Below are 268,000 nucleotides of genomic sequence, written 5' to 3'. Positions count from 1 at the left end.
TTTGAAATCAAAAATACAACTGTCTTCTTACTCAATTCTAAGGGGCTTCTAATGCCATTTTCTGGCTATGATTGTGTGTGTTTACAATATTCAGGTTTGCTTATCTTAAGCGGCTGAGCTGCGAAGTTCATTTATGTTTACAAAAGTGTTTATCTTATGCAGCTGGGCTGCGATGCTTATTTATGTTTACAAAACTGTCTCCAATTTCTATGACACTTCTGGTCTTGGCTACATTAAGGATGATTGCAAGCCTTTTGTATCAACTATTGCTATTGGAAGTGCCGCTGCGGTTATGGTGTCAGTTGACACTTTGGGAAGCGATGCTGATGGCATAACTCGCGCGATGCTTGCGGGACGGTCGTAAAGCATTGCTTCGCACTGTGCGCTAACTTAGCCTGGTACAGCTCGTCTTCTTATTCGCTCGACTCTGCGCAGCTCCATCATCACTGTGGCCGCGAAGGTGCTTGTTAGTTCCCAAGCTTCCTCCGATTCCAGCATGGCGTTGACCATGTTGTCCGCTCTGATGGAGCGGCCCAGTGCCTCTTCTAGACGACGCCCCTCCTCCAGGAAACGTCCACATACGAAAAGGATGTGGTTGACGTCTTCCACATGCCCTCGCCCGCACCAGGGGCACTCGTCAGTTTCCTCGTGATCAAAACCCTTCAAATAGCTCCGAAAGCATCCATTGCCCGAGAGAATCTGCGTAAGATAAAAGTTAACCTCGCCGTGTTTGCGGTTAACCCATGGTTCGAGCTCCGGGATGAGCTTGTGCGTCCACCGCCCTTTGGCTGATGATTGCGCTCAGTCTGTAGATCGCGCAAGTGTCCCGGCTGTAGCTCGGCGCTGCCATCGCTCTTGACCATATTGGCGCAGCATAGAGGATGACAGACCTAATGACGCTCATTAGAAGAAGACGTCGTTGCTGTTTATTCTTGAGAGAGCTCTACAAGAATCAGCTGCCTTTTTATGCACATATTCTAAGTGCTCGCGGAAAGTTAATCTTGTGTCTAGCATGACGCCAAGATACTTAATTGCCCTCTTTGATACGATGCTGACGCTGCCTATTCTTATATTGGCAGTCTCCGCCTTCTTGCGACTGCTTACTAGGACGACTTCCGTCTTGTGTGCCGTAAGCTCGAGCCCAGCTCCTGTCAACCAGCTTCGTATGCGATTGATACCTTCGCTGCACATATCCTCTGTATCTTTAAGCTCATTGCCTATGGCTACGACAGCTACATCATCAGCAAAGCCAATAGTGTGCGCACCTGTTGGTAGTTCCAAGCGCAGTACGCCGTCGTACATGATATTCCATAGGAGAGGCCCCAGCACTGAGCCTTGGGGTACTCCAGCTGACACTGTAAGAGTTTGGGGACCCTCACTCGTATTGTATCCCAGTGTTCTTCCTCTGAAGTAACTCTTTATTGTTTCTTTAAGATATTTAGGGATATTATATTGTGACAGCGCATTCAGTATCATATCCCAACTAGCTGTATTGAAGGCATTCTTTACGTCCAGGGTCGCAATAATGCAGTATTGCTTCGTCCCATGCTTCCATCTTGTGCCATGGATGGCGGAGGTGGCCAGACCAACAACTTTGTTTAGCGCATCCGTTGTTGACCGGGCCTTCCGGAATCCAAATTGATTTGGTGACAGGCCTCCGGCGCTAGTAATCGCAGTCTCCAGTCTAGAGCAGATCAATTTCTCAAACACCTTTCCCATGGTGTCTAAGAGACAGATCGGTCTGTATGAAGATGGCTCATCTGGTGGTTTGCCAGCCTTGGGTAGCAACACCAGGTCTGGGCTTTCCATTTTGCCGGGAACGTCTCTTGTATTAGACATTCGTTGAATAATTGAGCGAACGTATTAGGGTGCAAGGCGAGGGCTAGCTTTAGCGAATGATTTGGGATCCCGTCCGGCCCTGGAGCAGTGTTGGTTCTAAGACCCCGAAGAGTTAATAAGATTTCTTCCTCTGTGACTAAAACAATTTCAGTGCTCATTGAGCCCTGATCAGCAGACTCGGACCCAGGGGCGTGAATGGAGCTGAAACTTTCTGGAAAGAGCGTTTCCACAATCGATTTAAGCTCCAGACGATCCGTAGGCTGCACCTGTCTACCTGCGACGAATGTCACCTATTTGTGCATTCCACCAATACGTAGGCTCTTGTTGTCGCGTGAGCTGCTTGCGGCGTAGCATACTGCTATTGCAGGCACTCTGTATTTGGGCTACCATTTGGCATGCTCTGGCCTCAGCATTACCAATTTGAATGGCCTCAGAAAAGACCGCGGGATAAAAAGTATCTAGCCGATACGACTCCCTCCACAAGGGTGACGCCCTGGCAGGTGGCTCACCTATTGTGAATAGAAGTGCCGTATGAACGCTGCCCGTATAGCTATTGCAATGGCTCCATGTTGCTCCCCGAAAGAGGGATGAAGTGACAAAAATAATGTCGATAACAGATCCGTATCCAGCCCGGCTGAAGGTGTACTCGTGGCCTGTGTTGAGCAGTGCAACATCTAGTGTCGCGAAGATTTCCAGTAGGATACGACCTCTGGCATTTGTTGTGAGGCTACCCTATTCTAACGCCCAGGAGTTAAAATCTCCAGCTATAATGGCCTTCCGACCCCTAGCATCCTCGGCAAGCTCGTCGAGCACCGTCGTGAATTCACTGAGCTGCATGCTGGGGGCCAGATAGCAACTGTAAAGCCATAAGTTACCATATCGGCCGCGTACGAGCCCATTGAATGACTTAACATTCGAAAGTACGTTCGTTGAGTTGCCGCATACCCACAACGCAGCTTTGCCATTAACGTCTGTTGCCTATGTCCTAGGGCAGCTGGCTCCACAGTGGTGGGGCTCACTGAGAAAAGCTACGTCTATACATTTTTCCCTAACGGTCTGCTCTAGAAGGTCTTGGGCAGCAATAAGCATTTAAGTTAAGCTGCAAGAACCTTAACATTTCATTTTACGAGCAGTTTCACGGTAAGATGGGTACTTAAAGCTGCCTGCTGAATGGTCCGTCTGCTTTTCACCTTTCCGGATGCAGAGGCTACATTTTGGTGGCTTGGTGCATGCTTTTGCACTGTGACCCATCTCTCCACACCTGAAACAGGCGCCTTTTAGGTCCTAGTCGCTGCGACAGTTGCCATATGCCCGTAATCGAGGCATTTGAAACAGCGTTTAGGCTGTTCCACGGCTCGGATACGGCATACTACCCATCACATTCTAATTTTGAACAGCTTGATCAGAGTTTTAGCTTTCCCAATTGGAAGAGCACCGGTAGCTCTTTGCTGTCCACCAAAAGCTGGCCGAAGCGATTTGATAGCCTCAATGGGGAGTGAGCTATCCTTCAACTCCACCCTAATTGCCTCCAAGATCTCCTCTTTGCTCGCTAGCTCACGAATCTCAATTTGAGCCGATTCGGTAAGTGTCTTAACTACCGCTCGGTCGCCCAAGGCCTTGCCTACAGCTTCGTGTAGAGCCTCAGCGCTATGCTCTCGCTTCCTACTCAATTGCAACAAAAGGTCCCCCGTAGTTTTCTTCCTAATGCCTTGAGCGTCGCCGCTCAGATGCTTTAAATTTGGGTCGCTTTGACTACACGTAGCATGTCCGCATAGCTACAACCACCTACGCCGGAAATTGCAATTGCGTCAGTTCTGGGACGTTTTTGCATAGGCTTGCGTTCTTTGACAACTGTCCAGCTGCTCGGGTTTGTCTGTCGACCTGCCTGGTTTGGATTTTCGGCTGTAGCCCGCAGAGCAATTGGCTCTTTTAAGTTCGCTGTACTTTTATTGGGCCTCGGTTTCTTTGAGGGAGTTTTCCTTTGCTCGGAGGCAACTCCCCTTGACCGCTTGGGCGTATTGCTACCTGCAATTGATCTATCGCTAGCTTTCTCCACTACTTTCTTGACCGGTGTGGTCTGTGCCTCACAATTTTTGACCGGTCGATCACAGAACGCTTCAGCAACAGACACAGCTGAAGGGACAAATACTGAATTTTTTCATAGCTCTTCAAGCTCAGAAGACACCATAATGATGCCGCTGCGCATTCTTGTGTGGATCGCTAACGGTGTTGCCCCGAAGCTGCACGAAGTGGAGTGTTATGTGCGGCAACATGAGATATATGTCTTGTTGCACAACGAGACACTCCGTAAGGAATAACAAGGACCCGAAATACTCGATTTTGAGGCATACACTGCTAACGACCCGAGTGCTGGTAACGCACAGCTATCCTGGTCCGGTCTAGTCTGATCCGCTTCCCGCTAACACCAATAGCCACTACAAAAGTGCAACTTGCGTCAGCAGCTATTCAAACGGCTTTTAGAGCAATCTACTGTCCACCAAGGTTTGTCTGGACTACAGATGAATTTGAAACGATTCTAGAGCATCATCGTTCTAAATTCATCATTGCAGGTGGCTGGAATGCATCCCATTGACTTTGGGGAGCAGGAAAGTGCAACTAAAGAACTCTTGCGCTTGGATTCCTCGTCCTGCAACATACGAGATACCCGTACGGCAGCAGAGGCTCACCATTCTACACCGTTTTTGCTCTGACTGAAGGATTACTGAGCATCTACGCTGATAAGATGCGTCTGTTCTATGCTATCCTAGGGCAGCACGACTCACAAGGCGTAATAATCTGGATTGGTTCAACAAGCACCTCGAGTTGACACCTGAATATGGAGATGAGCTTTAGAAAAGATATTGATGTCAAGGCAGCAGCTAGAATGGCTTCTAGCTCAGCGCCTCGGAGGTCTGCAGCCGACAGGATTCCAGTGACTAGAGAAATTCTACTGCTCATTGCCGAAAAGAGCCGCATGCGCTAGATGGATGAGCTCTGGTCATCCCTTGGAATAGGCTCCGTCGAGCTCTCGCGGAGCATAAATCTGCATGGTTTGATGAGAGACTGGCTAACAGGAACGGGACATGGTGCCGGACGGACTTGGAGCAAGCAGAGGTGTGTGTTGGGTACCTTGCCGAGCACTGCAAGCCTGCAGGAAGTCTAGGGTACTGATGATCAGCTGACACAAATGGATCTACGGATTAAGCCATTCGACCCAAGTGAGATAGCTGAAGTTATTGCAAGCCTGAACACAAATAGAGCACGGGACACAATGCCACTCTGAAGGCAATGCCTAGACAAGCGGCTTGCTTCATAGCGTTGGTGTTCAATGCTATAGTAAGGCTGCAATACTGCCCTCCCCAATGGAAGCTAGGATAAATCACCATGATCCACAAGCCAAGCAAGCCGGAAAAGGAACCATCTTCTTTCAGGCCGATAAATCTCCTCCCTTCGATATCGAAAGGTGCTGGAATGACTTATTGCCGTCCGGCTGGTAAGGACTATGGAAGCTCGGGAAATTATCCCGGAGTACCAATTTGGGTTCCGTGCTGGCCACAGAACAGTGGAGCAGCTTCATAGAGTTGTCGACGAAATATTAACAGCCTACGACAGCAAGGAGTACTGTAACACACTCTATCTGGACATCCGAGAGGCGTTCGATCGAGTGTGGTGCGCCTGAGTGCTGCTGAAAATTAAACGGCCTCTCCCTGTGCCATATTTCGGACTATTAAGTTCGTATCTTGAGGGACGGTGATTCGCTGTGCCCTTTCATACGGCGTTATCTACCGAGCATGATTTGGCAGCTGAAGTACCACAGGGTAGTGTCCTTGGCCCCTGTTATACTGCTTGTACAGCCAGGATATGCCGCGGCCTGACAGTAGCCTATATGGTTCATCAACACTTGCCACCTTCGCAGATGACAGATGCATCTCGATGTGAGTACGATGCAGCTGACGGCGTACAAGATTATGCAACAAAATTTGCGGATTGGGCAAGGCGATGGAATATTGCCATCAAGAGCAGCAAATCAGTCAATGTTCGCTACACGCTGAGGCGGAGAACGCCGACAGCCGTGCTCTTGGAGGGAGATCCATTGCCGCAGGCGAATGATGTCAAATATCTCGGAGTGATACTGGATTGTAGGCTCACCTTTTGATAGACAACTTCATCGAATTCAGGCCACCCAATGAGATTTGCTTACCGGCTGCGAGTGGTTTGTTAGAAACACCATAGAGACCTGAAACTTGTCACTGTCTTTGATGCAATAAATCAGCACTCGATGCGGTACAGTGACATATTGAAGCGGCACAGAAAAGGGCTAGCATACATACTCATTACATACCGAACTTCTAGGAGGCTCAAAAGAAGACAACCAAAGCACCTGATTCTCCGATCGCCCCGTATGCCATCATTATGTCATTTTTTGTAAATATTTGTAAATACGTACGTTAGCCGGCGCGCCCGCATGGGCAGAATAAATAGATAATAAGCACACAAAGGAGTAATAGGGTTTCATCGTATGGTTTTAATAAATATTTAAAAAAATATATATACATATATATTAATATATGCGAATGATGTAAAAGTTTGCCTTCCATACTACAGTGCAAATGGGCATCTACACCTTTAAGATGACCTTAATGCGTTTCAACATTGGTGTGTGGCAAACCAGTTGCACCTAAATAGCTCATAGTGCATGAAATGACCTTCAGTCGTACCGCTCCTCATATTGTTGATTATACAACAAGCAAGAACGTTGCAGTCGGGCGTTACCGACTGCAGAATACTCACACACCTCATAAGCAATTTAGTAACTAAGTTTAGCTCTAATACTGTAGATAGTTCATTTTTTTCGATTTGCCACGCCCCTACTGGGCGTAGACACTTCATTTTTGGAACAAGCTAACCGTAACCTAGCTGCATGCCTGGACATTGCGAGTGGTTTCCCTGAGGACAGCTAATAGAAGAGATTTTATTTATTGAAATTAACACATAGAACATTAAACGCACTATGCAAATAATAATCCGTAGTGCCAACAGGTAAATGTCTAGTTGTTCGGACCGGAACCGAAAAATTAAGACGATTCAATAAAGAGGACGTATCAATATCACCGCTAATCAATTTGTGCAGAAAACAAATAAGAAAACTCTAGTCGCGACTTCTCGACTAGGAGATACCCTGAACCCTCCAATCTGATATTCTACTCACTCTACACTTATTTTAGGCACACATACATAAACACGCAAATATAAGAAGCCGCTTTACTAACTGCGCAGTAAGCAGCGACTGCGCTGCAGTGTGGGCAATATAATACGAGTTTATATGTTGAATAATTTAATTTCTAGACGTACGATCTTAATGAAACTTTCAGAACGTAAACATAATATATTCAGGCATGAACATATGAATATACGATGATCGTATACATGCCTCCGACGCACTCAGCGACTAGCAGGTGGTGCGCTGTGATAGCGATAAGGGCCACATGTACGGACTACATAAATATACAAATGAAGACCAACCCTTGCAACCCCAGAGTCAGATTACGAAGGAGACGAGCGCTGAGCCTTACAACCTCAGCGATAGGATAAAAATAGCTAATAGACCAACGCGGAGTCTTACACACTCAGCGATAAGATAAGAATATGTAATAGCCCAAAGCTGAGCCTTACACACTCAGCAATAGATACATTAGATTTAAGGGTTGAAATCATGCATGAGTCTGGGTATATAAACCCGGGCTCAGAAGAATAAAGAGCAATACGAAACTAAACACCATCATAGTCAAGTGTATTCGTTCATAATATTTAAATGTATTTTCACTCCAAAACACTCTCTAGTACTTGAAATACGCCTTGTACAAAAGTAAGGGTGAATGGCTTAATTTAGGGGTGGGGATTGTTATAACAACAATCAAAATTATATAAAATACACAAGTCTACATATAAAATTTGGAAGCTCAAGCTGTAAAGGTGTAGAAGATATCATTAAATAACTAGCTTTCGATAGGGCTTTAATCGATAATAAAAATATTGAAAGTTGTTATTAATTTTTAGTGATACATGCGAGTGATATACACGGATCTTGGAAAAAAATTTCAAGTCTCTAGCTCTTATATCTTCTGAAATCGACGCGTTCATACATACGGACGGACGGATGGACAGACAGATGGACGGACTGATTTCCCATTTTCAATGGGTCCAGGGTATAAAAAGGCTAAGTAATATTGTTTTATAAGTTTAATGACGCTTTGAACTTCCTCCTGGGTCAAGTGTCTGCAATCAAGGAAGAACCTTCGCGCCGTATTCAAGAAACTGAAACAAGCCAGGCTCCGAGTAAGCCTCGAAAAACCCTAATTCCTCTCTACCCAAGTCGAATTTTTAGAATACGTTATAACCTCCAACGGAATTGGGGCAGATGAGAAAAAAGTCGAGGCTATCATGAAAATGAAGCCCCCACGAACGTGAAAGCGCTAAAAAGTTTCCTAGGCATGACATCTTACTATAGAAAATTCATCCGTGACTACGCGAAAGTTGCCAAATCTCTGACAAATCTCACACGAGGCGAATTTGCCAAGGTCAAGAGCTGTTAATCGAAAACATGCCAATTGCTCTAGGTGAAGAAGGCTTGGAAGCTTTTGATAGCTTGAAAAATATCCTTTCTTCGTCCGAGGTTTTGGCGTTCCCTGATTTCTCAAACCCATTCCACTTGACGACTGACGCATCCAACTACGCTATTGGAGCTGTCTTGTCGCAGGATGACACCGGAATGGATCGACCCATACATTTCTCGTTCGCTAAGCCGAACAGAAGAGAACTATGTAACCAACAAAAGGAAATGCTCGCAATCGTCTGGGCATTAGACAATCTCCGAGCGCATCTTTACGGTGCCGGGTCGATTAAGATATGCACGGATCATCAGCTCCTTACTTCCGCATTGGGGAATAGGAATTTCAATGCTAAGTTGAAGCGTTGGAAGTCTCGTATTGAGGAGTGTAATTGTCAGTTGATATACAAACCGAAGAAATCCAACGTATTCGCGGATGCTGCACCTGCAGACAGAATGTTGCCACCGTGCACAGCGCTTTTCAAGACGCATCCGATCTCATTCCATATATCGAAGTTCCCACCAATTTCTTTAGAAATTAATTTTCGAACCAAATAGGACTGACTATGTTTGCGAGCACCCACATAATGGCTATGTATGTCGTACGGTGTCCCGTATACCTATCGGGGGTACTTCAGCACCGATGTTGTCAGATTCTCAGAATCGACTATAACTAATGGTATCATGATACCAGAAGGGTATTTACAGGCTCTTCAGGACTGGTACTCTTGACAAAGAACATTGTAGGGCCCATCGTAGCGCTAGGGAAATGTAAACACAGATATAAGAGCAATGCTACTTCCCGTAAATGGCAATGTTGATCGGAACACAGGTGTCCGCTTGTCAAACTTGCAAGATCTACAAGTGTAATAGGCATCCTGATAAGCCCGAAGTGCAGCCTTCCCCAATTCCTAGGTACCTTCATGTGGATATTTTCAGCTGTATTGACAAGTTGTCGAAGTTTGCTAAGCTTTTCCTTTGGACTCCCGGTCAGCAAGTTATTCATTACTTCACGGCACCAAGAATGATAATCTTCTTCTTCTTTCTTCTTTCTTCGATCGGACGTCGAGAATCAACTATTAGAGGGTTGATCGAACAGATCCAGAGTTAATAAATATAGAGATAATAAAAGTAGGTCCAAAACAGCTCTTTATGAACAAGAGGATACAATTTATGTGGCTATAAGCAGATATAGGGTAAAGAAAAGAAGAGGTTTAATAAGGAAGTAGTAGGGGAAGACAGAAGAGTCACAGTTAAAACACTCTCAGGGAAGATTTTTCATAAAGCCCACCTTCGTCGGTAGGCTACAAAATATATGTATTGTTTTTATTTGTTTTCTTTTCCTCGTAGAACAATGGATTTCAGAAGCGTATTAAAACAATTAATCTATACTATAAAATAAGGATTGAGTAACACGTTTCACTAACCAAACGAAAAACAAAATAAATATTATTAGTAAATTATAACACAGAACATAGCATAAACTTTAGCATATAAGTTAAAATAAAATAAGCGAATATTTATTTTACGTGTGAATCTGTTTATTTAAAAAATCGGACTGAATAATTCTTAAGACAAATGCTACTTAGTTGCCCAATGTTGTTGATGTGCAGCGCTTCCAGAGACTGCAACGAAAGCACCTTCACCCGCTCGACCTCTTCTGGAGTCATCTGTATTATAGGCACTTCGGGCCTAAGGATGGTTGATTCGACGTTGTCGAACTGCTGAGCGCCGATCTTAACAGATTCATTATGGAATCGGATGAGGTAAGTCCCTCTGATAAATTCCGTGGTTCCATTCCAGGTCACATTACCGCCGAAGTCGTTAAGCAAAATTAGCCCGTCGTCGATTTCATCTATTTTTTCCAGATGTTCTGCGTTGCTAAAACTGCAGTGCGCCCTAATACCCTCCACTAGTTTTGGTAGACAATCAGTATTACTTAAATTAACAATTTTATTTATATGACATATTATAATATTATTAAATGTTTGACATTTCTCTGGTATCTCATAGATAAATGAATAATTCTATTGTTTCTTACAACGGGTTTAATTATTATATGCTGAAAATCTTTTTGTTCTAACAAAGGTATTTTTACAAAGTAAACAAGTGTTGTACCGTTATGTAGGATGGATACATTAGAGAATTCGAGCATTTCCTCGACTGTTGTTTATTAAAATTAACTCTTCTTGACTCAGGATTACAGAATTAATGATGTTTAACCTTGCCCACTAAATGGCGTGTCTGATATTAATAATTTTTTCCATTATCAGTCTTATTTGATTCTGGAAGCTAATTGCTATTTCGTCGCTAAAAAGGCTTCCCTTTTAAATGGAATTTGTTAAATCGTTTGAGATTTTAGTTAACTTGTTGATTCTTTGTTCTAACTGCCTATTTATGATTACTTGTTGTTTATTATTTGATACTAACTTATCAAGGTTTTGTGTCAACATTATTAAATCGTCGTGGTCAGGGTTTCCTGCCACGTACTTCCAAGCTGATCCTATCCAATTTATAGATCTAGCCTTTCTATGATTTAATGAGGATGTTATTGCGTAGAAAATGGTAAATGTTTGGATTATTTCATGATGCAGAGTGGGATACAGATTATTGTTTTTTAGTTCGTTTTCAGTGTACTGTGCTAAAGCTTCAATTGCTTTTTCTATTTGGTTCAAATCTATTATGTGAGCAATGGTTGTAGTAGAAATTTGAAGTTTTCCCACCCCCTTGTTGATGGTAATGGTCTGGGCATTAGTGAAGTTAAGGATTTCCATAAAACATGTGCTCATTCTTATTATGGTAGCCAGTAAACTGAGGAAAGGAAATTATTGATTTTTTATATTACTTTTCCCGATTCTGTTAATACGGTAGTACCCCTGTCTTCCTTCACCAATTCTTTCTTATACCTAGCTGTTAGTTTAGATCCTAGGCGTGTGTTTTTTTTTGCGAAAATTTCATGTCCGCTATTGTAGTCTTGTATTTTGTTACGTGCTTTATTATGGTGTTCTAAGTCTGTTGCCTGTTTCGTTCTGATTTTTTCAATATTGTTCTGTCTTGATTTTTGTAGTGTTCCGGGTCTGTTATAACCGAATGTATCGATGAATTGTATTCGTAGACTGCTCTATCTAATAGTTCCTTGAAACTGTTATGTTTTTGGTTATTCTTTAAGCTTCTCATTATTTCGGATAAGGTAGAATGGAATCTTTCCACTTGGCCGTTAACTGAGCTTTTTTAAGGTGAAGCCTTATAAATTTCGATATTCAATTGATCTTTGAGCATAAAGGTTATGGTTTCTGAGTTTAGCGACCTTTCGTTATCCATTACGATACACTTTGGTACTCCATAATAAAATACTAAGTCATGTAATGGCTCTTTAATATCCTGTATAGCTTTTGATTTGATGATTTTGGCCTGTGCCAATTTTGAGAATTTATCGAGTGCTGTTAGCACCAATATCTTTTCTGTTGAATAAATGTCTACATGAATAATTTCTCCTGGATATTTTGGGATAGGGGTTTCTTTTAGTTCTGAGTTCGTAGGCTGCCTATCGTACTTTTGTTCTTTGCATGTCCTGCATTATTTGATGAGATTTGTAATTTTTGCTTTCATCTTGGGGAAGTAGCATTTTTCTGAAAGTTGTGCCTTATTTTCTGCTATGCCACGATGGGCCCTATTGTTTTCCTTTAATATTTCTTGCTCTTTTTCGATGTCTGTTAAAATAACTTTACATATGTTGAGGTGAATCTGATTTTATAGTTTCTGAAGTGTAAAGGATATATTTTCTGTATTATTCCCATTATATCTTCTGATGTTATGATTCCGTTTAAAACGGATGGATTTAAATACTTTTTTAAGATGTTCAGTATATCTTTTTCGTTATAGTCTGGTTGTTAAATCGTATGCCTATGGAATGTTGGTTGAATCGTATGCCTATGGAATGTTGGGAATGGGATGTTGAAACTGTAGTTTGTTGAGCCATCTCTCCTAATGAAGATTTGATTTTTGAATGCATTGATAGGGGCTTCTGTGCAGAAAATTTGGTTATCTGGTGAACTTTCCAAACTATGTTGTGTTGACGCAACTGAATTAATCTGGCTAGGCCTTGATAATGCATCGGCGACTACGTTGCTTTTACCCGGTTTGTAAAGTAATTCGTAATTATATTCCTCGAGGTATGCTTTCCATCTTTTTACTCTGGAATTTCCATTCCAGCTGCTAAGCTAATAAGTGAGGGGTTGGTGATCAGTGTAGATTTTAACTTTTGATCTACCGTAGAGGTAGTTTCTGAAGGCTTTTAATGCCCAAATTATGGCTAACATTTCTTTCTGGTTAGTGGCGTAATTTTCTTCTGCTTTGGAGAGCGTTCTAGAGAGAAAGGAAATTGGTCTGTCACCTTGAGATAGCACAGCGCCTATGGCGGAATCGGAAGCATCTGTTGTTAGTTGAAATTCTTTGTTGAAATCAGGGAATCGAAGAATAACTTCATCGGACACTAATGAATTTTTGATTTTGTTGAAAGCTTCTATTGCGTCTTGGTTCATATTTATTATTTTTTTCTTTGAATTGTTTTTGGACACTCGTCCATCTTCCCCTCTTAAAAGGGAGCTAAGTGGTTTAGCTAACTTAGCGAAATCCCTTATGAACCTTCTATAGTAGCCTGCTAGTCCCAAAAATGCTCTTAGATCCTTTAAAGTTCTGGGTTGTGGGTAATTGGCTATTGCTAGTACTTTGTTTGGGTTTGTTTCAATGCCTTTGTCAGAAATAACGAATCCTAAAAATTCAACCTTGTTTTTGTAGAACTCGCATTTGTCCAATTGACATTTCATATTGGTAGAGTTTGGAAAATTGAAGGTTTTTTGTATGTGATTCCCTGTCTTTACTAAAAATTATGATGTCATCAATATAAATGTAGCAGATTTTCCCGATGTGTTCTCTGAGAATGTCACGCACGCTGAAAAATGGATGGTGCGTTTTTTAATCCGAATGGGAGTCGTGTAGACTCATATTTTCCGTTATTCACGGAGAAGGCTGTTTTTGGAATATATGATGTTTTTAGCGGGATTTGATGAAATCCGCTCTTAAGGTTGAGGACAGAAAAGAGTTTATTGTTGCCGAGCTGGGCTAATACGTCGTTAATCTCAGGAATGGGGTATTTGTCTGCTATAGCGGCTTTATTGAGTTTTCGATAGTCTATGACCATTCGAAATTTCTTTTCACCGGATGCATCTGGTTTCTTAGGAAGTATCCATACTGGTGAGTTATAAGGTGACCGTGAAGGTCGAATAATGCCTGTCCTTCCAAAAGGGGTCTGGTCCTCCAATGGGCCAGTGTATAATATATTTATATAAAAAAAAAATGTAGACAGCAACTTGCGGTCTCTCTGAATATGAAGTGCTGGCACCAGTGTTCAATTTTGTACTAATTTATTAAATTTAACATCAACGCAAGCGCAGCTTGCACTGTAGAGAGCGCACCTAAGCGCGAGCAGCCGGAGAGCGATTGAGTGGTGAGCGACACTTCGCCGTCATTTGGGTTGCTGCTGGGAGCGACCATTGGCCGCGAATTGAGCACGGCCTCGACCTCGACCAGCACGGTGGCCACCTCGTCTTGCCGTAATCGAGCGCTGCCCATCGCTTTCAGCAGCAAACCCTTGGCGGATTTCACCGCCGCTTCCCAAAGGCCGCCAAAATGCGACGCTCGAGGAGGGATGAACACAAACTCCATGCCCCGCTCCGCAGCAAACATTTCCATGTCCGCTGTGTTGCCATGGAACGTAGTTTTGAGGTCCAGCGTGCGTGCGGCACCCACGAAATTGGTGGCATTGTCGCAATACAGCTTCCGGACAAGCCCACGTCGACCAACGAACCTGAATAAACACATCAGAAATGAATTTGAGGTTAAATCGGTGACTAATTCACTCCACTGATCTCAAATGGCCTATTTCCATGTAAGCGATCAGCGGGAAGATTGCCCATTATTTGGGATAAGAGTTTCGGCTTGTAGCGAAAACAATGCACACATTTTCGGACTACTGCACTGCAAGCCTGTCGAGCATTGACCAGCCAAACCTGCTGACGAAGCAGGCCCATTAGTACTAGGGGATTGGCGTGGCAATGAGAGCGATGCAAATGCTCCAAATAAAGCGTTACGAAACGACACTTTTTTGGAAGCAATAATGGGAATTTGGCATTATGTGCTAATGGTGCCTTCAATAAACGACCTCCTACTCGTAGAAACCATAACATACGCCTGCCATGCTGATGTGGGTGCAAAAACGGTGTCAGTTTTTGCAATGACGGTTGCAACACGACTGACTTCTTTATTTTCTTTATTTCTTCGCTGAATTCAATGTGTTGAATTACAGATATAACTGCAAGGAATGCGAAGCTTAACTCAAGCTGTAGGAACAAGTGAAGAATGACTTTCTTGTTTTCCATTGATAAAGCGGAACATATAGGCAACGATGCGGATTAGCTTAGAAAATGATGACGTTGACTCAATAAGATGTACGATAGGATTTGTTACCTCATCGACCGCGATCATAGTAATTGCAGTTCTACGCTTCTCTAGCAGCTCTAACTCCTTTGATAGGGTTATTTGTGGGTTGGCTGGCCACAATGTGTCAGAAAGCTTTAAAAATCCTGGTCCGCAAAACCACAATGATGTTTTAAGCTCCTCAACTGAACATCCCCGAGATACAATGTCTGCTGGGTTGTCTTTCGTTGGTACATGACGCCAAGATACATTAGTTGTCAACTCTTGGATGGTTGCAACGCGATTAGCAACGAATGTGTTCAAGCTAGATGAATGCATTCGCAGCCAATGAAGCACCACCTCAGAGTCTGACCAAAATGTGACTTGATTAATAGGACCATCAAGTACTTTCTTTACCGCATCCCATAAAGTAGCTAACAATTCTGCAGCACACAAATCCAGCCGCGGAACAGATTTTGTTTTCAAGGGCGCTACCTTAGATTTGGCGACTAGCAGCCTGGTAGTGATACCCTTATCTGTTTGCATTCTTACGTATAAACAACAACCGTAAGCTCTCGTTGAGGCGTCAGCAAATCCATGGATTTGACATCCTTTCGATTAAAGTGTGCCAACGTAACGAGGTATATGTAACGAGTTTAGATTTGAGAAACAGCTAGTTACTGCCTCAAATTCTTGCCTCATTTGAACAGGCAATTGGTCATCCCACCCAAGTTTGTGCAACCACATTTCCTGTAAAAGGACCTTCGCACGAGTTACGATCGGACTTAACAAACCTAAGGGGTCGTATAACCTTGCTACAAATGACAAAACGGATCTTTTGGTCTGTTGAACTTCCACTGGACAGTTCATGGAATATCTAAAGCTGTCATTCATTGGATTCCAAATTAATCCCAATGTTTTTGTGTCCTCTTGATGACCAATAACTATATCGTTTCTAGCTGGTTGTGCTGCGAGTTGTTTACAATTGGACGACCATTTCGTGAGAGGAAATCCAAACTTTTGAAGAATTGCTATCAAGTCTCGATGCAACAAGCACAATTCTTCACCGCTATCTGCTCCTGTCAACAAGTCATCAACATAGAAATCTCGGGCTAACGATCTTGCAGCAGCTGAATGAGTGGAAGCATGCAAGTCGCTTAGATGTTTTAAACATCGAATTGCTAAGAATGGAGCAGTCGCTGTCCCGTGCGTTACTGTGTTTAATCGAAAGATTTGTAACGAATCAGTGGATGTTTCCCTCCACACAATAAGTTGAAAGTTGCGGTGGGACTCGTCAATTTCAATTTGACGGTACATTTTAGTGATGTCTGCTGTAGCAGCCCACGGACGAAGTCGAAATCTTAGCAAAGTCTCCCATAACTGCGGCTGGATGGTCGGACCCACCATGAGTAGATCATTCAGCGACAATTGAGAGGAGGACTTGCTAGAGGCATCAAACACTACTCCAAGTTTAGTGGATGAGCTGTGCGGTCTTAGCACGCATTGATATGGGATGAAATAATGCGGCTCTCTCGGAATTTGATTGTTAGTTGGGCTCATGTGACCCAAGGCCAGGTATTCTTTCATAAAGTCAATGTATGTCTTCTTGCTTGCTCATTCTTCTTTCCAAGGCCAGAAATCGTCGCTTGGCTGTGTCATAAGACGTACCAAGACAATGTGGGCTTGATTTGAATGGCAGCGACACTCTGAAACGACCCGAGGTAGTTTGGCAAATAGTCTCCACAAATGACTTCTCGCACAGTTGTTGCTCTGGGGTATACAAAATCGAATTAATTGTATTTGGCTTTTCTTCCAACTCCCAGAACTTGCGAACTATTGAATCTATAGCTATGTCGTCGTTTACGACGCTAATGAAAGTCGACGAACTAGTAGCTGCATTCAATGTTCGGCAGCGACCAGATACAATCCAACCAAAGGCAGTCAATTGCAATGTTGGGCTGTTATCGGGTCCTTTTATTTTGCCTTCTCTTAATATATCAAAAAAGATATCAGCACCGGGCAACAAATCAATACGTTGCGGCTTGTGGAATTGAGGATCAGCTAATTGTACATTATCAGGTACCTTGATCTCTTCAGTGTGCTTCTCCGGTTGATACGACGAAATGGAACGTAACACACCAAAGTCTGTTCGGATTTCTATGTCGTCCGTTCGGGACGCTATCGAAGTTTGCACGCTGTGCCGAACAGATGACTGACAATTAGCAATGCCCAACAATTGAATCCCAGATCTTTGCCGTTTTAATTTCAACTGTTTTGCAAGTTCTTCAGTTATGAAATTAACTTGCGAGCCGGAATCTAATAAAGCTCTAGCTAAGTGATAAGATCCAGATTGATCTTTTATCTTCACAACTGCAGTTGCCAAAAGAACTTGATCAGAGGCTGTCCGTGCGTGATTTACAGATGAAATCTGTGACGAAGTGACACGAGGGACTGCTGATACAGCTGCTGAGCTACTTTGAGCCGCTTCAGAGCTGTATCTATGCAGTATGGTATGGTGCGGCTTAGAGCACACACGACAATGGGCTGATTTGCAAGCAGCCACTGAGTGTCCTGTTCGCAAACAATTTATACAGAGCGGATAGCTCTTTGCGAACGTAAAACGTTTCTGGCAAGGTATTGCTGCGAACGACGAGCACGAGTGAATGAAGTGATCGTTCCTTTTACAAAACACGCATTTGGGACTCTGCGGCTCACTGGGCAGAGCGACAGCTAGTGAAGTTTTCCCAATTCTTTTCCTATTATCCTGAGCTACCTTACGACGTGGACCAGATGAGTCTTCAGCACTTAAATGCTGATACCGTCTGTTCAAGGCAGCTTCACAATCTTGCCACAATGGAAGCTTATTGTAGTCAAGATTCTCTTCCCACCTAGAGCGCGTGCCAGCGTCCGCTTTCATCATTACTAAATGGATGAGCATGGCATTCGAAATCTGCTTATCAGATCCTAGCGATAATAGAGATTCGTAAATGGCACGGACTGAGTCTATCAGCATGCGCAAAGATGATGCTGACGGTTCGGACATGTGTGGGAGATCAAATAGTTTTGAAATACTGTTAAAAAATATGAGGCACTGATTGTCGTACACATTTTTTAAAGCAGCTAACGCTTTCGGGTAATTATCATCTGTCACCTGATATGCCTTGACAGTGCCTAATGCTTCTTTGTCCAAGCATGACAACAAGTGATTAAACTTTTCTATATTTGATAACCCTGGCTCGTTGTCGACTAAACTCTCAAACAGTCCAATGAAATTCTTATATTCCGAATATTCTCCGCTAAACTTTGGCAACTTTATATTCGGTAGATTCCTAGAGTGAGACACTGAGCTAATCATTGTAGAGTTAGCGGGACTCTCACTTTTAGGTTGGCTATCACTACCTCGCTTCATAAGAAGTGCTTTGGTCGATACACACAAATCTTCTAACGTTGACCGAGGCACTAAATCTGCGTTAATGTCGTCCAACTCTTGTTGTGTCTTAAAGGCCTTTTCTATGTAGCGGTTCAGTATCTCAAGTCGACATTCAATTTCAAATGGCTCTACTGGTTTAGTGTAATCTTTTAATGATTTATTAATGCGTGTTATATCGTTTGTAACATTTTTGTAAACGGCCAACAAAGCTTCGACACGCTCCGTTGATGACTCGTCCATAGACCTATTCTTCCCTCGCTTATTAGTCATGATGCTATAAGTGAAGCTCAGTTGAAACCAATTTCAATCGAAAGAAATGAAAATTCACTTAATGTATGACAACAAGCGAAGAGCAAGTCAAGAATATTAAGAAATGCGCGCGATCGTAATAAATCTCAATATATTACGCTGGCAGTGTTAAACTATACCTGAGTGACTGTTACAGACAGCTGAAAACGATATAGCGAAGACAATAACCAAAATGTTGAGTGACTATTTGGGCAAGTGGTCTATTGAGTGATATTTGACTGAACTTTGAAAAAACTGTAACACACTAACGGCGCCAAAGAAAACTTGTATTATGCGAGGCAACAGAGATTGAATTTTTTTTGCATATCAAAGGTCAATTACATTATGCACCTTATTTTTTTTTATTTATTTATTTTTTTTTTTTAAATTTCAATTTTAAACAAGCTTAACACAATGTACATAGGCGAAGATTGTACATACATTAATATTTTGTATGTCTCAAGTAATGCATTTATTTATTTATCGCTTGCATTACTTGGTCATCTATGTGCTCTATGTATTTATGTACTTCCCTGATTATCCACAAAATCCATAATCCAGAGAGCGTCCACCCGGGGGCGCCAAAAATGTCCTTCCAAAAGGGGTCTGGTCCTCCAATGGGCCAGTGTATAATATATTTATATAAAAAAAAATTTAGACAGCAACTTGCGGTCTCTCTGAATATGAAGTGCTGTCACCGGTGTTCAATTTTGTACTAATTTATTAAATTTAACATCAACGCAAGCGCAGCTTGCACAGTAGAGAGCGCACCTAAGCGCGAGCAGCGGGAGAGCGATTGAGTGGTGAGCGACACTCCCGTGCTAGCGCGTACAACAACAACTACTTTACAGTGGTTTCATATTCATTCTTAGCCTATACAATTTTAATAATTCAATTTCTTCATTATTTTCTAATTCTATTAATAAAGAGGGCATATATCCAAATGCCTCAACAATGCCATTATCTAGCAGCTCTTGGATTTGTCTATTCACTTCATCTTTTAAGGACATTGGATATTGATAGAATTTGGAATATATTGGCGAATCAGTAGAGGTTCTTATTTCTGCTTCAACATTCGTAGCGTATGTTAATTTTTCGTTTGGGTCCGCAAAGAGATTAAGGTAATTCTGGACCAATTGGTCAATACATGCACATAAGTACATATACACATTTATATGCTAAGTAATAAATACCATAAGCTAAATGTACTTCCCCATCATCGAAAAGGGCAACGGCTGCGCATACGGTGTCCTCCCTGCATATCTTTAAGTACGACGCTCCTTTCATACCCCTGCAGCAAGGCGTCGTATGGCGAGTCAACGGAGTTTTTATACTCATTCATGAAAGCGAATGTCCATTTGCAAATGTCCGTTTTGCAAATTGGAAAATGCATTTTCCAACATACCAGAAATCATGTTAGTTGAAGAGCTAGAAAGCTGAAATTTGGAATGTAGAACCGCATCGACCACCAAAGATCACCAGCTATGGCGGATTTATCTACGCCCATTAGAGCCTGGCAACTCGGACAAAACTGTATCTCCTAGAGCTTTGAAACTAGAAAGTTATGATTCTATAAGAATTGATGAAAAACATATTATTTACTTATTTATTTATTTCTTAAAGCTATTGACAAAAACGAGAGTCAAATTAAATTAAAAAAAAAAAAAAAGAAAAAGCCTAAACAAAGTACAGGATATAATATCAATAGTAACCCCGACCAGATGGGGGTATTTTATTTTCCAGTCCGGTCAGTGAAACTAATGATGCTATAAAAAGAAGTGTTAGTAGGAAAACTTAGAAAAAAAATATTAAATATAGATTTATTAACAACATATAAAATAATAAATTATTTTTAAAATAAAAAATAAGAACAAAAATATTAAAAAAAAAAAAACAAGTAAGAAAACTCTAGTCGAGAGCGCTCGACTAGATACTACCCTGAGCCAAACTAATAGAAAAGCACATTTAGTATGGTTCAAATTTCAATTTCGATGTATTTAAAAATATAAATGAAATATAAAACTCATTTAATTAAATATATAAAAATTTTGAAACAATTAAAAAAAATAGTTCCGACAAGCTCTGGGTTAGAGCCCGAGACCTCGTGATCAAGCGCCGCTCTTTCTACCTTGACGCTACCCTTCTGTTTTGATTTTCAATGTCAAAACTGAAATAGATTCACTGCTACAGTGCCATCTACCAAATCTAAGTCAAACTAACTGCTGATGTGACTTTAAGAATGTGCAAGAACAACCAAACTAATAAAAATGTTAAAATTTCAATTTCGAAAAGTTTTGAAGCAATTAAAAGAAAACTACAATACGCCCAGCAGGATTTGAACCAGAGACCTCACGATCGAGCGCCGCGCCCTCTACCATGACGCCACTCCTCTGTTATTTTTTGCAATGTCAAAACTGAAATAGATTCACTGATGCAACGCCATCTAGCAGAACTAAACGAAACTAACTGCTGATGTGATTCTAAGAATGTGCTAGAAGATGTTTGAATGTATGTGTGCACACGTATTGGAAAACTGCTGTTGCTGCAGCACGTGCGTTTGTTAATTGGCCAAACATGTTGTTATTTTTTAACGTCGATTGACTAAACCGAATTTAATGAAACTTTCAGCATATGATCTACATATTCTATTGAATATTTGGCATTTAAAAAAAAACATGTTAAATCATTCACAATTAGCTATACTAGAATCAGACCTTCACTGGGCATCCTGGTGAAGGTATCCAAAATATAACAAAAGCCGAAATTGTATAAAATGCATTGGAATATATTTTTAAAATTTGGAGACTATAGCTCTAAAAATGTAGGAGATATAAATTTATAACCTATTGCGCTTGGGTTGCGCTGCAGTGTTGGCAATATTATGAGAACTTATTTGTTGAATAATTTAATTTCTAGACGTACGATCGTAATGAAACTTTCAGAACGTAATCATGATGTCAAAATATATGTGTATACCGAAGCTCAAGTCTCTAGTATTTGATATACGACTTTTACAAAGATGAGGGTGAGGGGGTGGATTTAGGGGTGGGGGGTAAATTTTAACAAAAACCGAAATTGTATAAAGTACATCTTTATATACATTTTAAATTTGGAGACTCTAGCTTGAAAGATGTAGGAGATCTAATTCTTTAAGTGATCTTCGATAAGGTTTTTTATCGATAAAAAAGTATTGGAATGAGTTATCGTTTTTTAGTGATAAACTCGATATGCGCGTGATATATACGGACATTTTAAAAAAAAGTTGAAGTCTCTAGCTCTTATATCTTCTGAAATCGACGCGTTCATACATACGGACGGACGGATGGACGGACGGACGGACGGACGGACGGACAGACAGACGGACAGGGCTAAATCGATTCAGCTCGTCGCCTTGATCAAGAATATATATACTTTGTGGGGTCTGCCACGCCTCCTTCTGCCTGTTACATACTTTTAACAAAACCATTATACCCTGATTTCCCATTTTCAATGGGTTCAGGGTATAAAATATTATGGATCAAGAATATATATACTTTGTGGGGTCTGCCACGCCTCCTTCTGCCTGTTACATACTTTTAACAAAACCATTATACCCTGATTTCCCATTTTCAATGGGTTCAGGGTATAAAAAGTTTGCTATTAGCTTAACAGTTACATACTTTTAACAAAACCATTATACCCTGATTTCCCATTTTCAATGGGTTCAGGGTATAAAAAGTTTGCTATTAGCTTAACAGGCAGAAGGAGGCGTGGCAGACCCCACAAAGTATATATATTCTTGATCAGGACGACAAGCTGAGTCGATTTGGCCCTGTCCGTCTGTCTGTCCGTCCGTCCGTCCGTCCGTCCGTCCATCCGTCCGTCCGTATGTATGAACGCGTCGATTTCAGAAGATATAAGAGCTAGAGACTTCAACTTTTTTTTAAAATGTCCGTATATATCACGCGCATATCGAGTTTATCACTAAAAAACGATAACTCATTCCAATACTTTTTTATCGATAAAAAACCTTATCGAAGATCACTTAAAGAATTAGATCTCCTACATCTTTCAAGCTAGAGTCTCCAAATTTAAAATGTATATAAAGATGTACTTTATACAATTTCGGTTTTTGTTAAAATTTACCCCCCACCCCTAAATCCACCCCCTCACCCTCATCTTTGTAAAAGTCGTATATCAAATACTAGAGACTTGAGCTTCGGTATACACATATATTTTGACATCATGATTACGTTCTGAAAGTTTCATTACGATCGTACGTCTAGAAATTAAATTATTCAACAAATAAGTTCTCATAATATTGCCAACACTGCAGCGCAACCCAAGCGCAATCGCCTGTATATGTGAGTGTGTGTATATGCGTGTGTTTGTTTGTATGCGTGTGTGTGCGTGTGTTTGTTTGTATGCGTGTGTGTGTGTGTGTGTGTTTGCTAATTATTATTGAAATATCAGTTGCTTGTAGGGTTCAGGGGATCTCGTAGTCGAGCTGTCTCGACTAGAGCTTTCTTACTTGTTATTTTAGGAAGAGAGAGCTCTAAGGAAAAAACGTGATAATATTTATTAAAAATAACACTAAGAACATGAAGCGCACTGTGCAAAGAATAATCCCTAGTGCACACCGGTAAATGAAGCGGATGATAGTGTCTAGTTGTTCAGGACGGAACCGAAAAGTTTAGACGACCCAACAAAGAGGACGAATCAATATCACCACTAATCAATTTATGCAAAAAAACATTCCTAAAATTGTTCTGCGATTGGTTAGCGATGGAAGATCAATAAGCTGGAGCCTACTATAATAAGACGGTAATCGTAAATTACTGTCGCATCGAAGATCCCTTAAGGCAAAGAGAAGAAACTGTTTTGGACCGATTCGGTGTGATCCTGATGCAGTTTATGCTGCGGAGACCAAACAACAGAGCAATACTCTAAGATGGGACGCACAAGCGACGTAAATAAGCGCTTGGCGATAAAAGGATCTTTAAATTCCTTGGACCAATGTTTAATAAAGCCAAGCACACTTTTGGCTTCATTAATGATGGTAGAAATATGAAGATTAAAATTTAGTTTACAATCGAAAGAAACACCAAGATCTTTGATTGTGTGAATGCGTCGTAAGGAAATATTGCTAATTTTATAATTAACAATTAGAGGAACGGTATGACTGAATGTCATTGTCATACACTTTGAGCAATTTAAGTCCAGCTGGTTTGCCACACACCAAAGTTGAAATTCATTTAGGTCATCTTGAAGGTGATGATGTCCATTTGCACTGGAGTATGGAAGGCAAAGTTTTACATCGTCAGCATACATAAATAAAGTAGAATACGAGATACAACTAGGAAGGTCATTTATAAAAAGGGAAAAGAGTAATGGACCCAAATGGCTACCCTGAGGTACACCAGACGAAACAAAGATAACTTTAGACATAGCTGTTCTGAGCAGGACTCTTTGGGTTCTACCAATTAAATAGGATGAAATCCAAGATACAAGTCTAGGCGAAAATCCTAAGCGTTCAAGCTTAAGAATTAGTATGTGATGATGTACTGAGTTAAATGCTTTACTGAAGTCAGTATAAATAAAATCCGTTTGCATTTTTTTTAGAAAAACTTTCATTGACAAGCGAAGTAAATTCAAGTAAAATAGTGGACGTTGATAATCGATTTGCAAAAATGCTGCAAAGCCGATGTTATAATTTTCTCATGAGCACCAGCGCTTTCATACCCTTTCCACAAATAATATCGAAAACACATACAGATTTTGTACGAGCTTGGCAAACGGTTTAAAGAGTTCGGTATACTCTTCACACAGAAGGGAAGGCAAGGGGTCTTGCTGCGAAGAAATTTCAATTTTCGTGAGCTGGCAGCTCAGAGCTGCTGCTGGTGCTCACATGCATACACACATATACACATTTGAGAGAGCAAAAAGCACCGAGAGAGAGAGAGCAAAGGAAACATTGAGCACAGAGAGATCTTTTGTTCAACCATCGACCATCTCGGTCGAGCGCATGAAGCAGAATGATTGTGCTTTCGAATATTTTCGTTGCCTGAACCTAAAAGTGAGGAGCCGAGCAAATACGAAGTTGTGTGGGTCGTAATGTTAAAAAAAAAGTGTGCAAAACACTTTACACTACGTGTCCGGTCTATGTGTTCTCTGGCACTGACCAAACAGCACATAGACTAGACATGTAGTACAAAGTTTTTCAACACCGAAAAATCTGCCTCTTAGGTCCCATCGATTTCTGGCTCTTCACTTTTAGGTTCAAGCTACGAAAATACACGGGTGCACAATCATTCCGCTTCATGCGCTCGACCGAGACGGTCAAATAAAATAAAAGATGCCTCTGTGATCGATTTTTGTTTTTGCTCTCTCGCTCTCTCTACTTTCTGCTCTCTCAAAATTGTATATGTATGTATGCATGTGAGCACAAGCAGCAGGTCACAAAAATTGAAATTTTTCGCGTTCGACTGCCGTTTCTTCCCTTCTGTGTGAAGAGTATACCTAACTCTTCAAACCGTTTGCCAACCTTGTACAAAAAATTTGCGTTTTCGTTATTATTTGTGAGAAGGGTATGAACGCGTTGGTGGTCCTAATGAAAAAGTTTTCGCGGCGAGCGTGCACACGCACACCACAGTCCCTTCCTACATGTATGAGCATTAGTTTGCCTGTGTGCGTGCGAAGGCCTTGCTGCCTGTAGCAATTTTAGGCCCTAGCATTTGAATTTGGTCGATCTTGAGGAGTGCTCGCATACATACATATGTATGTATGTATATGCATTTGATACATGTGCATGTGTATGCATGAGACATGAACTTTGGCGTGGGCCTACCTCAACTTAGAATAATTGACCGAATTAGGGTTCGAGTTGAAGAGGCGCGCTTGTATGTAGGTCAGCTACTAACTAAAGTGATAAGTGCACTTGCCAATAATTTACATAAGTTATTTTACTTTCATGCCCACAGGCATACAAATGCTTCTACAAGTGCTATTCCATAATTGTGAGCATCGCATTCTATGTGAACACACACACACAATCAAATGATACATGTACAAGACCGACCAAATGCAAATGCTGGGCTTTAAAATTGCTACAAGCAGCAAGAGTAACGCGGGTCAGAAATGCTCATACATGTAGCAAGGGACTACAAGTGTGTGTGTGCATGCCTGTCGCGAGATCATATTCTTTATGCGCCTCAACGCATTCATACCCTTCCCATAAATATATATCGAAACGCTAACATTTTGTTTGCATGAATGTCGCAAACGATTTTAAGATTTCAGTATACTCTTCATTCAATAGAAAAGAGCTGGGACCGTCGCGAAGAAATTTCAATTTTTGTGCCCTGCTGAGCTTCATGATTTGAGAGCCCACAGAGAGAGAGAGAGAGAGAGTTAGAGAGAGAGAGGGAGAGTAAGACAAAAAACGAAAAGCGCATACATGACCATTTCGTTTGCGTGCTTAGAGCGCACTGATTTCGTCGTGCTATCTTTCATTACCCGAGCCAGCCAATACCAAGCCGAGCGAATACGAAGTTGGCCGGGCCCTGCTAGACAGATTTTTCGGTGTTGAAAAACTTTGTACTACATGTCTAGTCTATGTGTTGTTTGGTCAGTGTCTCTGGTTAGTGATTATATTGTAGCTTTTGATAATTTTTATCGAGTAATCGATAATTATTATATTCATCGTGCACTTTTTGAGTACAAATGTATGGTAATTTTCGTTGATAACTTGTCACACCTATTGCAGATTCTTAAGCGTTTACTTACATTAAACAAGTAAGAACGTTGCAGTCGGGCGCTACCGACTGCGGAATACTCATTCACAGTCCCTTTGTAAATTTAATTTAATTAAAAAAAATTAGTACAAAACAATTATGCTTTTTGATTATATTGTAGCTTTTGGTAATTTTTATCGAGTAATCGATAATTATTATATTGATCGTGCACTTTTTGAGTACAAATGTATGGTAATTTTCGTTGATAGCTTTCGGTCACACCTATTGCAGATTCTTTAGCGTTTGCTTACATTACAAATGCGCGCTTTTTAGCATTCTAAGAATTGCGATTGATTTCTGGATTTTCTAGCTGTTATTGTAGTTTTGTCAGATGACGCTCTGTTATTAGCTTATTGTATTTTAGCTACCAGTTTGTGAAGCAAAGCGATAGCGTGGGCGCTAAAGGCGTCGCAAGTTATGTTACGGCGACGGAGGTTCAAATCCCCATCGGGTTTTTTTTTTTTTTATCATACATATTTCATTTTTTATAAAATAGATATTTTATTCTTTTTTCTAATTGAACAATTTTATAAGTTTAAATTTGTTTCTTCTTAAAAAGCCCTCATATATGTATGTACGCATATATGCATGTATATGTATGTACATAAGTCTGCACGCATATGTAGCATCAAGCATTACAGCCTTTCTTATGCACGCGCTCATTTGTATGTGTGTATGTATGTATGTATGTAATGCAAATTTATCATCCGCTACTCTGGCTCTTCTTTTCTATAATGCGTCATATCAAGAATCTCATTTTTGGATTTCATTTTAATTGCGTTTGTTGACGGTAGGCGGTAGCACTGTCGGCAAAGGCGCCGGCTAAATTTGTTTTTGCTATTTTGACAAACATGGCTTGGGTGCGATTTCAAATCCCGCGGAAAACTCTTTTTTGTAAATTGCAAATTTTGTTCTTTTAGCTTCTTTTATATTTTTTAAATATTTAAATTTTATTTTTAAATTTTATAAAAATGTTTCCTTCCGTGTTATCAATGCCTGTTAAGCCTATTTGTACATACATGTACATACATAGATAGCTCAAACATATTGAACGAATACACTTGACTATGATGGTGTTTAGTTTCGTATTGATCTTTATTATTCTGAGCCTGGGTTTATATACCCAGACTCATGTATAATTTCAACCCTTAAATCTAATGTATCTATTGCTGAGTGTGTAAGGCTCAGCATTGGGCTATTACATATTCTTATCTTATCGCTGAGTGTGTAAGACTCCGCGTTGGTCTATTAGCTATTCTTATCCTATCGTTGAGTTTGTAAGGCTCAGCGCGCGTCTCCTTCGTAATCTGACTCTGGGGTTGCAAGGGTTGGTCTTCATTTGTATATTTATGCAGTCCGTACATGTGGCCCTTATCGCTATCACAGCGCACTACGAGTGCGTCGGAGGCATGTATACGATCATCGTATATTCATATGTTCATGCCTGAACATTCTGCGGGGGGCCAAGTGTGTAACTTCCGGAATTGCTGTCTGTGGAAATCTCAATAATATACACGACAAATACAAATTTGATAATTGTTAATATTCTTGACGAAATGATCATCAATCCAATCCTTATGTTCGTGCCTGAACATTCTGCGGGGCCCAGAGTGTGTGACATCCAGATAAACCGAGTGTGCCACCAGTACCTTGGACTTTTGCTTAGGTGGCGGCTCCCATGCCAAGTGAAGTCGATCCTCTTTGAAGAACTTCCGCGGCTTTTGGGTGTCATCATTTGTTACATTAGTATAGCTGAGTGCATCTGTTGAGGAAGTTGTCAATCGTTTCATTGTTGCCGAAGCCAAAGCCTCCAAATGGTAGATATCCTTCGTTTGATCCTGATGCCTTAGAACAGATATTGATTCGCTTGTAGTGGTTATGGTTGTTTCCTTTAAAATGTTGCTGCTACTTCCAATAGAATCCCTTTCCGATGTAATTGTACTTGCAGTTTTAGTCTCCATAGTTGGTAGCGCTGCTGTGGTCATCACTGGAGAGTTTGAGTCGGTATTGTCGCTGTTCTCTTCAGCTGCACATCCAGCCGCTGTTGCAGTCTCCGCAGAAGTTTGCTCTTCCGTCGTGCTGCCAACTGTGGAAATATCATCCATTGGTCGAACTTCCAATTGGATATCTGTTGATGTATCTTCAGCGATACTCAACGTCGATGTCGAAGTTGTGGCAGAAATTACATTCTTGTCCTCATCTTCTATGCCCTCCGAATCCAATGTCGGAGTTGGTGGAGCCCAGATCTTCTTTATTGATCTCTTGTCTTCACCCTGCTTTGTTTTTGTTGTTACTACTTGAAGTTTATTTTCTTGTTCTGTAGATTCAGTTATATATCTTCCCATGTGGGGGCTTGCCGGCAGGTTGAAATCCCACTTTTTGAACACAATTGCATCCAAAGCTGCCTGAGATGCTAGCATCTCATCAGTGGTGACCTCGTCACTGTTATCGGAGGAGCTCACGCAATTTCGGATACTGCCTTCATCATCATTCTTCAGCAGTTCCTTGTCCACTGGCAAATAACGTTTGTAGCGTCTGCATAAACAGTCCCACGCTAACTTGTAGTTACCCAGTCCCCTTGCGAAATTGCTTATCATTTGTACATCTTCTCCTTTGACATACATTTGCAAGTATAGCAGTTTTGTTTTGTCGCTGATATCCTTTCTGTTGTGGATATTTTTGGTGAACTGCTCGAAGAACGTCGGCCACGCCTTAGGACTTCCATTAAAGTAAGGAAGTGTTGGTCTCGGTCGCTTTGGAGTGTCTTCTTTTATATTTTGAAGTGCACTTATTTTTCTTTCCAGCCTTTTAGACACTGTGTACACTTTGACTTCCAGTGCGTCTATGCCATCGATTTCATGGACACGCTTATCATATTTATCCTCCAAATCGGTAAGCGTTGACTGGACTTTATTCCAGAGGAACTCTAGCGTTTCTTTGCTGTCTAGAGCATCCTCCTGGTTGCTGAGCTCAATGTTGGCCTGCACTTCTTCAATGTGCAGCCATACTCTTTGAACTCTTTTGTCCAAAAGGTTAAACAACTTCACCATTGGGCTCGACCAACCGAATAAAAACATCTCATGCTTTGATGTTTCCGGTCTCGTTTCCCAGCTATAAAGTTGGTCTGTGTCTATGGCGTGATCGGTAACTTTGGTCCTGATTTCTGCCATTATTCCATCAAATATTTCTCGTTAAATATTGATGGTTGACGACACAGTTGTTTGTTTATTGTAGATCCATTGGCTTTTCCCGTTGGAGGTTTTTTTGATTCGATCACTAGGTTGATCTTGCTGTGCCTCGACTCACAGCTTGAATTGGTAAGCCAATGCACAAATCTACTATTATTTAGCACTTCACTTTGTACACAAACACTTTTCCTTGTGGACTGCATTGAAGTATTAAAAATACTTCATCCGGCTCGAAGGACCATGAACGAATACACTTGACTATGATTGTGTTTAGTTTCGTATTGATCTTTATTATTCTGAGCCTGGGTTTATATACCCACCCTCATGTATAATTTCAACCCTTAAATCTAATGTATCTATTGCTGAGTGTGTAAGGCTCAGCATTGGGCTATTACATATTCTTATCTTATCGCTGAGTGTGTAAGACTCCGCGTTGGTCTATTAGCTATTCTTATCCTATCGCTGAGTTTGTAAGGTTCAGCGCGCGTCTCCTTCGTAATCTGACTCTGGGGTTGCAAGGGTTGGTCTTCATTTGTATATTTATGCAGTCCGTACATGTGGCCCTTATCGCTATCACAGCGCACTACGAGTGCGTCGGAGGCATGTATACGATCATCGTATATTCATATGTTCATACCTGAACACACATAAATGTCGCAATTTGATACTACAAATGCCGATTGCCACGCCTCTTAGTGGCCGTAGAGACCTCATTTTTGGCCAGTTCTTAGAAAGAGCTAACGGGAACGTAAATGCGAAATTTGAATGCTTACGCTCAAAAAATGTGAAAATTACAGGGTATTTTTCGATATGCCACGCCCCCAAAGAGGCGCGACAATTATTTTTGGGGCATCGATAGAGGAGGTTACCAGTAACTCAACTATCCAAATTTGAAGCTTCTAGCTCTTAAGCTGTAGGAGATATAAGGTTTTGCGGTTTGCCACGCCCCCTTTGGGCGGACATATATCCACTATAGCTTGTTGGACTTGGGTAGTCAACTCGCGTATATATTCCAAAATACAAGTCTCTAGCATCAATAGTGCCTAAAATATAGCCAAATTTGAAAAATTACTATATCTTCAGGTCCGATTTGCCACGCCCCTAGTGGGCGGCCCACTATATATATATATATATATATATATATATATATATATATATATATGTGATGATGGGTGTGCATATATATGTGCGAAGAGGTGAGGGAACGGAAATATTCGATCTTGGGTGTTCATATATATGCGATCTTGGGTGTGCATATATGTGTGCACAGATAATATGCGAGAAGAAGTATATATAAACACATGAGCATTGGTGTATATGAGTATGCGGGCGTAGGCGCGTATGCACAAACAAAAGTGGACATATATTTACGCAGACTGGTGTGCGTTGGATTAACCGTTCGGCCAGAGAGCGGCTTAACGGCGCGAGGGCCATAAAACCTGGGCGCACGGTGGGACGAGTGCAGCGAGTGCCGAGGGGGAAATATAGTTATGTACATGAGTGGATGGGCGAGTGAGAGAAGGAGAAAGAAGGAGAGAGAGGATCAGTTTTGGCCACTTGCCCGTTGCAATGTTTCGTGATACCCTACATGGGGCGTATCCGACCAAATAAAATAAAATAAAATAAAAATGATATATAACAAATAAACAAGGTGGGGCGAATCGGAATAAAGCAGAGTGAAGCGGGATGTATTCAAGAAGTGAGAAGGTAAAGTAAAGAGAACGAGGCAAAATCTAGCAAGAGTAAAGTGAAGAGAGGTGAAACAAGTAGAAAATGAAGATGGGCAAGATTCGATAGAGAAGATGGAACGAAGTAACGAAGAAAGTAAGCAGGAAAAGTAAAAGTAAGGTGATGAAGTGGAAATAAAGTGAGCCAAACTAACAGAAGATAAAGTAAACGGGTATGAAGAGAAGGGAAAAGGGAACGAAACGGGTGCTTGAGTGAGCAAAGAAAATTTAAGTGAATGCGGGATGCGAAGAAAGACGATATAAGGTCGATTGAACGAACATAAATGAATTAAAAGCGAATAAAGAAGAGAAAAGAACGAAAAAAGTTAAAAAAAGAGAGATATATATATGTATAAATAAAAATTTAAATAAAGCGAATATGTAAATAAAAATAAAATAAAAACAAAAATAAAAATAAAAATAAAATAGAATATCGAAATACATTAAGAGGAAATAAGAATGGTAAAATAAAGATAGAATAAAGGGAACAAAGGGTAGATTAAGAGGAAGCGAAATGAAATAGAATAAGATGGTACACGTAAGCGAAATTGTATAAGATAAGTAACAACTATTCGGCGGAGGCCAAAGCGAGATTGGCCGAGATCGAGAAGCGTTTCGCGAAGGGATCGGAGTTCACTCTGGGACGCTCTACGCCAAGCATGGGTAGCCGAGCTTATCAGAAATCGGAGCCGGATTTAAGAAAGGTTCAAGAGCAAGGCCCCGTTCAGACAGAGTCCCTGAGACTGAGGGTGCCCATGGCGAACAGCGCGGCGATGCGGCGTCGTGAAGAGCGGAAGGAGTTTAACAACACTGAAGAGGACGAGGCGTTAGCGACGACTTCCCCGCGCCCGCGATTCCGTCGGAGAGGTCCCCGCCCTGGGGGGTCGCCGAACAAGTTCGTAAATGGGGCATGCGGTACGATGGCCGAACGGACCCGTTAGGTTTCGTGGAGATTGTTGAGGAAAGAGCGATCACTTATGGCATCGAACTGGATCAGATGCCGAGGGCGATGAGCGAAGTGTTCGCGGATAAGGCGGCGAAGTGGTTCTTGACCAGCGGGTTGAGGGATTCTTCGTGGGCCGATTTCAGGAGGGAATACTTGGGTTTCTTCCTCCCCTCGCAGTATTTCGGGCGACAGTATCAAATAAGGACGCGCCATCAAAGAGAAGGAGAAAGTTTCAAGGACTACCTGATCGAGCTTAGGTTGTTGATGCGGCAGGCACGATATAGCACGGCGCAGTATCGAGCCTATGAGAACGCTGCCCCGGATTATCGTTTGTACGTTAGGCGTCATGACTTTGCCACACTGACGCAACTCACGCAGATGGCAGCCGAGTATGAAAATGTTCAAGGACAGAGGAGGCAACAGGGCAAAGAGGCGGCGGGCGGAGCGAGGGCTCCATGGTCGAAGACAGGCGAAAATTGGCCGATCCGCACACAGACGCCGGGATCCCAAGTTAGAGGTCAGACGGCAGGAGCAGCGGGGGGACCCGCGGCGGCATCCCAAGAGGCTGTTCACCGGATGATGGCGCAGGAGGGCGTGTTGGTCCACGACGCAGGAGGTGGGCGCGGTGTCAGCGGGCGAAGGACTGCCGGTCGATGAGCAGGGCGCGTCGATGAGTGGCGGGCCACCTGCCCAGTCGATCGAAAGCGGTCGCAAGACGCAGAAAGTTGGCGCGGTATCAGCGGGCGAAGGACTGGCGGTCGATGAGCAGGGCACGTCGAGGAGTGGCGAGCCACCTGCTCAGTCGACCAAGAGCGGTCGCAAGAAGCAGCAGGAAGAATACGTTAAGTGTCCTCAGCTAGAGAGGACGAAGGATCTGGGGATAGGGCCGGAGGAGCGTCCCCCGGAAGTTAAGTTGGTGGGATTGGAGGCGGAGGACGTCGGCGAAATTCGGAGTAGTCAGTCACCGCGGAGTCCAATAGGCCAAGAAGAGGATGAGGAGAACACAGGGTCCTCTCCGGACGACACAGGGTGGCCGGAGGACCTGGAGGACGAGTTGAAGGAGTTCCTGGTAGCAGAGCTGGCGGTCTTCGAGGGAATGGACGGAGTGTCAAATATCGCCATAGCATAAGGATGCGGGATAATAAGCCTCTTAAGCAAAGATATTGGTAAAGAAGAAGACCGGAGATTGGCGCATGTGTGTGGACTACCGACAGTTAAATGCACACTCAATCCCAGACGCCTACCCCGTTCCGCGGATCAATCATATCCTCGAAAGGCTGAGACACGTGCGATATATATCCACCCTGGATTTGAAGAGCGGATACTGGCAGATCCCCATGGCAGCGGACAGCAGAGAGTGCACGGCGTTCACCGTCCCGGGTAGAGGATTATTCCAATGGCGAGTGATGTCATTCGGCTTACATTCCGCAGGAGCTACGTTCCAGAGAGCGCTGGACACAGTAATAGGATCGGACATGGAGCCGCACGCTTTTTCGTATTTAGATGACATCGTAGTGATCGGCGCCACGAAAGCGCAGCATGTGGAGAACTTGAGGGAGGTCTTCCGCCGGTTGAGGAAGGCCAACCTTCGCATAAACCGGAAGAAATGCAGTTTCTTCAGAAAGAGGTTAGTCTATCTCGGACATGTCATCAGCGAAGAAGGGATACGCACGGATCCCGCAAAGGTCGAGGCGATCCGCCGTTTTCCGGCACCCTCGACCCTCAAGGAGTTACGACAGTGTCTGGGAATGGCGTCGTGGTACAGGCGATTTGTGCCGAACTTCGCGTCGATGGTGGAACCAATTACGAGACTCCTTAAGAAGGGCCAGAAATGGGAATGGAACGAGGAGCAGGAAGAGGCATTGAAGGAACTCAAAGAGAGTCTCACGACCGCGCCGGTGTTGGCGTGTCCAGATTTTTCGGCGAGGTTCGTGCTACAGACGGATGCCAGCAATTACGGCTTGGGCGCAGTACTCACGCAAGAGGTCGAAGGCGAGGAAAAGGTGATTGCATACGCTAGTAGGAAGATGTTGAAAGCAGAGCTCAATTATTCAGCTACAGAAAAGGAGTGCCTTGCGATTGTCTGGGCGATCAGGAAGTTGCGCTGCTATCTCGAGGGCTATCGATTTGAGGTGGTTACAGATCACTTGGCGTTGAAGTGGCTTAACTAGATAGAGAGCCCCACGGGTAGGATCGCGAGGTGGGCACTGGAGCTACAACAATTTCAGTTCGACATCCGCTATCGACGAGGGAAATTGAATGTTGTGGCCGACGCACTCTCTCGACAACCCGTGGATAGCTGCCAGCGAATGACGGAGGCCAATCCACCTTGCAAGTGGATAACGAGAACGCGTAAGAGAATCAAAGAGGATCCAGAGAAATTCAAAGATTACGTTGAGGAGAACGGACAGCTGTACCGCAACCTTGGTCACCGGACGGACGATGAGGACTATATTCCCTGGAAATTGTGCGTCCCAACTCACGAGCGGAAGAGAGTACTGCAGGAATGCCATGATGCTCTCACGGCAGGGCATCAAGGCGTGAGGAAAACGGTCTTGAGGTTGGCACAGCGATACTACTGGCCGGGGATGTTCCGGGAAGCAGCCAGGTATGTGAGGCGATGCGAGGAATGCCAGAAGTTTTAGAGCGAGCAACACAAGCCAGCGGGTCAGATGTTGACTAGGCAAGTAGCAGAGCCCAAGGCGATTCTGTGCGCGGACTTCGTGGGTCCCTTGCCTTGGTCGAAGCGTGGGAACACGATGTTACTCGTGTTCCACGATGCGTTCGCTAAGTGGAGGGCCACAGCAGCGCTGCTGCAGGCGGCGTTTAGAGAGCGCATTTTGGGTCGATTCGGAGTGCCTAAGATGTTCATCTGTGACAATGGCGCACAACTTGCGAGCAAAGGTTTCCGGTCTTTCATGGAATCCTTAGGGGTGCGGTTACAGTTCACTGCCCCGTACTCCCCGCAGGAAAATCCCACCGAGAGGACTAATCGCACCGTAAAAACGATGATAGCCCAGTACATCGAGGGACACCAGAGTTCGTGGGATGTGTTATTGCCGGAGATATCGCTAGCGATCAACTCTAGTGTCGCAGATTCTACCGGATTCACGCCGGCTTTCTTGATGATGGGTAGAGAGCCTCGCCTCCCGTCTGCTCTCTACGATGAAGTCACTCCCGGGTCGGCAACGAGGGCGGTCGACTTAGCAACAAGGAAAGAAACGATGAAGGCAATCTTCGAAGTGGTCCGCAACAATCTACAAAAGGCGTCGAAGGACCAAGGCAGGTATTATAATCTGCGTCGACGAGAATGGAGGCCCGCGCTAGGGTCGATGGTCATGCATCAGCTGTCCAGCGCAGCGGAGGGCTTCGCGGCGAAATTGGCACCCAAGCTCGATGGCCCTTACAGGGTCGTCTGCTTGATGGCCAACCTGTCCAAGCTTAAGCCTTTCTACACCGAGGAGGAAGAGGCCGGCGAAACGGCGTTGATGAGGGAAACAGAGGAGGAGGAAAGATCCGAGCGGTCCACGTCGCTCGAAGAATAGAAGAATCTCGATTGCTTTAATTTGCTGTCCCCTTCTTTACCACCTCTTTGAGAAACCTCACTAATCTCATAATAACGCCCTAACCGTTTTGGTCAAGAAGAGATCCGAGAGAGAGAGCGAGTATTAATGTTCTGATTCACACAGATAAGCGAAATGGAAGACGCGATCAGCAGCGACGAGGAGTGGGAAGAGGCACTCCCCCAAGGGCCGCCGTGGGAGGACCAGCCACGCACCGGTCAGGTCCACTCCGTCCACCACTCCACCATAAACATCTTGGTGGCCTTGGAAGACATGGTGATGCTGCTGAGAGGGGATTTTACGACGACATACGTACCAGCACCCGGGGTGCAACGGACTCCGCCGCACGTGGAAGAGCCGACGTCCCTGCCCGGTTCGCCGACCCCGTCCCAGCCGGAGAGTCGCGATATGCCGACGGACGAGGAGTCGGAAAGTTGGGCCAGCCCGACACCGTGGGCCGCAAGAGACGGCGAAGACGAGGACGCTGTGAAAGAGGTCCCTGACCAGCTCCCGCCACGCGAGGTCGGAGGCGGCAGGGAGCACTGTCCCTCCGCCCCTATTCCTGCCTCAAGTGTGGCGTCGCGAACGGAGGCCGGGGAGCCGGAGGAGCTGTGGACGAGGAGGAGCAACCGGCACGAGGATGTGGGGCCGAAGTCGACTACGCAACACCCGTTGGAGGGCGATGTCGGTCAGAACCGCCGCCGCGATTCCGCACGAGTCGCGCTTCGCTACGTCCCCGGGGCCGTCGAGAAGAGGCGTCGATTGGCCCAACCAGTCTATCGTTCGGAGCGGACGAGCGGACGGCCTCGGGTGGACCACCGAGACCGGCGTGCTGGGTCCCCGAACGTCGCTGGAGCATCGAGCCATATTGGGGGCACCCGACGGAGGCGACGAGCGAGCTTCGCCGAGTCACAGACAAAGTGGCGAAAGCTAGACGATTCCCGTCTGAGGGGATCCAGCCACCGAAGGGAGCTCGATGACGTTCTCGAGGGTTGGCAGTCGGACGAGACGTCCCGGTCGAGCACGGAGGATGGCGCGGAACGAAAGGCGCCCCTGACCGTCCCACGGAATTGGACAGTGCGTCCGGAGGGCACGGATTTGTGGAAATGGTAAAAAGAGAAGCTTCAAGGTGTCGTCAGAGGACGGCGTCTACAACGTCACGGTGGCGGCCACAGGAGCCGTGGTCGTCTCCTTTTTAAGTAATTTAAATCCATATTTGAAAATGCCGCCCAAAGCGCTGGTGATTTATCGGCGATCGGCGTCGCAACCCTGCGTGGAGAGATTTGAACGGAGGGTTGCGTCGCCGGCGCCGAGCGCTTTGGGCGAGCGGAAATAGAGCTAAGTTAGTTAACGTAGGAACGCGAGAGTGGCAAGACGGAGAGATGTAATAAGTTAGCGTGGGAACGCGAGAGTGTCAAGAGGATAAAATATAATAAGTTAAGATTTTGTGCGAAGAATACATAAGTCGAGTGATTACTGAAATAAACGGCAATTGGCCATTGAAAGATAAGAGACGTTCATTTTTGGATTGGCGGAGAGGGCAGGCGACCAAAGCGACGCGAGGCGAGCGATTGGAATAATAAGGAGTTCTCGTGAGTGTTGCACGTGAGTGGCGATTCCCCGTTATAAAATTCTCCCCCCTCATTTCCTCTTTCCCCGACCATAACACATAATCATCCCACCCCCCCGGTGTCTCACACATCAAAATAAATTTTCTTGTGAGTACACCCTGGGTAGACTGAGTCTGCCCCAGCTGTGAAAATTACTATTTTAGATTACGACACCCACGTCACCATGGCGATACTGCACAAGCCAATAATCCTAGGCAATCAGATTAGCGAAATGACAAGAGCGTGCCAGTTGGCGAAAACCGGAGTGATAGACATCAATCTCTTGCACCACGAGGAAGTGCGTGTAACACTGCCTGAACTCAACTAACCCTTATTCTCGCATCAGTACCTGCTTCTGTTGCTTTTCAAACGCAAGTCGGACTACACTCAGCGACAGCGCGACACCACCGTCGCCTCGCTCAAAGGTCACCACCGATATTTATAATTTTTGGAATTATTAAATAATTTCATAATAGACCAAATCTATTGCACAGCAGCGACACGCAAGCACACGCACAGTGGCCAAGCTATAATTGTAAGTTCATGCTGGGACACGGCCTTCCTGACAAAGCAGACGTCCTCGTGTGTTGTCTTAACTTTGCAACAGAAATCCAACACATTCCACAAACAGATACGTACATATAAACATTAGATATTATTTTTATTATACCAAACAAATAATTCAATCAGTTCCTTTTTTTTTTTTTTTTTTTTGAACAACTAAACTGTAAATTTATCTTTTGTGTTGATCCTTTTACATATACGACGCCCGCCATAACAAGTCCTTCTGATATGGTGCGGTCTTCAACTTCTCATTTGTGTAGTTCTTTTTACACACACGACCCCCGCCATAACAAGCCCTTCTGTTATAGTGCGGTCTTCAACTTCTCATTTATGTAGTTCTTTTTTTACACACACGACCTCCGCCATAACAAGTCCTTCTGTTATGGTGCGGTCTTCAACTTCTCTGTTGACTCTTGACAGACTCAACTTGATATTCATGAGTATTATTGTACTTTCGATTGCATGTTAAAGATCCTCGTAAATACCTATCTCCCGGCAACACCTCAACTACTTTGAAGGGGCCTTTAAATTTTGGATCAAGTTTAGTTTGATGACGCTCTTCGTTTTTCAGCAAAACATGATCTCCCACGTTGAAAATTACAATTTTAGCTTTATTTTTGTCGAACCTATTTTTGTCACATCTTGCATGAAATTCCATATTCTTCTTAGCCTCATTTCTTAACTTTTCTTTATCTACTTCCTCATCACCTTCCCCGTTTATTGGCAACAAACCAAAAGGACGGGCTTCTTTTCCAATTAATAATTCTGGTGGACTATACTTAGTCACACGATTGATCGTAGAGTTCATAGCTAGCTGCACTTCGGCCAGCGCATCTTGCCATGATCTCTAACTGGTTTCGACTGCAGTTAACATACTGTTCAGAGTACTCATGACGCGTTCTACCTGGCCGTTTGCCCTACTGGTACCAGTAGCAATTAAATGTAAATTTATTGCTTGTGAGGAGCAGAATTCGCGAAAACTTTTACTTGCGAAACTGCGTCCTTGATCTGCTATAATTCGAGAAGGTAGCCCAAATAAGGACAAGGCTGATTTTACAGCCTTAATACAACTTTCTGAATCCACATTTAATGCATGATAAAGGTAAACAAACTTTATAAATACAATAAGGACAAAAACGTATTCTTTCAAGTAATTTTTACCACTCAGTTTGCCTGTTATGTCAATATGCACTGTATGCCACGGTATATCTACTTTAGGAATAGGATGCACCTCTGCCTGCACTTTTCCAACAGGTGGCTTTGACACTTTGCATGTAATGCAATTTTCTACAAACACACATATTTTGACATGTTTTCAAACCAATAATACATTCAACAAACATTTGGTCTTACTATTGCGCTGTATTTTTCTATGCAGTATAACTTTTCGCAATTCATATGTATTGTCCAGATTTCCTAGTGACTCATTACAATTTAGCTTTTGTATTATATTTTGTATTTCAGAATCTCGCTTTTCTGAAATCAACCAATTGTCTGAAACTTCAGCTAAATTAATTCTCAATTAAAGTATTTTATTGATACTTTTTTGTTCTTTGTGCATTGGATGCCGAGAAAGAAAGTCAACATGCGCCATTCGCTCGCTTTTTCAATACTCTATTTCGAAATCAAATGCCTGCAAAAATGCCCACCATCTATGAACCCTCGGTGTCAAATCCGTTTTCGTACGGCTGGCCTTTAAGGAATTGCAATCAGTATAAATGACAAATTTACGCCCCTTCACGCCTCTAATTCGTATGAATGGTACCTGGATTCGGCAGCAGACATACACCTACTGTAATACTCTACTACGTGAGGTTTGTTGTCAATTTTATGCAACAGTATCGCTCAATAGCCAACACTACTTGCGTCTGTATGAAACTCTTTCGGGTATTTTGGATCGAATATGATTAATACTGGCGTCTGCGTCAGCATATTTATTATTTTTACACGTATCTGCTCATGTTCTGATAACCACACAAAATCAGTATTTTTCTTAGATGTAAGATGATAAAGTGGTTTAAGTGTCTGTGAGAAGTTTAACACAAATTGACGAAAGTAAGAGGCCAACCCAATGAACTATCTTAGCTGTGATACATTTTGTGGAGGTGGTAATTCAGTCAAAGCTTGAACTTTTCTTGATTTCTCCATTGCTCACTTTAAATCCTAGATACTCTATTCTAGTTGTGAGAAAGGAACATTTTGTGACATTAAAAGAAAATCCAACTTTTTTTAAAACGTCTAGTACCGTCTGTAGTCTAACTAACGCATCTTCTTTGCTTTCAGCTGTTATGAGAACATCAACGATATACACAATTGCATAAGTATAAGCTAAAGTCTCTAATGCCTTTATTATTGCACGCTGAAACACAGATGGTGCATTTTTCAAACCAAATGGCATTGTCGAGAACTCATATTGACCTTAAGGCGTTACGAATGCCGTTCGTTCAATCGAGTCTTCGGGCACTGGAATTTGGTAAAACCCTCTTGCCATATCTAAGCATGCAAAATTTTTAGCACCACGAAGTCTGGCAATTTGGTCTGAGATGAGGGGCAACGGGTACTTATCAGCAACTGTATTTTCATTTAACATATGATAGTCCACGCAAAGTCGATCAGTACCATTCTTCTTTTTGACTAACATCATGGGGCTAACAAAGGGTTAACAACTTGGACGAATAATCTTAGCTTTAAGTAATTCTTCAATTCTTCTTCCTCACTAAGTCTATATGGCCGCCGCTGTACTGTCTTTTGCTGATCTATTAGTCTTATTTCCAACTGCCCTGTGGTGACCCTAGTCTTTGGTATTCCATCAATAAACCGATCAGAATAGCATTTTAAAATATTTTTCAAGGCTAGTTTATCTGAATCATCTAATTCACTATTCAATGCAATAACGTCTTCATAATTGGTTATTATAAGCGAATCTACTCTTTTGGTTTCATAAATCTGGAATTTGTCAGCGTCCATAGTTACGCCAAAGCCTTGGCTAAAAATTTCACGTCCAATACATCATATCTCAAAAACTTATCTATAATAACATGTAATAAAGTCTCTAATTAATATTGGTTAATATTTACAATATTACATAATATTTGTTGATTGCTACATATTCATTATATTTACTTATGCCGTTTAATTTAACAATATTATGAATTCGTTTACCACTAAATTTATGGGCAACGCTTTACTTGACCAATGAACACTCAGCTCCTGAGTCAAAACAAAATGGAACAGACTCACCGGTTGCACTTGTTATGGTTCCTGATGGTGCAGCTACGGAACATATGTCTACACGTTTCTCGATTACGCGGTCATTGCCTCGGGATCGTCCTTTTGGGCAAGCGGATGCGAAGTGCCCGATTTCGTTGTATTTGAAACATGTAACCTTTGACCGGCCATTTGGCCCTTGTGTTGTACCCTCGATGTGACATTTCCCTTGGATTGGCGTCATCTGCCGAGCACGACATTCAGCATAATTATGTTCAGGCTTTCCACAGTAGTTTTATTTCACTTGAAAGGGATGCTTAAACTTCTTGCGTTCGGAGCCTGCTGTGAATGCGTCATCGTCCAGGTGGCGTTTCCCAAATGTGTGCGCTTGTACTTGTTGTTGCATTTCATTTCGGGTTTTTATATTGCTATTAAAAACCCAGCGCATCAATTTATTATCTACTTGTGCCATGTGAGCCAGGGCTAGTGACACGGCGATTTCTTCCAGGTCCTTGGATTTAAATTTTGTCATTAATAAGGTGACAATTCGACTGCCATATTCGGTGAAGCATTCTCCAGACTTTGGTCGTCCATTTAAAATGTTCATCAGTACGGCTGCAGACGTTTCGATGCCAACAAAGCGTTGAATGAAGAGATCTTTAAATTGTGCCCATGTGATGCCGGCATAGCATATCTGGTACAACCTTTGTTGATGCACTTCCCTCTAGCGCCTCGCTTAAAGATATCATCAGCCCGCTACCTTCGGGCATTCTATCAGCAAAAATAAGATCCACTGTTGTAAACCAAGCTGAGGCATCTGAACCAACTCCGTCAGTATTAAATTTTGGCAGAATTACGTGTGTTGCCTTTTCATTAACAACCGATGATCTTGGTGTCTGCATATTTTTGATTATTTCTAAAAGATTTTGATTTTGCACTTGTAAAGCTGCCACGTACGCATCGTTAATATTTTTTGTAGGCACGGCGAATCCCATTTGTGAGGTTGGAGACACATTCATTTCATTCGACCGATCTGTCATGATGACACTCTAAGAACGTAGCGAATTCCAACTTGCGCGTAACACTGTCTGAACTCAACTAACCCTTACTCTCGCATCAGTACCTGCTTCTATTGCTTTTCAAACGCAAGTTGAACTACACTCAGCCACAGCGCGACACCGCCGTCGCCTCGCTCAAAGGGCGCCACCGATATTCATAATTCTTGGAATTTCTTATTGTAAGTTTTTTTATTGGCATGCACCTTTATATGTATGTACATATATGAACAGGTATACTGAACTTAATCAGGTACTACGTTTTTTTTTTAATTCCTTCTGATAGACAAACCCACGATCTTAAAAATGAAATCAGGTGTGTATGAGTTACTCGCTGGGCACAGTGCCACAAAGAATTGGCAAATGCACTTGTCATTTTAGTTAGACAGCTACTTAAATACATATACCGCCTCTTCAATTCGAACCCAAAATCGTTCACACAACTCTAAGTTGAGGTAGGCACACGCCAATGCTTATGTCCCATGCTTTCATACATGCACATACACACACGCACATGTAAAGGCACAGAGGCATACAAATGCTTCTACAAGTGATATTCCATAATTGTGACCATCGCATCGCATGCGTACACATAATCAAATGTATATATGTACATACATATGTATGTATGCGAGCACTTCTCATGATCGACCAAATGCAAATGCTGGGCTTTAAAATTTCTACAGGCAGCAAGAGCTTCGCACACAGGCATACAAATGCTCATATTACATGTAGCAACGGAGACTGTGTGTGTGCATGCTCATCGCGAAAACATTTTCACACTTTCATACCCTTTTTAGAAATAATCATGAACCTGGCAAACGCTTTACAAATTTCGGTATACCCTTCACTGCTCGAACCTTCAGCGACCGAGCCGAGCAAATACGAAGTATAGTGGTCGAACAACTTAACAGTTACGAGGTGTAGAAAAATTTGTTCTACATGTCTCATCTATGTGTTGTCTGGTTAGTAGTACTACATATCTAGTCCATGTGTTCTCTGGTCAGTGGGTTTCCTTAACTTCTTCCGCAGAGTAAAGCAAAAACCTAGACAAACGAAACGAAACGAAAAGCGACTAACGACGACAAAAAATAGTATGGTACTTTTATTTCGCTTTGAGCGCAGTTGCTGAGTGAAAATCAGGCTAGAAAATTTAAAATACATACTGGAAAAGCAAGCTAGATTATAAAACTAACTCATATGTTTAGGAAATAAAATTTGTTCCTTTTTTGCTTAAGTGCACAATGCTAACATTCTAGTCAGTAACATCATTGACCAATGAACACATAGACCAAACATGTAGAACAAACTTTTCTAAAGCTGGAAACTGTTAAGTGGACGGACGAGCAAATACAAAGTAAAGTGTATTTGTTCGGCTCGGTCGCTGAAGGTTCGAGCAGTAAAAATATTTCACGACAAAAAACAGTGCGCTGTGAGCGCTCAATTGAATTTAGTTGATGATTTAGACGAAATACTTTCCGTCAAAAAAAAAAAAAAAAAAAAACGTCCGCACGGCTCAACAAAATCAGAAAAGTTACGCATCGCGGCGGGTAAAACGAAAACAGAAATCGTCACACATATGAAATTAAGCACTTGTATTTACACTCTTTAACACCATACACACACAAGAAAGAGGCATAGACAAAGAAACCAAACGAAAAGTGACTTCGTCACGATAGACGAACATCGTTTGTTTATTAGCGGGGAAGGGGCATACAAAAACGAAGTTAACAACAGCCCGATTCTTTCGTATGATGCGCTGAAAAAATCTCATAGGTAATGAATTATTTTTTTCTCGTATGTAATACCACTGACCAGACAACAATAGACTAGACATGTAGTACATAGTTTTTAATTTAGTATTTGCTCGGCTCTTCACTTTTAGGTTCGGGCTACGAAAATATACGTAAGCACAATCATTCCGCTTCATGCTCTCGACCGAGATGGTCAAATGTTGAATAAAAGATGCCTCTGTGCTCAATTTTTGTTGTTGCTCTCTCGCTCTCTCTACTCTTTGCTCTCTCAAATATGTATACGTATGTATGCATGACTTCTTCTGTGTGAAGAGTATATCAAACTCTTCAAGCCGCTTGACAAGCTCATACAAAATATTTGCGTTTCATTATTATTTGTGAAAAGATTATGCTTATCTGGCACCGTGACCGGCGACTAACTCATAAACATACATACATATATGTATGTGTGGTATAGCGATTGGCGGGTAATTCGCGCATATATTTAAGCTCCTGATTTCATTTCAATGATCTTGGGTTGGCCTATCAGAATGAATATTAAAAAATGTAGTACCTGATTAAGCACCTGTGAAATTTACATTTTTCAAAGTAAGCATATGTATACATACACTATTTGAAAAAAAAACGAGACAGTGAGACACCAAGAAGTACCAAAACAACAGTGCCTCGTTAACTAACCGTTCTCAAGATGTACTTTCATATTCGTTTGTTCTAAATTGCTGTTATGTTGCTATACTGTTCTCGATTAAAATATCGTAGAATACGGCTAATCGAGTAACAATAAATACCGATATCGATTAATTACTTCACTGACTCGTTCGATTTTTTGTCAGAAATTTTAGAATTATCAAATGTAATACACTATTTAAAATACTGAAGAGTGAATACATCTTAAACTAGTAAAGTGATTAATGCGATAAAGAGTATGGCTAATGCCCAAACGAAAGATTTTGTAAAGTTCAAACATTTAACAAATAGTATTTTATATATGTATACCAATGTGTGCGGCTCTGTAGCTGTTGCTGCATACTCAACGCGTAGGAACCACGCAATATTAAGTGCATTAAAGACAAGTGCAAGCGAGATAGCTATTGCTACTAGATTCATTGTATACATCTTTCACATACATATGTACATACGAGGCAAACAGCGCGCGAGCACTTTGTAGCCGACAGCAGAGAATAATGAATTACAATTAAAACGAGAAAAGAAAAATATTAAAACATATTTCAGTTCAATTATGTGAGTCAGTCAACTCATACAAAAATGAGAAAACACGTTTAAATAAAATAAGTGAAATTTATGTTATGGATATGCAAACAACAATTTTGATTTTGGGTAACAAAATACACAATTTTGGTTTTCAACAAATTGTATGTATAGGTGAATCAGTTGTATTGTGTTCCGAATGCAAATATATAATAAACAGTTTTAAAGGGTTATTATGAAAGGGAATAGATTGATAATTCGGTAAATATGTTATCATGCGATATGTTGTTTAATTGATATATATATATATATATATATATATATATATATATATATATATATATATATATATATATATATATATATATATATATATATATATATATATATATATATATATATATATATATATATATATATATATATATATATTATTATTATTATTATTAATTTATTCTTTTCTTACTGTGTTGTCAAAAAACGGTCAGCTTGGGTGGAATGTTGAAAATGTTAAATGTGTATTTCCTTATAAAGAAAAAACAAAACCATTGTCTTGTGTATATATCGCACCTTAAACTCTTATTAAACTTCGCCATGCAACAACAAACGCGTATATTTTCCATGCTATGAGGACAAAGTTGGATTTAAATTTAAATTATTAAAAATTTAATTGCACCCGCAAAAATTAAAGTTTAATTAAAAAATTATTAGCGCAGCAGAAGTGACTAATCTACAAAAATTAGAAAAACAGCAAAAACTACGTCTTTGACATGGATGTAACTAACACTAACCAAGCTGATAAGCCGGTAATAAGTTCGCTGGCAGAAGGCAACGTGCTACAGGAGTCAGTGGGTCTTTTAACACAGCGAGTATCAGCTCAAGAAGTTCTTCCTGTACCTTCCGCTGACGTGAGTGTCAATAAAAATAAAAGGCAAAATGAAGCGAGTCCGCATAGTGTTGTTCAATCGCCAGTTGACATTCCAAATACTTCAGCAATTGCAACGTTAGCAATATCAAACACATCATCTGTGGGTTTAAGCCTACCTCCGCCGAAATCGAATTTAAATGTTACAGAATCCTCAGATGTTGCTTTATTGAGCTGTCTGTTACCTGCTCCGCCTTCATTTTCAAGCGCAGGGATAAGGGCAACTTCAACACCACCACCCCATAGTGCTTCAACCCAAACAGGACCAGCACAACTAGCACCTGCACCGTGTGCAAGTGATTTTGACTCTGAAACGGAATTATCAATTGTAGCAGCGGCAACCACATCAGTAATTACTACAACAATAGACCATTCGACAACATCATCAGCTTCAACAGTAATGTGTACACCTGTTCAAACTGCTTTATTAGCAACTACAAACGGCCACGCCAATAATAGCAACTCTAGTAGTTGTCCGCAACTGAGTCTAATCACAAAACAGCAACGCCAACAGAAACGTCGGCGTGAACGAGCCCAGCGCCTGCAGGCAGAGCGCGATAATCGATGCAGCCTAAGTGCGCTAAGTGGCACTTTGATTGGAGGATCTGTAGGTGTGGGAGTTGGCCTTGGGATAAACGCTGCCACTGGCAGTAGCAATACTGGTATAATTGGTTCTGTAACTGCACCAACAATATTGATAGGTAACAGCAGCTCATTGGGTCCAGGCAATAGCATGTTATATCACCTCAATAGTGCTGGTAGTATGGGAGAAGATAGCAATAACTCCAATGGCAACTTTACCAGCAGTAGTAACGGTAGCAACAATTTGTTACCACCTACGGACAGCATTGCATCATTGCTATTGAATCCACCACATTCTCCTGAATGCAATTCCGGTCTGATGGCAACTCCAAGCGATAGCGAAGGTGAATCACTAGATGAAGATCTTCTTTCAACATCGTCGTCATCAACATTACTTCTTCCGCGCGATAAGCCTCCGCCAAGACCGCCACCTCCAGTTCGTCGCAAACTGCCTAGGTCTCCTGTCCTAGAGGAGGAGATTATTGACGGATTTGCTATATTAGAGTTCAAAACTTACGAAGATCTAGAGGTAAGGAATGTATACTGTTTGCTCATTTTTTTCATAATTTTTTTTTAAATTGTTCTAATATTAATATTTTTAACTAGTTTGCCATTAAACTAGGACAAAAGCGTAAGGAAAAACGACTTTCTGCATTAGAGGAACTTACGTGCACATATAGTATAGAGGAGATGAAAATGCCAAAGATTATTGATACAGGCCAGCCTCACCCATTGCGTACCATAAATACTTCCAATTTGTCAAGTGCAAGCAACAATAATTTAAAAGAATCTAATCACCACCAACATCGCAGTGTCAATGTTGGAGGTACAATTGTTGCTACTGCCATCAGCACTAACAATAATTCAACAAATAACAATAGCAATACGATATACACTATGCCAATGTCAAGTATACCCGATACCGAAGTTGAAAAGTGGGTAGGAGATCCATATGGACAGCAACAAGAAAAGCTTGCGATCACCAGCAGGGCAAATCAAATTAGTAGTAGTCAACACTTGAACCATGTAATCCAATCAAATAACTCTGTAATGAACATAAGCAATACGCCTGTCGCAGCAACCGTTAATACTGTAAATGTTAGTTGCATTCTGGAGGAGCACATTGAAAAGATATCTACCGGCGCAGTCGTACCGCACATAGAGCTAAATGACAATAGAAATGAAAACAGTTCCGGGGGTACTTCACAAGATACCATAAACAATGATAGCCAACCAAAAAGCGAGGTAGCAGAATACCTTAACATTAAGGACACAAAATCAACTAATGCCTCCCCTATGAACAATCGTATAAGCACTGTGTTATCATCGTCGTCATGCTCAAAATCGATCGTAAGTTATCAAACCACATTAGAGTAAAAATTTTCTAATATGTTCTTTTTGAACAGAAGCGGAAAAATGTAGAAAGTAGCGAAACTGATGCAGAGTCTGTCGCAGAAGGCTTAAAGTTAGAAATTGAAGACTTTTCAATTGGAACAGCAAACGAAAATTTTACTGATGTAAGTAATTACCTATTTAATATATGTATTCGATTTATTTCCCTGTTTTCTTGGCAGGTTTCAAATCAGTGCACTATCAACAAAAAAGAAACTAATATCGTATGTATTTACTCTAAGCGAAAATGTATTATTATTTTCTAAATATATGTACATGTTTGTTTCAGTGTGATAAAGCTATAGGCGAGAATAAGGTAAGTGATAACTAACATACTGTTACATTTTGTTTACTATATATATAGTTGTAACAGAAGTTGAACCCTGAACCCTTCGAAGAACTGATATTTCAATAATTTTGCGCTTCTTTTCTGCATAGAGGAAATTTTGTGGTTTAAAATTTTTGTTAATGATCATACAACTTTCAGACCGGATCACATTATTTGACGTACACTTTTTTTTTCCAAATTTGAAGAGATGGGAGGGGATCTCTATCTTTTATTTTTAATTAGCGCATTAAAACATGTAGACAGACGGACTGACCAGAAGTTCGTGACTATATCGACTCAGCTCGTCGCTCTGATTATGAATATATGAATATATATGTAACAGGGATAAGGAGGCGTGGATGTAGATTAATATCTATTTTATAGATTTTCGATTTTTTCGCGAAGGGCTTAGGGGGACTCGTAGTTGAGCAGTCTCGACTAAAGTTTTCTTGTTTTAAATACAATATGCAAATAACGTATAAGAAAACTGAGTAAAAGTTGCCCATTTTCAAGCGTTTAATTTTAGAACTTGTAAGTAATTTCATATCTGTAAATTTAGTGCATTTTTTAAATGTGATGGGACTCGAGCTTCCTCTTTTGTTAATTCATTGGCGTCTATAGACTGAATTATTTAATTGAATGTTTCAGCATATGATCTACTTTTTATACCCTGAACCCATTGAAAATGGGAAATCAGGGTATAATGGATTTGTTAAAATATATGTAACAGGTAGAAGAAGGAGACCCCATAAAGTATATATATTCTTGATCAGGGCGACGAGCTGAGTCGATTTAGTCCTGTCCGTCTGTCCGTATGTTTGAACGCGTCGATTTCAGAAGATATAAGAACTGGAGACTTCAATTTTTTTTAATGTCCGTACATAGCGCGCGCAAAGAGTTTATCGATTTTATCGCCAAAAATTGATAACTCATCCCGTTATTTTTTCATCGACTAAAAACCTTATCAAAAATCTGTTATAAAATTATATCTCCTAGATCTTTAGAGCTAGAGTCCAACCGAATGATTAAAAAAATTTCAGATAGGACAGCTTAATATCGTACTAATATAACAAAATTAAGATCTTAAACATCCATAGCGTAGAAGCGAAAATACAGACCATTGAAGTTGCAACATTGAATTCGTGCTACAATTTTGCTAGTCACTGTACATACATTTAAGCATTATGATCACGTTCTGAAAGTTTTCATTAAGATTGTACGTCTAGAAATTAAATTATTCTATAAATAAATTCTCATAATATTGCCAACACTGCAGCCCAAGCGGAGTCGTCTGTGTATGTAGTGTGTGTGTGTGTGTTCAGGGGAGCTCATAGTCGAGCAGTCTCGACTAGAGCTATCTTGCTTGTTTTAATATATGACATTTTATAAAAAATTACAACTTATTCACAATTAGCTATGCTGGAATTCGATAAGGGTTTTAATCGATAAAAAGGTAACGAAACAATTCGTCGATTTTAGTAAATAATTCGCGCTATATATACGCACATTTAAAAAATTCAGATGCAGCTCACATCTTCTTAGATCGACGCGCTCGTACATACGGACGGACGGACATGGCTAAATCAACTCAGCTCGTCAGCTGATCGAAAAAATAAAATAACACCACTTGCAAAGTGTAGTAGGTTCTCCTCGATACATTTATCAGTGTATTCTTTGCTTTTATATAAGTAGAAAAGAATAAATTATTGCAACAATAACAATTATCACAAAAATATTCAACGTGTTTATATAGTTACAGTTATGCAGTTGCATATTTTCAATATCACACGTTAAAGAGATTTGTTGTTTACATATTAGATGGCTGCATGGCCGCACTCATAACCTAGCAAAATAGAGTCCATTCGAGATGAGACTGAGTGAGTGAGTCCGACAGAATATGGTTGAGTGAGCTGGAGTGCACATGGACTCTATGACTCATAACCCTCTGCCTTCAGTATAGTGAATAAGAATAAATAAGACCTAAAAAGGAATACAACAGTTATCCGAAGCATATTGGCGTCGAGTGACTCGAGTCTTCGAGTGCATATATCTTCGTGTCAACACTTCGTATTTGCTCAACTCCGTCGCTTGAGGCTGGATCAGTGAAATAATCTCATACCAAAATCAGTACGCTGCCAGCCCTCTAACGAAAAGCATGCGTTTTAATATGAAGCCTAACTGCGCGCCTATTTTTTCATGTTCTGTCTCTTTCTATGCCCTTTCCTTTTAGAGAGTATATGTAACTCTTGAAAGAGTTTGCCATGCTCATGCAAAATGTTAGTGTTTTCATGTCATTATCTTATATATCGGTCCATAATTTTATTACCTTTTATATTAATTGTAATTGCCTCATACAAAATATCTAATTGAGCAAATAATAATACTCCTAACGAGTTTATTTAGGTCTTGCATAACTAAATTACATTGGTTTTCGTTTGGTCGTTATTTTTGACGGCATTTTTTGGCCTCGGTGCCACTCAATTCAATATGAGCATTGTTAATTCGAGTACATTTTTTTGGCACTCATGCAGCCCTCTATTACATATCTATGTTGATTAGCTGATTTACAAAATTTTAAATTGTAATCAGAAAATTGGGTCGTGGAAAGCATTGCACCAACAAGTTTACTTCGATGGAAAGTGGATCATTTAATTTTTGTACAAATAAAGTGATCCACAATGCATTGCCCCATAAAGAAAGTGATGTAAAGTGCGAAAAAACATTAAGCACAACATCATGTCACTCGACTCATTTGCGAGAGTTAAAAGGATCATTTTAAAACACTACTCAACTGAAAAATTACCAAAACATATCAGCAACGAATCAAACAGTACGGAAATTGTCCTAAATAATTCCATTTGATATTACGATTTGAATACTCGCTGTCCAAGAAAACTACCATATTTGACACATTTCCAAACGGATGATGCTCGCAAAGGAGCACAAAAATTTATCGCGTTCCTACGTGAGACGTCCACAGAATTCTGAATTCAACCCTAGATGTAAAACAAAAACCATTAAACATAGAGGATCAAGTGTAATGGTATGGGGTTGCTTTTCATAATATGATGTTAGCCCAACGCTCAATTTTGTTAATAATTTTCAGCTCCATTATTTTTTCGGTATTGTTTTGAGTTTTTTGATAATTTTTTGAAAACGATGAATATTTTTGTGATAATTGTTATTGTTGCAATAATTTATTGTTTTCTGCTTATATAAAAGCAAAAAGTAGATCAATACACTGATAAATGTGTTGACGAGAACTTATTAAACCTTTCATTTACAATTGATGTTATTTTATTTTTCACAGCTTTATATACTTTATAGGGTCGTCTACTCCCTTTCTGCCTGCTACATACTTTTAACAAAACCATTATACCAATGCTTTCCCATTGAAAAAGGGTTCATGGTATAAAAAGTCAAACCATTCAAGTGAGTGTGCACGAGCTAAAGGCTTTTACTAAGCAATCGGTAACTCGTAAGTTTAATGACGGACGGACGGATACGTAATACCTACTATACTTTTGATAATACAGTGAAGTGATTTTTGTAATATTTCAGTTAAATAGATTTCGACATGTATACTCATGAAATTTGTGAAATTCTATCATTTATTGAATATCAACATAAAATACATGAATTAGAGCGAGAGAAACATTGTATAGAGATTTTATGGTTTATTGTAAAGGGTGATTTTTTGAGAGCTATACGAAACTTTAAAAAAAAAAAAACTATAGAAAAGTTTTTCAAAAACACACGCAAAATTCAGAAAAGATGCATGAAATCTTTATTTAAATCGATAGTACAGTGCATATTTAATGTTTGAAGATTATTTCATGTAAATGCTGACTGCGAATGCGCTTCAAATGGTCCATCCGCTTATTCCAATTTTGGCATACTGTTTTCAAAATTTCGGCTGGTATCTCATGAATAAATGCTTCAATGTTGTCTTCCAATGCCTCAATAGAAACGGGCTTGACTGAATTGATATGAACTTTAACATAGCCCCACAAAAAATAGTCTAATGGTGTTATATCGCACGATTTGGGTGGCCAATTGAGTAACAGAGGCCCAATTACTGCGATGAATCGATAATTCATGGTCATCATTAACACTGCTCAATACAGCTGCGATATTTTCTTCGCACTACGACTTTACGTAAGCGTGTTATGGTTTAATGTCCAATAATGTTAATTTGGTGCGATATTCAACCACAATAGCCCGAATAGCCGCTGGGTCGATTAAACTGACTATAAAATTAAAGAAGCGCGCAACGAACTTTATTAACAGAGCACGCATTTTGATAAACAAATTCAATGATCTGCAAGCGTTGTTCGTTTGCGTCAGATGTTTAAACCAGTGTTGCCAAAAATTTTCAAATATTTTCGCAGGTACTGGTATTATTTTCTGTCAACGATGAAAACGAAAAATACAATATGTTATTGAGAACTTCAGACTTCTCCTTCAGGCATACTATTTTGCGCTGCTAAGGCTTGCTTCATTGAATATGGAAATATGTGCATAAAGTATCAGTCATGTCAACATGAAATATACAAATTTAATCAATTTTGATGTTTTTGTCAAAAATAAACATTAATCAAAATATATTAAATATATGTTTTTCAGTTTTATTTACTTATTTAACATTTTTTCATAAGTCATAATTGATTTCTTATCCAATTTTATAACATTGTCTACAAAATAAACAGTTTTTCATTCACTTGTTTTTCTTTCCCTAGTAAATTACTTTTAAATTGTTAACAAATATTAATTGAAACAAAGCATTAATATCGTAAAATACCTGATAAAAGAAGAAATTTCGGATAAAGCGTACGATCTTCATACTCATTCACGAATTGAGAAAGATACTATTTGTTGCTATGTCCGCTCGCATGAAAACTTAGTGATATACTGATACTATAAAGTTTAAAAATATACTCATGTGTATCCTTATCTACTAGAGGGCTGCATGAGTGCCAAAAAAAAGTATCCGAATTAACAATGCTCATATTGAGATGTGTGGCACCGTGTCCAAAACGAAAATTGGATGAGTAAATAAGTTCGCCCGTGTATGACTCAGAAGCACAATAGTCTATTGAGTGAGAAAGAGTTAGTCAAATATGAGTCCGGGTATATAAGTTACTTCGCTGAGTATATGAGTTGCTTCACTGCCAGCGAAGAAAAAATGAAAATAAATTAAAAAAAAAAAGGAAAAGTGTTAAAAAATAAAAAGGAAGTATTGCCGTAAGTCTTCTATATATGGGTTTGTTTGCAAGTGTACGCAGAGTTCTACGAGCAAGTGTATGTATTTATACGTTAAAATTATATTAGAATTTATAAATATTATTTTATTTATATTGTCAGGTTGGTAAGATAATGTCATGAAAACGCTAACGGTTAGTATAAGCATAGCACACCCATTCAAGAGATAGAAAGAGACAGACTCAGAAAAAAAAGCGAACAGCTAGGCTTCATATTAAAATGCGTTCTGTTCGCTTGAGCGTTGGCAGAGCACTGATTTTCGAATGAGATTTTTTCACTGCTCGAGCTTCAGGCTATAAAACCGAACAAATACGAAGTGTTATATATGCGTGCATAAAGTCGAGTGCCTCGACGCCTCTATAATTCGGCTAAATGTGGTATTGCTCTTTAGGTCTTATTAATTCTCACTCTGTTTATACCCTGAACCCATTGAAAGTGGGAAATCAGCGTATAATGGTTTTGTTGAAATGTATGTAACAGGCAGAAGGAGGCGTGGCAGACCCCACAAAGTATATATATTCTTGATCAGGGCGACAAGCTGAGTCGATTTATTATTTTAATTATTCAACAAATAAGTTCTCTTAATATTGCAATCGCCTCTATATGCGTGTGTGTTTGTATGCGTGTGTGTGTCCGAATTATTATTGAAATATCAGTTGCTTGAAGGGTTCAGGGGATCTCGTAGTCGAGCAGTTTCGACTAGAGCTTTCTTCCATGTTTTAGTGAAGGCAGTTAGATACGAGTCATAGAGTCCATGCGAACTACAACTTTCTCAACATGTTTAAGGTCCTTCACTCACTCAGTTTTAATTCGAATGGGCTCTATTTTGATAGGTTATGTGTGCGGCCATGCAGCTCTCTATAATCTATTAAATAGTAAGACTTAACTGACAGAAACACTGTTATTTTAAATTACAGAGACTAAATTTTGAATACGCATTCCATATCCAATAATATATAATATATTAACAAATATTATTATATTAACAATATTTATTTATATTAACAAATATTTGTTGTGCACGGATACACATACATGCGTCGACATCCGAAGAACAAAACAATAAAAAAGCTTTAGTTGTAAATGATTCTTCAAGAGATAAAATAGGCACACACGTATACATATTTACACGTATAATCACACATGGGCCTATTTAATACATTTTTTTTTACTGGATAGGATAGGATAATAGGAAAGCTCTAGTCGAGACTGATCGACTACGAAATCCCCTGAACCCTTCGAAGAATTCATATCGAAGTGCCCCGATTTCCCATGCGAAGTTCCGTCAGTGGGTCCAGGGTATAAAAATGTATAGTCACAAAGTCTATGCTTATTGTCATTCTGTCAAATCTACTAATTCTATGGACCTAAATTGCATGTGCGGCTCTCATATTAAAAGCTATTACAGCTATGTATATGTGTGTAGAATTGCGTAGCTCTAAGCTTTAATTTGAAAACTTATCGGTTTCGTTTTTTTGAAATACCATTATTTAATGTCATCAAGTATTGTTAAAAATGTTAATTGAGCAGATTTCTAAAACTGTCTTTGTTTGGTTTCTGAAACGATACTTAATTTAACAAATTGTATACCACTACAGACTAGTCGAACGGGATGTCTTACTGTAAATGTATGCGACATCGATACTTTAACGGGTTTATCAATGCCAGATACAAGTCCTCCAGCAACCACTTTATCTGGTACGGCACCAAATGGATCTTGTACAACGCTCACCGAGATTGAGATTACAGCCCAATCTACAAATATTCAAACAGTGAGTTTGATACCATCAACACTCTTAATGTCGAAGACCGCAACACCTAATGGAGATAACCAACATTTAAATACGGGAACAGATAACGCATCACATACCAAGCATCCTGCTGTCACGTGCTCCACACCAGTAAGTGAAGTTGAGTTTGTAATACAATTATGTTTTAAAATTCTTTGAATATTACTTAGGTAACAAACGCAAGCATTTCTGATTGCGAATCGTATCTTGCTTCGGAGGCTGCACATCCTGGACTTGAACTAACTCCATGTACAACTACAAAAGGAACAACTTTAAGCACTAAAAAAATTGTAACATCAAATGGAATGGACACAATTTCTTTGGGTACCCCTTTAGCACCCGTTACTTTAGCATCATTGCATGGATCATTTGCGGACCGACCGCCTAATGTAGTGCTTTCATCAAACTACAAGACAAATGATCACCAACAGCTAAATATTGATGGGAGAACAACCGCTGGTGCTGTAGAGTCGCAGAAAAATGTAAATGTTTCTTTGTCTACATCTCCAGTGGCCAATGGATTCCTTTGTAGTCATTCAACTGTCAGCTGTACAACGACATCAGCTGTTGGAAAAAGTCTACTGAATGTTTCTCCTCATTCAGGAAATAAGGTTTTGCCCATTCCATCTAATACGGTAGTTGGGTCCGTTGTAGTGGCGGGCTCGGCCATAACGAAATCATCTCTTAGTACAGGAACTAGTTCAGTAGGGGCGACGGGATCTTCATTGGTGTTTCATGGGGCATCTCCACTGATGTCTCACTCGAGTGCTGGGTTACCCATGCTAATTCAAGCAACGCCATACCGTTCACCTTTCCCTAATTATTCAACTTTATATACACCCTATAATAACATAACTCATGGACAATACCTTCCATCAGCAATACCAATGGGAAATTCGAATACCTCATCTTTGTCTCAACGTTCGGATAATCGAAACTGTCGGGAGACGCAGCCAATGACATCTTTAAAAATGCCAGTAACGAGTGCATCTGCACTGAATCAGCACAGTGCTAATAACATTGCAGGATTGCGATCTTTAACACCATTAGGCTATATGATTAGCAATAATAATACAACGCAGGTATTAGGGACCATTCCTATGACAACAACAACGAGCGTACCTTCGTTACATTCGACACAATCACATCTTTTACCAGCTGCATTTAGTACTTCAACCACTGGACCACCAATTTCAACAACAGTTGGTACTTCGCAAACGCAACCTTCTGCGCCGATGCTTCCCCAATCTGGATATCAATCCCATGTTCCTCAAGTAGCAAACTCATATCCGCAGTTCGTGCATACAACATCGACGACCCAACAGTCACTTTTACGTTGTACTACAACTTCAACGACTAGTACAAGTAATGCATCAGTCCTTACTGTACAGAGTTTGATGACAGCGATGCCCTCGCCTTCAATAAACACCTCTGTAGCGTCTTCATCTGTGATTCAAAAAATACTTTCTCCTAAAATCGACAATAGAGATCGCGATACAAGTTACAGGTATTAAATTTTTGCTGAATATATACATACATATAGTAAGGTGTAAAATTAACTTGTTCTAATCAATATTTAAATTATACTGGTTTTTTTGTTTTACATATTTTTCATATTTATTCATATATAAAATTAGGAACTCACGACCATTTAGTGCCGCTTTTCGCAATTTATTTATATCTTTTCATAAATTTAGGCAAAGTATCCACAATATAAAATGCAAAGAACAAAATGATATAAAATATGTATACATACATACAAAAGTAAAATAAACTCTACAATCAAAGTGCCCACTAGGAGAGACGCTGAGCCCCATCCGATTCATATGCTCCATATGCATATATCATACTCTCCAGCATAAAAATGATACACATACAAAAAAAAATTATAAATAATACAAGCAGGATACAAGCTTTAGCTGACAATTGTACGGACTGACGTATAGCACTCTTCTTTTTTGGGGTCCAAAATACTATTTTCTGCCTTTTGGTGCTTTAATAATAATATTATTGGCGGGAAAACTAACAAAGGTTCGCCCACTATACAATCGAAACATTCACAATAAAATTGTTTATATATGAAGTTTTCAGACTAAAGTAAATCTACCCGACTCGTTTCGCGCGAAGAACAGTTCTCTTCATTGGCACTTAATTGTTACATAACTTTCCATGTAGATACATTTTTAAAATCTAATTATGAATAATATATAAATGAATATTCCAATACGTAATGAGCTTTTGCAAATTTTAAGAGTTATTCGCTGCATATACAGCAGGATATCATTCTACACTCTAGCCTTATATATATATCCATATATATATATATATATATATATAAGGATATGGATATATATATATATATATATATATATATATATATATATATATATATATATATATATATATATATATATAAAGACAAAATGATATTTATATATGATAAGTGCGTATATTATACATTAATTTATAAGACTATATTTAGTTATAATTATTTCAATATTTTTATACTCAGCAGTGCAGCTGCGCGTCCCAGCAATACTGTGTCGGTTTCAAGTGGACCACCAGGTACTGCAATAAGCACACCATTTTCTGGTCTTGTGCCATCGACACCCTACAGTACCGTATCTGTTTCATCAACTACGTTAGCAGCGACCGCGTTACCAACTTCACATTCAGCACTTCCTATTGCGGGTCATACCATATCCACATATACCACAAAGACAGGGCTCTGGCTAAGGTATGATATTTCGTAAGAAATTATGTGATACCTAAAATATAATATATTTTCAGCCAATCAGCTATGCAGCCAACCGCAATGACTTGTACACCATCCATTCCAACTGTTACTAGTGGCAATATTCGACCACTTTCGTCTCCTTTAAACTCAGGTGTCATAGGAGCACTAGGTCGAGTTGCTGGAAATCCTACTTCACCTCATGCGGTTCATTCAACTGTTGGCGGTGCACATGTTCCAATAGCAAACTTTCAGGCCACATTTTTTGCTACCCCCCATGCACCATTAAATTCATCTTCTCCTGCGAACACTTCAGTTGCAAGTAGCATCAACAGCACTGTTTCTCATTTACCTTTGGTGTCTTATACAACAGCCGTTATTGCGGCAATGGCTACGGTAACAACCACGACATCGTCTATCAGCACATTGGGTAATACAGAACCAACTGTAGCAACAGTCTCCGCTGTTGTGCCTACACCACATCCATTTTCAGCAGAATCTCTCTTTCAACCAAGTAAAAGTATGAATGTTTAAAATAGTAATCAGTTGGAAATTAAAGTAATCTTGATATTCTTTAATGTTATATTCCCTGTAAATAGACGATCAGGCAGATTTATTGCGCCGTGAGCTTGACAGTCGATTTTTAGACCGTTCTGGCTTAACCCAGCCATCTCCATCGTCGTCTTCAACGTATATGCGCCAAGATTTACATCATCAGCATACGCACATGCATCAACATCCACAACTTTTATCTACAGCTCCAATGTCCGCCTCTTCCACTGTATTGCCGGCTACGCCACCGAATCCAGCACAAATTTTTCCTCCACCGTTATTTAAAGATATACCTAAAATTGCTGCAGTCGACCAACAGTTCTATCGTGCAAGCATTGGAATTCCCCCTGGTTATACGGGATATAATCCAACAGGGCTTTTGCACAATGGCTTGGGTGGCCCAACGCCATTTGTGCCACCTAATCATTTACCTTCATTTGCACCAAAGGTAAGCACAAACAAGCTAAAGATATTTAAATAATGTATACATTTTTATACCCTGAACCCATTCAAAAAGGGGAAATCAGCGTATAATGGTTTTGTTGAAATGTATGTAACAGGCAGAAGGAGGCGTGGCAGACCCCACAAAGTATATATATTCTTGATCAGGGCGACAAGCTGAGTCGATTTGGCCCTGTCCGTCTGTATGTCTGTCCGTCCGTCTGTCCGTATGTATGAACGCGTCGATCTCAGAAGATATAAGAGTCTTCAACTTTTTTTTTTAAATGTCCGTATATATCGCGCGCATATCGAGTTTATCCCTAAAAAACGATAACTCAATCCGATATTTTGTATCGATAAAAAACCTTATCGAAGATCAGTTATAAAATTATATCTACCACATCTTTAAAGCTAGAGTTTCCAAATTTAATATGTATATTAAGATGCATTTTATACAATTTCGGTTTTTGTTGAAATTTGCCCCCACCCCTAAATCCACCCCCTCACCCTCATCATATCATATCAAATACTAGAGACTTGAGCTTCGGCATATGCATACATTTAAACAATATGATTACGTTCTGAAACTTGCATATATAGTATGCATTAGTATTAGAAATACATCTAATAACGGCAGAAATTAACTCGATAAATGCACTGTATATACGTACTTATCAAACGAAATTTTGCTATATCGAGCTCTTTTATGTATATTCTTACAAACATTTGGACCGAAAACCGGACAGAGCTAAATCGACACAGCTCGTTGCCCTGATCAGGAAGTTATATTCCTTATTTGGTGTGTCACACCTGTGTCTGCTTGCCACATACTGTTTAATATTCCATTTCCCATTTTCAATAGGTGCAGGGTATACATATGAACTACTCAATTTCATGCACACAACGAAAAGTTTTTGTAGAATGTATCAATCTGAATAACTGGATTATTTAATTGATGTTCGGTTTTTTGAATGTTCATTTGTATATATATGTCTTAAACCTGAATTGATCATAAAAAATTAGTCAGGAGCATTTTCTAATCGGGTAATATCCATATGCTAATTGTATAGTTGAAGGGCATTTAATTTAATTTAATTAATTAATTTAATTTGGCATGATTTGTTCAAGCTTGTAGCTTCTTTATTTGATAATAAAATTTCAACATCGCCAACAATTAGCATTATCAGTCGGTAAAATTCAGAAATTCGCATAACATAAAAATATCAACATTTTGCTAATAGGCTTGTATATTTCCGTAATTAGAAAACAGGGCGTTGGAACGCTATGCACGTCCGCATTGCGTGGGAAATTTACTATCACCAAAATAAGCAGAATTCAGATAAACCCGTGCTAGCGGGAGGTTCTACTCTTGGCAACATTTGTAGCAGCGGTAATTCAGGCACTTCTAGTGTACCTAATAACACAAATAGTATGAGCAGCACACCGGCCGTCGTCTTATCCGGAAACACCAGCGCTGCTTTACCCACCAGCGGAACCGTGGGTGGGGCAACTGGATCTGCAGCATCAGTCAATATAAAACCATCGCCGTCGTTAACCCTGAATTCAGCATCGCCGCACCTCTTACATAGGTCCACTGAACTTACGACTGCTGCGACTTACGCCAGATCCCCATTTGAAGCTTCACCACTAGCTGCAAGCTTTATTGGAGCACCACCTAGTCATATCGGTAAGATTTTGCTGAAAAAATTAATTTTGCGATGCTTTTATTTATAAAAACTTGACAGGCACAGCTGTTTCCCAATTTAGTCGGTACGTAGGATCATTTGGATTTGCCGGTCTATCACATTTCGGACGAGATATTTCATTGAGTGGACATTTGGATACATGGAGGTAAGTTAATTTTACAAATTGTCGCGTGAAACTTATAACTATAAGATTTTCTACGCATGATATACATATTCGATTTAATATTACACATTATTGCTAAAACACATACTAAAATACAAAGTTTACTACATCTGCATCGAGAATTTCATTTAATCGTCACTATTAAATTATACAGTTAGGTTTTATTGATTTTATTGGAATAACTGATGTTTAACAAGAAGGCTCTAGTCGAGACTGCTCGACTAGGAGATACCCTGAACCCTCCGGTCTGCACTTCTTTTATGCACACACACATACACATGCATCCACACGCATGCATAAGCCCGCGCTCTGCTAACTGCGCAGTAAGCAGCGACTGCGCTTGGGCTGCGTTGCAGTGTGGGCAATAGTATGAGAATTTATTTTGTGAATAAGTTCTTTTGTAGACATACAATCTTAATGAAATTTTCAGAGCGTAATCATACGGTCAAAATGTGTGCACATTCCAAAGCACAAGTCTCTCCTTCTTGAAATGAGTTTTTTTTTTTTTTTCAAATTGGTTGTGGTGGAGGGGGGGGGGAGGAAAGGGGCGTGGTATCCAAAATCTGTAAATTACAAAATGTTTGTATTCATCATACGTATATACATAGTCATATGTATATATATGTAATAGACATCGAAATAATAAAGCAAACTCGTACAGCGTATCGTATACGGTAAAAAAAGTCGATCTGCGGATGCAATAGCAATATACATATATGCAACCTTTTTCGGCGCTCTTGAGGCAAGGGACTTGAAGTTTGGAACACATACTCGTATATATATCCGATTTATAAAGTGTTAAAATTTTCCCGATGTGCCCCACTAGTGGCGTATATTTTGAGCACCTTTGATGCTAGAGACCTCAAATTTGTTATATATACTCGGGCTGACCACCCAAGAACAAAAACCTTCGACTGAAATGTGTCCGCCCACTGGGGGCGTGGCAAACAGCAAAAGTTTATACCTCCTAAAGTATAAGAGCTTGAAGCTTTAAATTTAGATAGCTAAGTTACTAGTAACCGCCTCTATCAAAAACCTAAAAATAAATTTTACGCCTCTAGGAGCGTGGCATATCGAAAAAAACCCTGTAATTTTTTGACCGTACAGTTTTATGGTATGTCAGTGAGAATTCCGCAGTCGGTTACGCAACTGCAACGTTCTCACTTACTTTGCATACACTAGAAAAAACACAAGTGCAGCGACCACACTTCACTATATTACGGCAACTTGTTTGTATGTACATGTACACTGCGCGCCATCAGGTTAGCGCCCCCCAACACACTCAACTTCAATGCTAAATAAAATGTAAACCATCAAAGCTTCATCTTTAAATTTTATGTATATTGTACTTCATGAATTTCTCTTTAAAATTTAAAATGGGTACAAGAACAATGAGGAATATTTTTTAATAATTTTTTTTGTAAAATGTAAAAAAAAAAAATGTAACAAAAATTTGGTCATCAGATTAGCGATAAATTCGATAAATTCAATTTATTTAAGTTGATGTCCAATAATAACACTTGTATATTAAGTTATATAAGTAATATTAGTAGAGCGTAGTGCCGCCTTTGTTTAAGATTACTTCAAAAATTCGATTAGGAGTAGAATTATAAAGTTGCTCTATATAATTCAAGGATATGGTTGACCAATGTGACCATGTTCAATACTTTCGCTTGACTCTGTCTTTGTACTATACTGCTTTCCGGACTCATACACTTTCGTGACCAACCATCCCCAGACGTTTTCAATGACACACACACACACACACACACACACACACACACACACACACACACACACACACACACACACACACACACACACACACACACACACACACAAACACACACACACACACACATACATACATACATACATACATACATACATACATACATACATACATACATACATACATACATACATACATACATACATACATACATACATACATACACACGCACACACGCACACACACACACACACGCTCACGATATTTGTGCTCTGTCATATACATAAATTACATGAATTAGAGCGAGAGAGAAACATTGTATGGAGATTTTATGGTTTATTATATATAAGTTAAGCTCTCCCACACTAGAGCACTAGTGATTGGAGACGCTGTGTTGGGTTCTTGTGAATATAAACAACTTTGTATTTAATAGAATAATATATAAAAGAAAGTTGTGAAAAGTGTTTCTACACTTATAACTCGAGATGTGCTGGACCAATTTTCATGCTTTTTGATTTGTTGGATTTGTCTCTGCTACGAGTAGGATAGTAGATCTTAAAAATTCTGAAAACATTTCACGAATACTTGAAAAACGCGGTTTTTCCCTAAAGATGCAAATTTCCATTGATACTCAGTAGGCTTGATAACAGTGACAGTTTTCGGTCCTGCTCTTATATTATACAGTAGTATAGAAGTAGATAAACAAATGTAGTCAGTCAGTCTACGGGACAGCCTCAAGCGTACCTGGCTATTCATAAAAAAGGTAATTTTATAAAAAAAATAATTTGTTTGTCTCAGACATTAATTTGTGTAAATTATTCATATTTATAAATCTCGATTGTTTTGTGGTTTTGTGCGAGGGCATATTCAGTATTAATATTAATAAAAATGCCGCGTCCTAGAAGATTTAATCTTTCCCGGCAAACCCATAATGCAATTAGGCAACGGAATAACGCGAGTCAAATATCTGGCGAAGAACGAGAAATCGCCCGAGAAAGGCGCCGCGTTAGTTCCCAGCAAAGAAGGGCCTTAGTTCGTGCTTCTCAAAGAGAGGTAGCCCGTGAAACGGCGATAAGAAATGGTTCAAAGCATCAATTCTATGGCGATATGTAACCAAACTTCAACTGTCTGTAAATATGAGAGTTGCATTGTTGAACGATCTATCTGCTGATGATTTCTCGAAGCAATTGCAGAATATCGGTAATGGCCGTATTCCTGTTGACGAATCGAGTGGTTTGATTTAATTTCCTCAAAATTTTTGCAATTTCGTCTCATTAAAAGATGAGCCTTTCAACAAAGTATTTCCAAATATCATTGCTTTCCACAAAAATACTAAATGGTTAAGTGAGCGAGCAATTTTGGCGGCTAAAAATAAAATTCAAAATAAAATCGGTACTCTGTATTCATTCAAATCTATCGACTTTGTAACAAGCGATGAAGAAGCCATTAATTATTCAACTGAATTTTTGAACTCCTTGGATGTCCCTGGTTTACCACCGCACAATTTACAACTGAAGGTTGGCTCGGTAGTTATCATGCTTAGAAATTTAAACCAATCAAAACTGTGCAATGGAACTGATGAGCAATGTGATTCACGCGTCGATACTCAAAAGAAAATTTAAAGATGAGGAAGTTCTTATTCCTAGGATGCCGATGATCCCAACAGATATGCCCTTTGAGTTTAAACGAATTCAATTCCCGATTCGTCTTGCCTTCGCCATGACGATCAACAAATCAAAGGGCCAATCTTTGGCTATTTGTGGCAGAAAATGCGTGTTTTTGTTGTTGTGTTGGCAAACCATCCGCATTATTTGTTCTTGCATCTGACCAAAAAACAAAGAATGTCGTTTACCACAAGGTGCTTGAATGAAAAACCGATTAATAAATTAATCAGAGTGTATCCCAACCTGAACAACATAGCTTTCAACAATTTTTTACCTAGAAATAATAGACAGGGTAATGCAACGTTAGCCGGGCCAGCTAGTATTTTATATAATTTAGTAACAATAGATCTAAACTCTCTCTAGTCCGAATATAAACTGGCCCTAAATCAGTTCTACTGATTGGATTCTCCCCTTGAATGTCTGTCTGGACTCTCCAGCCTCTTTAGATTGTCGATAGTCTTAGCTTATATATATATGATTGTATACATATTTCACAGGAACTGGTATTATTTAATGTCAATCATGAGATCGAAAAATACAATATGCTCTTGAAAACTTCAGACTTATCTTTCAGACATACTATTTTGCTATGTTTAGGCTTGTTTCATTAAATATGGAATAATGTGAATAAAGTAAGATAAGTAAGAATATACCAGTTGAGCGTTACCAACTGCAGAATACGGCCCATTTAACAATTTCCCACGTCCCTTCATTTTGTATATATATATAGTATATCTGTGCAAATCAATAGTGGTCTCTAACAGTCGTTAAATTTTAGTTTCTAGCTGTAAGTCTATAGAAAATGTAGTTTCCCTATTTACAACGCCCCCAAAGGGCCTAAATGTAATATTTTATTGAGCAAAAAAATCAATTGCGTTTGCTCTGTTCTCACCTCGCTCTCGTTTTTCAACTACCGCTCTGACGAAGCGTAGTTGTTCAATTCGTTTTGAGCTGTTGCTATCGCTACACATTTGAACAAAGCAAACTACGAGAGCAGAGCAGAGCTTATACATTTTTTCGTTAGACTATGGCTTTGCTATGGCTCCCGTCATAAATAAATAAACACTGGTTTTAACGCGTCGATCTCAGAAGATATAAAAACTAAAGATTTGAAATTTATTTAAAATGTCCGTGTATATGGCGCGGGTATCGAGTATATCTGCAAAACCCGATAACTCTTCTCGTTATTTTCTTACCGATTAAAACCCTTATCGAAAACTAGTTTTTTTTTATTTATATCTAATATACATATCTTTAAAATTGCATGAAGCTCACTATTTAGATATGCATTTTGTATATCTAATTCATGCATATAGGCAATTCTCTAGTATAGAATGTGACATTCGTACGTATGTTATAAAAAAAAAAAAAGAAAAAAAATGCCAAAACATTTCTTTATATCGACATTTCCTTATATTGACCAATAGTGAATCTTCTAGCTCTTGATGAGCTTTATAATTGGTGCTAAATATGATTTTAGGAGTGTTTTTTTTAGCCTGAACCCATTGAAAATAGGAAATCCGGGTATAATGGTTTTATTAAAAGTATGTAACAGGCAGGAGAAGGCGTGGCAGACCCCACAAAGTATATATATTCTTGGTCAGAGCGACGAGATGAGTCGATTTGACCCTGTCCGTCTATCTGTCCGTCCGTCCGTCCGTCCGTATGTATGAATGCGTCGATCTCAGAAGATATAGGAGCTAGAGACTTCAAATTTTTTTTATGTCCGTACATACAGCGCGAATATCGAGTTCATCACTAAAAACGATAAGTCAATCCGATATTTTCATCGATAAAAAACCTTATCGAAGGTCAGTTTTAAAATTATATCTCCCACATCATTAAAACTAGTCTCTAAATTTAATGAATTGTATGTTTGTTTGCGGGTGTGCGTGTGTGTTTGCGAATTGTTATTTAAATATCAGTTTCCCGAAGGGTTTGCAGCTCCATCATAATTGTGTCCGCGAATGTGCTTATAAGTTTCCAAGCTGCCTCCGTTTCCAGCATTACGTTGACCATGTTGTCCGACAGCGCCTCTCCTCTAGGAAGGGTCCTCATTCAAACAAGACGTGGTTGGCGTTCTCCACCAGACCTTGGCCGCACCAAGGGCATTCGTCGGTTTCATCGTGGCCAAAGCGCTTCAAGTAGCTCCGAAAGTATCCATGTCCCGATATAATCTGTGAAAGATAAAAAATAACCTCACAGTGTTTGCAGTTTACCCATGGCTCAAGCTCCGGGATAAGAGTATGTGTCCACCGACCTTTAGTTAAGTTGTTCCACCTTCTTTGCCATCGTGCAATGCTGTTCGCTCTGATATCGTTGCGTCGATATCGTTGTGGCTTCCGTTTCACGGCTTCATCGACTAAGTCCTCCAGAGGCGCCATGCTGGCTATGACAAGCGCCGCGTCGGTAGAGACTGTTCTGAACATGCAGTAGACTCTGACTGCGCTCAGTCTGTAGGTGGTGCAAATGCGCCGGCTGTAGCTCGGCGTTGCCATCGCTCTTGCCCATATTGGCGCACCGTAGAAGATGACGGACCTAACAACGCTCGTTAGAAGGAGACTTCGTTGCTGTTTTGTCTCCCGCGTATTATGCTTAATTCTTTAGCGAGCTCTACAAGAATCAGCTGCCTTTTTATGCACATATTCTAAGTGCTCGCGGAAAGTTAATCTTGTGTTTATCATGACACCAAGATATTTTATCGCCCTCTTTAGGACAATGGTGACGCTGCCGATTTTTATATTGTCAGTTTCCACTCGTTTGCGATTGATGACTAAGACCGGTGCCGCCAGCTTGAGCCCAGGTCCTGTCAACCAGTTTCGTATGCGTTTGATACTTGCGCTGCACGTATCCTCAGTATCTTTAAGCTTCTTGCCTGTGGCGACGACAACTACATGATCAGCAAAGCCAATGGTGTGCGCACCTGCTGGAAGTTCCAAAGGCAGTAAGCCGTCGTACATAATATTCAATGTGAGAGGCCCCAGCACTGAACGTTGGGGTACTCCAGATGACACAGTATGAGTTTAGGGACCCTCACTCGTGTTGTATACCAGTCTTCTTCCTCTGAAGTAGCTCTTTTTTATCTCTTTTAGATATTTAGGAATATTATATTGTGATAGCGTATCCAGTATCCTATCCCAACTAACTGTGTAGAAGGCATTCTTTACATCCAGGGTCACGATGATGCTGTATTGATTTGTTCAGCCAGCCTTGGGTAGCAACACCATGTTCTGGATTTTCCAGGTTGCATTCAGTATCATAAAATACCCCCATCGGGTCGGTGTTACTATTGATATTATATCCTGTACTTTGTTTAGGCTTTTTCTTTTTTTAAATTTAATTTGACTCTCGTTTTTGTCAATAGCTTTAAGAAATAAATAAAAACGATTTCAAGGCGAGTCACGATTGCAAATTGAAGAAAAACTCCAAGCCGGGCCTCAGGGCCAACGAACAGAGAAAGAAAAACAGAAAACAAAAATAATAATCTGTAATATGGGAGGCAAGTGTAGGCAGGCCAATAGATGACAAACCAATCACGACTAGCTAATGCCCTATAAACAGGGGCAAACAGGAGATGTAACCGAAACCAGAAAATATATTCCCAATATGTAAATATTGTCTTTTATATGTATATCCTGAAGAGTTGCTTTTAGATTTTACTGACCATCCGTCTCTATGTCTATTCATCTCCATTGAATATAAATTTACTGTATCCTATAGTATATCAAGTCATTTTACTATCTGGTTAGTCTATTTAATATAAACAATTGATAACTTTTTCAGTAGTTCGATAAATATCGATAAATATATAATATATTGATTTTACTTGTTTTGTGTGATAGATGTCTAATTGAGAAAGTGTTTTTGCGACATTTTCATTACATCGATAAATATCGATATTGCATTCGAAATTATTTAAGTAAAGTTTTTCCCATTTAATTACTTAGCAGATTAACATACAAAATTGTTTGACTCTTTACTGTATTTTTATGACTTATACCTAATATCGATAAATATCGATATTGAATTTTTAGTAATTTAAGAAAATTAGTTTCTTACTCCAATTTTTGCTTAACAATATATACATATATCCCAACTAGCTGTATTGAAGGCATTCTTTACGTCCAGGGTCGCAATAATGCAGTATTGCTTCGTCCCATGCTTCCATCTTGTGCCATGAATGGCGGAGGTGGCCAGACCAACAACTTTGTTTAGCGCATCCGTTGTTGACCGGGCCTTCCGGAATCCAAATTGATTTGGTGACAGGCCTCCGGCGCTAGTAATCGCAGTCTCCAGTCTGAAGCAGATCAATTTCTCAAACACCTTTCCCATGGTGTCTAAGAGGCAGATCGGTCTGTATGAGGATGGCTCATCTGGTGGTTTGCCAGCCTTGGGTAGCAACACCAGGTTCTGGGCTTTCCATTTTGCCGGGAACGTCTCTTGTATTAAACATTCGTTGAATAATTCAGCGAACGTATTAGGGTGCAAGGCGAGGGCTAGCTTTAGCGCACGATTTGGGATCCCGTCCGGCCCTGGAGCAGTGTTGGTTCTAAGACCCCGGAGAGTTAATATAATTTCTTCCTCTGTGACTAAAACAATTTCAGTGCTCATTGAGCCCTGATCAGCAGACTCGGACCGAGGGGCGTAAATGGAGCTTAAACTTTCTGGAAAGAGCGTTTCCACAATCGTTTTAAGCTCCAGACGATCCGTAGGCTGCACCTGTCTACCTGCGTATAGTCTTTTAACTACTATCTTATATGCCCTGCCCCAAGGGTCATATTCGGCTGAGTCGCACAACTCTAAAAAACATTCTCTTTTGCTTGCCCGAATGGCCCTCTTCAACTGTCTTCTAGCTGCCTGGTAAGCTAATTGTTTCTCTAAAAACTTAGACCTACCGCGAGCCCGTTAGTAGCTTCTTCTCGCCTGGATGCATTTGCGACGAATGTCACCTATTTGTGCATTCCACCAATACGTAGGCTCTTGTTGTCGCGTGAACTGCTTGCGGCGTAGCATACTGCTATTGCAGGCACTCTGTATTTGGGCTACCATTTGGCATGCTCTGGCCTCAGCATTACCAATTGTGCCCAGAGACTGAATGGCCTCAGAAAAGACCGCGGGATCAAAAGTATCTAGCCGATACGACTCCCTCCACAAGGGTGACGCCCTGGCAGGTGGCTCACCTATTGTGAATAGAAGTGCCGTATGATCGCTGCCCGTATAGCTATCGCAATGGCTCCATGTTGCTCCCCGAAAGAGGGATGAAGTGACAAAAGTAATGTCGATGACAGATCCGTATCCCGCCCGACTGAAGGTGTACTCGTGCCCAGTGTTGAGCAGTGCAACATCTAGTGTTGCGAAGATCTCCAGTAGGATACGACCTCTGGCATTTGTTGTGAGGCTACCCCATTCTAACGCCCAGGAGTTAAAATCTCCAGCTATAATGGCCTTCCGGCCCCTAGCATCCTCGGCAAGCTCGTCGAGCACCGTCGTGAATTCACTGAGTTGCATGCTGGGGGCCAGATAGCAACTGTAAAGCCATAAGTTACCATATCGGCCGCGTACGAGCCCATTGAATGACTTAACATTCGAAAGTACGTTCGTTGAGTTGGCGCATACCCACAACGCAGCTTTGCCATTAACGTCAGTTGACCATGTCCTAGGGCAGCTGGTTATACAGTGGTGGGGCTCACTGAGAAAAGCTACGTCTATACATTTTTCCCTAACGGTCTGCTCAAGAAGGTCTTGGGCAGCAATACAGTGATTTAGGTTAAGCTGCAAGAACCTTAACATTTCATTTTACGAGCAGCTTCACGGTAAGATGGGCACTTGAAGCTGCCTGCTGAATGGTCCGTCTGCTTTTCACCTTTCCGGATGCAGAGGCTACATTTTGGTGGCTTAGTGCATGCTTTTGCGCTGTGACCCATCTCTCCACACCTGAAACAGGCGCCCTTTAGGTCACAGTCGCTGCGACAGTTTGCTGCCATATGACCGTAATCGAGGCACTTGAAACAGCGTTTAGGCTGTTCCACGGCTCGAATACGGCATACTACCCATCCTATTCTAATTTTGGACAGCTCGAGCAGAGTTTTAGCTTTCCCAATTGGAAGAGCAACCGTAGCTCTTTGCTGTCCACCAAAAGCTGGCCGAAGCGATTTGATAGCCTCAATGGGGAGTGAGCTATCCTTCAACTCCACCCTGATTGCATCCAAGATCTCCTCTTTACTTGCTAACTCATCTAGGTCGCGAATCTCAATTTGAGCCGATTCGCTAAGTGTTTTAACTACCGCTCGGTCACCCAAGGCTTTGCCTACAGCTTCGTGCAGAGCCTCAGCGCTATGCTCCGGCTTCCTACTCAGTTGCAACAAAAGGTCCCCCTTAGCGGTCTTCCTAATACCTTGGACGTCTCCACTCAGATGCTTTAAATTTGGGTCGCTCTTGACCACGCGAAGCATGTCCGCATAGCTGCAACCACCTACACCTGAAACCGCGATGGCGTCGCTTCTGGAACGTTTTTGCAGCGGCTTGCGTCCCTTAACAACCGTCCAGCTGTTCGAATTCGTCTGTCGACCTACCTGGTTGGTTTTAACGGCTGCAGCCTAATGCGACAATTTCGCGCTTAAAAAGAAAGGGAAGGAGAAAAGCCCTGACGCCAAAATAGTGACGCTATTGCCTCCCTCTCTTGCGCCACCGGATTGTACCACTGGGGTACTCCGCGAAACCGCCGCGAAGTAAGTTTTTTATTGTTTTTGTTTTGCCGTCGCTGGGTGCGTCGCGCCCACAGCAACCACGTTGTCTACAGTTCTTTCCACTTTCACAGGGAAAAACAAAGATCAAGCTATTGTCCACGGTGGATCGCGATGACATCGACCGTACTCCACGAAAACGCAACTCCTGTGTGTGTGTGTGTGTGTGTGTGTGTGTGTGTGTGTGTGTGTGTGTGTGTGTGTGTGTGTGTGTGTGTGTGTGTGTGCGTGTGTGTGTGCGTGTGTATGAATTATTATTGGAATATCAGTTGCTTGAAGGGTTCAGGCGATCTTGTAGTCGAGCAGTTTCGACTAGAGCTTTTTTACTTGTTATACCTTGAACACTGAACAGGGTATAATGGTTTTGTGAAAACTATGTAACGGGCAGAAGGAGGCGTGGAAGACCCCATAAAGTATATATATTCTTGATCAGGGCGACGAGCTGAGTCGATATAGCCCTGTCCGTCTGTCCGTATAAGTGCGTCGGTCTCAGAAAATACTGTACGCAGTGCGAGTTTCTCTTAATTTTTCGATAACTCATGCGATATCTTTTGCATCGAGAATAATCGAAAAATTGATTTTGTTTTTCCAGCCTGATTTTAATACTAAGTCTAGAAACTTCTGATCAACTTTTCTTGTTTTGCAAACTTCTTGATCAAGGCGACGAGCTATGTTGATTTAGCCCTGTTCGTCTGTCTGTCTGTCAGTATGCTTGAACACGTCGACCTCAGAAGATATAAGAGCTAAAGACTTCAAATGTTTTTAAAATGTCTATATATATAGCGCGGATATCAGGATATCGATTAAAAACCTTATCGAAAATCAGTTATAAAACAAGTAAGAACGTTGCAGCCGGGCATTACCAACTGCAGAATACTCATTCACAGTCCTTATGCGTGATACTATATTCCTATAGGGGCATTTATTAAATTTAAGTATAAGCATAAACATATCTTCAGTCGTTAAAGTCGAATTAGCTTCCGATTATAAATTTGTAATCGGTATCCAGGGAACACCACGAGGAGGCCATCGAAACATCAAAGTTGACTTTCGACGATCTAAGGAGGCTGGAGAGTCTAGTCAGACATTCAAGGGGAGAACCTAACGAGTAGAACGAGAGCTTATATTCGGACTAGAGAAAATTTAGACCTATTGTTCCAAATTATATAAAAAATATTATTTCATTGAACACAAAGTTGTTATATATTCACAAGAACTTAACCCCAATCACTAGTCTCTAGTGTGGGAGCGCTTAACTGGCGCCCGAGCAGGGGCCCACATTCTTCACGGAAATAAAGGGAAATGGTGACGTGTCAATAATTCTATAAAAATAATCTTTTAAAAAAAGCAAGTACAAATAAATTGTTCCAATCCAATTGGGCAATTGTTGGCAAAATTACGAAGTACTTCTGTGATTTGCAAAGTAATGGGGTGAAAGTCCTTGCCATAACATAATAAAATAAATAATAACATAATTTCTAGCAAGTGCACTAGATAATTCTATAACATAAAAGAAATCGTGGCAAAATGGTGGTATTGGCAATACCAAGGTTTAAATCCTTGCCGAGACGACTCTTAAAACGAAAATACAAGAAATTTGCAGGCATAATGGTGGCACGAGATTGATTCTCGTATCGAGGTTCAAATCCTTGCCGTAAGACAAATGTAAAAAAAAAAATTAACGTCACAATTTCCACCTGTGTTGAATGATGGGTTCCGTATAAATTAAAAGAAACCTAGTGGTCTTCATAAATCACACTTAAGAAAATAGGAGAAAAAGGAAAAATTCACATTTGTTTATATTGTTATAATCCTCTTTTAACATTCTTAACTTCCTTAGCACCCATAGCATCCACAGCATTTTATAACATCCTTAACTTCCTTAGCACCCATAGCATCCAAAGCATTTTATACGTGGTATATCCTTCCTAGTTTCCGAGATGCCAGAGGGAATGAAATAGATGCGCTTACAGTGTTGGATGTATTGTCATAACCACAAATGAATACTATATGAATATCGATGGCCCTCTTTATGCTAATTTATGGATTCAGGAATTAAATTTATATTGGATAAATATCATTATATTGGGCAATTTATATTGGATAAAAATCATTATATTGGACAATTTATATCGTTATAATCGTTATAATGAACATATGAACCCTGATCCGCGGGACGCAGATTTTTAGATGGGGAAGAGTTAAGACTTTCGACGATCTAAGGAGGCTGGAGAGTCTAGTCAGACATTCAAGGGGAGAACCTAACGAGTAGAACAGATTTAGTTCAGTTTATATTCGGACTAGAGAGAGTTTAGACCTATTGTTCCAAATTATATAAAATGTATTATTTCATTGAACACAAAGTTGTTATATATTCACAATAACCTAACACAGCGTCCCCAATCACTAGTACTCTATTGTGGTAGCGCTGAACTTCAATAAGGATCTAAGTTAATTTATAGAACCTTCGAGTCGATTTGAAAAGAGTTTTTTAAATCATTTCCATGCTCCCCACGTAAAATGACCGTAGTTTAAACTAATTTACATATTTCGTTTTTTATAAAATAGATATTTAATGAATGAATGGCAATCAACACTTTCCTTTTTGTTGTTAGTCAAACATTTTTATTATATGTTTAAATTTGTTTTTTCTTAAATAGCCCTCAAATGCATATATGCATATACACACATATATACATAGGTACACACATACATATGTATGTATATACATATTGTATATATATGCATGTCTACACGCATAACATTTCGGCCTTTCTCATGCACGCGCTCATTTGCATGTGTGCATACATACATACATATGTATAAACGGGTACCCTAGCGTTTTCTAAGAATCTCAAGTGCGATTGATTTGTCTTTGCATTGATTTTGAAATTCCAGCCTCTACTTTGGCTTATCTTTGCTATATGGCGTCATAACAATAATGTGAATTCGTTTTAATTGGTATCGTTCAAAACAACGTGGTGGTGCTGTAGGCAGAAGCACCGGCGGGATTATTTTAGATATTTTGACAAACATGCTACTTGGCTTGGGTGCGACTCCAAATCCCGTGGAAAACTCTTTTTTGTAAAATGCAAATTTTCGTTATTTCAGCTTCTGTTATATTTTTTTAAATTTCATTAAAAGGGTTTTTTCCGCATTATGAATATTTATTAAACTTATTTATATGTAAAAAAACATAAATAGATGGCTCACGCATATAAATGTCGCAATTTGGGCACTATAAATGCCGATTGCCACGCCCCTTGTGACCGTAGAATCCTCATTTTTGGCCAGCTCATCGAACAAGCTAACAATAACCTAACTGCAAAATTTGGATGCTTGAAAAAACTACAGGGTGTTTTTTGATATGACACGCCCCTAGAGAGGCGTAACAATATTATTTACAGAATCGATAGAGAAGTTTACTGATAACTGAAGTTTCTAGCTCTTATACTTTAGGAGATATAAACTTTTGCGGTTTGCCACGCCCCCTTTGGGTAGAGAAAAATCCATCACACCTCGTTGGACTTGGGAGGTCAACCTGCGTATATACACCAAATTTCATATATATAAATATCACAATATCTTCAGCTCCGATTCGCCACGTCCCTAGTAGGCGTAGATATAAAATCTTTAAAGAATCGAAACATGAGCTCACCTGCAAAATTTCAGCATTCTAGATTTACCACTTTGGGAGATACAGTTTTATCCGATTTGTTGCGCCCCCAATGGGCGGAGATATATCTGCCATAGCTTGGGTGGTCGACGCGGATCTACATACCGAATTTCAGCTTTCTAGCTCTTCAACCAACATGATTTCTGCCTGTGTACATGCATGTGCAAATAATTATTGAAACATCAATTGCTCGATGGGTTCATGTCATCTCATAGTCGAAGAGTCTCGACTATAGCTTTCTTATTTGTTTAACATTCGGCACTAGAGAATTTCCCATTTGTAAAATTTCAGCAGTTATATAAACACTTTTGATAATTCTAAGTTTTATTTACTTTCAAAAGATTCGAACCATTTACTATTTGAAGCATTCACTAATGGGTAGTGTTTTAAGAGTCCCTTGAATTTCGCATTAAACTTATTTGAACTTTTTAATTAAAAAATTATTTCAGAACTAGTTCAGTATCACGCTCAATGCCATACCATCCTGCAGCTACCGCTGGACCTACTGTTTGGCCCATAAAGTCAGATCTCATTGAGAATGCACGCCGTGAAGCCGAAGAACGAGATCGAGAGCGGGAGATACGTGAGCGAGAACAGCGCGAGCGCGATCGTCAAAGAAGGGAGCGTGAAGAGCGTGAACGTAAAGAAAAAGAGGACAAACTAAAACGTGAACAACAGGAGCGTGAAAAAGAACGCGAACGGGAACGGGAACGCGAACGCAAAGAGCGCGAGCGACGTGAAATTGAACGTCGAGAAGTTGAACGAGAACGTTTGCTACAGCAACAACGCATTAACGAGAGCAACAAACAAGCAATAGTTGCCTCATCTTCATCTACACCTCGTGATCGGTCACCTCACCGTATTATTGGTGAGCTGAATACAGAAATAAGAATTAAAGAAGAGCATTCCCGAACGAAAGACGAGCAAGACAATCTGCTTATGCGTGCATCAGCAGCTGTGAGTGTTGGAGATCCACGATATCATCCTTCAACGTTAGTGTCTGTCCAACCTAATGCAGCAGTGGCTGCAGCACATCACCATGCAAACTTCTTAGTATCGGGTCGACATGGATTACCACCACCAACATCACATATTACCCGTAATATGATGCCACCCTCAATGGGTATCAGTGGACCACTTACACATTTTGGTCCACCTGGACCGACCCCGTGGGGCATTGATCCATATCGGGATCCCTATGCACCTATTCTGCGATACAATCCCATAATGGAAGCAGCTTTCCGCCATGAAGCAGAAGAACGTCAAAAAGCCCTAAGTATGTACGCAGCCCAATCGGCGGCTCATCTGCGGAGTAAGGAGCCGAGCCCCATACCGCCACCGTCGGTAGGTCATTTAGGTCCTTCTGCTACACATCTTCGAATGCAGCCAGCGGGTGTAAATATTATTGCTTCGTCAAGTGCCCCACCGTCTTCGCAAAATCCTCAAACACAATTGACTACAATGGGAATTGGAAAGGGGACACAACCATCTACTATGAATTTAGCTGTACATCATATTATAAGTGATCCTTTAATACATTCATCCACTACATCCAAAAAAGATACTGAGCATAGCATGGGTATAGCGGTCAGTTCATCTGGAACAAATGTAAGCCACAGTAATGTGCCAGGAAGCATGATAGGTATACCACCCGCGTCACCAGTAACGCCCAGTCGATGATAACCTAATAAATTATAAAAGTTATTTAAAATATTACTAATTCTGAAAATTTCAACCAATTCCTACGCAATTTTAATAAATTTTTGTATTTATTTGCCCTACCTCTTACACCACTAGCCTGAGAGTATCAAAATACTGAGCGCAACGCATTTGTAAAATGACCGATTACAAATTTTATCTACAACACAACAAGAGGTACGAGGGGAACATTTCTTCTTTTCTTGAGTTTCTAACTACGAGCGTCTTTAGGTAACGCAACAAGTTGCTTCCCATTAACGTCTATCCAAAACGACAAATTGCACATACGTACTCTCATATACTTTAGGCTTCTATTATTTTTTTTTAAGTTTGCATATTTGCTTAGTATATTTGTAAGATTTGTATTATAAGAAATTAAAGTTACTCATTAACTTGGCATCAATATACTCAAATGTACATATATACACATACAAGCACAGCTAGTACTATAAATTATAACAGTAATTCATTAACTAACTAGCTGTAAACTAAAATCGATCAACTGGTGGAATCAAAGTATACCTTTCCAAGCGTTTTTTTAAGATGATATTTCATAAATGCCGGTAATGTATATAACTTACAAAAATTCTAATGGAAACATTGCTATTAGCTGAGATAAAGTGATTTTATTTTCCACATAAACACGTAGCAGATTCGTAACATATATGTTATACTTAATAACTTCGCTAATACATATAATCTAATTTATTAAATGTAAATCAAAATTTTAATTATTTTCAAATTGCCAAACTGAAAACAACTTATTCTCTTACATAGGCAAAACATAAGGCGTGGCTTTTCATTACAGTATCCATAAGATAAATAGATAGAAAGTTCAAAATCATTGTATAGACTTTACAAAAAATTAATAAAAATGATTGTTTAACTGATTTTGGAAATTTTATCAGCCGGTTTTGAAAAAAGCCTCCTTTTTATTTATTATCACTTTCCCATTTTCAATGGCTTCAGGGTATAAGAATGTCTTCCATTTTTACCCAAACAAATTTAATCTATATAACTGCTCAATTAAATTCAAGGCAATCAGAAGCAGACTGCTCGACTTACTACCTGCGCTGTCAGCAGCGACTATTTGTTGAAAAAGAAATCGGATGATCGGTTAAGGAAAAAATATGATAAACTTGTACTGTGTATGGAAAACGCGAGTACACGGTCTATACCTCTCATATCTTCTGAAACGGACGGACAGACGATATAGCCATGGCTATATCGATTCAGCTTGACGATCTGATCAATAATCCGCCACGCCTCTTTCTGCCTGTTGCATACATTTTCAGGGTATAAGAAAAAGTGTCAAATTTACAATGAAATATATAGATCATATGCTGAAAGCTTCATTAAATTCCGGTAAGTCAATAGACGTTAATAAATTAACAAAATGTTAGGCCGATTAACAAACGTATATACAGCAGCCACAACAGTTTCCAACACATTCAACAAACAACTCTGCTAGAATTCTCAGCAGTTAGTTTAGTTTAGATTTCGTAGATGGCGCTGCAGAAGTGAACCTATTTCGAACGTAGTATAACCATATAACGCACAGTTCTTTTCCCACCAAATTTTTTGCTTAAGTTCGCAGACTTCGTATTTCTCGGGCTCCTTACTTTTAGGTTCGGGCTTCGAAAATATGGGAACGCAAATCATTTCGCTTCATGTGCTGGTCTAATGGTCGACTTTGAATTGAAATCATACATTCTCTATGTCATCCTTGCTCTCTCAATGCTCCCTGTTCCTTCAAATATGTACATATATGGATATATGGGAAGTGAAAGCGTGGGTGGGCATACAAAATTTATTTTCGCGACAAGCTCTTGCTGCCTGTAGGAATTTAAAAGCTCACATACACATAAGTATGGGGGTGCGATGACCACAATTTTGGACTGGTTAAGATGGCAAAAGAAATGTTTAACAGTGCAGCATTAACCGAAAGTTACTGGGCGGTGGCAGCCACGTGTGCTGCATACCTAAGTAACCGATCTCCCTTCGAGGCGTTTATAGGGCTCAAGTCAGTTGTCAAGCACCGGAGAGTTTTTGGATTTACGGCGATTTCACTAGAAAAGGACAAAGGAAAAAAGTATCGGATCCTCAGAGTCGTCAAAAGCATATCGACTGTTCGACAAGAACACAGGTGACTTGAAGATCGATCAGCAGGGCGTTTATTTCATCAAATACCTGAGTACCGAGGATACTGTACCTGAGTCAACTGAAAACGTTAGCGCAACGATAAGTGCTGATCATGAAGTTATACAGGATAAGCATTCTAAGCAAGCGGAGGAGCAACCTGACACCGATGTTAATGAAGCTGAACAGCCAAGAAGAGTAATCAGAACGGGCTTGAAGAGACGCCCAACTAAACAATACAACGTAGCAAATGTAATATCAAACAAGTTGAAGTTGAAGTTTCTTTAACTGTGCAGCGAGCACAATCGAGTCCACAAGCAGATGAATGGAAAACGAAAATGCAGGATGAGTATGATGCATGTGTAATGACACATGGGACCTGGTACAACTATGACATGGTCATAGGAACATAGGCTGCAAATGGTTGTTTACTTTACAGAAAAATCCATATGGAGAAGTTAAGCGCTATAAAACGCGCTTGGTTGCAAAAGGATGTGACCATAGGTATGGTATTGACTTCAAAGAGAGTATTTTCCAGTAGTGCGGCATAGTTCAATGCGTATGATCGTGGCTGCAGAGTACGAGCTTGATGCTTCGGCGACATTCCTTAATGGTATTCTGAAAGAAGACATCTACTTGCAATAGTCAGAACTCTACGATGACCGTTCTGGATGTGTGTTGAAGCTTAAAATGTCGCTCTACAGCCTGAAGCAAGCTGGTCGAGTTTGGAGCACCAAGCTGGAAGGCGTTCTAACCAAGATGGAATACAGAGCAGGTGAGAGTAAGTTATGTCTGTGCACCAAGTGCTTAGATGAACAGAAGATAGACCTGATAGAGGTATACGTTAGTGTCATGCTCAAGCTTGGGTGAGATATCAGCTACTAAAACGACTATATATTTTGAATTTCAGAAAGTAGACGAGGGCCATGTAACGAACTTACCGCCACCGTTGGCCACCGTTGAAATCCAATGAGAAGGAAGGACTGGTGCGATTCGCGAGTCACAAGAAGTTTGTCTGCTCTATAAGATAGGCATGTCCAACTGCCGCACTGCGCCATCTGCAAGAGAGTCGTGTAAGCAGGTTGATATCCCAGAAAATGTCCCACAGCTGTGCTTCATACGGAATTGGGACCATTTCGATTGAGCGCTCACAGCGCACTGTTTTTGTCGTGCAGTATTTTCACTGCTCGAACCTCCAGCGACCGAGCCGAGCAAATACGAAGTATAGTGGTACGCCAACTTAACAGTTTCGAGCTGTAGAAAAATTTGTTCTACATGTCTTATCTATGTGTTGTCTGCTCAGTGCTAATATACATTGTGCTATGCACACGGCACATATAAAATTTAAATATACAAATTGAGGAAGAGTGTTAATCTGGAAATTCTCATGATAGTGGCAACGCTATAATGTACTTAGATACTAAGAATAATAATAAACTCAGTCTTACTATAATAACCAAATGTTGCGGTACTTCTCATCTACTCTCCAAGAGTTTCTTAATCGACTTTTTAATGGAAATATCAATTCTTTTCGAAATCGAATTTGCGTCTATATAAAAAAAAGAAACTAATTATAAGACCACTTATAATTTCTTGACTGTTACATGAATTCCATAACAGCCTGTTTAAGCGAGGTATTTTGTAATATGGGTACATTTATTTATGAAGGTTTTCAATTCGAAACCGAAAAAAGAATCGTCGCGGCAAATAAGTTATATATAATTTTTTTATGAATCAGAATGGTAGACCTGGCGAACATTAATATTTATGCGACAATCACTGATATAGCGGTCAAACGGCATCCAAAATAATGCATCATTGACTTGTTCGAATAATTCTAAATTAATTGAAGCCGTAAATGTATCGTCAAAGTTTTCGTGAGGATTCGAAAAAAAATTGTTCCATGGATCTTCAAAAGTTTTCAAAATGCGCGGAACGGCATGATAGCAGAGTCGCGATTCCTTTGACATTACAAGAACATCTCCACTCCTGAGATACAGAGCACTAGGTTCTCCTTCTAGTGAACGGTGACCTATTAAAAATATAGCAGTTTGGCCGAAACTGAAATAGATAGTAGAACAAGCCGGTTATTTATAGCTAGCCATCTTTCGTCTCTTTACTTGCAACTTGTCTTAACTTAACAAGTAAGAAAACTTTAGTCGAGACTGCTCGACTAGGAGAAACCCTGAACCCTCAAATCTGATATTCTACTCACTCTGCACTTCTTTTAGGCACACATACATACACACGCACGTATTAGAACGCGCTCTGCTAACTGCGCAGTAATCAGCGACTTCGCTTGGGCTGCGATGCAGTGTGGGCAATAAAATACGAATTTATTTGTTGAATAATTTAATTTCTAGACGTACTATCTTAATGAAACTTTCAGAACTTAATCATAATGTTCAAATGTATATGCATTCCAAAGCAAATACGCCTTTCACAAAAGTGAGGGTGAGGGGGTGAATTTAGGAGTAGGGGGGTAAATTATAACAAAAATCGAAATTATATAAAATAACACATAAATCTACATTTAAAATTTGGAAGCTCTAGCTCTAAAGGTGTAGAAGATATAATTAAATAACTAGCTTTCGATAAGGTTTTTAATAGATAATAAATTTTTAGTGATAAACTCGATATGCGCGCGGTATACACGGACCTAGGAAAAAAATGCCAAGTCTCTAGCTCTTATATCTTCTGAGATCGACGCGTTCATACATACCGACAGACAGACGGGCATGGCCAAATCGACTCAGCTCGTTGCCCTGATCAAGAATACATATACCTTGTGGGGTCTGCCACGCCTCCTTCTGAATGTTACATACTTTTAACAAAACCATTATATCCTGATTTCCCATTTTCAATGGGTTCAGGGTATAAAAAATGTTAAGACAAGTTGCAAATAAACAATGAATTTAAAAAATAATGAAAACCATCGTATATACCTGTATGATAAGAGCGGTGCTTCATGATTCATCTCAGAATGATCGGTGTGTCCAGATAAATAAGTTCCAATCGGATAGTAATTGATAATTCCAGCTTGTGGAATAAAACTTGGAAACCCTAAAGTAAGAGCAAAATATTGGGACAAGCTGTCTAAATCACTTGGGAACACTGTGTGGATTGTCTTATCGTAAATCTTAGTATCCCAGTTATGATGGTACCCTAAAGTGGTCCAGCGCAACGCTGTCTTAAGACGGTGAGTAACATTTGGGTCAGTACAGTTTTGTAACTCTCCCCACCAGTCAGCTATCGTCTTAGAAGGAAAATTTTTTGCATCCAAGTTCACTATATTGGGTGGTAGCGGATAATCACGAAGGCTTCGAGCTATCCAATAACGCTGTCCTCTGTATGTAAATGGATTACGTATAATCAAAAGACCCGGATGCTTCTCAAGCACGTAACATCGCCACGTATGCCGCGGCTTCAAGCCAATCGGTAAACATAGATTATTTTGTATATTCATTCTGGAGATGTCCTTCAGCTCCACCAACTAGGATTTCAGACAAGCAAACAATAATTGTATGTCAGTTAAAAAAAAAAAAAAAAAAAAAAGTAATAAAACTCTAGGCGGGCTTCCCGACTAGAAAATCCGTGCCACTATCGATGGTAATGAGCAGTGTAAAAATCCATCCATATAGAAAATAGGCATGTAAGAAAACTCTAATCCATACTTTTCGAATACGAGATCCCCTGAACCATTTGAGGAACTAATAATTGTTTAATAATCTTCTGTACATGGACCTTCATTCAACTTTTAGATCTTGATAAGTTTGCTCCTAAGTAACTAAATATATATGTTTCCTATTTGGAGACTATAGCACTAAAGGATTTCCGATACGGGTTTTAATCGATAACAACATAACGGAAGAAGTTATCGATTTTTAAAGAAAAAGGCGATGTAACCACTGACCAGAGAGCAAGTAGACCGGACACGTAGAGTAAGGCGTTTTGCAAACTTTTTTTTTCTTTTTTTTTGAGATTGCAACCCACACAACTTAGTATTTGCTCGGCTCCTCACTACGGAAATGTACGAAAGCACAATCATTTTGCTTCATGCGCTCGACCGAGACGGCCGATGGTTAAACAAAAGATCCCTCTATGCTCAATGTTTCCCTTGCTCTCTCTCTCTCTCTCTCTCTCTCTGTGTGAGCACAAGCAGCAGCTCACGAAAATTGAAATTTCTTCTTGTTGTCTGGTTAGTGGAAAAAATATGAGAAACGCGTATTGTGTATGGCATAAGCGATTATACACATGGACGGACGGACAGTGCTATACCGACATTTAAGAAACCATTATACCCTGATTTCCCATTTTCAATGGGCTTAGAGTATAAAAAATAGTATTCTGCACATTGGCATCCTCCATTTTATACAGAATATGCAGCAGAATTGAAGTGTACTCATATTTATGCGGCCTATTTTTTTGAAATAGCTTTTCCTTAACATTTTTAACAATATTTAATTAGGTATTTTTATTAAATTAAGTGAATTATAATATAAGAATAAGATTCAGTTCCAAAAGCGACTTGTAAATGCAAGAGGCAACCGAACTTTCTGGTGCACGCAGAGTTATGCTGGAATATATGTATGTATATGTATGTACATACGAAAGTTTAGTACATGCGAAAGTTTAAGAAGTTCTCGTGGGTACATTTATCAATGTATTGATTTACGTTTTTAATTTAATAATAATATATTAATATAAGCGGAAAACAATTCATTTTTGCAACAAACAAAAGTTTTCGCAAAAGTATTCATCGTTTTTATATAATTCGAAAAATTCGCAAAGCAGTCGAAAAAAAAAGTTTTTCATTTTGCGCTAAAAATTATTCCAAAAATATAAAATATAAATATATATCTCCACGTCTAATAGTACTCCTATGAGACTCAAAAAACAAAATCAATTTTTCGATTATTCTCGATAAAAAAGTTATAGGATGAGTTATCAAAAAAAAAAATAAAGTAAACTCGTACTGCGTATGGTATACACGAGTATGCACACAAAATTTCAGCTCTCTAGCTCTTATATCTTCTGAGATCTCGGCGTTCATACGGACAGACGGACAGGGCTATATCGACTCAGCTCGTCGTGCTGATCAAGAATATATATACTTTGTGGGCTCTGCGATGATTCCTTCTGCCTGTTACATACTTTTTCACAAAACCATTATACGCTGATTTCCCATTTTTTTAAAGACATGCGTATGCATACATACATATGTACATACATACATATATATTCCAGCATAGCTCTGCGTGCACCAGAAATTTTGGTTCGGTTTACAAGTTACTTATAGAACTGAATCTTATTCCTAAATTGTAATTCATTTATGAATGTACATACATACATATATACATATGTATGTACGTTTGTATGTACATATGTACATATGCATATAAAGGATGATAGATTATGTATATACCTACATTACTCAATAAATTTTCTTGGTAGGTGTCCACGTCAATTACCCCATGAAGATCAGACAATGGGGATTTTTTTTTATAATGTTTAAAAGATTGTTTAAACATTTAAATAGTACACATACTCTAAGTAACAATGTATGATAGTGCTGCAAATCCATCGATGAAACTATCGATAGTATCGATTGCCTTTTGCTCGATAGACCAATGGAATTTTTTCTATGTCGATAGATCGCTACCTCTAAACAGAGAACACATAGACCGGACACGTAGTATCACCACTAACAGAGAGCACATAGACCGGACTCGTAGTGTAAAGTGTTTTGCACACTTTTTTTTTGACATTACGACCCACACAACTTCGTATTTGCTCGGCTCCTCACTTTTAGGTTCAGACTACGAAAATATACTGCTCTTTGCTCTCTCAACTATGTATATATAAATTAAATATGCGAAAGCGGTTTTTGGATTAAAAAAACATTTATTCACTTTCGGAGTTGGATTAGAACTAAACTTAAGAATAATTATACAAGTAATATTTATATGAAAGCTGCCGCTGCTGCTATTGGCGTCGCTGCTGCCGTGGTCACTGCTGTTGCTGCTGTTAGGTGTCTTGTGACACGATGGCTCTCACGGTGGTGCTGATCGGTGCGCTGACTCGGCGCTCGTGACGGAAATGCACACGTTGACCAGAATGTGTTTTGGCCAAGTGCATTTATCTTATTATTATTGCTGACGATAGGCTGCCACGGTTGCGGTTGCGTTGCTGTTGTATTCTGCTGACAAAGCGCACGTGTCAAAAGTGCATGCACTGGAGCCGTGATATAATTGGGCCGGTGCAATGCCCTTTTGTAGGGTCTGTCGTTAACTCTTCCCCCTTAGATGCGGACGTCCTCGGTCGCAATATAGAAAACTTGAGCATTTTCTCTCTTTTCTGCTTCGGATGTTGTGACTTGGCCTGTGGTGGCTGGGGTCTTCCGTTTCAGCAAGTATCCAACTACTGCCATAATTATCAGTAGAGTTCCAGAGAGTGTTATATTGATTGCTGCTCTTGTATCGTTGCTGCTCTTTAGGGTTTCTAATTTTCTTGTGTTGTTTAGATTTATTTCCTTGAGCATTTGCAATGAGAGGACTTCATCGATCTTGTTTGTTTCCGCCATGATTTGAAATAGCGGTGGTGTGGCTTCTGCGAAGGACATTACTTTTGATTCGTATACGTCATCTTCGATGCGTATCGTGGAGTTTTCGAATTGTACCAGGAAGGTACCATGGAGTTCTACTTCCTCTTCGTCGATCTTGATTGGTCCATTGAAATCGTTGAGCAATATTGTTCCGACGAACAGCTGTTCGTGATTGGGTACGTGTTGATTGTTGATAGCACGGCAGTTTGGAGGTTGGCTTTTCAATAGTGGCAAAGTACAAGTATCATTTCTTAAATCGACTAACTTATTTTTATTACAAATTGTTTTTTCATTGTGTGACTCACATGAGTCTCTTATGGCATAGATTGCATTTTCGCATTTTACAATATTTTCGAATTTTATTTCATTGATATAGTTTTTTCTTTTAATTGGCTTAATTAACATGGTTGTACAAACTTCATTTGAGATTAAAGGTATGTTGATTATATAGAGTATATTTTTTCCATTACTTGCGATTTTTATTTGGCTAAATTCTAAAAATTCTTCTGCATTTAAAAACATGATTTTTTCTCTTTCTAGTATCTGTTCTATTATATTGACTTCAGATTCTGACAATATTATTGAGTTTATTGTATTTGTTTTGGCCCAGTCTATGGCATGAATTAAATTAGTTAAATCGTCTTTAAAGATTTGGAGCCTGTATTTAAAAAACGTGATTTTTTCTTCTTGAATATTAGAATGATCTTTTACAATTTTCATTATGTTATTTGAGGTTTGTGTGATTTCATTGATTCTATCTTGCAATACTCTATTGATGACTACTTGTCTATTAATATTTTCTAATTGTTCATTTATTTTTGAAATTAAAACCTCATGGTCACTGTGGTCCGGTGTACCGGCCAGCCATTTCCATGCTGTTCCCAATGCATTAATTGCTCTTACCACTCTTATGGAGGGTTTGAGTCTACGCAAGTCATTTCTGACGCTATTTAGTTCATAATTTAGCAGTGGGTACATCTGGTGTGAGGTACTTATATTTTTAAGGGTTTCTTCGAAAGTTCCGAAGGTTTTTTCATATTCTGAAATGTCAAATATGTGAATGATTTTGAAAGTTCCGTTCTGCATTGCCGAAGTTCCTGTCTTTATCGGAATTAGCTGAGAGTGTGAGTAGTCGAGGATTGTGGTTATACCCAGACATAGCGGTGCGAATATCCTGTAAGTTACGTTCGAATATTATTTTTGTGGATAATTTTTCCTGAAACCGTTCTAATGGTTGAATTTCTGTTTTCTGCTACAATTTCTTTTTTGTATTTGGGTGTGAGTTTTGAACCTAGGCACTTGTTTACTTTTACATAGACTATGTCCCCTTGTTCGTAAGTTTTGGTTTAATTTAAGTCATATTTTTGTTTATCTAATAGTGTGTTGGATATTATTTTCCTATTCTCTTCTGTTTTTTCTGGGTTATCCTGAACTGTTGTGCCGAAAAATATCTCTATTGGTTTTCTTTTAGTAACTGAATGGTAGGAGGCGTTATATTCCTGTACTGCTTTAAATAGTGTATCTGTGAAACTCATATCTTTATTGTCTTGTCTTAAGCAAGTCATTATGTCTGACAGGGTGGAGTGAAATCTCTCTATTTGTCCGTTACTTGTTGAGTTATAGGGAGGGGTAGGGAGGGGTATAAACTTCGATACCTAGTTGGTCTTGCAGCAATAACTTTATAGAGGTTGAATTTAAAGCTCGCTCGTTGTCGATTACTACAGTTCTGGGCATGCCGAATGCAAATAGGAATTCTCTTAATGGGATTTTTATATCCTCTGCAGATCTTGAATTTAGAATCTTAACTTGGACGTATTTTGAAAATTTATCGATGCTAGTTAAAATAGTCTTATTTTCTGTTATATAAATATCTATATGAATGATTTCGCCTGGAAATTTGGGAATTGGTGTTACCTGAATTGCGGGATGTGGAGGGTGTCTATCATATTTTGACTCTCTGCATGTTAAGCATGATTTTGTAATTTCTTTAACTCTTTTGTGTAGTTGTGGGAAGAAATATTTTTCTAGAATTTGGGCTTTATTTTCCGATGCATTTCTGTGTGCTCGTCTATGCTCTTGTGTTATAATTTTATACTGTTCATCGACGCTCGTAATGTCTTCTACCTTTCTTTGAGTGTATCGTATTTTATAATTGGAAAAGTGAAGTGGGTAGAATTCCTGTATTTTGCCCATTATATGTTCTGGAGTAAATAAGCCGTTAATGAGTCTTGGGTCAAGTCGTTTCTTAGAAATGTCAATTAATTCGTCTTCAGTAAAGTGGGGTTGTGTTACTGTATGCCTATGGTATGTAGGGAAGGGAATTTCGAATTTATAATCGTACTTTTCGCCGATTACTATGAATAGCTGATTCTTGAAAACATTAATAGGTGTTTCTATTGTGGGGATGAGGTTGTGTGATGAACTTTCATCACTCATAACTGTGGTTTCTGTACTATTGACTTCGTTTATTGGGTTCCTTGATAAAGCGTCTGCTACTACGTTAGTGGTTCCTGGTTTATACTTTAACTCTTAATTGAACTCTTCTAAGTAACTCTTCCAACGTTTTAGTTTTCCGTTGTGATTTTTATTACTTAGAGCAAAGGTTATTGGTTGGTGGTCTGTGAATATAATAACTTTGGCAGTTCCATACAAATAAATTCAAAGGTTTTGCAGTGCCCAAACTATGGCTAGCATTTCCTTTTCGTTTGTTGCATAGTTCTCCTCTGTTTTTGACAATGTTCGTGATATAAAAGTAATGGGTCTGCCTTCTTGTTCAAGGACTGCACCGATTGCGTAATTCGAAGCATCGGTTGTTAAGTGGAATTCTTTGGAGAAGTCTGGATATTTTAAAATTAAGTCATTAGAACAAAGAGTTTGCTTTATTTTATTGAATGTTTCTATTGCCTTATTATCTAGCTTTATCTGTACTTTATCTGATGCTTTTGCTGATATACGACCATCTTCACCTCTGAGGTGAGTGGTAAGGGGTTTAGCTAGTTTTGCATAATCTTTTATGAATCTGCGGTAGTAGCCGGAGAGGCCTAAGAACGATCGTAGTTCTTTAAGAGTTTTGGGTATGGGAATCTGAAAATCGCTTCAACCTTTTCTGGATTTGTCTTAACGCCACTGTCTGAAATGGTGAATCCTAAGAAATTTACTTCCTTTTTGAAAAATTCACACTTGTCCATTTGGATTTTCATATTAGCGTTAAGTAAAATCGTGAAGACTTGTTTTAGGTGAGGAGCATGTTCGTTTTCAGTTTTGCTGAAAACAATGATGTCATCAATGTAGACATAGCAGATTTTTCCAACATGATCTCTTAGAATATCATCTAAGGCTCTTTGGAATATTGAAGGGGAATTCTTGAGACCAAAAGGTAGTCTTGTAAATTCGTACTTCCCTCCGTTAACAGAAAATGCTGTCTTTTCATGTCTGTCTCCTTCAAAGGAATTTGGTGGAAACCACTTTTGAGGTCGAGGACCGTGAAGAATTTATTATCCCCTAAGTGGGCTATGATGTCCCCTATTTCTGGCATGGGGTATCGATCGGAGATTGTGACCAGATTTAGCTTGCGATAATCAATTACATTTCTGATATATGGGTAATGCCTGCTGTAAACCGGAGTGTCGGTATTGGTTCGGATCTCTCCTACTACTTTAGTCGTGTAGGTTAATTTTTGCTCTGGGTCTGCAAATAACGGTTTAGCTTCTTGAATTAGTCGATCTATTATCTTTTTCTGGCTATCGGACATATGATTTGTTCGGACCTTTATATTGTTAACTGCTTGTGCAGGTAATTGCTTGATTCGGAATTTATTACTGCCATTTACTATTAGGATATCATTCCTGACATCGATAACAACATTGAGTTGTTTCATTGTATCATTGCCTAGAATGCCATGAAATGTTTTTAGAGTGGGCAATACGAAAAATCTGATTGGAGTGTTGAGGTTAAAAAGATTGAGCAATATATGATGAGTTATGGCTATTTTCCCGCCTATAGAATTAGCGAAAAAAGCTTCTTTGTTCTTTTTTGCGCTGGTTACTAGGGAAGATTGTATGTAATTCTGATTGGAACCTGTATCAATGAGGAAGTTCAGTACCTGTCCGTCCCTCGTTTTGCATTGGAAGTAGGGTAACGAGAAACGATTTAAGCTAAAAAATTGACATCAGACATATCAGCAATTTCTACTTGAGTCTGGTTGCCTGTGGTTGCTTCGTTCTCCTATGGTGTTTCGACGATACTTTGCTCCTCTGCAGCAGCATAGTAGGCCTGTCCACTCATACACTGTTCGTATGCCTCGGCATAAGCTTCGGTGGCGTATGCGTTTGCATATGCGTTTGCGTAAGCGTTAGCTTCATTATCTACGTTCTGCGCTTGGGTTTCCCCAGTATTTATGTGAAATTGTCGCTGTTGCTTGAATGGGTTTTCTGCCCTAGAAGATAAGGGTCTCTTCCCAGTGAATTGGTTATTATTTGGCCTATTCATATAATTCACATTCCTGGTTCTGATAGACGAGTCGACTTCTATTGGTTGTGGAGCCGGTTGTGGTTTTGGAGCTATTGGTCTTGGTGGTGCGTTAAGGAACTGTAGTGGTTGTTGGTGTATGGGTCTTGGTATGAAGCCTGAATTCTGGGGGTTAAACTTAGGCTTTGGTGGATAATACAGATCCGGATTAAAGTTGGTTCAATTTAAGACATGTGGGCTATTGTATCGAAATGAAGATTGAGTAATTCTATTTTGATGATTGTTCTTCGGAGGAAGCGGAGGGGCTCTTATAGGGTTAACGGAATTCCTAATCGACTGGTTCTCAATCAGTCGGCACAAGTGAAGAGCATGTTTAAGGTCGGTTGGCTCTTTGATGGCTTATAACCTTGGTAAGTCTCCATTGAGACCTCTGATAAACGTATCTAATGCTTTTTCCCTATAAATCTTGGTAATAGCTCTTACTGTTTCTGCAGATGAATGATGGTTATTTATCTGATTCAATATTAGAGACAGATGATAATAAACGGCTTGGTAAAATTCGTCTATTGATCGCCCATTTTGCTTAAGAGTATAGAGTTGGTACTCCAGTGTGTTAAGATCTCTGCGATCTGCGAAATGGTCAGTGAGACATTGGGATATGGCTTTCCAATTTAGTGGGGTATTATATGCTTCTAACACAGCATCGGCTTCGCCAACTACTTTACTTCTTACTACCATTAAGATACCATAATGCTTTGGTGTTCCCAATACAGTAGAGTAGGCCTCAAATATCCTGTCTACACTTTTGCGCCATGAAGTGAATTCTGCTCTATTCCCAGAAAAGTCTTTTAAAACTCTTACAACGTCTGGTAACTGTCTAGTTCGTTGATTCGTCCCATATATTCTGAGAGAATCGTCTGATCTTGCTCGACTGAGACGGTCGTAGCTGGCTTAAGTAACTCGTCACCTTTCTCAGACAATATCTTCCTAAGGTATCTCTCTATCGTACTCTCAATTGGTTCAGTCAAGTAAGTTGGTTTTATGGCACCTGTACTGGTGGATGGGAGTGAATTTTCTGGTAGTGGCATGTTTATTTTAGAGAATGCGGTCGTTAGTTCGTCAATGGTCACGGACAGATTCAAAGAGTTTTTATCGAATCGGAAAATGGTGGTGGTTTGTTTTCAGAAGATGTTCTTGGAATCTTAATTTATGTTAGTAAATTCCTACGCGATCAACGCAGTGATCTTCCTGGCTATTATTGTATGGCTTCACGGGCCATACGCTATACCGGGCAACTAGATGTCGCTCAGTAGTACAATTTTAGAGTTTTCTTAAATACTAAGTGTTAGAGTTCAATATTTCTTGTGTTTTCCTTAATTTCTAGGTGAATTGTTTAATATTTTTGTTGCTTATTTCTTTTTTTTTTCCAAATCTTATTCACTATGCTTACAATATAATTTTCAGCATCGTTGACTCCCACGATGATGGTCCGGATTGCTCTCTTTCGTCAGATTCCAGTATTAGTGGTGTCTCCGTTACTAAAGATCCTGCGACGCACACTGATTACGCGGTACCCTACGGGCGGACACTTATAGGGTGGCAACAATGTTTTTGACCCACGACCGTACCTCGTTTACGTATTTAGAGTCACTCTTTCACGAACACGGTGTAGCTGCGGATTAGGAACTATTACGGATCGTTCGCATGCTCCCGTTAGCTACGGATTAGGTACTAACGTTTCGATAGTTGCGGATTAGGCACTAAGGATTTTCGTCGCGTTCACTAGCAGCTATATTTCGTTATAGGTGCTCTCGCGAACAATAGTTGATACTAAGTTTTTCGACGCGTAAACTTTCTAGGATAACAATCGCGGGTCCCTGCTCGGGCGCCAATTAAATATGCGAAAGCGGTTTTTGGATTAAAAAAACATTTATTCACTTTCGGAGTTGGATTAGAACTAAAGTTAAGAATACTTATACAAGTAATATTTATATGAAAGCTGCCGCTGCTGCTATTGGCGTCGCTGCTGCCGTGGTCACTGCTGTTGCTGCTGTTAGGTGTCTTGTGACACGATGGCTCTCACGGTGGTGCTGATCGGTGCGCTGACTCGGCGCTCGTGGCAGAAATGCACACGTTGACCAGAATGTGTTTTGGCGAAGTGCATTGATCTTATTATTATTGCTGACGATAGGCTGCCACGGTTGCGGTTGCGTTGCTGTTGTATTCTGCTGACAAAGCGAACGTGTCAAAAGTGCATGCACTGGAGCCGCGATATAATTGGGCCGGTGCAATGCCCTTTTGTAGGGTCTGTCGTTAACTTATATGTATGCGTTCTTTTTGCATTTATATGAATGTATGTATGTATTTACATGTACACGAAGGCAAATATCATTTTTTTTTTTCGAGTTTTTTAGTCAAACTCTCTTTTGCTGAGAGTCTTTGGGTGAGCGAAAATCAAAAAAATTACTCTTACGCGTCACACGAATGAGTCACTGCAATGCGTCTGACCGAAACCGATTCCAAACAAAACAAAGAGAGCCGCTCAGAGCGAGATCGTTTCTGCAGAATATTTTCGTTTATGTTACGAAGCAGGGCATATACGAAAAAACGATCAACTATCATTTGCGAGCTCTGGTTTCTACGGTTCATACTCTGAACCCATTGAAAATGGGAAATCTGGGTATAATGGTTTAGTTGAATTGTAATTGTCACAAGGAGGCGTGGCAGACCCCACAAAGTATATATGTAAGTTAAGACTATCGACAATCTAATACTAAATTGTTACTAAATTATATAAAATACTAGCTGGCCCGGCAAACGTTGCATTGCCCTGTCCATTATTTCTAGTTAAAAAATTGTTGAAAGCTATGTTGTTCAGGTTGGGATACACTCTGATTAATTTATTAATCGAATTTTGATTCAAGCACCTTGTGGTAAACGACATTCTTTGTTTTTTGGTCAGGTGTAAGAACAAATAATGCGGATGGTTTGCCAGCACGTAAGCATGTCACGTACAATTGACCATAAGAAAAACACGCATTTTCTGCCACAAATAGTCAAAGATTGGCCCTGTGATTTGTTGATCGTCATGGCGAAGGCAAGACGAATCGGGAATTGAATTCGTTTAAACTCAAAGGGCATATCTGTTGGGATCATCGGCATCGTAGGAATAAGAACTTTCTCATCTTTAAATTTTCTTTTGAGTATCGACGCGTGAATCACATTGCTCATCAGTTCCATTGCACAGTTTTGGTTGGTTTAAATTTCTAAGCATGATAACTACCGAGCCAACCTTCAGTTGTAAATTTTGCGGTGGTAAACAAGGGACATCCAAGGAGTTCAAAAATTCAATTTTTACAGACAGTTGAAGTTTGGTCACATATCGCCGCAGATTTCATGTTTTGAGGCAAGCGTTTATTTCGTCGGCAGCAGTGGTTCTTGGAATTACTGTCGTCGGAAATAATAAATAATAATAATAAAATCATTGAACCATTTCTTATTGCCGTTTCACGGGCTGCCTCTCTTTGAGAAGCACGGACTAAGGCCCTTCTCTGTTGGGTACTAACGCGGCGCCTTCCTCGGGCGGTTTCTCGTTCTTCGTCTTAATTGACTCGCGATATTCCTTTGCCTAATTGCATCATGGGTCCGCAGGGAAAGATTAGATCTTCTAGGGCACGGCATTTTGATTAATAGTAATACTGAATATGCCGTCGCACAAAACCACTTAAAACAATCGAGAAATGTAAATATAAATAATTTACACAAATTTATGTTTGAGGCAAACAAATACCTGAATTTTCGAGATATTTAGCTTCTATATGTACGCGTATAATTTTTATCAAATGTGCTTTTTTATGAATAGTCAGGTTCTTTTTTCTTCTTTTCTTTTATATATATAGATATTATTATATTTTTTGTTTTTTGAATCTCATAGGAGCACTATTAGACGTGGAGACTTCGGATTTACTGTGTATATACATATGATGAATCCAAACATTTTGTAATCAACAGATTTTGGATACCACACCCCCTTCGCTCCCAATTTGTAAAAAACTTATTTAAATTACTAGAGACTTGTGCTTTGGAATGAACACACACACACCATATGGTTACGCCCTGAAAATTTCATTAGGATCGTATGTTTACAAAAGAAGTTATTCACCAAGTAAATTCTCATACTATTGCCCACACTGCAGCGCAGCCCAAGCGCAGTCGCTGCTTACTGTAGTAATTTGAAGTCCAGCATTTGCATTTGGTTGATCTTGTGAATATGTTTGATTGTGTGTATGCAGGGGATACGATGCTCGCAGTTATGGGATATCACTTGTAGAAGCATTTGTGTGCCTATGTGCCTGTGGCAACTTAGAATTGTGCGGACGATTTTGGGTTCGAGTTGAAGAGGCGCGCTTATATTTAAGTATCTGACTAACTAAAGTGACAAGCACACTTGCACTTTTTATGTTTTTCTTTACTTGCATGCACCTGTATATGTATGTACATACATATATGAAAATCGCATGTCATTTTGCCTACTGAGCTTAATCAGTTTTTACCATAGCTCGCAAATAACTGTTGACACTTTTTCGTTGTCTGCAAATAAGTGTCTTTCACGCACTTAATTAAAAAGATTTAAACAGAAACTGAATTTGTCGCGTCTGGCTTAGCTCGCTCGCACTCTAAGCGAGGCAGTTATTTCGTTTCGCTCAAGTCACTGATCGTTTGCTTGAGTTATATGAAGCGTTTGTATGGGTAATTACACGCTATGTTTGCGTTCTTTTTGCATTTATATGAATGTATGCATGTATGTATTTACATGTACACGAAGGCAAAGATCATTTCTGTCGAGTTATTTTAGTCAAACTGTCTTTTGCTGAGAGTCTTTGGGTGAGCGAAAATCCAATTACTCTTACGCGTTACACGAATGAGTCACTGCAATGCGTCTGACCGAAACCAATTCTAAACAAAACAAGTAAGAAAGCTCTAGTCGAGACTGCTCGACTACGAGATCCCCTGAACCCTACAAGCAACTGATATTTCAATAATAATTAGCACCCACACACGCACTCATGCAAACAAAGACACGCATACACACACACACTCACATATACAGGGGATTGCGCTTGGGTTGCGCTGCAGTGTTGGCAATATTATGAGAATTTATTTGTTGAATAATTTAATTTCTAGACGTACGATCGTAATGAAACTTTCAGAACGTATTCATATTGTTTAAATGTATGTGTATACCGAAGCACAAGTCTCTAGTATTTGATATACGACTTTTACAAAGATTAGGGTGAGGGGGTGGATTTGGGGGTGAAGGGTAAATTTTAACAAAAACCGAAATTGTATGACATGCGTCTTAATATACATTTTAAATTTGGAGACTCTAGCTTGAAAGATGTAGGAGATAAAAATTTTTTAGTGATCTTCGATAAGGTTTTTTATCGATAAAAAAGTATCGGAATGAGTTATCGTTTTTTAGTGATAAACTCGATATCCGCGTGATATATACGGACATTTTAAAAAAAAGTTGAAGTCTGTAGCTCTTGTATCTTCTGAAATCGACGCGTTCAAACATACGGACAGACGGACGGACGGACGGACGGACAGACAGACGGACAGGGCCAAATCGACTCAGCTCGTCGCCCTGATCAAGAATATATATACTTTGTGGGGTCTGCCACGCCTCCTTCTGCCTGTTACATACATTTTAACAAAACCATTATACCCTAATTTCCCATTTTCAATGGGTTCAGGGTATAAAAACGATCAACTATCATTTGCGAGCACTCGTTTCTACGGTTCATACCCTGAACCCTCTCGATGCTCTCTGCTCTCTCAAATGTGTATATGTGTGTATGCATGTGAGCACAAGCAGCAGCTCTGAGCTGCCAGCTCACGAAAATTGAGATTTCTTCGCAGCAAGAACCCATGTCTTCCCTTCTGTGTTAAGAGTATACCGAACTTATCAAACCGTTTGCCAAGCTCGTACAAAATATGTACATATATGTGTTTCGGATATTATTTGTGGAAAGGGTATGAAAGCGTTGGTGCTCATAGTGAAAATGCTTTCGCGACGAATGTGCACGCACACACTCTCCCTTGCTACATGTATTATGAGCATTTGCATTTGGTTGATCTTGAGAAATGCCTCACACTTATATGTACATATGATAAAGATCCTACGTCGGATGGGTTCCAATATGATTGCCGCTAAGCAAATACTGAGCTCCAAGATCAGCACCTAAAACCAAATATGACCTATGGCAGTGGCTGTTGCATGGTTGGGCCTGCAGGTCGGGTTTGGGAGTTGGATACTTAGTTTTCATTGATGGTAATATGAACAATAACATGTACCTATCCTTTTTGAAGAAGAATTTGCTCCAAAATGCAGAAGAACTGGGTCTAGAAGGGCGATCCCGATTGCATCAGACAAATGACCAAAACAATAAACCGGGTATTGACTAGTCCTGGTTGATCTGGAACAGTCCAAATGTGGTATATCCGCTGGCCCAGTGGTCATAGCTGAACGTTATAGAAAAATTGTGGGCAAAATTGGGCGTGGCCATTCGGAAATGGTCAATATTCAATAAAAATGACCTCAAAACAGCCCTGTTGGAGGATTGGCCAAAAATCTCTAGCAGAATCACCCGAAAATGAGTAAACTCGATGGAATCACTATTCAAAGAGGTGATTAAACAAAGTCATTGAAAGTGAAGTGCACGAAATAAGCTGTGACATGGAAAAGGGCTGTTTTTTTAGTTTTCTTTAGTTTTTAATCTTATTAATTATAATAGAAAAATAATTTAAATCGTTAATACATAATGAATAACCAATAAATAAGACCTCATTTAAATTTTTTGGATATCTTTACTGGTTTAGCGGGAATACGGTTTCAAAGTTTTACTATGTTGCTGCACGAAATAAGGTGTGAGCCTCTTCAATTCGAACCCAATCTACTCTTTTTTTTTTAATGTAGTACCAGAATAAGCTCAGTGGGCAAAATGTGATTCGATCCCTTGCACCTGTTCTTATGTGTACAAATACAGGAGCATGCTAAAAGACTTATCAAATGTATTGGGAAGTGCACTTGTCACTTTATATAGTCAGCTTCTTAATTATAAGCGCGCCTCGCATGAGTACACACAATCAAATGTACACATACATATACATACATATGTATGTATGTGAGCACTTCTTATGGTCGACCAAATGCAAATGCTGGGCTTTAAAATTTCTACAAGCAGCAAGAGCTTCGCACACAGGCATACAAATGCTCATGATACATGTAGCAACGAAGACTGTGTGTGTGCATGCTCATCGCGGAAACATTTTTATTATGAGCACCAACACTTATATCCTTTTTAAAAATAATCATGAAAAAGCTAGCATATTGTATGAACGTGGCAAACGCTTTACAAATTTCGGTATACCCTTCACTCAAAAGGAAAGAGCTGGGATCGTCTCGAACAAAAACTTCAATTTTTGTGCGCGACTGAGAGTGATGTTTTTAGTGACCATAGAGAGCGAGAGAGAGGGACTGAGAGAGAGAGAGAGAGAGACAGAGCCGAGCAAATACGAAGTATTGTGGTCGTCCAACTTAACAGTTTCGAGCTGTAGAAAAATTTGTTCTACATGTCTAGTCTATGTGTTTTCTGGTCATTGTTAGTGTCAAAACTAATGCAGTAAAAAATGAAGTGGGAACATTGTATTAATTTTTATCGATTATATTACCGATAATTTTGTTACCACTTATTCTCTCTTGATTTCGTGAAACTCTAACTTTATCTTATGAAGCCAGAGAAAATTAACAGCCTTTGAAGACTATTAAACAGCAAACTGGACATCAAAAAGTCTTTTAAGATTTATTGAACGCTGCAAAACAAAACAATATAATATTTTACAACAGTTTTTTATTAGACAATGTGAAAGATAACAATACGTAAAGTGCTGTTCAAGTGTATAAAAATGGTAATTAACAGTGTGTACATGTATAACTCGAGTGAGTAGTAATGTCTTACGTTTATTAAATTGTTCAAATCATATTCACACTTATCATTGAGGTCTTCTAGTATGTGCTGGTTAAAGTTTAAAGTTTCATAGCCTTTATTTAATGTAGGTATATCATAATTGTACCACTAAACAAATGTTTAGATGTTGCTCGAACTTGCTTTTTCTTAATACACAAACTTTGTTCGTAAACATGTACTACACACATACAATATCGCTATATATACATACATATAATATACTTAAAATCGCTGGCAAAAATAAATAAGAATTTAAAAGTATTGGTCTTTTCGATGTAGGTCAAGGTAATTTAATACATACATTCAGCATTCGGCTAGTGGTTGCACATAATTGTTAATTTAATACTCTTGATAAAAATTTCAAATAATTTATAAAACCTTAGGTTAGACTCCTCGGCTAAAAAAATTCGAAATCAAACTTCTGTTATAAACATTCATGAAAATACATACATTGGTATATACATGCATACAGTGGCTCAAAGCTTATTTGACCCAACGTAAAAAAAAATTTCATTTGCTAATTACTTTATACCCAATACAAAGTTTTGAAAAATTCAAACGAGGAATTGTTATTTCAATATCAAGTTAATAGAAAACATAACTTTTTTATTCATTTTAAAAAAATAACAGTAAAAAAATAACAAAAACTAAAATAACTCATAAATTCAATGTCACAGCTTATTTGACCCAGTACTTATTTTAAACAGTAGTTTTAATATTATGCCTATTTTATTTTTTTAAATTTAATATTTTGTATGACCTCCTTGTTGGTCTAATACAGCCTTAAGTCTTGCAGGCATTGAAGCCACCAATTTTTTTGTTGTTTCGGGCCGGATTTTCCCCTATTCCTCGACTAATGCCTTTTTTAGCTCATTTTTGTTGGAAATATTCCGGGACCTGATATTGGTGTCTAAAATGGCCCACAAATTTTCAATAACATTAAGATCCGGGAACTGTGCTGGCGGTTTGAGGTTATGCGGGCAGTTCCATACCAACCAAGACTGAACGACACCCGATGTGTGCTTAGGGTCGTTGTCTTGATAAAATGTAAAATCCTCTTTCAGGGCCAGATATTCAGCACTTTGGATAAGATTTTCCTTCAAAACGTTCAAGTACATGTTCTTGTCCATTGTGCTTTCAATAAAAGCCAGTTTTCCCACTCCAAAGGTAGACATACCGGCCCAAACCATCACTGACCTTCCACCATGCTTTACTGTGGGTTTCAGGTGCTTCTCTTGTAGCTCCGTATTCGCTTGTCGCAAGACGTAGGGCCTCCCATCCGAGCCAAATATGTTGAACTTGGACTCGTCATCAGTTTTTGGAGTTGGGGTTTTCCTTTATTTGACGCACAATGTATCGCTCATCTGTTGCATTGAAAATTTTGTTTGGAGCTGTTCTTCCCTTATTATCCACTCTGTTTTCAAAAACTAATCAGGTTATTATGTTTTTTACTGTAGATTCGGGTAAATTAACAATCTCTTTTTGCGCCGTGAAATTCCATTTTGAAAGTGGTGTAGCACCAATTCCCGCTGCTGTATTGTTGTGCGCTTTCCCATTTTCGCAAACACGTGTTTTCTTAACAAAATCTCACTTTAAATGGTAAAAATTCACATTGCGAATTCAATAATCAAAACAAAACCTGAAAAAGTACCGTTTGTTTCCATTTTACGCGATTGTAACTGTCCTTCAAACAGTGTGGGTCAACTAAGCTGTGACATTGAATTTATGAGTTGTTTTAGTTTTTGTTATTTTTTTACTCTTATTTTTTTTTAAATTAATAAAAAAGTTGTTTTCCATTAATTTAATATTGAAATAACAATTCCTCGTTTGAATTTTTCAAAAATTTGTATTGGGTATAAAGTAATGAGCAAATGAAATTTTTATTTCACGTTGGGTTAAATAAGCTGTGAGCAACTGTATGTATATGTACATATGCAGAAATAGATTATTCACCACAATTTACTCTGCCATTCCGTACCCCTGAAACATTTTCAAAAACTCACTGTAACTCAAATTAAAACAAGTAAGAAAGCTCTAGTCGAGACTGCTCGACTACGAGAACCCCTGAACTCTTCGAGCAAATGAGATATCCATAATAATTCGCAAACACACACTCACATACACAGGCGAAATGCGCTTGGGTTGCACTGCAATGTTGGCAATATTATGAGAACTTATATGTTGAATAATTTAATTTCTGGACGGACAATCCTTATGAAACTTTCAGAACGTTATCATAATGTTCAAATGTATTTGCATTCCAAAGCACAAGTCTCTAGTATTTTTTACAAACATGAGGGTGAGGGGGTGGATATACGAGTGGGGGGTAAATTTTAATAAAGGCCGAAATTCTATGAAATGCGTCTTAATATATATTTAAGATTTGGAGACTCTAGCTTTAATGTTGTAGGAGATATAATTTTTTAAGTGATCTTCGATCAGATTTTTATCGATAACAAAATAACGGGATGAGTTATCGATTTTTAGTGATAAACTCGATATGCGCGCGCTATGTACGGACACTTAAAAAAAATTTGAATTCTCTAGCTCTTATATCTTCTGAAATCGACGCGTTCGAACATACGGACAGGGCTAAATCGACTCAGCTCGTCGCCCGGATCAAGAATATATATATATGTATATACTTTGTGGGGTCTGCCACGCCTCATTCTGTCTGTTACATACATTTTAACAAAACCATTATACCCTGATTTCCCATTTTCAATGGGTTCAGGGTATAAAAAAAGTATGTATGTATATAGTTTTTATGACAGCTGACATTTTATCTACACAATAGCCATCATATTTTATTTGAATATGATTGTTAAAAAACAAAAATATTAACATATCGCCATTCGTATCGGATACAATTCGTATGGTCTTTTCAGAATTTTAATTGACTATTATTGTTAAAAAAAAAAACAAACAAAAATATTACCATATCGCCATTCGTATCGGATATAATTCGTATGGTCTTTTCAGAATTTGTGGCGATAGGAGAGTTGCAAAAACATCAACTCAAAATACCCATGAAGTATGGTGGATAATATGAGACCGCTTCACATAGCGGAACATTGGAATTATGAAGGCTATCAGAATATCTTTTGGTAGACAGTAGAGGGCTGCATGGCCGCACTCGTAATCTGGCAAAATAGAGTCCATTCGAGATGAGACTGAGTGAGTGAGTCCGAGGCAGAATATGGTTGAGTGAGCTGGAGTGCACATGGACTCCATGACTCATAACCCTCTGCCTTCAGTATAGTCAATAAGAATAAATAAGACCTAAAGAGGGATACAACAGTTATCCGAAGAATATTGGCGTCGAGTGACTCGAGTCTTCGAGTGCATATATCTTCGTGTCAACACTTCGTATTTGCTCAACTCCGTCGCTTGAGGTTGGATCAGTGAAATAATCTCATACCAAAATCAGTACGCTGCCAGCCCTCTAACGAAAAGCATGCGTTTTAATATGAAGCCTAACTGCGCGCCTATTTTTTCATGTTCTGTCTCTTTCTATGCCCTTTCCTTTTAGAGAGTATATGTAACTCTTGAAAGAGTTTGCCATGCTCATGCAAAATGTTAGTGTTTTCATGTCATTATCTTATATATCGATCCATAATTTTATTACCTTTTATATTAATTGTAATTTGCTTTATACAAAATATCTAATTGAGCAAATAATAATACTCCTAACGAGTTTATTTAGATCTTGCATAACTAAATTACATTGGATTTCGTTTGGTCGTTATTTGTGTGAAGGGTATGAAAGCGTTGGTGCGGATAAAGAATATGTATTCGCTACGAAATTGTAACGGCAAATTTTCCGTTGGTCGGCCGTCTGGCTTGCACACACACGATTACATTGCCCTTCGTTTTTTCGTTATTTTTTTTCTCTGCTAGCAGCGACGCCACTCATATACTCAGTGAAGCAACTCATATACCTGGCCTCATATTCATTCGACTCTTTCTCGTTCAATAGAATATTGTGCCTCTGAGTCATATACGAGCGCACTCACTCATACAATTTCTGATTTGGCCTCGGTTCCGCTCAATTCAATATGAGCACTGTTATTTCGAGTACGTTTTTTTGGCACTCATGCAGCCCTCTAGTAAACAGTATGTTCAAGCGCATTGCTAGTGATTATGGTGGTTTTCAAAATCAGTGAAACTCAAGCCAAACTTTTGTGAAAGAGGCGACTGATTACAGTAATCACTGCAATTGATCGAATGATTTAAAAAAAAAAAAAAAGAGATATGGGTATTGTGTAATATTAGTTTTACTGCCAGTATAAATGCAATTTTTGCACCATTATTAAAGCTGAAAAAATTAAATTTAAAATATTCACGCGTGTCTACCCTTAAATTATAACAAATTATAACCCTTAGAAAATAACACTAGTTGATCAGCTAGAATTTAAAATGTATAGGGAAAGCTGAAGTTTTTCAATTGAGCTAATACTAATTTAGAAAAGATAGATTAAAATGATGCGTCCACGATTAATGACTAATCATATATGAACTTATAGGTATTTTTACATTCATTCACGAAAGTTAAATAAGTATATTCAAATTTTGATAGTAAAGTTACTAGTAATCTTCTCTATCGATTCCTCAAAATAATTGTTACGCCTCTTTAGGGGCGTAGCATATCGAAAAATACCCAGAGATTTTCATATTTTTGAGGCGTAAACATTCAATATTTTTGGTTAGGTTACCGTTAGCTCGTTCTAAGAACTGATTAAAAACGAGATGTCTACGCTTAGTAGGGGCGTGGCAAACCGGAAAAAGCTGAATTTTCTGCAGTATTAGAGCTAAACTTGGCTACTAAATTGTTGATGGGATGTGAATGAGTATTCCGCAGTCGGTAACGGCCGACTACAACATTCTTACTTGTTACAAAAAAAACTTGGTATGCGCTTAGTATATAAGGACATAAGAAAAAAATTCCAAGTCTCTAGCTTTTATATCTTCTGAGATCGACGCGTTCAAACATGCGGATAGACGGACAGGGCTGAATCGAATCAGCTCGTCGCCCAGATCAAGAATATATATACTTTATGGGGTCTGCCCCCCTTCTGCCAGTTACATACTTTTAACAAAACCATTATACCCTACTTTTCCATTTCAAGCGGGTTCATTAAACAATTCAATCACAAATGATTCTTAGAATTCATTAGAATACGCTTCCCTCCATTTTAAGGAAGGCATTTGGTACAGACATTAGTTTTACATGTAATCATCTCAAGCCCGTGCCACTCTTGATGCAATGCCCACTTCACGTGGTTTTTGTTACATAGGGTATTTTAGAGATTTCATTTCAAGTATATTAGTAATCTTGTTGACAGTAGAAATGTAATCGTACACCTCTTTTATTATACGTATACCTCTTATATAATTATATACCTTTTGGAAATAAGAAGCTTTCCTGGTTCTGGCATCCAAACAAAATATATATAATATATACTATATTGTATTTTTCAGTCTGCCTTGTCTACATTCGGCTTAGTGAATTCCAAACGCTCATTCCGATTCATTAAATATTTAATATGCATATATTTAAATATGCATATAGTTCCTTGTAAGAGGACTATTCGTATGATTTGATGGCATTACCAATGGTTTCTGAGTGCTCCTTCTAGGTATTACTGCTCCTGTCCGACGCGATCTGCAAATAATGGAAAGTTATTCCTTGTTCACCAAATGCTTTATTTGGCGCTTGTTGGAAACTGAAAGTATAGACGCTCAACCAAATCAGGTATTATTTGTTATATACCCTCATATTTAAAACTGCTACTTACTGTTTAGATGGTTAACTTGATTATATTTCGCCCATCTTGCTGCGTTGTGTGGAGATGGCGCTGACAGTGCAGCACACCCGAGATTACTTGCTGACTCAATTATGTGAATATGTATGCCCAAAATCCACTGAAAGTTGAAAATCAGAATTTAATGGATTTTCTAATTGTAACAGAGGGGAGCGTGGTAGACCCCATATAGTATATATGTATGTATATTCTTAGTCGGTCGACAATCTAAGTCGATTTACCCATGTACGTCCGTACATATTTATGAACGAGTCGATCTCAAAATAGCTGTATCGAATTTGTTTAAAAACAAGTAAGAAGGCTCAAGTCGAGACTACTTGACTAGAAGATACCCTGAACCCTCCAATCTGATATTCTAATTATTCTGCACTTCTTCTATGCACACATATGTACATACACATGCATCCACACGCACGTATAAAACCGAGCTCTACTAACTGCGCAGTAAGGAGCGACTGCGCTGCAGTGTTGGCAATATTATGAGAATTTATTTGCTGAATAGTTTAATTTCTAGACGTACAATCTTGATGAAACTTTCAGAACGTAATCATTATGTATGTACATGCAATGTCAAATGTATGTACATTCCAAAGCACAAGTCTCTAGTACTCGAAATGCGTTTTTTACAAATCATATGAATATACACTGAAGTCTCCAGGTCTAATATTTCGATTATTCACGATAAAAAAGATGATTTATCGAAAAAATAAGACAAATTCGTATTGCGTATGGTATACACGAGTCTGCTCATCAAATTTCAGCTCTCTAGGTTTCGTATCTTCTGAGATCGACGCATTCGTACAGACGGACGGATAGACCGACAGGGCTATATCGACTAAGCTCTTCGCCCTGATCAAGAATATATATACCTTATGGGGTCTGCCACGCCTTCTGCCCGTTACATACTTTTTCACAAAACCATTATACTCTGATTTCCCATTTTTATTAGGTTCAGGGTATAAAAATTGATATCTGTTCCTGTTAATTTCTTATCGATTCAACCCTTTTTCGAAAATCAGAATTGAATTGTATCTATGACATCTTTATGACACTTTGATAGTTTGATTATTATATTATATTATATTATATCTTATAAATTTAAAATATATATTAAGATGCATTTTATACAATTTCGATTTTTGTTATTAATTATTGAATTTACCCTCCATCCATACATCCACCCCCTCACCTTTATATTTGTAAAAGACGTATTTAAAATACTATAGACATCTGCATACACACATTTAATTATATTATTTTTACGTTCTTAAAGTTCCATTAAGATTTTACTTCTAGAAATAAAATTATTCAATAAATAAATTCTCATAATATTGCCAACACTGCTGCGCAGACCAAGCGCATTCGCCTATGTATGTGGGTGTGTCTGTGTGAGTATGTACAAAAAAAATTTGACAAGCCTACTCGTGTAAACCATATGCTGTACGAGTTTTTGATAACTCATTCCATTTATTATCGACAATAATCGATTCAATTTTTCCGCTTTTTCTGGTAATTTGAATACTGTTGGACCTGGATATTTTGGATTTACTGCGTATATACATTTGGTGAATATGAAGATTTTGCTACTTACAGATTTTGGATACCACATCCACTTCGCTCCCAATTAAAAAAAAAAATACTGTTTGGCAAGAAAGTGTTTATACACAGGAAAAAATGTTAATTTTTTGCTTTGAACCGAAATAAAAACAGTAAGAATATTAATTTTCAAACAAATTTTAATGAAAATAAGTAAATTAAACTAAAAACTATATTAGTAAGTAAAAATAATTAAAAAAATATTTCCATTAACAGAGGAAAATAACAAAAAACAAAAGAAGTAAAAAAACAAAAAGAAAGTGTTTACACAACTCAACAAATTACTTCATTATAGTGTTTTAACTACTTTTTACTTAAAAATAATACTTTTTTGGCCACCGTTGACATCTATGACTGCTACTAAGCGTCTGTTCATCGATTGGACCAGGTTTCTGACATATTCCACTGGAATATTTTACCATTCTTCCAAAACAATAGTTTTTAGCTCAGTTTTATTTTTGGATGCCTCTTGGAAGTTCTCTTCTTCAGATAAGCCCACAAATTCTCAATGGAGCTTAAGTCCGGGCTATGAGCTTACGTATCCAACACATTTTACAGTTATAAAGTAGTCAGCACCTCACAATATTTTCCTTACGGCCTATTTTCATTAAAATTACATTTTACGTTGTTGTCCTGTTCTTTTGATGAAAAAAGTCCCACTACAGGAGGATTTATTCAACCAAAAATGTCTGGCAATAAAATTCACAATGTTAACTGCGCAGTTAGAAGAGCGCATACTTATGCGCGCGTGCGTATACATGTGTATGTATGTGTGCATATTCGTTCGTAAAAACATCGCAGAATGATTGGAATAATATCTCTTTGCAAGGTTCAATGTGGGTGACAAACTGGAATCAGTTATTGGTTTCCGATTAAACACAACAATTACAAGTACAATCTGGACCAATTTGTTTCTTTCAGCATTAAACAGCCTTTCTGTTAATTTTCTAAAATAAAATACACGTAAAAATACTAAAAGCAGTGCAAACCAGAGCGGTAGTTTTTTGCTACGGCTCTTTGTGCCGTTCTTATACTGCTATTCGGCGATCGTTTGTTTTAGCTGGTTCGTAAAGCGTATTATATGTATGCACATTTGTACATAACATATGTAAAATACATAATTATATGTATATATATTATTATTATTATTATTATAAATTATGTGATAGTTTAAAAATATAAATACATAGTTATTCAAGTTATAAAAATTATAATATTTTATTCAAAGCCGAAATTAAAATAAATAGTATAAATAACTTAAAAGTAAACTTAAACTTTGTATTAATTGTCGTTTTCAAATAAACTTAGATTGTCGATCTAGGTGTGTAGAATTCACTTTAACAAGAAGTTCTCCAATGTTTCGTGACTTAATCAATTTTGGTTATCCGACCAACACTAATTATACTCATTCACGAAGTGAATTAGTATATTGGTTTTGTGCAATGTCCGTCTTGCTGTCCGTCCGTCCGTCCGTCTGTCCGTCTGTCCGTCTGTCCGTATGAACGCAGTTCATTTCGCCGCTATTGAAGCTAGAGACTTGAAATTTGGAACACATACTCGTGTATAACTCCGATTTATAAAGTGTTAAAATTTTCCCGATCCGCCCACTAGGGGCGTGGCAAATCGGAAAATGCATTTTCCGATATACCAGAAATCATGTTAGTTGAAGAGCTAGAAAGTTGAAATTTGGTATGTAGATCCGCGTTGACCCCCCAAGTCCAAAAAGCTATGGTGGATATATCTACGCCCATTGGGGGCGTGGCAAATCAGATAAAACTGTATCTCCTAAAGTTCTAAGGCTAGAACGTTGAAATTTCGCACGTGAGCTAATGCTATAATTCTATAATGACTGATGAAAAATTTTATGTCTACGCCTACTGGGGGCGTGGCAAATCGGACCTGAAGATATAGTAATTTTTCAAATTTGGCTATATTTTAGGCACTATTGATGCTAGAGACTTGAAATTTGGTATATATACGTGAGTTGACCACCCAAGTAGAACAAGCTATGGTGGATATATGTCCGCCCAAAGGGGGCGTGGCAAACCGCAAAACTTTATATCTCCTACAGTTTAAGAGCTAGAAGCTTCAAATTTGGATAGTTGAGTTACTGGTAACGTCCTCTATCGATGCCACAAAAATAATTGTCACGCCTTTTTGGGGGCGTGGCATATCGAAAAATACCCTGTAATTTTCACATTTTTTGAGCGTAAGCATTCAAATTTCGCATTTAAGTTACCGTTAGCTCTTTCTAAGAACTGGCCAAAAATGAGGTGTCTACGGCCACTAGGGGCGTGGCAATCGGGATTTGTAGTATCAAATTGCGACATTTATATGCTTGAGCTATCTATGTATGTACATGTATATACAAATAGGCTTAATAGGCATTGATTACACGGAAGGAAACATTTTTATAAAATTTAAAAATAAAATTTAAATATTTAAAAAATATAAAAGAAGCTAAAATAACAAAATTTGCAATTTACAAAAAAGAGTTTTCCGCGGGATTTGAACTCGCACCCAAGCCATGTTTGTCAAAATAACAAAAACAAATTTAGCCGGCGCCTTTGCCGACAACGCTACCGCCTACTGTCAACAATAGTAATTAAAATGAAATCCAAAAATAAGATTCTTGTTATGAGAGTAGCGGATGGTAAATTCAAGAACAAAGCAAAAACAAATCAGTCTCATGTCAACGCTAGAGTATGCATTTATGTGTACATACATACACACATACAAATGAGCGCGTGCATAAGAAAGGCTGGAATGCTTGATGCTACATATGCGTGCAGTCTTATGTATGTACATACATATACATGCATATATGCGTACATACATATTTGAGGGCTTTTTAAGAAGAATAAAATATCTATTTTATAAAAAACGAAATATTTATGAAAAAAAAAAAAAAAAACTTAACCTTGATGGGGACTTGAACCTCCGCCGCTGTAACATAACTTGCGACGCCTTTAGCGCCCACGCTATCGCTTTGCTTTACAAACTGGTAGCTAAAATACAATAAGCTAATAACAGAGCGTCATCTGACAAAACTACAATAACAGCTAGAAAATCCAGAAATCAATCGCAATTCTTAGAATGCTAAAAAGCGCGCTTTTGTAATGTAAACAAACGCTAAAGAATCTGCAATAGGTGTGACCGAAAGCTATCAACGAAAATTACCATACATTTGTACTCAAAAAGTGCACGATCAATATAATAATTATCGATTACTCGATAAAAATTACCAAATGCTACAATATAATCAAAAAGCATAATTGTTTTGTACTAGTTTTTTTTAAAGCCAAATTAAATTAAATTTTCAAAGGGACTGTGAATGAGTATTTCGCAGTCGGTAGCGCCCGACTGCAACGTTCTTACTTGTTTTATAGATGAAAATACTCGCTCTATCGTTACCTGCAAGTATTTAAAAATTTAAGCACTTGTTTAATTAGTTTTATTTTAGTATTAATACATAAAGGCATAAAGCTCTGTGTCGCTTGGCTTTTTGTCTTTTCAAAAATTGAAGACGTTTACATTTGATTTCATAAACGGTAATTTTAATCTTTCAATCTTCCCATGGATATTTATTGACTCATGTGTAACTACCATATTAGCACTTATAAAATTGTCCAATAGCTCCAAATCATTGTCTTTTAAGTGTCCAGAATCCGTATTGATTGAATTGCCTGAACTATTCAAATTGGGAATCTAGCCATGAAGTTGATCCCACAATGTCTTTAAGAAATTGATAGCTCTTTCTTTTTTGTGAGCAGTCAATAATATGGTGAAATCTGGGGTCCAAGTATAGGTAAGCATCGAAGCACACATTGGACACTAATTTCTTGCTCCGGATTATATAAATTATTATATAAATAATGGATTCTTTATTTAAGGCGTTTGTTGTTAAAATATGATTTGTGGCTAGTTTGCAAGTCAACCACAGAGCATAAAAATAACCATAATGTAATTGCTTCTCTTGAAACTGTACTATAGTCTTTTGTAGTGAAGCCATAACTGTAACATAGCAATCTATAAAGTCCCATTAAAAATGGTTTGCTTCAATATTTTCGTCTTCTGTTTTGTTTTCCACAGCTTCAATAAGACTCAATATACTCTCATGTTGATTGTTGCTCGCCATCTAGTAGGAAAATCCAATCGAGGCTCAAATAAATCGCGGTAACCGTTTGAAGGCTTACGAATATACTTTGTAACATTGCGTCATTGGAATAAAAAGTTTCTTACACTTAGACGTTTGTTTACGTCAAGTGCACAAAGCTGTGCAGTGTGTGTATATTTTCTGTATTTTCAAAGTGTTCCATTCGTTTCGTGTAACTCCATGTTTGTGTGCTCAGTGCACGCTTCATCAAAATCGTCATCGCTTTTATACATTTTCGATAAAATTTTTGACGTTTTTATCATATTGGCCCCATTATCCGATGTTATGGACAAAATTTGATTCAGTGATATTTCATAGTTTTCTAAAACCGATAAAATTTCATTAGCCAGATGGATGTACTTGCCTCACTTCCTTAAAGTTCTACCATTGCGAGAATTCGAGATTTTATTTAATTTCTCGTCATATATTGCACACTGAGCCCAAATACACTCCGCGAAATTCAATTAAAGGCACTAATTTTTCCTGTTTTTTAGAGTATTAAGGCTTGTGCACATAAGAGTAAGAAAGCATAGGGAGACAGAAAGAGTGAGTGAGAGATAGTAAAGCAAAAACATTGCATAGTATACATACTATAAATCTGCATGAATGTATTCATTTCCAGCTCAAAACTACTGCACTCATTTTGTACTCTACAGATATAGCTGTACTTCTTCCAATATCTGTCTCTTTTTCACATGTTGTACACTTTATATCATATTGGGTTGCAGTAAGTGACAGCTGTACAGATAAATTTAATATTTTGCACAACGTACCCTTTGTTGTAGTTCCACCCGAAATAAATTATCCCGATTTTTAAACTGGTGAAGGAAGATACTCTACAAGGACTTAAAGCATCTATGCTAGAGACTCACGATAAAGGCCAAACTGAAGAAAAACATTATTCCACCTAGCCAAGCAAAATATGGGCAATTCTCTAGTGGCGAATGTGACATTCGTACGTATTTAAGTTTAAAAACAACGAATGCCAAAATATTTTTTTATTTTGACGAATAGTGAATCTCATAGCTCTTGATTAGCTCTATAATTGATGCTAAATCTGTTTTTGGGCAAATGTTAATTTTAAAGATAGTCACAAAAAACCAACAGGTTCGCAGGCTACAAAAAACGCTTTTTAAATGAACAATTCAACCTGAGATTTTAGCGAAACTAAAAGTGACAATTTTTTACGAATAATTTTAAATTATTAGAAATTGGCACGTCCTTACAATGTTTTTTATTTGATTCAAAAATATTCAGTAGTTTTTTTTTTGAACTTATTGTTTTAAGCAGGGTCGAAGGTGACGTGTCGAATGAGACATTTTTTCCAAAACACGTTTTTTTTTTTTTTTTTTTTTTTTTTTTTTTTTATTTTGTATTATTATTTGTTAGTAATTGTACATTATTAAATATATATTCAATTTATTAACTATTTGAAAAACGTAAGACAATATATTCAATAAAGAAAAGTTTAACTCTAATTACATTATTTATAGAGGAATATGCAGTCCTAGCTGCTTGCAGCTGTTGGCCATTGCAACAAAACGCGTGAAACTGTGATATATGCGTGATGATCGTAACATCGTTCCATTTTTTATCCAAATTATAATGTTGACATAGCCTTTCAATTTGAACTAATGGCGATTTAGTTACTTGCCATACTTTTTTTTTTAATGACAGCTCCAACTGCATCAACGGCGTCCTTTCCGTTTTACGAAAAAGACTCAAAACAAAAATACGTCATATTTATTAAGTGTAAGTTTGTCACTTATCAGCAACCTGGGGGTAGCTAAAATGAGCACTCTGAATCTCATTTTGTGGTGCAAGCCATTTTCGGCAAAATCTATTTGAATAACGAGTTCAGAGGGTTTTTGTACTTATCTACAATCATAAAATATATTCGAAATTTCATTATTTCCAACTTAGATTTAAAATTCACTTTGGTTCATTTAAATTTCTTATTTACGGTGTCGAAAGCTACGCCCTTAAAATAAAACACTATGATTAAATTGCTTAATATTTTCGTGTGCAACTTTTTTTAATGTATTTTTGCAACTAAGTTTTGATGCTAGTTGCGCAAATACATTTGACTTACTGATAAGAAAACCTATTTTTCGAGGTCGCAGATGACATCGAAATAAACGGTGAAACAGACGAAAAAATCTAAAGTCAATTGCATCTTACTTTTTATATGTTTCTTTTACTTTTTAAACATAAACGAAGATTTGAAATAAAATATTTTATTGCATAGCGTCTCTCTTTAGGAACAGCAATTAAAACAAAATGTGCAATAGAAATGCTCAAAAACAACTTTGGCACTTTTTCCGCTTTGTGTGTCAATATTTCGAGATGTTTTATGAATAAATATAAAATTAGTTTATATTAGAGAGATCGAGAGAGCGACAAATATGTAGGTATTTGTACAGAGTTTAAAGAATAGAAGTGAGGAGGAGTATGCAATTAACAGAGAAGCCGAAACTTGTATATATATGTGTGTAATGTTTTGCTATGTGCATGAGTGCACTAACAGCGAATGAGAGTGACAAAAGGCCAAAGATTAATTTAAGAGAAACTTATTAACTATTAAGAGCTATTATTAGCTGCTACGCCGAACATGTCGGCAGTTCGTCAAAGCCATGAAGTGTCGATCCCATAGAGCGATATAATTGTTTTTTAGCGGTCATCACTCCTGGCTCTCAAAGGCCGCCAAAGTGTATGAAGTGTATGAGGGTATGAACTTCCAATCGAAGCTCTTGTTGATGCAATAATTGTGAACTTCATTGCGATGCTCCTAGGTCAACAATAAACTCGTTCCGTGCACCCACAACGTTGGTAGCGTTGTCTGACCAAATGCATCTTGGAATGCCGCGCGTACTAATGAAACGCTTGAGGGCGCCCAAGAAAGCAGCTGTCGACAGATCCTTGGCGCACTCCACCTATAAAGACTTAGTTGTGAAGCAAACGAGCACGTAGATGTAGCATTTTACTGATGCTCTGCTTTGTCCATCGGGCTTGCAGTAAAAAGTACTACTATAGTCCACTCCAGTGATTGTAAATGTCGGTGAGCACTGTGTACGCTCCTTAGGCAAGTCCGCCATTATATGTTCAATTGGGCGAGGCTAGATCCTAGAAAAATTATACATTTTCGCAATGCTCGCGCAACAGTTCGCATCCCACCTATGGGCCAAAACTGCAGTCGAAATGCTCCAAGCAAAGCCTGTGGTCCTGCATGATAATGCTTTTTATGAAGATAGGAGAATTTAACGAAGGTTAAGGTTTTAGGGGATGTTTTTTGTAATAGACCAAAATCATCCATAAACGGAGATAGGAAAAAAATTCGCTTCTTTCCATTCTGTAGGACAGAGTATCCCGGTTGCAACTGAAATCTTTGAACAAGATGACATATTCTTTTATAAATGCAGAGTATTTATCCCTCATAGCTGGATTTTGAGCAAACTCTCCTAATTTAAGAGCCGACGTTTGCCCTGTCAATAAGAGTCGCCCAAAGATTCTACGCATTGCTATTTCGGGAAGCAGACTAAAAATTCCCCTGAAGATAATCGACGATATAATCCTGATGACAATAGAGCTCCTCTATTGTTACCTTGGCGATAGGCCAATTGACGAACCGAATCATCAACGAACGCTGTGATTGGTATTATCCGAAGCTCTTTAGGTTGCGATGAATGACAAGACTTTGCGGGCCTATAGCCCGCTACCTGATATGACCCAGCCGACTTGATTTTCTGCAAAACTGCTAACCCAGTCGCAAACATAATTTACTCAATGCACAGCAGCTCGAAGAAGAGACCAGCTCCGATAAGAAGATCCAAAGCACAAGTCTCCAGTACTTGAAATGCGTTTTTTTACAAATTAGGGCCGATGGGGCGTGATATCCAAAATCAGTAAATTACAAAATATTTGTATTCATCATATGTATATACGCAGTAAATCTAAAGTCTCAAGGTTGAAAAAAAACCAAAATCATCTTTTCGATTACTCACGATAAAAAAGTTATCGGATGACTTATCGATTTAAACAAAATTTTGCAGTTCTCTTGATAAATTGAGCCCATCAATTTTCACCTGGATTTTCAAGTTAAAAATGTTTCTTTGTGGTGTATTTCGAAACTTGCCTTGTAATGATGCTGGCTAATGCCACCATATATAGTTGTCATTAGGCTTTGTCTGGGCTATTTTATGGTCTGGGGAGCAATATCTTACTACGGCACATGCAAGCTTCAATTCACACCGCCCGATCCGTGAAGTCCTGGATCCAGGGCCAAAAAGTTGATCTCATGGAGTGGCCACCATACTCACCCGACCTTAATATCATCAAAAACGTCTGGGGATGGTTGGTCAGGAAAGTATATGAGTCCGGAAGGCAATATAGTACAAGGACAGAGTTAATCAAAGGCATTGAACACGCTTGGTCAACCATATCCTTGAATTATGTTGAACAACTTTATAATTCCATTCCTAATCGAATTTTTGAAGTAATTTTAAACAATGGCGGCACTACGCACTACTAATATTACTTAAAAATAACAATAGCTTAAAATACCGGTGTTATTTTTGGTGATTAGCTTAAATAAATTGAATTTAATGCTAATCTGATGACCAAATTTTTGTTACATATTTTTTGTACATTTTACAAAAAAAATTATTAAAAAATAATCCTTACTGTTACAGTAGCCATTCTTTTTGTATTTTAAAGAGAAATAAATGGAGTATAATATAAAAAAAATTTCAAAGATGGAGCTCTGATGGTTTAGGTTTTATTTAGCTTTGAGGTTGAATGTAAAGGGGGGCGCTAACCTGATGACGCGCAGTGTATCTGATTAAATGAGTTTTCATTTCTCTCATACTATATGTACGTTAGTTTGGTTGTTTTTGCACATTCTCAAAGTCAAATCAGCAGTTAGTTTGGTTTAGATTTGGTGGCGTCGTGGTAAAAGACGCGGCGCTCGATCGCGAGGTTTCGGTTTCAAACCCAGGGCGCGTCGTGGTTCTTTTTTGACGAAGTGTAAGCAAACTTGTTTCTTTGGCCTAGGAGTAAGATAAGTTATTGGGTGCGATTCATAGGTAATAACAAAACATGCTTTATAAAAACCTTATCCAATATTTTTTAAATGCATTCGCATCCATTTTCTCTTGGCAATTGTCTGCGACCACTCAGAAGTCAAATTTCTCAAAGATTGGCGACCATTACCCTTAACAATTTTGGCCAGTTGCCTTTTGTCGCGGGGTGTTTTTGTTAATGTTCAGCGTCAATTTGAAATGTTATTTTCAATATTCCCATTTTTTGTGAAAATTTTTATCACCCCATGCATAGATACATTTTTTGCTTGCTCCCATTTGTCTTCCCAGATTTCAAATAATAATATCTAATAAAAACTCCATCGTTGCTAAACTTTCACTGATCTGCAGCAGTTTTAAAATTTTTACATTCTGCGTTGCCATATCATTCGCATACTATAACTATATAGTGATTCTGCTAGATTGGTTGCTTTTGTTTTGCTTTTCTTTTGAGATAAATCAGCTGTAGCTGATTTGCGAAGTGATTGGTGACAAAGTGAAGTTGAGATCCTGAGTCTAAGAGTACACGACACGAAACGAATGTTCCAGTTCGGTTCTTGACAAAATTTACAGCAGTGGCTTAAAGCACAACATCAGACGAATGAAGCGAGATATGAGCTTAAGGAAAAGAAGGTGGCATTGCAACCATAGCAGAGGGATGTACAGCGTTTGTTTTGCTTGTTTTTTTTTTTACTGGATTTGCAATCTTTCAACTGACAGAGAGTCTTGGATGCAACAAATGATTTTTTTATCACAATTATCCTACCTGACCTGCCAATCAGACCATCATGCTAAACTTGAATCACATTTTCAAGCATTCGACAGCGCTCTTGCAAGAACGTTGACAACTTAGCCCACGATGGCAACTCATTAGCCGATTTCTGCAACACCGTTTGCACAATGATACAATCAGCAACTTCTTCCCGCGATGCAAGAGAATCCATAGAGAAAGTTTTCCCACTCAGTATATATTGCACTAGATTTTGGCAATCCCAACTGCGGCAAACGTGACCGATTTGCAATAACGAGTACTGGATGAATATCTGTCAAGCTTGTATCAAGCGTCGAAAAAAGCTGTTGATTTGGCCGACTTCCCAGTTCGCGCTGAAGCAAGGCCTTAATTTCGATTTAATGTTCGCACTCGATATTTACTCAAAATCGGATTCCTCTAGATTAGTGTGAACAGTATCGAAATTTGATTATAGTTTAGTGATACAGTCCAAGAGCACTCACACGAGTCCATATGACTTAATTTATCCACGTGCGATTCGGCACATAGATTTTCATGTATATCGTATATATATTTGTTCTACGCTAAACCCATTGAAAATGGGAAATCAGGATATAATATTTTTATGAAAAAGTATGTAACCGGCTGAAGGAATCATCACAGACCCCATTAAGTATTTATGTATATTTTTTACCAGCACGATGAGCTGAGTCGATATAGCCGTGTGTGTCCCTTCGTATGTCCGTATGAATGCCGAGAGTTCAGAAGATATAAGAGCTAGAGAGCTGGAATGAATCATCCGATAACTTTTTTATCGAGAATAATCGAAACATTCATTTTGTTCATTGTTTATTGTGTATATACATTTTGTAACTAACAGATTTTGGGTACCACGTCCCCTTCGCCCCAAATTTTTCAACTCGTATTTCAAGTACTAGAGACTTGTGCTTTAGAATTTACACAAATACCGTTCTGAAAGTTTCATTAAGTTTGTCTGTCTACGAAAGAAATTATTCAACAAATAGATTCTTATATGTTTGCAGCACTAGATTCTACGTTATTCAATTTTATACCCTGAACCCATTGAAAATCGGAAATCAGGGTATAATGGTTGGTTGAAAGGTATGTAACAGGCAGAAGAATTAATCGCAGACTCCATAAAGTATATATATTCTTGATCGGCGCGACGAGCTGAGTCGATATACCCCTACCCGTTTGTCCATATGAACGCCGAAATTTCAGAAGACATAGAGAGCTGAAATTTGGTAAGCATACTCTTGTATACCATACGCCGTACGAGCTTGCTTTATTTTTTCGATAAATTTTTATCAAGAATAATCGAAAAATTGATTTAGTTTTTTGAGCCTCATTGAAATACCACGCCCCCTTCTCCCCAAATTTGTAAAAAACGTATTTTAAGTACTAGAGATATGACCATATGATTACGCTTTGAAAATTTAATTAAGACTGCATGTCTTGTAACGAACCAACAAATTTATTTGTTGGAGCCCCTGCGATATTAATTAGTCACTTGTGAATTTAAGTTTTATATATGTATATTCTCTTGAATGAGTTTGAAATGTACACGTCACTTAAATTTATGCTGGTTCGCTGGTTGGCTTTAGCGAAGCACACCCACTCGTGCTGGTTCAATGCACTCCGGCTGGGAGAGTGTTGTGCTAAAACACGCTAGTTCACCGGGACGATTTGGGAAACGCCAGGACCTCGATCTGTAAACTCTGGCGGTTCGCTCAGATATGCAGGCCTCTCCTACTATCCCACTCGCTCACAGCACAACACTAGCTTCGTTTCACTCACAAAACTTCTCTTGCGCTCGGCTACGTGAACTTACTCTGATGTGCAGGCCTCGCTTAAGCCGCTGATATGCACCGATGTCCTGATCGGTTCCGCTGATTATGCTGGTTGCCTCTTTCTTTGTCGCAAGGATTCCCACCGGATGTCCTTGCTGTTCCCACATGATGTCCTGGGAGTCTTGATTTACCACTTCGCGTTGACTTTCACGGCACTCTGATTTTCACTAATCACTTTTCAATTCGACTTTTGACTCCAACTCTCACTTTTTCAACTCTTTAATCCTCTCATATGGAGCCGCCGGTGGCCTTTTATAGCCCAGCCACAAGCCCTGCTTCGGGTGGTAACGGGGCCTGTTCGGGGCCTTTCAGCCGCTCGTGCCCATAAAAACGGTAAAGTGGCGTGATCCGGGTGACGCCACTTTCCCGCCAAATTGCGTGGCAGCCTCCCGTTGGCCGAAGTACCGTTGGTGCCCTGCGAGTGAAAGTGTCCACTACTATCACCCGGCACGAACGGCACCTCGGCTAACGGTCACCGATGATCGTCGTTCGTGCGACGCGAACCCATTGCTGAATCTGTAGGAGCGAAAGAGACCGCCTCTAACAGGACTTTGACCCCCTTTCCAGTGCGAGGGTCGTTCCTACAGTATTCGCGTCGCTGTGTGGAGCAACATGTATATGCATATAAACGCACAGCAAATAAGTACGTTCATATACATTAATACGTGCATACCTATATTGCTCCTCACAGTCTACAAAAGAAGTTATTCAACAAATAAATTCTCATTATATTGCCCACACTGCAGCGCAGCCCAAGCGCAGTCGTTGCTTACTGCGCAATCAGCAGAGCGCGACCGCGTGGGGGCGGATGCATATATATGTATGTGTGCGTGCATAAAAGAAGTGCATAATAATAAGAATATCAGCTTGGGGGGTTCTTTGTATCTCCTAGTCGAGCAGACTCGACTAGATCCTTTTTACTTGTTTTTAAGTGTCCGTGTATACCATGCAGAAATCGAATATATCACTAAAAATCGATAACTCATGCCGTTATTTTGTTATCGATTAAAAACCAGATCGAAAATCAGATATAAAATTTCATCTCCGACGTCTTTAAAGCTAGAGTCTCCAAATAATAATATATTCAGATGATTTTAATACAATTTCTTTCCTTTTTTTTTGTTGGCTCCAAATTCAGCCAACTCCTCTGTGCAGTTCAGATGTCAGTAAAGCGTTTTGTGAATGATTTGGCATTTTTTAAAATATGTCAAATATTCAATAGATTTAGATCAAAATCTGAAAGTTTCATTTAATTCCGTTAGTCAATCGACGAAAAAAAAAAATGTTTGGTCAATTAAGAAGCGCACGTGCAGCGGCTTCAACAGTTTTCCTATATTCTAGCATATTCTTAGAATCACATTGCTGTTGTGCTACAGTTTTCAACAGTTAGTTTAGTTTAGATTTGCTTCTTCCACTTACATTCATTTCCACAAACATATTATACCCTGATTTTCCATTTTCAATGGGTTCAGGGTATAACAGGTTATAAAGCTCTAGTCGACCACAAGATCAACTGATCCTTTCACGGAACTGATATTTCAATATTTCTGTGTGTCTGCTGTCTGCCCTCTTACACAAAAAACACATACATATGTACAGTCTTCAAAAAAGAGTTTAGGTACACTCTTTAAATCAACATTTATTTTTAACTTATATGACAATTAATGAATTAAAATTGGTTTACATAAAAGAGAGGTGTGAAATAGGCCAAACAAAATTTGTTCGCTTCATGTGTGACCTTTTTTGCACCAAAAAATGGTTAAACTTCCTAAATGCAGGCCAAAAAAGTTTATGTACACTTCGGCTGACCGTTTTACAGTTAGGCCAATTTTAACTTTTCAAACGGTAAATTTTCTTCTTTCTCTCCTTCGAGTCACATGCTTGAGTTATTATGAATTGCAATTGAATCTTTTGTAATTTTTTCGAGAGTAATTGGTCAATATGGGTCGAGGAAAGCAAATCCCATTAGAAACGCATTACTGCTCTACAGCTAAAAAATTTTACTGCAACAGTGAAGCATGGAGGCGGAAACGCGATGGTCTGGGAGTGTATGGCCACATCTGGAGTTGAGAAACTGGCATTTATAGATACCAAAATGGATAAACATTACTTGTTGGGAGTATTGAAAGATAATGATCCGAAACCTCTTATCTCGAGAGGGGGTGGCTTTTATACAACACAAAGCAATTACATACTCCGCCACAGTCTCTAGACCTCAATGCAATTGGGCACATTTGGATTTTACTAGATAAAAGGATCCGAAAATATAAAATATCCTCACAAGATTCCCCAAAGTCAATTTTTAAGCTCCGAGTGGGCTAAAATCAGGGACCGTAACGATTATAATTTTTATAGCAAAAAATAAAAAAATAATAATTATTTTTTGATAAATAAAAAAAATTATATTTAATTATTATAACTGATTTTTATGATAAAAATCAAAAATAATAATTACAGAACAATTTTTATATAAAAATCATATCATAACTTATTTTTGATTTTTATTATAAAAGTCAAAAATAAGAGTTATGATTTGATTTTTATTATAAAACTTGAAAATAAAAATTGAATTGAAATATCTTTTGAAATAAAGGAGCTAGATCATAAATTTATATATATATGTGATCTACGCATTAATACCTTTCATTTGATATATAATATATATCGCTGAGTTTGTAAGGCTCAGAGCTCGTCTCTTACGTTATCTTGTCGCTAGGGGTCAGAGTCATATTTATTTGCTAGTTTGACAGTTCACACTTTCAAATGTGGTATCTATTTTATGTATGTCAGCTGTCGAGTACATGGATTGTATGTTCCTATACTTATCATATTTCTATGTTCATGCATGTTCATGAACACCCTTAGTGCGAAGTATGCGTCGTCGGCTACTTGCAATCATTGCAAAAGGCGGTCCTACTAAATATTAATACATATTTATAGAGTTTTTTCTAAGTGTACCTAAAATTTTTTGGCATGTTTTTCTTGTATTCTGACATATTATTTAGTCTAAGTCAACTATTGAATTGAGTTAATGATAAGGTTTTTATGTGCCAAATATATAATTTAAAAGATGGCATTAACACTTATTTATTTCGTTTCATTTAACCTCTTTTTAATACAGTTAAGGTGAAAAATCTTTGTACCCAAACATTTTTTTGTATTCATCGATTATTCGATTACTCTCGATAAAAAGGTCATCGGAGGATTTATCGAAAAAATAAAGCAAACTCGTACTGCGTATGGTATACACGAGTATGCACATTTCAGCTCTTTAGCTTTTGTATCTTCTGAGTTCGACGCATTCGTATAGACGGACGATTAGACGGACAGGGCTATATCGACTCAGCTCGTCGTCCTTATCAAGAATATATGGGGTCTGCGATGATTCCTTCTGCTCGTTACATACTTTTTTCACAAAACCATTTTACCCTGATTTTCCATTTTCAATGGGTTCAGGGTATAAAATATACATATTTACTTTCCCCAAGGGTTCAGGGGACATTGTAGTTGAGCAGTCTCGATTAGAATTTCCTCATGAAATCAGAAATTTCCAACGTTCAGAGGACAACCTAGTCAACAGTCTTTACTCTTTCTTATTACTATTAGTTTAACATAATCTTTTAAAATTTTAATTATCTACTTGCAGAGTCTCGGCTAGTTAAATTTTCACAACTAATAAGATGAAAAGAAAGCTAAATCTTATGAACAAGTGATTGTGTTAAGTTATATTAAGTGTGCAGAAGTTCCACACGTAGGGAGGGAAATGGGTTCAAACACATCCAACGTTGGTTACCCAATGGCCGCAACTACTGAAATCGCAAATACCACCACTGAAAATGGAAACGCGTTTGCTGCGTCAAATCCTGGAAGTATGGGATCCACAAGCTCAAACGGGATTACTGAAAGCCCTGGCGCAAGTTTTTCATATAGCGGTGCGCATTACCACCGCGATCAAAGGCGAAAGCGAGTGACAGGTTTTGCGACGCTTAAGCGGAAATTTATACGTCGTCGACGATCATCAAAAGCCTGTGATCATGCGCGTGTCTTACGTGACTTTGTTTCTGAGTGGACGCCTCTTGAATTGGCAGCTCTCTGTGAGGAGTTCGAAGCATTGGCTGCATTAAGAGATTTATCGGTAATTGAATGTTTAATGTCGATAAAACTGAGCAGCACTAATTTTCGTTTTGTATTCAACAGGTACAAGCAGAATTAGCTCGTCCACCAGCAGCTACATATAAACAAGATCTGGCTGCTCTTTACGATTTAAATCTCTGTACTGATTGTGACCTTGTATTTCGTGGATCAATTTTTCCGGTGCATCGTTCTATATTATCCTCACGTTGTACATATTTTCGAGATCTGCTTTCAGGCTGTCCGGGATTTGGGGCACGCATATGTCTCGAACTTCCTACGTCACCTATTGATGTAAAGATATTTTCTATATTGCTACGTTATTTATATACGGGCGATCTTTGTGCACATGATCCGACAGTAAATATCAATTTATTGCGTCAACTAGGCGACGATTTTGGTACACCTAACCCCCTTGAACATGATCTTCGCTATTTATTAGAAACAGGTGATTATGCAGACGCAGCGCTCGTGTTCACAGCGGAAAGTGGAAACGATTACTTACGCCAAGAATCGACCAATTCTGAGTATGGCTTTCGGCCAAAACTAGAGCTTCCATGTCATAAAGCTATATTAAGTGCGCGTTCACCATTTTTCCGTAATCTAATTGCCCGCCGAACGCGTAACATTGACGAGTACGTAGAGCGCTCTATACACGTACCAACGCGCATTGTTCTTGATGAGACCGTAATACCAAAAAGATATGCGCGTGTTTTACTACACGCTATATATTTAGATACTGTTGATTTAGCTCTCATACTACGAGGTGCTGGAACGGGATGTTCGACTGGCTCCCTTGGTGAAGTACACGCATTGACTAATACTGGTCGAGTACGACCAACTACTCTTGAGGAAGCAATGGAGTTATACCAAATAGGCAGGTTTCTTGAGCTTGATATTTTAGCGCAGGGATGTGAGGATTTAATACTTGAGTGGTTGTCACTTGATACACTGTCAATGGTCTTAAAGTGGGGATGTCAACCACATGGCTCCGCTTGGGTTTTTCGTCAAGCATGCCAGTACTTGCGCGAAGAGTTTTCCGCTATTAGCTCTTCACCAGTGCTGAACCAATTAGATAAATCACAGTTGATACATGTATTACAAAGTAACTTCTTACAAGCATCCGAATTAGAAGTTCTACAAGCTGTACTAAAGTGGGGAGAACAAGAGCTTATCCGGCGCATGGAGGATCGTGAACCAAACCTTTTATCGCATACTGCCCACTCTGTAGCGAGGAAGGGTGTTAGAAAGCGGGACTTAAGTGATGTTGAGCTGCGCGAAATACTTGCCGAATTACTTCCATTGGTAAGAATGGATCATGTTTTACCGCCAAATAGTGAAGTTCTCTGTCAAGCTATACGCCGGGGCCTCGTTAGTACACCGCCATCACATATGATTGGGGACGACCGTGAAAACTTGCGAGCCAATGCTTGGATTCGAGGAGGTAAAAACCAAGGCCTTTTTGTACGACCCCGTCTTTTCATGCCGTACTTTGAAGAAGTAAAAGCCCTTTTAGAAGATCGAATGGCATCATCACACCACCAACTTGAGCTCATGCGTATGCGTAGATCTCGGCATTTTCCTGACATTCCAGATACCCTTTATATGGTCTCGCGCATAAACTCTTCTTCGAACAGCAGCTTTGCACCTGGCGTTACTTGCAGTATTAGTGGCGATAATAGCGAAAAAATCGATGCTATTGCTATTCCACCACCAGATAGCCATACACTTGCAGCGATGCGCAAGCGTGAGCATAAGCTCCGCCAATCGCCCATGTGCCAACGCGCATTACTTCTGCCACTTTCATCAAAACATGAAATCGACCGTCAAATTCGTCTTCGCGTCGTTAGAGAATTTAATCTACCAGATGAAGTGTCAGATCTGCTTGAAACTTCCATATTAACAAACCCTGGCGATGGAGACGACTGTGTCTCATCAACCATACAAGCGAGGGAATGTCTATTAGAAGATGAAGATCAAAGTCCGCCACCCTCCCCGGCAGCTACTGGTTCTATACGCCCTGCAGCTGTGTCTGCTTCATTTTTGTCGACTTCATCAATGGCCTCATCAGTATCTTCTGCGTGCGGAGCAGATGGTGTACATGAATGTTACAGTAGAAATATGACTTTCCCACGTCAGCACCCAAACAGCTTACTTGGTGTTAGTCTATTAACAGAGAACTCTAGCTCAGCCCTTCAGACAAGTTACGCTCAGCTACCGACATCAGCGTATCATCGTAACGATTTGCCAGCCTTAATTAAAGAGGGCGATTTTCGATATCCACATAGTAATGCTTTAAACATGGTCAGGAGTGGCGAGACAGGTGCTTGCGGCATAGACGTTGGCAACGGGCATCTGTCCGATATGATGCCCGATGTAGCCATGGCTACTGCATCATTAGGTCAACTACATCTCAGCACTGGTGGATTCGTGAGTAATGCCAGCAATTGTCCAATTGAAAGCAACAGTGATGTGTCAGAAAGCTTACAGCTTGATTTGGGAGATGGTCCAACTCCGCATGTCATCAGCAATGGAACTGGTCTGATAACTTTACGTGACTTACAGGTGAATTATTTTAAAATATTTGTATTGTTATTATATAATTGTATTTTTTTTAATAGCATCAGTTACCAGAAAATAATTTCCGCCACATGATTCAGCGGTCGAGCTCGCCATTTGACGTTCTACGACAGGGACAGCACTCGCCTACTCCACAGGTTCCTCCTTCAGACGCGTTAAATTCTGGGCCACCTAGGTTTTTATAGAGGTTGAAAATAGCTCCCGATAAGCAATTTTATTTTAGCACTCCATTCTGACTAAATACCCCGAAATTCGCATTTTAAATTTAAAATTGATATTTCAATAAATATAAGGTCATCTGAATACAATTTGTATGTAAGTAAGCGTCAACGTATAAATGCAAGAAATTAAAACTATACGCCCCATACATCATTAAGTTGGTTATGCTACACTGTCGATGTAAGCGGAGCGTATGTACAAAAGAGAAATTAACAATATTATACTAATATCTGTCGTAACTAAAAGTACACCTAGTTTTTTATTATAATCAATTAGATCACAGTTATATAATAAAGTATTTAAATAATATATTAATCAATCAAAGCATTCTTTAAATCATAAAAAAAACATATTTTTTACAGTTTTAGAGCTAAAAATTGAAAATTAGGGAATTAAATTGCTTTTAACCAATCGGGGACGTCGCAACCCGAAAGAACACCCCACTTCTTCCCTTCTGAGTGAAGAGTGAACCGTCAAAATCTAAGCGACTTGTGATGTTCATATGAAATGTTTCCGTTTTTATGATTGATACATACATCCATATACACAGACAATTACAGGCCCTTGCTACAGAAAATTCGAAATTAGCATATAAAAGTTTTGTGAAATGTATGTAACACGCAGAATGAATCGCAGAGCCCATAAAGTACACATGTATATTCTTGATCAGGGCGACAAGCTGAGTCGATATAAAGCAGTCAGTCCATCCGTCCGCATGAGAAGGTCTATCTCAGAAGATGTGAGAGGTAGAAAGCTGAAATTTTGCATATAGACTCGTGTATACCATACCACTAACCAAAGGACACATAGACGACAAACTTTTTCACTGCGTATTTGCTCGGCTCAGTGTCTTGATGGTCGAGCAAAGCACGTACGCTGCGAGCGCTCTAAAAAAATGGTCCAGTTTTTATATGAAGCACAGCTGTGTGTTAATTGTCTTACTCGCTCTTTCTCTACCTCACTCATTTCTCTCTCTCTATGGTCACTCAAATAATCCAACTCAGCAGTACACAAAAATTGAAAATTGTTCGCGACGATCCCAGCTCTTTCCTTTTGAGTGAGGATGTGCCGAAATCTTAAAAACTTTTATCACGCTCATACAAAATCAGCGTTTTCATGATTATTTCTAGGAAGGGTATGAAAGTTTTGAGGCGACGAGCATGCACACACAATTTCAGTCTATCGCTACATGTACATACATATGTATTTGCATTTGTGGCTTGAGTACGCAGCTCTTGCTGCCTGTGCAGATTGTAAAAAAAATTGTTTTACATGTCTCGTCTATGTGTTCTATGGTCAGTGACCATACGCAGTACGAATTCATCATATTTTTATGCCCTGAACCCATTGAAAATGGGAAATCAGGGTATAATGGTTTTGTTAAAATGTACGTAACAGGCAAAAGGAGGCGTGGCAGACCCCACAAAGTATGTATATTCCTGATCAGGGCGACGAGCTGAGTCGATTTAGCCCTGTCCGTCTGTCTGTCCGTTCGTCCGTCCGTCCGTCTGTACGTATGTTTGAACGCGTATATTTCAGAAGATATAAGAGCTAGACTTATTTTTTTTTAAATGACCGGTATATATAGCGTGGATGTCAAGTTTATTTTTAAAAATCGATAACTACTCCTTATATTTTTTTACCGATTAAAAAACATCAATCAAGGCAGATGCCACTGTAGCTAATTCTGAATGATTTTTAATTTTTAAAAAATTTTTCAATTATTCAATAGAATATGTAGATCATATGCTGAAAGTTTCATTAAATTTGGTTTAGTCAATCGACGTTAAAATTAAAATTAACAAAATGTTTGGCCAATTAACAAATGCACGTGCGCAGCTACAACAGTTTTCCTATACGTGTGCACACATACATTCAAGCTTCTTATAGCACATTCTTAGAATCACATAATCAGTTAGTTTGGTTTTTTTGCTAGATGGCGCTGCAGCAGTGAACTTATTTCAGTTTTGCCATCAAAATTCGAACAAAGGGGTGTCGTCGCGACGTCGACCTCGTAACCGCGAAAAATAAAGGTCGCCGCCTGACGAAGGGCAGTCCGTTTTTGGCAGTTGAACCAAATGGAACGATGCTCAAAATAAAAACGAATCATTGGTGTGTAAGCCCTCAAAGTGTACACACGTGTTCTGCAAAAGTAAAGTAAAGTTAAAGAAAGTTAATTACAAATATACCACAAACCTTACAACAGTGTTGTAGTGTTGCTGCAGATTCTTCTCACGGTGAACGTAGAAACGGCAGAAGACGTCAAAACTACTTTCGTGCCAGCGCAATTGCAAAGCGGAGCTCCGGCCCCAAACCGGCGGCCACGATCAAAACAGCTGAGCAATCAGCTTTGCAAAGCATTTGGGCATTCGCAGAAAAAGCTCAACTTGTTTGTGTCTACGGAATCTTTATCACCCAAGAAACAAAGCATACTTCTAGGGCGAAGTAAAATAAAAGAGCAATGTCCACTGACAGACTAACAGCCGAATCCGAAGGGATTAAAGCAGCAATGCAGAGCAGACTCGATGCACGCATGGCTGAAATACGTGCTAAAAGCAACGACTCGTCCCTGAATAAAATTGATGTGGCGTCCATCCAAGGCCCGAAAACCTCGAGCATAAAACTCAAGCAGCTAAGCTCCCTCGAAGCAACTAGAAAGAAACTCTTCCCTGCTCGATCAACCGAGAACTAGCAAAGCTGCGGCAGAAAGGCAAAACAAATTTGCACTTCTCGATAAAGAGGACGAAGAAGACTGCGAGATGGCAGCGATCGCAAAAGCGGATAACCAAACGCCAGCCGAAAAACACAAACCTCGATCGCCCCCTGTTTGGTGCCCGGGCATTAGATCAGATGTTAAACTACAACAAGTAATTAACGAACTTATCGATCCCAAATAGTATGTCATCAAGCCAAAAAGGAACATCATTGGAGTCCTTACAAGCTGTAGCGATGACTACCGTGCGGTGGTAAAGCACATTGCACTGCAGTTCCACTGCTACCAGTTGAAGGAAGTCAAGCCCTACCGAGTCTGCATAAAAGGACTGCACTCAAGCTCGGATGTGGACCAGATAAAGACAAAAATTGATCTAAACGGACACACAGTTGTCAACATATTTAGCCCGCTCAGCCGGATCGACAAAACGCCCTTAAACATATTTTTTGTCCACGACCTCCGTATAAGTGCTCGTCAAAAATGCACGGTGGAGCTATGCAATGATCTCACGCAATGTCACCGTTGCAAAGGACCAACCTCCAATCTGTGCTCATTATGAAGAACAGCACCCGGCGAATTTCAGAGGTTTCCACGTTTATAAGCGACTCCTAAAGGCACAGGCTCCAGCGCAAAAACGAAATCCAGCACAACCCTCCAACGCTGTCCCACGCTGGGCTGATAGAGGCCACCCAACATTGCCCACTAGTGGACTATCATATGCCCAAGCAGCCAGAGAGGAGAAAAAGCCCAGCCAGCATCTTACATGCCCGATCGAAGCATTATTTAGCTTCTTCAGCAACAGCAGCGACAATTTGATATAATTAGTGCTGAAATCAAAGCAATGCGAGAGCTGCAAGCCCAGCAAGCAAACTTCATGACAAATATACCACTCAATAGTGGCACCTGTCTTCACGTATGCAATGCCGTTATGGAGGTCTGCTGCGAGAGCTCACATTAACAAAGTGCAAACCACACAAAACAAAGCCTTAAGGGCATGGACCAGAGCCGAATGGTTTGTCAGACACAAAACCCTGCACACCGACCTCAAGATGCCGACAATTACCGAGCTAATTGGCTGACACAGCAAAAGGTACGCGGATAGAATATCAGCCCACCCAAACCAGCCTGCAGCCAATTTAGCTACCAATATGATCAACAGAAGGTTGAAAATATTGCACCCCTTGGATCTCAGAAGCAACAATAGATTTATAGCAAAAAAGGCATTTAGCCACTTCATTAGTTAAGGTACACTTATAAATGCGCTATAGAGTTTAAGACAAAAGATGCAATAAAATTAAAAAAAAAAAAAATTTTTTAATTTAAAAAAGTGATATAGACTAATAAACTTAACTGGCGCCCGAGTAGAGACCACTTTGATTATAAAATTGTGGGGATAAAAAAATATAAATATAGTGCCACGAGTATTCCTTAAATAAAAAATACAAAATTAAATAATGAGTGAAATTCGTTCAGTTGTTGCGCGCAAAACGATCAAATATAAGTGACTAAAAATAAAATATAAATAAATGAAAAATTGAGGTAATTTGAAATTATAATTGTAATATGATTAAATAATATGCAATGAGACGGAAGTTTCGAAGAACTTTTTTTTTCTTAAATCTTCTTCGTCGGTATTGCGCGTGTTACGTCTAGGCACCCCTCGATGTGCCCCCCAATAGTAGACGCGTCTTGCCTTGTAAGCAAGAACTTGACTATTTTGCAGCGGCGACACTGACAGAAAAACTACCAGGAATTGGAATATGAACCGTTCTTGAAATCCTGGCAGCAGCAACGCAGGCAACGAAACGACAGAGGCAAGAGATGCAAAAGCAGAGCTTGCAGTCAGTTCTATTTTTGACAGTCAGTCGACAAGTCGAATAAAAACAGAGCTAATCAACTTAAAACAAAAAAAAAAAGGCCATTTGCCGAAGGGACTAGATACCATAACTCGCGCAAGCCAAAATAATAAAAATAAATGTAATAAAAAAGAGTATTAGTAATAATTAATTAAATACGATACGATAATATAATAGGATTAATAAACTCGATAATACACAATGAGACAAAAAAGAAATTTCACTCATTGTGCGTGTGTGAGTGCAAGTGCGTTACGTGTGAATAGAGCAGTGTGGTTATGCACTGCGTTCCGTTGGAAAGGCCTTACAATCAACAATCAACAAACAAAATACAAATATTGCGTTCGGCTGCCCAACAGTTCGTGGTGTAGTTCTTACTTCAGTTGGCTGTAACAGGCTAAAAAGAATAATAAGGACCTCCCGTTAAGTGCGAATTTGCAACATTTATTTAGTATTTTATTAATTCAAGTTTAAATCTCTGACAGATTAAAGAAGTCAGCATACTCATAGGCACACTAATGCACGTACATTGAGAACACAAATTTACATTTAGTTTAGATTAAAGAAGTCAGCATACTCATTCGCACACACAATTAACATTTATTCTGGGTAAGTGATACATTGCGCTCCGTAGTTGGCTATTTTAAAAATTAATAAAAAGGAATTTAAATAAAAAGCATATAAAATATATTTATTTAACATCTGTGGAAGACCGTTTGCTTGAAGCTTATATTTTTGATCTACTGTTTTTTTTTATTGTCTTTATTTTCGCTTTTTTTTTAAAGAAGTAAAAACTCAAAAAAAAGAAAAAAAAAAAGAAAGAAAATGTCTGTGTCCGAGCGAGAATCGTCCGAAATGAGGGAGTCCATAGGAAGATTTGAGGCAACCTTATCGTTGTTAACGAATCTAAATGCCGCGAAAAAGGAAGAATTGAAAGAGGCTCTTGTTAAAATCAATTCGTTGGAAGGTGACCTTACTAAGGAACGCTAGTCTCGCAATCCTACGGTTGAAGACCCGCGACCCTTAACTCGTCCCCGCAATGTCTTCGATTTTGCAGAGTGTAGTCAAATACCCGAATTCGTGAAAGATTTGCAGATTTATGAAGGAAATGTCTCCGAGTTTGAGTCTTAGGCTAATAGGGCCGATAGCATCTTGACCGATTACGAGCTATTTGAGACAAATCTCAGTATAGGGCGATAAAAACGTACATCAGGCAGAAGGTAGGGGGCCCTGAAAACATTGCCCTTACTTCTTACGGGGTACCTGATGACAACTGGCCGGAGATGAAACACGTATTAGCTCTGCATTATGCTGACAAGCGTGATTTGAATATGTTAGATTTCCAGTTGGGAAAGATGTTTCAAGGCACGACAAGTGTCGATGTCTCCTTCAATAGAGTCAATGGCCATTTATCCTTGATAATGGGAAAACTGACGAATGGCTCGTACTCAGCGGAGGTATCATCTGCTTTAATAGATATTAGCAAAAAGAAATCGCTAGATGTCTTCATAGGTGGCTTAAATGGCGACCTACCTAGATTCCTTATGTTACATAGGCAGAAAGATCTACCCGGAGCATACTCATTGTGTAATGAGTTGCAAAATGTTTGTATGAGGGCTTGCCCCGCGTTTGTATCTTCGAATGTTTTTCCTGGAAATCTACGCTCGGTGGGTCCGGTACAGAACCATTTGGCATTCTGCTCTTCGCGACGTCTGTTGAATTCTAACGATGCACTATGGGTAAAAAGTCGATTTTTTTGGCATCAATTGTAAATGAAGAGCTAGGAACTTGAAATTTTAGGAATATATTATTAATATTAAAAAGAAAATTCGGATTTTTTTTTTACAATTGGGCGTGGCATTCGAATTTTCCGCCCCTTTTACATATAATATTAAATTAAAAATCATTACATGTGGGCTCAAATTATTTTTAATAACTTTTTTGTACACTTTTAGCAACTTTAAATTATATTTTTATTATATTTCATTCAACTGCAAGCAAATATTAATATTTGAAGAAACTTAGGGATATATAAAATATATGCGATATAATTTTAAACTGAATAGTCTTCATATTCTTCATCTAATTCAAAATTTAACTCTAAATTTTTATCATCTATGTTTTGGTCTTCACTTTCATCCTCATTTTCGTCTTCATTTTCTTCTTTAACTAAGGTTGGCTCCATTAAGCCTTCAAATGTTGCTGGTAATTGAAAATTGGGATCTTCCAAAAGTTCAATAACTTATTTTTTTTTTCTTGTTTTTCTTTTCGCGTTCTTTTAAACTGAGTGAAGAGAGAAGTGGATCAGATGAGTCTAAAGCCCTATTAAATATATCAGTTGAATTCTCTAATCGGCTACATTTCCTGGCGTGAGTTTTTCTATCATTTCTATACAGCTTGTTCCGGGCTTCAGACGCGTTTTCTCCTAATATGCCATCATGAATTATGCAAGTGCCCATAATTTGGTATCCATGCACCAAAATTTTGTGAACATCATTGATATTTCCACTTCCATTAGGCCTGGGTTTATCCACATGAAGACCCATTTCATCCCACAGCCTCCGCTTAATTTCTTGTTTACGCAATGATACCTTTTGTTTGTCGACATCTTTAACACGCCATTTTTTAATTTCGATTCTGTACGATATTTTCAATACAAACTCAAGGAATCGAATCCAAGCATGCAGAGGGCTAACTCCATATTGCAAATTCATAGAAGAAGTTCTAAAAATTTCCGAAGTACCGAAGTACTTTCCAAAGTACCTTCACAATCAATTATCACCCTGCCTTCAAGCCACCTAGCATGATGCATTTTAAACCTTTCCAAATTCCGGTTGCACTTTGGCAGATGCTTCTTTATATACTCTACAAATTGCTTTACTCTTTTATCAATTAGATTATTAATATTTTCGCTAATATTATTGTTAATTTTTTAAATAATAAAGTTTTTTACCGCGCATTCTTGGCGGTTGTTGTTGGTCCATACCTCAACAAGCTCTGCACGACAAAGCTCGTTTTTAACTGCAAAAACTAATTTTTTGTCCAAAAGGAAAAAAAAAGGAGCAAACGAGGTTAATAGATTCCGAACCTGGACATAATGCACAACAACTGTTATATCAAACCTCTGTGAAGTGGTGTGCTGCACAAAAGTAATACTCCACGGAACACAAGTACATTTGTTAATTTTTAGCTAAAAATACACATAGACAACACACTGGACAACTGGACAATAACACAATTACAATCAAAAAGTAATAGCAATAACTTATTGTACATACCATTAGGTACGTTTTCCATTATACACTTTCTTTGTTTATGTTTACACAAAAGCTTTAAATTAATTGCAAGTTGAACAAAATTTCCCGCGCTTTTTATATATCAAATGCAACTATGCAACAGGTGACTTTGAGTGTGTGTAAAATTTTAATGGTAATCCCTAAATTAAAAAAAAAATACTTTTCAATCTAGTTGAAGTATATATATTCAATAAATAAAAGAAAATTTTAAATTGTAAACAAAATTTTTTTTTGAATAAATGCCAAAAAAATCGACTTTTTACCCATAGTGCGATTGCAAGTATACGATGCCACAACAGGAGTATACTAATAATAACGCCTCGCTTCCACCATTCACTCCAAGATATGGAGTACAGCCGGGGCGATCCACCCTGAAAAGGGAATCTAACCAGTCAGGACACTCTCAGAGGTCGAATATGTCCTCATCACAATAGGATAAGTCGGACCAGGCTAGCGAGCAATTGGTACAGTAAGACGAGGGGCAGGTAAATTTTATGACAAACGCCTCTCTAGCTTAGAGTATGGCAAGACTGACGGGGCTGTGCTTCAGTTTCTAATAGACACTGGAGCTAATAAGAATTGTATTTGCCCCAGGGTAGCCGCAGGGTGTAGTGATTTGGAAAGACCATATTTAGTACAGTCCGCTACAGCCAGTATCTTAATAAAACAACAACTAATTGGCTCATTCTTCGAATCAGTGGGTAATAGTACCCCCCTCACTTTTGATGGGCTTCCTGGTTTAGAAGTCGTTTGACGGAATTAGCGGAGACGATAGTCTGAGGCAGTTAAATGCAATTATAGACAGGAAGCGTGATCTTCTCAGAATAGAACCAGGAGTGAGAATTTCACTGTTAGCTAGAAAATCAATATTGGTGCACATTCTACTCGATGATACGCATTCAGAAAAAGTGAGAAAAGTACTCGACCTTTTGCTCGAAGAATTCTCGAACGTTTTTCAGCCTCTCGCCCCAGGTCGCGTAGTTAAAACGGCAGTGAGAGCTGAAATTCGTACCACAACTCAAGAGTCTATTTATACCAAGATTTACCCTTACCTAGCCCATATGAAAGAAGAAGTAGGGCTTTGGCTTGTCTTGGCGCAGCAAAGTATTTCACAACTCTTGACCTGACTTCAGGAGAGAGTTAATGAAAAAAACTGAGAAGCCAAAGACAGCATACTCGACTTTAAACGGCAAGTATGGATTCAGTCGATTGCCTTTCGATGTGCTTAGGCCATACATTGGTAAAATATGCTACGTTTATGTAGACGATATAATCGTCTTCAGCGATAGCTATGAAACCCACTGGGAACATTTGCGACAGATTTTCAAAACGCTTCGTGAAGTGAATTTGAAAGTAAACCATTTCTTGTCTACTCAGGTCGAATTCTTGGCTTCTTCGTAGCTTCCGATGGCATAAGATCGGATGTCAAGAAAGTGGAAGCTATTAAGAAACTAGAACCACCTTCTGATGTCAAAGAGCTAAAGAGCTTCCTTGATATGACTTCTTACTATAGGAAGTTTATGCAAAAATCGCGAAGCCTCTTACCAACTTGATAGGCGGTGGGGCGCAGGAGTCAAAGCTTCTCGATCGAAGAAACTTCCCGTTGAACTAGACGGGTCATGTTTGAAGGCGTTCGAAGAGCTAAAAAGGCTCCTCTCGTCTTCCGCCAGTACTTGGCCTTCCCTGATTTTCACAAGCGCTCCATTTGACTACCAATACGTCCAGGTATGCGCTGGGAGCGGTTCTGTCCCAAATTCCATACGAAAAAGACAGGCCAATAGAAGAGAAGTGCTGCCGATCATTTGGGCTTTGGACAATTTGCGCTCGTACCTTTACGGTGCTGGTTGCATCAAGATCTTCACCACCAACCCCTGACGTATTCCCTAGGGAATCGTAATCATTTGGGCTTTGAACAATTTGCGCTCGTACCTTTACGGTGCTGGTTGCATCAAGATCTCCACCACCAACCCCTTACGTATAAGCTATTTATAGATATTTATAGACATGGTAAAAATTCCTGATGCAATCTTTTCAAGACAAGAATAGGACAGAAACAGACGAAAACAAGATACTTCTTGAAAATGGCTAGTCGTATTAGGACTTCCACGGCCGCCTGTCAGATCTGTAAGTATCAAAAATACGATGGGTACCCTAATAAACCACTTCTACAGCCCACACCAATTCCGACTCGTCCATGTGAAATAAACACATAGACATTTTCATACTAAAGGGTAAAAAATACCTCAATTGTATACATACATTTTTCAAGTATGCCAAACTATTCCCAATAGAGTCGAAATCAGCGGTACACTTGCGCGAAGAATTGATCAGGGTTTTATATTACTTCACTGCGCCAAAGACAATGGTTTCCGATAATGAGTGAGGTTTACTCTACCCGACGGTTTTGAGTATTGAGGTCTAGGACGCGTTTTCACACAAGAGTGAAGTGAATGGCCAAGTTGGAAGGTTTGATTCCACATTCTTGAAAATATTCCGTTGTCTCAGGCAAGAATATCCGACCTGCACGGTCGATGAACTTGTCGCAATTTCGGTCGATAGATACAATAATTCCATTCACTCGGTTACACAGAGGAAACCCACGGATATTTTCCTCAACCGTGGTCCGACTCTAGATTTGGAAAAGATGTAAGAGGTAAAACAAAAGAAGCATGAGGATATTCGAGGTTTGTAACAGCGTAAACAGCAGATCTCGAATGATAACAACAACAGGAAAAGGGCAACACCGGTTAATTATCATCCTTTTTACCCATAGTGCGATGGCAAGTATACGATGCCACAACAGGAGTATACTAATAATAACGCCTCGCCTCCACCATTCACTCCAAGATATGGAGTACAGCCGGGGCCATCCACCCTGAAAATGGAATCTAACCAGTCAGGACACTCTCAGAGGTCGAATATGTCCTCATCACAATAGGATAAGTCGGACCAGGCTAGCGAGCAATTGGTACAGTAAGACGAGGGGCAGGTAAATTTTATGACAAACGCCTCTCTAGCTTAGAGTATGGCAAGACTGACGGGGCTGTGCTTCAGTTTCTAATAGACACTGGAGCTAATAAGAATTGTATTTGCCCCAGGGTAGCCGCAGGGTGTAGTGATTTGGAAAGACCATATTTAGTACAGTCCGCTACAGCCAGTATCTTAATAAAACAACAACTAATTGGCTCATTCTTCGAATCAGTGGGTAATAGTACCCCCCTCACTTTTGATGGGCTTCCTGGTTTAGAAGTCGTTTGACGGAATTAGCGGAGACGATAGTCTGAGGCAGTTAAATGCAATTATAGACAGGAAGCGTGATCTTCTCAGAATAGAACCAGGAGTGAGAATTTCACTGTTAGCTAGAAAATCAATATTGGTGCACATTCTACTCGATGATACGCATTCAGAAAAAGTGAGAAAAGTACTCGACCTTTTGCTCGAAGAATTCTCGAACGTTTTTCAGCCTCTCGCCCCAGGTCGCGTAGTTAAAACGGTAGTGAGAGCTGAAATTCGTACCACAACTCAAGAGTCTATTTATACCAAGATTTACCCTTACCTAGCCCATATGAAAGAAGAAGTAGGGCTTTGGCTTGTCTTGGCGCAGCAAAGTATTTCACAACTCTTGACCTGACTTCAGGAGAGAGTTAATGAAAAAAACTGAGAAGCCAAAGACAGCATACTCGACTTTAAACGGCAAGTATGGATTCAGTCGATTGCCTTTCGATGTGCTTAGGCCATACATTGGTAAAATATGCTACGTTTATGTAGACGATATAATCGTCTTCTGCGATAGCTATGAAACCCACTGGGAACATTTGCGACAGATTTTCAAAACGCTTCGTGAAGTGAATTTGAAAGTAAACCATTTCTTGTCTACTCAGGTCGAGTTCTTGGCTTCTTCGTAGCGTCCGATGGCATAAGATCGGATGTCAAGAAAGTGGAAGCTATTAAGAAACTAGAACCACCTTCTGATGTCAAAGAGCTAAAGAGCTTCCTTGATATGACTTCTTACTATAGGAAGTTTATCTAAGATTATGCAAAAATCGCGAAGCCTCTTACCAACTTGATAGGCGGTGGGGCGCAGGAGTCAAAGCTTCTCGATCGAAGAAACTTCCCGTTGAACTAGACGGGTCATGTTTGAAGGCGTTCGAAGAGCTAAAAAGGCTCCTCTCGTCTTCCGCCAGTACTTGGCCTTCCCTGATTTTCACAAGCGATCCATTTGACTACCAATACGTCCAGGTATGCGCTGGGAGCGGTTCTGTCCCAAATTCCATACGAAAAAGACAGGCCAATAGAAGAGAAGTGCTGCCGATCATTTGGGCTTTGGACAATTTGCGCTCGTACCTTTACGGTGCTGGTTGCATCAAGATCTTCACCACCAACCCCTGACGTATTCCCTAGGGAATCGTAATCATTTGGGCTTTGAACAATTTGCGCTCGTACCTTTACGGTGCTGGTTGCATCAAGATCTCCACCACCAACCCCTTACGTATAACCTATTTATAGATATGGTAAAAATTCCTGATGCAATCTTTTCAAGACAAGAATAGGACAGAAACAGACGAAAACAAGATACTTCTTGAAAATGGCTAGTCGTATTAGGACTTTCACGGCCGCCTGTCAGATCTGTAAGTATCAAAAATACGATGGGTACCCTAATAAACCACTTCTACAGCCCACACCTATTCCGACTCGTCCATGTGAAATAAACACATAGACATTTTCATACTAAAGGGTAAAAAATACCTCAATTGTATACATACATTTTTCAAGTATGCCAAACTATTCCCAATAGAGTCGAAATCAGCGGTACACTTGCGCGAAGAATTGATCAGGGTTTTATATTACTTCACTGCGCCAAAGACAATGGTTTCCGATAATGAGTGAGGTTTACTCTACCCGACGGTTTTGAGTATTGAGGTCTAGGACGCGTTTTCACACAAGAGTGAAGTGAATGGCCAAGTTGGAAGGTTTGATTCCACATTCTTGAAAATATTCCGTTGTCTCAGGCAAGAATATCCGACCTGCACGGTCGATGAACTTGTCGCAATTTCGGTCGATAGATACAATAATTCCATTCACTCGGTTACACAGAGGAAACCCACGGATATTTTCCTCAACCGTGGTCCGACTCTAGATTTGGAAAAGATGTAAGAGGTAAAACAAAAGAAGCATGAGGATATTCGAGGTTTGTAACAGCGTAAACAGCAGATCTCGAATGATAACAACAACAGGAAAAGGGCAACACCGGTTAATTATCATCCTTTTTACCCATAGTGCGATGGCAAGTATACGATGCCACAACAGGAGTATACTAATAATAACGCCTCGCCTCCACCATTCACTCCAAGATATGGAGTACAGTCGGGGCGATCTACCCTGAAAATGGAATCTAATCAGTCAGGACACTCTCAGAGGTCGAATATGTCCTCATCACAATAGGATAAGTCGGACCAGGCTAGCGAGCAATTGGTACAGTAGGACGAGGGGCAGGTAAATTTTATGACAAACGTCTCTCTAGCTTAGAGTATGGCAAGACTGACGGGGCTGGGCTTCAGTTTCTAATAGACACTGGAGCTAATAAGAATTGTATTTGCCCCAGGGTAGCCGCAGGGTGTAGTGATTTGGAAAGACCATATTTAGTACAGTCCGCTACAGCCAGTATCTTAATAAAACAACAACTAACTGGCTCATTCTTCGAATCAGTGGGTAATAGTACCCCCCTCACTTTTGATGGGCTTCCTGGTTTAGAAGTCGTTTGACGGAATTAGCGGAGACGATAGTCTGAGGCAGTTAAATGCAATTATAGACAGGAAGCGTGATCTTCTCAGAATAGAACCAGGAGTGAGAATTTCACTGTTAGCTAGAAAATCAATATTGGTGCACATTCTACTCGATGATACGCATTCAGAAAAAGTGAGAAAAGTACTCGACCTTTTGCTCGAAGAATTCTCGAACGTTTTTCAGCCTCTCGCCCCAGGTCGCGTAGTTAAAACGGCAGTGAGAGCTGAAATTCGTACCACAACTCAAGAGTCTATTTATACCAAGATTTACCCTTACCTAGCCCATATGAAAGAAGAAGTAGGGCTTTGGCTTGTCTTGGCGCAGCAAAGTATTTCACAACTCTTGACCTGACTTCAGGAGAGAGTTAATGAAAAAAACTGAGAAGCCAAAGACAGCATACTCGACTTTAAACGGCAAGTATGGATTCAGTCGATTGCCTTTCGATGTGCTTAGGCCATACATTGGTAAAATATGCTACGTTTATGTAGACGATATAATCGTCTTCAGCGATAGCTATGAAACCCACTGGGAACATTTGCGACAGATTTTCAAAACGCTTCGTGAAGTGAATTTGAAAGTAAACCATTTCTTGTCTACTCAGGTCGAATTCTTGGCTTCTTCGTAGCGTCCGATGGCATAAGATCGGATGTCAAGAAAGTGGAAGCTATTAAGAAACTAGAACCACCTTCTGATGTCAAAGAGCTAAAGAGCTTCCTTGATATGACTTCTTACTATAGGAAGTTTATCTAAGATTATGCAAAAATCGCGAAGCCTCTTACCAACTTGATAGGCGGTGGGGCGCAGGAGTCAAAGCTTCTCGATCGAAGAAACTTCCCGTTGAACTAGACGGGTCATGTTTGAAGGCGTTCGAAGAGCTAAAAAGGCTCCTCTCGTCTTCCGCCAGTACTTGGCCTTCCCTGATTTTCACAAGCGCTCCATTTGACTACCAATACGTCCAGGTATGCGCTGGGAGCGGTTCTGTCCCAAATTCCATACGAAAAAGACAGGCCAATAGAAGAGAAGTGCTGCCGATCATTTGGGCTTTGGACAATTTGCGCTCGTACCTTTACGGTGCTGGTTGCATCAAGATCTTCACCACCAACCCCTGACGTATTCCCTAGGGAATCGTAATCATTTGGGCTTTGAACAATTTGCGCTCGTACCTTTATGGTGCTGGTTGCATCAAGATCTCCACCACCAACCCCTTACGTATAAGCTATTTATAGATATTTATAGACATGGTAAAAATTCCTGATGCAATCTTTTCAAGACAAGAATAGGACAGAAACAGACGAAAACAAGATACTTCTTGAAAATGGCTAGTCGTATTAGGACTTCCACGGCCGCCTGTCAGATCTGTAAGTATCAAAAATACGATTCCGACTCGTCCATGTGAAATAAACACATAGACATTTTCATACTAAAGGGTAAAAAATACCTCAATTGTATACATACATTTTTCAAGTATGCCAAACTATTCCCAATAGAGTCGAAATCAGCGGTACACTTGCGCGAAGAATTGATCAGGGTTTTATATTACTTCACTGCGCCAAAGACAATGGTTTCCGATAATGAGTGAGGTTTACTCTACCCGACGGTTTTGAGTATTGAGGTCTAGGACGCGTTTTCACACAAGAGTGAAGTGAATGGCCAAGTTGGAAGGTTTGATTCCACATTCTTGAAAATATTCCGTTGTCTCAGGCAAGAATATCCGACCTGCACGGTCGATGAACTTGTCGCAATTTCGGTCGATAGATACACTAATTCCATTCACTCGGTTACACAGAGGAAACCCACGGATATTTTCCTCAACCGTGGTCCGACTCTAGATTTGGAAAAGATGTAAGAGGTAAAACAAAAGAAGCATGAGGATATTCGAGGTTTGTAACAGCGTAAACAGCAGATCTCGAATGATAACAACAACAGGAAAAGGGCAACACCGGTTAATTATCATCCTTTTTACCCATAGTGCGATGGCAAGTATACGATGCCACAACAGGAGTATACTAATAATAACGCCTCGCCTCCACCATTCACTCCAAGATATGGAGTACAGCCGGGGCGATCTACCCTGAAAATGGAATCTAACCAGTCAGGACACTCTCAGAGGTCGAATATGTCCTCATCACAATAGGATAAGTCGGACCAGGCTAGCGAGCAATTGGTACAGTAGGACGAGGGGCAGGTAAATTTTATGACAAACGTCTCTCTAGCTTAGAGTATGGCAAGACTGACGGGGCTGGGCTTCAGTTTCTAATAGACACTGGAGCTAATAAGAATTGTATTTGCCCCAGGGTAGCCGCAGGGTGTAGTGATTTGGAAAGACCATATTTAGTACAGTCCGCTACAGCCAGTATCTTAATAAAACAACAACTAATTGGCTCATTCTTCGAATCAGTGGGTAATAGTACCCCCCTCACTTTTGATGGGCTTCCTGGTTTAGAAGTCGTTTGACGGAATTAGCGGAGACGATAGTCTGAGGCAGTTAAATGCAATTATAGACAGGAAGCGTGATCTTCTCAGAATAGAACCAGGAGTGAGAATTTCACTGTTAGCTAGAAAATCAATATTGGTGCACATTCTACTCGATGATACGCATTCAGAAAAAGTGAGAAAAGTACTCGACCTTTTGCTCGAAGAATTCTCGAACGTTTTTCAGCCTCTCGCCCCAGGTCGCGTAGTTAAAACGGCAGTGAGAGCTGAAATTCGTACCACAACTCAAGAGTCTATTTATACCAAGATTTACCCTTACCTAGCCCATATGAAAGAAGAAGTAGGGCTTTGGCTTGTCTTGGCGCAGCAAAGTATTTCACAACTCTTGACCTGACTTCAGGAGAGAGTTAATGAAAAAAACTGAGAAGCCAAAGACAGCATACTCGACTTTAAACGGCAAGTATGGATTCAGTCGATTGCCTTTCGATGTGCTTAGGCCATACATTGGTAAAATATGCTACGTTTATGTAGACGACATAATCGTCTTCTGCGATAGCTTTGAAACCCACTGGGAACATTTGCGACAGATTTTCAAAACGCTTCGTGAAGTGAATTTGAAAGTAAACCATTTCTTGTCTACTCAGGTCGAGTTCTTGGCTTCTTCGTAGCGTCCGATGGCATAAGATCGGATGTCAAGAAAGTGGAAGCTATTAAGAAACTAGAACCACCTTCTGATGTCAAAGAGCTAAAGAGCTTCCTTGATATGACTTCTTACTATAGGAAGTTTATCTAAGATTATGCAAAAATCGCGAAGCCTCTTACCAACTTGATAGGCGGTGGGGCGCAGGAGTCAAAGCTTCTCGATCGAAGAAACTTCCCGTTGAACTAGACGGGTCATGTTTGAAGGCGTTCGAAGAGCTAAAAAGGCTCCTCTCGTCTTCCGCCAGTACTTGGCCTTCCCTGATTTTCACAAGCGCTCCATTTGACTACCAATACGTCCAGGTATGCGCTGGGAGCGGTTCTGTCCCAAATTCCATACGAAAAAGACAGGCCAATAGAAGAGAAGTGCTGCCGATCATTTGGGCTTTGGACAATTTGCGCTCGTACCTTTACGGTGCTGGTTGCATCAAGATCTTCACCACCAACCCCTGACGTATTCCCTAGGGAATCGTAATCATTTGGGCTTTGAACAATTTGCGCTCGTACCTTTACGGTGCTGGTTGCATCAAGATCTCCACCACCAACCCCTTACGTATAACCTATTTATAGATATTTATAGATATGGTAAAAATTCCTGATGCAATCTTTTCAAGACAAGAATAGGACAGAAACAGACGAAAACAAGATACTTCTTGAAAATGGCTAGTCGTATTAGGACTTTCACGGCCGCCTGTCAGATCTGTAAGTATCAAAAATACGATGGGTACCCTAATAAACCACTTCTACAGCCCACACCTATTCCGACTTGTCCATGTGAAATAAACACATAGACATTTTCATACTAAAGGGTAAAAAATACCTCAATTGTATACATACATTTTTCAAGTATGCCAAACTATTCCCAATAGAGTCGAAATCAGCGGTACACTTGCGCGAAGAATTGATCAGGGTTTTATATTACTTCACTGCGCCAAAGACAATGGTTTCCGATAATGAGTGAGGTTTACTCTACCCGACGGTTTTGAGTATTGAGGTCTAGGACGCGTTTTCACACAAGAGTGAAGTGAATGGCCAAGTTGGAAGGTTTGATTCCACATTCTTGAAAATATTCCGTTGTCTCAGGCAAGAATATCCGACCTGCACGGTCGATGAACTTGTCGCAATTTCGGTCGATAGATACAATAATTCCATTCACTCGGTTACACAGAGGAAACCCACGGATATTTTCCTCAACCGTGGTCCGACTCTAGATTTGGAAAAGATGTAAGAGGTAAAACAAAAGAAGCATGAGGATATTCGAGGTTTGTAACAGCGTAAACAGCAGATCTCGAATGATAACAACAACAGGAAAAGGGCAACACCGGTTAATTATCATCCTTTTTACCCATAGTGCGATGGCAAGTATACGATGCCACAACAGGAGTATACTAATAATAACGCCTCGCCTCCACCATTCACTCCAAGATATGGAGTACAGCCGGGGCCATCCACCCTGAAAATGGAATCTAACCAGTCAGGACACTCTCAGAGGTCGAATATGTCCTCATCACAATAGGATAAGTCGGACCAGGCTAGCGAGCAATTGGTACAGTAAGACGAGGGGCAGGTAAATTTTATGACAAACGCCTCTCTAGCTTAGAGTATGGCAAGACTGACGGGGCTGGGCTTCAGTTTCTAATAGACACTGGAGCTAATAAGAATTGTATTTGCCCCAGGGTAGCCGCAGGGTGTAGTGATTTGGAAAGACCATATTTAGTACAGTCCGCTACAGCCAGTATCTTAATAAAACAACAACTAATTGGCTCATTCTTCGAATCAGTGGGTAATAGTACCCCCCTCACTTTTGATGGGCTTCCTGGTTTAGAAGTCGTTTGACGGAATTAGCGGAGACGATAGTCTGAGGCAGTTAAATGCAATTATAGACAGGAAGCGTGATCTTCTCAGAATAGAACCAGGAGTGAGAATTTCACTGTTAGCTAGAAAATCAATATTGGTGCACATTCTACTCGATGATACGCATTCAGAAAAAGTGAGAAAAGTACTCGACCTTTTGCTCGAAGAATTCTCGAACGTTTTTCAGCCTCTCGCCCCAGGTCGCGTAGTTAAAACGGCAGTGAGAGCTGAAATTCGTACCACAACTCAAGAGTCTATTTATACCAAGATTTACCCTTACCTAGCCCATATGAAAGAAGAAGTAGGGCTTTGGCTTGTCTTGGCGCAGCAAAGTATTTCACAACTCTTGACCTGACTTCAGGAGAGAGTTAATGAAAAAAACTGAGAAGCCAAAGACAGCATACTCGACTTTAAACGGCAAGTATGGATTCAGTCGATTGCCTTTCGATGTGCTTAGGCCATACATTGGTAAAATATGCTACGTTTATGTAGACGATATAATCGTCTTCTGCGATAGCTATGAAACCCACTGGGAACATTTGCGACAGATTTTCAAAACGCTTCGTGAAGTGAATTTGAAAGTAAACCATTTCTTGTCTACTCAGGTCGAGTTCTTGGCTTCTTCGTAGCGTCCGATGGCATAAGATCGGATGTCAAGAAAGTGGAAGCTATTAAGAAACTAGAACCACCTTCTGATGTCAAAGAGCTAAAGAGCTTCCTTGATATGACTTCTTACTATAGGAAGTTTATGCAAAAATCGCGAAGCCTCTTACCAACTTGATAGGCGGTGGGGCGCAGGAGTCAAAGCTTCTCGATCGAAGAAACTTCCCGTTGAACTAGACGGGTCATGTTTGAAGGCGTTCGAAGAGCTAAAAAGGCTCCTCTCGTCTTCCGCCAGTACTTGGCCTTCCCTGATTTTCACAAGCGCTCCATTTGACTACCAATACGTCCAGGTATGCGCTGGGAGCGGTTCTGTCCCAAATTCCATACGAAAAAGACAGGCCAATAGAAGAGAAGTGCTGCCGATCATTTGGGCTTTGGACAATTTGCGCTCGTACCTTTACGGTGCTGGTTGCATCAAGATCTTCACCACCAACCCCTGACGTATTCCCTAGGGAATCGTAATCATTTGGGCTTTGAACAATTTGCGCTCGTACCTTTACGGTGCTGGTTGCATCAAGATCTCCACCACCAACCCCTTACGTATAACCTATTTATAGATATTTATAGATATGGTAAAAATTCCTGATGCAATCTTTTCAAGACAAGAATAGGACAGAAACAGACGAAAACAAGATACTTCTTGAAAATGGCTAGTCGTATTAGGACTTTCACGGCCGCCTGTCAGATCTGTAAGTATCAAAAATACGATGGGTACCCTAATAAACCACGTCTACAGCCCACACCAATTCCGACTCGTCCATGTGATGTTCATACTAAAGGGTAAAAAATACCTCAATTGTATACATACATTTTTCAAGTATGCCAAACTATTCCCAATAGAGTCGAAATCAGCGGTACACTTGCGCGAAGAATTGATCAGGGTTTTATATTACTTCACTGCGCCAAAGACAATGGTTTCCGATAATGAGTGAGGTTTACTCTACCCGACGGTTTTGAGTATTGAGGTCTAGGACGCGTTTTCACACAAGAGTGAAGTGAATGGCCAAGTTGGAAGGTTTGATTCCACATTCTTGAAAATATTCCGTTGTCTCAGGCAAGAATATCCGACCTGCACGGTCGATGAACTTGTCGCAATTTCGGTCGATAGATACAATAATTCCATTCACTCGGTTACACAGAGGAAACCCACGGATATTTTCCTCAACCGTGGTCCGACTCTAGATTTGGAAAAGATGTAAGAGGTAAAACAAAAGAAGCATGAGGATATTCGAGGTTTGTAACAGCGTAAACAGCAGATCTCGAATGATAACAACAACAGGAAAAGGGCAACACCGGTTAATTATCATCCTTTTTACCCATAGTGCGATGGCAAGTATACGATGCCACAACAGGAGTATACTAATAATAACGCCTCGCCTCCACCATTCACTCCAAGATATGGAGTACAGCCGGGGCCATCCACCCTGAAAATGGAATCTAACCAGTCAGGACACTCTCAGAGGTCGAATATGTCCTCATCACAATAGGATAAGTCGGACCAGGCTAGCGAGCAATTGGTACAGTAAGACGAGGGGCAGGTAAATTTTATGACAAACGCCTCTCTAGCTTAGAGTATGGCAAGACTGACGGGGCTGGGCTTCAGTTTCTAATAGACACTGGAGCTAATAAGAATTGTATTTGCCCCAGGGTAGCCGCAGGGTGTAGTGATTTGGAAAGACCATATTTAGTACAGTCCGCTACAGCCAGTATCTTAATAAAACAACAACTAATTGGCTCATTCTTCGAATCAGTGGGTAATAGTACCCCCCTCACTTTTGATGGGCTTCCTGGTTTAGAAGTCGTTTGACGGAATTAGCGGGGACGATAGTCTGAGGCAGTTAAATGCAATTATAGACAGGAAGCGTGATCTTCTCAGAATAGAACCAGGAGTGAGAATTTCACTGTTAGCTAGAAAATCAATATTGGTGCACATTCTACTCGATGATACGCATTCAGAAAAAGTGAGAAAAGTACTCGACCTTTTGCTCGAAGAATTCTCGAACGTTTTTCAGCCTCTCGCCCCAGGTCGCGTAGTTAAAACGGCAGTGAGAGCTGAAATTCGTACCACAACTCAAGAGTCTATTTATACCAAGATTTACCCTTACCTAGCCCATATGAAAGAAGAAGTAGGGCTTTGGCTTGTCTTGGCGCAGCAAAGTATTTCACAACTCTTGACCTGACTTCAGGAGAGAGTTAATGAAAAAAACTGAGAAGCCAAAGACAGCATACTCGACTTTAAACGGCAAGTATGGATTCAGTCGATTGCCTTTCGATGTGCTTAGGCCATACATTGGTAAAATATGCTACGTTTATGTAGACGACATAATCGTCTTCTGCGATAGCTTTGAAACCCACTGGGAACATTTGCGACAGATTTTCAAAACGCTTCGTGAAGTGAATTTGAAAGTAAACCATTTCTTGTCTACTCAGGTCGAGTTCTTGGCTTCTTCGTAGCGTCCGATGGCATAAGATCGGATGTCAAGAAAGTGGAAGCTATTAAGAAACTAGAACCACCTTCTGATGTCAAAGAGCTAAAGAGCTTCCTTGATATGACTTCTTACTATAGGAAGTTTATCTAAGATTATGCAAAAATCGCGAAGCCTCTTACCAACTTGATAGGCGGTGGGGCGCAGGAGTCAAAGCTTCTCGATCGAAGAAACTTCCCGTTGAACTAGACGGGTCATGTTTGAAGGCGTTCGAAGAGCTAAAAAGGCTCCTCTCGTCTTCCGCCAGTACTTGGCCTTCCCTGATTTTCACAAGCGCTCCATTTGACTACCAATACGTCCAGGTATGCGCTGGGAGCGGTTCTGTCCCAAATTCCATACGAAAAAGACAGGCCAATAGAAGAGAAGTGCTGCCGATCATTTGGGCTTTGGACAATTTGCGCTCGTACCTTTACGGTGCTGGTTGCATCAAGATCTTCACCACCAACCCCTGACGTATTCCCTAGGGAATCGTAATCATTTGGGCTTTGAACAATTTGCGCTCGTACCTTTACGGTGCTGGTTGCATCAAGATCTCCACCACCAACCCCTTACGTATAACCTATTTATAGATATTTATAGATATGGTAAAAATTCCTGATGCAATCTTTTCAAGACAAGAATAGGACAGAAACAGACGAAAACAAGATACTTCTTGAAAATGGCTAGTCGTATTAGGACTTTCACGGCCGCCTGTCAGATCTGTAAGTATCAAAAATACGATGGGTACCCTAATAAACCACTTCTACAGCCCACACCAATTCCGACTCGTCCATGTGAAATAAACACATAGACATTTTCATACTAAAGGGTAAAATATACCTCAATTGTATACATACATTTTTCAAGTATGCCAAACTATTCCCAATAGAGTCGAAATCAGCGGTACACTTGCGCGAAGAATTGATCAGGGTTTTATATTACTTCACTGCGCCAAAGACAATGGTTTCCGATAATGAGTGAGGTTTACTCTACCCGACGGTTTTGAGTATTGAGGTCTAGGACGCGTTTTCACACAAGAGTGAAGTGAATGGCCAAGTTGGAAGGTTTGATTCCACATTCTTGAAAATATTCCGTTGTCTCAGGCAAGAATATCCGACCTGCACGGTCGATGAACTTGTCGCAATTTCGGTCGATAGATACAATAATTCCATTCACTCGGTTACACAGAGGAAACCCACGGATATTTTCCTCAACCGTGGTCCGACTCTAGATTTGGAAAAGATGTAAGAGGTAAAACAAAAGAAGCATGAGGATATTCGAGGTTTGTAACAGCGTAAACAGCAGATCTCGAATGATAACAACAACAGGAAAAGGGCAACACCGGTTAATTATCATCCTTTTTACCCATAGTGCGATGGCAAGTATACGATGCCACAACAGGAGTATACTAATAATAACGCCTCGCCTCCACCATTCACTCCAAGATATGGAGTACAGCCGGGGCCATCCACCTTGAAAATGGAATCTAACCAGTCAGGACACTCTCAGAGGTCGAATATGTCCTCATCACAATAGGATAAGTCGGACCAGGCTAGCGAGCAATTGGTACAGTAAGACGAGGGGCAGGTAAATTTTATGACAAACGCCTCTCTAGCTTAGAGTATGGCAAGACTGACGGGGCTGGGCTTCAGTTTCTAATAGACACTGGAGCTAATAAGAATTGTATTTGCCCCAGGGTAGCCGCAGGGTGTAGTGATTTGGAAAGACCATATTTAGTACAGTCCGCTACAGCCAGTATCTTAATAAAACAACAACTAATTAGCTCATTCTTCGAATCAGTGGGTAATAGTACCCCCCTCACTTTTGATGGGCTTCCTGGTTTAGAAGTCGTTTGACGGAATTAGCGGAGACGATAGTCTGAGGCAGTTAAATGCAATTATAGACAGGAAGCGTGATCTTCTCAGAATAGAACCAGGAGTGAGAATTTCACTGTTAGCTAGAAAATCAATATTGGTGCACATTCTACTCGATGATACGCATTCAGAAAAAGTGAGAAAAGTACTCGACCTTTTGCTCGAAGAATTCTCGAACGTTTTTCAGCCTCTCGCCCCAGGTCGCGTAGTTAAAACGGCAGTGAGAGCTGAAATTCGTACCACAACTCAAGAGTCTATTTATACCAAGATTTACCCTTACCTAGCCCATATGAAAGAAGAAGTAGGGCTTGTCTTGGCGCAGCAAAGTATTTCACAACTCTTGACCTGACTTCAGGAGAGAGTTAATGAAAAAAACTGAGAAGCCAAAGACAGCATATTCGACTTTAAACGGCAAGTATGGATTCAGTCGATTGCCTTTCGATGTGCTTAGGCCATACATTGGTAAAATATGCTACGTTTATGTAGACGATATAATCGTCTTCTGCGATAGCTATGAAACCCACTGGGAACATTTGCGACAGATTTTCAAAACGCTTCGTGAAGTGAATTTGAAAGTAAACCATTTCTTGTCTACTCAGGTCGAGTTCTTGGCTTCTTCGTAGCGTCCGATGGCATAAGATCGGATGTCAAGAAAGTGGAAGCTATTAAGAAACTAGAACCACCTTCTGATGTCAAAGAGCTAAAGAGCTTCCTTGATATGACTTCTTACTATAGGAAGTTTATGCAAAAATCGCGAAGCCTCTTACCAACTTGATAGGCGGTGGGGCGCAGGAGTCAAAGCTTCTCGATCGAAGAAACTTCCCGTTGAACTAGACGGGTCATGTTTGAAGGCGTTCGAAGAGCTAAAAAGGCTCCTCTCGTCTTCCGCCAGTACTTGGCCTTCCCTGATTTTCACAAGCGCTCCATTTGACTACCAATACGTCCAGGTATGCGCTGGGAGCGGTTCTGTCCCAAATTCCATACGAAAAAGACAGGCCAATAGAAGAGAAGTGCTGCCGATCATTTGGGCTTTGGACAATTTGCGCTCGTACCTTTACGGTGCTGGTTGCATCAAGATCTTCACCACCAACCCCTGACGTATTCCCTAGGGAATCGTAATCATTTGGGCTTTGAACAATTTGCGCTCGTACCTTTACGGTGCTGGTTGCATCAAGATCTCCACCACCAACCCCTTACGTATAACCTATTTATAGATATTTATAGATATGGTAAAAATTCCTGATGCAATCTTTTCAAGACAAGAATAGGACAGAAACAGACGAAAACAAGATACTTCTTGAAAATGGCTAGTCGTATTAGGACTTTCACGGCCGCCTGTCAGATCTGTAAGTATCAAAAATACGATGGGTACCCTAATAAACCACGTCTACAGCCCACACCAATTCCGACTCGTCCATGTGATGTTCATACTAAAGGGTAAAAAATACCTCAATTGTATACATACATTTTTCAAGTATGCCAAACTATTCCCAATAGAGTCGAAATCAGCGGTACACTTGCGCGAAGAATTGATCAGGGTTTTATATTACTTCACTGCGCCAAAGACAATGGTTTCCGATAATGAGTGAGGTTTACTCTACCCGACGGTTTTGAGTATTGAGGTCTAGGACGCGTTTTCACACAAGAGTGAAGTGAATGGCCAAGTTGGAAGGTTTGATTCCACATTCTTGAAAATATTCCGTTGTCTCAGGCAAGAATATCCGACCTGCACGGTCGATGAACTTGTCGCAATTTCGGTCGATAGATACAATAATTCCATTCACTCGGTTACACAGAGGAAACCCACGGATATTTTCCTCAACCGTGGTCCGACTCTAGATTTGGAAAAGATGTAAGAGGTAAAACAAAAGAAGCATGAGGATATTCGAGGTTTGTAACAGCGTAAACAGCAGATCTCGAATGATAACAACAACAGGAAAAGGGCAACACCGGTTAATTATCATCCTTTTTACCCATAGTGCGATGGCAAGTATACGATGCCACAACAGGAGTATACTAATAATAACGCCTCGCCTCCACCATTCACTCCAAGATATGGAGTACAGCCGGGGCCATCCACCCTGAAAATGGAATCTAACCAGTCAGGACACTCTCAGAGGTCGAATATGTCCTCATCACAATAGGATAAGTCGGACCAGGCTAGCGAGCAATTGGTACAGTAAGACGAGGGGCAGGTAAATTTTATGACAAACGCCTCTCTAGCTTAGAGTATGGCAAGACTGACGGGGCTGGGCTTCAGTTTCTAATAGACACTGGAGCTAATAAGAATTGTATTTGCCCCAGGGTAGCCGCAGGGTGTAGTGATTTGGAAAGACCATATTTAGTACAGTCCGCTACAGCCAGTATCTTAATAAAACAACAACTAATTGGCTCATTCTTCGAATCAGTGGGTAATAGTACCCCCCTCACTTTTGATGGGCTTCCTGGTTTAGAAGTCGTTTGACGGAATTAGCGGAGACGATAGTCTGAGGCAGTTAAATGCAATTATAGACAGGAAGCGTGATCTTCTCAGAATAGAACCAGGAGTGAGAATTTCACTGTTAGCTAGAAAATCAATATTGGTGCACATTCTACTCGATGATACGCATTCAGAAAAAGTGAGAAAAGTACTCGACCTTTTGCTCGAAGAATTCTCGAACGTTTTTCAGCCTCTCGCCCCAGGTCGCGTAGTTAAAACGGCAGTGAGAGCTGAAATTCGTACCACAACTCAAGAGTCTATTTATACCAAGATTTACCCTTACCTAGCCCATATGAAAGAAGAAGTAGGGCTTTGGCTTGTCTTGGCGCAGCAAAGTATTTCACAACTCTTGACCTGACTTCAGGAGAGAGTTAATGAAAAAAACTGAGAAGCCAAAGACAGCATACTCGACTTTAAACGGCAAGTATGGATTCAGTCGATTGCCTTTCGATGTGCTTAGGCCATACATTGGTAAAATATGCTACGTTTATGTAGACGATATAATCGTCTTCTGCGATAGCTATGAAACCCACTGGGAACATTTGCGACAGATTTTCAAAACGCTTCGTGAAGTGAATTTGAAAGTAAACCATTTCTTGTCTACTCAGGTCGAGTTCTTGGCTTCTTCGTAGCGTCCGATGGCATAAGATCGGATGTCAAGAAAGTGGAAGCTATTAAGAAACTAGAACCACCTTCTGATGTCAAAGAGCTAAAGAGCTTCCTTGATATGACTTCTTACTATAGGAAGTTTATCTAAGATTATGCAAAAATCGCGAAGCCTCTTACCAACTTGATAGGCGGTGGGGCGCAGGAGTCAAAGCTTCTCGATCGAAGAAACTTCCCGTTGAACTAGACGGGTCATGTTTGAAGGCGTTCGAAGAGCTAAAAAGGCTCCTCTCGTCTTCCGCCAGTACTTGGCCTTCCCTGATTTTCACAAGCGCTCCATTTGACTACCAATACGTCCAGGTATGCGCTGGGAGCGGTTCTGTCCCAAATTCCATACGAAAAAGACAGGCCAATAGAAGAGAAGTGCTGCCGATCATTTGGGCTTTGGACAATTTGCGCTCGTACCTTTACGGTGCTGGTTGCATCAAGATCTTCACCACCAACCCCTGACGTATTCCCTAGGGAATCGTAATCATTTGGGCTTTGAACAATTTGCGCTCGTACCTTTACGGTGCTGGTTGCATCAAGATCTCCACCACCAACCCCTTACGTATAACCTATTTATAGATATTTATAGATATGGTAAAAATTCCTGATGCAATCTTTTCAAGACAAGAATAGGACAGAAACAGACGAAAACAAGATACTTCTTGAAAATGGCTAGTCGTATTAGGACTTTCACGGCCGCCTGTCAGATCTGTAAGTATCAAAAATACGATGGGTACCCTAATAAACCACTTCTACAGCCCACACCAATTCCGACTCGTCCATGTGAAATAAACACATAGACATTTTCATACTAAAGGGTAAAATATACCTCAATTGTATACATACATTTTTCAAGTATGCCAAACTATTCCCAATAGAGTCGAAATCAGCGGTACACTTGCGCGAAGAATTGATCAGGGTTTTATATTACTTCACTGCGCCAAAGACAATGGTTTCCGATAATGAGTGAGGTTTACTCTACCCGACGGTTTTGAGTATTGAGGTCTAGGACGCGTTTTCACACAAGAGTGAAGTGAATGGCCAAGTTGGAAGGTTTGATTCCACATTCTTGGAAATATGCCGTTGTCTCAGGCAAGAATATCCGACCTGCACGGTCGATGAACTTGTCGCAATTTCGGTCGATAGATACAATAATTCCATTCACTCGGTTACACAGAGGAAACCCACGGATATTTTCCTCAACCGTGGTCCGACTCTAGATTTGGAAAAGATGTAAGAGGTAAAACAAAAGAAGCATGAGGATATTCGAGGTTTGTTACAGCGTAAACAGCAGATCTCGAATGATAACAACAACAGGAAAAGGGCAACACCGGTTAATTATCATCCTGGACAAGACGTGTTCCTAAAGAATAGGCAGATTAAAAGTAAAGACAAGAAGCGATTCAGTAGGGAAATAGTCGAACAGGACAAAATGGTCACTATAAAGACGCGATCAGGCAAGGTTCTTCACAAATCACACGTGAAAAAGTGAAGATGCGGATTTCATAGCAAAAAAGTTTTTCACATGTCTTAAGTTCGATAAATGATACTTCCTTTACTATGTCAAGCGGAGGACTTCGTGTCCTTATCTGTATCACCACGTTCGCACGGAAACACACAAAAAAATTAATAACAAGTAAGAAAGAGAGATCCCCTGAACCCTTCAAGCAAATGATATTTCCATAATAATTTGCACACAAACTCACACACTGGCGACTGCGCTTGGGCTGCGCTGCAGTGTTGGCAATATATTGAGAGCTTATATGTTGAATAATTTAATTTCTGGACGTACAATCTTAATGAAACTTTCAGAACGTTATCATAATGTTGAAATGTATTTGCATTCCAAAGCAGAAGTCTCTTGTACTTGAAATAGGCCTTTTACAAATACGAGAGTGAGGGGGTGAATATAAACGTGGAGGGTAAATTTAAACATAAATCGAAATTTTATAAAATGCACCTTAATATACATTTTAAATTTGGACTCTAGCTTGAAAGATGTAGGAGATATAATTTGATAACTGATTTTAGATAAGGTTTTTGATCGATAACGAAATAACGGGATGAGTTATCGATTTTTAGTGATAAACTCGATATGCGCACGCTATGTACGGACACTTAAATATTGAAAAAATTATATCTTCTGAAATCGACGCGTTGAAACATATGGACATACGGACGGCCGGACGGACGAACAGGGTTAAATCGACTCAGCTCGTCGCCAGGATAAAGAATATATGTACTTTGTGGGGTCCGCCACGCCTCCTTCTGCCTGTTACATACATTTTAACAAAACCATTATACCCATTTCCCATTTTCAATGGGTTCAAGTTATAAAAATTACACTATGTTAGTTTTTTTAATCCCATATGGACTTAAGTAAAAATGGTTAGTATTAAGAATAAAATTGTATTACTAACGCATTTCATATCACCAGCATCCCATTAATTTCATTAATATGCTTAATATCAACGCGATCTCTTCACGTCTTCAAATATGGCGGACCACTAGCGACGTTGAGACAGGCCAGCAAATGGAGAGTGAATGGGTACTTCAACCTGATTCTCATAATAATACTGGATTAAATTGAAGTGGCTATCGAGTCGACGAGGAATGAAGCAAGAGAGCTAAACGCAGGGCAAATCCGAGTCTTGATGTTCTATTACCCAGAACCACACGCCGCCGACCGTCTGCAACAATCACCAGTGATACGGAACCTTATGCTGCACAGGCAAAACACATTACTCCGGTCGACCAGAAGGTCGTCTGATCTGCGGGACGCAAATAATTAAGGGGGGAGGAGCTAACACTAGTCAATGCATTGCACCTCTTCCTCTCCCCTACCACCAAATTGACGCCTCTGCTTCCCAACATATCTCGGCTGCGACAGCGGCCATTGCCGCTCTGCTACTACAATGTCGACGTCGACCTCGTCACCGCGAAAACTAGAGGTCGCCGCCTGACGAAGAGCATACCGTTATTGGCAGTTGAACCAAATGGGACGATGCTCAAAATAACAACGAATACTAACAATGCAGTACAAAATTATAACGATTTAAATCAAAATATTCTGATGTGTTTTATTCTTTTGGCTAATTGAATCTTGGAAAGCTGAATCACGATAAGTATACCCTTGGCTCAGTTTCACTCAAACCCTCATCGAGATAAGACGTGTTACTTCTGCATTTCTGCGGTGCCCAAAGAGCATTACAAAAAACTCTTATCAGTTAGATCAGACAAACAAACAAGTGCACATAACAGAATACGAAAATAAAAAACAACAAGTGCAAGAGTCACAAACCAAAGCGCGGGGCCTAAGCCCGAGAAAAACAACAACAATGCTTAAGCCGCCCGACATAAACACAACAGCAAAACCAATCTACACCAAATATCAAAACCCAAACCCAAAATGCATTGTAATTAAGAGAAAAGACAACAAATCCTTTGAAAATGTATCACAGTTTCTAATTAAAAAAACAATAGACTATACATGTGGAGGAGAAGTCGACCTATGCAAAAAAACTCGCGCCGGCACCTTACTAATCAAAACAAAAAATACCTTACAAGCAATGAAATTACTAAAAATAAAAAATATGGCTGATATCGAAGTTGAAGCCACTGAACACAAGACACTAAATTTTTCTAAGGGAGTAATCTACTGCAACAAATTACGAAACATGGAGGAAGCAGAAATACTAGATGAGCTTAAACTTCAAAGCGTAACCGAAGTGCGAAAAAGATTAAAAAAACAAGACCAAGGCATGACTGAAACGGGACTTACATTTGCCACACACAACCTTCCAAAAGCAATAAAAATTGGATATGAAAGCACAAGAGTTCGCCCGTACATTCCTCTACCTCTGAGATGCAGAAAATGCCTACGATTTGGACATCCAACACTGATCTGCAAAAGTACAGAAGATACATACAAAAACTGCTCTCAAACTACACACACCACTGAAAATGAGACATGCACCAACGAGAAGTGCTGCCTAAACTGCATAAGCAACTCCGAAGTCGACCCCAAATACAGCCCATTTGACCGAAAATGTCCAACATTCCTAAAACAACAAAAACTGGTAGCAATCAAAACTACAGAAAAAGTGGACCACAAAACAGCTTTATCAATTTACCACTCTCGCCATAACCCGCAACTTAGTAACAGCTACGCATCAACATTGACCAAAACTGCAACAAATCAAGACGCTCACTCAACAATACCAAAAACAAATACAGTTACGACAACATTAATAAAAATTAAATAAAACCAAATGACCTTTAAGATTATCCAATGGAATATAAACGGTTACACAAATAATTACAGCGAACTACAAACATTAATTAAAAAACACACGCCCCTTATTCTATCTCTACAAGAAACACACATAATACACCCATAATCCATACCTATACCAAACAACTACACCTTAATAACAAAAAACAGTTCACCTTCCCATGGGGGCGTAGCTCTACTGATACATAATTCCCTACAAACTCGAGAAATCTGTCTGAACGGTGGCTTCGATGTAGTATGTGCAGAGCTCAAGTCAAACCTCAAATTTAGAGTAATTTCAGCCTACATAGAACCAAATAGGGGATTTTCTATGAACGATCTCCAAAATGTTTTAGAACCCTCAAACATACCCGTGCTAGTCACTGGCGACTTTAATGGTTGGCATAAGAACTGGGGCTCAAACATTAATCATAGGGGCAAAATACTCGACAAATTCATAACTCAATCAAACTACATCCTACTAAATGACGGTTCACCAACACACCTTAGCACCCACAATACACTAACAAATATCGACATAACCTTTAGTAGTCCAATTTTACAACTTGACAGCACATGGTACACAGAAAGCGATCTCTTCGGTAGCGACCACTTCCCTATCATAATTAACTTCTTTAACTCTTATCCAACAAGAGCACTACACACATCCTCCAAACCCATCTTCATCACCGATAAAGCCAATTGGGAACGATTTTCAGAGCTCGCAAAAGAATACTCATCACAACTAAAACCAAGCACAAACATAAACAAAGAAACAGCCACAATACAAAAAATAATTATATCCAGTGCACACAAAACAATCCCTCAGATACATCCTATGTCCAAACCGTATAATGTACCTTGGTGGAACACCAATCTACAAAAACTTAGAGACGACAAAGTCAAGAAATGGCACATACTGAAAAGAAACATCTGTACCCAGAACATTATTCAATTTAAACGTGCGAATGCCAAATTTAGAAGAATCCTAAAAGAAGCTAAAAAACATAGTATCCTAAAATTCACGACCCAAATAGCACCCGACACACCTTCAAAGTCAATTTGGAGTAATATCAGATGCTTTTGCGGCCTAAACCCCCAAAAACACATCCATTCCATCCTAAACCCAGTAACTAACCAAAATACCACCAACAAAGCAGAAATAGTATAACTTTTCTGCAATAACTTCTCAAACTCATCATCCGACCACAATTTCTCCATAAACTTTATAAATACAAAACAAGCATCACTGAACAACCTACTCAATCACACATATATCCCCAGCAAAAGTGCTACAGAAATAGAAAAAGAAATAACACTAGTCGAATTTACGTCAGCTCTAAACACATTAAAAGGTAACACACCCGGTATAGACAGAATAAACTACGCCATGATAAACCATTAAGAACGTTGCAGTCGGGCGCTACCGACTGCGGAATACTCATTCGCACTCCGTATACATGATGCTATGTTTACAAAGGGGCATTTACTCTCATTTCAAATTTAATTTGGCTTTAAAAAAATTTAGTACAAAATAATTATGCTTTTTGATTATATTGTAGCTTTTGGTAATTTTTATCGAGTAATCGATAATTATTATATTGATCGTGCACTTTTTGAGTACAAACACTAACCAGAGAACACATAGACTAGACAACTAGTGGAAAGCTTTTTGCACGCTTTTTCTGAGACTTTAGCAGCCCAGACTGCTTTGAATTCGCTCGGCGAATTACTTTTAGGCTCGAGCAACGAAAATATACGAAAGCACAATCATTTCGCTTCACGCGCTCGACCGAGATGGTCAAATATTGAACAAAAGATTCCTCTATGCTCAATGTTTCCCTTGCTCTCTCTCTCTCTCTCTCTCTCTGTGCTCTTTGCTCTCTCAAATGTGTATATGTGTGTATGCATGTGAGCACAAGCAGCAGCTCTGAGCTGCCAGCTCATGAAAATTGAAATTTCTTCGCAGCAAGAACCCATGCCTTCCCTTCTGTGTGAAGAGTATACCGAACTCTTTAAACCGTTTGCCAAGCTCGTACAAAATATGTATATGTATCTTCGATATTACTTGTGGGAAGGGTATGAAAGCGTTGGTGCTCATAGTGAAAATGCTTTCGCGACGAGCGTGCACACACACAGTCTCCGCTACTATATGTATTATGAGCATTTGTGTGCCTGTGTGCGTAGCTCTTGCTGCCTGTAGCGATTTCAGAGCCCCGAATTCGCATTTGGTAGATCTTGTGAACTACTCACACATGCATACATGCATATGTTTGATTGTGTGTACGCAGAAGCCGCGATGCTCACATATGATGGGGTGATCATTGTAGAAGCCTTTGACTGCCTTTGTGCCTTTATATGTGCGTGTGTGTATGTGCATGTGTGTAAGCATGGGACATGAGCATTGGCGTGTGCCTACCTCAACTTAAAATTGTGCGAACGATTTTGGGTTTTGAATTGAAGAGGCACGCTTATATGTCAGTAGCTGACTGACTACACTGACAAGTGCACTTGCATTTTTTACACTTTTTTTTTACTTGCATGCACCTGTAAATGTATGTACATACAAATATGCAAGGGATCGATAATCGCATCCCATTTTGCCCACTGATCAGATACTACATTTTTTAAAAATGCATTCTGATAGGCTAACCCACGATCATTTAAATCAGGTGCTTAAGTAACTTGGCTGTCCCTATACCACACACATATACATACATACATACATACACATGTGCGTGAGTTACTCTTCGGTCATAGTGCCACAAAGTATTGGGATGTGACAAGTGACAAGTGCACTTTAGTCCCCATCATATGTGAGCATCGCGGCTTCTGCGTACACACAATCAAACATATGTATGTATGCATGTGTGAGTAGTTCACAAGATCTACCAAATGCGAATTCGGGGCTTTGAAATCGCTACAGGCAGCAAGAGCTACGCACACAGGCACACAAATGCTCATAATACATATAGTAGCGGAGACTGTGTGTGTGCACGCTCGTCGCGAAAGCATTTTCACTATGAGCACCAACGCTTTCATACCCTTCCCACAAGTAATATCGAAGACACATATACATATTTTGTACGAGCTTGGCAAACGGTTTAAAGAGTTCGGTATACTCTTCACACAGAAGGGAAGGCATGGGTTCTTGCTGCGAAGAAATTTCAATTTTCATGAGCTGGCAGCTCAGAGCTGCTGCTTGTGCTCACATGCATACACACATATACACATTTGAGAGAGCAAAGAGCACAGAGAGAGAGAGAGAGAGCAAGGGAAACATTGAGCATAGAAGGATCTTTTGTTCAACATTTGACCATCTCGGTCGAGCGCGTGAAGCGAAATGATTGTGCTTTCGTATATTTTCGTTGCTCGAGCCTAAAAGTAATTCGCCGAGCGAATTCAAAGCAGTCTGGGGTGCTAAAGTCTCAGAAAAAGCGTGCAAAAAGCTTTCCACTAGTTGTCTAGTCTATGTGTTCTCTGGTTAGTGGTACAAATGTATGGTAATTTTCGTTGATAGCTTTCGGTCACGCCTATTGCAGATTCTTAAGCGTTTGCTGACATTACAAAAGCGCTTTTTAGCATTCTAAGAATTGCGATTGATTTCTGGATTTTCTAGCTGTTATTGTAGTTTTGTCAGATGACGCTCTGTTATTAGCTTATTGTATTTTAGCTACTAGATTGTCAAGCAAAGCGATAGCGTGGGTGCTAAAGACGTCGCATGTTATGTTACAGCGGCGGAGGTTCAAAACCCCTTCAATTTTGTGTTTTTATACCCTGAACCCATTGAAAATGGGAAATCAGGGTATAATGGTTTTGTTGAAATGTATGTAACAGGCAGAAGGAGGCGTGGCAGACCTCAAAAAGCATATATATTCTTGATCAGGGCGACGAGCTGAGTCGATTTAGCCCTGTGCGTCTGTCTGTCTGTCCGTCCATCCGTCCGGTTCATCAGTCATTATAAAATTATAGCATTAGCTCACGTGCAAAATTTCAACGTTCTAGCTTTAGAACTTTAGGAGATACAGTTTTATCTGGTTTGCCACGCCCCCAATAGGCGCAGATATATCCACCATAGCTTTTTGGACTTGGGGGGTCAACGCGGATCTCCATACCAAATTTCAATTTTCTAGCTCTTCAACTAACATGATTTCTGGTATATCGGAAAATGTATTTTCCGATTTGCCCCGCCCCTAGTGGGCGGATCGGGAAAGTTTTAACTTTATAAATCGGAGTTATACACGAGTATGTGTTCCAAATTTCAAGTCTCTAGCTTCAATAGCGGCGAAATGAACTGCGTTCATACGGACAGACGGATGGACGGACAGACGGACGGACAGCAAGACGGACATTGCACAAAACCAATATACAAATTCACTTCGTGAATGAGTATAAAAATCTGGACAGGAAAACAAATGCCGTATAATCAACCTCCAAAACTCTATACTAAACAGTTACATCCCCCAAGCCTACAAGAATAGTATAATAATCCCAATCTGAAAACCCAACCAAACCCGCACTAAGTCCTAGACAAAATAGTAGCAAAGCGACTGTGGTGGTATATCTCCAATGACAAATTAATCCATATCAGTCTAACAGGATTCAAGAAGGGGAAATCTGCTATAGATAGCCTATTGTTGATAGACCATCTTCTAGCAAGATCCATCTCCAGAAGAAACCATACGTCTATAATATCCCTCGACTTTGAAAAAGCTTTTGACAGAATCGGACTACACTCAATACTTGACCAACTTATGGAATGGAAAGCGGGACCCAAAATACTAAACTACATACAAAATTTCATGACAAACAGGAAAATTCCAGTACGAATAAACACCGACATCTCACCCTTCCACCCCATCCACAACGGCATCCCCCAGGGCTCGCCACTCTCAGTGATCCTTTTTGTAATAGCATACAACAAGCTCGCCGAAAAGCTCACCAAAACACACCCAAATATCAGCCTAGGCGCCTACGCAGACGATTTTAATATAATACTTAAACACAGAAAAAACATTAATATAAACATAAACCCAATCCTCAGAACCATACTTAACTGGGCCGAATACTCAGGCGCCAAGCTATCCACCAACAAATGCAAGCACATGCACGTCTGCAGAAAGCACAATTGTAAATGCTTATTATCAACAGGAAGCATACATATCCAGAACGTTGCATCACTAAAAATACTTGGACTTCACTTTAACAACAAATACAGCTGGAACAAACACTCGGAACAACTCACGCACTCCCTTCAGCAAGCAATTAATATAATAAAATGTCTCGCAAGTCCTAAATTAAACTGTAACACATCCACACTCAACTCCAAGGCAGACTACGGTCTTCCCATCTATGGACACTGCCCAAAAACTACTTTGCGACCTATAAAGTCAAAAATCATCACAGGCCTCAGAATCGCCCTTGGGGCATTCAAAACCACACCCTCCCATAACATTCTATACGAAGCCAGAGTCCCCCCATTAGAAGACAGACGCGAACTACTAACAGCCACCCTCGTAAAAACCCTGATCACAACAAAAAGCTCCTCACTACAGAAAATGCTAAAAACATACCGATTCCCTAGACGCCCACAATACAACTCAACAATAGATCTGTGCGTGCACATTCGTCGCGAAAGCATTTTCACTATGAGCACCAACGCTTTCATATCCTTTCCACAAATAATATCGAAAACACATATACAGATTTTGTACGAGCTTGGCAAACGGTTTAAAGAGTTCGGTATACTCTTCACACAGAAGGGAAGGCATGGGTTCTTGTTGCGAAGAAATTTCAATTTTCGTGAGCTGGCCGCTCAGAGCTGCTGCTTGTGCTCACATGCATACACACATATACACATTTGAGAGAGCAAAAAGCACAGAGAGAGATAGAGCAAGGGAAACATTGAGCACAGAGGGATCTTTTGTTCAACCATCGACCATCTTGGTCGAGCGCCAGTAGCAAAATGATTGTGCTCTCGAATATTTTAGTAGCCTGAACCTAAAAGTGAGGAGCCGAGCAAATACGAAGTTGTGTGGGTCGTAATGTCAAAAAAAAAAGTGTGCAAAACCCTTTACACTACGTGTCCGATCTATGTGCTCTCTGGTTAGTGTTGGAATATTATTAGACCTCGAGACTTCTGATTTACTGGGATACCACACCCCCATTTTGTAAAAAACGTATTTCAAGTACTAGAGACATGCGCGTTGAAATGTACATACATTTTGACTATATGATTACGCTCTGAAAGTTTTATTAAGATTATTTCTAAAAAAAAAAAAAAAACAAAATTTTCAACAAATAAATTCTCAAAATATGGTCCACACTGCAGACCAAGCGCAGTCGCTACTTACTGCGCGGTTATCAGAATGCAGGCTTATGCGTGCTGATGCATATATCGCAAAATGATTCGAATATCAGCATGGAGGGTTCAGGGTATCTCCTAGTCAAGCAGTCTCGACTAGAGCCTTCTTACTTGTTTTATATTCATATTTACATATTAGAACATACGAATTTGTTGTGATGTGAAACATTGTAATAAGAACCATATTAATATTTTATAAAATTGTTTATGAATGATAATCTCATTGCTGTTATTGGTGGCACATTGTCAATGTCACATAAAAGAAGGTGACGATTTTCGTGAATGAGGCGCAGATGGACTTTTAAGACTGTGACGTGAACTGCTTCGTGGCTTATAGGTGCAATCCTTCCATGGTTCCGGTGCTCGTCCAAACCAATTTACTAAGTCAATCACCTCTACCTGTAATAATATATATTTTATAAAAAGTTTCATTTTTTTCAATTTTACGGTTACTTGAAGAGCTTCTGGAAGTTCCTTGAAGATATCAGATTTAGTAAGATAAGCGTGTTGCGATAAAAATGAAATGCAATTGGACTTGAGCAGAGTTGCAAAGTATCGATCCGCTATCCCAAGCAAAAAGAGCACGGAATCCTCATCTATCAAGGAATTCAGGGTACTCTCGCATATTTCCTAAAATATGAAATATATATACATATGTAGGGATATATTTAGAAGAAAATCAAATAATTTAGAACTTGGCCACACTACCTTCAAATTATCAATTGAGTATCTATCGGCCAGCAGCATTAGCTCGCATATTTGGTCTGCTCCCACAGTAAGATCTACAGGAGCACCATATATGTAGAGCAGAAGTCTTCGAAAAATTACCGGTGAAGTGTCCGTAATAACGACTTTTCTGTTTATAGATTCTTGCATTCCAGACATTAGCGCTTTTTTAAACCATTCACAGCGTGCGGACACAATAACACGATGTGCCTTAAAGCTGTGAACTTGAAGTGACATATTTTTGTCATCAATATGCGATACCATCAATGTAGCCCAAACTTTATCGCTTGATGTTGATGATGCATATGTATGAACTTCAAATTCCATATCCGCCATTTGTGCTGAGTGAAGCAAACGCAATGCATTTTTTGATAGATTACTATGGGCTGCAATTGGCGACTCACACAAATGACTTATTAAGTTAAGCTGTGTGATAGTAATTGAGTTGCTAACGTCATATGGTGTATACTAAAAATATATTTATACACATGTACCTTGAAATTTATGTAGTCGTGATATTGATTCATAGGTTTCGTTCCTTTGCTCCTCTGACGTAAATTATCCAAATTATTCTCGGGGTCAGCCAGCTTGAGTTCATGTAGTAATTCATTAGATGGCTCCAGAAGACCGAGCTCAATAATCGACATCAAAAACTCTTGTTTTCGGACTACCTTACATATTTGTTCAATAGCTTGTCGGAGCGCTGACTTATGATCCAATAACTTCACAATAACGCCATTCTATAAAAAATGGTATAATATTCATCTTGTCAAGTTAATTCTCATCCAGTCAAAGGGAAATGATCTTTTTATACAAACCATTTGAAAATGGGGTGTAATGGTTTTGTTAAAACTACATACAGTAAAATCGACGTATTATCGTATAAGTTGGCTCATAGAAGTTTATATGGGGACCAGAATTTTCGTCGCAGTAACCGTACAGACGCTATAAGCGGAGTCGTTGTAACCGAATAATATTGTGTATTTATTCTTGATCAGGGTGACCACGCTTACAGCCTTCAGTAAAATGAGCGTTAAAACGAAATGACAAAGATGCCAAAGTGTGAAGACGTCAAGTCATTCGAGTTTTTGCATGCATTTTCTACTTCGCATTACGACTTCGATTTATTCGGTTGCTTGTGGCTCGAGAAGTGAAAATTAGGTACAACAAAATCAGTGCGGTGAGAGCACTTGAACATAAATGATCACATTTTCGTATTCTATCTACCTTGCATTACTTTCATTTACTTACAATATCTATCTCTCTATGTGACCACAAACAGTTGCGTAGAAAAATTCAAATTTATTTGTGATGATCAGTGCTGTCATAATTTTTCGAGCAAATAGAGCCGGATTGGCAGAAAAAGAGGATAATTAAAAAAAATTAAGCCAAAATTAAAGCTGAGCCTAAAAACATTATTTTCTTAACTAAATTCATTTATTATTATTTCATTATTATATTGTATAATATATTCTCATCATTTAGACATTGCTAAATTTTATTATAAGCAGTTTGATGCCTTGACCTTTTAGCGAAACAATTATATGTCCCATATATGAGATATTCCAGCCCTCTGAGAAATAGTGCTTGCAGGCATGATTTACTGCTTGCTACACTGAATGGCAGAAAAAGCCATCCTCTTCATCTCAGTATAAACGCTTTGATTTAAGCCAATCATAACATAGGCATTGTCTGTGCCCATGACTATCAAATTTAATTCCTTCAACTATAAGCAAGGAATGTCCACTTTGTAGAGAAATTACACTAAGGACTGTTAAAGCCACCACTCTACGCTTAACAGAAACGTATTTACTAACGATACCTAAACAACATTAATGTAGAACTTATAAATATACATATATGCATATATATACAAATTAGAAAATATTCAAAATTTTAAGAAGAGGGTAGGTGTTTAAAAAATAATTTTTATTTATTGAGCATCTTGGTACATAGTATATCAGTTGATTCGTCCAAAATCAAGCTAAATTTGGCTCTCCCAATGTCATTTTTGAGATCCTCTTGAAAATGAGGAGCATTTTTTAACATGTATGTATATTTAGTACAGTGTGGTTTAATCCGTGAAGTGGTAATACTGTCTCAAAATTTTGTTTGATGTGTGATTTGCCACAAAGAGGCAAAGTGCTTGCTACCTCTTGCTCTATGGTTTTCGATGGAGTTGATTGATTGTATGATACAAAATCATGTGTCCATATTTGTATTCACGATTATTAGTGTTGATAAAGATAAAAATGAAAATTAAATGAAGCTAAAATAGAGTAAAATTAATTTTATTAAAGCCAGAATTCCCGCAACCCGCTGTTTTCGAATTTTTCCCGCATAGGAACTTCAAATACATAAATCTGACGGGAAAAAAGCTAAAATGACAGCTTTGCTTCCTGCTTACTAATCAACCCAGTGTCACTGCAGTGGCGGTAATGCCCATTATTTTGTCCATTACTCATGGATTACTTGTCGCCTGTGTGCATGAAAAAATCGATTACAAGCTGCCTTACCTTTTTAATTATTGAAATTATTTAATTTTGTAATGCAGAAAGTAATGAGGTGACGAAGTTTCCTTCTGCTCTCCATTACCCATGCGTATACTTTTTATACCCTGAACCCAATGAAAATGGGAAATCAGGGTATAATGGTTTTGTTAAAAGTATGTAACAGGCAGAAGGAGGCGTGGCAGACCCCACAAAGTATATATATTCTTGATCAGGGCGACAAGCTGAGTCGATTTGGCCCTGTCCGTCTGTCTGTCCGTCCGTCCGTCCGTCCGTATGTATGAACGCGTCGATTTCAGAAGATATAAGAGCTAGAGACTTCAAATTTTTTTTAAATGTCCGTATATATCACGCGCATATCGAGTTTATCACTAAAAAACGATAACTCATTCCGATATTTTTTTATCGATAAAAAACCTTATCGAAGATCACTTAAATAATTATATCTCCTACATCTTTCAAGCTAGAGTCTCCAAATTTAAAATTTATATTAAGATGTATTTTAGACAATTTCGGTTTTTGTTAAAATTTACCCCCCACCCCTAAATCCACCCCCTCACCCTCATCTTTGTAAAAGTCGTATATCAAATACTAGAAACTTGTGCTTCGGTATACGCATACATTTTAACATTATGATTACGTTCTGAAAGTTACGATTGTACGTCTAGAAATTAAATTATTCAACAAATAAGTTCTGATTATATTGCCAACACTGCAGCGCAACCCAAGCGCAATCGCCTGTATATGCGTGTGTGTGTGTGTGCATGTGTTTGTATGCGTGTGTGTGTGTGCGTGTGTGTGCTAACTATTATTGAAATATCAGTTGATTGTAGGGTTCAGGGGATCTCGTAGTCGAGCAGTCTCGACTAGAGCTTTCTTTCTTGTTATACCCTGAACCCATTGAAAATGGGAAATCAGGGTATAATGGTTTTGTTGAAATGTATGTAACAGGCAGAAGGAGTCGTGGCAGACCCCACAAAGTATATACATATATTCTTGATCAGGGCGACAAGCTGAGTCGATTTAGCCCTGTCCGTCTGTCTGTCTGTCCGTCCGTCCGTCCGTATGTTTGAACGCGCCGATTTCAGAAGATATAAAAGCTAGAGACTTAAACTTTTTTTTAAAATGTCCGTAAATACAGCGCGCATATCGAGTTTATCACTAAAAAACGATAACTCATTCCGATACTTTTTTATCGATAAGAAACCTTATCGAAGATCACTTAAAAAATTATATCTCCTACATCTTTCAAGCTTGAGCCTCCAAATTTAAAACGTGTATAAAGATGTATTTTAGACAATTTCGGTTTTTGTTAAAATTTACCCCCCAACCCCTAAATCCACCCCCTCACCCTCATCTTTGTAAAAGTCGTATATCAAATACTAGAGACTTGTGCTTCGGTGTACACATACATTCTGAAAGTTTCATTACGATCGTACGTCTAGAAATTAAATTATTCAACAAATAAGTTTTCATTATATTGCCAACATTGCAGCGCAACCCAAGCGCAATCGCCGGTATATGCGTTTGTGTGTGGGTATGCGTGTGTTTGTTTGTATGTGTATGTGCGTGCGTGTGTTTGTTTGCATGCGTGTGTGTGTACGTGCATTTGTTTGTATGATTGCGTGTGTGTGTGCTAATTATTATTGAAATATCAGTTGCTTGTAGGGTTCAGGGGATCTCGTAGTCAAGCAGTCTCGACTAGAGCTTTCTTACTTGTTAATTTGTACATTACAAATGCGCTGAAAAAAGTGTTCATAGGTAATGCATTACTTTTTTCTCGTATGTAATGCATTATTTCAACAGACCTCATTCAGGTCGTCGCCACTGGGTAATGAAAATGTTTTTGGCGACGAGCGTGCACACACACACTCTACTTGCTACATGTACGATGGGCATTTGTATGCCTGTGTGCGAAGCTCTTGCTAACTATAGCAATTTTAAATCCCATCATTTGCATTTGGTTGATCTTGTGAACTACTCATCATACATACATGTATATGGTTGATTGAGTGTACGCAGGGGACGCGATGCTCACAGTTGTGGGATATCACTTGTAAAAGCATCTGTATGCAAATGTGCCTTTACATGTAAGTGACTAGTGCAGTTGCCAGTACTTTGTGGCACTGTGACCGGCGAGTAACTCATACATATGTGTGTAGTATAGTAACTGGCGGGTAACTTGCGCTAATATTTAGACACCTGATTTCATTTCAATGATCGTGGGTTGCCTATCAAAAAAGGTGTAGTACCTGATTAAGCTCAGTATACAAAATGGGATGCGATTGTCGATTCCTTGCACCAGCTCATATGTACACTGCTGGTCTTGGGTTAGACGCACTGGTACTTTCGTTAATATTTGCTTTATAACTTTGATTTGGAATACAGTTTTAAAAAAGTGGATATACAAAAAAGTTCGTTATGCTGTGACTCTTTAAGTATGATAATTAAAAAAAAAAATTGGTTTTTTTATTCATATTATGAAAACTGTTGAAACAAGATATTTTTTCTTGGTCACTGAAATAGACGCAATTAAACTAATTAATTTTTTTCAGGAAAGGAACGTCATTTTAAGTATTATTTTTAGTTTTTATAATTATTTAAGCAATGAGTAAATATATAACAAGTAAGAAAACTCTAGTCGAGAGCGCTCGACTAGATACTACCCTGAACCAAACTAATAGAAAAGCACATTTAGTATGGTTCAAATTTCAATTTCGATGTATTTAAAAATATAAATGAAATAGAAAACTCATTTAATTAAATATATAAAAATTTTGAAACAATAAAAAAAAAGAATTACGACACGCTCTGGGTTTGAACCCGAGACCTCGTGATCAAGCGCCGCGCTTTCTACCTTGACGCAACCCTTCTGTTTTGATTTTCAATGTCAAAACTGAAATAGATTCACTGCTACAGCGCCATCTACCTAATCTAAGTCAAACTAACTGCTGATGTGACTTTAAGAATGTGCAAGAACAACCAAACTAATAAAAACGTTAAAATTTCAATTTCGATTTTTGAAAAAATATAAGAGAAATTTAATCAAATATATAAAAATTTTGAAGCAATTAAAAGAAAACTACAATACGCCCAGCAGGATTTGAACCAGTGACCTCGCGATCGAGCGCCGCGCCCTCTACCATGACGCCACTCCTCTTTTCTTACTTGCAATGTCAAAACTGAAATAGATTCACTGATGCAACGCCATCTAGCAGAACTAAACGAAACTAACTGCTGATGTGATTCTAAGAATGTGCTAGAAGATGTTTGAATGTGTGTGTGCACACGTATTGGAAAACTGCTGTTGCCGCAGCACGTGCGTTTGTTAATTGGCCAAATATTTTGTTATTTTTTAACGTCGATTGACTAAACCGAATTTAATGAAACTTTCAGCATATGATCTACATATTCTATTGAATATTTGGCATTTAAAAAAAAAACATGTCAAATCATTCACAATTAGCTATACTAGGATCCACCTGGGTGGATTTAGGGGTGGGGGTACATTTTAACAAAAACCGAAATTGTCTAAAATACATCTTAATATACGTTTTAAATTTGGAGACTCTAGCTTGAAAGATGTAGGAGATATAATTTTTTAAGTGATCTTCGATAAGGTTTTTATCGATAAAAAAGTATCGGAATGAGTTATCGTTTTTTAGTGATAAACTCGATATGCGCGTGATATATACGGACATTTTAAAAAAATGTTGAAGTCTCTAGCTCTTATATCTTCTGAAATCGACGCGTTCAAACAGACGGACGGACGGACGGACAGACAGACGGACAGGGCTAAATCGACTCAGCTCGTCGCCCTGATCAAGTATATATATATATTGTGGGGTCTGCCACGCCTCCTTCTGCCTGTTACATACATTTCAACAAAACCATTATACCCTGATTTCCCATTTTCAATGGGTTCAGGGTATAAAAATGGGTGCGTCTAACCTAAGACCAGCAGTGTATACATGCATGTACTGGAGCATGCAAGAAAAAAAAAACTTATAAAAAGTATTGGCAAGTGCACTTGTCACTTTAGTTAATCAGCTACTTTAATATAAGCGCGCTTCTTCAATTCGATCTCGAAATGAGTTAAACAAGAGAAAACAAGTAAGAAGACTCTAGTCGAGATTGCTCGACTAGGAGATACCCTGAACCCTCCAAGCTGATATTCTTATCATTCTGCACTTTTTTTATGCACGCACACATACATATACATATATGCATCCACCCTCACGCGCCCGCGCTCTGCTAACTGAGCAGTAAGCAGCGACTGCGCTTGGGCTGCGCTGCAGTGTGGGCAATAGTATGAGAATTTACTTGGTGAATAATTTCTTTTGTAAGGACACGATCTTAATGAAATTTTCAGGGCGTAATCATATGGTCAAAATGTGTATACATTCCAAAGCACAAGTCTCTAGTACTTGAAATCGGTTTGTTACAAATTTGGGGCGAAGGGGGCGTGGTATCCAAAATCTGTTGATTACAAAATGTTTGTATTCATAATATGTATATACACAGTAAATCTGAGGTGTCCACGTCTAATAGTACTTCGATGAGGCTCAAAATACAAAATCTATTTTTCGATTATTCTCGATAAAAAAGTTATCGGATGAGTTATCGAAAAAATAAAGCAAACTCGTACTGCGTATGGTATACACGAGTATGCACACAATTTCAGCTCTCTAGCTCTTATATCTTCTGAGATCTTGGCGTTCATACGGACGGACGGACGGACGGACAGGGCTATATCGACTCAGCTCGTCGTGCTGATCCAGAATATATATACTTTATGGGGTCTGCGATGATTCCTTCTGCCTGTTACATACTTTTACACAAAACCATTATACCCTGATTTCCCATTTTCATTGGGTTCAGGGTATAACAAGTAAGAACTCTAGTCGAGACTGCTCGACTAGGAGATACCCGGAACCCTTCAATCTGATATTGTACTCACTCTACACTTCGTTTAGGCACACATACATACACATGCACGTATTAGAACGCGCTCTGCTAATTGTGCAGTAAGCAGCGACTGCGCTTGGGCTGCGCTGCAGTGTGGGCAATATAATACGAATTTATTTGTTGAATAATTAAATTTCTAGACGTCCAATCTTAATGAAACTTTCAGGACGTAAACATAAAATTTAATTAATCTAGTACGCCTTTTACAAAAGTGAGGGGGAGGGGTGAACTTAGGGGTGGGGGATAAATTATAACAAAATTCGAAATTTTATAAAATACACATAAGTCCACATTTAATTTAATTTAATTTGGAAGCTCTAGCTCTAAAGGTGTAGAAGATATAATTAAAAAACTAGTTTTCGATAAGGTTTTTAATCGATAATAAAATATCGGGAGTTGTTATCGATTTTGTGTGATAAACTCGATATGCGCGTGATATACACGAACCTAAGAAAAAAAAGATAATTTAATAAAAGAGATTTTATTTTAGGAAAAGAGAGCTCTAAGGAAAATACGTGACAATATTTATTGAAATTAACACATAGAACATAAAACACACTATGCAAAGAATAACCCGTAGTGCACACAGGTAAATGAAGCGGACGATAATGTCTAGTTGTTCGGGACGGAACCGAAATATTAAGACGCATCAACAAAGAGGACGTATCAATATCACCGATAATCAATTTGTGCAGGAAAACAGTACCTATAATTATTCTGCGATTGATTAACGATGGAAGATCAATGAGCTGAAGCCTACTATGGTAAGACGGTAATCGTACATTACTGTCCCAGCTAAGATCTCTTAAGGCAAAGAGAAGAAACTGTTTTGAACCGATTCGATACGATCCTGATACAGTTTATGCTGCGGAGACCAAACAACTGAGCAATGCTCTAATATGGGACGCACAAGCGAAATAAATAATTGCTTTGTAATATAGAGATCTTTAAATTCCTTAGCCCAACGTTTAATAATGCCAAGCACACTTTTGGCTTCATTTATGATGGTAGAAATATGAAGATTAAAATATAGTTTACTGTCAAAGAAAACACCAAGACCTTTGACTGTAAAGATGCGTTTTAAGGAAATGTTATTTGTAATAATCCGATACTTTCAATGAAAACACTTTATTTTCAAAATAATAATATATATATTTCCGCTCCAATGCGGCCGCTTCGCTTGTCACAAATGTACTAAAAACTAAATCTGACTAGAGAGAGAGGTAATAAGAGAATAAGAGAGAGAGTTAACGGGCTCTGCTTTGTAGGCGTCGATTGCTGTTTAGCATCTCGGCGCTGGTTCCCACATTATTAATTTTGTAGTTAACAATATAGGGAGTGATACGACTGAGGGTCATTGTCATACGCTTTGAGCAATTTAGGTGCAACTGGTTTGCCACACACCAATTTTGAAATGCGTTAAAGTCATCTTGAAGGTGTAGATGCCCATTTGCACTGGAGTGCTAGGAGGGTCATTTACAAAGAGGGAAAAGAGTAATGGACCCAAATGGCTACCCTGAGGTACACCAGATGTTCAGGCATAAACATATGAATATACGAAGATCGTATACATGCCTCCGACGCACTCAGCGACTAGCAGGTAGTGCTCTGTGAAAAGATAAGGGTCACATGTACGGTCTGCATAAATAGACAAATGAAGACCAACCCTTGCAACCCCAGAGTCAGATTACGAAGGAGACGAGCGCTGAGCCTTAAAAACTCAGCGAATAGCTAATAGACCAACGCGGAGCCTTACAAACTCTGCGATAAGATAAGAATATGTAATAGACCAATGCTGAGCCTTACACACTCAGCAATAGACACACTAGATTTAAGGGATGAATATATACGAGTCTGGGTATATAAACCCAGGCTCAGAATAATAAAGATCAACACGAAACTAAACACCATCATAGTCAAGTCACCAGACGAAACAAAGATAAGTTTAGAAAAAGTTGTTCTCAGCAAAACTCTTTGGGTTCTTCCCTTTAAATAGGATGAAATCCAGGACAAGTGAACATCCTAAGCGTTCCAGCTTTACAATTAGTATTTGATGACGTATGGAGTCAATTGCTTTACTGAAGTCAGTATAAATAACACTAGTTTGCATTTTTTAGAAATACTTTCGTTGACAAGCGAAGTAAATACTAATAAGTTAGAGGACGCTGATCGATTTTGAACAAAACCATGCTGAGATGGTTGAATAATCAATTTGCAAAAATGTTGCAAGACCGATGTTATAACTTTTTTAAATAACTTCGGAATAGCAGATATTTTCGCAATTCTTCTGTAATTGGAAATATCAAGTCTTCCACCTTTTTTATATAGGTGAATGATGAAAGATTCTTTTCAAATTGAAGGGAACACAGAGTTTTCCAAAGACAAATTAAACAATTTTAGTAATTGTGACTGAAGAGAAACACTGCACTCTTTAATCACACAACTTGAATATTATCGGCACCAGGAGAGAAATATGATTTCAACGTCCTAATGAGCCAGCCAGAGAGGTAGCAGTGACCTTAGGAGCGTTAATGGACCCATATTCAGGAATTTAATATGGACATGAGTTGCTATAGGGATCAGTAAAAGAATAAGCGGATTGAAAAAAATCTCCAGATGGAGCAGGGAATCCTGGTCATTACAAGTTTTTTCAGCACCAAGCACAAATGTAGACGGCAGACCAGGAGACTTGCGCTTTAAGTTTACAAATGAGTAAAATTGTTTGGGATCTCGAGCAATCTGAGGTTTGCAATGTATAAGATAATTCTTATAACAACGAGTATTTAAAAGATTGAAATTAGACTTGGCTATGGAGTACTTAACCAGTCGACACTTGAACCAGACTTTTTATAATTCTTAAAAAATAATATTTTTAATATTTTTAATACTGCCAAATTAGCATCAACGGAACTAATATAAAGGGACCAGTTTGTTAATTCGTTAAGCAAAACAAAATTGCATTTACGATAACAGCGACTTAGTTTAGAAGGCAAAGGAGTATAATTCAGAAGATTATCAACAGCTAGTAAAACCGTTACAGTGCGGTGATGTATATCCTCAGGTGTGCAGAAAGGAGTTGATCTCACTACATTAATGAGCGAATCATGATTAATGAACATACGATCTAGTGTTCGATTTAGATGATTAGAAATAGAGTTCATCTCAAACATAGACAGGTTAAACAATTCATCAAAAAGATAGTGATCAATTGTCGGAATAAAGTAATTTGCATTACAAGTTGATGACCAAGAAGTGCTCGGAATATTAAAAACATTTACATGTTCATAAACTTCTTTAATACAATTAATATGTTGAGCATAAACTTGTACATCAGAAGAGAGAGGCAATGAGCAAAACAATGAGCACGATGGGAGAGTTAATTTAACCCCTAAAATCTCCGCATCCTGATGGGACGAAAAGGTAAATACTTCGGAGAGGATACTGGATTTAACCGCAGTTAACACTCCACCCCCTATACGCATTGAACGATCGAGTCTATAAGTAGTGAAATTACTTGAACGGATTTTACTATTATGAATATTATTACTTGGTCATGTTTCAGTAAATCATATTGTACACTAAAACTTTGCAAGAATAGACTTTTCAGTTTAGAATTTAAGCCACGTACATTTTGATAAATCAGAGACAGCTTCGAAGAAGTTTGAAAATTACATACAATACATACATTTGGTACAATTTTTGATGAAGATTGCACCGAAGGTAAATTTACAGAAATAGGAGTCGATCCGTTACGATTTTTAGGTCTGAATTCACGAACAACTACGTGATGATGGAACTAAAGCATAATGACGCACGCACAGTGGGTATATATCGGATAATGCAAACAATTGATAAAGGGACTTCTCTAGCAGCCTCACAGACATCGGCGACTCATCCGGACAATGGCCATGAGTTGACATGTTCATTTTTGAACGCTTATTTGAACTCCATTGAGGTTGCGTCTGACTGTGAAAGGTCTGAGGAAGAGGACGAACTAGAGCTCAAACTGGCCATAAGCGAGATTTATGGATATTCGCCAAAGCCTACAGATTTAAAGGTGACCGGCGAATAACTTATACACCTACAAATGTATATATGTATGTATATGTGGTATAGTGACTGCCAAGTAACTCGCGCTTAAGCACCTGATTTCATTTCAATGATCGCGGGTTTGCCTATCAAAATGAATTAAAAACAAGTAAGAACGTTGCAGTCGGGCGCTACCGACTGCGGAATACTCATTCACAGTCCCTTTGTAAATTTAATTTAATTTGGCTTTAAAAAAAATTAGTACAAAACAATTATGCTTTTTGATTATATTGTAGCTTTTGGTAATTTTTATCGAGTAATCGATAATTATTATATTGATCGTGCACTTTTTGAGTACAAATGTATGGTAATTTTCGTTGATAGCTTTAGCTTATGATAATGCAGATTCATAAGCTTTTGCTTACATTACAAAAGCGCGCTTTTTAGCATTCTAAGAACTGCGATTGATTTCTGGATTTTCGTCGCAAGTTATGTTACAGTGGCGGAGGTTCAAGTCCCCATCAAGGTTAAGTTTTTTTTTCATACATATTTCATTTTTTATAAAATAGATATTTTATTCTTTTTTCTAATTGAACAATTTTATAAGTTTAAATATTTTTCTTCTTAAAAAGCCCTCATATATGTATGTACATATGCATGTATATGTATGTACATAAGTCTGCACGCATATATAGCATCAAGCATTCCAGCCTTTCCTATGCACGCGTTCATTTGTATGTGTGTATGTATGTAATGCAAATTTATCATCCGCTACTCTGGCTCTTCTTTTCTATAATGCGTCATAACAAGAATCTCATTTTTGGATTTCATTTTAATTGTGTTTGTTGACAGTAGGCGGTAGCGCTGTCGGCAAAGGCACCGGCTAAATTTCTTTTTGTTATTTTGACAAACATGGCTTGGGTGCGAGTTCAAATCCCGCGGAAAACTCTTTTTTGTAAATTGCAAATTTTGTTATTTTAGCTTCTTTTATATTTTTTAAATATTTAAATTTTATTTTTAAATTTTATAAAAATGTTTCCTTCCGTGTTATCAATGCCTATTAAGCCTATTTGTATATACATGTACATACATAGATAGCTCAAGCATATAAATGTCGCAATTTGATACTACAAATGCCGATTGCCACGCCCCTAGTGGCCGTAGACACTTCATTTTTGGCCAGTTTTTAGAAAGAGCTAACGGTAACGTAAATGCGAAATTTGAATGCTTACGCTCAAAAAATGTGAAAATTACAGGGTATTTTTCGATATGCCACGCTCCTAAAGAGGCGTGACAATTATTTTTGGGGCATCGATAGAGGAGGTTACCAGTAACTCAACTATCCAAATTTGAAGCTTTTAGTTCTTAAACTGTAGGAGATATAAAGTTTTGCGGTTTGCCACGCCCACTTTTGGCGGACGTATATCCACCATAGCTTGTTGGACTTGCGAGGTCAACTCGCGTATATATACCAAATTTCAAGTCTGTAGCATCAATAGTGCCTAAAATATAGCCAAATTTGAAAAATCACTATATCTTTAGGTCCGATTTGCCACGCCCCTATTAGGCGTAGACATACAATTTTCATCAGTCATTATAGAATTATAGCATTAGTTCACGTGCGAAATTTCAACGTTCTAGCTTTAGAACTTTATGAGATACAGTTTTATCTGATTTGCCACGCCCCAATAGGCGTAGATATATCCACCATAGCTTTTTGGACTTGGGGGGTCAACGCGGATCTCCATACCAAATTTCAATTTTCTAGCTCTTCAACTAACATGATTTCTGGTATATCGGAAAATGCATTTTCCGATTTGCCCCGCCCCTAGTGGGCGGATCAGGAAAATTTTAACTTTATAAATCAGAGTTATACACGAGTATGTGTTCCAAATTTCAAGTCTCTAGCTTCAAGAGCGGCGAAATGAACTGCGTTCATATGGACGGACGGACAGACGGACGGACAGCAAGCCGGACACAAAACCAATATACGAATTCACTTCGTGAATGAGTATAAAAAGTGTAGTACCTGATTAAGCTCAGTATACAAAATGGTATGCGATTGTCTATCCATTGCACCTGTATATATACATATATATGAGCATGCAAGAAAAAAGTAAGAAAGCTCTAGTCGAGACTGCTCGACTACGAGATCCCCTGAATCCTCCAAGCAACTGATATTTCAATAATAATTCGGACACACACGCATGCAAGCAAACACACACACACACGCATATACAGGCGATTTCGCTTGGGTTGCGCTGCAGTGTTGGCAGTATAATGAGAACGTATATGTTGAATAACTTAATTTCTATACGTACGATCGTAATGAAACTTTCAGAACGTAATCATAATGTTTAAATGTACAAGTCTCTAGTATCTGATATACGGGCTTTACAAAGATGAGGGTGAGGGGGTGGAAATAGGGGCGGGGGGGTAATTTTAACAAAAACCGAAATTGTATAAAATGCGTGTTAATATATATTTATTTGGACACTCCACTATGGGTAAAAAGATTTTTTATACCCTGAACCCATTGAAAATGGGAAATCAGGGTATAATGGTTTTGTTAAAAGTATGTAACAGGCAGAAGGAGGCGTGGCAGACCCCACAAAGTATATATATTCTTGATCGGGGCGACAAGCTGAGTCGATTTGGCCCTGTCCGTCTGTCTGTCCGTTCGTCCGTCCGTATGTATGAACGCGTCGATTTCAGAAGATATAAGAGCTAGAGACTTCAACTTTTTTTTTAAATGTCCGTATATATCACGCGCAGATCGAGTTTATCACTAAAAAACGATAACTCATTCCGATATTTTTTTATCGATAAAAAACCTTATCGAAGATCACTTAAAAAATTATATCTCCTACATCTTTCAAGCTAGAGTCTCCAAATTTAAAATGTATATAAAGATGTATTTTACACAATTTCGGTTTTTGTTAAAATTTACCCCCCACCCCTAAATCCACCCCCTCACCCTCATCTTTGTAAAAGTCGTATATCAAATACTAGAGACTTGTGCTTCGGTATACACATACATTTATACATCATGATTACGTTCTGAAAGTTTCATTACGATCGTACGTCTAGAAATTAAATTATTCCACAAATAAGTTCTCATAATATCGCCAACACTGCAGCGCAACCCGAGCTCAATCGCCTGTATATGCGTGTGTGTGTGTGTGTGCGTGTGTTTGTTTGTATGCGTGTGTGTGTGTGTGTGTGTGTGCGTGTGTATGTGCGAATTATTATTGAAATATCAGTTGCTCGAAGGGTTCAGGGGATCTCGTAGTCGAGCAGTCTCGACTAGAGCTTTCTTACTTGTTTATTATTTATTATTCTAAATTATTTTTAATTTGTAATATATATATATATATATATATATATATATATATATATATATATATATATATATATATTTGTATATGGTATTATTTCTTTTTATTTTAAATATTTTTTTACATTTTTGTTTTATTTTTCATTATATTTATTTATTTATTGTTACTAAGAATTACGGCTAGAGTAACAAAGGTAATTAATTATTGTTTTTAAATGTATATATTATTTAATTTTTTTTAATTATTTTTTTTTATTTATTATTATTATTATTTTTGTTTTTCTTTATTATTTGGAGTTTTATGGATTCCCTTCCCATACCTTTTACTTTCTTAACAAAATTAAATTATATATCCAGGCTGTGCTAAAATGGAAGCAACATCGAAAGTGTGGAACAAAGAGAAGTAATTGAAGGATAATAAATAAATCAGCAGAGAAATCGGATTGTTATGATTAGCCAGGCTAGTTTGGCATCAATTGTAAATGAAGAGCTAGGAACTTGAAATTTTAGGAATATATTATTAATATTAAAAAGAAAATTCGGATTTTTTTTTTACAATTGGGCGTGGAATTCGAATTTTCCGCCCCTTTTACATATTATATTAAATTAAAAATCATTACATGTGGGCTCAAATTATTTTTAATAACTTTTTTGTACACTTTTAGCAACTTTAAATTATATTTTTATTATATTTCATTCAACTGCAAGCAAATATTAATATTTGAAGAAACTTAGGGATATATAAAATATATGCGATATAATTTTAAACTGAGTGGTCTTCATATTCTTCATCTAATTCTAAATTTAACTCTAAATTTTTATCATCTATGTTTTGGTCTTCACTTTCATCCTCATTTTCGTCTTCATTTTCTTCTTTAACTAAGGTTGGCTCCATTAAGCCTTCAAATGTTGCTGGTAATTGAAAATTGGGATCTTCCAAAAGTTCAATAACTTATTTTTTTTTCTTGTTTTTCTTTTCGCGTTCTTTTAAACTGAGTGAAGAGAGAAGTGGATCAGATGAGTCTAAAGCCCTATTAAATATATCAGTTGAATTCTCTAATCGGCTACATTTCCTGGCGTGAGTTTTTCTATCATTTCTATACAGCTTGTTCCGGGCTTCAGACGCGTTTTCTCCTAATATGCCATCAGGAATTATGCAAGTGCCCATAATTTGGTATCCATGCACCAAAATTTTGTGAACATCATTGATATTTCCACTTCCATTAGGCCTGGGTTTATCCACATGAAGACCCATTTCATCCCACAGCCTCCGCTTAATTTCTTGTTTACGCAATGATACCTTTTGTTTGTCGACATCTTTAACACGCCATTTTTTAATTTCGATTCTGTACGATATTTTCAATACAAACTCAAGGAATCGAATCCAAGCATGCAGAGGGCTAACTCCATATTGCAAATTCATAGAAGAAGTTCTAAAAATTTCCGAAGTACCGAAGTACTTTCCAAAGTACCTTCACAATCAATTATCACCCTGCCTTCAAGCCACCTAGCATGATGCATTTTAAACCTTTCCAAATTCCGGTTGCACTTTGGCAGATGCTTCTTTATATACTCTACAAATTGCTTTACTCTTTTATCAAATAGATTATTAATATTTTCGCTAATATTATTGTTAATTTTTTAAATAATAAAGTTTTTTACCGCGCATTCTTGGCGGTTGTTGTTGGTCCATACCTCAACAAGCTCTGCACGACAAAGCTCGTTTTTAACTGCAAAAACTAATTTTTTGTCCAAAAGGAAAAAAAAAGGAGCAAACGAGGTTAATAGATTCCGAACCTGGACATAATGCACAACAACTGTTATATCAAACCTCTGTGAAGTGGTGTGCTGCACAAAAGTAATACTCCACGGAACACAAGTACATTTGTTAATTTTTAGCTAAAAATACACATAGACAACACACTGGACAACTGGACAATAACACAATTACAATCAAAAAGTAATAGCAATAACTTATTGTACATACCATTAGGTACGTTTTCCATTATACACTTTCTTTGTTTATGTTTACACAAAAGATTTAATTTAATTGCAAGTTGAACAAAATTCCCCGCGCTTTTTATACATATATCAAATCACTGACCAGAGAACACATAGACTAGACATGTAGAACAAATTTTTCTACACCTCGACACTGTTAAGTTGAGGGACCACTATTCTTCGTATTTGCTCGGCTCGGTCGCTGGAGGTTCAAGCAGTGAAAATGCTGCACGTCAAAAACAGTGCGCTATGAGCGCTCAATCGAAATGGTCACGATTCCGTATGAAGCACAGCTATGTGCCATTTGTCCTACTCTCTCTCTCTCAGTCCCTCTCTCTTGCTCTCTATGGTCGCTGAAATCATCACTCTCAGCCGCAAACAAAAATTTCAATTTTTGTTCGCGACGATCCCAGCTCTTTCCGTTTGTGTGAAGGGTATACCAAAATTTGTAAAGCGTTTGCCACGTTCATACAAAATGCTAGCTTTTTCATGATAATTTCTAAAAAGGGTATGAAAGCGTTGATGCTCATAATGAAAATATTTCCGCGATGAGCATGCACACACACACTCTCCCTTGCTATATGTACTATGAGAATTGGTATGCTTGTGTGCGAAGTTCTTGCTGCCTGTAGCAATTTTAAGTCCCCGCGTTTGCATTTGGTTGATCTTGTGAAATGCTCACATACATACATACATATGTATATATGTACATTTGATTGTGTGTACGCATGCGATGCGATGGTCACAATTATGGAATAGCACTTGTAGAAGCATTTGTTTGCCTATTAGCCATTACATGTGCGTGTGTGTATGTGCATGTGTGTATGCATGGGACGTGAACTTTAGCGTGCTTGTGTGTATGCATGGGACGTGAACTTTGGCTGCCTACCTCAACTAAGAATTGTCTGAATGATTTTGGGTTCGAAATGAAGAGGCGCGCTTATACATACATACATATGTATGTATGTATGTATTTATGTAAGTAGCTGATTAACTAAAGTGACAAGTGCATATGCCAATTCTTTTTAGAATTTTTTTTTATTGTCATGCACCTGTATATGTATGTAAATATATTCTGATATCCTTCTGATAGCCAACCCACGATCATTAAAATTAAATCCAGGTGCTTAAATATAAGCGCGAGTTACCCGCCAGTAACTATACTACACACATACACATACAGTATGAGTTATTCGCCGGTCACAGTGCCACAAAGAATTGGCATATGCACTTGTCACTTTAGTTAATCAGCTACTTACATAAATACATACATACATACATATGTATGTATAAGCGCGCCTCTTCATTTCGAACCCAAAATCATTCAGACAATTCTTAGTTGAGGTAGGCAGCCAAAGTTCACGTCCCATGCATACACACAAGCACGCTAAAGTTCACGTCCCATGCATACACACATGCACATACACACACGCACATGTAATGGCAAATAGGCAAACAAATGCTTCTACAAGTGCTATTCCATAATTGTGACCATCGCATCGCATGCGTACACACAATCAAATGTACATATATACATATGTATGTATGTATGTGAGCATTTCACAAGATCAACCAAATGCAAATGCGGGGACTTAAAATTGCTACAGGCAGCAAGAGCTTCGCACACAAGCATACCAATTCTCATAGTACATGTAGCAAGGGAGAGTGTGTGTGTGCATGCTCATCGCGGAAATATTTTCATTATGAGCATCAACGCTTTCATACCCTTTTTAGAAATTATCATGAAAAAGCTAGCATTTTGTATGAACGTGGCAAACGCTTTACAAATTTTGGTATACCCTTCACACAAACGGAAAGAGCTGGGATCGTCGCGAACAAAAATTGAAATTTTTGTTCGCGGCTGAGAGTGATGATTTCAGCGACCATAGAGAGCGAGAGAGAGGGACTGAGAGAGAGAGAGAGTAGGACAAATGGCACATAGCTGTGCTTCATACGGAATTGGGACCATTTCGGTTGAGCGCTCATAGCGCACTGTTTTTGACGTGCAGCATTTTCACTGCTTGAACCTCCAGCGACTGAGCCGAGCAAATACGAATAACAGTGGTCCCTCAACTTAACAGTGTCGAGGTGTAGAAAAATTTGTTCTACATGTCTAGTCTATGTGTTCTCTGGTCAGTGCTAGTATCAATAACTTTTCCGATAACTATCACCGGCCGCCACAATTTCGTGACGATAGTTTTGCACGATCAGAACTCATCGCAATTTAAAACTATTGCAAAATAAATAGAAAATAGATTTTTTTTTTTTTTTTTTTTCTTTTATTGTTAAAAGGAAATCTCTCCAGCTTAATAATCTAATTTAATTGTTTAATTTATCCTAATTAAATTTATTAAATTTTTCCATTTTTCGTTTATTTGCTTAACAAGACATTTTCTTTTTCAATTTGTTCTACAAAGTTCAACTTCAGACAACTTCCTTGTTTTTGTCAACTGCATTACTCTGTTCTTGAGTGACTTTCTACCTCTGTATCAGAAATTTCCGCCAGCTAATTTCTAGTTAGCTTCCATGTCTGATCGTTCGGGTCGAGCGCAACTTAAGGTACCCGCTTCGCGTTTGATTCAACGCAGTGCCTCCGCATCTCCCATTCCGTCCGGGAAACCACAGACCACCAGCACTTTCCAGCGCAGTCCGGTCGTAACCCGGTCCAGTCCGAAGCCCGCAAATCCATTAAATATGTCTCTGTCCGAGTTCATCGCGGCTGCGGATAGGCTTATTAAGTTCGAAGCCCGCATTGACGGTCCCGGGGACTCTAATGCCACCCAGGCGGCTCTACTCCGGGCCTTCGAGATCCGCCGAGAGCGGGTCAGGGCCTTGTGGGATGATGCTGAGCAGCAATATAAGGTCTGTGCCAGAGCGTTGAACCAAGGGGCGAGCAGGGGCGAAGTTGAAGCCATGGAGGCCAAATTCGACAACTGCTACACTGTGTATGAGCGGTGTACGACGCACCTGGGGGTGCAAATCGACGCACTTTCCGCATCGAGTACACCGCCCGCTCCTATGTCCGCTACTTTCGCCTCGTCTGGAGGCTGTCGCCTTCCACCCGTTGATACGGAAGTGTTCCACGGCGACTACTTGCGCTGGCCAACATTCCGTGACATTTTTACTGCGATTTATATTCAGAATCCGCGCTTGACTCCGGTGGAAAAGTTATTCCACCTCAATTCAAAGACAGCAGGCGATGCAAATGCCTTAGTCGCAGAGTATCCTCTCACAAACGACGGCATTGCAGCGGCTTGGGGCTCCTTGTGTGATCGGTTCGAGAATAAGCGGCTGTTAGTCAACAGCGAGCTTAAAATCCTGCTCAACCTCTCCAAAGTCATCAAGGAATCAGGCTCGGCTCTCAGAGAGTTGCATGGCACCATTCATAGTTGCGTCACTGCAATCGAGCATGCTCAAATCTCTACGGAGAATTGGGACTGTATCCTTGTGCTCGTGTGCACATCCAAATTGCCAGGTCACACTCGATCTCTCTGGGAGCATTCACTGACACAAAAAACAGAAATTCCAGGCTGGCAGGACGTTAGTCACTTTCTTAGCGAGCGTGCTCTTGCTCTCGAGGCTATGGAAGATGATCGTTCTGCACCAATAGCTCCAATCTCAGTTCCGAGATGCACGAGCTTTGCCCCTCCCAAAGTGGTCAACTCCTTCACAACGCAAGTGAATCTGTGCGATCTGTGTTCAGAACAGAACCATCCTATTCGATTTTGCCCTCGGTTTCTCCAGCTATCTATTCACGAACGAGAGGCATACATCAAAGCAAAAAGTTTTTGCCTGAACTGCTTCGCTAAGGGTCACCAGTTACGAGAGTGTACCAGTACGCACAACTGTTTCAAGTGTAATGGTCGACATAACACCCTACTCCATAGGGACAATACTCCTCGGTCTGCTGCTGCATCCGCAACAGCTATAGCCCCAATTCGTACGCAAGTTATGTCCAACGTCCAAACGTATCTGGCTGCCAACACGCGAGGTGTCCTCCTCGGCACGGCGGTGATCAACATATGCCATTCCGGAGCAATCTATCCCGCCCGTGCTTTAGTCGACTCAGAATCCGAAGCAATTTTCATTTCTGAGCGACTATTCCGCAAAATCAAGTTGCCCTTCAAATCCATGCAGACTCAAGTTTCCAGCTTGAATCAAGCAGTTACAGGTCATGCACAAAAGCTATGCAGCTTTGACATTGGTTCTCCTTCGAAGCCGAGACTACAAATCGAAGCTTCTGCTCTCGTCCTTCCAAAACTTGCCGGTAAACTCCCTTCATCTCCAATTCCGCAACTCTTATTGAACCAGCTGTCGAATATTCAGCTAGCTGATCCCGAGTTCTACAAGAGTTCAGAAATTGATGTCCTTCTAGGTGCGGATATCCTTCAGACTATTATTCAGGGAGGTTACCATCCGAATATCTGTGGACCTCTTCTAGGTCTAGAGACTGTTTTCGGTTGGGTACTGACTGGCCCACTTTCACGAACTTCACCGGAAATGGTCACAACTCAAGTATCCGTTCCGGGTGAGACAAAACTTGAGATTCCGGCAACTCTTCCATCCCGAGTTCCCGACAACACCAATACAAAAGTGAGGGTCGGTTTCAATGAGAGCCTGAATGATATCCTTCATTCAGGCCCATCATTCCAACTCGATCCTCGTCCTCCTTGTGCTGTCGAACTAACCTCCATGTTATGTTCTAACGAACAAGCAATTCAACCTCCAACTCATTCGTTTTTCCAGATAAAGACGCCGTCATTAGAAAGCAGCAAGCCGCGTGGTACCAATTCCTTCCAGTGCCGCGTATGCCCAGGAGCCCATGGTCTCCGAAACTGCCAGCGGTTTCTGGGCCTTTCAGAGAAAAAACGGATGCGCGCGGTACTTATACATGAGTACTGCACGAACTGCTTGGCTCACGAGAACTCCAGGCAATCCTGCCGCAACAAGGGACGTTGCAAAACGTGTGGCCAGAATCAACACACGCTCCTGCATCTTCAGGACGGCCTTGTTCCGCACACCAAGAGATATCCAGCTTCTTACGCGACGTCTTAATTTGCAATCCTTGCAAGGGGGGTGAGTATGTTAATGCCAGATCCCATTAACAAGAATTGCTCCTCCCGCAACACTCTGTTAATAACATAACCCAGTTCTCCTACTGGTTCGCTGTACTCGGCGCCCCGCGGAGTACCTCGTCCCCCCTCGAGCGACACTTGCCTCTGCGGGTATTGACGATACATATATCTTTACTAATGCTATACGAGCAACACAGCTTTTATCTAAGAAATAAAGACGAGGAAATTACAACCCGGTCTTTTTACTTATCGGCGACGCCACCACTACAACAATATATTTTTATATTTATTTGGACACTCTAGCTTTAAAGATGTGGGAGATATAATTTTTTAACTGATTTTCGATAGGCTTTTTATCGATACAAAACATCGGATTGAGTTATCGTTTTTTTAAGGATAAACTCGATATGCGCGCGCTATATACGGACATTTAAAAAAATTTGAAGTCATAGCTCTTATATCTTCTTAGATCGTCGCGTTCATACACACGGACGGACAGACAGACGGACAGGGCCAAATCGACTCAATTTGACGCTTTGATCAAGAATATATATACTTTATGGGGTCTGTCACGCCTCCTTCTGCCTGTTACATACTTTTAACAAAACCATTATACCCTGATTTGTGGGCATCGCGTCCCCTGCGTACACACAATCATACATACATTCATATGTAAGTCTGAGCACTTCTCAAGATCAACCAAATGCAAATGCTGGGACCTAAAATTGCTACAGGCAGCAAGAGCTACGTCACAGGCTCACAAATGCTCATAGCACATGTAGCAACGGAGACTGTGTGTGTGCACGCTCGTCGCGAAAACAATTTCATCATGAGCACCAACGCTATCATACCCTTCCCACAAATAATAACGAAAACGCAAATATTTTGTATGTACAAGCTTGGCAAACGGTTTGAAGAGTTCGGTATACTTTTCACACAGAAGGGAAGACATGGGTTCTAGCTGCGAAAAAATTTCAATTTTCATGAGGTGCTGCTTGCGCTCATATGCATACATACATATACATACATGGTTGAGAGAGCAAAGAGCACCGAGAGAGAGAAAGCAAGGGAAACATTGAGCATAGAGGGATCTTTTGTTCAACCATCGACCATCTCGGTCGAGCGCATGAAGCGAAATGATTGTACTTTCGTATATTTTCGTAGCTCAAACCTAAAAGTAAGGAGCCGAGCGATTCCAAAGCTGTCTGGAGTGCTAAAGCCCCAGAAAAAGCGTGCAAAAAGCTTTCCACTAGTTGTCTATAATATTTGCTTGCAATCGTACTGATGTTCATCGGTCAATAAATCACATGTATGGGGACAAGGGCGAGGGCGTGGCCCAATTAGAAAAAAAATCCGAAATTTTTTTTGCGCAAAATTTCAAAATTCTATCTTCAAATTTACAGTTAATGCCGCACTATCGGTATTTTCGCCCATAGTGTAGTGGGCAAAATGGGATGCGAAGCACCCACTTGAAATTTACATATTACAAAATTATATTTACATTTACAAAATTAAGCATATCGTCGCATTCCCGCGAAATGATCGTTTTGGTAAATTTGTTATTGCATGTACTAACATGCAATGTATACTAATACAAATGCTTAAATTCATATTTTTTTTTTCCGAAACTAGAGCGATCTTAGTTCTCATTTTTTGCAAGTATGCGACACAGACGTTTTCTAACCGATCTGCCTTAAAATCTAAATTTCGCAAAGAAAAAATATACAATAATTTCGTGGGATATAGTGGCGATATAGGTATACTTATGATGCCATAAGCGCACCCACACTCGAGTACTAGTGATTGGGGACGCTCTGTTGGGTTCTTGTGAATATATAACAACTTGGTGTTCAATGAAATAATATATTTTATATAATTTGGAACAATAGGTCTGAATTGTGTCTAGTCCGAATATAAACTGAACCAAATCAGGTCTACTGATCAGGTTCTCTCCTTGAATGTCTGACTGGACTCTCCAGCCTCCTTAGATTGTCGATAGTCTTAACTCCTCCCCGTCTAAATATCTGCGTCCCGCAGATCAATCCTCCAGCCAATCATACCCTCTATAGTTTTGTAGTCCCCGTATAAATATTTGTGTCCGCAGATCAATCCTCAAGCCAGTGATAGTTACGAATAAAAAAAAAGCCATAAAAAGTATTGGCAAGTGCACTTGTCACTTTAGTTAGTCAGCTACATGAATATTAACGCGCCTCTTCAATTCGATTCTAAGTTGTGGTAGGCACACGCCAATGCTCTTGTCCCGTGGAAACACATACACACATCTTTCGTTTAACAGTCAACCATCTAAGCCGAGCGCTTGAAGAGAAATTATTTTTTGATCCCATATTTTCGTAGCCCGAACCTAAAACTGAAGAGCCGAACAAATACGAAGTGGTCTAGGAACTAACGCTCGAAAAAAAGTGTGCAAAACGCTTTACACTACGTGTAAAACGTGTGAAATGTTCGTAACAGGCAGACGGAAGATTGGCAGACCCCATAATCTATATATATATATTTTTGATCAGCGTGACGAGCTGAGTCAAGTTAATCCTGTTCGTCTCGCCGCATGTTTGAACGCGTCGATCTCAAAAGATATAAGAGCTAGAGACTTGAAATTACTCCTAGGTCCGTGTATACCACGCGCATATCGAATAACTTATACCGTAATTTTTTAAAAACATCGAACATCTGTAATACAATTTTATATGTATGTTACATCTTTAGAGCTAGAAACGACAATTTTTATACCCTGAACCCATTGAAAATGGGAAATCAGGGTATAATGGTTTTGTTAAAATGTATGTAACAGGCAGAAGGAGGCGTGGCAGACCCCACAAAGTATATATATTCTTGATCAGGGCGACGAGCTGAGTCGATTTAGCCCTGTCCGTCTGTCTGTCCGTCCGTCCGTCCGTCCGTCCGTCTGTCCGTATGTTTGAACGCGTCGATTTCAAAGGATACAAGAGCTAGAGACTTCAACTTTTTTTTTAAAATGTCCGTATATATCACGCGGATATCGAGTTTATCACTAAAAAACGATAACTCATTCCGATACTTTTTTATCGATAAAAAACCTTATCGAAGATCACTAAAAAAATTTTATCTCCTACATCTTTCAAGCTAGAGTCTCCAAATTTAAAATGTATATTAAGACGCATGTCATACAATTTCGGTTTTTGTTAAAATTTACCCCCACCCCCAAATCCACCCCCTAACCCTAATCTTTGTAAAAGTCGTATATCAAATACTAGAGAATTGTTCTTCGGTATACACATACATTTAAACAATATGAATACGTTCTGAAAGTTTCATTACGACAGTACGTCTAGAAATTAAATTATTCAACAAATAAGTTCTCCTAATATTGCCAACACTGCAGCGCAACCCAAGCGCAATCGCCTGTACATATATGTGAGTGTGTGTGTGCGTGTATTTGTTTGCATGAGTGCGTGTGTGGGTGCTAATTATTATTGAAATATCAGTTGCTTGTAGGGTTCAGGGGATCTCGTAGTCGAGCAGTCTCGACTAGAGCTTTCTTACTTGCTTAACATAGATTTATCTAGATTTTATACAATATATTTTGCTATAATTCTCCACCCACCCTTATATCGACCCCCTCATCTCATAGTGTAAAAGGCGTATTTAAAATACTAGAGACTTGGCACATACATATGTACACGCACTTCAATGTAATAATCACAATCTGCAAGTTTGATGAGCATAGTCTTTTCACAAGAAACGTTATTAAGCAATTAAGTTTACATAGTAATCCCACTCTGCAGCCAAATGCGTGTTTATGCATGCGTGCATATGAATGAAATATCAGTTGCTCGAAGAATTCAGAGGATCTCGTAGTCGAGCATTCTCGACTAGAGCTTTCTTTTTGTGTTTTGTTGCTGCTTGTGCTCACATGCATACACACATATACACATTTGTGAGAGCAAAGAGCATTGAGAGTGAGAGAGAGAGAGCAAGGGAAACATTGAGCATAGAGGGATCTTTTGTTCAACATTTATTTCTTAAAGCTATTGACAATCTATTGACCATCTCGGTCGAGTGCGTGAAGCGAAATGATTGTGTTTTCGTATATTTTCGTAGCTCGAACCTAAAAGTAATTCGCCGAGCGAATACAAAGCTGTCTGGGGTACTAAAGCCCCAGAAAAGCGTGCAAAAAACTTTCCACTGGTTGTCTAGTCTATGTGTTGTCTGGTTAGTGATATTACTTAGCCACATGAATGCTTTGCCACAGGGTAAAGAAATTATTTCCCAACGGGTGGGCTCAGATACGAAGGGTACTCTGGATCGAATATATATACTAGTTTCAGCGAGCCGAGAAAATTTCCGTTATTAGATTTGTCAAGCATGATGTAGCCATCTGTATCTTCGCAGAAGCAAATTTCTCTTTGATAGAAACTTGATGCAATGAAGAATGCTTGTCGAAATTTCAAATATGTACATTGTACGGCCCTCTAGAGTTTGCCCATGACACACGTCCTGCTTCCCATTGCCTAGTTACGCCACTGCTTGGCCAGGGATAATTATTTATCAGGTAATACTCACAATTTGGCTAGTTGCCAACTTAAAACAGAATTTGAATTGCTTCCATCCTAATTTATCATCTAATCGATTTGAAAGATTCTCTATAATAGATATGTATGTAGGTATGTCCACAATAAGCTCTTCAAGATTTCGTTTAATCGTACTGCGTTTACAAAAGACGTCCATTTCACAGAAGGTCCTTCTTAAAAGTACAATGAAGTAAAAAATATTTGGATATATATAAAATGTATAAATATATAATAATATTTTGCGTACTTTTTAGCTTTTATTGTTTCCAGCGCAGTGGTGATGCGTCCATATATATCCCTCATCTTTCTAACTTCGTACATATAGAGAACAAATTGTAGATCGGATTCTACATATCCGAAGTGTTGCTCGGAATGATTGTCATAAAATGCTGTGCCGAAAGGTGGACAATGCCGTGGCCGGCGTGATGGTATCGCGTCGTTAACAAATCCCATCTGCATGGCAATATCATTGCTCATATGTTTTTGTTCCTGCGATTTATCAATATGATTGCATTTTAAGTTCTGTGGAAAAGAATAGAAATAAAATTGTTAATCAAGCAACAAAACTATAAGGTTAATAAGATTCGCAGCAGTGAATGATTTCTCTTAGAATAAGCTCTCTTATATTATTTCTCTCTTTTGATATTTCGCGCTTATTTATCTGTGGTTCACTTATACACATAATTAAGGTTAATGCATATCACCACTGACCAGAGAACACATAGACTAGACATGTAGAACAAATTTTTCTACACCTCGACACTGTTAAGTTGAGGGACCACTGTTATTCGTATTTGCTCGGCTCAGTCGCTGGAGGTTCAAGCAGTGAAAATGCTGCACGTCAAAAACAGTGCGCTATGAGCGCTCAACCGAAATGGTCCCAATTCCGTATGAAGCACAGCTATGTGCCATTTGTCCTACTCTCTCTCTCTCTCAGTCCCTCTCTCTCGCTCTCTATGGTCGCTGAAATCATCACTCTCAGCCGTATGTATGTATGTATTTATGTAAGTAGCTGATTAACTAAAGTGACAAGTGCATATGCCAATTCTTTTTAGAATTTTTTTTTATTGTCATGCACCTGTATATGTATGTAAATATATGAACAGGTACAAAGGATCGAAAATCGCATCCCATTTCGTATACTGAGCTTAATAAGGTACTAAACTTTTTTTTTAATTCCTTCTGATAGCCAACCCACGATCATTAAAATTAAATCCAGGTGCTTAAATATAAGCGCGAGTTACCCGCCAGTAACTATACTACACACATACACATACAGTATGAGTTATTCGCCGGTCACAGTGCCACAAAGAATTGGCATATGCACTTGTCACTTTAGTTAATCAGCTACTTACATAAATACATACATACATACATATGTATGTATAAGCGCGCCTCTTCATTTCGAACCCAAAATCATTCAGACAATTCTTAGTTGAGGTAGGCAGCCAAAGTTCACGTCCCATGCATACACACAAGCACGCTAAAGTTCACGTCCCATGCATACACACATGCACATACACACACGCACATGTAATGGCAAATAGGCAAACAAATGCTTCTACAAGTGCTATTCCATAATTGTGACCATCGCATCGCATGCGTACACACAATCAAATGTACATATATACATATGTATGTATGTATGTGAGCATTTCACAAGATCAACCAAATGCAAATGCGGGGACTTAAAATTGCTACAGGCAGCAAGAGCTTCGCACACAAGCATACCAATTCTCATAGTACATGTAGCAAGGGAGAGTGTGTGTGTGCATGCTCATCGCGGAAATATTTTCATTATGAGCATCAACGCTTTCATACCCTTTTTAGAAATTATCATGAAAAAGCTAGCATTTTGTATGAACGTGGCAAACGCTTTACAAATTTTGGTATACCCTTCACACAAACGGAAAGAGCTGGGATCGTCGCGAACAAAAATTGAAATTTTTGTTCGCGGCTGAGAGTGATGATTTCAGCGACCATAGAGAGCGAGAGAGAGGGACTGAGAGAGAGAGAGAGTAGGACAAATGGCACATAGCTGTGCTTCATACGGAATTGGGACCATTTCGGTTGAGCGCTCATAGCGCACTGTTTTTGACGTGCAGCATTTTCACTGCTTGAACCTCCAGCGACTGAGCCGAGCAAATACGAATAACAGTGGTCCCTCAACTTAACAGTGTCGAGGTGTAGAAAAATTTGTTCTACATGTCTAGTCTATGTGTTCTCTGGTCAGTGATATCACTAACCTTACAACACATAAAAAGTTTACTTCACCGTAAAATTCGAAGATTTGAAGGTTGAAAATAGGCATGAGCCTGGGTATTATGAGAACACTCCATAGATAGACCAACCATCTAACTGAGAAGCCAAACGAGACTTAAATGAAATAAATGTTTCCACGCAAAAGCTGGAGACCAATGGATGTGTTGGTAAATATTGTGGACAACAAATATCAAAGATTAAGGCTGCACTTTGAAGAGGTGCAGGACAACATTGAGCTCAGCAACCAGGAAGAAATCGTTAGCTTTAAAGATTCGCTAGATTTACTTTGGAACTAAGTCCAGTCGACGCTGACTGTTAGAGCGTTAAATAAAACAGCTCCACATTTGATCGAAGCTGAATTGAACTGTTTATTGCTTAAAATCCTAGCTCTTATATACCTAACAAAAACTCTAAAAACTACTTTCAGTCACTGGAAGTGCATTTACCCATACAAATAAGTGCACAGATGTTATGTTGAGTTTCTTTTTAGATAGCTGGGCTCAGGTTCACGTTACATTTATATCGGCCGCTGCACTGGGCCCAAAAATGTTGTGTACAGCCACAACATTTTTATACCCTGAACCCATTGAAAATGGGAAATCAGGGTATAATGGTTTTGTTAAAATGTATGTAACAGGTAGAAGGAGGCGTGGCAGACCCCACAAAGTATATATATTCTTGATCAGGGCGACGAGCTGAGTCGATTTAGCCCTGTCCGTCTGTCAGTCCGTCCGTCCGTCCGTCCGTATGTTTGAACGCGTCGATTTCAGAAGATATAAGAGCTAGAGACTTCAACTTTTTTTTAAAATGTCCGTAAATACAGCGCGCATATCGAGTTTATCATTAAAAAACGATAACTCATTCCGATACTTTTTTATCGATAAAAAACCTTATCGAAGATCACTTAAAAAATTATATCTTCTACATCTTTCAGGCTAGAGTCTCCAAATTTAAAATGTATATAAAGATGTATTTTATACAATTTCGGTTTTTGTTAAAATTTACCCCCCACCCCTAAATCCACCCCTTCACCCTCATCTTTGTAAAAGTCGTATATCAAATACTAGAAACTTGTGCTTCGGTATACACATACATTTCAACATTATGATTACTTGCTGAAAGTTTCATTACGATCGTACGTCTAGAAATTAAATTATTCAACAAATAAGTTCTTATAATATTGCCAACACTGCAGCGCAACCCAAGCGCAATAGGTTATAAATTTATATCTCCTACATTTTTAGAGCTATATTCCAATGCATTTTATACAATTTCGGTTTTTGTTATATTTTGGATATCGGCTCCAAATTCACCAGAATCCCCAGTGAAGGTCAGATGCTAGTATAGCTGATTGTGAATGACTTGACATGTTTTTTTTTAAATGCCAAATATTCAATAGAATATGTAGATCATATGCTGAAAGTTTCATTAAATTCGGTTTAGTCAATCGACGTTAAAAAATAACAAAATGTTTGGCCAATTAACAAACGCACGTGCTGCAGCAACAGCAGCTTTCCAATACGTGTGCACACATACATTCAAACATCTTCTAGCACATTCTTAGAATCACATCAGCAGTTAGTTTCGTTTAGTTCTGCTAGATGGCGTTGCATCAGTGAATCTATTTCAGTTTTGACATTGCAAATAAGAACAGAGGAGTGGCGTTATGGTTAGAAGGCGCAGCGCACGATCACGAGGTCTCTGGTTCAAATCTTGCTGGGCGTATTGTAGTTTCCTTTAATTGCTTCTACATTTTTATATATTTGATTAAATTTCTCTTATATTTTTTCAAAAATCGAAATTGAAATTTTAACCATACTACATATATGTACGTTTTTATTAATTTGGTTGTTCTTGCACATTCTTAGTCACATCAGCAGTTAGTTTGACTTAGATTTGGTATGTGGCGCTGTAGCAGTGAATCTATTTCAGTTTTGATATTGAAAATTAGAACAGAAGGGTGGCGTCAAGGTAGAAAGCGCGGCGCTTGATCACGAGGTCTCGGGTTCAAACCCAGAGCGTGTCGTAATTCTTTTTTTTAATTGTTTCTCAATTTTTATATATTTAATTAAATGAGTTTTCTATTTCATTTATATTTTTAAATACATCGAAATTGAAATTTGAACCATACTAAATGTGCTTTTCTATTAGTTTGGTTCAGGGTAGTATCTAGTCGAGCGCTCTCGACTAGAGTTTTCTTACTTGTTTTATTTTTTTGTTTATTATTTTTTGTTCGTTTTGTTTTTGTTTGTTTCATCATTCTGCCAGAGGAGCCCAAAATATATTTGCTTTCTTTCTTTTTATACTCATTCACGAAGTGAATTAGTATATTGGTTTTGTGCAATGTCCGTCTTGCTGTCCGTCCGTCTGTCCGTCTGTCCGTCTGTCCGTATGAACGCAGTTCATTTCGCCGCTATTGAAGCTAGAGACTTGAAATTTGGAACACATACTCGTGTATAACTCCGATTTATAAAGTGTTAAAATTTTCCCGATCCGCCCACTAGGGGCGTGGCAAATCGGAAAATGCATTTTCCGATATACCAGAAATCATGTTAGTTGAAGAGCTAGAAAGTTGAAGTTTGGTATGTAGATTCGCGTTGACCCCCCAAGTCCAAAAAGCTATGGTGGATATATCTACGCCCATTGGGGGCGTGGCAAATCAGATAAAACTGTATCTCATAAAGTTCTAAGGGTAGAACGTTGAAATTTCGCACGTGAGCTAATGCTATAATTCTATAAAGACTGATGAAAAATTTTATGTTTACGCCTACTGAGGGCGTGGCAAATCGGACCTGAAGATATAGTAATTTTTCAAATTTGGCTATATTTTAGGCACTATTCATGCTAGAGACTTGTAATTTGGTATATATACGCGAGTTGACCTCCCAAGTCCAACAAGCTATAGTGGATATATGTCCGCCCAAAGGGGGCGTGGCAAACCGCAAAACTTTATATCTCCTACAGTTTAAGAGCTAGAAGCTTCAAATTTGGATAGTTGAGTTACTGATAACGTCCTCTATCGATGCCCCAAAAATAATTGTCACGCCTCTTTGGGGGCGTGGCATATCGAAAAATACCCTATAATTTTCACATTTTTTGAGCGTAAGCATTCAAATTTCGCATTTACGTTACCGTTAGCTCTTTCTAAGAACTGGCCAAAAATGAGGTGTCTACCGCCACTAGGGGCGTGGTAATCGGCATATGTATAATCAAATTGCGACATTTATATGCTTGAGCTACCTACATACATATGTGTGTATGTATATGTATATACAAATAGGCTTAATAGGCATTGATAACACGGAAGGAAAGATTTTTATAAAATATAAAAATAAAATTTAAATATTTAAAAAATATAAAATAAGCTAAAATAACAAAATTTGCAATTTACAAAAAAGAGTTTTCCGCGGGATGTGAATGAGTAATCCGCAGTCGGTAGCGCCCGACTGCAACGTTCTTACTTGTTTATACCCTGAACCCATTGAAAATGGGAAATCAGGGTATAATGTTTTTGTGTAAAAGTATGTAACAGGCAGAAGGAATCATCGCAGACCCCACAAAGTATATATATTCTTGATCAGCACGATGAGCTGAGTCGATATAGCCCTGTCCGTCTGTCCGTCCGTCTGTCCGTATGAACGCCGAGATCTCAGAAGATATAAAAGCTAGAGAGCTGAAATTTTGTGTGCATACTCGTGTATACCATACGCAGTACGAGTTTGCTTTATTTTTTCGATAACTCATCCGATAACTTTTTTATCGAGAATAATCGAAAAATTGATTTTGTTTTTTGAGCCTCATCGGAGTACTATTAGATTTAGAGACTTCAGATTTACTGTGTATATATATATGTAGAATACAAACATTTTGTAATCAACAAATTTTGGATACCACGCTCCCTTGGCCCTCAAATTGTAAAAAACGTATTTCAAGTACTAGAGACTTGTGCTTTGGAATGTACACACATTTTGACCATATAATTACGCCCTGAAAATTTCATTAAGATCGTATGTTTACAAACGAAGTTATTCACCAAGTAAATTCTCATACTGTTGTCCACACTGCAGCGCAGCCCAAGCGCAGTCGCTGCTTACTGCGCAGTTAGCAGAGCGCTGGCGCGTGAGGGTGGATGCATGTAAATGTATGTGTGCGTGCATAAAAGAAGTGCAGAATGATAAGAATATCAGCTTGGAGGGTTCAGGGTATCTCCTAGTCGAGCAGTCTCCACTAGAGTCTTCTTACTTGTTTAAATTTGATAACGCGCAGGTTATTTTGTATTTAGGTTCTATGCTTTATGGAACGCCTTCGTGTCTTTCAGAGTGGATATCTGCTGAATAGCGGAATCTTAGCGTTTTTGAATTCTTCCACTGTTATACATATATCTTGGTGGCCTTGAACCCTGAACCCATTGAAAATGGGAAATCAAAAATCAGGGTATAATGGTTTTGTGCAAAAATATGTAACGGGCAGAAGGAATCATCGCAGACCCCATAAAGTATATATATTCTTGATCAGGACGACGAGCTGAGTCGATATAGCCCTGTCCGTCCGTCCGTCCGTCTGTATGAGTGCGTCGATCTCAAAAGATACAAAAGAGCAGAAATTTGGCATGCATAGTCGTGTATACCGGACGCAGTACGAACTTGCTTTATTTTTTCGATAACTTAACCGATAACTTTTTTATCGAGAATAATCGAAAAATGTATTTAGTTATTTCAGCCTCATTTGAGCACTTTAAGACCTGGATACCACGCCCCTTCGCCCCCAATTTGTAAAAAACTAGCAGCCCAAGCGCAGTCGCTGCTTACTGCGCAGTTAGCAGAGCGCGGGTGCGTGGGGGTGGATGCATACGTATGTATGTATGTGTGTATAAAAGAAGTAAAGGAATTTGAAGAATATACGTTGCAGGGTTCAGGGTATCTCCTAGTCGAGCAGCCTCTACTAGAGCCTTCTTACTTGTTTACATTCATTTACGAAAGTGAGGTGAGTTTTGTGCAATGTCCGACTTGCCCGTTCGTCTGTCCTTATGAACACAGATCATTTCGGCGCAATTGAAGCTAGAGACTCGAAATTTGGAACACATACTCATGTAATCATTTTAGTAGCGGAACTAGAAAGCTGAAATTTTGAATGTATATCCGCATAGACCATCAAAGACCACGTGCTTTGGCGGTAAGCCTGAACGTTTAAATTTTGTACGTGAGCTAATGTTATGTTTCTATAAAGATTGATGAAAAATTATATGTCTACGCCTTTTAGGGGCGTTGCAAATCGGACCTGAGCATATAGCGATTTTTTTGAATTATGCTATATTTTGGGGTGGGGGCGTTGCAAATCGAGAAAAGCTGAATTTTTCTACAGTATTAAGGCTAAATTTGGCTAATAAATTGCTTATGGGGTGTGAATGAGTGTTCCGCAGTCGGTAACGCTCGACTGCACTGTTCTTACTTGTTTGATTATGATTTTAATTTGACTCTGTTATTTTAGCAGTGCGTTTTGTCAAAAGATGGGTAGCGCATAGTTCTAACTTGGGAATAGTTTTACGATTCTCCTTGGGATTAACTTTACATTTACTAGCTAATATCATCACTGAATTACCTACTTTGGCATATACTACTGGTGCATAGGCTTTTTCAGAAGCATCAGCAAAACCATGAAACTGCACTTAACTCAATAACTTTTTGTATGTTGACTCACGTAGGTATTCTTATGTTTTGTAGATGTTTTAAATGATCTTGATACACTCTCCACTCTTTGATTTCTTCTTATTTTCACTATTATGGTCACTGGAGATAACCATCCCAAGGGATCGTATATATTAGCTAGCCTTGATAAGATTGCTCTTTTATTTATTGTCTTAATATCGTTTTCAGTGAAACAAAACTTAAATTCATCTATTATTATTATTATTATTATTATTATGGGATGGGGTTACGAAAACAAGGCAACGCTACGTTGTTCATCTAGAGAACTTCAATAGCAATCCTTGTCCCTGGTAATTCAAGCTGACGCACAGCTTCCACGATCGGCCCCACTGGATAGCGATTGGGCAGCCGACCAATCGTGAACTAATGTGTGCAGCGACCTCAGAAGAAATAGAAAGATGGAATTTACTAAAGTGGAATCTTCGACCGACCCTTGACTACGAAAAAGCACACGTTTTTGGAAATGTTCGCTCCTGGGCTGACAGGTGCTGCATTCTAGGACCTCAGTAAGCAGGAGTGACACCCTGCGGAAATGGCTCCTGGGTCAATGCTGCAGCTGACCCCGGTCCGTTAAAACCCTGGCAGGGCTCCAAGTACGTTCGAAGATCGTCACCAACTGAAATTTCATTGGTGGTACAGGTCTAAGTTGATATACATTCTTAATTTGTACAAGATCCTGGCTCTGAACATTGGCTCCCGTAAGGACCAACGTCAACCTTCGCATGGCCTCCTTGCAACGCACAGACAACCATGAGGATCGCTTGAGTGACTTTACATCCGATCTAAGATAGCGGCTTAGAGTCGGGAGCGCTGGTTCAACGCATTCCGGCTGGGAGAGTGTTGTGCTAAAACACGCTAGTTCACCGGGACGATTCGGGAAACGCCAGGACCTCGATCTGTAAACTCTGACGGTTCGCTCAGATATACAGGCCTCTCCTACTATTCCACTCGCTCAGAGCACAACACTAGCTTCGTTTCACTCACAAACACTTCTCTTGCGCACGGCTACGTGAACTTACTCAGATGTACGGGCCTCGCTTTAGCCGCTGATATGCACCGATGTCCTGATCGGTGCCGCTGATGATGCTGGTTGCCTCTTTCTTTGTCGCAAGGAGTCCCACTGGATATCCTTGCTGTTCCCACGATGTCCTTGCTGTCCTTTGAAGTCTTGGGAGTCCTGATTTACCACTCGCGTTGACTTTCACGGCACTCTCACTTTCACTAATCACTTTCCAACTCTTTTTAATCATCAAACTCTTCTCATCTAATCATCCCGTATGGAGCCGTTGGTGGCGTTTTATAACCCAGCCACAGGCCTTGCTTCGGGTTGTAACGGGGACTGTTCGGCTCTGGAGCGGGGCCTTTCAGCCGCTCGTGCCCATAGAAACGGTAAAGTGGCGTGATCCGAGGACGCCAATTTTCCGCCAAATTGGGTGGCATCCTCCCATTGGCCGAAGTACCGTTAGTGCCCTGCGAGTGAAAGTGTCCACTACTATCACCCGGCACGAACGGCCCTCGGTTAACGGTCACCGATGATTGTCGTGCGTGCAACGCGAAACCATTGCTGAATCTGTAGGAGCGAAAGAGACCGCTTCTAACAGGACTTTGACCCCCTTTCCAGTGTGAGGGTCGCTCCTACAGTATTCGCGTCACTGTGTGGAGCAACATGTATATGCACGTATATGCATATAAACGCACACCAAATACGTTCGTTCATATACATTAATACGTGCATATTGCTCCTCACACTCCCCTCTTCCTTCCGGTAAACACGAGACCATCGTGTTTGAATTTGGAGCCCGTCTCCGCTGCGCTGATCCATCCCTCGGTGCAGTTTTGCAGCCCCCGGTGGAATTGGCGCATGTGCGCGCAGCAATGACCATTTCACCTATTTGGCGCATGCTGTCCCTCGCCGTTGGAGACGTCTCTCCCCAGCCACATGCCCGACTGCATCCGGTTGAATTCGTCGCGTGGCAGGCATCAATGGTGGCCAGAACTCCCAACGGGCAACCCAACTTATGGCTGCGTGCTCCTCGTCTCCGCTCGAACACTTAATGGCATGTGGACGGCGCACTCGAGCGCCGTCGGTCCACTCTGGTAACTCATCCAAAAGAACCCGGCCTGATGGCCACCTGCCCATTTTATAACCTATGCTGCCGCGCGCCGCTGCTTGGGCGGCAGCACATAACGGGTCCTGTGTCCTACGCTCAGCCTACTCTAGCCTTCGCTGCCTTATGCCTGAATTCCAGGCAGGCTACGGTACTGCCCAGATACCGTTTTCCCCACACTCCCATCGGCACACGCATACATAGCCCTTCTAACCGAACATCCAAATGCAAGCTCTTCTGCCGCGTAGCATTGTTATTAGCGTTGCATTGTTGTTTGCATCTCTTTGCTAGCGATCGTTTCATATGCCGCTGTGTGTTTTGTTGTTGGCTGTTCTATATGTTTCGGCGTGTTTTGTTGTTGGCGGTTTTAGTTGTCTCTGTGCGTTTTGTTGTTGGCGATTTTAGTTGTCTCTGTGCGCTTTGTTGTTGCATGCGGTTTCTTGTCGTTTTCCGCTCTCGCTTTCGTTAGAAAATATAATTTCGGCTGCTCGCGCTGTTGCCAAGGGCGCATGCACTATAGGTGGGTACTGCTTGCACTTGCATTGCTTTGTAGTTGTATCTGTGCATAGTGCATTGCGCATGCACTGGCAGCTAAGTTTTTCGGTGCAGTACTGTACACTGCTTGCTGTCGTGCGTGAGTTACCAACCCAACAACACACACAAACACATATTCAATAATTCTTTATACACACATAAGCACACACAAAAACACTCAAACACACACACAATTATAAAATACTCGATGTATAATTTACCTACACATATAAGCATTGTACTCTTTGTAAGAACATACGAAACAAAGAAACCAAAAAACTTAGAAATAACAAGTAAGAAAACTCTAGTTGAGAGCGCTCGACTAGATACTACCCTGAACCAAACTAATAGAAAAGCACATTTAGTATGGTTCAAATTTCAATTTCGATGTATTTAAAAATATAAATGAAATAGAAAACTCATTTAATTAAATATATAAAAATTGAGAAACAATTAAAAAAAAAGAATTACGACACGCTCTGGGTTTGAACCCGAGACCTCGTGATCAAGCGCCGCGCTTTCTACCTTGACGCCACCCTTCTGTTCTAATTTTCAATGTCAAAACTGAAATAGATTCACTGCTGCAGCGCCATCTACCAAATCTAAGCCAAACTAACTGCTGATGTGACTTTAAGAATGTGCAAGAACAACCAAACTAATAAAAGCGTACATATATGTAGTATGGTTAAAATTTCAATTTCGATTTTTGAAAAAATATAAGAGAAATTTAATCAAATATATAAAAATTTTGAAGCAATTAAAAGAAAACTATAACACGCCCAGCAGGATTTGAACCAGAGACTTCGCGATCGAGCGCCGCGCCCTCTACCATGACGCCACTCCTCTTTTCTTATTTGCAATGTCAAAACTGAAATAGATTCACTGATGCAACGCCATCTAGCAGAACTAAACGAAACTAACTAAACGAAACTAAGATGTTTGAATGTATGTGTGCACACGTATTGGAAAACTGCTGTTGCTGCAGCACGTGCGTTTGTTAATTGGCCAAACATTTTGTTATTTTTTAACGTCGATTGACTAAACCGAATTTAATGAAACTTTCAGCATATGATCTACATATTCTATTGAATATTTGGCATTTAAAAAAAAAACATGTCAAATCATTCACAATTAGCTATACTAGCATCTGACCTTCACTGGGATTCTGGTGAATTTGGAGCCGGTATCCAAAATATAACAAAAACCGAAATTGTATAAAATGCATTGGAATATATTTTTGAAATTTGGAGACTGTAGCTCTAAAAATGTAGGAGATATACATTTATAACCTATTGCGCTTGGGTTGCGCTGCAGTGTTGGCAATATTATAAGAACTTATTTGTTGAATAATTTAATTTCTAGACGTACGATCGTAATGAAACTTTCAGCAAGTAATCATAATGTTGAAATGTATGTGTATACCGAAGCACAAGTTTCTAGTATTTGATATACGACTTTTACAAAGATGAGGGTGAGGGGGTGGATTTAGGGGTGGGGGGTAAATTTTAACAAAAACCGAAATTGTATAAAGTTCATCTCAATATACATTTTAAATTTGGAGACTCTAGCTTGAAAGATGTAGGAGATATAATTTTTTAAGTGATCTTCGGTAAGGTTTTTTATCGATAAAAAAGTATCGGAATGAGTTATCGTTTTTTAGTGACAAACTCGATATGCGCGCTGTATTTACGGACATTTTAAAAAAAAAGTTGAAGTCTCTAGCTCTTATATCTTCTGAAATCGACGCGTTCAAACATACGGACGGACGGACGGACGGACTGACAGACGGACAGGGCTAAATCGACTCAGCTCGTCGCCCTGATCAAGAATATATATACTTTGTGGGGTCTGCCACGTCTCCTTCTGCCTGTTACATACATTTTAACAAAACCATTATACCCTGATTTCCCATTTTCAATGGGTTCAGGGTATAAAAAATCACTTCTGTTTTGGCATTTGAATGGAGAGGACGTTTTATTAATATCTTGACACCTACATACATATATACACCATCTAGCTCCCGATGGTAATTCGCGCGCAGTTCAAACAAATTGTTGCTGAGCACCCAATATACCGTAATTTTCCCGGTGGCAACTGTAATCTTCCAGCCACAGATGCAATTCGCAGGCGAAATTATGCACTTTTGAGCAAAATTTTTGCAGTTTTTTTCTGCTTCTTCTTCTTTGTGCTTAACTTAGAAGCAATACGCTGTTTATTCACTCCCGTTTTTTTTTTTTTGGAAAAAAAAGAAGCGAAACAGCTCTAATGCTCACCCGTGTCTCCTCCCCACGGCTTGAGATCCGCCACATGCGCCGTCCTGGTCCACTTATCGGCCTCCGACCTGATCCGGCAGATTACTGGTGACACAAAACTGGTCACTATATAAGAGCCTCCATAGCGTGGTGCCAGTTTTGGTGCAAATCCCTCTGCGGCATTCGACAAGTGGCGTTCCTTTGCCCACACCTTGTCACCTACGGCCGGCTTCCACTGCCGCCTCCGTAGATTATAATGCCGCGCCTGATCCTGTCCAGCTCTCTCCAGGTTTCGACGCACTATCTCGATCACTTCGCGTATTTTGGTGGCTCTCTCCATTGGGCTCTGTGCTTCCTGGCCTGTGCTGATTGTTTGCGCGTGGATGGTGACACGCTGCTGTTGACCGCCAACGTCAACTCCGGCAATGCGTCGTCCCAGCATCTCTGGTCACCTCCAGCGAACTGCGCAATCATCGTCTTCACTGTTCTGTTAGCCCTCTCAGTGGGATTCTCTTGACGCGTGTATGGTGCTGTCAGCTGGTGACGCACCCTAAGCTCCTCCAGAAACACCTTGAATGCCGATTGATGAATTGGGTGCCATTGTCAGTAATAAGCACCTTTATCGTGCCGAACCGCGCCAAGATCCGCTCTCGAAACGCCTTTTGGAGAGCCGCGCTATTTGCGCTCCGCAGCGGCACCATCTCCGTCCATTTCGAAAAGGGATCTATGAAAACCAAAAGTATAGTGTTCCCATGCTTCTCGGCTGTGGACCAACAAAATCGGCACAAACTGTTGCCCATGGCTCCTCGGGCACCTGCGTCAGCATTTGCTTGCAGCTGACTGGGCTTATATCGCTGACACACTTCGCAGCGCTGTAGGTATGTTTTCACATCCCGGTACATACCTAGCCCAGTAATACCGCGCTGCCACCTCGTGGCCGACTTGATTCGGGATGTGCCGATATAAGTTTCCAGACTCTTCCATATAGTCTGGAAACTTATGTGGCGCCTTCCTATGTCCTGCCGAAGCTTGGTGAGCCAGCGACATTCTGTCCCAGCTGGCATCTCCTTGCTCTTAACCAAACGGCAGGCCTCCTCTCCCATATCTCCCATCTGCTACCATATTCTGCTTGCCCTTCCTGTAGCGAATCTCGAAGTCGTACTGCTGCAGCTCCGACGCCCATCTGGCAATCCTTCCCGTTGGGCTCTCGATCGAATTGAGCCACTTCAGAGCCATATGGTCAGTGACCACTACAAATTTGTAGCTTTCCAGGTATCGCCTGAGCTTCCGTATGCCCCGGCTGGCATACGAAATGAAGCGCTCTCCGTCCTCGAAGGTCTGCGTCAGGATTGCCGCAAGCCCATAACTGCTTGCGTCCGTTTGCAAGCAAAACGGCTTCGAGAAATCAGGGCACGACAGCACTGGTGACTCCGTCAATTTGGCCTTTACCGTCTCGAACGCTCTTTGCCGCTCCTCCGTCCACTCCCACTTCATGCCCTTTTTGAGCAGTGCATTTTGCGGATGCACTGTGGTTGCAAAATCTGGCACGAAGCGCCGGTACCATGAAGCCACGCCCACGTACTGGCGTAACTCTTTCACGTTTGTGGGTGGCTTCAGTTCGGCGATAGCGGCCACTTTTTCTGGATCCGTGCAAATGCCATCCTCCGTGACTTTGTGACCCAGATACTTTAGCTCCTTCTTGAAAAAAATCGCACTTGTTGAAGTTGATTTTCAAGTTGGCTGCCCGCAGTCGCCGGAACACCTCTCGTAGGTTGTTCATATGCTCCTGTCGCGTTCGACCGATGACGATGATGTCGTCCAGTTAGGCAAAGGCATGGGGCATAATTTCTGGGCCGATAACTTGGTCCAGCGCTCGCTGAAATGTTGCCGGCGCAGAATGGAGTCCAAACGGCATCACTTTCCACTGATAAAGCCCCTTTCCTGGCACCGTGATTATCGTCAGTGGTCTGCTGGCCTTTTCCATGGGTATCTGCCAATACCCATCCCTCAAATCCAGGCTGCTGATATAGCGCGCCTCTCGCAGCTGATCCAAAATGTGATGCATACGCGGCAACGGGTATGCATCCTTAATGGATCTACTGTTCAGCTGTCGAAAATCTACATATAGCCGCCACTTCCCATTTTTCTTGCGAACCATGACAATCGGAGCGCTATGCGGGCTTTTCGAGGGCTCAATGCAGCCTTTGGCCAGCAGCTCATCCACCTGCAGGTTGATCTCCGCCTGCATTTTTGGATTTTTGGAGAAGTAGCGCTGCTTTATGGGCCTGTTGTCCTGCATCCTGATCCGGTGCTCCGTGATCCTGGTGGTGCCTTTCACATGCTGGAACTTCTCCAGCTCATGCCTCATAAAAGCATCCACTTCTGGGTCTTTATGCATAGGCGTTGGCTGCTCCATGTTCGCCTCCACTGGCGTCTCTGGGCTCGCCTCCACGCTGGCCACAGCCACATTTTTGGATTTTTGGAGAAGTAGCGCTGCTTTATGGGCCTGTTGTCCTGCATCCTGATCCGGTGCTTCGTGATCCTGGTGGTGCCTTTCACATGCTGGAACTTCTCCAGCTCATGCCTCAGAAAAGCATCCACCTCTTGGTCTTTATGCATAGGCGTTGGCTGCTCCATGTTCGCCTCCACTGGCGTCTTTGGGCTCGCCTCCACGCTGGCCACAGCCACAGACAGCTTCTCCTCTGACTGTCCGCTCGACTGTGGAATTCTTGGCTTGATCCTCATCGTCAAGCCACCGCACTCCAGTGTGGTGCCCATGCTGGCCAAGAAATCCCAGCCCAGCACCAGATCGTCGATCACTCCTGGCAGAATCAGCAACGGGATTTGGCTTTGCCGATTCCCCAGGCTGATCGTCGTCTCCAGCTGCGAGTCCACATGACTGCAACTGCCGTCCGCTAAGCGTATGCGCCGCCGTGTTGCACGCACCACGTTCACTCCTCTGAGCCTGTCAGCATGCTTTTCGCTTATAAAGCTGCTTGTGGCTCCCGTGTCGATCGTGGCTTTTTGTTGGGTGGCTTTAATGGCCACAATCGCTGTTATCTGGCTGCCTTCGTCCTGAAGACGGGCCACTAGCGCCTGGGGCTCCTGGCCGCTGCTCCCGGTCGCCCCTGGATGGCGGGTGCCGCTGTTCGTTTCCCGACTGGCAAGAGGCAAACGTTCTCACCCCAATGCGCCCGCACTGCCAACAAAAATCCAGTGCCTTGTTGCGGCACGTAAAAGCGCGGTGCCCCTCCTGGCCACACACTCGGCATGCCCTGGCTGGATTCGGGATCTGTGTCCTTGCTCCGGTTGCGCCTGTCCTTGGCGCAGGTGAAGGCTTCGCCTCATCCTCCATGCGGCGATACTCCATAAATCGTGTCCGGCCCGGCCGTGGCTGCTGCCGCAACCTCTCGCGGTCCCTCTCCAGCTCCTCGAACTCGTCTGCCAGGTGCATCAATTCCACCATATTATGGAATTGATGCGGGCAGATCGGGCAGGCTGTTGTTATAGATGAGCTTCATCTCGCGGTCTGCTCCATAGCGCAGAGACCGCATGAGAGTCTGCATCTCCACCATGTAGACCTTGAATCTCTCGACTACCATCTGCCCCCGGCGTTTGACGTCGTCCTCCAGCTTCTCCAGATAGCCTTTGGGCAGGAAGAACTCCTCGCCCACGCCTTCCAGTGCCTATTGTTGGCCACGTACCACTTTAAGCTCTGCCCTTTAGAAGCTCTGGCATCGCCCGCGGGATCATGTCCAGATCCAGGCCATATGTGTCCGCCGACCACTCCACCTGCTCCAAGAACTCCAAAGGCTTTGTGGTGCCATCAAAGCGGTAGCTCCACTCTCGCATTTTTTGGCCACCTTTGGATATTCTTGGGCTGTGCTGCCGAGTCCTCGTGGCCTTATTTCAGGTTGCGGAGTGGATGTGGCTCTCATCTCACCCTGTCGCGTGTCCTGCAGCCGTGCCGCTGCACTCGTGGAAGGCACACAGAGCCGTCCCACATGCGCCAGCTCTGTCTCTAAGTCGTCGTCAACTACGGCGGTCGTTGCCTCGTCCCTCAGTGAGGCACGGCGTCCATGCAGTCGGCTCAACTCGGCGATCCTCTGTGAGTAAGGAATGCTACTTTCATTCCTCTCAACCCACTCGCCAAACTGGCTCCGCATAGCGTCCAGTGTGCCTGACAAGCTCACTCCGAACTCGTCACCACAACTCGGCATCTCATCCTTCTTCAAGTTATACACCCACGCTCGCACCATAGTCTAATCATTCAATTTCTAATTAAACTCTTATCGCAGGGCCCCACGTTGGGCGCCAGTTGTAACGAACCTTCGGTTTATCCCGAGTCTAAACTGGGCTAGTTTCAGCTGACTGTGGATTCGTGACAGCAAATTTATTTGTTGAAGCCTCTGCGATATTAATTAGTCACTTGTGAATTTAGGTTTTATAGCGTAAATGTATATTCTCTTGAATAAGTTTGAAATGTACACGTCACTTAAATTTATGCTGGTTCGCTGGTTGGCGTTAGCGAAGCACACCTACTGAGCGGTGGTTCAACGCACTCCGGCAGGGAGAGTGTTGTGCTAAAACACGCTAGTTCACCGGGACGATTTGGGAAACGCCAGGACCTCGATCTGTAAACTCTGACGGCTCGCTCAGATACACAGGCCTCTCCTACTATCCCACTCGCTCACAGCACCACACTAGCTTCGTTTCACTCACAAACATTTCTCTTGCGCACGGCTACGTGAACTTACTCAGATGTGCTGGCCTCGCTTAAGCCGCTGATATGCACCGATGTCCTAATCGGCGCCGCTGTTGATGCTGGTTGCCTCTTTCTTTGTCGCAAGGAATCCCATTGCATGTTCTTGCTGTTCCCACGATGTCCTTGCCGTCCTTTGAAGTCCTGGGAGTCCTGATTTACCACTTGCGTTGATTTTCACGACACTCTCACTTTCACTAATCACTTTGCATATAAACGCTTATGCATATAAACGCACAGCAAATAAGTACGTTCATATATATATATATATATATATATATATATTAATACATGCATACCTATATTGCTCCTCACACTAGAAAGACTATAACAAAAAAAATTATCAGTGGAACTCCACAAGAAGATAGTCAGGCTCGTTTCACGGACCCAAGATTGGGCTTTGGCAAAAGCTCAAAGTGTGGAGGAAACTCCAAAAACCACCACCGCGGAAGCAGGTGTCCTTAGCACTGCTGCAGAGGTGGTAGTCTCTCCAAGGCATGAGTACATATTGAAACTCCGGGCCGAGGAAGAAGATGCCATTTTAAAATGTCGCCAGGCGCTGCGGCGTATAAGAGCCGATGTCGCTAAGCAAAAAAAAATCAGTCTGGATGTTAAAAGTGGGATATCCGACCTAGACGAACTGCTCGATATTCTAGGACACTGCAGGAACTCCTGGAAGAAGCTGGAAGCTTAAGAAGCTAAGCAGAAGCAATTAGAACCAGCAATAGAGAGAGAGGCATGGACAGGGGCTAGCCCTTAGAGTCTGAGTCCGGCAAAAAACTTTGCAAGGGACAACAGAATCTGTGGCAAAAAGTCACCAGAAAAGGGGCTTCGAAACACAGAGCGGAAAAGACTACTTCGGCGCCTGCAGTGAAGCCGAAAGCAGTAGCACAACCAACAAGAGAGAAGAAAAAACCTCCCCGCACAGAAGCAGTCCTCATAAAACCTGAAAGTGGACAAAGCTACGTAGATGTTTTACGAAACATACGTAGCACAATCCAAGAGGACGAAAACGCAAATGTTAGAGGCATAAGGAAAACCCGATCCGGGGTACTCCTTGTACAGCTGAGCAAAGGGGAAAAGTTACAACCGGAGCTGGTTGAAAAACTAAAGGCTACCGTTAACAAAACAGCTACGGTAGCCGAGTTAAAGCCTACAGCGACAATGGAGATCCGAGATCTTGACTCACTAACTGTCGAGTCTGAGGTGGCTGAGGCAGTGCGAAAAGTACTTGATAATCCGCATAAAAGCCACTGCACCAAACAGTCGAGAGCAAGTAAGGGCTTTTGTAACTTTAGAAAGCCAATTAGCGGAGAAGTTGCTGAGCTCAGATATTAAAATTGGATTTGTCAGGGCTAGGCCCAGGATGTGTAAGCCCATACGCAGGTCTAGCCCTGCGTTGGTCGTCTGCAGACCAACTGTACAGGACCGGACCGAAGTGGTGGTGGCATCTGCATTAAATGTGGTGAATCAGGTCACAAGATGAAAGACTGCACAAAACCAGCAAAATGCTGGATTTGCATGGATGCAGGGCGCACTTCTGTTGATCACATGCATAAATGCACAAGCTGTAGACTGGGGAATGTCCTCTACTAACTCTAGAGGACGGAAAATCATGGATATGGCCGCTAGGTCCGGTTTAGTGGTAGCAAACCGAGGAAGCAGAGCTACCATTCATAGGCCGGGATGTGAAGGCACAATACCGGACGTAACCTTTGGATCCGAACACATCGTAGATCGGATAGAGGACTGGAAGATACTCGATGACTTCACGGGCAGCGATCACGCGTATATACAGGCAAATTACTAGCTGAACTAGATATATGTATGTGAACGACACTTCGATGGCACATTGACCTCGAAGCAAGTGGTTGAAAGAAGCCTAACAGCTATGGAAAGAGCGTGTAACGTTTCGATGCCAAAAACGCACAGCAAACACGGAGGTAGACGACATGCTTACTGGTGGAACCACGATGGAAGAAGGCTAACAAGGGCACCACGCTCTGGAAATTTTATGAGGGAAGCGTTAGCAGCTAAGATTGATATCGCACGCAGTAAGCATGACAAGTGGAAAGAGCTATGCAAAGATATAAAAAAAGATCCTTGGGGACTTGGCTACAAGATAGTCATGAAGAAGCTAAGAAACTACGGAGCAGTGCCAAGCGTGGATGATGAAACGATGGATCACATAGTGGAAGCACTATGCCCCACTACAAGCAACTGATATTTCAATAATAATTGGCATACACACACACACGCATACAAACAAACACACGCACACACACACGCATATATACAGGCGATTGCGCTGCAGTGTTAGCAATATTATGAGAACTTATTTGTTGAATAATTTAATTTCTAGACGTACGATCGTAATATAACTTTCAGAACGTAATCATAATGCTTAAATGTATGTGTATACCGAAGCACAAGTCTCTAGTATTTGATATACGACTTTTACAAAGATGAGGGTGAGGGGGTGGATTTAGGGGTGGGGGTAAATTTCAACAAAAGCCGAAATTGTATAAAATTCATCTTAATATACATTTTAAATTTGGAGACTCTAGCCTGAAAGATGTAGAAGTGATCTTCGATAAGGTTTCTTATCGATAAAAGAATATCGGAATGAGTAATCGTTTTTTCGTGATAAACTCGATATGCGCGTGATATATACGGACATTTAAAAAAAAGTTGAAGTCTCTAGCTCTTATATCTTCTGAAATCGACGCGTTCAAACATACGGACAGACGGACGGACGAACGGACGGACAGACAGATGGACAGACAGATGGACAGGGCTAAATCGACTCAGCTCGTCGCCCTGATCGAGAATATATATACTTTGTGGGGTCTGCCACGCCTCCTTCTGCCTGTTACATACATTTCAACGAAACGATTATAACAAGTAAGACTCTAGTCGAGATACCCTGAACCCTCCAAGCTGATATTCTTATCATTCTGCACTTCTTTTATGCACGCACACATACATACACATGTATCCACCCTCACGCGCCCTGCGCTCTGCTAACTGCGCAGTAAGCAGCGACTGCGCTTAGGCTGCGAACCAGTGTGGGCAATAGTATGAGAATTTACTTGCTGAATAACTTCGTTTGTAAACACACGATCTTAATGAAATTTTCAGGGCGTAATTATATGGTCATATATAATATGTGTACATTCCAAAGCACTAGTCTCTAGTACTTGAAATACGTATTTTGCAAATTGGTGGCGAAGGGGGCGCGGTATCCAAAATCTGTTGATTATATATCTGTTGATTATATATGTTTCATCATATATATATACACAGTAAATCTGAAGTCTCTATGTCTAATAGTATTCCAATGAGGCTCGAAAAACAAAATCAATTTTTCGATTATTCTCGATAAAAAAGTTATCGGATGAGTTATCGAAAAAATAAAGCAAACTCGTACTGCGTATGGTATACACGAGTATGCACAAAAAATTTCAGCTCTCTAGCTCTTATAACTTCTGAGATCTCGGCGTTCATACGGACAGACGGACGGACGGACGGACGGACGGACAGACGGACAGACGGACAGGGCTATATCGACTCAGTTCGTCGTGCTGATCAAGAATATATATACGTTATGGGGTCTGCGATGATTCCTTCTGCCTGTTACATACTTTTACACAGAAACATTATACCCTGATTTCTCATTTTCAATGGGTTCAGGGTATAAAAAACAGGCGAATTCGCAGAGCAGAACTCTCTCTGATAAGGTTTGTTGTTGTAGTTGGTTAGAATATAAGTTTGTAAAGTTTGGAGCTTATAGTTATAAGTTACTGATAAGTTGGTAGTTTGTAAGATTTTGTTAATTAGTTAATAACACTAACCACATAGACTAGACAACCAGTGGAAGGCTTTCTGCACGTTTTTTCTGGACTTTAGCACCCCAGCCATTTTTGGATTCGCTCGGCTAATTACTTTTAGGTTCGAGCTACGAAAATATACGAAAGCAAAATCATTTCGCTTCACGCGCTCGACCGAGATGGTCAACTGTTGAACAAAAGATCCCTCTATGCTCAATGTTTCCCTTGCTCTCTCTCTCTCTCTCGATGCTCTCTGCTCTCTCAAATGTGTATATGTGTGTATGCATGTGAGCACAAGCAGCAGCTCACGAAAATTGAAATTTCTTCGCAGCAAGAACCCATGTCTTCCCTTCTGTTTGAAGAGTATACCGAACTAATAATTGCTCTTAATAGTTAAATAAGTTTCTCTTAAGTTAATCTCTTTCTTGTCATTCTTGTCATTCGCTGTTAGCGCACTCTTGCACATAACAAGGAGGCATAACACACATACATATGTAAATCTCATCCGCTCTGTTAATTGCATACTCCTCTTTACTTATATTCTTTTAAACTCTGTAAGAAAAACGGTCTTCATTCGCGCAACACCTACATATTTTGTCTCGAATCTAATTAACTCCGCCTAAACAGTGTCTACAGACTCGGCATTAAATTAATAAATAATAAGCCAAATTATATCGTTTTGGTTTTTATTTTTTGCCTTCGTAAATGATTGGAGCCAGAGTTGTCGAAAAGGCTCGGCAGCTTCAAACATTTTGGTGACCCCGACGTGATTCTAATACACTCTGTGGTCCTCGCTTAGCGCGTTATAAGTTATTACACCATCTTGTCGTCGCTCATCAGTGAAATTTACAAAACATTTGTGCAAGATAGTGCATTCAAATTATCAATTTCATTGTGACACAACCTTGTAGAACATTAACATTTCGTTCGAACTGCATATAGCTGTGAAGGTAATTGTGCGTATAATCTGCATGCACTCGCTTTGCATTGTGATTATCTTTATTATTTTTCATTTTCGTCCGTTGATCATCGCGTTTGGCGCCTTTTTTGTGAAGCGCCTTACAGTTATTCCGAAAATAGCTGTGTCGATCACACATTTACAAAAATACATACATACATATGTACAGTGGGCTTGCATATAAAAGGTGCAGTTAAATTAGAAGTGTATAAGTGGTAATATTAGCTTGTGCATTAACTTTGCAATTGCAAGTGTTTTTTCAAAAGTGAACATAAAACAAATAAATTTGTGACTAAAATGAATAATTTAGAATCGAGTGCTGATCAAGTGCCTGTATCTCAGGTCACTTATCTAAAGCGTAAAACGAAAGCGCTGTTCGATAGACTTGAAAGACTATATGCCGAATCAGACGCGGACAAATTAAGCCATATGGATTCGTGTGATTTACGTGTACTTTTGGACTCGATCACCAAATTAGAGTCTAATTTCGATGCGGTTCACACTAACTTAGAAGAATCAGATTTTGAGTCCATATCCAGTGATTTACCTGCGAAATTTGAATCAATTCTACTGTAGTTTAAGGCCTTGCTTCAACGTGAACTGGGAAGTCGGCCAAATCAACAGTTTTCTTCGACACTTAATACAAGCTTTACAAATGCTCAGCCAGTGCTCGTTATGTCAAATCGGTCGCGTTTGCCGCAGTTGGAACTGCCAAAATTTAGTGGAATCTATACTGAGTGGGAAAACTTTTTCTCTATGTTCAAAACGATCATAGATGCTGACTCTGATCTCAGCCCTATTGAGAAGCTCCAACATCTTCGGTCCTGCTTAAGTGGTGCTGCGCTGGATACCATCAGCTCATTGGAAATAAATAAGGCTAACTATAGCGTCGCTCTGGATATTCTTCAACGTCGATTTGATAATAAACGTTTTATTTTACAGGCACACATCAGAGCGATATTTGGGCTTGAGAAGGCAGATTCATCTGTGGGCAGACTGAGGCAGTTGGCGGATAAGGTTACATCTCACATTCGTGCTATGGATTCTCTTGCATCGAGGGAAGAAGTCGGTGATTGTATCATCGTGCTGACAGTGTTGCAGAAATTGGACAAATGCACTCAGGCCAAATGGGAGGAACGATCATCAACAAATGAGTTACCATCGTGGGCCAAGTTGTCAACGTTCTTGCAAGAGCGGTGTCGAATGCTTGAATGGCAGACTTGCCTAAGGAGCGTGCACAGTGCTCACCGGCAAATGCTACATCTGCGTGTTCGTTTGTTTCACAACTAAGGCTGTATGGCTGGAGCTTGCAAAGGATCTGTCGACAGCTGCTTTTTTGAGCGTTTCGTTAGTACCCGCGGTATTCCAACATGCATCTGGTCAGACAACGCAACCAACTTTGTGGGTGCACGGAACGAGTTGGCGGATCTGAGGCGTTTATTTTTGAGCCAGGAACATCGTACTGAGGTTCACAACTACTGCATCAACAACAGCTTCGATTGGAAATTCATACCTCCTCGTTCGCCACATTTTGGCGGTCTGTGGGAGGTAGCAGTGAAGACAGCTAAAAGGCACCTATATCGGTCTAGGGGATCGGCACTTCTTGGTTTCGACGAACTGCGCACATTGGTATGCCAAATTCAGGCTATAATCAATTCTCGTCCTCTTGTTCCAATTTCAGAAAACCCTGATGATCTTGGAGTTCTCACTCCAGGACATTTCCTGATTGGTCGACCACTTCCCCAAACCAGATCTACCTCGGATCAACTGCAATCGCCTCCATCGCTGGCAGCGTATGACATACATACAGCAGTTGTTTTGGAAGCGATGGAGTGAGGAACACCTCACAATTCTGCAACAGCGTGGAAAATGGCGGACCCCACGGCCTTCTATCAAGGTCAACGATGTCGTCTGTGTGAAAGATGAAAACCTGCCACCTTTGAAGTGGCCATTAGCCCGGGTCGTTGAGATCATTGCTGGAGCCGTGAGAGTCGCTGTTCTGCGTACACCCACTGGAACTACACGTCGAGCTGTCAATAAGCTGTGCGTCCTTCCGTTCTGTTAATTGCATACTCCTCTTTACTTATATTCTTTTAAACTCTGTACAAAAACGGTCTTCATTCGCGCAACACCTACATATTTTGTCTCGAATCTAATTAACTCCGCCTAAACAGTATCCACAGACTCGGCATTAAATTAATAAATAATAAGCCAAATTATATCGTTTTGGTTTTTATTTTTTGCCTTCGTAAATGATTGGAGCCAGAGTTGTCGAAAAGGCTCGGCAGCTTCAAACACAACGATAAAGCGAATCAAAGGTAAAGTAAAGTTAGGCGAAGAGGAGATAAAGCGATACAAAGGCGATATTAAGGAGAACAAAACAAAGCAAAATAGATTAGGATCGAATGAAGAAAAACAAAAACAAAGAAAACAAGAAAGAAAGCTCTAGTCGAGACTGCTCGACTACGAGATCCCCTGAACCCTACAAGCAACTGATATTTCAATAATAAATAGCACACACACACACACACACAAGAATACAAACAAACAAACGCACACACATACACATACAAATAAACACACGCATACACACACACTCACATATACAGGCGATTGCGCTTGGGTTGCGCTGCAGTGTTGGCAATATTATAAGAACTTATTTGTTGAATAATTTAATTTCTAGACGTACGATCGTAATGAAACTTTCAGCAAGTAATCATAATGTTGAAATGTATGTGTATACCGAAGCACAAGTTTCTAGTATTTGATATACGACTTTTACAAAGATGATGGTGAGGGGGTGGATTTAGGGGTGGGGGGTAAATTTTAACAAAAACCGAAATTGTATAAAATACATCTTAATATACATTTTAAATTTGGAGACTCTAGCCTGAAAGATGTAGAAGATATAATTTTTTAATTTTTTATTTAAATCTTCGATAAGGTTTTTTATCGATAAAAAAGTATCGGAATGAGTTATCGTTTTTTAGTGATAAACTCGATATGCGCGTGATATATACGGACATTTTAAAAAAAAGTTGAAGTCTCTAGCTCTTATATCTTCTGAAATCGACGCGTTCATACATACGGACGGACGGACGGACAGACAGACGGACAGGGCCAAATCGACTCAGCTTGTCGCCCTGATCAAAAATATATATACTTTGTGGGGTCTGCCACGCCTCCTTCTGCCTGTTAAATATTCTTACACAAAAACATTATACCCTGATTTCCCATTTTCAATGGGTTCAGGGTATAACAAGTAAGAAGGCTCTAGTCGAGACTGCTCGAATACGAGATATCCTGAACCCTCCAAGCTGATATTCTTATCATTCTGTTTTCTTTTATGCACACACACATGCATACATATGCATCCACCCTCACGCATCCACCGACCGCACTCTGCTAACTGCGCTGTAAGCAGCGACTGCGCTTTGGCTGCGCTGCAGTGTGGACAATGATATGAGGATTTACTTGGTGAATAACTTCTTTTGTAAACATACAATCTTAATGAAATTTTCAGGGCGTAATCATATGGTCAATGGTGTGTGTACATTCCAAAGCACGAGTCTCTAGTGCTTGAAATACGTTTTTAGGGCGAAGGGGGCGTGGTATCAAAAATCTGTTGATTACAAAATGTTTGTATTCATCATATGTATATACACAGTAAATCGTAAGTCTCCACGTCTAATAGTATCCCAATGAGGTTCAAAAAACAAAATCAATTTTTCGATTATTCTTGATAAAAAATTTATCGGATAAGTTATCAAAAAAATAAAGCAAGCTCGTACTGCGTATGGTATACACAAGTATGCACACATTTCAGCTCTTTAGCTCTTATATCTTCTGAGATCTCGATTTTAACAAAAACCGAAATTGTATAAAATGCATTTTAATATACCTATTAAATTTTAAGACTTAAGCTTGAAAGCTAAAAATCGTAACAGATCGACTCCTATTTCTGTAAATTACCTTCTACCTTCGGTGCAATCGTCATTTAACACTGCACCAAAAAAACTAAATGCTTTCCAATCTTCTTCTCAGCTGTCTCTGATTTATCAAAATGTACGGAGCTTGAACTCTAAACTGAAAAGTCTATTCTTGCATAATAGTGAAATCCTTTCAAGTAATTTCACTATTTATAGACTCGATCGTTTAATGCGCAGAGGGGGTGGTGCGCTAACTGCGGTTAAATCCAGTATCCTCTCTGATGTGTTTACCATTCATTATGCGGAGATTTTAGGGATTAAATTAACTCTCCCATCGCACTTATTGTTTATCACATGTTCTTATATCCCTCGCTCTTCTGATTTACAAGTTTATGCTCAACATATTAAGTGTATTAAAGAAGTTTTTGAGCATGTGAATGATAGAGACTTGCTTCTTGTGTTGGGGGATTTTAATATTCCCAGCACTTCTTGGTCAGCAACTTATAATGCAAATTACTTTATTCCGACAATTGATCACTATCTTTTTGATGAATTATTTAACCTGTCTCTGTTTCAGATTAACTCTATTTCTAATCATCTAAATCGCAACCTTGATCTTGTGTTTACTAATTGAATGAATACACTTGACTGTGATGGTGTTTAGTTTCGTATTGATCTTTTTTCTTCTGAGCCCGGGTTTATATACCCAGACTCATGCAAAATTTCAATCTATTGCTGAGTGTGTAAGGCTCAGCATTGGGCTATTACATATTCTTATCTTATCGCTGAGTGTGTAAGACTCAGCGCTTGTCTCCTTCGTAATCTGACTCTGGGGTTGCAAGGGTTGGTCTTCATTTGTTTATTTATGCAGTCCGTACATGTGGCCCTTATCTTTTCACAGCGCACTACCTGCTAGTCGCTGAGTGCGTCGTAGGCATGTATACGATCATCGTATATTCATATGTTCATGCCTGAACATTCTGCGGGGGGCCAAGTATGTGACTTCCGGAATTGCTGTCTGTGGAAATCTTACAAATTTGATAATTGTTAATATTCTTGACGAAATGATCATCAATCCAATCCTTATGTTCGTGCCTGAACATTCTGCGGGGCCCAGAGAATGTGACATCCTGATAAACCGAGTGTGCCACCAGTACCAGAAGTCAAGCCTCTTTGAAGAACTTCCGCGGCTTTTGGGTGTCTTCATTTGTTGCATTAGTATAGCTGAGTGCATCTGTTGAGGAAGTTGTCAATCGTTTCATTGTTGCCGAAGCCAAAGCCTCCAAATGGTAGATATCCTTTGTTTGATCCTGATGCTTTAGAACAGATATTGATTCGCTTGTAGTAGTTATGGTTGTTTCCTTTAAAATGTTGCTGCTACTTCCAATTGAATCCCTTTCCGATGTAATTGTACTTGCAGTTTTAGTCTCCATAGTTGGTAGCGCTGCTGTGGTCATCACTGGAGAGTTTGAGTCGGTATTGTCGCTGTTCTCTTCAGCTGCACATCCAGCTGCTGTTGCAGTCTCCGCAGAAGTTTGCTCTTCCGTCGTGCTGCCAACAGTGGAAATATCATCCATTGGTCGAACTTCCAATTGGATATCTGTTGATGTATCTTCAGCGATACTCAACGTCGATGTCGAAGTTGTGGCAGAATCCAATGTCGGAGTTGGTGGAGCCCAGATCTTCTTTATTGATCTCTTGTCTTCACCCAGCTTTGTTTTTGTTGTTACTACTTGAACTTTATTTTCTTGTTCTGTAGATTCATTTATATTTCTTCCCATGTGGGGGTTTGCCGACGGGTTGAAATCCCACTTTTTTAACACAATTGCATCCAAAGCTGCCTGAGATGCTAGCATCTCATCAGCGGTGACCTCGTCACTGTTATCGGAGTTGCTCACGCAATTTCGGATACTGCCTTCATCATCATTCTTCAGCAGTTCCTTGTCCACTGGCAAATAACGTTTGTAGCATCTGCATAAACAGTCCCACGCTAACTTGTAGTTACCCACTCCCATTGCGAAATTGCTTATCATTTGTACATCTTCTCCTTTGACATAAATCTGCAGGTATCGCAGTTTCGTCTTGTCGCTGATATCCTTTCTGTTGTGGATTATTTTGGTGAACTGCTCGAAGAACGTTGGCCACGTCTTAGGACTTCCATTAAAGTAAGGAAGTGTTGGTTTCGGTCGCCTTGGAGTGTCTTCTTTTACGATTTGCAGATCCTCTAATTTTCTGTTAAGTTTGTTTAACAGTTCGTCGAGGCTGTAATCCAGTTCTTCTATTTTATCGCTGCAAGAGGATATATCTCTCCTCTAAATCTGCTAGCGCTGACTGGACCTTTTTCCATCGGAAAGATAACCTGTTTTTATAGAAAAAAATTTCTTGGCTGTTGTTGCTCTCCAGGATAGCAGTCCCTTCTGCCATTTCTTTCCTTACTTTTACAGCTTTTTTATCCACAAGTTTTACCAACTCTTCCATTGGCCTCGACCAACTGAATAAATACATCTCTTGCCTTGATGTTTCCGGTCTCGTTGCCCAGTTATGAAGTTGGCCTGTGTCTATGGCGTGATCGGTAACTGTGGTCCTGATTTCTGTCATTATGTCATCAAATATTTCTCGTTAAATAGTGATGGTTGACGACACAGTTGTTTGTTTATTGTAGATCCATTGGCTTTTCCCGTTGGAGGTTTTTTTTTGATTCGATCACTAGGTTGATCTTGCTGTGCCTCGACTCACAGCTTGGGTTGGTAAGCCAATGCACACATCTACAATTATTTAGAACTTCACTTTGTACTTAACACAAACACTTTTCCTTGTGAACTGCATTGAAGTATTAAAAATCGAAGGACCATGAATGAATACACTTGACTATGATGGTGGTTAGTTTCGTATTGATCTGTTTTCTTCTGAGCCTGGGTTTATATACCCAGACTCATGCAAAATTTCAACCTTTAAATCTAATGTATCTATTGCTGAGTGTGTAAGGCTCAGCATTGGGCTATTACATATTCTTATCTTGAGTGTGTAAGACTCCGCGTTGGTCTATTGGCTATTTTTATCCTATCGCTGAGTTTGTAGGGCTCAGTTTGTAGGGTTGCAAGGGTTGGTCTTCATTTGTATATTTATGCAGTCCATACATGTGGCCCTTATCTTTTCACAGCGCACTACCTGCTAGTCGCTGAGTGAGTCGGAGGCATGTATACGATCATCGTATATTCATATGTTCATGCCTGAACACTAATCATGATTCGCTCTTTAATGTCGTGAGATCGACTCCTTTCTGCATACCTGAAGATATACATCACCCCACTTAAGAGGTATTATTAGCTGTTGATAATCATCTCAATTATATTCCTTTGCCTTCTAATCCAAGTCGTTGTTGTCGATAATGCGATTTTATTTTGCTTAATTAAATCAACAGACTGGTCTATTTTATATGAGTCGAATGATATTAATTTGGCAGCATCGTTTTTTTACTCTACCTTAAACTCTATTCTAAATGTTTGTGTCCCTCTCTGCCGTATTTCGCCAGTTTCAAATAAGCACCCTTGGTTTACCAAGACTCTTTTGAACTTGAGAAACATTAAAACTAAATGTTTTTAAAATTATAAAAAGTCTCATGGTTTTGTTCAAAATCGATCAACTAATTTACTTGAATTTACTTAGCTTGTCAATGACAGTTTTTTTTTTTTAAATGCAAACGGATGTTATTTATACTGACTTCAGTAAAGCATTTGACTCAGTACATCATCACATACTAATTCTTAAGCTTGAACGCTTAGGATTTTCGCCTAGACTTGTATCTTGGATTTCATCCTATTTAATTGGTAGAACCCAAAGAGTCCTGCTCAGAATAGCTATATCTAAAGTTATCTTATCTTATCCAAGCGCTTATTTACTTCGCTTGTGCGTCCCATATTAGAGTATTGTTCTGTTGTTTGGTCTCCGCAGCATAAACTGCATCAGGATCGTATCGAATCGGTCCAAAAACAGTTTCTTCTCTTTGCCTTAAGGGATCTTCGATGGGAGAGTAATTTACGATTACCGTTTTATCAAAGTAGGCTCCAGCTTCCATCGCTAACCAATCGCAGAACAATTTTGGGAATTGTTTTTCTGCATAAATTGATTAGTGGTGATATTGATTCGTCCTCTTTGTTGGGTCGTCTAAACTTTTCGGATCCGTCCCGACCAACTAGACACTATCGTCCGCTTCATTTACCTGTGTGCACTAGGGATTATTCTTTGCACAGTGCGTTTCATGTTCTTAGTGTTAATTTTAATAAATATTATCACGTGTTTTCCTTAGAGCTCTCTCTTTCTAAAATAAAATCTCTTTTATTAAATTATCTTAGGGAAACCACTCACAATTCCCAGGCATAAGCATTGGTATACATTTTCGTTGTCAATGTTGTGTAGTGATTTCTCAATTCTATCCTATATTCTATTCTGTGCTCTTCCTTTACTCTTTTCTTTTTACTATTTCTTATTTATTTATTTTTATTTTTTTATTATTAACTTTTCTTGCAATTTCTTTTAAAACGTTACTTTTTCTTTTTCTGTACTAATTCTTATTTATTACATTTTTTCTTTTTTTTATTATTTTTGTTTTTATTTTAAGAATTATTTATTATTTTATATATTGTTAATAAATATACATTTAATATTTTTTTCTAAGTTTTCTTACTAACACTTCTTTTTATAGCATCATTAGTTTCACTGACCATATTTGGCTGTGAGACATGAGCATAGCTGGCCGGACTGGCAAATAAAATACCCCCATCGGGTCGGTGTTACTATTGATTTTATATCCTGTACTTTGCTTAGGTTTTTTCTTTTAAATTTAATTTGACTCTCGCTTTTGTCAATAGCTTTAAGAAATAAATAAATAAACTGCCCGCCTGAACGTGCAAGATTTTTTGCAGCAGCTCATATTGGCAATTGGGATCAAATTAGAAATTAAAGAAATGCAGCAAAAATAAAAAAACAAAGAGAGTTTAAAATATGTTGACAGAGCGAGTCCAACAATCAGCCGTTGAAGAGCAGAACGAAAGATTATGTTGAGAGAGATAGTCAACAACAAACAGCCGTTACAAAGCGTAAAGAGAAAAACAGGGAGAGCGCCAGAAAATAGAAAACTATAGCAAAGTGCAAAATAAATGCAAATACGACGCTGCACCAAACATCAACAAATTAAAAAGCAATTTTAAAAGAGACACAGAAAACCACGGATCAAACCTTGTACAGGAATATTTAAACAAACCGACCGCAGTAGTGTGAACAATTTAATAAAAACGATAAATTATAAAAATCAGGCAAATTTGTTGAGCGGAAAAACAAAAACGACCGATATGAAGAAGTCTCCTCGTTTCTTGAGCTTCGTTGCCGTACTTTGGAAGCAACGCAATTTGCTCTAACAAACGGACCAAATTGCGCATAGTTGCAGGTTTTGTGATGATCCTGAGATTCGCAAATTTGTCTCCTAGTCTTCGCCTGAATGAAGTCCGAAAGGCTGGCCTATGGTTAAATTGACTAAAGGGCGGTCATCAGGCGCGACGATTTGGCTTTGTGGAGTTAAACATCATACGCTTCTTCACCTCGGCCACTCCAGCACATCGCAGACGGCAATTCCCGTCTTCGACATCAAGAGTGCAGATCATTCCCCAGCCTTCAGCGCCAGTCACTATTCTCTTATCCAAGGATCGGCACTGCACTGGCTATCGCAGTGATTCCTTGTCGTGCACTTTTAGATTCAGGCTCTCAATTACATCTCATAACAATCCGATTTGCGAATCTTTTACCACTTGAGAGAGCAAAATGGCTTGCATCTGCAGGCGGCGTCGGGGACTCCATGGTTGCCTCACTCTTCAAGATGCGTCTTAGCTGGGTTGTATCAGGAGGCGAGCCCCGTTTCCACGACTCCGTGCTCATAACTTCAAAGCTTGTATTGATATCGTCGCTTCTAGGAAGTTGCCAACTGCAGCGACTCCGTTGTAAACATCAGCAAGGAAGACTAAGACTGCGAAGCACGTTTTGCGGGGGCATTACATGGATTCGCTAGTGGCTGATATTCAGTACGCTTACCCGTTAAATTTGAGTCGTTTGCCTCATATAAGGTCTCATTTCTGAAAGAGTATATTGATATTGGTCACATGTCACTTGATCCTCGCAGTTCATTTCATCTATGCAGATATTTTCTTCCTCATCACTGCGATCATCATTCGCTAACTGACATTCTAATATCAGGTCCTGTAATTCAGCTGAAATTGGTCGACATATTACTGCGCTTCCGGTCCTGGCTATATTTGCAATATGTATCGTTGCGTGATGCATTTTTTATCTGCAATGCATTTTATGGAGGAATTGCAAGATGATGAGTTGGCTATCATCAATACCAGGATCAAAGGTCGAGGTCATTGTAGTTCTGACTCTACTGTAGCGCTTTCATGGATCAAGGAAAATCCCAGTCGATTTAGCCATATACCTACATATATACCTCGGAGTTAAATGCATCATCACTTTGGTTCAACGGTCCTGGTTTCCTCTCAGTGGAAAGTCTTAGCGCTTCCGGAAAGAACTTCAATTGAGCATCGAAGAACTGTGCTTCTTGTGAAGGACCCAGTACATGATATCTCTGTGGACTGCAAGTATGTGGGTTTTTTCGGCCGCTTACAGCGTAACTTTTGCATAGATATCAAAGTTCATTAAAAAAGGTCATGGTCCAGGTGTAACGCTAGCAGACGTCCGGAACGACACGCATATACTGTTGAGAATGATTCAACGAGCCCGCTTCTCGGACGACAAAGGGAATGGTTCCGTTATCTAGCAGTCTAGCCTCGCTGTCACTGTTATTTGATGAAGTTGGGCTGCTATGTGTCGATGGCCGTCTCAAAAATTCGACTTAAAATTTCGATAGTCGTCATCCAATAATTTTTCCCAAAGGCCATCATAGTAAAACGATTGAAGTTGAAAACTATCGATTGTGAAAAACGGTCTATACTATCGATAGTGTTATCGATATATAATAATTATAATTTACTCTATTTTTTCTTAAACTCTGCAGTTACTGAACAGTACTACAACACGTTTCTGACTTAATTTACAGCTGTAATCTAAAACTGTTATATATTTATACAAGTAAGAACGTTGCAGTCGGGCGTTACCGCCTTCAGAATACTCATTCACACCCCCATCACATTTAGTAGCTAAGTTTCGCTTCGAAATTTGAAGCTTCTACTTCTTATACTTTAGGAGATATCAACTTTTGCGGTTTGCCACGCCCCTATGGATGGACATGTATATCCGCCAAAGCTTGTTCGTCTTAGGACGCCCAAGTATATATACCAAATTTGAGTTATTATTGAGTAATAAAAACAATATTCAAACTTAAAAGTATTTAAACAACTTAAACCTAAAATCTTCATCAAACAGAATATTAAAGCATTCCATCTAGGAGCCAGATGTTTTTATTTAACAACAGTAGGATGTCCACATTTTTTGTTTTAAGGTGGGATCGACGTGTGTCAATAATTTCTCCAGCTTTACCAAATGTTCTCTCCGACTCGGTGGAGATGACGTTCGCAAAGTTAACGTTCACTTTTTTGAATGTCAGACTATGGATAGTCGCAAAATTCTATCGCGGTATCGCCGTTTTAGAAACCAATCGATAATATCGATAGTACAATCGATTGTTTTGCATCTCACTTTTGTGACTTGTGGGAGACTGCAGTGAAGACAGCAAATCATCGCACTAGCTTGCAACATCGCTGCTGTCAATAATCCACGCCCTTTAGTTTTGATTTCGGAGCACCTATCAGACATAGACGTATTGACCCATGTGCATTTCCTCCGATCAGTGAGCCCAAGCTGTATACGATTAGTATACGATTAACTCTTGCTTACATACATACAGCATTGACGAGTAATACTGTAACACGAATTTAATGTTGCAATTTCAAGGGTCTGTATTTTTGCTTCTACTTTATGGATGTTTAAGATCTTAATTTTTTTTTATTAGTACGATATTTATTTGCCTTATCTGAAAATTTGAAATCATTCCGTTGGCTGGAAAAATTATAAGAATAAAAAATGTAAAGAAAGTCAATTGTTACAGTTTTGTACTCCGGTCATTTTTAACAAAGATTTGTATTAATAATTTTTTAATAATGAATCTATAGCCCTTTTCACTTTTAAGTTCATTGTTGTCATTTGCCATTATTTTTGTATCTTGAATTATTATTGAAATTGTATAGATTAAGAAATTGAAGTTAAAGCCACTGTACAGAGTAGTTGTTGTACGCGTTAGCACGGGAGTGTCGATCTCCGAACAATCGCTCTCCCGCTGCTCGCGCTTAGATGCGCATAGGTACGCTCACTACACTGCAAGCTGTGCTTGCGTTAATGTTAAATTTAATGAATCAGTACGTATTGAACCACTGGCGCCAACTAACCTTCTTATTCTTGAGAGGCCGCAAGTTGCTTTATAATCTGGACGATTTTTGACGGACCAGACTCCTTATCATAGGACATTTTGGCGCCCCCAGGCGGGTTTTTTAGGATTGGAAAGACACTTTGGAATTGAACGAAGTTTCCAATTGGATTATGGACTTTGTGAACAATCAGGGAAGTACATAAATATACATAGAGCATATAGATGACCAAGTAATGCAAGCGATAAATAAATAAATTTATTGCTTAAGACATACAGGTTATTATTGTATGAAAAATTGATCTATGCCTATGTAAATTGTGTTGAGCTTATTTAAAGTGAAAATGAATACAAAATAAGGTGCATATTGTAATTGACCTTTGATCTGCAAATAATTCAACCTCTGTGGCCTTGCTTCTTTGACGTCTTTTGTGTTTTAATTTCGCTCTCGCTTGCACAGATAATTGCGCTCTTCATTTGCATGCGCACTTGCAATATCGTTGGCACTCGCGCTTACACAGTAAATTGCGCTCTTACTTTACGATCATCATTTGTTAGCTCGCTTGCAATATCGTTTGGACTCGCGCTTGCACTTATAGTTGCGCTCTCGCTTTACTGTCTCGCTTGCGCATATAAGTGCACGCTTACTTTGCACTCATTGCATGTTTACTTGCAATATCGTTTGCACTCGGGCTTGCACTTATAGTTGCGCTTTCGTTTTACTATCTCGAGTGCACATATTAGTGCGCACTCACTACTTGCGCTCGACACTTGGATTTATTGTTGCTCAAAACTTGCACTCCGCTTTGCGCTCATCGTATGAGCTTTATCTGCACTAATCTTTTGACATTCTAGCTTGCAATATCGTTGCGTTCTCACTTGCACATACCAGCGCGATCTCGTTGTGCATGTGTGTGTGAATGCATTGCACTCAATCGCTCTACACAGTTAAATATCATTCAATAGACCACTTTCTCTAATAGTCACTCAACATTCTGATTGTTGTCTTTGTTATATCGTCTGTAACAGTCATTCAAGTATAGTTTAATACTGCCAGCGTAATATATATTAAGATTTATTACGATCGCGCGCATTTGTTAACATTTTTGAGTTGTTCTTCGCTTGTTGTCATACATTAAGTGAATCATCATCACGACTGGCGAGCGAGGAAAGAATTGGTCTATGGACGAGTCATCATCGGAGTGCGTCGAAGCTCTGTTGGCTGTATTCAAAAATGTTACAAACGATGTAGCCCGCATAAGCTAATCATTGAAAGACTACACTTAACAAGCCGAGCCATTTCGGAGTGAATGTCGACTTGAGATATTGAACCGATACATAGAAAAAACCTTTAAGACACAAAAAGAGTGCCACGGTCAACGTTGGAGGATTTGTGTGTGTCAACCAAGGCACTTCTAATGAAGCGAGGTACTGATAGCCAGCCTAAAAGTGAGTGTCCCGCTAACTCTACAATGATTAGCCCCGCGTCACACTCTAGAAATTTACCGGATATAAAGTTGCCAAGGATTAGCGGAGAATATTCGGAATATAAAAATTATATTGAACTTTTTAAAAGTTTAGTCGACAGCGAGCCATGGTTATCAAATATAGAAAAGTTTAATCACTTGTTGTCATGCTTGGACAAAGAAGCATATCAGGTGTCAGATGCAAATTACTCAAAAGCGTTAGCTGCGTTAAAAAATGTGTACGACAATCAGTGTCTCATATTTTTTAACAGCATTTCGAAACTATTTGACCTCCCTCACATGTCTAAGCCATCAACGTCATCTTTGCTGATTGATTACGTGCCGTTTAATAATTTTTATTATCGGTAAGATCTGATAAACAGATTTCGAATGCTATGCTCATCCATTTAGTGATGATGAAAGCGGACGCTTGCACGCTCTCTAGGTAGGAAGAGAATATTGACTACAATAAACTTCCATTGTGGCAAAATTGTGAAGCTGCCCTAAACAGACGGCATCAGCATTTAAGTGCGGAAGAATCATCTGGTCCAAGTCGTAATGTAGTTCATGATCATAAGTTATTAGTTCATCGACTTTCATTAGTGTGGTAAGCGACGACATAGTTATAGATTCAATAGTTCGCATGTTCTGGGAGTCGTAAGAAAAGCCAAATACAATTAATTCGAATTTGTATACTTCAGAGCAACAACTGTGCGAGAAGTCAATTGCAGAGACTATTCGCCAAACTACCTCGGGTCGGTTCAGAGCGTCGATGCCATTCAAGTCAAGCCCACATTGTCTTGGTACGTCTTATGACACAGCAAAGCGACGTTTTCTGGCCTAGGAGAGAAGAATGAGCAAGCAGAAGACATTCGGCCGATGTGTATTGACTTTATGAAAGAGTACTTGGCCTTGAGTCACATGAGCCCAACTGACAAGAGAGCCGCATTATTTCATCCCATATCAATGCGTGCTAAGACCGCATATCGCATCCCGTAAACTTCGAGTAGTGTTTGATGCCTCTAGCAAGTCCTCCTCCTAAATGATCTACTCATGGTGGTTCCGACCATCTAGCCGCAGTTATGGGAGACTTTGCTAAGATTTCGACTCCGTCTTTGGGCTGCTACGGCAGACATCGCTAAAATGTACCGTCGAATTGAACTTGAAGAGTCCCACCGTAATTTTCAACTTATTGTGTGGAAGGAAACGTTCACTGATTCGTTACAAATCTTTCGTTTAAATACAGTAACGTGTGGGACAAAGACTGGTAAATTCTTAGGAATTCGCTGTTTAAAACATCAAAGCATGCAAGTGCATGCTTCAACTCATCCAGCTGTTGCTCGATCGTTAGCCCAAGATTTCTATGCTGACGACTTGTTGACAGGAGCAGATAGCGTTGCATCGTGACTTGATAGCAATTCTTCAAACGTTTGGGTTTCCTCTCACAAAGTGGTCGTCCAATTGTAAACAACTCGCAGCACAACCAGCCAGCAATGATATAGTCATTGGTCATTAAGAGGATACAAAAACATTGGGATTAATTTGGAATCCGATGAATGACAATTTTAGATATTTCATGAGCTGTTCAGTAAAAGTGCAACCGAGCCAGAGATTCATTTTGTCATTTGTGGCTCGTTTATACGACCCCTTAAGTTTGTTTAGTCCAATCGTGACAAGAAATGTGGTTGCACAAACTTGGGTGGGATGACCTATTGTCTGTTCAATTGAGGCAAGCATTTGAGGCAGTAACGACCTGTTTCTCAAATTTGAATTTGCTGCATATACCTCGTTACGTTGGCACACTCAAATCGAAGGGATGCCAAATCTGTGGATTTGCTGATGCCTTAACGAGAGCTTACGGTTGTTGTCTATACTTTAGAATGAAAGGAGATGAGGGTATAACTACCACTGATTCTTCCAGCGTCTGAATTAAGTTTCGCATCTCTTGCAGTCATATCAATAATTCAACAACGCAAGCGTCGATTTTGGATAGACTGGTCGCCCGCAGAAGTGGACCAAGGAAAGGCAAAACGGGGAGGTCGGAGGCGTGGTAATGGAAGCCATCGGAGATGGTAGGGCGCGAATGGTTGTCTTAAATACCAAATTCGGCACTTACATAAGGGCGTTGTCCAGCGAAGTCGCCCGAAAATTAATAAGCTCGATGGAATCACGCTTAAAAGAGGTAATTAAACAACAAGGAGGTAAAAAAATCCTATTATAAGAATTTTTGGGCAATAAAGTCATTGAAAATTAAGTATACGAAATAAGCTGTGACATGAAAAAGTCCAGTTATTTTAGTTTTCTTAAATTTTAAATGTTAATTGTTAGCACAGAAAAATAATGAAGTGCGTTGAAATAAATAAGACCCAATTAAAATTTTTTGCTGTGAGCCACTGTATGTAATATCACTGACCAGAGAACACATAGACTAGACATGTAGAACAAATTTTTCTACAGCTCGACACTGTTAAGTTGAGGTACAACTATACTTCGTATTTGCTCAGCTCGGTCGCTGGAGGTTCAAGCAGTGAAAATGCTGCACGTCAAAAACAGTGCGCTATGAGCGCTCAATCGAAATGGTCCCGATTCCGTATGAAGCACAGCTATGTGCCAATTGTCCTACTCTCCTTCTCTCAGTCCCTCTCTCACGCTCCCTATGGTCTCTGAAATCATCACTCTCAACCGCGAACAAAAATAGAAATTTTTGAAAACAAAAATTGAAATTTTTGTTCGCGATGATCTCAGCTCTTTCCTTTTAAGTGAAGGGTATACCGAAATTTGTAAAGCGTTTGCCACGTTCATACAAAATGCTAGTTTTTTCATGATAATTTCTAAAAAGGGTATGAAAGTGTTGATGCTCATAATGAAAATGTTTTCGCGATGAGCATGCACACATACACTCTTCGTTGCTACATGTACTATTACCATTTGTATGCCTGTGTGCGAAGCTCTGGCTGCCTGTAGCAATTTTAAAGCCCAGCATTTGCATTTGGTCGATCTTATGAAGTGCTCACATACATTCATATGTACATATACACATTTGATTGTGTGTACGCATGCGATGCGATTCTCACAATTATGGATTTGATTAGTCGGCTAAGGGTAGCGCACGATGCTTGCGGGATGGCCGTAAAGCATTGCTTCGTAAGCACTTTGCACTCCCTTAGCTTGGGATAGCTCATCTTTGCTCGATTCTACGCAGCTCTATCATGATTGTGATCGCGAAGGTGCTTATAAGTTTCCAAGCTGTTTTCAAGTTTAGCATAACATATTGTCTGGTTTAATGGACTTCTTCCAGACAGCGCCTCCCCTCTAGAGGCGTCCACATTCGAATAAGACGTGGTTGGCGTCCTCTACCAGACTTCGTCCGCACCAAGAGGACTCGTCGGTCTCTTCGTAGCCAAAGCGCTTTAAGTAGCTCCAAATCTGTGAAAGATAAAAATTAACCTCGCCGTGTTTACGATTTACCCATGGCTCAAGCACCGCCCTTAAGTGGAGGTGTTCCATCTTCTTTGCCATCGTGCAATGCTGTTCGCTCTGATCTCGTTGCGTCGTATAGGCTCGTGTGCATTCCGTTCCACGGCTTTGGCGACAAAGTCCTCCAGAGGCACCATGCCGGGTCGTCAGAGACTGTTCTGAACGTGCAGCAGACTCTGACTGCGCTCAGTCTGTAGGTGGTGCAAATGCCCCGGCTGTAGGCGTTGCCATCGCTCTTGCCCATATTGGTGCAGCATAGAGGATGACGGAGCTTATGACGCTCATTAGAAGGAGACATCGTTGCTGTTTTGATTCCCACGTGTTAAGCATAATTCTTGAGAGAGCTCTTGCGCTGCACAGATCCTCAGTATCCTTAAGCTCCTTCCTTATGATGACGACAGCTACATCATCAGCAAAGCCAATGGTGAGCGCACCTGCTGGTAGTTCCTAGCGTAGTACGCCGTCGTACATAAGATTCCATAGGAGAGGCCCCAGCACTGAAACTTGGGGTACTCCAGCTGACACTGTATGAGTTTGGGGACCCTCACTCGTGTTGTATACCAGTGCTATTCCTCTGAAGTAGCTCTTTATTATCTCTTTGAGATATTTAGGCATTCTTTATATCAAGGGTCGCGATGATGCAGCATTGCTTCGTTCCGTGCCCCCATCTGCTGCCTTGGATGGCGGAAGTTGCCAGGCCAACAACTTTTTCTAGCTAGTTGTTGACCGGGCCTTCCGGAAACCAAATTGATTAGGTGACAGGCCTCCGGCGCTAGCAATACAAAGTCTAGAGCAAACCAGTTTCTCAAACACCTTTCGCATGGTGTCTAAGAGGCAGATTGGTCTATACGGCGATGGCTCTTCCGGTGGTTTGCCAGCTCTGGGTAGCAATACCTAGCTCAGATTTTTCCAGGTTGCAGGGAACGTCTCCTGAATTAAACATTCATTGTATAATTCGGCAAACGTACTAGGGTGCAAGGCGAGGGCTAGCTTTAGCGCACGATTTGGGATCCGGCCTTGGAGCTGTGTTAGTTCTAAGACCTCTGAGAGCTACTAATATTTCCTCGTCTGTATCTAAACCAGATCAGAAGCATCGGACACAGGGGCATGAATGGAGCTTAATCGTTCTAAAAAGAGCGTTTCCAAAATTGATTTAAGCTCCAAGCGATCCGTAGGCTGCACCTGTCTATCTGAGTACAGTCTTTTAACTACTATCTGATATGCCCTGCCCCAAGGGTCATAATCGGCTGAGTCACACAACTCTACTTGTCCGAATGGCCTGCTTCAACTCTTTTCTGGCTGGTAAGCTAATTGCATTTGCGTCGACTGTCACCTATTTGTACATTCCACCAATACATAGGTTCCTGTTTCGCGTGAACTGTTTGCGACGTAACACGCACCTATCGCAGGCACTCTGAATTCGGGCTACTATTTGGCATGCACTGGCGGAGACTGAATAGCCTCAGAAAAGGCTGCGGTATTAGAGGTATCCAGCGGATACGATTCCCTTCACAAGGTTGACGCCTTGGTACACCTATTGTAAACAGAAGTACCGAATGACCGCTGCCCGTATAGCAATCGCAATGGCTCCATGTTGCTTACCATATTGGCCACGTACGAACCCATTGAATGACTTAACATCCGAAACTACATTCGTTGAGTTGCCACATACCCACAACACAGCTTTGCCATTTGCGTCTGTTGACCATGTCCTAGCGCAGCTGGTCCTACAGTGATGAGGCTCACTGAGAAAGGCCACGTTCATACATTTTTCTGTTATGATCTGCTCTAGTAGATCTTGGGCTGAAGAAACCTTAACATTTCATTTTACGTGTAGCTTCACGGTAGGATGGGCACTTGAAGCTACCTGCTGAGTGATCCGTCTGCTTTTCACCTTTCCGGACGCAGAGGTTACATTTCGGTGGCTTGGTGCATGCTTTTGCACTGTAACCCATCTCTCTACATCTGAAACAGCGCCCTTCAAGTCACAGTCGCTGACGCAATTGGCTGCCATATGACCGTAATCGAGGCACTTGAAACAGCGCTTAGGCTGGTCCACGTGTCGGATACGGCATGCAATCCATCCTATTCTAATTTTGGGCAGCTCGAGCAGAATTTTAGCTTTTCCAGAGCAACCGTAGCTCTTTGCTGTTCACCAAGGCTGGCCGAAGCGATGAGATGGCCTCAATGGGGATTGAGCTATCCTTCAATTGCCTAAAGTGAAAAATATTTTCGCGCTTAAAAAGAAAAGGAAAGAGGAAAGCGCATACGCCAAAACAATCTCTTGAACCACTGGCTTCTACTAAGATTTAAGAGCTACAGACTTTAAATTTGTTTCCTAGGTCAGTTTATATCACACGCATATATACATTTTCTCTAAAAATCGATAATTACTCCCGATATTTTATTATCGACTAAGAAACATCCCGAAAGCTACTTATTTAATTATATCTCCTTCACCTTTAGAGCTAAAATATGTATTTTTTATGATTTCGATTTATATTGTAATTTATCCCCCATCCCTATATCTACCCCGTCAACATCATACTTGTTAAAGGCGTATTTCAAATACTAGAGACTTGTGCTTTGACAAATATAATGGTATAATAATAACGACCTAACAGTTTCATGAGTATAATTCATCCACAACTAAAGTTATTAAGCAATTAAGTTTCTATAGTAAGCCCACACTGCAGCCAATTCTTGTTTTTGCTTGCATCCTTATGTATTTTTATACCCTGAACCCATTGAGAATGGGAAATCGGGTAAATTGTTTTTGTGAAAATGTATGTAAATGTATGTATGAGTATGTAAATGTATGTAGAGAGCCGAAATTTTGAATGCATACTCGTGTATACCATACGCAGTACGAGTTTGCTTTATTTTTTCGATAACTCATCCGATATCTTTTTTATCGAGAATAATCGAAAAATGGATTTAGCTGCAGTTTTACTGTTTGTTACAAACTGTATACATATGATGAATACAAAACATTTTGTAATTTACCGATTTTGGATACCCCGCCTCCAGTGTCCTCAATTTGTAAAAAATGCATTAAAAATACTAGAGACTAATGTTTTGGAATGTACATACATTTGAACATTATGATTACGTTCTGAAAGTTTCATTAAGATTGTACGTCTAGCGCAACCCAAGCGCAGTCGCTGATTACTTCGCAGTTAGCAGAGCGCGACCTTGTGCACGCGTCTGAATGCATGTATGTATATGTATATGTGAATAAAAAAAGTACAGAATGATTAGAATATCAGAGTGGAGGGTTCAGGGTCTCTAATAGTCGAGCAGTCTCGACTGGAGCCTTCTTAATTGTTGTGTGTAAGTGTGTGTGTTTCTTGTGTAAGCAGAAAGACTCGAAGAATTATTGTGATATATCAATTCATCGAAGGGTTCAGGGGTCTCGTAGTGGAGCAATCTCTACTAGAGCTTTCTCACTTGTTACTTACATATATCGAAATTGAAATTTTGAAACGTACTATATGTGCTTATTATTAGTTTGGTTCAGTGCAGTATCTAGTCGAGCACACTCGACTAGAGTTTTATTACTTGCTTTTAAGGTAACATATAAATTTGAAGCCAAATTTATACAGTAATATTATATGTCGTGGCTTTGCGCTTCTCATTTTCGTCTTTCATTATAAGTGCACGCACAATCAAGCTCCGGGTGCCGCCAAACTGTATGTAAAAAGCTCTTTCTTGCCCAATAGTCTTTGACCAAGTGCCATTTCTTTTCTCCTTTTCACCTCTAGTTCTAGTCGCATATTTTTGTTAATCGAAAGCATTGCGATTCCGTGAGAAATACATAACTAGCCATTTCGCTCTCACCCTGCGGCACCCCGAATCACGCACAGCAACAACTATAGTTATCTCCCTCTTAATGACTATACATCCTTTAATTATCGCTACAATACTAAATCAATCGATTAGCACGAACTGCCTTTTATTCTCTGCACTGTTGGAGCACTGTAGTAACTTTAACAACAGCGTAATAACACATTGATACGACATATATATATATATATATATATATATATATATATATATATATATATATATATATATATATATATATATAAAACTGTATATGTATAACTACTTAATATCGAGTATATCATCTTACCTTACACATAGTTTCCATTGACTTTTTGATTTCCTCTATCACAGTAGCTAAAATCCGTAGAGTAGACTCAATCTAATAAAGGTGGTAGCTTTACATATGTAGAAGTTAAATAATATCATGATTGCTTACTTCAGGTACAAGGTAATTCACTAGCTCTTCCTTTTCATTAATGCTTAGCCCAATAAATACTTCCAGAGTATTGCGTAATAATTGCAGAACTTGCGTTAGAAATATTGGTATGCGAGCTCGGACGAATCTTGCGATCTCATTTTTCTGATAACGAGCAAGGTGGGTGGCGTCTTTTATAAAGATTTTGCAAAACAGCAAAATTTTAACACAGCCTTTAAGAAAATGAGTTAAAAAAATAAAACAAAAATTTGTCTGGTCAGATTTTAAATTAAGATACAATTAGAATTAGAGGTGCCAAACTATCGATGGTGGGCCCCATCGATTGAGGACGATAGTAATTTCCAAACCATCGATAGAGGTCGATAGTACCATCGATAGTGGTCGATAGTCGCAATAAAAAACAGTGATTCTTGGCGTTAAAAATTTGAACTTATATGAACACTTCAATTTTGTGAAATTACATTTTAAGATAAAAGCTGAATCGACTTAAAAGCTAAAACCTAAAAACTATTAAGTTCTATTTTTTATGGTAGTGATAGATTTTTGTTCAAAAACAGCAAAACGTTCACATTTTCTTCTTCTTTAAGCCGTGTCCGCCTATTAGACACAATTTGTCCCGCCTTACTGAAAGCTCTCTCCGACTCCACAGACGTAAAACACAATAAAAAAGACTCGGACAGAAATTGTTTTTTTCGCGTATGGCTTAGCTCGCTCGCGCTCTAAGCGAGACAGTTATTTCAGTTTTCGTTTCGCTCAAGTCAAGCATTGCCTTTTGCGTATGCATGGGTAATCACACGAAATTGTTGCGTTAAATATGTATGTATTTGCATGCACACGAAGATCATTTCTGTTGAGTTTTTTAGTCAAACTGTCTTTTGCTTAAAGTCATTGTGTAAGCGAAAATCGTATTACTCTTTACGCGACACTCATTTGAGATCGTGACACCAATGAGTCAATGCGAAGCGCTTGACCAAAACAAAGAGAGCCGCTTTTTATGTTATGTTATGGAGCTAAGCATATTCGAAAAAAACGATCAACTATCATTTGCAAGCTATGATATAAAATTAAGAAAAATTATTATTATTTATCCCGCGCCTTTCACGATACTATCGTACACTATCGAGACATTGAACAATCGATAGTTCAGTCGCTTGATAGTGTCCGACCATCGATAGTGCCATCGATAGTTTGGCACCTCTAATTATAGTACATACATAGCGCATCCCGTTATTCTGTTTACGATTAAAACCCTTATCAAAAATGACTTATAAAATTATATTTCCTACATCTTTAAAGCTTGAGTCTCCACACACGCACAAAGGTGAGGATGAAAGGGTGGATATTAGGGTGGGGGGTACTCTACAACAAAACAAGTAAGTAAGTAAGTAGAGACTTCTCGACTACGAGATCCCCTGAACCCTTCGAGCAAATGATATTTCAATATTAATTCACACGCACACTCGCACACACGCACACACACACACATGCACCTACACACACACACTCGCGCACACGCACCCAAACACACACTCACACACACGTACATACACAGGCGACTCCGCTCGGGCTGCTCTGCAGTGTTGGAAATATTATGCGATTTTATTTGTTGAATAATTTAATTTCTAGATGTATAATCTTAATGAAACCACTAACCAGAGAACAAATAGACCGGACACGTAGTGTAAAGTGTTTTGCACACTTTTTTTTTGACACTACGACACACACAACTTCGTATTTGTTCGGCTCCTCACTTTTAGGTTCAGGCAACGAAAATATTCGAAAGCACAAGCATTCTGCTTCATGCGCTCGACCGAGATGGTCGATGGTTGAACAAAAGATCCTTCTGTGCTCAATGTTTCCCTCGCTCTCTCTCTCTCTCTCGGTGCTCTTTGCTCTCTCAACCATGTATGTATATGTATGTATGCATGTGAGCACAAGCAGCAGCTCACGAAAATTGAACACCCATACACACACTAGACTCCAGGTGGAGGACGATCTGCAAGCTTTCGCGTGCCGTTCATCGTTGCAGCGATCGCAGCAGCAACAACAGAGGGCGTTGCCATTACCTTAGAAGGTTTGTCTGCCTTATTTGGAGGTCAGTGGCACATAAATGTCTTAATGCGAGAGGAGCTGGCTAGGCTGGTTAGTCTCCACAAGACGGCCGAAGCGTTCTGTAACCGACCGATTAAAAACTGAGAGGGAAAAGCTTAAGAAGCGAGCATTAGTGCCACAACAGGTAGCAATACGCCCAAGCGGTCGAGAGATGTTGCCACCAAGCAGAGAAAAACTCCCTCAAAAAAGCCGGCTCTACGGGCTGCAGCTGATAAATCCAACCAGGCAGGTCGACAGACAGCTGGACGTTCGTTAAAGGACGCAAGCCTATGCAAAATCGACACATAACTCAGGCATAGGTGGTTGCAGATATGCCGATCTGATTGCGTATTCAAGAGCGACCCAAATATAAGACATCTGAGCTGCGATGTTTAGAGCATTCTGAAGACAGCTAAGGGGAACCTTTTGTTACAAGTTTGAGTAAGAGGCCGGAGCATAGTGCTGAGGCACACCGCGAAGCTGTAGGCAAGGCTTTGGACGACCGATCGTTAGCTAAAACACTTAGAATAGAATATTAGAATAGGATGTATTGCATGCCATATCCGAGACGTGGACCAGCCTAAGCGCTGTTTCAAGTGCCTCGATTACGGTCAAATGGCAGCCAACTGCGTCAGCGACTGTGACTTGAAGGGCGCTGCTTCAGGTGTAGATGGGTTACAGTGCAAAAGCATGCACCAAGCCACCGAAATGTAACCTCTGCGTCCGGAAAGGTGAAAAGCAGACGGATCACTCAGCATACAGCTTCAAGTGCCCATCCTACCGTGAAGCTACACGTAAAATGAAATGTTAAGGTTTCTTCAGCCCAAGATCTACTAGAGCAGATCATAACAGAAAAATGTATAGACGTGGCCTTTCTCAGTGAGCCTCATCACTGTAGGACCAGCTGCGCTAGGACAGGGTCAAAAGACGCAAATGGCAAAGCTGTGTTGTGGGTATGTGGCAACTCAACGAATGTAGTTTCGGATGTTAAGTCATTCAATGGGTTCGTACGTGGCCAATATGGTAAGCAACATGGAGCCATTGCGATTGCTATACGGGCAGCGGTCATTCGGTACTTCTGTTTACAATAGGTGTACCAAGGCGTCAACCTTGTGAAGGGAATCGTATCCGCTGGATACCTCTAATACCGCAGCCTTTTCTGAGGCTATTCAGTCTCCGCCAGTGCATGCCAAATGGTAGCCCGAATTCAGAGTGCCTGCGATAGGTGCATGTTACGTCGCAAACAGTTCACGCGAAACAGGAGCCTATGTATTGGTGGAATGTACAAATAGGTGACAGTCGACGCAAATGCAATTAGCTTACCAGCCAGAAAAGAGTTGAAGCAGGCCATTCGGACAAGTAGAGTTGTGTGACTCAGCCGATTATGACCCTTGGGGCAGGGCATATCAGATAGTAGTTAAAAGACTGTACTCAGATAGACAGGTGCAGCCTACGGATCGCTTGGAGCTTAAATCAATTTTGGAAACGCTCTTTTTAGAACGATTAAGCTCCATTCATGCCCCTGTGTCCGATGCTTCTGATCTGGTTTAGATACAGACGAGGAAATATTAGTAGCTCTCAGAGGTCTTAGAACTAACACAGCTCCAAGGCCGGATCCCAAATCGTGCGCTAAAGCTAGCCCTCGCCTTGCACCCTAGTACGTTTGCCGAATTATACAATGAATGTTTAATTCAGGAGACGTTCCCTGCAACCTGGAAAAATCTGAGCTAGGTATTGCTACCCAGGGCTGGCAAACCACCGGAAGAGCCATCGCCGTATAGACCAATCTGCCTCTTAGACACCATGCGAAAGGTGTTTGAGAAACTGGTTTGCTCTAGACTTTGTATTGCTAGCGCCGGAGGCCTGTCACCTAATCAATTTGGTTTCCGGAAGGCCCGGTCAACAACTAGCTAGAAAAAGTTGTTGGCCTGGCAACTTCCGCCATCCAAGGCAGCAGATGGGGGCACGGAACGAAGCAATGCTGCATCATCGCGACCCTTGATATAAAGAATGCCTAAATATCTCAAAGAGATAATAAAGAGCTACTTCAGAGGAATAGCACTGGTATACAACACGAGTGAGGGTCCCCAAACTCATACAGTGTCAGCTGGAGTACCCCAAGTTTCAGTGCTGGGGCCTCTCCTATGGAATATTATGTACGACGGCGTACTGCGCTAGGAACTACCAGCAGGTGCGCTCACCATTGGCTTTGCTGATGATGTAGCTGTCGTCATCATAAGGAAGGAGCTTAAGGATACTGAGGATCTGTGCAGCGCAAGAGCTCTCTCAAGAATTATGCTTAACACGTGGGAATCAAAACAGCAACGATGTCTCCTTCTAATGAGCGTCATAAGCTCCGTCATCCTCTATGCTGCACCAATATGGGCAAGAGCGATGGCAACGCCTACAGCCGGGGCATTTGCACCACCTACAGACTGAGCGCAGTCAGAGTCTGCTGCACGTTCAGAACAGTCTCTGACGACCCGGCATGGTGCCTCTGGAGGACTTTGTCGCCAAAGCCGTGGAACGGAATGCACACGAGCCTATACGACGCAACGAGATCAGAGCGAACAGCATTGCACGATGGCAAAGAAGATGGAACACCTCCACTTAAGGGCGGTGCTTGAGACATGGGTAAATCGTAAGCACGGCGAGGTTAATTTTTATCTTTCACAGATTCTATCGGAGCTTTTTGAAGCGCTTTGGCCACGATGAAACTGACGAATGCTCTTGGTGCGGACGAAGTCTGGTGGAGGACGCCAACCACGTCTTATTCGAATGTGGACGCTTCCTAGAGGAGAGGCGTTGTCTGTAAGAAGCATTGGGCCGCTCCATTAGAGCGGACAGCATGGTCAACGTGATGTTGGAATCGGAGGCAGCTTGGAAACTTATAAGCACCTTCGCGACCACTTGCAAATAAAGCTAATACACTAATATATATATAAAAAAAAAAAAAAAAAACACTCACACACACGCACATACACAGGGTACTGCGCTTGGGCTGCGCTGCAATGCACTATGGGGAATTTTGCCATTTTTTGGGTATTTAGTCGTTTTTTCTCAATAAAGCTCCAAATTTTAAGGTACTGTACCCATAATGATGAATAACAGTCCACTGTTAAGACTAACAGCTGTTAAAGTCAAGTGTTATGTTCGAAAATCCGATTTTCAATTTGTCGTTATTCAAAGACAAGATACAATTTTTGAGAAATTTAAAGAGGATATGAATTATTAGGGTGTCTACTATATGTTGGTTTTAATAACATTTGATGTTTAAGCTTTATCTTTTAAATATTTGTAAAATTAGCAAGTGTTGTCAAATGTCATTTCTTGTAAATAACATTCAACTTTGCAAAGACATATAAAACAGGCATTAGGCCGCATCAATATAATTCTAATTGTATGTCGTAGAGCCATTAATTGTGATTATAATGCAAAACCGGCGCAAATCAATTTTTAGCAGGCAACTACGGTCTGAACTTTGTGATGTTTGGCTCAATGAAAAAGGCAACTATAACCATGAAACAGTAATAATGAATTTTTTGAAAGGCAAAACTAAATAAGACCAATATTGATTCAAATTAAAAAAGGAAAAGCCGCTTTTTTGCCAAAGTATAAATGCTAAATGGAAAAAAATGCAGCAGGAACAAAAATTAGCTGACAACTATGAATGACTACATATCACAGCAAATGTTTATAAAATATTGGTTAATTCAAGGCAGATTATGGATAATACTGTTCATCTTGTAGGCATTTTTGCCGAAGAAGCGTCTGAATTGCACAACAAGGTCTATAAATCAGACAGATTTCATCACGCATGGAAGCATAACAGAATTCATAGTTTCGCTGATGTTTATAAAAGAGCGATAAATACTTCAGATCAGACTATTTCTTCGGCAAATCTTTAGAAACGAGTTTGAAAGCATAAAGGTCGCTGTCTAATGAAGTTGAACGTCTTGTATTATGTAAAGTTGAAGGCACAATAAAATCCGTTGAGGAACCCGAAGTTTTTTTTTCGCGTATTAATATTTTTTGCTGATCTGAAACTTGAAACTGAAGAATATCAATTTCGATGTTTCAAAGCTCGACTGTTTTCAATTAAAATGATTATTTTAAAGTATTAACTACCAAAATTAAAAAAAAAACATTTTTTTAATAAAAAATTTTACTTATTTTATTTTTGGGTGGGCGGTGACACGCCCATTTTTCTAAAACATATTTCTGACGGTATACATATTCATAATCAAACAAGTAAAAAACTCTAGTCGAGACTGCTCGACTAGGTTATACCCTGAACCCTCCAATCTGATATTCTACTCACTCTACACTTCTTTTAGACACACATACATGCACACGCACGTATTAGAACGCGCTCTGTTAACTGCAGAGTAAGCAGCGACTGCGCTTGGGCTGCAGTGTAGAGGTGCCAAACTATCGATGGTGGGCCCCATCGATTGAGGACGATAGTAATTTCCAAACCATCGATAGAGGTCGATAGTACCATCGATAGTGGTCGATAGTCGCAATAAAAAACAGTGATTCTTGGCGTTAAAAATTTGAACTTATATGAACACTTCAATTTTGTGAAATTACATTTTAAGATAAAAGCTGAATCGACTTAAAAGCTAAAACCTAAAAACTATTAAGTTCTATTTTTTATGGTAGTGATAGATTTTTGTTCAAAAACAGCAAAACGTTCACATTTTCTTCTTCTTTAAGCCGTGTCCGCCTATTAGACACAATTTGTCCCGCCTTACTGAAAGCTCTCTCCGACTCCACAGACGTAAAACACAATAAAAAAGACTCGGACAGAAATTGTTTTTTTCGCGTATGGCTTAGCTCGCTCGCGCTCTAAGCGAGACAGTTATTTCAGTTTTCGTTTCGCTCAAGTCAAGCATTGCCTTTTGCGTATGCATGGGTAATCACACGAAATTGTTGCGTTAAATATGTATGTATTTGCATGCACACGAAGATCATTTCTGTTGAGTTTTTTAGTCAAACTGTCTTTTGCTTAAAGTCATTGTGTAAGCGAAAATCGTATTACTCTTTACGCGACACTCATTTGAGATCGTGACACCAATGAGTCAATGCGAAGCGCTTGACCAAAACAAAGAGAGCCGCTTTTTATGTTATGTTATGGAGCTAAGCAAATTAAACAAGTAAGAAGACTCTAGTCGAGACTGCTCGACTAGGAGATACCCTGAACCCTCCAAGCTGATATTCTTATCATTCTGCACTTATTTTATGCACGCACACATACATTTACATGCATCCACCCTCACGCGCCCGCGCTCTGCTAACTGCGCAGTAAGCAGCGAATGCGCTTGGGCTGCGCTGCAGTGTGGACAACAGTATGAGAATTTACTTGGTGAATAACTTCGTTTGTAAGCATACGATCTTAATGGTCAAAATGTGTGTACATTCTAAAGCACAAGTCGCTAGTACTTGAAATACGTTTTTTACAAATTGGGGGCGAAGGGGGCGTGGTATCCAAAATCTGTTGATTACAAAATGTTTGTATTCTACATATATATATACACAGTAAATCTGAAGTCTCTACATCTAATAGTACTCCGATGAGGCTCAAAAAACAAAATCAATTTTTCGATTATTTTCGATAAAAAAGTTATCGGATGAGTTATCGAAAAAATAAAGCAAACTCGTACTGCGTATGGTATACACGAGTATGCACACAAAATTTCAGCTCTCTAGCTTTTATATCTTCTGAGATCTCGGCGTTCATACGGACAGACGGACGGACGGACGGACGGACGGACAGACGGACAGGGCTATATCGACTCAGCTCATCGTGCTGATCAAGAATATATATACTTTGTGGGGTCTGCGATGATTCCTTCTGCCTGTTACATACTTTTACACAAAAACATTATACCCTGATTTCCCATTTTCAATGGGTTCAGGGTATAAAAAAAACGATCAACTATCATTTGCAGGCTATGATATAAAATTAAGAAAAATTATTATTATTTATCCCGCGCCTTTCACGATACTTTTGTCCACTATCGAGACATTGAACAATCGATAGTTCAGTCGCTCGATAGTGTCCGACCATCGATAGTGACGATAGTGCCATCGATAGTTTGGCACCTCTAGTGTATATCTCCGATGTGTGTTAAAATTTTCCCGCGTTTTTTTGCTAGTCCGTAAAATTTTGCTCATGGGCTAATGTTATGATTTTATAAAGATCGATGAAAAAATTATATGCTTATGCCTTTAAGAGGCTTGGAGGCTTGGATATAGTGATTTTTTAAATTCTGCTATATTTTGGACACTATTATGCTAGAGAACTCGAATTTGGTATATATACTCGGGCTAACCCCTCAAGACTAAAAAGCTTTGTTGGATATATATATATGTATGTCCGCCCTAGGCAGCGTGGCAAACCTTTAAAGATTATATCTCCTAAACTATAAATGCTAGAAGCTTCAAAGATGGATAATTAAGTTACTAGTTACCTCCTCTATCGATTCCCCAAATAATATTGTTACGCCTTTTTAAGGGCGTGGCATATCAAAAAATTAATTTTTTGAGCGTAAGCATTCAATTTTTGCAGCTGGTTACGGTTAGCTTGTTCTATGACCTGGCCAAAAATTAAGTGTCTACGCCCAGTCGGGGCGTGGAAAATCTAGAAAAACTGATATAGTGGTGGGGGGAGTTAAATACAAAACAAATCGAAATTATATATAAAATATCGGGAGTAGTTTTTTGAGAAAAATGCCATATGCGCGTGATAAACACGAGCCTAGGAAACAAACTTCAAGTATTTAGTTCTTATATTTTAAGGCGGCTCGCAAACCAACCGCCTTACATTGTTTGTAACATCTAAGTTTGTAGCAATAGGTTTAAGTATACGTTTGTATAAGTTTGTAGTAATCACTAACCATAAAACACATAGACTAGACATGTAGAACAAATTTTTTTCACACCGAAAAATCTGTCTCGTAAGTACCAATAAATTTCGTATTTACTCAGCTTGGTACTTTTTTGCTCGGGTAATGAATGGTAGTACCACTAACCAGAGAACACATAGACCGGACACGTAGTGTAAAGTGTTTTGCACACTTTTTTTTTGACATTACGACCCACACCACTTCGTACTTGCTCGGCTCCTAACTTTTAGGTTCAGGCTACTAAAATATTCGAGAGCACAATCATTTTGCTTCTGGCGCTCGACCAAGATGGTCGATGGTTGAACAAAAGATCCCTCTGTGCTCAATGTTTCCCTTGCTCTCTCTCTCTCTCTGTGCTCTTTGCTCTCTCAAATGTGTATATGTGTGTATGCATGTGAGCACAAGCAGCAGCTCAGCTGCCAGCTCACGAAAATTGAAATTTCTTCGCAGCAAGAACCCATGCCTTCCCTTCTGTGTGAAGAGTATACCGAACTTATCAAACCGTTTGCCAAGCTCGTACAAAATATGTATATGTGTTTTCGATTTTAATTGTGGAAAGGGTATGAAAGCGTTGGTGCTCATGATGAAAATGCTTTCGCGGCGAGCGTGCACACACACAGTCTTTGTTGCTACATATATTATGAGCGTTTGTGTGCCTGTGTGCGTAGCACTTGCTGCCTGTAGCAATTTTAGGTCCCAGCATTTGCATTTGGTTGATCTTGAGAAGTGCGCACACTTATATATGTACATACATATGTATGTATGATTGTATGTACGCAGGGGACGCGATGCCCACAATTGTGGAATATCACTTGTAGAAGCATTTGTATGCCTATGTGCCCTTACATGTGCGTTTGTGTGTGTGCTTGTGTGTATGCATGGGACATGAACATTGGCGTGTGCCTACCTCAACTTAGAATTGTCTGAATGATTTTGGGTTCGAAATGAAGAGGCGCGCTTATACATATGTACATACATATGTATGTATTTATGTAAGTAGCTGATTAACTAAAGTGACAAGTGCATATGCCAATTCTTTGTGGCACTGTGACCGTCGAATAACTCATACTGTATGTGTGTGTGTGTAGTATAGTTACTCGCGCTTATATTTAAGCACCTGGATTTAATTTTAATGATCGTGGGTTGGCTATCAGAAGGAATTAAAAAAAAAAGTTTAGTACCTTTTTTGGCTCAGTATACAAATGGGATGCGATTTTCGATCCTTTGTACCTGTACATATAGTTACATATATACAGGTGCATGCCAATAAAAAAAAAAACTTCTAAAAAGAATTGGCATATGCACTTGTCACTTTAGTTATAAGCGCGCCTCTTCAATTCGAACCCAAAATCATTCAGACAATTCTTAGTTGAGGTAGGCAGCCAATGTTCTCGTCCCATGCATATACACATGCACACCAATGTTCTCGTCCCATGCATACACACATGCACACACACAAACGCACATGTAAGGGCACATAGGCATACAAATGCTTCTACAAGTGATATTCCACAATTGTGGGCATCGCGTCCCCTGCGTACATACAATCATACATACATATGTATGTACATATATAAGTGTGCGCACTTCTCAAGATCAACCAAATGCAAATGCTGGGACCTAAAATTGCTACAGGCAGCAAGTGCTACGCACACAGGCACACAAACGCTCATAATATATGTAGCAACAAAGACTGTGTGTGTGCACGCTCGCCGCGAAAGCATTTTCATCATGAGCACCAACGCTTTCATACCCTTTCCACAATTAAAATCGAAAACACATATACATATTTTGTACGAGCTTGGCAAACGGTTTGATAAGTTCGGTATACTCTTCACACAGAAGGGAAGGCATGGGTTCTTGCTGCGAAGAAATTTCAATTTTCGTGAGCTGGCAGCTGAGCTGCTGCTTGTGCTCACATGCATACACACATATACACATTTGAGAGAGCAAAGAGCACAGAGAGAGAGAGAGAGCAAGGGAAACATTGAGCACAGAGGGATCTTTTGTTCAATCATCGACCATCTTGGTCGAGCGCCAGAAGCAAAATGATTGTGCTCTCGAATATTTTAGTAGCCTGAACCTAAAAGTTAGGAGCCGAGCAAATACGAAGTGGTGTGGGTCGTAATGTCAAAAAAAAAGTGTGCAAAACACTTTACACTACGTGTCCGGTCTATGTGTTCTCTGGTTAGTGGTAGTACGACGAAATGAGTGCTCTGCATAAATGCAAGCAAAATGGTTTTTGTCCCATTTTCTCTCTCACACTCTATCTCTGTCTTGTCTCTTTCTATGGTCACTCAAATCGTCCAACTCAGCAGTACACAAAAATTGAAATTTTTTCGCCACCATCGCGATGCATCGTGGCTCTTTACTTTTGAATGAAGGGTATGCCCAAATCTTAAAATCGTTTGCCAAAATGTAAGCGTTTTCATGAGTATTTCTAGGAAGGGTATGAAAGCATTGATGCGTGTAAGGAATATGATTTCGGAATGGACGTGCACATATACATATGAAGGTGAATGTTACCAACTGCGTTAAAAAAGTTTGTTCAGATCTGCAATCTATGTGTTGTATGGTTAGTGATCTTAATTAACATTATACATATTATACATTCAACAGTTGTGTACCAGTGCTAAGATATCTCTGCAGCAATATCATCAGTCACATTTTCTTTTGATAAACAACCGACAATAAAATGTTTGTATGATAATTTAACTAGCTCTAGCAAACGTATATAAGCGGACTGCATTTAAATATAGTGTCACTATTCACATGCAATAAAAAATGGGTGTTATCACTTGTAAGCATTCTTACCTATCGCACATTCTCTCATTCCATTTTGAAAAGTTGCATAGAGTAATGCTGGCGTGTAAGATATTGTTACAGGATCAATATACTGTATTACGCGGTTAAGTATGTTGTGCAAATCCATTGTTATATTTTCAATCACTTTAGTTAGCATATTAAAGGTTAAGTTAAAACATTGAATGTAAAGCTCCCAAACATTCGTCAGAATTCATTCTCCCAAATATACAGGAATCGATTTATAAAGTTGTACTCACATTTTTTAAGTCGCAGTAAACGCAGATACTTGCGTGTTTGTGGCACCAGCCTTGTTAGTGAAGGTTGCGCTTCGCAAAAATTGATCAGCTTCTCACAATCACTTTCATCCATTTCAGGTAGTAAAGATTCTGTATACAGCCAATGTAAAATCGGGTTCAAAAGAAATGTGGGTAAATTGAAAAGGACTCCAACTGGCGTCAGCGGTGAAGACGGTGGCGTATCTATTAAATTGGCAAACGGTGAAGAGCTGCGTAGTCGAAAAGTAGACAGTGGCGGTCGGCGTGTATTGCTTATATTCTGATTAGTGGTTAAACTGCATTGATGAGCAGACGACGACACAGGTTGCAACGTGTCCTGACAAAAATCGAAAATACTTTTTGATGCTTGAGATATTTCCAGGTGCGATTCTGAATGCGAAGTACACACGCGTAGTAGTCTACTATCAGTATTGTACACTGTGTCAACTGACTCTCTCATATCGCCATTGCTTAGGCAGTTAAAACTGCTACTGAAATAACGAAAACGCTGCATTTCCAATCCTGTGGTTGGTGCCGAAAATTTAAAATCTGGCTGCATGTATACGGAGGATAAATTAATGCCTTGCGAATTTTTTGATTGTTCTTTTTCAGCACCAGCTATACCAATCGATATTGGATTTGGATTTAGATTTGATATACTTGGCGTAAAGTGCAAAGGCTGCAAGCTCTGATATGCTGATAGCAGAGTATTGCTTGTACACATGCTACAATCGAATCCATTTAGACGCAGTATAGAGGAATGAAGGGCATATTCTAGTCCACTACAACTTTTGATTAGTATATCGCTGAAATAGCGCTCCAGCAGTGCTTCACCAAAACTGAATTGCCTTTCCTGACCATTCGGTCGATCGTCCTGAAGCCTTTTGCATTCCACTGAATACCAGTTTTCGCAACTAAGTACTAGTGATTCAGTTGGCATTAATGTACTAGTCTGTAGATATAGTATACGGATAAAAACAAAATATTTTTTATTATCAATTACAATATAAAGCTACTCACACTAAATTCAATACTGTGGCCAGCAAAGGCCCCAAAGATGAGATGAGGATTAGTTTCGTGTACATCAAATGTTTCACAACTAAATAAAATACTTGCTGAATCATTGCAAGTGCTGCAATCAGTTATTTCAGGAAGTGGACTAACCAAATCATTATACCAGGTAATGTCGCTGCTATCGTCTAGGCGAAATTTTATGCTATAAAAGAAAATGGTCATTCACTATATTTGAAAGTGTGTACAAGTATTCACCCTTCTAGTCCAGAAACCTCACGTTTGCCTTCAAAAGTACATGAGATTATCTGTGCAGTGCATTATTTAATGACTGAAAGCATTGCATATAGGTAATTGAAAAAATAAATTACCTCCCAGGTTCCTAGAAAGGTGTGCTCCAACGCCATGTTTATGTTTATTCGTAACCTGGCGGTACACTAACACCACATTCATTGACGTAGTCAAAATTTTTCGTATTATTCATTTCTTAAATTAAGTTAAGTTATAACAAATTTTCTTCTTCTAGCAGTAGCAATTGATGACGCAGCAGTAATATAATTTAATCCCTGTACTTTGCGCATGCTCCATATAAATACATGCGAAAATATGTGTATATATATATATATATATATATATGTATATAACATGCACTAAATATATATTTTCCATGTGGCCTAAGAGCCTTTTTAATGCACATTCATATGAACATACATATGTATGTATGAAGAAGAATGTTCTGATCGGTAGTTCCCGACTAGAATATGACACGACAAAATCAGTGCGCTTCGAGTGCTAATACTAAATGTACACATATTTATATGACGCAGCAATATCTAAATTAAATATGCGAAAGCGGTTTTTAGATTAAAAAAAAACATTTATTCACTTTCGGAGTTGGATTAGAACTAACTTAAGAATAATTATACAAGTAACATTTATATGAAAGCTGCCGCTGCTGCTATTGGCGTCGCTGCTGCCGTGGTCACTGCTGTTGTTGCTGTTAGGTGTCTTGTGACACGATGGCTCTCACGGTGGTGCTGATCAGTGCGCTGACTCGGCGCTCGTGGCGGAAATGCTCACGTTGACCAGAATGAGTTTTGGCCAAGTGCATTGATCTTATTAATATTGCTGACGATAGGCTCCCACGGTTGCGGTTGCGTTGCTGTTGTATTCTGCTGACAAAGCGCACGTGTCAAAAGTGCATGCACTGGAGCCGTGATATAATTGGGCCGGTGCAATGCCCTTTTGTAGGGTCTGTCGTTAACTCTTCCCTCTTAGATGCGGACGTCCTCGGTCGCAATATAGAAAACTTGAGCATTTTCTCTCTTTTCTGCTTCGGATGTTGTGACTTGGCCTGTGGTGGCTGGGGTCTTCCGTTTCAGCAAGTATCCAACTACTGCCATAATTATCAGGAGAGTTCCAGAGAGTGTTATATTGATTGCTGCTCTTGTATCGTTGTGTTGTTTAGATTTATTTCCTTGAGCATTTGCAATGAGAGGACTTCATCGATCTTGTTTGTTTCCGCCATGATTTGAAATAGTGGTGGGGTGGCTTCTGCGAAGGACATTACTTTTGATTCGTATACGTCATCTTCGATGCGTATCGTGGAGTTTTCGAATTGTACCAGGAAGGTACCATGGAGCTCTACTTCCTCTTCGTCGATCTTGATTGGTCCATTGAAATCGTTGAGCAATATTGTTCCGACGAACAGCTGTTCGTGATTGGGTACGTGTTGATTGTTGATAGCACGGCAGTTTGGAGGTTGGCTTTTCAATAGTGGCAAAGTACAAGTATCATTTCTTAAATCGACTAACTTATTTTTATTACAACTTGTTTTTTCATTGTGTGACTCACATGAGTCTCTTATGGCATAGATTGCATTTTCGCATTTTACAATATTTTCGAATTTTATTTCATTGATATAGTTTTTTCTTTTAATTGGCTTAATTAACATGGTTGTACAAACTTCATTTGAGATTAAAGGTATGTTGATTATATAGAGTATATTTTTTCCATTACTTGCGATTTTTATTTGGCTAAATTCTAACAATTCTTCTGCATTTAAAAACATGATTTTTTCTCTTTCTAGTATCTGTTCTATTATATTGACTTCAGATTCTGACAATATTATTGAGTTTATTGTATTTGTTTTTGCCCAGTCTATGGCATGAATTAAATTAGTTAAATCGTCTTTAAAGATTTGGAGCTTGTATTTAAAAAACGTGATTCTTTCTCCTTGAATATTAGAATGATCTTTTACAATTTTCATTATGTTATTTGAGGTTTGTGTGATTTCGTTGATTCTATCTTGCAATACTCGATTGATGACTACTTGTCTATTATTATTTTCTAATTGTTCATTTATTTTTGAAATTAAAACCTCATGGTCACTGTGGTCCGGTGTACCGGCCAGCCATTTCCATGCTGTTCCCAATGCATTAATTGCTCTTGCCACTCTTATGGAGGGTTTGAGTCTACGCAAGTCATTTCTGACGCTATTTAATTCATAATTTAGCAGTGGGTACATCTGGTGTGAGGTACTTATATTGTTAAGGGTTTCTTCGAAAGTTCCGAAGGTTTTTTCATATTCTGAAATGTCAAATATGTGAATAATTTTGAAAGTTCCGTTCTGCATTGCCGAAGTTCCTGTCTTTATCGGAATTAGTTGAGAGTGTGAGTAGTCGAGGATTGTGGTTATACCCAGACATAGCGGTGCGAATATCCTGTAAGTTACGTTCGAATGTTATTTTTGTGGATAATTTTTCCTGAAACTGTTCTAATGGTTGAATTTCTGTTTTCTGCTACAATTTCTTTTTTGTATTTGGGTGTGAGTTTTGAACCTAGGCGCTTGTTTACTTTTACATAGACTATCTCCCCTTGTTCGTAAGTTTTGGTTTCCTGTCTCTTTTTATTGTGGTAATTTAAGTCATATTTTTGTTTATCTAGTAGTGTGTTGGATATTATTTTCCTATTCTCTTCTGTTTTTTCTGGGTTATCCTGAACTGTTGTGCCGAAAAATATCTCTATTGGTTTTCTTTTAGTAACTGAATGGTAGGAGGCGTTATATTCCTGTACTGCTTTAAAGAGTGTATCTGTGAAACTCATATCTTTATTGTCTTGTCTTAGGCAAGTCATTATTTCTGACAGGGTGGAGTGAAATCTCTCTATTTGTCCGTTACTTGTTGAGTTATAGGGAGGGGTAGTATAAACTTCGATACCTAGTTGGTCTTGCAGCAAGAACTTTATAGAGGCTGAATTTAAAGCTCGCTCGTTGTCGATTACTACGGTTCTGGGCATGCCGAATGCAATTAGGATTTCTCTTAATGGGATTTTTATATCCTCTGCAGATCTTGAATTTAGAATCTTAACTTGAACGTATTTTGAAAATTTATCGATGCTAGTTAAAATAGTCTTATTTTCTGTTATATAAATATCAATATGAATGATATCGCCTGGAAATTTGGGAATTGGTGTTGCTTGAATTGCGGGGTGTGGAGGGTGTCTATCATATTTTGATTCTCTGCATGATTTTGTAATTTCTTTAACTTTTTTGTGTAGTTGAGGGAAGAAAAATTTGTCTAGAATTTGGGCTTTATTTTAAACTGTTCATCGACGTTCGTAATGTCTTCTACCTTTCTTTGAGTGTATCGTATTTTATAATTGGAAAAGTGAAGTGGGTAGAATTCCTGTATTTTGCCCATTATATGTTCTGGAGTAAATAAGCCGTTAATGAGTCTTGGGTCAAGTCGTTTCTTAGAAATGTCAATTAATTCGTCTTCAGTAAAGTGGGGTTGTGTTCAGTGCTGCCAACTTTTTACCAGAATAAAAAGCTGTTTTTAGATGGAAGAAACGGAAAAAAAAGCTGAAAATTTTTACAAAAAAGCCTAAAAAAAAGCGGTTATTATAGTTTGATTGTTTTTTTTTTTTTTTTTTTTTTTTAATTTACAAGATTTTTAGCATGCTATCTAATTCTTCGCGACTAGCATCGGTTTCAGAATCGTACGACCTGTTAGTACCTATCATGCGAAGATAATTTGAAGGAACTTTGTATTCATAGCAGCATTTGCCCAGTCTTCGCAAACCATATCTGTGTGTTATATTAAATAAAAAAGTAATATATATATCGGTATCATCTTTTCACTCTCAATAAAATATTACCTTATGCTAAGAATACTGTTTATTGTGCTTAGGCTCATTGAGTTCCTTAACTTGGACTTTACCAAGTTAAGCTGGCTAAATACGCGTTCCACCTCCGCGTTGGACCATGGTAATGAAAACATTTGCAGGGCAACAGCTGCCAAGTCAAGGAATCGGCGGTTGCCGCCAGAATCCTTGTAATTGGAGACTTCATTCCAAAATTCGGAGCTGTCATTAACGTTTTCCCACTTAACTAGATTAATATCATAGTACTGCCGCTCAATGTCGGCTATTCTGTCTACTTGGAGGTGTTCCAACAATTCTGTAATTACTTTTTTTTTAGTTGACACAATTTTATCAACGGAAAAAACGTCAATGTTTTTTAAGATTTTAAAATTGTCGGGGAGACTGCAGATAAAATCAAAATTATTTAACGGTCGGTAGAAGAATCTGAAAAATTGGTTACCTCTGCTTTAGCTGCTTGATAAGTTCAATAACAAAAGAAGAGCAGCGAGCACGAATTTCTTGTTCGAGGCCTGCATCGATATTTAAAGACTTGATTTTCTTTTCAAAATCATACCCTTTGTACATATCGGATTCTACATGCTCTTTTCTTACAAGTGGCAACCGCCATGTTAACCATGGTGCGCGCAGAGGTTTGTGCAAGACTTAGCTTAAGTGTGTGTTAGTGCTACATATCCGAACGATATACATATTAGGCTAAGGCAATTAGCATTCGATATATACAAAAAATATATACAATATTTAATACAAAGTACATGTTTTCAGTATTAAAAAAAATCGAAGTATTAAAAAAAATCGAAAAAAGCCTAATTCATTTTCAAAAAAAGCCAGAATTCCCGCTTCCCGCAATTCTTAAATATTTCCCGCAATTTGTCTTCGGAAAAAGCCAGATTTGACGGGAAAAAAGCTGAATTGGCAGCAGTGGTTGTGTTACTGTATGCCTATGGTATGTAGGGAAGGGAATTTCGAATTTATAATCATACTTTTCGCCGATTACTATGAATAGTTGATTCTTGAAAACATTAATAGGTGTTTCTATTGTGGGGATGAGGTTGTGTGATGAACTTTCATCACTCATAACTGTGGTTTCTGTACTATTGACTTCGTTTATTGGGTTCCTTGATAAAGCGCCTGCTACTACGTTAGTGGTTCCTAGTTTATACTTCAACTCGTAATTGAACTCTTCTAAGTAACTCTTCCAACGTTTCAGTTTTCCGTTGTGATTTTTATTACTTAGAGCAAAGGTTATTGGTTGGTGGTCTGTGAATATAATAACTTTGGCAGTTCCATACAAATAAATTCGAAGGTTTTGCAATGCCCAAACTATGGCTAGCATTTCCTTTTCATTTGTTGCATAGTTCTCCTCTGTTTTTGACAATGTTCTTGATATGAAAGTAATGGGTCTGCCTCCTTGTTCAAGGACTGCACCGATTGCGTAATTCGAAGCATCGGTTGTTAAGTGGAATTCTTTGGAGAAGTCTGGATATTTTAAAATTACGTCATTAGAACAAAGAGTTTGCTTTATTTTATTGAATGCTTCTATTGCCTTGTTGTCTAGCTTTATCTGTACTTTATCTGATGCTTTTGCTGATATACGACCATCTTCACCTCTGAGGTGAGTTGTAAGGGGTTAAGCTAGTTTCGCATAATCTTTTATGAATCTGCGGTAGTAGCCGGAGAGGCCTAAGAACGATCGTAGTTCTTTAAGAGTTTTGGGTATGGGGAATCTGGAAATCGCTTCAACCTTTTCTGGATTTGTCTTAACGCCACTGTCTGAAATGGTGAATCCTAGGAAATTTACTTCCTTTTTGAAAAATTCACACTTGTCCATTAGGATTTTCATATTAGCGTTAAGTAAAGTCGTGAGGACTTGTTTTAGGTGATGAGCATGTTCGTTTACAGTTTTGCTGAAAACAATGATGTCATCAATGTAGACATAGAAGATTTTTCCAACATGATCCCTTAGAATATCATCTAAGGCTCTTTGAAATATTGAAGGGGAATTCTTGAGACCAAAAGGTAGTCTTGTAAATTCGTACTTCCCTCCGTTAACAGAAAATGCTGTCTTTTCATGTCTGTCTCCTTCAAAGGAATTTGGTGGAAACCACTTTTGAGGTCGAGGACCGTGAAGAATTTATTATCCCCTAAGTGGGCTATGATGTCCCCTATTTCTGGCATGGGAAATCGATCGGAGATTGTGACCAGATTTAGCTTGCGATAATCAATTACAAGTCGGTATTTCTTTTTTCCTGAGGCATCAGTTTTCTTTGGTACGATCCATACTGGGGCGTTATCTAGAGGGTTTAATGACTCCGTCGTCAAGCATTTCTGATATCTGCTTTTCGACTTCTTGCTTTGGAGCAATAGGATATGGGTAATGCCTGCTGTAAGCCGGAGTGTCGGTATTGGTTCGGATCTCTCCTACTACTTTAGTCGTGTAGGTTAATTTTTGCTCTGGGTCTGCAAATAACGGTTTAGCTTCTTGAATTAGCCGATCTATTATGTTTTTCTGGCTATCGGACATATGATTTGTTCGGACCTTTATATTGTTAACTGCTTGTGCAGGTAATTGCTTGATTCGGAATTTATTACTGCCATTTACTATTAGGATATCATTCCTGACGTCGATAACAACATTGAGTTGTTTCATTGTATCATTGCCTAGAATGCCATGAAATGTTTTTAGAGTGGGCAATACGAAAAATCTGATTGGAGTGTTGAGGTTAAAAAGATTGAGCAATACATGATGAGTTATGGCTTTTTTCCCGCCTATAGAATTAGCGAAAAAGGTTTCTTTGTTCTTTTTTGCGTTGGTTACTAGGGAAGATTGTTTGTAATTCTGATTGGAACCTGTATCAATGAGGAAGTTCAGTACCTGTCCGTCCCTCGTTTTGCATTGGAAGTAGGGTAACGAGGAACGATTTAAGCTAAAAATTGACATCAGACATATCAGCAATTTCGGTGGTTGCTTCGTACTCGTATGGTGTTTCGACGATACCTTGCTCCTCTGCAGCAGCATAGTAGGCCTGTTCACTCATACACTATTCGTATGCCTCGGCATAAGCTTCGGTGGCGTATGCGTTTGCATATGCATTTGCGTAAGCGTTAGCTTCATCATCTACGTTCTGGGCTTGGATTTCCCCAGTATTGATGTGAAACTGTCGCTGTTGTTTGAATGGGTTTTCTGCCCTAGAAGATAAGGGTCTCTTTCCAGTGAATTGGTTATTATTTGGCCTATTCATATAATTCACATTCCTGGTTCTGATAGACGAGTCAACTCGGTCGTTAGTTCGTCAATGGTCACGGACAGACTTAAAGAGTTTTTATCGAATCGGAAAATGGTGGTGGTTTGTTTTCAGAATATGTTCTTGGAATCTTAATTTATGTTAGTAAATTCCTACGCGATCAACGCAGTGATCTTCCTGGCTATTATTGTATGGCTTTACGGGCCATACGCTATACCGGGCAACTAGATGTCGCTCAGTAGTACAATTTTCAGAGTTTCCTTAAATACTAAGTGTTAAAGTTCAATATTTCTCTGGTTTTTCTTAATTTCTGGGTGAATTGTTTAATATTTTTGTTGCTTATTTATTTTTTTCAAATCTTATTCACTATGCTTACAATATAATCTTCAGCATCGTTGACTCCCGCGATGATGGTCCGGACTACTCTCTTACGTCAGATTCCAGTATTAGTGGTGTCTCCGTTACTAAAGATCCTGCGACGCACACTGATTACGCGGTACCCTACGGGCGGACACTTATAGGGTGGCAACAATGTTTTTGACCCACGACCGTACCTCGTTTACGTAATTATAGTCACTCTTTCACGAACACGGTGTAGCTGCGGATTAGGCACTATTACGGATCGTTCGAATGCTCCCGTTAGCTACGGATTAGGTACTAACGTTTCGATAGTTGCGGATTAGGCACTAAAGATTTTTCGTCGCGTTCACTAGCAGCTATATTTCGTTATAGGTGCTCTCGCGAACAATAGTTTATACTATGTTTTTCGACGCGTAAACTTTCTAGGATAACAATCGCGGGTCCCTGCTCGGGCGCCAATTAAATATGCGAAAGCGGTTTTTAGATTAAAAAAAAACATTTATTCACATTTGGAGTTGGATTAGAACTAACTTAAGAATAATTATACAAGTAATATTTATATGAAAGCTGCCGCTGCTGCTATTGGCGTCGCTGCTGCCGTGGTCACTGCTGTTGTTGCTGTTAGGTGTCTTGTGACACGATGGCTCTCACGGTGGTGCTGATCAGTGCGCTGACTCGGCGCTCGTGGCGGAAATGCTCACGTTGACCAGAATGAGTTTTGGCCAAGTGCATTGATCTTATTAATATTGCTGACGATAGGCTCCCACGGTTGCGGTTGTGTTGCTGTTGTATTCTGCTGACAAAGCGCACGTGTCAAAAGTGCATGCACTGGAGCTGTGATATAATTGGGCCGATGCAATGCCCTTTTGTAGGGTCTGTCGTTAACTTGTACATACATATACGATATATTTTCCTTAATGTACTGAATTCTGAACTGAAATTCATGAAGTTGATTGCTCATATTATTTTCCGATTCTGGTTTAATAATTTTTCCGTGTTTCCTTCAAGTGGGGCTTAATATTGCTAAGTACAAACGCTAACCAGAGAACACATAGACCAGACACTTAGTGTTGTAACGAACCTTCGGTTTATCCCGAGTCTAAGCTGGGCTAGTTTCAGCTGACTGTGGATTCGTGCCAACAAATTTATTTGTTGAAGCCCCTGCGATAATAATTAGTCACTTGTGAATTTAGGTTTATAGCGTAAATATATATTCTCTTGAATAAGTTTAAAATGTACACGTCACTTAAAGTTATGCTGACTCGCTGGTTGGCTTTAGCGAAGCACACCTACCGAGCGCTGGTTCAACGCACTCCGGCTGCGAGAGTATTGTGCTAAAAACACGCTAGTTACCGGGACGATTCGGGAAACGCCAGGACTTCGGTCTGAACAAAACTCTGGCGGTTCGCTCAGATATGCAGGCCTCGCCTACTATCCCACTCGCTCACAGCACAACACTAGCTTCGTTTTCACTCACACACACTTCTCTAGCGCACGGCTATGCGAACTTACTCAGATGTGCAGGCCTCGCTTAAGCCGCTGATATGCACCGATGTCCTGATCGGTGCCGCTGATGCTGCTGATTGCCTCTTTCGTTATCGCAAGGATTCCCACTGGATGTCCTTGCTGTTCCCACGATGTCCTTGCTGTTCCCACGATGTCCTTGCTGTCCTTTGAAGTCCTGGGAGTCCTGGTTCACCACTCGCGTTGACTTTCACTAATCACTTTAATCACCAAACTTTTCTCAAACGTATCAGCCTCTCAAACATTTCTCAAAACTCTCCCATTTCCAGCCTTTCAAGCCTTTCAAACATTTCAAGCCCCGTATGGAGCCGCCGGTGGCCTTTTATAGCCCAGCCACAGGCCCTGCTTCGGGTGATAACGGGGCCCGTTCGGCTCTGGAGCGGGGCCTTTCAGCCGCTCGTGCCCATACAAACGGTAAAGTGGCGTGATCCGGGTGACGCCACTTTCCCGCCAAATTGCGTGGCAGCCTCCCATTGGCCGAAGTACCGTTGGTGCCCTGCGAGTGAAAGTGATCACTACTATCACCCGGCACGAACGGCACCTCGGCTCCACAGCAACGGTAAAGTGGCGTGATTCGGGTGACGCCACTTGCCCGCCAAATTGCGTGACCGCCTCCCATTGGCCGAAGTACCGTTGGTGCCCTGCGAGTGAAAGTGATCACTACTATCACCCGGCACGAACGGCACCTCGGCTAACGGTCCCCGATGATCGTCGTGCGTGCGACGCGAACCCATTGCTGAATCTGTAGGAGCGAAAGAGACCGCCTCTAACAGGACTTTTACCCCCTTTCCAGTGCGAGGGTCGCTCCTACAGTATTCGCGTCGCTGTGTGGAGCAACATATATATGCACGTATATGCATATAAACGCACAGCAAATACGTACGTTCATATACATTAATACGTGCATACCTATATTGCTCCTCACACTCCCCTCTTCCTTCGGGAAAACACGAGACCATCGTGTTTGAATTTGGCGCCCGTCTCCGCTGCGCTGCTCCGTTTTGCGCTGCTCCATTTTGCGCTGCTCCATTTTGCGCTGATCGCCGCTGTTAACGCACTGTTAGCGCCATCAGCTGTATTTTCGCTTACCGCTGGCAATGCTGTGTTCTGCCGGTGAGTGAAAAGTACAATATTTTTTTAAATTTTCCATAAAATTATCAAAAATATTATGTTTCAGGCCGGGCATCTTTTCCCATTATGCCCCCTTGACCTGATGGCCTGCCGCTGCCAATGCCCACGCCGGGCGCTGCTGCAAAACTCGCCTGTCGGTTTTGCAGCCCCCGGTGGCATTGGCGCATGTGCGCGCGGCCATGGCCATTTCACCCATTTGGCGCATGATGTTCCTCGCCGTTGGAGATGCTTTTCTGCTGGTTGCTGCTGCTCCTTGGACCCTTGGGGATGCTCCGGTGGGGCACTGCGGTCATTTCATGCGCTGCTGCTGAGAGATCGGGCCACAGACGTCGTTCGCAAATTGGACACCGGTATCGCGTCTTTGGTGTCGGTACGCTTGTTGGTCGATCCTCTTTCGCGCACAGCTCGCAGCGAAGACGCTGGCCAGTGCGCGAGGACCGGTTGCCAAGCTTCGTCGACACCCAAAGTTCGGAGCCGGTGGAGCCAGTTGCGTGGCAGGCGTCTGCCGCCATGCTCTCCCAGCAAGCAGCCACATGCCCGACTGCATGCCCCGCGTCCATGATTTGCCGCCGCTGCCTCTGCCCACGCCGGGCGCTCCTACAAAACTCACCTGTTGAGCTGTAGTCCCCGGTGGCGTTGGCACTCGTGCGGCGGCCACCTGCCTTCCGACATCCCTCGCCGTCCTCTCCGTTGCAGGCGTCCACGACAGCAGCTGCTTTTCCAAATTCGTACTGTGTCTCTCTACGGCGCCGCCGACCCAATTGTGGATTGCTGTTGGGAGTTGGCCACATCGATGTCGTTCGCAACTACCCCTGGTGTCGAACTTTGACGCCGGCTGGCATTTTGCGGCCACTCCTCATTCAAGCACAGCTCGCAGCCAAATCGCTGGCCAGTGCGCGAGGATTCAGCCAGCAAAGCGCGCCTACGCCCAAGCACGGACAACTGGATGGTTTCGTCGCGTGGCAGGCATCGATGGTGGCCAGGACTCCCAACTGGCAACCCAACTTATGGCTGCGTGCTCCTCGTCTCTACTCGGACACTTGATGGCATGTGGACGGCGCACTCGAGCGCCGTCGGTCCACTCTGGTAACTCATCCACAAGAAGACCCCGGCCCGATGCCCACATGCCCATTTTATACCCTATGCTGCCGCGCGCCGCTGCTTAGGCGACAGCACATAACGGGTCCTGTATCCTATGCTCAGCCCACTCTAGCCTTCGCTACCTTATGGCTGAATCCCAGGCAGGCTACGGTACTGCCCAGATACCGTTTTTCCCACACTCCCATTGGCACACGCATACATAGCCCTCCTAGCCGAACATCCAATGCAAGCTCTTCTGCCGCGTTGCATTGTTGTTGGCATCTCTTCGCTAGCGATCGTTATATGCCGCCGTGTGTTTGTTGTTGGCGATTTTAGTTGTCGCTGTGCGTTTTGTTGTTGGCGGTTTTAGTTGTCGCTGTGCGTTTTGTTGTTGGCGGTTTTAGTCGTCGCTGTGCGCTTTGTTGTTGGCGATTTCGTGCGCTAGCGCTCGCTGAGCTTGCTCTCGCTCGCTCTTGCTTCGCTGTGGGTGTGGGTGTGCAATTATCGCCTGGAATGCGTGCGGTTTGTTTTTGTTTTCCGCTCTCGCTTAGAAATGCATATAATTTCGGCTGCGCGCGCGCTGTTGCGCCTACATTGCAGGTGGGTACTGCTTGCACTTGCACTGCTTTGTTGTTGTATCTGCGCATAGTGCATTGCACATGCACTGGCAGCTAAGTTTTTCGGTGCAGTACTGTACACTGCTTGCTGTCGTGCGCGCGCAGTTCAACCAAATTGTTGTTGCGCACCCAATCTACCGTAATTATCCCGATGGCAACTGTAGTTTTCCAGCCACAGATGCATTTCGCAGCCGAGATTATGCATTTTTAGTAAAATTTTTGCTGTGTTTTTTTTTCTTCTTCTTCTGCTCGCAAATTAGAAGCAATACACTTCGCTGTGTATTCACTCCCTTTTTTTTTTTGGAAAAAAAAAACAGCTTTAATGCTCACCCGTGTCTCCTCTCCACGGCTTGAGATCCGCCACATGCGCCGTCTTGGTCCGCTTATCGGCCTCCGACCTGATCCGGCAGATTACAGGCGACACAAAACTGGCCATGATATAAGGGCCTCCATAGCGTGGTGCCAGTTTTGCTGCAAAACCCTCTGCGGCATTCTACAAGTGGCGTTCCTTTGCCCACACCTTGTCACCTATGGCCGGCTTCCACTGCCGCCTCCGTAGGTTGTAATGCCGCGCCTGATCCTGTCCAGCTCTCTCCAGGTTTCGACGCCCTATCTCAAACACAGCTGCTTGCAGCTGGCTGGGCTTATATCGCTGACACACTTCGCAGCGCTGTAGGTATGCTCTCGCATCACGGTACATACCTGGCCAGTAATACCGCGCTGCCACCCGAGCGATCGTTTTTCGGCTCCCAAGGTGGCCAGCGGTGGCTGCGTCGTGGTTCTCCTCCAGAACTTGTTTGCGCCGGTCCGCCGGCACGCACAACTTCCATGCAGCCACATCCTCGTGGCCGCCTTGATGCGGGATGTGCCGATATAAGTTTCCAGACTCTTCCATATAGTCTGGAAACTTATGTGGCGCCTTCTTGATGTCCTGCCGAAGCTTGGTGAGCCAGCGACATCCTGTCCCAGCTGGCATCTCCTTGCTCTTGACCAAACGGCACGCCTCCTCTCCCAGAGGCTGCCGTGAGAGCGCATCCGCTACCACATTCCGTTTGCCCTTCTTGTAGCGCTGCTTTATGGGCTTATTGTCCTGCCTCCTGATCCGGTGCTCCGTGATCCTGGTGGTGCCTTTCACATGCTGGAACTTCTCCAGCTCATGCCTCAGAAAAGCATCCACCTCTGGGTCTTTGTGCATAGGCGTTGGCTGCTCCATGCTCGCCTCCACTGGCGTCTCTGGACTCGCCTCCACGCTGGCCACAGCCACAGACAGCTTCTCCTCTGACTGTCCGCTCGACTGTGGAATTCTTGGCTTGATCCTCAGCGTCAAGCCACCGCACTCCCGTGTGGTGCCCATGCTGGCCAAGAAATCCCAGCCCAGCACCAGATCGTCGATCACTCCTGGCAGAATCAGCAACGGGATTTGGCTTTGCTGATTCCCCAGGCTGATCGTCGTCTCCAGCTGCGAGTCCACATGACTGCAACTGCCGTCCGCTAAGCGTATGCGCCGCCGTGATGCACGCACCACGCCCACTCCTCTGAGCCTGTCAGCAAGCTTTTCGCTTATAAAGCTGCTTGTGGCTCCAGTGTCGATTGTGGCTTTTTGTTGGGTGGCTCCAATGGCCACAATCGCTGTCATCTGGCTGCCTTCATCCTGAAGGCGGCCCACTAGCGCCTGGGGGCTCCTGGCCGCTGCTCCCGCTCGCCCCTGGATGGCGGGTGCCGCTGCTCGTTTCCCGACTGGCAACAGGCAAACGTTCTCACTCCAATGCGCCCGCACTGCCAGCAGAAATCCAGTGCCTTGTTGCGGCACGTAAAAGCGCGGTGCCCCTCCTGGCCACACACTCGGCATGCCCTGGCTGGATTCGGGATGTATGTCCTTGCTCCGGTTGCGCCTGTCCTTGGCGCAGGTGAAGGCTTCGCCTCATCCTCCATGCGGCGATACTCCACATCGCCTCCAGCGTCGTCCATGGCCATAAATCGAGTCCGGCCCGGCCGTGGCTGCTGCCGCAACCTCTCGCGGTCTCTCTCCAGCTCCTCGAACTCGTCTGCGAGGTGCATCAATTCCACCAGATTATGGAACTGATATGGGCGGGCGTAGGCACGCAGATCGGGCAGGCTGTTGTTGTAAATGAGCTTCATCTCGCGGTCTGCTCCATAACGCAGAGGCCGCATGAGAGTCTGCATCTCAACCATGTAGACCTTGAAGCTCTCATCTACCATTTGCCTCCGGCGTTTGGCGTCGTCCTCCAGCTTCTCCAGATAGCCTCTGGGCAAGAAGAACTCCTGGAAGCTGCGCACGAACGTCGCCCACGCCGTCCAGTGCCTGTTGTTGGCCACATACCACTTTAATGCCATGCCCTTCAGCAGCTCTGGCATTGCGCGCGGGATCATATCCAGATCCAGGCCATGTGTCCGCCGACCACTCCACCTGCTCCAAGAACTCCAAAGGCTTTGTGGTGCCATCAAAGCGGAAGCTCCACTCTCGCACTTGTTTGGCCACCTTTGGATATTCTTGGGCTGTGCTGCCGAGTCCTGGTGGCCTGATTTCTGGTTGCGGGGTGGATGTGGCCCTTATCTCACCCTGTCGCGTGTCCTGCAGCCGTGCCGCTGCACTCGTAGAAGGCACACCGAGCCGCGCCACATGCGCCAGCTCTGTCTCCGAGTCGTCGTCAACTACGGTGGTCGTTGCCTCATCTCTCAGCGAGGCACGGCGTCCATGCAGTCGCCTCAGCTCGGCGATCCTCAGTGAGTAAGGAATGCTACCTTCATTCCTCTCAACCCACTCGCCAAACTGCCTCCGCATAGCGTCCAGTGTGCCTGACAAGCTCACTCCGAACTCGTCACCATAACTCAACACTTCATCCTTTTTCAAGTTATATACCCACGCTCGCACCATAGTCACAAATTTCTAATTAAACTCTTATCGCAGGGCCCCACGTTGGGCGCCAGTTGTAACGAACCTTCGGTTTATCCCGAGTCTAAGCTGGGCTAGTTTCAGCTGACTGTGGATTCGTGCCAACAAATTTATTTGTTGAAGCCCCTGCGATAATAATTAGTCACTTGTGAATTTAGGTTTATAGCGTAAATATATATTCTCTTGAATAAGTTTAAAATGTACACGTCACTTAAAGTTATGCTGACTCGCTGGTTGGCTTTAGCGAAGCACACCTACCGAGCGCTGGTTCAACGCACTCCGGCTGCGAGAGTATTGTGTGCTAAAAACACGCTAGTTACCGGGACGATTCGGGAAACGCCAGGACTTCGGTCTGAACAAAACTCTGGCGGTTCGCTCAGATATGCAGGCCTCGCCTACTATCCCACTCGCTCACAGCACAACACTAGCTTCGTTTTCACTCACACACACTTCTCTAGCGCACGGCTACGCGAACTTACTCAGATGTGCAGGCCTCGCTTAAGCCGCTGATATGCACCGATGTCCTGATCGGTGCCGCTGATGCTGCTGATTGCCTCTTTCGTTATCGCAAGGATTCCCACTGGATGTCCTTGCTGTTCCCACGATGTCCTTGCTGTTCCCACGATGTCCTTGCTGTCCTTTGAAGTCCTGGGAGTCCTGGTTCACCACTCGCGTTGACTTTCACTAATCACTTTAATCACCAAACTTTTCTCAAACGTATCAGCCTCTCAAACATTTCTCAAAACTCTCCCATTTCCAGCCTTTCAAGCCTTTCAAACATTTCAAGCCCCGTATGGAGCCGCCGGTGGCCTTTTATAGCCCAGCCACAGGCCCTGCTTCGGGTGATAACGGGGCCCGTTCGGCTCTGGAGCGGGGCCTTTCAGCCGCTCGTGCCCATACAAACGGTAAAGTGGCGTGATCCGGGTGACGCCACTTTCCCGCCAAATTGCGTGGCAGCCTCCCATTGGCCGAAGTACCGTTGGTGCCCTGCGAGTGAAAGTGATCACTACTATCACCCGGCACGAACGGCACCTCGGCTCCACAGCAACGGTAAAGTGGCGTGATTCGGGTGACGCCACTTGCCCGCCAAATTGCGTGACCGCCTCCCATTGGCCGAAGTACCGTTGGTGCCCTGCGAGTGAAAGTGATCACTACTATCACCCGGCACGAACGGCACCTCGGCTAACGGTCCCCGATGATCGTCGTGCGTGCGACGCGAACCCATTGCTGAATCTGTAGGAGCGAAAGAGACCGCCTCTAACAGGACTTTGACCCCCTTTCCAGTGCGAGGGTCGCTCCTACAGTATTCGCGTCGCTGTGTGGAGCAACATATATATGCACGTATATGCATATAAACGCACAGCAAATACGTACGTTCATATACATTAATACGTGCATACCTATATTGCTCCTCACAGTGTCAAGTGTTTTGCAGTGTTTCGGCTCCTCACTTTTAGGTTCACGCAACGAAAATATTCGAAAGCACAATCATTCTGCTTCATGTGCTCGACCGAGATGGCCGATGGTTGAACAAAAGATCCCTCTGTACTCAATGTTTCCTTTGCGCTCTCTATCTCTCGGTGCTCTTTGCTCTCTCAAATGTGTATATGTGTGTATGCATGTGAGCACAAGCAGCAGCTCTGAGCTGCCAGCTCACGAAAATTGAAATTTCTTCGCAGCAAGAACCCATGCCTTCCCTTCTGTGTGAAGAGTATACCGAACTCTTCAAACCGTTTGACAAGCTCGTACAAAATCTGTATATGTGTTTTCGATATTATTTGAGGAAAGGGTATGAAAGCGTTGGTGCTCATGATGAAAATGCTTTCGCGACGAATGTGCACGCACACAGTCTCCCTTGCTACATGTACTATGAGCATTTGTATATCTGTGTGCGTAGCTCTTGCTGCCTGTAGCAATTTTAGGTCCCAGCATTTGAATTTGGTTGATCTTGAGAAGTGCGCACACTTATATATGTACATACATATGTATGTATGATTGTATGTACGAATTTGACGCGATGCCCACAATTGTGGGATATCACTTGTAGAAGCATTTGTATGCCTATGTGCCTTTACATGTGCGTTTGTGTGTGTGCATGTGTGTAAGCATGGGACGTGAACATTGGCTGCCTACCTCAACTTAGAATTGTCAGAACGATTTTGGGATCGAGTTGCAGAGGCGCGCTTATATTTGAGTAGGTGATTAAGTAAAGTGACAAGTGCACTTGCCAATACTTGAGCAAATACGAAGTTGTGTGGGTCGTAATGTCAAAAAAAAAAGTGTTCTCTGGTTAATGGTCACACCTATTGCAGATTCATAAGCTTTTGCTTACATTACAAAAGCGCGCTTTTTAGCATTCTAAGAATTGGGATTGATTTCTGGATTTTCTAGCTTTTATTGTAGTTTTGACAGATGACGCTCTGTTATTAGCTTATTGTATTTTAGCTACCAGATTGTCAAGCAAAACGATAGCGTGGGTGATAGAGGCGTCGCAAGTTATGTTACAGCGGCGAAGGCTCAAAGTCCCTTCAATGTTGTGTATTTTTTTCATACATATTTCGTTTTTTATAAAATAGATACTTATTTTATTCTTTTTTCTAATTGCAAAATTTTATAAGTTTAAATTTGTTTCTTCTTAAATAGCCCTCATATATGTATGTACACATTTATGCATGTATATGTATGTACATAAGTCTGCACGCATATGTAGCATCAAGCATTCCAGCGTTTCTTATGCACGTGCTCATTTGTATGTGTGTATGTATGTACACATAAATGACTCTAGCGTTGAAATGAGACTGATTTGTTTTTGCTTTGTTCTTGAATTTACCATCCGCTACTCTCATAACAAGAATCTTATTATACCCTGAACCCATTGAAAATGGGAAATCAGGGTATAATGTTTTTGTGTAAAAGTATGTAACAGGCAGAAGGAATCATCGCAGACCCCACAAAGTATATATATTCTTGATCAGCACGATGAGCTGAGTCGATATAGCCCTGTCCGTCTGTCCGTCCGTCCGTCCGTCCGTCCGTCCGTATGAACGCCGAGATCTCAGAAGATATAAAAGCTAGAGAGCTGAAATTTTGTGTGCATACTCGTGTATACCATACGCAGTACGAGTTTGCTTTATTTTTTCGATAACTCATCCAATAACTTTTTTATCAAGAATAATCGAAAAATTAATTTTGTCTTTTGAGCCTCATCGGAGTACTATTAGACGTGGAGACTTCAGATTTACTGTATATGCATATGATGAATACAAACATTTTGTGATCAACAGATTTTGGATACCACGCCCCCTTCGCCCCAAATTTGTAACAAACCGATTTCAAGTACTAGAGACTTGTGCATATAATTACGCCCTGAAAATTTCATTAGGATCGTATGTTTACAAAAGAAGTTATTCACCAAGTAAATTCTCATACTATTGCCCACACTGCAGCGCAGCACAAGCGCAGTCGCTGCTTACTGCGCAGTTAGCAGAGCGCAGGGCGCGTGAGGGTGGATGCATGTAAATGTATGTGTGCGTGCATAAAAGAAGTGCAGAATGATAAGAATATCAGCTTGGAGGGTTCAGGGTATCTCCTAGTCGAGCAGTTTCGACTAGAGTCTTCTTACTTGTTTTTGGATTTCATTTTAATTACAATCGTTGACAGTAAGTGGTGGCGCTGTCAGCAAAGGCGCCGGTTCAATTTGTTTTTGTACTTTTGACAAACATGACTTGGGTGCGAGCTCAAATCCCGCGGAAAACTCTTTTTTGTAAATTGCAAATTTTGTTCTTTTAGCTTCTTTTATATTTTTTAAATATTTAAATTTTATTTTTAAATTTTATAAAAATGTTTCCTTCCGTGTTATCAATGCCTGTTAAGCCTATTTTTACATACATGTACATACATAGATAGCTCAAACATATAAATGTCGCAATTTGATACTACAAATGCCGATTGCCACGCCCCTAGTGGCCGTAGACACCTCATTTTTGTGAAAATGTGAAATGTGAAAATTACAGGGTATTTTTCGATATGCCACGCCCCCAAAAAGGCGTGACAATTATTTTTGGGGCATCGATAGAGGAGGTTACCAGTAACTCAACTATCCAAATTTAAAGCTTCTAGCTCTTAAACTGTAGGAGATATAAAGTTTTGCGGTTTGCCACGCCCCCTTTGGGCGGACATATATCCACCATAGCTTGTTGGACTTGGGAGGTCAACTCGCGTATATATACCAAATTTCAAGTCTCTAGCATCAATATTGCCTAAAATATAGCCAAATTTGAAAAATTACTATATCTTCAGGTCCGATTTGCCACGCCCCTATTTTTTCATCAGTCATTATAGAATTATAGCATTAGCTCACGTGCGAAATTTCAACGTTCTAGCTTTAGAACTTTAGGAGATACAGTTTTTTCTGATTTGCCACGCCCCCAATGGGCGTAGATATATCCACCATAAATTTGGGGGGTCAACGCGGATCTACATACCAAATTTCAACTTTCTAGCTCTTCAACTAACATGATTTCTGGGATATCGTAAAATGCATTTTCCGATTTGCCACGCCCCTAGTGGGCGGATCGGGAAAATTTTAACACTTTATAAATCGGAGTTATACACGAGTATGTGTTCCAAATTTCAAGTCTCTAGCTTCAATAGCGGCGAAATGAACTGCGTTCATACGGACAGACGGACGGACAGCAAGACGGACATTGCACAAAACCAATATACTAATTCACTTCGTGAATGAGTATAAATAATTCACTTCGTGAACGAGTATAAATAAGTAGTACTTGATTAAGCTCCGTATACAAAATGGGATGCGATTGTATACATGCGTATACAGGAGCAAGCAAATAAAAACCCCTATAAAAAGTAGGCGTATTCAAATACTAGAGACTTGTGCTTTGACAAATATAATGTTATAATAAGAACGACCCGACAGTTTCATGAGTATAATTCATCCACAACTAAAGCTAATTCTTGTTTTTGCTTGCATCCTTATGTATTTTTATACCCTGAACCCATTGAAAATGGGAAATCAGGATATAATGTTTTTGTGTAAAAGTATGTAACAGGCAGAAGGAATCATCGCAGACCGCACAAAGTATATATATTCTTGATCAGCACGACGAGCTGAGTCGATATAGCCCTGTCCGTCCGTCCGTATAAGAGCTAGAGAGCTGAAATTTTGTGTGCATACTCGTGTATACCATACGCAGTACGAGCAATAGTCAATACAGCTACTAATATACATACATAAATACGCGCGCCTCTTCAATCGAGCCCAAAATCGTTCACATCATTCTAAGTTGAGGCAGGCACACGCCAATGTTCATCTCCCAAGCACACAAGCCCATACACACACGCACATATGAAATCACATAGGCATACAAATGCTTCTACAAGTGATATCCCATAATTGTAAGCATCGCAGCCCATGCGTGCACACAATCAAGTGTATATATGTACATACATACGTATGTATGTATGTGAGCACTTCACAAGATCTACCAACTGCAAATACTGGGCTTTAAAATTGCTACAGGCAGCAAGAGCTTCGCACACAGGCATACAATGTAGCAAGGGAGACTGTGTGCGTGCACATTCGTCGCGAAAGCATTTTCATCATGAGCACCAACGCTTTATACCCCTTCCATAAATAATATCGAAAACACATATACAGATTTTGTACGAGCTTGGCAAACGGTTTGAAGAGTTCGGTATACTCTTCACACAGAAGGGAAGGCATGGGTTCTTGCTGCGAAGAAATTTCAATTTTCGTGAGCTGGCAGCTCAGAGCTGCTGCTTGTGCTCACATGCATACACACATATACACATTTGAGAGAGCAAAGAGCATCGAGAGAGAGAGAGAGAGAGAGAGAGCAAGGGAAACATTGAGCATAGAGGGATCTTTTGTTCAACCATCGACCATCACGATCGAACGCATGAAGCGAAATGATTGTGCTGTCATACATTTTTGTGGTCCGAGCCTCATCGGAGTACTATTAGACGTGGAGACTTCAGATTTACTGTATATGCATATGATGAATACAAACATTTTGTGATCAACAGATTTTGGATACCACGCCCCCTTCGCCCCAAATTTGTAACAAACCGATTTCAAGTACTAGAGACTTGTGCATATAATTACGCCCTGAAAATTTCATTAGGATCGTATGTTTACAAAAGAAGTTATTCACCAAGTAAATTCTCATACTATTGCCCACACTGCAGCGCAGCACAAGCGCAGTCGCTGCTTACTGCGCAGTTAGCAGAGCGCAGGGCGCGTGAGGGTGGATACATGTGTATGTATGTGTGCGTGCATAAAAGAAGTGCAGAATGATAAGAATATCAGCTTGGAGCGTTCAGGGTATCTCCTAGTCGAGCAGTCTCGACTAGAGTCTTCTTACTTGTTATACCCTGAACCCATTGAGAATGGGAAATCAGGGTATAATGGTTTTGTTAAAATGTATATTACAGGCAGAAGGAGGCGTGGCAGACCCCACAAAGTATATATATTCTTGATTAAGGCGATGAGCTGAGTCGATTTAGCTCTGTCCGTCTGTCTGTCTATCCGTTCTGGTTCCGTCGATTTCAGATGATATTAGAGCTAGAGACTTTATTTTTTTTAAATGACCGTATATACAGCGCGGAGGTCGATGTTTATCTTTAAAAATCGATAACTATTCCCGATATTTTATGATTGATGTCGATGTTTATCTTTAGAAATCGATAACTATTCCCGACATTTTATGATCGATTATAAACATTATCCTTCAAGGCAGATGCCACTGTAGCTAATAGTGAATGATTTTTAATTTTTTCCAATTTGTCAATTATTCAATAGAATATGTAGATCATATGCTGGAAATTTCATTAAATTCGGTGAAGTCAATCGACGTTAAAAAATAATAAAATGTTTGGCCAATTAACATAGGCAAGTGCTGCAGCTACAGCAGTTTTCCTATACGTGTGCACACATACATTCCCAACATCTTCTAGCACATTCTTAAATCACATCAGCAGTTAGTTTGGCTTAGACTTGCTAGATGGCGCTGCAGCAGTGAATCTATTTCAGTTTTGCCATTGCAATTTCGAGCAATGAGGTGGCGTCCTGATAAAAGGCGTGGCGCTCGATTGGACAGTCTCGGGTTCAAATCTAGGGCGCGTCGAATTTTTTTTTTAATTGTTGTAAGTGTTGTAAATGAGTTTTCTCTTTTATATTTTTAAATACATCGAAA

General features: G+C 40.3%; 6 protein-coding genes and 4 long non-coding RNA genes across 17 annotated transcripts in view; 7 read left to right on the top strand and 3 right to left on the bottom strand.

Moving 5' to 3' along the window:
• Positions 1–12,305: 12,305 nt before the first annotated feature.
• LOC149090873 (uncharacterized) lies at positions 12,306–14,357 on the bottom strand. The gene is made up of 2 exons (XM_089263627.1): positions 13,921–14,357; positions 12,306–12,376 (listed from the first exon to the last, which is right to left on the bottom strand). Exons 1-2 carry the CDS (start codon positions 14,324–14,326, stop codon positions 12,306–12,308), a joined length of 477 nt encoding a protein of 158 aa, XP_089119753.1. The 5' UTR covers positions 14,327–14,357.
• Positions 14,358–35,868: 21,511 nt separating this feature from the next.
• Positions 35,869–37,031, top strand: LOC149090872 (uncharacterized). Its single transcript, XM_089264214.1, has 2 exons — positions 35,869–36,329; positions 36,426–37,031. Exons 1-2 carry the CDS (start codon positions 35,970–35,972, stop codon positions 36,945–36,947), a joined length of 882 nt encoding a protein of 293 aa, XP_089120340.1. The 5' UTR covers positions 35,869–35,969; the 3' UTR covers positions 36,948–37,031.
• A 3,694-nt stretch (positions 37,032–40,725) lies between these two features.
• Positions 40,726–246,269, bottom strand: LOC108658109 (uncharacterized). 5 transcript variants are annotated; one of them, XM_089264618.1, is made up of 13 exons: positions 246,102–246,249; positions 245,989–246,038; positions 245,740–245,935; positions 244,702–245,671; positions 244,454–244,501; positions 232,638–232,849; positions 232,509–232,580; positions 188,913–189,187; positions 188,658–188,838; positions 162,672–162,917; positions 162,160–162,603; positions 161,905–162,081; positions 161,517–161,850 (listed from the first exon to the last, which is right to left on the bottom strand). In XM_089264618.1, the coding sequence occupies exons 1-13, from the start codon at positions 246,135–246,137 to the stop codon at positions 161,704–161,706; spliced, it is 3,054 nt and encodes a 1,017-aa protein (XP_089120744.1). In that variant the 5' UTR covers positions 246,138–246,249; the 3' UTR covers positions 161,517–161,703. The 5 variants fall into 5 exon arrangements, with proteins under 5 accessions (XP_089120747.1, XP_089120744.1, XP_089120743.1 ...); XM_089264617.1 differs by having other exon boundaries at positions 244,454–244,588; positions 246,102–246,248; XM_089264619.1 differs by lacking the exon at positions 244,454–244,501 and having other exon boundaries at positions 246,102–246,248.
• Positions 45,869–76,922, top strand: tay (tay bridge kinase). 4 transcript variants are annotated; one of them, XM_089264579.1, is made up of 13 exons: positions 45,869–47,269; positions 47,347–48,090; positions 48,147–48,257; positions 48,315–48,356; positions 48,422–48,448; positions 55,321–55,623; positions 55,683–57,019; positions 58,025–58,249; positions 58,303–58,766; positions 58,846–59,246; positions 60,503–60,926; positions 60,991–61,090; positions 75,373–76,922. In XM_089264579.1, the coding sequence occupies exons 1-13, from the start codon at positions 46,004–46,006 to the stop codon at positions 76,601–76,603; spliced, it is 6,675 nt and encodes a 2,224-aa protein (XP_089120705.1). In that variant the 5' UTR covers positions 45,869–46,003; the 3' UTR covers positions 76,604–76,922. The 4 variants fall into 4 exon arrangements, with proteins under 4 accessions (XP_089120705.1, XP_089120704.1, XP_089120703.1 ...); XM_089264578.1 differs by having other exon boundaries at positions 45,873–47,269; positions 48,150–48,257; positions 60,985–61,090; XM_089264577.1 differs by having other exon boundaries at positions 45,874–47,269; positions 58,028–58,249; positions 60,985–61,090.
• LOC149090871 (uncharacterized) lies at positions 72,357–73,610 on the top strand. Its single transcript, XR_016197449.1, has 2 exons — positions 72,357–72,684; positions 72,730–73,610. It is a non-coding gene; the product is annotated as an uncharacterized LOC149090871 (long non-coding RNA).
• Positions 80,398–84,346, bottom strand: AlkB (alpha-ketoglutarate-dependent dioxygenase AlkB). Its single transcript, XM_089264679.1, has 3 exons — positions 84,190–84,346; positions 81,706–82,253; positions 80,398–80,821 (listed from the first exon to the last, which is right to left on the bottom strand). Exons 1-3 carry the CDS (start codon positions 84,289–84,291, stop codon positions 80,488–80,490), a joined length of 984 nt encoding a protein of 327 aa, XP_089120805.1. The 5' UTR covers positions 84,292–84,346; the 3' UTR covers positions 80,398–80,487.
• On the top strand, positions 120,797–124,292 carry LOC108657830 (BTB/POZ domain-containing protein 7). The gene is made up of 3 exons (XM_018110480.3): positions 120,797–121,249; positions 121,312–123,810; positions 123,867–124,292. The coding sequence occupies exons 1-3, from the start codon at positions 120,878–120,880 to the stop codon at positions 124,008–124,010; spliced, it is 3,015 nt and encodes a 1,004-aa protein (XP_017965969.1). The 5' UTR covers positions 120,797–120,877; the 3' UTR covers positions 124,011–124,292.
• LOC149090870 (uncharacterized) lies at positions 128,855–153,747 on the top strand. Its single transcript, XR_016197420.1, has 2 exons — positions 128,855–129,180; positions 153,169–153,747. It is a non-coding gene; the product is annotated as an uncharacterized LOC149090870 (long non-coding RNA).
• On the top strand, positions 158,340–248,740 carry LOC149090869 (uncharacterized). Its single transcript, XR_016197483.1, has 2 exons — positions 158,340–158,577; positions 248,013–248,740. It is a non-coding gene; the product is annotated as an uncharacterized LOC149090869 (long non-coding RNA).
• Positions 248,741–261,196: 12,456 nt separating this feature from the next.
• LOC149090868 (uncharacterized) overlaps positions 261,197–268,000 on the top strand; it is a 24,114-nt gene continuing 17,310 nt past the window's right edge. Inside the window, exon 1 of the long non-coding RNA XR_016197480.1 lies at positions 261,197–261,293. This is a non-coding gene — a long non-coding RNA (uncharacterized LOC149090868). The remainder of the gene's footprint in view (positions 261,294–268,000) is intronic.

Source organism: Drosophila navojoa, chromosome X (genome assembly GCF_054131105.1).
Source record: "Drosophila navojoa isolate 15081-1374.11 chromosome X, UAZ_NAV_1.0, whole genome shotgun sequence".
NCBI classification, from domain to species: Eukaryota; Metazoa; Arthropoda; class Insecta; order Diptera; family Drosophilidae; genus Drosophila; species Drosophila navojoa.
The sequence above is the reverse complement of the archived record's forward strand: the minus strand, read 5'-3'. Positions and strand labels throughout refer to the sequence as shown.

Bases quoted from the DNA above. Each gene is read 5' to 3' on its own strand.
- LOC149090873 (XM_089263627.1), bottom strand. From the start codon at position 14,326: ATGTGTTTATTCAGGTTCGTTGGTCGACGTGGGCTTGTCCGGAAGCTG. The intron at 12,377-13,920 runs GTGCGCTCTCTA...AACATTCCATAG, and splicing joins CTCCGGCTGCTCGCGCTTAG to GCATACGATTCAACCAACAT.
- AlkB (XM_089264679.1), bottom strand. From the start codon at position 84,291: ATGTTTAAACAATCTTTTAAACATTATAAAAAAAAATCCCCATTGTCT. The intron at 82,254-84,189 runs GTAGGTATATAC...CTGAAATCCTAG, and splicing joins AAGAAAATTTATTGAGTAAT to TTGGTGGAGCTGAAGGACAT. The intron at 80,822-81,705 runs GTATATACGATG...TATCTATTTCAG, and splicing joins GCACCGCTCTTATCATACAG to TTTCGGCCAAACTGCTATAT.
- LOC108658109 (XM_089264617.1), bottom strand. From the start codon at position 246,137: ATGGCGTTGGAGCACACCTTTCTAGGAACCTGGGAG. The intron at 232,850-244,453 runs GTAAGAATGCTT...ATTTTCTTAAAG, and splicing joins AATGAGAGAATGTGCGATAG to GCTGTGTTAAAATTTTGCTG. The intron at 161,851-161,904 runs GTAACCGTAAAA...ATATTATTACAG, and splicing joins AACTTCCAGAAGCTCTTCAA to GTAGAGGTGATTGACTTAGT.
- LOC149090872 (XM_089264214.1), top strand. From the start codon at position 35,970: ATGGAAGACGCGATCAGCAGCGACGAGGAGTGGGAAGAGGCACTCCCC. The intron at 36,330-36,425 runs GTCCCTGACCAG...TCGCGAACGGAG, and splicing joins ACGAGGACGCTGTGAAAGAG to GCCGGGGAGCCGGAGGAGCT.
- tay (XM_089264576.1), top strand. From the start codon at position 46,004: ATGGATGTAACTAACACTAACCAAGCTGATAAGCCGGTAATAAGTTCG. The intron at 55,624-55,682 runs GTAAGTGAAGTT...AATATTACTTAG, and splicing joins CTGTCACGTGCTCCACACCA to GTAACAAACGCAAGCATTTC. The intron at 57,020-58,024 runs GTATTAAATTTT...TTTTATACTCAG, and splicing joins GATCGCGATACAAGTTACAG to CAGTGCAGCTGCGCGTCCCA.
- LOC108657830 (XM_018110480.3), top strand. From the start codon at position 120,878: ATGGGTTCAAACACATCCAACGTTGGTTACCCAATGGCCGCAACTACT. The intron at 121,250-121,311 runs GTAATTGAATGT...TGTATTCAACAG, and splicing joins CTGCATTAAGAGATTTATCG to GTACAAGCAGAATTAGCTCG. The intron at 123,811-123,866 runs GTGAATTATTTT...TTTTTTTAATAG, and splicing joins TAACTTTACGTGACTTACAG to CATCAGTTACCAGAAAATAA.